At 39.7% G+C, this 272099-nt stretch overlaps 1 protein-coding gene, 4 long non-coding RNA genes and 6 other non-coding genes across 12 annotated transcripts; 7 read left to right on the forward strand and 4 right to left on the reverse strand.

Annotated features, from left to right (window-relative positions):
- Positions 1-10553: 10553 nt before the first annotated feature.
- Positions 10554-18816, reverse strand: LOC120737686. Of its 2 annotated transcripts, none has more exons than XR_005696812.1 (4): positions 18290-18816; positions 15150-15296; positions 13402-13808; positions 10554-11493 (listed from the first exon to the last, which is right to left on the reverse strand). It is a non-coding gene; the product is annotated as an uncharacterized LOC120737686 (long non-coding RNA). The 2 variants fall into 2 exon arrangements; XR_005696811.1 differs by having other exon boundaries at positions 15150-15682.
- An 8935-nt stretch (positions 18817-27751) lies between these two features.
- Positions 27752-33922, reverse strand: LOC120737662. Its single transcript, XR_005696801.1, has 3 exons — positions 32960-33922; positions 28112-28248; positions 27752-28021 (listed from the first exon to the last, which is right to left on the reverse strand). It is a non-coding gene; the product is annotated as an uncharacterized LOC120737662 (long non-coding RNA).
- An 11876-nt stretch (positions 33923-45798) lies between these two features.
- Positions 45799-190979, reverse strand: LOC120737661 (contactin-associated protein-like 4). Its single transcript, XM_040038498.1, has 24 exons — positions 190561-190979; positions 155901-156011; positions 144556-144749; positions 137468-137615; positions 133799-134005; positions 118767-118939; positions 118521-118667; positions 116021-116288; positions 115737-115886; positions 111394-111565; positions 97281-97387; positions 95403-95522; positions 93525-93725; positions 88405-88567; positions 86844-86971; positions 85276-85446; positions 81175-81393; positions 70723-70962; positions 65548-65772; positions 63870-64003; positions 62142-62229; positions 56366-56584; positions 51114-51185; positions 45799-49833 (listed from the first exon to the last, which is right to left on the reverse strand). The coding sequence occupies exons 1-24, from the start codon at positions 190643-190645 to the stop codon at positions 49640-49642; spliced, it is 3936 nt and encodes a 1311-aa protein (XP_039894432.1). The 5' UTR covers positions 190646-190979; the 3' UTR covers positions 45799-49639.
- On the forward strand, positions 104501-104583 carry trnal-uaa. Its single transcript has one exon. It is a non-coding gene; the product is annotated as a tRNA-Leu (tRNA).
- trnal-uaa lies at positions 105687-105769 on the forward strand. Its single transcript has one exon. It is a non-coding gene; the product is annotated as a tRNA-Leu (tRNA).
- On the forward strand, positions 106064-106146 carry trnal-uaa. The gene has a single exon. It is a non-coding gene; the product is annotated as a tRNA-Leu (tRNA).
- trnal-uaa lies at positions 108708-108790 on the forward strand. Its single transcript has one exon. It is a non-coding gene; the product is annotated as a tRNA-Leu (tRNA).
- Positions 109231-109313, forward strand: trnal-uaa. The gene has a single exon. It is a non-coding gene; the product is annotated as a tRNA-Leu (tRNA).
- On the forward strand, positions 127257-127339 carry trnal-uaa. Its single transcript has one exon. It is a non-coding gene; the product is annotated as a tRNA-Leu (tRNA).
- Positions 174838-176764, forward strand: LOC120737663. The gene is made up of 2 exons (XR_005696802.1): positions 174838-174953; positions 175036-176764. It is a non-coding gene; the product is annotated as an uncharacterized LOC120737663 (long non-coding RNA).
- A 50510-nt stretch (positions 190980-241489) lies between the features above and the next one.
- Positions 241490-259926, reverse strand: LOC120737665. The gene is made up of 3 exons (XR_005696803.1): positions 259088-259926; positions 252974-252976; positions 241490-241500 (listed from the first exon to the last, which is right to left on the reverse strand). It is a non-coding gene; the product is annotated as an uncharacterized LOC120737665 (long non-coding RNA).
- Between the last annotated feature and the right edge of the window lie 12173 nt (positions 259927-272099).

Raw genomic sequence — 272099 nt, forward strand, 5'->3', positions numbered from 1 at the left:
GAAGGAAGGCTTAAACAAGGGAAGGACCTGTTAGGAGTCAGGTTCATCCACAGAAACAAAGGCGCTTTTGAAGAGCAGCTTATACATATTGTAAATTTCATTGTAAATTTAGCACTTAGGGTGAATGCTGACCTATAAACTGATCATATATGATGCAGAAACTAACTAGAAGAATTGATTTATAACCCTAATGTAAATAAAGCTCAGAGACACACTTCTCACTGAATTCATGGGTGTAAGAAAAGTAGTTATAGTAGCAAAGTTGGCAACAATTCAGTTCCATTCAACTATTTACATTGCCCCAAATCACAACAGCAGTCGCCTTAAGGCAGTTAACGTTGTAAGGCAAAGACCCTACAGTAACATAGAAAAACACCCCCAACAGTCAGACAAGCCCCTATGAGCATTTGGCAACCGCGGGAAGGAAAAACTCCCTTTTAACAGGAAGAGACCTCCAGCAGAACAAGGCTCAGGAAGCAGTGCGATGTCTGCCGCAATGTTACAAGATAACATGATAGACAATAAATACTTACAAACACACATGGATTATCTCTTCAACAGAAAATTGATGAGACTTTGTTCATTTTACTTGGAGAATTTTGCACTGACAATGTAAAATAATTACATGAAAATGTTGTAATTTCATGTTTTCATTTTGCATTATAATAAAATACAACTTTAGGGAACTGGGGTGTTTGGTGAGATGTCCACACCTAAGACGAAGACTGTGGCACTGTTTTAGCGCACTTTCTTTTCAGAAGAATCTTTGCTATCCTTTGTAAACCTATCCTTTTCACATGCCTGTATGTGATTAAAAAAAATATGGAAAAACCTCAACAGGTCTATCAGATGGAGGATTGAGGTTTTTCTCCACAGCCACATGCATGCTGGACCTCCTGACTCCAAACGTGAACAGATGTTTACTTGTGTTAGGAATAAAACAGGGTAAATTATTCAATTTGGTGTTGTTCTTCTTATCAACTTGTATTAAGTTGTTTCTGTTTAAGTTTTAAAAAGTCTAAAATTAGATTTTAAAAGCGTGCAACATCCCTAAAACTCCAGGGATGGAGGAGACTTGACTGATTGCGAGTTAAATATTCTAGTGTTCCTTGTTTCAACTTGTAGTGAAACACTAGAGTATTGAATTATTGAAGTAATCAGTATGTTATTCTGCGCTGTGACCGGAGGCAGAACTTGGATTTTAGTACAGCGAGCTGAATAATACAAAGCAGACGGAGGAGAGACGATCAGAGGAAGAACGACAGGCCGCAGCTCGCCAAGCTCCACCGACACTTTCTGCTTACTGCAATCAGGTAAAGATTTGAAAACGGGAGCACAGGTGCAGCCTGATGTGGAAGCCATCCAACAGGAGATAACAGAGGGCAGAAAGCTGTGCGTGATCACGTGACCTCTCTAAATCAATTATGAATAAACTTAGAAGATGGCAGCTTTTTTTTCTGTTACTCAAACACAAAACCCCCAAACTCTGGGTTACACCGGAGAGCCCAGGTTCAGTGGGTTTGAGAGAAATCGTCTATGAACTTCTATATAAATAAAGTTGAAATTTTCTAAGACGAGCGTCTTTGGTTTTCCACAGCAAATGTCTTCTTATAAAATTCTAAATTCCTCAGTGACATAATGCCACCCTCACACAAACATTTCACAGGTTTGATCTCAGCTGTAAAAGAGGAATCAGAAGCCATTTACCTGAGTAGACGTTTAGCAGCTTGTTGGCTTTGCTCTTCTTCTTCAGTTTTTATGCTACACACAACATTAAATGTGCACGCTGCCACCTACTGAAGGTAAAAACGTTTTTTTTTGTTCCACTTTCCTTAAACTTTATTCTAAAACAAAAACCTTTAAACACATTTGCATCTTCTCGGCTCATATTAAACAATTACTTTAAAAAAAGTGTTTACATTAATCTCATATATATAATTTATTTACATAATGTCTTTTACAAAAATATTTGACTACATCTCTAAAAAAAAACATTGGCTTTAAAAGATCAAAGAGAAAATGTATTTTTCAGTTAAAGCTTTAAATCTGTATTAAAGCTATATTAAAGCTATCTTTCAATAATCAGACCCCCTCTCCCTGCGACCCAGCCAGCTCCAGCTTGTGTCCAGGTAGCGCTGCCCTACATGCCATGCCTCTCCTCTTTTGATCCACTGCCACCTCGATGCTGCTTCTGCTGGGTTGGTGACCAACTTGATAGCTATTCGCTGGTTAACCCCTGTGATGCCTCGCATTTTGTATGCCCTGCAAACAGATTGGCCCACGAATCCTCTACATCCCACTTCAATGGTTTGGCATCTCTGGCTACATTTAATTAAAATAGTACCAAAGCATTCTCTGTTCTTTGAACAACAGTGTTTCAGAGTTGAGGAGACCTGCTGGTGCTGCTTTAAAGGTGAAAAAGTTTCCCATTCTCACTTGAGCTGCTCAGCACTTTAGGGGCCTCTTTTGTCATAATACCGTGAAGGCATTGTGCTGGATTATGGAGCAGGATGTGGTTTGACATTGTCTTGCCATCCCTGAATTGATGTTATCTGGATGGCTGCATATGTTGCTTTAAAACCTGCATGTTTTTTTTACTGGAACCAGTTCTATGGAACCAGCTTCCGGTTTGAATTTGGGAGACAAACACTACCTCTACTTTTAAGATCACCTTTCCTTTTTGCTAAAGCATATAGTTAAGGCTGGATCAGGTGACCCTGAATCCTCCCTTAGTTATGCTGCAATAGGTGTAGGCTGCTGGGGGATTCCCATGATGCACTGAGTATTTCTTCTTCATTCATCTTTCTCACTCACTCACTGTGCATTGAATCATACTTGTTATTAATCTCTGTCTCTCTTCCACAGCATGTCTTTTATCCTGTCTTCCTTCTCTCACCCCAACCAGTTGCAGGAGATGGCCGCCCCTCCCTGAGCCTGGTTCTGCTGGAGGTTTCTTCCTGTTAAAAGGAAGTTTTTCCTTCCCACTGTCACCAAAGTGCTTGCTCATAGGGGGTGATATGATTGTTAGGTGTTTCTCTCTATGTATTATAAAACTGAATTCAAGTTGAATTGAATTGAATTAAAACCCACATGTGCTGATGAATATAACGGGGCATTCGCGGATGCCGAGTTTTGAACTGGGCATTGGTAACAGGTTAGAAAGTCTTTGGCCTTATTCACAATATCCACAAAATAATTTAAAATTTGTATTGGTCAGACCACAGGTTAGTTTCCCACCGAGTTTCAGTCAGATCAGCTCTTCTCTCATAGATGAGAAAACATTATAAAACAGTATTATTTATCCTTACCAGTTGTAACCAAATTTCACCCAAAGTCACTATGATTCCCTTCAGAAAATAAACAATTTAAATTTGCTGTTAAACATCAGCCACTTCCTCTCATGGACATCAGGAAAGGCTTTCCTTGCACCAATCATCCCTTCTGTTCATCCTGAACATTCAGTGCAAGTGATAAACACAAAACACACAGTCCTTATTAAATTCCAAAATCATTTTAAAAGTTTATCTGAAATTAAAACAGGGCTTCAGCAGTCTCAGCTAGACACATCAAATCCTTCTGCTTGTTCCTGCAACTTAAGAGAGAAACATAATAAGAAAATCTGGCACTTAAACAGCTGCAAAGCTGGAAGCTTAATTTATTTAATTAAGACTGCTGTGGGTTCATATTACCTTCGGATAAGCCCTAAAATACTTTTCTTCGCAAAACAGGTGCTGGGAGTTTTGCTTCCCATTACATCATTTGGAGGCACAGGAGGTGGGGATCTCTAAAACACACACTGCTCAGTGTTCGTGTGCTCCCCTCACAGTTACAAGAGAAAACCGTCAGCCTGTTTAAGCTCTGAGAAGAGAAAAAGGGTTACAAACGATAAAATCCACTTTACTGCTACAGTTTCATGTGGTTTTATCGGTCACCAGATGCTGCATTGGTGACATTTCTGACTATTTTTGTACAACTTCCATGGCCAGGTAGCAAACATGTTACCACAAACGGTAATTAGTCATGGCATAGATACATTTTATGTGGCCCAAACAAAACGACATCTGCAATTTGGCCCATATGAGATGGACCTGTGGCTGTTTGAGGCAGCCGGACACAAACCAAATCAGTCTGTCAGTCGAGGTCAAATACCGTCTAGGCAGACAGACATTCATTGCTGTGTGGGCAATGTTCAGCAAATGTTGCCATGTGACCAGGATATTTCAGCTTTGAATAAACTTTTGATTAATTTGTGTCAAATGTTTGGGACGGCTGTATGTATCAATTTAGTTTGTTAAACAGTGTCACTTTGAGTGACAGCAATACCCATAAAAATGTTTATTACGACATCAAGATGGATAGCTTTAAATCAGTGCAAAATATACCACAGTGAGATGTTGCATTGGACATATTATATTTATTTACAGCTCAATATCTTAAATATTGGATTTTTTTAGCGCAGCTTTGGATGATCGACACTCCTAAAATCATTTTTATCTTATGCAGGGCCTTTGTGCAGCTGCTTATGATTTAAACAAGCTTCTTTTTCTTGAAGGCCAACCTTGCCTCAAGCCGACCTTACTGCATCACCTGCAGGCTGTACTGAATGCAGCAGTTCACCTTATATCAGGAAAGATCACATTGCTGGAAGCCCTACACTGGCTTCCAGTCCATGTCAGGATCCACCCAGTTTAAATTTCACAGTTTTCAGCAGTCTTAGCGGTTTGTCACCACCATATAAACTGAACCTTTACAGCCCCATGCTTCTACTAGAGCGCTGAACTCTATGAACCAGTTGCTCTTTGAAATTCCTGGTTCAAGGCTCAAAAGCAGAGGAGATGAAACCTTTTCAGTGGTGGGTCCTACTCTGTGAAGCAATCTACCTTTCTGCATAAGAGCTGCCAAATCACTCCGCCATTTTAAAGCACTGTTAAAAGCCTGTTTTGTCATGCGTGCTTCCAGTTCTAGTTGAGCAGAGTATCCTGTTTTTTCATTGTACAAGCACAGACATATTTGGTTATTTGGTGATTTGTATGTATTGTGCTATTCAATATATCTTAACATATTGTATTGCCAATAGTCTGGTCTAACCCACATAATTTCCCTAGGGATTAATAAAGTATTCTGATTCTGACTTTTCAAATTAAGATTATAAATTTTATAATTTTAATTTATCATTGGGCAATTTAGTCTATATTTATTTATTGTACTGACTGCTGTGTATAATACAGATTTTGCATAGCCTGCACAGCAGCTCTTTAGTTGACTACTGAAGATGTTTTAAATGCACTGTAGAAATAAACTTGAACGTCTTGACGTCTTTCTTCTGATTGGCTGTCCATCACAAACTTCAATTTCAATTCAATTCAATTTTTAGCGAAACAGGAGAAATATGCTCTCTCTTTCTAGTCCTTGTCAGGACTCTTGCTGCAGCATTTTGGATTAACTGAAGGCTTTTCAGGGAGTTTTTAGGACATCCTGATAATAATGAATTACAGTAGTTCAGCCTGGAAGTTATAAATGCATGAACTAGTTTTTCAGCATCACTCTGAGACAGGATATTTCTAACTTTAGAGACGTTGCGCAAATAGAAGAAAGCAGTCTTACATATTTGTTTAATATGTGCGTTGAAGGACATGTCTTGGTCAAAAATGACTCCAAGGTTCCTCACAGCGTTACTGGAGGCCAAGGTAATGCCATCCAGGGTAAGAATCTGGTTAGATACCATATTTCTAAGCTTTTCAGGGCCGAGTACAATAACCTCAGTTTTATCTGAATTAAGAAGCAGAAAGTTAGCGGCCATCCAGGTCTTTATGTCTTTAAGACATTCCTGCAGTTTAGCTAATTGGTGTGTGTTATCTGGCTTCATGGACAGATAGAGCTGGGTGTCATCTGCATAGCAGTGAAAATGTATGCTATGTCTTCTAATGATGCTGCCTAAGGGAAGCATGTATAATGTAAACAGAATTGGTCCTAGCACTGAACCCTGTGGAACTCCATAATTAACCTCAGTGTGTGAAGAGGACTCTCCATTTACATGCACAAACTGGAGTCTATTAGATAGATATGATACAAACCACTGCAGCACAGTACCTGTAATACCTACAGCATGTTCTAATCGCTCTAATAGGATATTATGGTCAACGGTATCGAACGCTGCACTGAGGTCTAGGAGGACAAGCACAGAGATGAGTCCACTGTCAGAGGCCATAAGAAGATCATTTGTAACCTTCACTAAAGCTGTTTCTGTGCTGTGATGAGCTCTGAAACCTGACTGAAACTCTTCAAATAAGCCATTCCTCTGCAGATGATCAGTTAGCTGTTTGACAACTACTCTTTCAAGGATGTTTGATATAAAGGAAGGTTGGAGATTGGCCTATAATTAGCTAAGACTGCTGGGTCTAGAGATGCTTTTTCAGTAAAGGTTTAACTACAGCCAGCTTGAAGGCCTGTGGTACATAGCCGATTATTAGAGATAGGTTGATCATATTTAAGATTGAAGAATTAATTAATGGCAGGACTTCTTTGAGCAGTTTTGTAGGAATGGGGTCTAAAAGACACGTTGATGGTTTGGAGGAAGTAAATATTGAAGTTAACTCAGAAAGATCGATTGGAGAAAAAGAGTCTAACTTAACATCAATGGTACTAAGAGTAGCTGTAGATAATATTACATCTGTAGGATGATTATTGGTATTTTTTTTTCTAATGATAAAAATGTTATTTGTGAAGAAGTTCATGAAGTCATTACTAGTTAACGTTAAAGGGATGGTTGGCTCAAAAGAGCTCTGACTGTTTGTCAGCCTGGCTACAGTGCTGAAGAGAAACCTGGGGTTGTTCTTATTTACTTCAATCAATGATGAATAGTAAGATGTTCTGGCTTTACGGAGGGCTTTCTTATAAAGCAGCAAACTATTTCTCCAGGCTAAATGATGATCCTCTAAATTTGTAACACGCCATTTCCTCTCCAGATTACGAGTCATCTGCTTTAGGCTATGTGTTTGAGAATTATACCACAGAGTCAGGTACTTCTGATTTGAGACCTTAGTTTTCAGAGGAGCTACAGTATCCAGAGTCGTACGTGGTCAGGAGGTAAAATTATTAACAAGATAATCGACCTCTGTTGGGGTAGCGTTCAGACTGAGGGTATCAACTGCAGGTGGGTGGGGCTAAAATGCTCACAGCAAGAGAGGCGTGCCTAAAATTGTATTCATGCAGATATCTGACATCATGCAAAGCTAGGAGCAGAAAAAACATGACAGAAACTGATTAATTGTACTTGTGTGGACCTCATAATTTGAGCATCCACCACAGTAACACTAAAACTCTGAATCAAAGAAATGAAAATACGTCCACTTTAAATACTAATTTTGCTGAACTGATAGAATGAGGTTTTGACTCCATTGCTCATCATAGCCCTGTAATGGCTCCAGACTCAGCTCTCTGGCCCACTTCCAGCCTTAATCAAATCCTCAGCATCATCCTACACCGCTAGCCTCAGACCCCTGCACACACCCTGCCACCCTTCCAACACTTTGTCCGGCTTCCTGCTTCACTTTGAGCTCCGGCTCTTACCCCTAAACTGTCAATCACCTGCTGCTGCAACCGTGGATCCAGTGGACCGGTGGTTCTGTTTTCCACCTCAGGCTGCAAAACCAATTAGTGTCTGACAGTTGGCTGTGGAGCGGCTCCTCAAGTTTCCAAACTCTGTTTTTATTTTCTTCTCTGCGTGACCACAAAACAATCTCATCCTTTGACCCGTGTCAGTGCAGGTCATGCAGAAAGGAGTCTCTGCAGGATGCTTCATTGTTGTGATTCACGTGTCCCCAGACTGTCCAAATCAGATTGTGTTTGTGTTTGCATTTCCAGAAGGGCTGTTTGAATCCTCTAATGTGGTGTATTTTCAACCCTAAAGCATTTTTGCATTTACTCACTAGTATTTTCCACACACAAGAAATCCCACAAAAGATGTAACAATCATCAAATTCACCAGCAGAGTTTATCTGAAGTTCCTAAGTTGAGATGAGACCAGGCACAAATGACCCTTGTGGAAGTGTTAATTTGCTTTAGCAGCGTGTGTCTGTGTTATTTGCATATGAAATCTGTTTTATTGTTCTCTGATGAGACGTTTAGCTTAGTGGCATTTAGAAAACACAAGTTTCCTCATCTGATTCCATTTGGCAAACACAACAGGAGCAGTTAGGGGACATCATGGCTAAATGTTTATCTCATTTTAAGCATACTGCAACATCTCCATTACAGAAGCAAGGAAGTCTTCTCTGAGTGCCAGAAGCACCAGCCACTGAACTCAGTCTGCATTAGGGATCTGTTCAAGTCCTGGAGAAAGTTTATTGTTCAAAAGGTAGTTGTGTAACAGCAAAAAACACACAAAATTAAACCCAGAAAGCCATAAAACACATGTTTCTCTCTACTTATGTGCTCATTTTAAGTGCATGCAGGTCATGGAGGATGCAAATGTTCTTAAAGTGAAAACAGAACCTTGCTTGTTAAAGACTGTTTGAATGCACGGGGTACCTTTGCTGTACCTTGGGAGTAACACCCACATTTATTTAGTTTTTAGCTACTTTGACGAACGTGTTAGTTTTTATCAACATCTCCTCTAGTTGTTCTAATCTCCACCCAGTTGTTTACTCTTGTTGTCTCTCTGCCGTTTGATGCTCAGCAGGTTGTGTGCAATGTTTCTGGAGCTTTCGTGACAACAAAGAGAATGGTGGGCGGCAAGCTGAAATGTTGAAATGAAAACAGTTAATTTAAAGGTGCTAAAGCTCTACACAGGTCGGTAAGTAGTAGAAAATCTGAAGTCAGTGAAGTCTGAAGTTCACCAGTAAAAGTAATTAGAGATCATCATTAAAATAGCTCACAGCTGTACTACATAAATCTAAAGCATAAGCTCTGACAGATGCTGAGAGGGGGAACCTGGTAGAGGAGAGGGGCCTGAAAATGAGCAGCTGAAGCAAACTTACACTTCCACAAAAGTCACGCATACTATAAAAACCAAAAGAAGATGCAAAGTGAAGTGAAACCCATTATGGGACAAAATCTGGAATGCAGCAGACACGAAATGATACAAAATACATGCAAGTTTCACAGCTGAAGACACAAAATAACCAGAAATCATACGTATGTGATTTCGATAAAAATATTATAGATAAAATGTATAACTGGTTTTTAAAGCAGTCAAACTTTTGCACAACAAACTAAGAACACTACTGTACTTCTTTTAGGATGTGATTGTGCAAAGAGGGATTGAAAATGCAAAGCAGCTTTTGCCCCAAACGGCTGATTAAAACGATTTCTGCTGCAGTATTTCCCAACATAATATACATAGAAATATAGAGGGCACTGAGGTAAAGATGTAACAGATATAACAAGGTCATGCTAGTGGAGTCTGAAAACTTTTTGTGTCTGTCGTGTCAGACAGGTGAGTCATAACACCTGGGGAGGTTTGCTCCACTGAGGACAGCCTGTCTCTGACTTCATATCCACAGCAGGAGTGCAGCAGAAAAAAAGAGAAGCACAAAGGAAAGGAAGGATCTGGCTCCGGGTGTAATCTAACTAAATTCTGGAGATCAGTGTCTGTAGTTGGATCACATGTAAGCAGGAGATGACAACAAAAAGGAAAAAGAGCCAGAAAAGAACAGAAGGGACAGTTGGGAAAGTAGAAAGAGACGCCTGCAGGAAGCATTAACAGAACAGACACAGTAACACAACCAGACTAACGGTAAAAAGAAAGTTGTCGAGTGTTTCTTTGGATTCCGAATAAATACCAAATGACTGGGACAGAACAGAGAGGTAAAAACACCACCAGGAAATCTCTTATTTGAGGCAGAGAGAAGCAGGTGAGAGGAAGAGAGATAAATGGAGAGCCTCTGGGGAGCTGCACAAAGGAAAAAGGAAAACTGTTACCCTCCTTCACCTTGACAGCTCCCTCCTCCTCTGTGAATTTTCTTTCTTCCTTCATCTGTGACGTCCACCTTCTCACACAGCACTTCTTCTTGCCCATGTTTCTACCATCTTAACCCTTTTGAGGGTTCACCCATTAAATTAAATCGCTGTCACAAAAATAAGACATGGTGTGCATAACTGCATATGTATTACAGCACGTATTTAAAAAGCTTGCAGGTTTATTATGCTTCTTAACAACATTTAAACAATGTTGTTAATATACAACACGGGCTTTTATTTTTAGTAATACAAGTTTATTTCACTAAGTGGATCTTAAAGATAAAAATTTTCACATATACTTTGTATGTTAGTCTAAAATACATCAGACTAAGACATAAGGGAGGTCTGGCTTAATACATGCATATGCAGCCATTTTCTAGTTATGTGACAGCTAGAAAAAAATGAGGAAGACTATTTGCTATGCACATAACTATCTGCCATCAGATTCCATCACAGTGCCAGAGAAATCTAAGCCCTGCTATCACCTTTTTTATTTATTTTTTAAAAAAAGAGAATATATTACTGCAATTTGTCAAAACATGACATTAAGTTTCCTCTATGTTGTCACTTTTAGCATCCTATAGAAGTATTAAATATGTTTCAGGTAGCCAGCAGACATCTCTGAAAGATTTGACTAAAGTACATGTAATGTGTATTTTTGTAAAATAATGTATATGACATTTTACGTTCCCCGTTTGAACACAATTTGAACTGATGTGTGGCACTTTTCTGCAAATACTTGTCCTTTGCTCCCCACACAGTTTCCTGTTTATGTGCCACAACCAAAGCCTGCGAAAAATGTAATTAGTCACATCAATATGACAACAAGTGGACTTCAGATGGAGTCCATGTTTAGCTTAGCATGATTTCAAGGAAATAAGCATATATGCAAGTAAAAAAAATAACAGAGGTACTCTAAAGGCTTACATCCGTTGAAATCATTGCTCCTCGGGTCTCTCATACATATTCTGTATTTATATGCTCTAATCTTTCCAAACTATTGTGTAAAAAAAAAAAAGAAAAAAAAAGAAAAAGGTCTGTTTGAGTAGTAACATCAGGCGAACTAATGATCAGGCAAACAGCTTCAGGCTGTTGAACAGCAGCAGCAGCTGGACCGACTCCCACTGGACTCCACCCGAACATCCTCCAGCAGTCCAAACCTCATCAAACATTCAAACACTGATACCAGAACTGGACAGTCGACTGAAATGATTAATGGGACTCTGCTGTTTTCACACGAAAACGTTTCACAGCTGTGATGAAAGCGTCAACGGAGACGATAAAGGAACATAACATATTCTAGGAGTGACTTTAACCATTTACGAAAGAGAAGAAAAGAGTCACAGTGGCACGGGGGGATAATGTGAGACAAAAGAAAGGGCTGACAGAGGATAGGGTCAGGAGGAAGAGGAGGGAGGCAGCTGACGTGGCTTCAGAGGCTCAGCTGGAAGTTCGTTCATTCGCTTGTCTGCTGATAGAAACATCACAGCTCCATCCTCTCTGACTGAAGGTCTGCTATCAGCGGGCTGCAGCCTGTTATGGGAGACAGAGAAAGAAAAAGGAAAAAAAAATAGAAAGAAAGTGAGGCAGAAAGAAAGACGCAGCCGGGGATCAGCAGCTTAAAGTTCATTATGCAGATTGTGGAGCTAAAATGCTTCCAGTCTGCGAGTCTAATTTCTCTTTCATGGTCTTTGTGAGTGTGGCGTTCCTCCATTACAGGTTAGCAAAGAGCAGCGAGGTCAGAACAATCAGATTAGCAATGCATCCCTCTGAATTCACCATTTGGATTTTTCCATCGGCTTTGAGCAGAAGAACAGTGAGCACAAGTTAGAGAAGTCAGCGTGCAGGTCTCAGAGTTTTTGTTGGGCTTTCTTTAAAAAAATGGATATACTGTGATGGAAATAAACATTCACACAAGCTCAAGGTCAAACACTCACACACACAGACTCCCACGCTCAAACAAATAATAAGCTTTTTATCTTCTTCCTTTACTTTTTTCTGCAGTCGACACTAATTTAATTCACTAATTATAATCAGCTTTCGCTTAAGGCGAACAAAGCAGCGCTGCACTGTATATGTGTTATGCTAATATAAGATAGAGAATTTAACTTGCAAAGCTCCTGTCTGAACATTGTTCTGCCTGTTAAAAAACAATAAGGTTGTGCTGTATGGGAAATAAAATATATGAAGTGCAAAGAAAGGTCATCTGAAGATCTGAAAACTTTTCCATAACATATTAATCAAATTATAGAAGGTCCACAGTAAGTTATAATAAATAAAGTACAATAATTAATATTCATTTGTATATTTAATGTATTTAGGATAACGTACAAGCCCAATGAGTACTCTTTACCACAATCATACAGTTAGATATTTATCACAAAACCTGCAAATGTAAATAACGCGCTTCTTAATGCATGTCAACTTACTGTCCAATTTGCCAGTGAGTGGGCTGATGGGAAGGAGTGGGAGGAAAACTGATAATTAAAAAAGATTATGTTACATCTGGAGATGATGAGATTTAGGAAATATGCTCCAATTTCTTACCGAGAGAGAAAAAAAAGATCAAACTGCTGATTATCTGAGTCTAACTGCTGGAAATGCTGGACCGACTTTGTTCAAAGGTAATAAAATCAGCCCATTTGATAAGTTTTCTACCTGCAGAGAATAAAACAGCATACAGCCCTGCGCCCCAAAAATCTGGTTTGGGGACATTTACTCTTATTCTTTTACCAGTTACATATAAATAAGTTACTGAGTGATATTTTCTTTTAAGAGGAAAAAAGCACCACATTTATAAAAGCCCGTAGACGCTATAGTTCACAGTCAGACTTCCATCTCCATTAAACAAGCACCAAAATCACTTTTGCCAACCCTCTGAGGTCTCGGCTTAAACATAGTTGTGAGTTGGTCCTATGTAGATATGAACAGCACTGTGGGCCGTGGTCTACATGTTGTAGTTGTTTATTCCCACCAGGCTTTACTGTCACAAACACCAGTATGTGGGCTACTCTTGCTAGTGACCTCGAAGCAGCTGTGGAGAAGTGCAGTTTTCAACATGCACTGAGCTGAAGTGGAACCAAGCATTAAAAACAATGGACACTGTCCACTTTGCTGCTGCCTGTGCTTTTGGTGTCCCCACCTTTTTAATCTGATGCTTTTTCGCTCCCTTTGCTATCCTATGCTTCCAGTCAGGATTCAGTCTAAGAAGAGCATCATCCACATACATCTACACATGGGTTGCATACCTCTCTGGGTAGGGTCTGCACAGGCAACTATCTAAAAATGCCAATGTAAAACCTGTGTCATCAGTAATGACTCCAAACCAATTCTTCACTCTAACTGTAATTTTAGTTTTTATGAAACTGTTCTCCCAAATCTCAGCAATCAGGGAACAAAGAAAATAATCATTGTATCTGACAAACATCAGCAGTTATTCACATTTTTCTCCATCCTTCTCCCAGATGTGGAGTGTCTGTAGTTATCCAGCAGCAGCCCTCCTCTGGGTGGAGACTGGTTGCTCCTCTCTGGCCGGCCACATGTTGGCAATTATCGCAGCAGCATATAAGACCTGCACGCTCAATTAGTCATTGCCTGAGCATCTGCTAACCCATGTTAGCCGTATCGCTCAGTCTAGATCTTGTGTGAAAATTTACCTGTTTTTTCCTGTCTTCATAGCCGGCTCCTGGAGCGGGGTTCTTGCCTCAGTCATCCCCGCTTCCCTGGACCTCGGTCACCTGCTGCTGGTAAACCATTGCCAATTCTTTTGTCACTCACCTGCTTGCTACGCCTCTTCCTCGTGCTCACCTGAACCTCGGCTCCACCCGTCCCCTCTTGCTTCCCTCCACCTGTAACCAAATAAGGTGACTCAGTTTGACTTGGGGAACTCCGATTCACCGCTGGACCACTCTGACTGTGCTCTCCTCTCATTTCAGTGGTCATAGTTTCCCCCCCGGCCCAGCTTCCACCTCCCCACAGTCACAGCTGTACCACTGTATTCTAGAGCTGCCTAGTTTTCAGTTAAATGCCTTAGCTTTGATAGCACGCCAACTAATATAGTGTCATAGTTTAAATTTGGATTTTGTGTTTACTATGTGGGAAAATAAACTTTTGTTCACTTACTGCCTCTCTTCCGGTTTGGATCCTGCGCTTGTGTCCATCTCATTTTCCTTGGGCCGCTGGGCCATGACATGGAGTTATGGTAGGATACAGATCCAGAGTTACCATCTATCATGAAGTATCATCAAGTAAAATTGTTTGCTATGGTTGAATACTGTATTAAACTAGACCGCAGTGTTTTTGTCAAAACATAACCACAATAGAAAGACTTAAGCCTTGTTAGCTGGCAAATGCTAACACTGTGTCTAATATATTTATGGAGTTTAATGTAAATGAGCGCTACGTGTGTCATGTTATAATTCAGTTTGCCAGAATGTGGCCCTTCACTTACTTTAGCTTCATCAGCTAGCCCACCCCGACCTAGATCTCTGCGAAAGTGTTTTGAGCTGTAGTGAACCAAAGCTAAAGGGTCAGTCTGTTCCTGTTACTTCATGCTGTAGCGATGCACAAACTGCAGCTTCAGCTTATAATCAGCCTTAAACAGCTCGAAGTCTGTGTTTGCATACTTGTTCTGCACCTTATAAAGTGTTACTCTTGACCAAAGAACTGGCTCATTGTCATGTTAATATCTGTCTAGTCCACCCTAATCACGACATTCTGCACTGGCAGTATGCTTGCTGAGAAAACACTGTGCTGAATTGATGAGGATTACTTCAAGCTGCATGGATTCATTTGTGCCCACAGCTGCTGGAGTAAACACGGAGATCATGAGACTGGAAAGCAGTGATTACATTTTCTCTTGAAATGTAATGTGGGCTTCAAAAGTCAAGACATGAAGCAAACTAGAGATGTCAAGACTACGGTAGGCCAAAAAAAAAAAAACAACCCCCAACCAAACATAACAAACTATTCCAGTTTGTAACAATCCTTTAAGGTTTTAGCATCATCACTTCCTCCTTGAATCCTGAATGTGTCAGACCTGGAAAGAACTTTTTTTATAACCATTTTGGCCAGATAGTGAAATAATTAGATCAGCTCCCTGAATTACTGTGAAACAGTTAATTAAGGCTGAGTGGGAGTGGATTTGAGGTCTTGGCAAACATAAGATTAATATTCTTCTGTTTACTCACACACACACTGGATGACAGATTACCCATGAGCCTCTGGGGCCAGGCCAAGGCATGCAGGCAGAGTCGTGGGTGGTCAGTTAGTTGACACAGTAACAAGCTGCTAGCCAGCGGCCTTCTGGGAAGGCGGCATCCACGACAGCCTGCGGGCTGAATGAGAAACAAGCAATGTGAGCATTCAGACTCATGATTAATGGCTGCTGCTGGTTTTACAGCAATGAGGAATATGAAAGTAAATGATAGTGTGGGTGTTAGAACAGAAAAAAATAACAGCATGTATCGAGGCACAGAATCACTCGTTGATCCATACGTTTGGGTATCGGGCTGCAGAATAATGAGAAGGTCTCAGAAACTGAGCAGAAATGACCCAACAAGGAGAGAACTGAGTAGAGGTGAGCCTCCTGGGAAATCAATATAATGAAACCTTCTCACCTGAAAGCACAGACGGACCGGCCGCAGAGCGACTGCCTTTCATCAGGCCGTCTAGCTGACAGTGTGGACAAACACAGAGGCTTCTGACTGAGGATTTAAGCAGCCTGTAAGGACATAACGGTGGCTTTATACACCGTTTGATAGACTTTAACTGCTCTGCTGCTTTAAGTCCTGTGTGGGAGACGGTCTTGTATGGTTCCCATTGAAATGCTAAGGAAAATGGGCATTAAAGGGCTTTTTAAGGAGGCTCTTTAAATGGCAACCTCATCCTCATGTTCGTTTAAAGATTTAAAATGATGGTTCTCATGTACTATATTGCCAAAATTATTCACTCATCCATCCAAATTACTGAATGAAGATGTTCCAATCACTTGAATGGGTGTATGAATATCAAGCACCTAGGCATCCAAACATTTGTGAAAGAATGGGTAGTCTAAGGCAGCGGTCCCCAACATTTTTTGCAAAGCAAGGTGCATAAAGATGTGGATGAGAAAGTTTGGTGTTGAAGAGTCCTTCACACTACACTAAACTTTTGGCAGTATAATGCATGTGGTGTCTTCTTCACTTCAGTCTGGAACAAAGTGTAATTGGGTCAAATATTTGTAATTAAATCACACAAAAATAGTACATGCAGAGGAAATGAAACAGCAGTTATACCAGGAACTGTATATAAAACATGAATGTAACCACCAAGAAGTAACATGTTGGTTTGATAATGGTTTTTACCAAAAAGTGGAAGGTAGAACCTGAGAACATCTGTGTACAAAAACTTGTCAACCATAATTTACAACATGGATATAATGTTGTGTTGAATATAACTCGAACCTAGCATTTGAGACTCTACATACTCTCATCAGAAAAATACTTGGTAAAGTAATAAATCAAGGGAGAAGTAAGACTTCTATATAATTTGAAGTCAGGGGAGCCAGTCATTGCTATAGCCATTACAAAAAACTGCAGGTTTAAGACACTTCCACATGCATGGGCTTCACTTTTTAGACTCAGTGGCTAGATCCATGGTAACTGTTGCCAGTCTGTTGTACAGTGTGGCATATATCTGTGAAAAGTATATCCAGTAAAGAATCTATATGCCATTTGCAGGTCAAACTGCAATTGTGGCATGTGATATCATAGATTAGCATGTTATCTCTGTTTTTGCTGGCATCTCTCAGTTGATCATAAGTAACAAGCCATTTATAAACTACTCAGTAGCAGGATATATTTAATTGAAAAGAGGTTTGTGGCAATGGAATATCCTTTTCTGCAGAAGCATTCGTTTAAAGTAGGTGTAGGTGGGGTGATCCAGAGCAGGCTTAAAATTTAATGGACATGTCGTGCAGAGGTCAAGCTGGAGCAATGTGTTACAATAAATATAATGAAATCATCCTGAGAGAACGAGGGCCGTCTGCAGCACATAAGCTGACGTCGTTACAGCTTGCCGGACCTTAAGAAGTAAATGAAGGAGCAGAGCTGGAAGGGCTCGGTTTGAGTCGGTGTCAGATTTAAGTGGCTTCTGTAAACAAGCAGGCTGGTTCACATCTAATATACAGGTAATGAAAAGAGCTGCCATCTCCAGGAGTGGCCAGTGGGAATAAACAACCAAATGATGCTGAAACGAATATGGGTCAGATCTCATTATAGCTGCACATGTTTTCTTTCAGCCATGTGTGAATTTAATTCCTCTAATTAGCGGTCTGTACGTGCAGTGAAAGTAGAGTCTGGCTAGGTGTTAAATATGTGACACTTTTCATTTGAGCAGAGAAAGTTATTTGGTGTCAGGCGGCCGGTATTCCTGCTGAATGTGATTATAAAATAATGTACAGCCAGATCTCTGCCATCTGCTCTGGTGGCTTCACTGGTTTTTATAGATCAGAGGAGGCAGAGATTAAACCACGGATGAAAAATACAGCTGTAGACAGGATGATATGACTGCAGCCACACTCTGCACGCACGTGTGTACAAGACAGCTTCCTGGTATGGTGTTAGTAGTGGTGATATGCTCAGTAGGGTTGCGTGCAAATACAGTATGGGAACCATATAATGCTCACCTTTACATTGAAGACATAGTTCAAAGTCAACATCCTTGTTTTGCCTCAAATTGTGCACTTCCGCTTGCTACTTTGTTGCTATCTTGTATGTTCACACTAACACGCATGGCTACATGCATCTGGGAGAACTCAGCTGTTGGAGGAAATCTAAGATCAGGTACGGTGATGCATTGGAGAAAAAAACCCCAGCACCAGAACACTACTGGACCCAAAGCTGAAACCACAGGAGAATTGAAACCAGACTAACTTCTGCTAGCAATACTACATAACACACTGCATACCATATTTGGGGAAAACCAGTATATGAGAACCCAGATGGTGGCCTAACAGTTAAAAAGTTGAGTATGAAAAGCTGTGGATGCTTAATGGTCTAATAATCAATATACTTAATGGCATATTGACTGAACAGAGGACAAGGTAGCCAACCAGTTTTCAGTTGGTAGGAGGAATGATGGTCTGCACAGATAGCAAAGCTTAAGCTGTCTTAGATTATGCAAACAGTGATGTCAATGTTTTTGCCATCTTCCTGTTTTGAAACAGTTTTCTTCAAAAAAAAAAGTGAAACTACTGATTGAGCCTGTAAAGTCATTAGGGTTTGCAGAGTGAAGGGGAAATTATGGTTTAGTGGTGGTTGGCAATCTTGCGGCAGTGGGGTCCGTCTACCTGAAGAGAGCATCTGTTGTCAGACTGGGGTTGTATACGTGGTACAATCAGCCTGTGGGTGTCTCTGACTTGTGCTGTTGTTGGTCTGTCAGCCAGCTGTGGAGAAGAGTAAAACTATAACATACAGAGTGAAATGGAGTGTTAAAAACAGTGAAAACTGTCCACGTCCGTTACTGTGTGTACTTTTCTTACTGTATTTTGTAAATCTTTGATAGCTGCTCCATTGTATAAGGATTTATAGATTTGCCTAACAAGTAAAAGATTCCTAGTTTGATCCTACATGGAGTTACAGATTCCTTGTGGGTTGCATTAGGAGGGACATCTGGTGTGACAATCTGCCAAATATGCAGAGTTACCTGCTGTAGAAACTTCTTGTGAATAAAGGAGCAGCTGAAAGTAGCTTTTTGTTAATGTCTGAGTGTTTTTTTGTGCCGCTCCCATTTCTGGTGAACCTAACTGTCGCTTCCCTGTTCTGGATCACTTAATAATAATAATAATAATAATAATAATGGATTGCATTTATATAGCGCTTTTCGGGGCCCTCAAAGCGCTGTACAATTCCACTATTCATTCACTCTCACATTCACACACTGGTGGAGGCAAGCTACAGTTGTAGCCACAGCTGCCCTGGGGCAGACTGACAGAAGCGAGGCATATGGCAACTAACTGGCATTTCACTAGCTGGGCCTACGTCCTCATTTAGGTTTGACAGCGTTTTTGTAGGTAAAGGTGAATGGCTTGGGCATGAATTGAGCTGCGGTTTGGGGAAGGCCTCGAAGGGGACTGGCGGCAGCTCCCGGGCCTGGCAGCTCCCTACGTACTAAATAGAAGTGAAGAAGTTAAAGAATTGAAAGGGGGGGGGGGGGGTGGGGCACGTAAATGAGAATGAACAGTTTGTAGCACTGGGGGAACCCATATAGATGAAAACCAGAAGGAGCATGTTTGTAGGCGTGGTCCTGCTCCTGAAATTTCGAAACTTAATCTTCATTGGACCAGCACACAGCGTCAATCACCTCAAGGAATGAGAAGTCTGGATTTTGGATGACTGCAAAGAAACATGTTTTCAGTAGGTGCTCTGTAGGCATATACACATGCAAAGTGATGCAACCTTATCAACATTTACTAAACGTGAAGAAGCTGAGGGCTAATTCTACCGTGGACTTCGCCTCGCCCCCTAGTGCCTGTTTGTTGTCTTCACTTTTCAGATTTTTTTGTACCGTCTGTGCTAGCTCACAGCAGCAGTTCTTGGGCACACTGAAATTACAGTAGTTTGGTATTACCTCATGTTTGTGTATGTTAATTTGCCATTCATAACATATAAAACAGTGTGTTATACATGCAAAAGGCCTGACAAGCTGTAAATGTTTGCAAAAGGTGTAAATCATGGTCAAAATGGTACAGATGTCATTGCATGTTCAGTTTGAGACAACACAGTTCTGTCAAACATGTATCACACCAGTAAGTACTGCACATTGTGTGCTCACAGAAGTACCCAAATTGAGACAGTGTGTGACTCAATACAGAAAAGACACTTTCTAAATGTTTGCCAGTTCATAATAGAAATGCATGGTGAGTAATTTTCAACATATACTGAAGAATAATATTGTTCGCTGTATGAGCACACAGCGACAGAAGAAAAGTGTAGGAGGCTATTCTATTTTTCAGGTGCAATCAGCATCGCTAAAGTAACTCCGAGTGTGTCTTTTAAAAAAAAATGTGTTTGCTGCATGAAGCGTGAGAGGGGAGGAAACGGTGTTTACTTGAGCAAAAATAAAAGGCAGTCATTATGTGAAAGGCAGCCAGATATAGAAAGAAGAAAGGAACTAAAGCAGGCAAGTATCTAAGATACAGTGAAGGGGTCGCAAATTTCAGGCTGGCAAGACAAAAAGTGGACAGAAAAATATAAATCAAAGGAAGTTGGAGAAGTTTATAAATGTGAGCAGGGTAGTATTTATTGGAAAATAAGGCTGATGACAAATGAGATGCAGGTACTGTATGTGGTGAGGAGACCGACCAGGCGTTGAGGGCACAAAGAATAAAATTCCAGTCACATCTTAAATGTTCAGCGATTCTGGTTTTTATGAACTATAAAGAGTTCGACACATTAATTTGCACTGTTTACTGATAAACTATTTGGAATGTGCTAGCGTTTGACATAATGGTCAATGGATCATAGCGTATTTGTCCATTATTCACTTTGTATAACTAGAATTTAAACTGAATCATGAAAGCGGAATGACTTGTGAGGTATAAATATTTGGTAAAAAGTGGCTAAAACCAAACAGTCTATAGTTAAAGATGCAATGAAATGAATAAAGAAGTATCTGTTAGTGACAACCCTACAATGACTTATCTAAATCTGAGGCTCGTCTTTGCTTCACAGAGCTTTATCGTAAGTTGTAGCTCATTGTTTGGCTGTCCAGCCTCTAAATTTATAGTTCTGTTCCACTCTCACTGCTTTCCTATCGTCCTTGGCACGATAGGAACTACTCTCACAGATCAGGGAACCGATAATTGTCTGACGACTTGGCATCTAGGGTTATTGGCTAGTTTTTAGGGGCTTCCGGTATGAAACATTTTGGTAATTTTCACTGCATAAAGTCAAATGAATTTGTGCATTTCTGTGTCCATCCATTGAAAGAAAGGCACAGATGCCTCAAAATCCCTCTCTACAGCACTTCTGTGCAGTTACTGAGAGAATCAATGTGGAGGAACAGCTCATGAATGACTGAGGTCTTCATCCTTTCTAACTGTATCCATGATCTTATTGTTTCAGTTACCAACCAAAGTTTGTGGCCATAGGTGAAGAGCTAATCAAGCAGTAAATCAGCAGCTTCACTTTAATGCTCAGCTTTGTCTTCACTACAACCTGTCCGGTCTGTTTCCAGCTCCACTCTTAATCCACTCAACCATTAAAAGCAACCAAATAATTAATACACATAAAAGAACCTTTCATATACATATAAACTTCTTGAAGAATCATCCTCAAAAGAAAGATGTTCTTTGATGAGCCAGGCAGCCTTTAAATAACCAGCATTTTTCTTTCTACTATACACACATGACATCCGGACCAAAACATCTTACTCTGAGTGGAGTTTTAAAGTCCTGTTTTGAATACAGGTAAATTTACAATACAATAAGTAACAAAAACCAAAATGCTCATGAGTGGATAGTCGATGGTTTTGCGATTGCTATTCAGCCAGTGTGCCCTTCTGTGATCTCCATGGAGACAGTTTACCTGCAGTATATATATATATACACCCAAAGATGATTCAGATGGGATGGATTACCGGTAATACTACTTGGACGAATGTGTGATGGCTGCATGCAACCACACAACTGAAATACTCATGTTTACCTTTTTGTCTTATTTTTACATTGTGCTGTAAAGCTTCAAAGTGCATCAATTCTAAATTTTGAGTTGGTTTGTAATACATGACGGCTACAGCTATAGTCCAAATGATGGCATAGAATCTGTTTTGTATTGTTTTTAATGGTAATATGTATATATGGTATATTAATTATTTTCTGTTCTTTTTGACTTACCTGGCTGCTGCTCCAGTCCTTCCTGGTTTGGGTGAAAGAGGAGGCTGAGGGTGGAGCTGGTTTAAACGTAGAAGCCAATAAAATGGACTGATCCATCTATTGTGACCATGCAGGGGGGGTTCTTCTTGAATTATGGTTAGCTGGTATACAATGGTTTATTCGTTTGCTTTATAACTGGGGCTGTTTCTCATTTGGGAAGTTCAGTTTGTTGAGTTATGTTTTGTTAAGTGGCTTTTGAGTAGAAATTTGTTAAGTTGACCTCCTTTATGGGCCAACTTGGTTCTTAATATACGTTGTTTTTGTCATTTTGAATTTTTGTAATAATTTGTCCTTTTTGGGGTATAATATAACCCATTTTTTAAAGATTTCACCTGTGTCTGTATGTTCTTGGCTGCTTGGTCCCTGATAAAATGGAAACCAGAGAGTTAAATCTTTTGCTTGCCACTAGATTCTGTGTGCTCAAATGCAGATCTCTATTTATGGAGATTACCCATGGAGAAAAAAACAAATCTGTCTGTTAACAACTTCACCAAAAGGGCATGATGTGACTGATGTGAATGCCGCTTTCTATAGCCTGACCTCAGTGCTGATGTTTCCACTGCTTCAAAGCTGCACAAAGTGAGATTTCAAATTTCACACATGATTAAACCAACTTAACTCTACTCAACCTTAGACCATTTTTATACAAAGGAGTGATAGCAGGTGATGGTGACATAGCTCACTCTCCCTGAGCCTCAGATGTGTGCTGCATGCGGCCGGATTGGTTCGCCATCTGCATCATGATGCAGGCTTCCAGGAGTCCATTCGAGCAGCAGGTGCGGCTTTAAACAGCTGCTTATGTTGCCTAATGGGCCACGCCAGCATCGGTAAAAATCTCCCCGATAAATAAAAGGAGCTGCCTGCTTTTTCAAAGTCACACTGCCGTCGAGCTTCAAGACACAGAAACCCAGCAGGTATCTGCTTCTAATGAGGATGGTCTGCTCTGTTTTGTTTTGCAAAACCCAAGGGGTGTGGATTTTGTTGCACCTCTGCAGAAGTTTCCCAGTCTTCTGTACTTTCTAGAAAGCCATCCCTGCATTTTTGATCTTGCAGCCATTTTTCTGTTCATATCAAATTGTTTCTTGGAGCTGCGAAAGCCCCGTGGAGCGTTGAGCTGTGCCAATTCTTATCAAAGCCCCCAAGACTGGGTCTGAAAACAACAGTCAAATCACAGCAGGCCTGTTCAATGAGCAGACAAAGTGGTGGAGGTGGCTGTAACAGGCAGGTGTGTATTTAGAAGAACTGTGACTGAACATGAAAGCCCACAGCAAAGCCAGTTTGTTATTTCCTTACCAGGTGAGTCCCCACAGATCTCCTGCACCTTTCAAACAAAAACAATCCCAAACACATGATTGTGTGGTGCGGAGCAAAGACAGGCATAAACAACAATCAAATTACGTTTGTAGTAAAACCAGCAGGTATTATTAATTATTTAGCAATAAAAAGGAACCAGCACTGCGGAGAATCTCTCAGGGCTCGTGACACTAAATGTGAATAAAACAGGATCTACTCTTCTTACCGACTGAATGCAGCAGCCAAAGGAGACGCAGGACAACCTTCCCTTTAGGTGAATGCACTTTCTGTATTCATGGAAAAAGCTGACATTTTCTCGCAAATTCCCTAAGGGGGAATTCTGCTGATTTTACACATGAAGCTGAGCTGAGAAGTACATATCAGTCAGAACAGGAATTTAATGTCTTCTGTGGAACTTGATACGGCAAGCAAAAACAATTACAAACCTGAGGTGTGCTGTGTTTGCTGCTTTCACACAGAACCAGAAAAATGCCACTTCAATTTGAGTGTACATCCCTGGTGCAAACCTTGTTGTCACATCAGATAAATGTCTAAAATTATCTGCTTCTGTTTTGTTAACCAGGTCGTTTGAATAAAATATTGACATAACCACCTGCTGGTTTGTTGAAACCCACAACATAATGGCCATAGTCCTCTGGATTCTTTGGAACCTGAACAAAATATCTGGATGAGAAAGTGAAAGAAAAGAAAGAAGTTAATGCCTACAAGCTGTTTGAGCAAGGTGCAGCCATACTGTACAGTGTGTGTGTGTGTGTGTGTGTGTGTGTGTGTGTGTGTGTGTGTGTGTGTGTGTGTGTATGTATATAATGCAGATGCTAATTAGTGCTAAATTACCTACAGTTTGGAGCAAAGTCAGCCATATTATAATTATAGCAACGACAAATATATTCAGGAAGGCCAGTTCAGTAAAGTAGTGGCGAAGCCTACCAGATCTAGCTGCTAAAGCTGCCTGTGATCCCCAACAAAGCATACACTTATATTCATTCAGAAGTTTACATTTCAATAATTAACTTATGATGTTCTCTTGGCAGTTGTGATTAAGTGGGCAGTTTATTTATAAAAACTAAAACAGCTTTGTGTGTGTGTGAGCCTGTAAAATGTTTATTTCTGTTGTAAAGTGGGGCATTTCAATGTTGAAGGCTACGGTGGAAAAATCTTGTGAATATTTATAGAGTCTGTGTGTGAGGGCAAAGGTTTATGTTGTGTCTTACCAAGTAAATCGTGGTAAATTACCTGAGTGAAATGAATTAAAGGCACAGTATTACTGGGCTGCAGTTTTGTGCTGCTGTGAACCAGCTGTGGAGGATTTACAGCTGTTACGATTCAGACTGACAGGAACATTTTTCCCCAACTCAGGGATCATAATAAAATATATATAATGTTAAGACAGTTTTAAGAAGGTAGAGTTAGTCAGTCTAAAGCAGGGGTGTCAGACATGAGGTCTGGGGCCAGAATTTTTGTAAATGAACAAAACTTTGTTTCATAAATACGGGACAGTCTGAACAACAAGCTATACCAGAATTTTTGCCATAATTTTCAGAATACTTTATTAATCCCTGAGGAAATAACTATTGTTTACAATTTAAGTTGTGCTGACAGATTTCTTTCATTTGCTACAGCAGCATTTCTGTATCATGTAGGAAAACTAAGACGTCTAGTTGAAATTGCACTTCTTCTCCTCATATTAAGACATCTCAGGGAGTGAATGTGTTGTTAAACTTCTTTACGCTGACAGAAAGGGGAATTTCACCAATCTGGCCCACTTAAGATCAAAGTATCTAGCCCTTGATGCAAAATCAGGTTGACATCCTTGGTTTAAAGCTGTCTTGTTAGTCAAACTGGAGTAAAAAGTAAAGATGTTATTGCATCTGTTGTTTTGACTTTGACTGTTCAATTTAAAGTCTTCCTATTCTGAGTGACTTTATGGAAGTCACTGATGAGACCCGATAAAATTTGTAAACACATTACATATTCAGAAGTTGTTTGTTTATTCTTCAGAGATATGCAAATGAATCAAGATCGCTGTAATTGTAAAATATAAGCTAAATGGCTAAAGCTATCCCTTTGTTCCTTCCTCATGGGTAAAGTAGCAAGTATTTTTGTTGTTTAATTTTGAATTTAAATGGAGGTACAAATTCACCATATTTGAAGATGTGCACTTAAAGGGGTATAGTTTGCACAAAATTAATCCCAATCACACACAAAGAAGGATTTATGGCAGCTGTCAAGCCTCTTTCAGGTGGGTATGGTTTTAATTTTCTCTAAATGTTTTAGCAATGTATCCCAAACAGCAAAGAATCTCTCCTTCGACCCCTTGACAGCGTACTTTATCTTTTCCAACTGTATAAATTGTGTCAGGTCACTAAACCACAAAGCCGCTTTGGGTGGCTTTTTTGACTTCCAATGCAACAATATCCTTCTGCGTGCAAGCAGTGTAGTGAAAGCAATTATGTTTTTATGACTCTTCCTTAATGTTCTATGTCCACTATCCATGACACCAAATATACCCATACCTGCATTGGGTTAAGGATCAACATTCAATGTGTCGGACAATGTTTTGAAAGTTGTTGACCAGTAGGCTTTTAAAGTTGGACATGACCAAAACATTTGTGTTAAATCTGCAGAGGGATTTCTACATCTCTCACAGCTTGCATCTATGTTTGGAAATATTTTGGCCAGTCTTGCCTTGGAGCAGGGGTGGGTTGACCTTGGGTCAACACACCTGAATCACATGATTAGTTCGTAACCAGGCCTCTGGAGAACTTCAGGACATGTTGAGGAGCTAATTTAGCCATTTAAAACAGCTGTGTTGGTTCAAGGACACATCTAAAATCTGCAGGGACACCGGCCCTCGAGGCCTGGAGTTGCCCACCCCTGCCTTGGAGTAATGAATGCGGTGTAGAATCTTGAACTGTATGATGTTTAATTTGGCACAAAAAGTGCCATTGTTTACTCTTAAAAGAGCACTCTCCCAGGTCTCCTCCTCCAAGTCCACCCCAGCTCATTCTCCCAGCCTGCTTTGATCTTTGGCATTGTTGTATTCTTAAAGGAGGCTACACAATTACTAATTCTTGAAATAAGGCCTTTAGGCTTAAATGTCAGTTTCAACAGATCTACAGCAGTAAATGGAGTTATATTTGGAAAGTCAGGGTTATGATGCTGAAGGAAGTGGCGAACTTGAAAGTATCTAAATAAGCTGGACCGAGGGAGGTCAAATTTGTGTGACAAATCCTGAACGCTTGCCAAGACACCGTCTGTGTACATGTCAGAAAAGTTATGGAGGCCTCGTCTCTGCCAAAGAGCAAATTCAGAGTCTAATCTGGCGGGAAGGAAAAAGGTGATTATTGTGTATAGGGATTAAATGGAGAAGATTTTCAAACCCAAAGTTCTTTCGAAATTGAGCCCATATTTTGAGGGTGTTAATAACTATAAGACTGGTGGTGTGCTGCCGTGAGGAAATTGGAAGGCTGGAGGTGACCAAGGCTCTGAGAAAGGTGGCGATGCAAGACGCCGCTTCAATTTGGCACCAGTCTTCATCAGGGGTATTGAGCCAGCATATGATTTCTTTGAACATTTGAGGCCCAATAGGTTTTTAGGCCTCTGTAACAGATCCAGGCGTATTCTAGGTTTTTTCCCCCCCCATCCCATACAAATGAGATCAGAGCTTTATCAATAGATTTAAAGAAAATAATTTTGGAAGGTAAAGTGGGATACACTGAAAAGGATAAAGAAACTTGGGGTGTATATTAATTTTTATACAATTTACCCTCCCTGCCAATGATAAATGAAGTGGCTTCCATTTCTTTAAGTCTGATTTGACCTTTTCAAGTAACGGACAGAAATTTTCTTCATAGAGATTATGCAAATCTCTTGTTATATTTATGCCTAGATATTTAAAGCCATTTTGAAAGGTAGCAAGTATCTTTTTAACCACATTTGTGATTACATGTAAGGGATGAGTAAGACTCACTGGTTTGCATATTTAGTGAAAGGATGGTGAACAGGTTTTCCCCTTGGGACAGTAGTTTCCACTCTTTTTTTGCATCTAGAAAAATGTCCCACCATTTGTTAAATAAATTATGGAGGTGGTACAACAAACAAAGAAAACATACCTATATGACAGCAATTGTCTAGTGCTTTGAGAGCTTATTTATATGCAGACTGCAGAGGCTTTATTACTGCATCAGTGGTGAAATAAACAACAACAACAACAACAACAACAACAACAACAACAACAACAACAACAACAACAACAACAACAAGCTAATAAATCTCAACAGCTTCAAGTGTTGGGTAATCATGAATAAATTTAGTTTAACTAAGATTTTTTTTGCTTTTGTAGGAAGGTGCTAATTTTGTTCTTTAAAAAAAAAAAAAAATCAAGGCTTTACTTTATAAAGATACCATGATATTTAAAATTGGACCTACATCACTGTCTGAATATCTTTGAGAAAAACAATTTCCTTTAAAAAAAACCAAAACAAAATACAACTTTTTAAAACAAATTTTAGCATAAAGGCAAAAAAAAAAAAAAAAAAAAAAAAAAAAAAAAAAAGCTGCAAGCCACACATACAGTTACTTTAAAAACAAACAACAGCATAAATATTCTCCTCACAGACTAAAAACAATTAGGCAATCAAATCAAGAGTTCAGGCAGCAGCTTTTTGGTTCAGTCCACTGATGCTGACTTCCATGCAGAGCAGCATGGTACCTTCTAGCAATGTTTGACAGCTTTGACAACAGTTACATCAGAATCTGACATACCTCTATGACTGCTGGTTTCCCACCTGGCACGCTTCTCCCTCACAGAAGTCTCAGGAGAGCAACTCCATCCTGTCTCATAAGACAGAGGGGCATGGGAGGAATTCTCCGCTCAGTTGGCGTGCAACCTGCTGCAACTATTTCAAGTTGCTTGACACTAACCTCTTCCTTCAGGCAGAGAAAAAGACGACCTCCATTCCGGTGCGGAACCAAAGCGAAGCACCAACATGCAGAGATCTTCTATGATGGAAGATCCGTAGCTTTGACATCTCTGCTGGGCAAATGTGTGATGCAAAGGGCTTGTCAGGAGAAGGGAAGGAAAAAAAAAAAAAAAAGTGTAAAAACTGACCCTGTCGAGTCTGATTACATTGTGAAACAGGAAGAAGAGTAAGCTTGGGGCTTTGATGCCCCGTGGTGCCACAAGATGAATTTGAAGAGATGTAGTCTGATATATTTTTTTTCCCCTCTTTCCTGCAAATTCTGAACAATTTTAACTAATTATTCAATTTAAAAGAGCAAAATAGGAAGGATTAATCCTGCTGTGGTCTCAGTACTCAATGTCAAGCATGAGAAAAACAGAGATCCAACAGAGAATATTTCTTGAACAGACAAAGATAGAAAGCCTTTACTGTCATTGCATTAAGGATACAAAAAGACTGGCGCACCAAGGCTAACTTTACATGCTTGCATTGTGGTTTTAAAAAAAAAAGCACACCTTAAAAGGACTACTTAAATATAAGCATTTTAACATCAAGCACATTGCAAAGAACCACATGCAGACAACATAAAATACTGCAATCAATAAAGTGCCGGCGTCAACTGATTTTGCAAAAGTAATGGTTTTCGCGACATAAAGCATAATAAATAGCATATAAACATATTGTGTGTGGACTGTGACTGCTCATCTTGTATGGTGAGAGTGAACAGTCTCAGGCAGAAAGTGCTTATGTGTCTGCAAGTCAGTTTTTAGTAACCTGTAGCATCTCCCTGACCGCAGAAGGTCGAACAGACGGTCTCTGAGATGAGAACAGTCTTTTACAACATTTTGGCCTCTGGAAAGGTGACGTATGTTTGCAATGTCTCGAAGGGAGAGATGGGGCAGTCAATTACTTTTTGGGCAGTGATGATGACCCTCCGTGGAGCTTTTCTGTCAGCTACAGAGCAACTGGCATAACACACTGTGAGGCAGTATTTGAACATCCTCTCTACTGCGATATAGCCAAACATCACCACAAACTTCTGTTCAGAGGTTATTTAAACGAGGGTGCCGGATGGGCCTAGCTGCAAGGCTGAGTATGCACACATAAAGCACCGGTGCAGAGCATGTTGCTCTCCAACAACAGATCCACCACAAACACAAAAGGAATGACATTAAGCTACTGATAACTGTCTGATGATAATAATAGAGAACTAGCTTCACCAGGTTACTGTATAACTAGCAAGCTGCACGTAGTGTTCACACAGCCAGCTCGTAGACCTTTTTAAGGCCATGAAAATGCAATACTCAGTGTCAAGAACAGAGCTGATGTTATTTATTGAGGTTACCTGTTACACATTTCTTTATTTTTATTATTTCACTCTATAGCAAAGTAACTACGCACAATGCAACCGCTCAGTCTATCCACTGTCTGAAATAAGCTGCTCATCTCTTTAAGCCAACTTTCTTCTCATTGGGTGCCCCTCGCTAACGAAACATTTTCAGGTGGGTGGGGCTTCCGTACTCTGACCATATAAGGGGGATCTGCTATTACTGACACCATATTGGTGACATCAGATCATTCTGAAGCCTGTGTTTTTGGCTCACTCTGATTACTTTAGTCACACCAAAAGACCTTTAAAATTCACTGTATTTTTCCATATAAAAGACTAAACGCATGAAGACATTTAATTCATTGGAGTCTTGTAGTCTGTGAAGGAAATAATGTGGAGCACATAGTGATTAAACAAGAATGTGCCCTTATCTTTGAAAGGAAAGCACCCTTATTACAAAGTAGGGAACTGCTGTTGCTGTAATGTTGACATTTAAAAATGATTTATACTATTTCAACGCCTCAGCTCTGTCTTTTCAAATTACACATAATCAGGCCAGCGCTCTTAGAAAGTCTAGAGCAGAATTTTCACCTCATCTGTATTCAAGCATGAGGTTATATGGAAAAGTTAAAGCAAATTTAAGGCTGTCACCAGCAAAGCTCCAGGAGAAAACCTGCAAAAGAAGTGAGAAGTGTAAGGTCAACGCAGTCAGCAGATTGGCTAAAGATTTCCTATTCCATGTCTGCCAGTGTGATTTGTTTGACTCCCATACAGTATCTTCTTCTTATCTATCAGTATTGTCAACACAAAGATAAAGTCCCATTGGTTTTTTGTACAAGATGATCAAAGTGATTCTGATTGTTGTTCATTGTCTCACTCAGGAGAGCTTAGAGGTCATTTTTCATCCAGCCACTCTGATGCTTCAGCCCGAAACGCTCCACAGAAAACTGCTTTTCTCCGATTCACTGAAATCTGTCTCTGTCTCATGCAGTTCAAAGCTGTGCAAAGTAATAATCCATCACTGGGCGCTCTGACCTTGGGACATAAGCGGCATCACAACAACAACACAAACGGCACAGAGAGGCGACAACTTTCAACACCTGTTCCGACTGGCTCGCTGCCCATTGCCAATATGGATGAGTAGAAATATGGATCCAGGTGGGATGTGAATATGGATGCGATCACAGCTTTGATTATGGTGGAAACAGTGAGATGGAGCTGGGAATAGATTGATGGATACATGGAGAGATAGAGAGAACGAAGTTTTATTCGTGTAAAATATTCCGATGTAGTGAATTTAATTATGATGACAAATCTGGTTGTACATGAAAACAGCACGGGTGGCAATATAGATGGTTTCAATAAAGTTGCTTTAATGCTATCCAGATAAATCCCTTCATATCTGCTGCGCGTGGTAAATTAATGACTCCAAATGTAACTCTCACTGCTCAGTGGCGCTCGTGATTAATTTCTGATCGCAATGTGTAAAAAAAGAAAAAGAAATCAGCAGGAGAAATGATCATAATGAAGAAAGCCTAAAAACACCCTCATTCACAAAAAAAAAAGATGTGAGGGAAAGATACTATGGTCTGTTTATTTGAAGACACTGATGTCATTAAGTCCTCAAGCAAAATGCTCATATCAGACATCGTTCTTACAACATAAAATAACCCATCTGAGGGGAACCTGTGCACTTATTCTGGAAACATTTCTACTTTAGACGTGGAATCAGGAGAAGGATGGGTGACACAATGTTCAACCAGGAATAATAACACAGATTGAGTCTTTTCCAACAGTGGTTGCACTGAAGTAAACAGAACTCGTTATGAACGTGGAAGGCTCCCTTTAATTATTATTTTAAATTAAATGTCATGCTTTTGTTTAACAAATCAATGGTGGTTTCATGGAAATGGTCTTTTTTTGCACCATGCAGATATGTAGTTCAAGCTACAGTGTTCAAGTTGTAAGTTAAACCTTTCATAAACTTATTACTGCTGTATATAATCAGGATAAGGAACAACATGTACCGTATTTTTCGGACCACAAGGCGCATTAAGCGAAACAAAACAGTCAGATAAGTCAAACTTTACTCAACTCATTCTTCTTGCTTCATCCATTTCCGTACCATTGATTCATTAATGTTAAGGAGCTGCTCTATTCCCATGTTGTTGCAGTATATTAATGACTAACCTCGTATGGATTATCTCAGTTGTTCTCCTGACTGAAGTTTGGTTCGTTTACAGCATCCTGCCATGCGATTACATTTGTCCCCAACCATCAGGAACCTTCACCTCTACTTTTATCCAGTGGAACAAAGTTAGCGCTCATACTCCAGCTTCACTGCGTATATGTTATGCTAACATAGCTGTGTCGCTAGTGATCGTGTAGCACATCATTATATACCAGCTAGTCCAACTTCAGCAACCCTACAAAAGTCACTGCTGTTTAGTTTTCTGTCTTCATTTATGTTGGAAGTGACAGCAGAGCTGTACGTTTAAATTTATTCAGAACATGCTATATCATGTTCGGGTGGAAACTATCGAGCTAACTCCCTGCTAACTTCTAACTCATTGTTCATTAGACTTTGGGACCTGAAGCAGATGGAGTTTTGGACCCAGATTACTCTGTGAGGCTCTGACTACGGTAGCCGTAATGCTCCGACAATCCATCAAGCGGTGCGGCTTCGTAGCTTACCGAAGTCATAATAAAAGATTTTTTGACAGATTTGTGAGCACCGTGTAGCACATAACATCGGTTCGAGGTCAGTAAGCACAACCAGAATTCATACATAAGGTGCACCGGATTATAAGGCGCACTGTCGATTTTGAGAAAATTAAAGGATTTTAAGTGCGCCTTATAGTGTGGAAAATACAGTATATGTTATTTACATAAAGGTTTGCCCAAACTGAAGAGACATTTCAAACCATCTAATTCAAATGTTTTACTTTTGCAAACAAATGCTTAATGTGATTTGTTGCAAAATACATTTGTTGCAGGAGTGGTACTGATTTTTGGTCTGGATCACCATTTTGCTAATATCTGCAATATAAAGAAATCAACTCTCTAAAACAAAACAAAACAAAACAAAACAAAACAAAAAAAACTAAACTTCATGGGAGCCTCTGCTTCGGCTCCAGCCGGGAGCGAGGAAACTGAAATGTTTTCATTTAATTTCTCTGAAAGCACATCAGTGAGTGTACAAATCCAGCTTTTCTGTGAAGCTTTACACTAAATAATACCAAAAGGATGAGAAAGGAAAAAGATTAACACGACTGATCTCAGCCTCCTCTGGACAGAGCGTTCAATCACAGATGTTTTTCTTTTCTCTCTCTCTCTCTTTGTCACTTTGTACGTGAAGAGGATTTCTCACCAGTGACCATATGACTTCTGAATTTCAATTAGGGACCTGGAGTATGTGGACAGCTCTCACTTAGCAAAGATAGGGACCTTTTAAATGTCATATAATCTATATACACTTACCAGTAACTTTGTTAGATACACCTTGCGAGTATTGATTTGGATCACCTTTTGCCTTCAGAACAGCCTTCATTTGTGCATTCATTGGTTTTGAGAAACGCTCTTCTGCAGGGGTGTCAAACTCGAGGACCGGTGTCCTACAAGTTTAGATGTGTCCAACACAGCTGATTTAAATGGCTAAATTACCTCCTCAACATGTTTTGACGTTCCCCAGAGGCCTGCTAATGAACTAATAATTTGATTCAGGTGTGTTGACCCAGAGTGATATCTAAAACCTGCTGGACACCGGCCCTGGAGGCCTGGAGTTCGACACGCCTGCTCTTCTGCATACCTTGGGTGTAATGAGCTCAATAGAGTCAAGTAATTCTTCTGCTCAGTGAACTGCTACACACTGAGTATTTTCTCTTTTTCTGGACCAGTCTCTGTTAACCTTGATGGTTTATAAGTCAAACCCTGAACCGGTTTGTGGGGATAATCTTCATCTACTTATTTTCTGTATTTATTTCCTTTTGTCTGTTGAGGCATTTTTCTGTTTTTCTGATTTATGCCAAGGCAACATGTATGTCCTATCTAATACGTGGTTCTGATTAGACGTTATTGCCACTGGTCGTCTTCATGTGACTTATCACGGGTGATTTAAAATGGCGTTTCCCTGTGTTTCACTGTCTGTTGAAGAGGAGGTGTCCTGAAACCGTTGCACATTACTAGATGCAGTAAATAAGAAAATTTGAGTTCTGCTGTGAGCAGACTGTCAATTCTTTTCTATGTTCAGCTCTGCACTTGCCCCACGTGGTGGTGAGGATGTACATGGATTTCTTTAAATAACAGTTGAACAGGAGGTACTTGGGGAAGTGGATGGCGACTTTTTGATGCAACATTTCGCAGCCTTGCCTGGTGCAGCATTAAATGCGCTCTGTGTTTTCCTTTAAGTCCAGTCAATTTGATTTGTAATGACTTTAATCAAGGCTGCAGTCTCACAGGGCTTCACGACGCCTACATTTTGAAACAACAAATGAAAACAAGGGTAGCAATGCTTTCTAAATCTAGAATCTGCCTGGTGGGGAAATTAAACTGCAGCTGCCAGTTCTAACAGCTTTCTCTGAGCAAAAATAAGAAAAAATGCAGAAAACCGATGTGAGGTTAAATAGATCTATTTAGAAATACATTATTCATGTGCCCTTCAGTAGACATTAAACTGACTTTAAATTATAGCCTGAAAACATTTCTCTTGCCTCGTTGTTGGCTGAATATATTGCCCTTTTAAAGCATCTGCAGGGATGGTTTTGCACTAATGATTCCGGCAACGCTTGACCATAATCCACTTTACTCTGCTGTAGGTTGATAATATAAATCCCACTGTCACAACAGGAAAACATGTTAAGAGATTTGTGGTTATATTTACAGAGTTTATATCCCGTGTACTTTGGCTTAATAAAGCTGTTTTCTGAGCATCTTATCAAGCACCGAAAACACACAATCAATGTCAGCGTAATCCTCATGGTGCCAGGCGACTGTCAAAGCATCTTTGTTCCTCTGCCCGTCACCTGGATAAAAAGTAAACTGATCCTAAATTGAACAATATACGCTGCCACTGCTGCTCCTGTGAGAGTCATTTCGCATTGACTCTGGAAAATCTTTTGAAAAAGCTCTAAAAAAAAAAGAGAAAAGTTGACCAAGTTGAAGATAGCCTGACAATATCTGGGAAAATATAACAGCAAACTGAAGAAGAAGAAAAAAAAGAGACAATAATTTGAGGGAGAATGAGATGGAGGCTCCTGCTGAGCAGAAAATAGCTCACCATCTCGGTTTGTGAGATAACAACAAATAGGAGGCTTCTGTAAATGTCATCCTGTGGGCGTGTGTAATGGGAGGTGTGTCACAGGGTAAATGAGAGACTTTAGCTGGAGAGAACCTCATGATATCGACTGTAATGGGACAGCTTAGGTGATACCTGCAGGAAAATGGAGGCTTCTTACTGAGATAATTATATGACTGAAAACACGGGTAATTTTCATCACAATCTTAAAGAATTGAAAATGACTTGGGCTTGTTGAATATCACTTTAGAGTCCAAGTCATTTACGGGGAAACATGAGAAAATTGGCATTTGTGCAGGTGGAAGCTGAATTTCTGAATTACATTATGTTTTAATGGAACAGGCACCTCATGTTGTAAAATGAACCGAGGCTGCCGAGAATAAATCTGAGCTTTTTTTTTTTTTGCTTTTTTTTTTTTTTTTTTACAGCAGAATGTTTTTAAAGGTTTAGTTTCATTAAAAAATCAAAGAAAAGAAAAGAAAGAAAAGAAAAAGATTTTGCTGTACTAACATGGATTAAAATGTGTCTAACACTATCAAACAGATTATGACATCTAAATTTTTAAGGTAACTTCTATTACCTTAATCTGTTAACGATCCTTAGACTGCATTTAAAAAAATGACATCTTCTCATCTAAAAAGTTAAGCTGCGACTCAAGATCATAGCAAAGTGTGTAATGGACACACTGGTAAACCCTCTGGATGTTCAGCTTTCTCTGTCCTGAGCGTCAAATGGACATGCATGGTTAATTTGCACTACCAGCAGGGGGAGATAATATTTAAAGCCAACAAGCCACTACCACCTGTGGGAGGTATGAAATACATTCCAGGCTCCTTCCATTCCAGGAACTATTAAGACGGTGGCTGATATGTATTTAGAAGTAAATGTGCTAACAATGTCTCTTTAAATGTTTTCCATTTATTTTTTCATGTTGGCTTGAAATAAAATATCGCCATCTGCTGGTACTGCAACGTACCGCAACTTAAGCAACTTGCGACAGGCAAAGCTTGACATCGTTACATGCATTGCTGTGGCTAGAAGTGCCGCAAATCTGTATTTTTTTGAATGCCCACCAGGGGGCTACTCATCTGGCTGCAAAAATAAATATGATTGTGTAAAAGTGTAACAGAAAAAAGCTATTTTCAGTTCAGATCAGTTCATAATACTACATAATGTTCAGTTTGTAAATTATGGATGCTCTAAGAGTCAGAGTACTTTGATGGACTTCTGAGTATACAGGGTACACCCTGGTGACCTGCACAGAGTGTACCTGCCTGTAACACCATGAAAGTTTGGATGGGCTGCAGCTCTCTTGTGACGCTGAATTGCATAACATGCAGAAATGTATATCCATTCTCTACCTCTATTCTACCTGGAATAGAGACAGAAAGGAAGATCAGACAAGATATGCTTTAAGCTGGCCTACCTTGCAATTGACAAGTTTCTGCTGTATTTGTATAGCGCTTTACTTAGTCCCTATGGACCCCAAAGCACTTTACACTACATTCAATCATCCACCCATTCACACACAGGTGATGGCAAGCTACATTGTAGCCACAGCTGCCCTGGGGCACACTGACAGAGGCGAGCTTGCCGGACACTGACCACCACCAGTAGGCAACGGGTGAAGTGTCTTGCCCAAGGACACAACGACTGAGACTGTCGGAGCCAGGACTCGAACCGGCAACCTTCCGATTACAAGACGAACTGCCAACTCTTGAGCCACCATCACTTTGCTTACAAAACACCTCAGCTTGATAGACTTCACTTGTCAGTGAGGTATGTCATGGAGGTTAACTCCATCTTCTCTACATCGTACAGCAGCATGACTTCAGTCCTTCAATTTTCAAAAAAAGAGCCTTTTCCGACTAAACGGTATGCAAAGGATAAAAACAAACAGTCTTAGAGACACAGACATCCAGGTGACGAATTTCTGGAATTAGATTGTTGGACAGTGTCAGAAATCTCCCAATCTCACATATTCCTGCTGTCAGATATTTGAAGGTCCTTCCGGCACATTTTTTAAAAACTTTCCAGTTTATGCAGAAATTTTTGAGGAGATGTGAAGTTCTTTCTACCTCTCTTTCTTCATTCTTCACATTTGTGCATACTACTGCGACAACAGAAAGGAAATGAAGAGCACGAACTGCTATCTCCAGTTTTCCAGTTTAATAGTTCAGTTTGTCCCCTCCTGTTTTAGAACAATGGACTTTTTTAACTGCATCGTGAAGAGACACAGGAAATACACATTTTCGTATTCATTGCAACAAAATCAAAGTAACAAAAACAACAGAAGCGTTATTTTTCAAATATATGACAAGGTATATAATGTCTAATGACTCGACTGGATAAACATCTGACAGCTCTGTGTTCAGGTTAATTACACCTGCTAAAGGCTCAGGATACATGAGCCAGGAAGTGCAGGGCACAGAGACAGGTTACATAACTAAAAGTAAAGGATGAGAGCGAGAGTTAAAAACGGGACTATATTTTATCAATACACAGTGGTGATTAATGATGAAACCAGGCAGCTAAAAGACAATAGAGATGATGCAATCACAATGGAGGGAAAGAAACAAAAAGTAGGAAGTAAAGAAGACACGGTAAACACGCAACAGGCTAGCACTAAAAATGAAAAGCAGAAACCAGGAAATGTCTGTGTAGGTTTTCAGTCATGGTAGCCTTAAGAGCTTAATAAAAGAAGACAACTAAAGAAGTCCAGTTGCTTTCCTGTTTTCAAGCTCTCAATAGAGCTGTTTAGAAGCTGATTCACATATAGACATAACATTGATCTTAGGCAGCATCATGTGTCGGCGTTGAGAAGCGGTTGGATTATCATGCAAATGTCAGGCTACAGTGCGCTGCTGATGGTTTTTAAACCAAGTTTTCCTCCATGGTCACAATGACTCACTAGTCAGTGATTGAGTCTAACAGACTGATGAGGGTGGAAGATGAAGGAAAGAACTCAGACAGAGGAAGGTAGAAGGCAATGACAAGTCAAGAGACAGAGTTTAAAAGGAGCATTAGCTCTCCTCGTCTGCAGAGAATATTTATCAGATTGCTCTACAGTTCCCCAGTTTCGGTTTAAGAGCACCTTGACTCTTCCAAGCTCTCCTTCTTAATAGGAGATAACACTGGTCTAATCTCTAATGGAAAAATAACAGTCCCCAGAGAAACAGAGCTAATCTGTGACAGAGAAATAACAGCAGACGAGGACAACTTTTTAAACATGTCTGCCTGAAGACGACATGTACTTTTAACGGATTATCCTCACACTCATCGCCTTCTCTCCCCAAAAACATTTCCAGCCTCTCCTCTGTGTCTGCTTCCACATAGTGGAGTCAGTGTTTGCCCTGATTTGTATCAGTTATCACGGCAGAGCTCCCTTACAACCTTGCTATCCAATAATGAAATGATTTTCCAGTTTCACCTCCAAATGCTCTTATCAGCCATGTTGAAGGCTGTGAGGAGGAGGGTCAAGCCTTCAACAGCCCATACATTTTTTCTATTAATTGTGATCTTTTATCCAGCTTTAAATCCCTCTAATCTGGGTAAAGACTTAAATCTGATAAAAAGTTAGAAATCAATTGGATTTGTTAATTATATCTTTATGGATATGGAGTATTATGGGAAAAAATGCTCAATATATAGAGCCTGATTAAACGCCACATTTACTGATGTTTACCTTACAAACATAAGATTGTCTGTTGTGTTGCCTGTATTTTCCCTAAGAAACTGCTAGGCACTATTGTGCAGCAGTGCAGTGTTGTTGCTGCATGAATGAACCATGGTTACTTTTCCAATTACAAGCAAAGCAACACATTCACAGTCGCACAGAAATGCAAAAACAGAAACAGAATGAATTCTCATGAACTGATGAGAGAGTCCAACATTATCCCGTGAAGGTCAGGTCTCTACAGGCTCCCAACCACACATGCATGTGGTCAATAAACTGTCTATAGTGCTGATATAGTGCTGAGGGCGAGAGAGGGAAGGTGAGCTCTTCTCAAAAATTGCACGAGCCGCTAAGCTCTCTTTATAAGCGCTCCGGTGTTCAGTGACCACAACAAACTGTCTGTTATCTGTAACCTTTTTATTTATTGAAGTTGTTGAATGAAGTAAAAGAAAAAAGACAGGCTAAAACCTCCATCTAAACATAAATACACATGTACTGTGTGGAATCCAGGGCAGTTCTAGTGGGTTAAAACTGCTTTTTCACGTATCTTTGTCACATATTTCCACTGAATCTCTTTCGTTTTTTCTGTGTTTTATATACTCATTCAAAATATAAAACATATAGGAAATATGAGTACAAATCTAGGTATAATACGTGTAGCAAATGTGGATTTCAAATGGCAACATGTTTAAGGTGTTAACAAAATTATTGAAAATTAAAGCACGTTGCTGTCATAATTTATTTTTCTGCTTCTGTTTTATAGATAGATTGAGAGAAAGAGAAACAGATCACTTTACATATACAACAGTGATAAAAAACGACAAAAATAAAAAATACAAATTAGGTAAGGTAATAAAGAGTAAAAAGTAAGACTGAGATTATCCAAGAGAGTAGTTCAAATGTCATTAATAAATAATAAGTATGATATAAATCTGAGAAAGAGCTGCAAGAAGGTATAATACAGAAAAATGCCTGATAGGTATGTTGATGTGCCACAGAGTTATTGTTCAGTTTTATAGAGAACAGTAATTTCCTGCAGCGTTCTTCACGTCAGAAAGATAAAAACCCAAAATGTAATTCTTCAAAGTGTTATAACTAAAATGCCAATGAATAGAGCTGATTTTAACCATGTTGATTGACTTCTGACATTTAGGGACGAATAAGGCTTTGCACACGATTTAAAAGAGAGACAAGGTTGGAGAGGCAAGTTTGAGATGTCTTGGACATGTGCTATGGAGGGATACTGGATATATTGGGCAAATGATGTTGAAGCTGTCAGGCAGGAGGAAAAAAGGAAAACCACAAAGGAAATTCATGGATGTAGTGAAGAAGGACATGCTGACGACTGACCTGACAGAAGATGCTTCAGATGAGGTGAGACTGAGGCAGATGACTCCTAAAGGAAGCAACAGAAAGAAGAAGACAGGATTTAAGCCACTTTCTCAGATAAGAGCACCGTTATATGAATTCCTATATGGATTTCCTATGTCTCACCTGATCTGGTCTGAAATCCCTGTGATAGACCAAAGACTCTACTGACAGGATTGTCTTTCACAAGCCTGAAAAAGAGGCCAAAGGAAATACAGGAATCTGGTTCCCTCTCGGAGCACTCGAATATGCTGAAAAGCTAACACGGCTTATTGTCCAGTGACACCATAAACACTCTGCCTAACCCCAGCTTTAATTGATTGTAATGAGCTATTCAGACAAGGCTCCTGTGTCAAATGTCTGAGTGTCTCATTTAACCAGCCCACACATGAATGGAATTAAGTGTGTTCATTAGAGATGAATGAAGGAGAAGTGGAGGGAAGTACCAGCGGACAGACTTTGTTACTTCCTACATGCTGTACTGTAGGTGGGCTGATAATTAGCAGGAAAAACTCTGCCATCTAATTACTCCGCAGTCGGTCAAATTATAATCTGTGGGAGGTCTGGATGATTACCAGAAGCCTGCTATTAGAAAAGAGATCTTTTCCCTTCAGCAAAACATCATGTCAAAATATCAAGGGCTTCAAGCTGAACCAGACACTGCTTTTTAATGAGAGAGCTTCTCCGCTCTGCTCACTTCCCTGAAAAAGCAGCATAGAACTGGTTATCATGAAATAACTACCTTTGCTGTTAGCTGTAAGGTCTCTAACATCATGTTGCGATGGTTTGATGCCGACATGGTGAGCAGAAAATATATAAAAAACGTATTATGTGCTGATCCTTGTAGCTGAATATGAGGAAGAGAATTACAGACATTACAGAAGAAGTTCGGGGGCTGTTGAGGGTCATTTGTTTAATTCATTCAGTAGCAGGTGCTGTAAACATCAAGGAAAAAACAGCATCTTCACCATGTTACAGAGCTTCAAAGCCTAAATTAGACCGGGTTCCTTTAAAAGCTTTGAAGTCTGTAATGCAATGATTTTTCTTTCTTTAGTTGGTGCATTAACACAGATGTAATATGCTTACATGCAGTACTGATATGACATGGCTTACTTAAGACAATAACCTGTTCCCACCAAGTGGAGATGCTGGACTTTGGTGAGATTAACGATGATACTTTTTAATAATGTTTAATTTGGAATAGATATTTAATTTAAATGGTGTAGGTGTGTGTGGAAAAAATAAGAGGAGCAAAAGAAGGGAACTGAAGGCTTTAGTGGGTTGTTAATAACAAGCTAACCGGTGCTCTGCCAAAAGTCTAGATGTACCCAACAAACAGCAAAGCAACGACAAAGCCAACACTGGTCACTACCAATTAGGACTTCACGCATCTGGATGAAGAGTCTCTTTCACTTTGTCTCAGAGCATTAGCAAGCTTGTATTTTCACTATGTACACAATGTGCAGGGTGGTTGAGTCCAGCATGTAAGAAGGCAAGTTGTGATGACCTCATTGACTGCAGTAATCACCTGCTAAAATCTGCCAGCTTTTCTCACTTGATTTAACTATTGTGTACCTGCTACACAGCTTGAAGGTTTTTTTTTTTAATAATTGCTCAGTCACACTAGATCAAAAGTAGAATTGCAACTTCCCTGCAACTGGGGAAAAAAAATAAGTGGTTTCCACTTTTTTTTTGCATTTGCAAGTAACTGTAGGGACCTCTTTATTCACAAGGCGATTGCACATGTTACCTAGTCAGAGGTAACCCAATTCCAAACAACTGTGGTTGACTTTGTCTGAATATAGTTTGCAGATAACTGCCATCTAATTTATAAATGCAGACAGACTGCCAGCACTTCGCCATGAATCTGAATCAGACTCAGTTGGATGTATTCTGGTTATATTATTTTACGCTAGGTGACAAATCGCTGGTATATTATGCTTCCAGGCACCCAACACGTCCCTATATTACAAGATCAGAAAAATTAGAACCGTTTGGAATGAATCTACACATGTACATTTATTTTACTTACATCGATTTGGAAAACACTATCTAACATCATTACAGTGGTGAGGGTTACTGATAAGGTTAGGGTTAGGGCTGGAATGTCTATTACCGCGGGACTGTTGTTCTACTGGATTTCATCCACAACCTGGCGCATAGCAGAGGAATGCAAAAGGTCGCCTTTCGCGTTCCCATAGAACGCCTCGGGATGTGACAAATCGTCGGTATATTACGCATCGGAAGTGAGAGCGGTCTGAAGTGCAAGGTTGCCAAGCACCTGTGTCATTTTAAATTGCTGTCATACAGCAACTATGTAACTATTTGTGACCCTCATAGATTTATGTTTATCTTGATGCCTCGAAGTTGAGTTAAAGACGCCAAGTGGCTGCAAGTGGTTGCAGAGCTAGGTCCATCTACAGATGTTGGCTACACACAAGTCATTGCATTTTAAAGCGAGGATAATATGTGTTTAATGTTAAGGTTAGAGTAAGACTGGGACTAGGTTGAGGCCCTACAGCTTTCCTATAACCACCCTATAAATACTTTGTTTTACCATTAATTCAGTTCAAATGAGTCGCCTCAAGATGCTTTAACGGAGTGTGTCTCACAGTAAATAGTGATGAGATTTTAGGACATTGCGTGATATCAAAAAGAAGGAAAACAAATACAGAATAGCTGGAATCAAGTCCCTAATCGGAAGTTCAGTTTTTTCTACCCTGTCTTCAGCTGAGATGAGGAAACACACAATATCTCTACACTATCAAAAGGCCCTTCGTAGAGCCAAAACAACGCTCCATTTTTCCTGCATCCTAAAAAATTGTGAAATCTCACCAAATACAGGGTTTATAATCTGGGTATGGCTAGACTACTTACACTCTCAGCCTAATAGTATGTGTAAATCCATGCATTATGTACTCTTAATTGCAAGTATGAAAGAACATGATTTGACACATAACAAATTTTAGTTGGCTCTGGGTGAACTGCAGGGTTTAGGGTGAGCAAAAAGTCATTTCAATTGCAAAGTGGGATTAGTAGCCTATTCATGAAAATGTGTATTTCCATCCGTTCAACTGGCTTACAGTACTATTCTGCTATTGCATTGCCGCATATTCTGCTCATTTATTGTGTGAGCGATGACATAACTGGATACTTACTGCATTAGCGTCTTGTACGTAAAGATTAAAACATAATTGCACCATGTTTACAGGCGCACAAAAAGCATGCATCAGCAGCTCTCATCAACATGCAGATCTGTCCCGCTAAACCCTCACGCACCCCTCTGTCATCTAAGCAGCCTTTAATATAGCTGAATACCACAGTAATTACAGATTTTAAAGCTGCTGTTTACATCGCTGTTGAGGAGTAGAGGTGAATAATTGAGGGATTTAAGTCAGCAAACTGGCCAACTGGAGGAGAAAACAGAGCCAGAGATTTTTAATGGGGGAAAAAAACATGAATAATAACAGCAGTACCTGATTTCAGCAAAGGGAATGCTCTTTAATTTCACTCAGGTTTCTCTATTTTCTCCTGATGTGACTTATAGATCAAACTTACCTGTCCATTCATGATAAAATAAAGAAAAACAAAAGCAAAGAGATGCCAGTAAAGTTTGAATTATTCATCTGTGTGGAGGTGCTGTGAAGTAACACTGCATCTACTGGCAGCACTGGGTGATATAGTTCTGTCTCAGACCACTGACCACTGGTGTAATACTGCTGTAAATGGTAAATGGACTGCATTACCATGGTGGTTTTCTGGACTCAAAGTGCTTTACGCTATAAACTTCATCCAGCCATTGGCACGTGCTTTAATATAAATGGAAGTGATTTCAATTCACCATTACCCACCACCAAAACAATATCTTTTTCATATTGTTTTGGTGGTGTGTAATGACTATGGAGCTGCCTACTTTTGTGGCACACACATTTTCTTAAATATAATAATAAGTAATACTGCTTGAAAGTTCAGATAATAATAATAATAATACAAGTGAAACCTTTTCTACAATCACATTGCATTTGTCTGTAATACAGTGTAAATAAGTGCAATATGGTGCCGCATTAAAAAACCTCCTTGCAGTTGCTTAGTTTGCTAGCAGACTGCAGCGGTTGCCACTAGTTGCATGGAAGATATCAAGTGATCTGCTAAAAATCACAAATATCCATGAAAACTGAGCAAACTTCAATCTAAAGTTGGGTTTTTGGAATGTAATGGTTGCAGTGGTAAGGTTCAAATTTTAGTCTGAAGGGAACTGGCAATAGAAATCACATTATTCTTAGCAGTTGCTCTCTCTGAAACTTAACGACCAGCTTGTACTAACCAACAATGTGGTTTGCTGTGTAAGGGCAAAACCATACCATAGAGGGTCCTTATATAATTGTTAAGATAAGTGGACTTATATAATGTTTATTGTTATATTGTTAGCATTTACCTCCACACCATAAAAAGCATGAAGTAAAATAATGCATTACTTTTTAAAAGTAATGTGTAATTTATAATTTTTTTTTCAGCGTAACAACTCCAGAACAATTTTCAGGTGCCTTTATCTAACATGTGAATGAACATCAAGCAAAACTATAATAACGGAAAGTTAAATTAAAACATATTTGTTGCACTTTGTATATTTCGCAAAAATACTGTATGGTTGTGACAAACGTGCACAGCACACCATTCAGGAGAAACGCTCAGTGCGGCATCAACCGGTGCAGTTTTAACACGACATTGCTTTAAAACAGAGGCAGCTCCAAAGCTTCAACCACTGTGTGTATCGAAAATAACCAAAGGAAGGGAGCTACATAAAGCCCTGTGAGTCACAGCGCCATCGCAGATGAAAAAGCCAGCACATCAAAGCTCTTTCAAATGTTAACCCAGGATGACAGTCTCTTTCCCTCTGCTGTCAACTGATTGGCGAAGAGGGGAAGAGACTGGTATTTATCATCCTAATCAGACGCATTAGATGTATACCGCACTGCCCACAGATGAGACTGAATCCTTTAACGAGTTTAGATTCTAGTTGGCTGTAGAGATTATTTGATCCGTTTGATGTTTTCTTCAGCGAGTCTCTGATATCGCCGCCGATGCTGAAGATGTCAGTTATCAGCTTTACTTGTGGCCTCTGATCACAACCAGTAAGCGGATACTTAAATGAATCGAGCAGGGACCACTGATGTGCGGCAGCTGAATCATATCATAACCTCAGGCGTCTTAGCGCTTGAACAGAGAGAGGCGCTAAGTGACTCTTCACAGGCAATCACTTTGTCACCCTCTGCTCCTGGATGCCACACGGCTTTACATATTTCTCTCATCTCTGGGATGTTAACAGCCATCATAAATGTCAGCACTGAAGGATGAGCATCCTCCCACACTCCAGTTAAAAGGAACACACATAAAAGATGTAAATGTATGTAAATTGTTATGGTTATTGAGGGGGAAGTCTTTGCTGTATGTCACATTCATTTAACAAAGAAACAAAAGATTGCAGTGGTTTACATTTTTTTTGTAAAGAATCCTACCTCAACTAATTTTCTTTCATTTTGTTGCGGAAACACATGTCATCGTCCTGCAGAACCCTTCAGATATGTAAATGTAAGAACAAATTGATTCACAAGCACAATTACTGTTTAACACTCCTGCAATTCGTGTGTAAAGCATGAAAACATGATAGTTTTTATTTTTAAAAAAAAGCATTATTTATTTTCATCAAACAGGCGTTTTTTGTTGATAACCAAACAACCAGAGTTATGGATGAAAGCTGTATATTTCTATTGCATGTCACTCACACTCACATCACTGTATTCACTAACACTACAGATACACTGACATTTCATCGTTAAACAAGTGCATTGTCAGAGAGAAACTACACCACTGTCAGTCAAAAAAAAAAAATACTGAAGAATAAGACTTTAATTACTCTATATTTATCTTAAAGCCAATAAATCCCACGAAAAGGTCAAATTTCACTTCCCCAAACTTTTTTTCTAGCCTCAGTACTGTTGAAAAAAACTCCCAAAAACTAATTTGAGACCACGGTAGTTTTTGGCAAACCTTACCGGGACTTCGCTACGTACTTATATGTTAGCAACTCAGCTCAGCAGTAGATTCACACACAAATACTTTAGCAAGCATTTCCCATAGCAGGACAGTTTATACACAGACAGTATAAAGGATGGACGTAGCCACTCTGATTTGGCCTGTTGGTCAATAAAGTCCTGTTATGAAGCCTTGAGTAGAGCATTTCAAGCCGTTTGAAACCAGATGCAATGAGGGAGGGGCAGCTCCAACAGTGAAATAGTGTGCAATGAGCATATCTTAATAAGTCCCTCACAACTCTCTGGATGGCAGTAATTTACAAAATGGGCTTAATGTTGTTATTCGTTATGGCGAATGACCATAAATCCATCAGGGGAATATTTACTGAAGTCACACAGAGCAAGGGAGCCAGGGAGTGTTTTCCCATAGACTTCTATACAACTGTAAGTTTTGTTGAAAGAGGCGTTGCCCCCTGCTGGACAATTAAAAAACTGTAGGTTTAAGGCACTTCAGTAATGCTTTTCAGACCTGGAAGCTATGTCCATGTTTTATCCTGTCTATAGGTGCACCTGTGTACTGTGTTCAAAATGACTCGTCAATCAAAGTAAAGTCTCACTGGTTATGATTACTTGTCACAGAGAAATATATATCACAATTAATATCAGTTACCTGTTGTTGTTGTTGGTTTTTTTTAACTTCACAGAGTTTGATGACAATAAGAAAACTGCATAACTTCAGACCTGGTCACATGATGTAAGTTTCATCAAATTAATAATAATAAACCCCCACAACCTGCTAGGGTAATGATCTAACATGGCACCAATGCAAAGTGAATTTAAGCAATTTTTTTTTTGCTTTATTTTAATCACATTAAGTTAGGTTATTAGCCAATTTGCACATTTTCTCAACATTTGAGGGAACGTAGAGCCAGAGATAAATAAAATTGGGAACCTGAAATTTAAAATACATGAATTTAAATATGTATTTAAAACGTTTAAGTTAGTGAGTGGACAAACCTGATTACAATAAGGACTTCCTGATTTTATTTTGGAAAGTTCTTTACTCAGTTAATGACGAAATGTCAGGCAGTATAAACAGCCCGTTACACAATTAAACTAAAAGACAGTCAAGAAGCTGTAGACCATCAGCTAGTGGAGCATTAAGAATGTATAGTTCTTGTGGCTGTGCTCACATTACAGGCTTTGCTGCACATTTCTGATTTTGTTCTTTTTACTCTTTTTAGACAATTTTTTAAAGTCAAAAACTTAATTTTTTTGTTTTAATCGTGAGAGTTTGATACATTCTGCTCAGTAACAGATCAAAGTATTAGACCAAAAGTTCAGTAATGCTTTGAAAGTAGCGGTATGATTATTTCATTAAAAAGGCCATTAGTCAGTTTGAGGGAGCCAAGTGGAAGTCAGTAGGAGTGGCATGTGGGAGTCTCGGGTATGCATGCTCTCTGGAGTGTCACAGATTATATTCCTATATTCACGGGCTTAAATTTGGCGAGCATGCAGAGCATACAGGATAACTAGCCCGTGCTTTATTTAGAACCTGAATGAAAGAGCCACAATGTTTTAATACAGCATCCAGTTCTCTTTAATACGTCCACTTGATGACAACAGAAAATATACAACAGGAAGTGGGATGTAAGCCTCCCACACCAACGGTACCACTCTGAAGTGGTTGTATAGCCCAATATAATATAATATAATAAAATTAGTGCTGTCAGCGTTAATCTCGATAAAATGACATTAACGCCATAACTGCATTAATGCGGCAAATCTCCGTTAACGAGTTACTGCGGATCGCCCCGTGCGTGTGGCTGCACAGCATCAACGCGTTAGCATGGTTAGCTCGCTGACAGTACTAAATATGATATAATACAATAATGCAATTTCCTAAAAACACAGGCTTCCTTTAATTCTCGTGTGACCAGGTCTTCATCCTTTAAATGACAAATTAACAAAATTCTACATAATAGTGTAGAAAATGATCAGCCTCAAATGTAACATGGTTGTAATCTTGTTCGTCGTGTTAAAATGGTTTGACAAAACCAGAGACGCTCACAGTGACAGTTTGCACACGGTTTCCACAAATCACTTCACAAATCCCACATTAGTGACTGGTGCCAATGTTATGCTGTGTTTGCAGAGGAAACTTTTGAAAATGTTCTTCTCTGGGTCTTGAGAAACGTCTTATTTGCTTTATACATATGCAGCGTATCATCCAGCACAGTTCAGTCTGCGCGCTCGTCTGGATGTCAAAGTTACCTGTTGAACCTAAAGAGTGCTGCACTGGAGTAACTTCTGCTGCGAGGACAGTCAGTGCTTCTTCACCAGAGAATGAACTCTCTGGAATCAAGAATGGGACAGACAACAACGCAAAGAGATGAATTATGCACTTTGAAGATTTAGCAACTTTTGTCATTAAAATCCCATCTGTGCATTGGGTCTCTCAGAGAGACGGTGGTGTGTGTGCGTGTGTTGATAAACAGCTGCTGTTGGGCCTCTCTGCTTGGTGGTGTTTTCATTATAACCATGTTTGCTTGACACAGTCTCTCAGATTATCTTTCAGTCTTATTATTCTCCTCTGTCTCTGCTTTCCATCAAATCACAATTCACCTGTCAGATCAGAGCAGATTAGCATTTCACAAACACATTAACCGTCTCTGTGTGCAGTGAATGAGGTGACAGACAGCCGCACTGTTACCGCCAGCAATAAAAACTTCCCCATTCAGAGACATTTAGAGCATTTGGAGATGATGCTCCCAGCAGGCAACATGCAGCAGGGAGGAGAAAACTTTAATAAAAGAAAAATATATATAAAAAGCTAGAAAACTACAAGAAAAGGTTTAATGTTGTGGTGTGCTCAGAAGAGAAAAGAAGAGACTGAAAAGGAAAGAAAGGAGAAAATGAGTCCCTACTGTATAAAAATCTCTTATTTCCACAACTGCAGCATACCAACAGTACAAATGCAATATGTGCTTATTCACAAGTGAGCAAGACTGTTGACTTTAAGATGTCACTTAAAAAGGACCAAAATAATCTGTTCTAGCACAGTATGGCTGGAAAGAAATCACTCAATAAAATGTATAATTGAAATGCTGACAAAAGCAGTCCATAGATGTTTGTCAGCTAAATTCCTCTGACAAAGTACAATTGTACAAGCTCGCACAGTTTTCCTTTAAAGACGTCTTCAAGGTTCCAGAAACTCCAAATTGTTATTCTCCCAAAACTTCCCGCATAATAAAAAGGCATTACAAATGAACAAATGCCAGTAGTCTTCCTGAGGGCCTGATTAAGGGACAGACTTTTCCACTTCCAGTTAAGCAAACAACATTCATGACCCTCATAAAAATGCACCATCAGCCAAATAACTGCAAACAACCTGATTCTCAGGAATAAAGAAATAAAGTTAAATCAACCCATAAAAACAAAAAACAAAAAAACAAAAAAAACACAAAATACCTGCAACCTTTGAATATGACAGAGTGACAATACCTAGAGACTGCTGTAGACATAATTTCCCACATATACATTTTTTTTTAAATATTTATAGTAGTGGAAACAAGTTTGTCAACACTTTTTAGGTCCAGCACTGTAGTCTGTTTGATTCACTATATACATAATATACAGTAAAAGACAAAACTGTTCCTTTTATACGTTCTCTATTGCGTGGAGCCGCTGCGTTGTGGCTCAGTGTGCAGTCTGAAGTGCTGAGGGATGACAGACAGTCCGGTCTGCACCCCTCCAAAAACCACCATCTCATCAGGCATTCAGGATCCTTGTTAAATGATATACTCCTTTGGGTTTTCACAGGGGACGCTCTGGGAATCAGCCTGGTTGCTAAAAGCAAAATCCTGGCTGTTTTCCTGCCGGTCCTTCACTTGCTGGTTTCGATATGTCTCTTTTCTCTGGTAGAGTAATCTGCCCGTTATCGCCAGCCCAGTCACAACCACAAAGATCACAACAGCGATGACACCTGCAGGGCAGACATATCCAGGCATTCAGGTTTGGACAGGTCTTTTATGTTATGTAGCCCGCACTTAAACTTTATATTTGAATCAATGGAGCGGACTTAATAATACACAATAGAGTTTAAAAGCACTACAAACTACAAGCCTGGAGAACTACTTACAGAAATCACAACAAAGCTTGCTTAACAGAGATCAGAGGATGTGTTTCAGAGTAAAAGGCGGTCAAACCAAATATTAATATCACTCTATCTCTGCCTTATACCCTGCAAGTCCTCGTATGTTTGCACACGTTTCAATAAATCCCTGCACCTATTTGAGGTGGCTCAAAACCTGCTCGCAGTGCTGTTTATTAAAAAAAAAGTTAATTAAAGAAGGTACAAAATAGTTAGTGCTGAGCAGCTGCTGTTGGGTTTGTTGAGATAGAGTGGATATCTCATCTCAGGGACAAAGATGTAACACAAGAAGCCCTTTAAAAGGTAAACACTAACATTTTTATTTATTAAAGTCTTACTTTTCTTATCTGACTGCAAGTATGCCAATAACAGTAACACGCTTAGCCTTTGGAAATCACTCGTCAAAAAAAACATAAAGAACTGTCATCATGAGGAAGCTGGAAATAATTCGATGTCCTGCAGCTAATACCTACAGTCCTATAATTGGGTTAGACAATGAACTGAGTAGAATCCACATTGTAATTCACTTGTAAATCTCTCACAGTGCTCACAGTCTCACAGTACATTGTCTGCCCATCTCTCCTGGGTAAGTCGGCTTTCTTGCCCTGCAGTCTGGTTGTTCTAATCTAACTTCAGCACACACTGAACAGAATTTCACACATTTGTACCCAGCTGGACTCCTGTTTGACACATTTCTTCATTCAGAGAAAGTTTCATCTAATTGGAATTCAAAAACAGAAATCAATTTTGCGCTTTACTACTTTGGTTTTAAAACTTTTGAAGATAACAGGGTGAAAGTTTCAGCAGAGGTTTGGTTAGTTCAGCTGCCCTTTGTACACTGAAACACCAGAATCTCTCACTTTTGTCTCGCTACAACTTTATGGGAACACTTTGGAATCAATCTTCATTTTGAATCGTTCTGGAGTGAAGCGGGGTGATGTAATTTAGTTCAAATGAAATATTTTGCTCATCATATCACCTTTGCCAAAAACCCCTTATCGCTAAAATATTGAGTCTCACGTAGTTCAAGAAAAGTTCAACAGCAAAACGCAGCAAAACAAGGTGAAGAAGGTTCACGGTATAGTGAAGTATGTTTAAAAAAAACCTGGTACCTCCAATAAGAGCTGAGTCCGTCCTAATGGCATTGATCAAAGGTTGACCCGAACCTGCTGAACCAGACTGATCTACAGCAGAGAAAGAGAAAGGATGAGATAAAGAGGGAAAAATGAGGTAAATAGACGCAGTAAGGATGAAAAACCAAGGGCAACGTGAATTAAAAGAAGAGATACAGAGAGCTATAATAGAAAAGCGAGGTAAGGTAGATGAATGAGAGGCAATAAGAGGAAATAAACTGAAAAGAAATGGACAAGGAGGGCTATTTAGAGAAACAATAACGCTCATAAAAACAGATACAAAGCAAATACTACAGCAGCAAGTTAGACGACTTTAAGGAATATAAAACTGGATGAAAACAAGACCGGAGGAACTGTTTGTAACTCCCCTGTGTGGGTCTAATTAATTACGTTATCAAGCACATTGTCATTTGTCGTCCCAACAAGGTGTACAAATTTAATGACACCATAATGCAGCTCACAAAAAGCAGATCCCATCAATAAGACACACACACAAACACACACACACGCTTTCTAACCTGCTATTGCACAATTATTATCAGGTTAAAAGGGTTGGAAATTATTAGGCGTTTAGGCCAGCGAGAACAGCAGTTACATTTAAAATGAAAGGGCAGAGGTATCCTCTGAAGGTTTTTTTGGGGCGTGTTTAATATATTTTTCTAGGAATATTAATAGAACTCCCATCTGCAGTGAGCAAAAGTACAGCACCCTGGGTGATTCAAGGGCTCATACAGCAAGGCTGATGTTTCCAGTGCAAGAAAATTGGGCTTTCGCTTTTTATGAAACAACTTTCCAGCCATGGCGTGAGGCAAGAATTCACTGTTGAGCCTCTATTGACCTCCCATCCCACCCTCTGCACATCACGTCTTCTCCAAACTGCAAAGCACACAGCGGGCTATATGCCAGCTTGATTGGACCCAGAGAAATAACCCTGAGCTGGAATGATAAATTCTGGCTGGAGGATTTCTGTGTACCAAACAGTTTACACGGCCATCCCTTAGAAATTTATTTATATATATATATATATATATATATATATATATATATATATATATATATATATATATATGTTTTTTTTTTTTTTAGGGGTGCAACGATACTCGTATCGATATTGAACCGTTCGATACAGTGCTTTTGGTTCGGTACGCATATGTATCGAACAATACAAAATTTGTAATTTATTTTATCAACTTTCCTTCTGACGATGCTGTCTGTGTTGAGCGCTCAGTGAATCTGCGTTCGACTACTCCACCTAGGCTGCACTGTCGAGCACAGATCCACTGAGCGTTCAACACAGACAGCATCGTCAGAAGGAAGAGCGCAGGGCAAGCTAGCGAGACAGAAGTTAAGCTCTCCTTGCAACATGGCAAATTGAACCTCCCCCACCCTCATTCAGATCTGGCGTTTGGAATTATTTTGGTTTTCATGTGACATATGACCCTGAAGGTAAGCGCGTCATGGACTAAAGTAAAACAGTATGTTGGATGTGCCACGCAATGCTCAATTACATGGGTGGGAACTAGTGTGTTAGCGCAGTTAGCTCGTTAACGGAGATTTGCCGTTGTGGCGTTAACGTCATTTCAACGAGATTAACGCTGACAGCACTAGTGGGAACACAACGAATATGACTGCACATTTACGCCGACATCATCCTAGTGCAAAGACAAGTGGAAGCAGACAAAAACAACAAGCATGCATGCTACAAACTTTACCTGAGTCATTTAGACAGCCGTTAGCACATGATTCTCCTTATGGGGACCTGATATGTTTAATATTGTGGCGAGCTCAGACAAGGAGGAGACGGAGGTATCGTTTGGTCTTGCTTCCCGTGAGCTAGCCTGGGAGCACAGCAGTTTATTGACATCTGCAGAAGAACACTGCCGCTAGCTAACTGCTCAGCGTGGCAACCGCACAGCAACAACAACACACAGAGCGCCCTCTGACCCCGGAAGGACACACCGTCGCAGCGAGAAGGCGTCACCCGTCACTATGGCAACATAAACAAAACATAACTGTACAAACAGAACCCCGAACAGCCCTGACCCGCTACATAGCCCCCACCTAAGGGGTCAGTCGTCCCCGACGACCCCATTACCCCACACAAAGTCCTGCAAATGTCCAGGTGCCTTCTTTTGGCGCACCGGCCGGTCACGACCGGCGGGGGAAAAGTCACTCGGGTCAGAACATGGGGTGCCACCATCATCCCACTTCTGACACCAATGTGGCGAGCTCAGACAACGAGGAGACGGAGGTGTCGTTTGGTCTTGCTTCCCGTGAGCTAGCCAGGGAGCACAGCCGTTTATTGACATCTGCCAGGGAGCACAGCCGTTTATTGACATCTGCAGAAGAACACTGCCGCTAGCTAACTGCTCAGCGCGGCAACCGCACCAGCAACAACAATAACAACACAGGGTGCCCTCTGACCCCCGGAAGGACAGCACCGTCGCAGCGAGAGGGCGTCACCCTCACTATGGCAACCATAAAACAAAAAACTGTACAAACAGAACCCCGAACAGCCCTGACGCTACAATATGCTGCTGAGAATATAGCCCAAGAAGCGTATAGTATAGCTTTTATTTTGGAAAGAGCCATTTCTCTGTAATAAACTCTCTTTTCCAAAGATGAGTGATTCCTCAATCAGATACAGGGCTTGCAAAATCGCTAGCCCGACGTCCCGGGGCTAGCGATTTTTTCAGTTGTACTACCAAAATCTATCTCTGCCCTGCCCGTTGGGCTATTGTAGGAAGGAAAAATATATGTCAATGCTTTTGCATTCTTTCGGAAATGTAGCTGGGTAATTATGTCATTGGCATCAGGTGAGCCCACTGTCAATATGTGACATACTGAAATCGCGTTTGAATCTGCGCTTGTTTTTTGCTTCACTTTGCAATCGCGAGAACTGTGTAGGAGAGAGCGACAGCACTGATTGGTGAGTGATGATAATTTGTGCACCAATCCTCTGACATCGTCTTATCATCGTTAGTTACTATGCAAACATGACAAGTGAAATCTCCCGCAGCAAGCCTTAAACATATGAGAGGTTGAATCGCGAGAGACTCGCGTACCGTTATGTGTGTTTTGTGTAAAAGCAGCAGGACTATATATTTTAGTTGCTGCGCCAAATTACGACAGTCAGGGTGAAGAAGTGACCGGCCCACAGAAAAGCCCTCTAACCACAAAACGGACACGTTCTGACAAAATCAACTCTAGGGCAAAAAGAAAGTGCAGCTTTATGGTTTCATGGACAAAAGAATTTCTGTGGCTGCAATATGACCAGCTATATAACCGGGGCTGCACATAAGTGGTCCGCAGGTGCGCATTCGCTGTCAAAAAACAAACAAAAAAAACGCGCACAAGATATGAAGTTGCAACGCGTGTTTGCATACATAAGATTTTCTGGAGGAGGACAGACATTTGTTTAGAACTCTTAAAGATGTCGAAGAAGCTCCTTTAAGCAATTACTTTGGTGTTCCTCCACCTCCAAAGAAATGTCAGAAGGCGTCCGAACCACAAAAGAAGCGCGTATTCTCGGAAAAGTGGTTGCAGGAGGTGAGCTGGCTTCAAACAAATGATGAACGCACAGAGATGTGGTGCGAAATGTGCCGTGAAAATCCCACTCTAGCGGACAAAAACAGTGCTTTTTATATGGACGCAAACGCGCGTTGCAACTTCTTATCTGGTGCGCGTCTTTTATTTTGACAGCGAATGCGCACATGCGGACCACTTATGTGCACCCGTGTAAATAACATAATGTTCTGCCGGGTGTGTTGTTGGTTTTCTCTCGATTTCTGAGTCGACAAGCGCCTTTGTTACTGGGACCAGTCATTTTAAGAAAGGCCCCCATTAGAAGCCATGAGAAATGCAAGAAATGCATTATTGCTCAGTCTGCAATATCTTTCCCAGAACAAACACCAATTGCAAATAACATACTAAAAATAAACCTGAAAAATCTGTTTAGAACAGCGTACTATGTTGCAAAGAGTGAACTACCACTGGCAAAATTTAGCAGTCTTTGCAAACTTCAAAAAGCAAATGGCCTAGATGTTGGTTCCACTTGTCTCTTACCCGTGACTTCAGCGGAAATTTCAAATTCAGGATCTGACACAGACTGATTCATGTCCTACACAGTTCTTACAAGTTCATAGAAATTTCTGTTCAATTAGAACCAAGTATTTGAGTTGATGATTGTAATTTTTATACAATGTTGTAATTTGTTTTTCAACAATTTTTTGATATCTATCTATCTATCTATCTATCTATCTATCTATATATGGCAGCACAAGAACAAGCTCTGAGTACAAGATCCATAGAGGCTGGGGTCTATCACACCAGGCAAGACCCCAGGTGCAGGCTGTGTAAAGATGCCCCAGAGACAATCCAGCACATAACAGCAGGGTGCAAGATGCTAGCAGGCAAGGCATACATGGAACGCCATAACCAAGTGGCCGGCATAGTGTACAGGAACATCTGTGCCGAGTATAACCTGGAAGTCCCGAGGTCAAAATGGGAGATGCCCCCAAGGGTGGTGGAGAATGACAGAGCTAAGATCCTGTGGGACTTCCAGATACAGACGGACAAAATGGTGGTGGCTAACCAACCGGACATAGTGGTGGTAGACAAACAGAAGAAGACGGCCGTAGTGATCGATGTAGCGGTTCCGAATGACAGCAATATCAGGAAGAAGGAACACGAGAAGCTGGAGAAATACCAAGGGCTCAGAGAAGAGCTCGAGGGATGTGGAGGTGAAGTACGGGTCCCGTGGTAATCGGAGCACTAGTGCGGTGACTCCCAAGCTAGGCGAGTGGCTCCACAATCCCGGGAACACATGGAGATTCTGTCCAGAAGAGCGCAGTCCTGGGAACAGCTAAGATACTGCGCAGCCTCACTCCCAGGCTCTCTGAGATAACGCCCGCAGGGTGTGCTGGTGGATTAGTTGTTTCATGTACTATATAATATCTATATATATATATTATATCTATCTTATTTTATATTAGATCTATAATATTATATATATATGATTTGGATACCACACACCACACAACCAACACACACACACACACACAAATACTTGACAACAGCAAATGAGTTCTGCAGGAAAACAGCATCTAGAATATGTTTTTAGTGTTAGTTATGGAATAGAGCAAGTCTTTTGATGTTTAAGACTCTAATAATTTAATTACCACAAAACAGCTTCTTCACAGATGATGCAAATGAGGCTCCTCCTTTCTTACCTGACAGGTGGTGTGTGTTCTCAGCTGCATAGGGATTGGTTGAAGCTGCAGAGCCACAGTTAGATTGGACTAAAGGTCCAGTGATGATGACAGTGCTGGTGTCTGAGTGGAGAAGAGCTGCTTTCAGAGGACTCATGGTGTTAAAGTGAACCACAGACAGACAACCAGTAAAACCGAGGGACGCCAACTTGGCCAGGTCTGGATCCAGGTCATCAGATTCTGGGAATAAGGAAATATCAGACTCTTAAAATCAAAAATACCAAAAAGTATTTTTTTTGTGACAACCATATAATCCACTTTTGAGAGTTTTGCCCTTTTGTCGATTTTATAATGATTTGAAAGTGTAACTTTACAAATCAACCAGCAAGCCTTGTGCAAGGAGAAGGATCGCTCAGTGAACAAATACAGACGTGGACAAAATTGTTGGTACCCTTCAGTCAATAAAAGAAAAACTCACAATGCTCACAGAAATAACTTACATCTGACAAAAGTAATAATAAACAAAACTTCTATAAATGTTAACCAATGAAATTCAGACATTGCCTTCAACCATGCTTCAACGTAATTATTTGAAAAATAAATGCTTGAAAAAGGCCTGGACAACAATGATGGTACCCACAACTTAATATTTTGTTGCACAACCTTTTGAGGCGATCACTGCAATTAAATGATTCCTGTAACTGTCAATGAGACTTCTGCACCCTTCAGCAGGTATTTTGGCCCACTCCTCATGACCAAACTGCTCCAGGTGTTTCCAGTTTGAAGGGCTGCTTTTCCAAAGATGCTCAATAGGATTGAGGTCAGGGCTCATAGAAGGCCACTTTAAAATAGTCCAATGTTTTCCTCTTAGCCATTCTTGGGTGTTTTCGCTGTGTGTTTTGGGTCATTGTCCTGTTGCAAGACCCATGACCTGCGACTGAGACCAAGCTTTCTGACACTGGCCAGCACATTTCTCTCTAGAATTCCTTGATAGTCTTGAGATTTCCTTGTACCCCGCACAGATTCAAGACACCCTGTGCCAGATGCAGCAAAGCAGCCCCAGAACATAACAGAGTCTCCTCCATGTTTCACAGTAGGATATTGATATGCTTCATTTTTTTAGAGCTGATGTGCCTTGGCAAAAAGTTCCATTTTTGTCTCATCTGTCCACAGGACATTCTCCCAGAAGCTTTGTGGCTTGTCAACATGTAGTTTGGCTTATTCCAGTCTGGCTGTTTTATGATTTGTTTTCAACAATGGTGTCCTCCTTGGTCGTCTCCCATGTAGTCCACTTTGGCTGAAACAACGACGGATGGTGCGATCTGACACTAATGTTCTTTGAGCATGAAGTTCACCTTGGATCTCTTTAGAAGTCTTTCTGGGCTCTTTTGTTACCATTCGGATTATCCGTCTCTTTGATTTGTCATCAATTTTCCTCCTGCAGCCACGTCCAGGGAGGTTGGCTACAGTCCCATGGATCTTAAATTTCTGAATAACATGTGCAACTGTAGTCACAGGAACATCTAGCTGCTTGGAGATGGTCTTATAGCCTTTATCTTTAACATGATTATCTATGATTTTCTTTCTCATCTCCTGAGACAACTCTTTCCTTTGCTTCCTCTGGTCCATGTTGAGTGTGGCACACACCATGTCACCAAACAACACAGTGACTACCTGGAGTCATATACATAGGCCCACTGACTGATTACAAGATTGTAGACACCAGGGATGCTAATTAGTGGACACACCTTGGATTAACGTGTCCCTTTGGTCACATTATTTTGATTCTCTTCTAGGGGTACCATCATTTTTGTCCAGGCTTGTTCCATGCATTTATTTTTTAAATAATTACGTTGAAGCATGGTTGAAAAACAATGTCTGACTTTCATTGGTTAACATTCATAGAATTTTTATTTATTAAGACTTTTGTCAGATGAAAGTTATTTCTGTGAGCATTGTGAGTTTTTCTTTTATTGACTGAAGGGTACCAACAATTTTGTCCACGTCTGTAACTCATTGCTTCGAGTATTTGAGACGTGCATGTCTTTGCTTTTTTTTGGCAAGAGTTTAGTGAGAAGCATTGTATCACTAAGAAATGTGTATCTATTGTCAGCCGTAAGTTAGCTTCACCTTGTAAGTTTAATCTATAGTTTTACAATTTACTGGCATGCCACAGCGGCCAGACTTTGCTGTTTTGTCTTATTATCAGACTGAACTTGTTAACTTGGTTTTAGGACTAACTTTAAATGTAAATTTAAAATGTAAACGAAATGCTTTACATTAAAAGAAGCCATGTGTGTCATCATTTCGACAACAGCTTTAAAAATATAAACCTTATGGTTTCCATAGGACAGTTTAGTTAATCACTTCAGATAACTGAACTTTTAACCTTTCAGAAGCTTGCTCCGTCAACCAATAGGGTGATCTGACACGACAAAAAGCACGACAAACACTGACAGGTACATTGATCCTGCTTCACATTCCCACGTTATCAGAGTGGGACAATAGCGGCAGCTCATTGACAGTAATAAGGACACACACAACCTCACACACACTGTCAATACAACACAAACCGTTCAGCTGGTCAGCTTTAAAGTCTGCATCCATCACTCCGTTTGACACGTGCACTTTCCAGCTCTTTCTGTTCATTTTATTGACTTCAAACTCTCCATCATTCACCTCTGCTCCTTCACAGCGGTGTAAACAGCAGCTGTGAAAGCCCACATTACTGCTGGAAACAGCTGCATCACTATCTGTTCAGATGACTGAGAGGTGACTGTGGTTTAAGCAGCACACATCTGCATGTTGATGAGAGCAGCAGGAGACACTGGCGCAGCCTGTAAGCTCCTCTCGGCTGATACACTACAGCCACTCTCTCTACCCCCACTTTGTTTCTCTGTATTCCTTCCGGGTCCATTAGTTAGGCTGATGGATGACAGGGTTCGAGGGGAGTGACAGAAAATCCACTTTCCTGCTGCTTTTCAGATCCTGATCTGACTCTCAGCCTCTGCTGGTTTGACAGAGGGGAGGACCGGTCACATGCTGACATGACAGGGTTAAAACCCACAGTGGAACACTGAGCAGATTTACTGCATAAAGAAAAGGATCCTGAGGGGATTTGTATTAGTTGTGTAATAAGACAGCATGAGTGCACGGCTTCTATTACATGTGGATTTCCATTATTTCGTTAATTGTTGTTCTTTTAAACTGTTAAAGATTTTGCCACAGTTTTTCAGTTCTTACATGGTGCAAAATTGTACATTATCTTATGTTCATTACATAGCACGTCCCGATGGATGCCACGGATGAAAGGCATTTCATTCGGCTGACTCATGTTTCACTATTAATTGCAGAGTGTTACGTTTTAAACCACCAGTGCGCTGCTGTGACTCCGAGTCTTATCAGAAAGCTGTGACCACAGCCTGCAGCCTCTCAGCACCTCGTGTTATTAACAGCTTATATCTCAGCCTGTCTTTGATGGTACTGCTCAAGGAGAGCATGAATAAGTCATGACAGAGCCCATTTCTCCCTCACCCCAGCACTGTTACAGGTCCCAGTTCAAGAGTATGCATTGGAGATCAATGAAGATGTGGTTTACACCTCCCAGAGAGTGAGTACTTTTCCCCAGGTGTCAAATCTGCACTTGTGCATTAAAGCAAACACAGTTCTGGTTTAACCTCACCCACCAATCACGGTAAACCCTCGACGGAACCCCATTTGCCAGAATAAGTATCTATTTTTGTATGATAGAAAGGTAAAAAAGGAAAACATTTGTATTTATTTTAGTTGTTATGTAATTTTTAAATATCTACATGTCTAAATTGCACATACTGCGATAATAACATGCATTTTACTATAAGTGAAGTGGTTATACCATTTATGAAGATTTATGCTGTTTACAGATTATACTGTGTTGACCAAACCATATGTTTTAAGGTTTGCAATACTGTATTGCTTTATGCATACACTGCATTATACAGAGAAATGTTCTGAATATTTATCCTAGCCTCATTAATAGAAATGGGATGGAAAAAATAATGGAAGTGTAATGCAATTCAGATTAATGGCAAAAACACAAAAACTGAATCCCATATTCTCCATTAACCTAATATTTATGAATCCTTCTCACCAGCACATCCTTATACTGGGACCAAACAGATCATATCCATAATTAAAATGCAATAAGTACCAATTTGTGAATATTAACAAAAAGATTGTTTAGCAGTACCATGATTTGCATAAATGCACCATGGTTGTGTTTTGTTTCATTTGCATAGTATTTGATAGAAATATAAACATCCTTTATTGTCCCTCACTAGGGAAATTCACCTGTTCCAACAGCAACGCGAGAGAGAAATGGAGCAAGAAAATTCACACAACAGTAAAGAATAAAAATACAAGAAATAAGAGCCTGTACAGGGCAAATTCACAACACAAGAAAAAAATAATACTGTAAAGTTAGGGTTTCAATAAAATAAGGGTCACTAATTGCAAAATCTGTAATCCCGGATACGTTACTGCAAAAGGCATGACGTTCAAACTCCTCAGCTGTTATTTGCTGAGGGAATTTGTCAACCTCCTACAACAACACCTGCATCATCTTAGACTGAGATTTAGATTTTCTGTGTTTCCTATTTACTGAGCCGAAGTCGTTCTTCATGTTTTCACTATGAACTGGCGATGGGGATGAGTTCTTACGTTTATTTGTTTTTTACAAACTACTGCATCTCAAAAAAAAGTAATATAGACTTTTTTAAAATATAATTGAATTGAATTAGTAAACCCCCACACTATGAATGTCTCTTTGTGCTCAGTTGAACAGTCAACTTTCAAAGACGTCGGCCCTCACGCAATGTTTACGCAAAGTTTCATGAAGACTGATCGAGTTGTCTCGAGTTGAAGAGTGAAGCTTCTTAAAGCTCAAGTTGTCTGTTTGAACTAGCTTCCAAGCTTCCATTAATTACAGAAACAATATTGATAATATTAATAGAGATGCTAAAAACAAGGTTTAAGTGCAACAACTGGTGAAGCCAAGTAAGTCATGCCTACACTCATCATATTTCAGGCTTAAAACACATACGCAATGATGTTTCCTTTAGCTTGTTGTAATAACATATTTTCCCACAATTGATGAGCATTAAAATTAAACATATTTCCTGTGTAGTTTTATGTTCAATTCAAATTGGTTTTATTAAAAAGCGCCAAGTTACAAGAGCTTACACTGTAAAGACACTAAAGTAATACATGGAAACCCCAACAATTAAACAATGTTTAATCAACAATATTGTATCGTTAGCTTTATTTTTTCTAAAATCTTGTTTCTATTTTTATTTAAGTTAACTGAAATGTTTTTTATACCTACTTTTTAGTTTTAGCTACCCATAATCACCTGTGTTTTACAGAGAAAATGGACAATGCTATGAAACATTTGTCATTTTCAGGACATCATACATTAAAGTTGATATCATTTTTGGCTTCTGAACTATGGCATCTTTTTTAAACGAAAGATACCAGAAATGTCTGAACATCAGTTCCTGCAGCAGCTATACACGAAGTTCAGGGTTAAAGTCATGATTAAAGACATTTTTCCATTTTGCCTCAGTCTCTTTTTTTTCCAGATAATCTGAATAATCAGGCTTGCTGAGAACAGCTAAAGCTACGTTTATTTCTTTAAGTTTCCCAAAGCTGAGTGTGAAATGAGGCCAAACACCCCAGAGCTGTTATTCAAATGAGTGTGAGTCTGAGTGTTCTTTAAGTAAAAGGGCTTCTTCTCTATTTTTACAGGCTCCTCACTTACCGTGCACTCTGCCCAACACCAGCGACTTCACAGCGTTGAATTCCCCATCAGATGTCAGATTGAAGTCTTCTCTGGCATTTTCATCAATCTGAAGGAAGAGAGCTATTTCCATTATTTAAATAGGAAAGTTTTGTTTTAATTTCGGCGACTTTGAGCGGTAGGTGTGGCACGAGAAAAACATCTTACAGAGTTCTCCGAAACAGAAACGGTATTACGAGGTACTCTAAACGTGCTTCAAATTTGATTCAAATTTGTTTAAAATGGATGTAAAACTATCTCCATCACCTTATGACTCCTATACTGTATGCTGCTAAAGATACAACAATTCAGTATGATGGAAAGTGATAAGATGAAATGTGCCTCATAGTTTACTGGAGCCTCACAACACAGTGAATCAGGAGGCTACACCCACGCAAGACAAGGTCACCTTGTAATTTATCTCACAGTTGATAATTATATAGGCATTCTGGCTGCTGCCTCCTGGTTAGATAAAATTTACCTCATACATCATCTGAGGCTCTTGTTAACAAGATAGGAGATTCAGGAGATCCAGATACGATGAAGATGCTTCATATTTCATCTGTGGCTTATTTAATGGGCGGTTTGTCCGCGCTGTCCTGCTATAGCTGCATCCAACTACTGTGGGTGGAAGTAAACTACATTGCTGACTAAGGCTTAAAACAAAGAGGGATTTTTTTTACAATACTGTAGTGTGGTCCACACCAGAACTGCTTGTGTGTGTGTGTGTTATTGCCCTTGAGATAAGCTCCTCATTGGCAAAGACATGGAACAAAAATTTTTTATCTTGAGTAGCTTTGCACCTCATCTTCTTTATCTGCGTGTACAAAAGCACATCATCGACATAAAAGGAGCAGGTTTTACGACACAGTGATGCATGACTTTGCATTATTTATGGAATAATTTTAGCAAGTGGCTCCAGCACCATTACATTACTGGTAACGATACTGGTTACTGGATAATCACAATTAGGATATTGTATTTGATGCAACATCATAACAACATAACCTGTTGCATCAGGCTAAATTCTGGAAGTGTCAGAAGAATCACTACACCTATCTCACAATGAGACTGCTGTGACTGTTACGAGCCACACCTGCTACTCATTCTGGAAATACAAAATAAAATGATTCTCAGTGTGTGGTTCAAACATGCAAACTAAATGTTTCCAGCAAAGAAGAAACTCTTGTCGAGTTGTGGCAGCAGAAGCTTGTTTGTATGATGTGTTTTCTGGTGTGATAATGACAGTGCAAAGGAGCAAGTAATATGGAGAGAAACGCCCTCGGGATTGCTGCCGTGCACTGAAATTCTATAGTAGATATCAGCTTTACAACAGTCTGCAAACAGTGAATAAAACATGATGTTGTGTGCCAAAGCTTATGAGATCCACAATAATGAAACATCAGTTTGTAGACTCTTTAAGGGTTATGAAGCGAAGGTGGTAGGGATGTGGCCAAAGGTTTCTATTGGAATGTGTTGCTGTTGTCACTCACATTAACTCTGCAAACAGGATCATTTGTGTGCTGCTAATCTGTCTTTTGTTCCTCCAATGTAAGAAAACAACAACCTCGCAAATTTGCATTAAACGCTGGACTTGTTTTTTTTTTTTTACCTAAAACAATACCGACGCCTTTGTGCGAGCTGGATTTCTTTGTACTTTGCCAATTTGCAAACTTGCAGTGATTTCATGAGCTGATGAGGTGTTTTTACCTGCACAGACACAGAGTCTGTCAGCCTCTTGATGGTAACGGTGTGAAGCTGTCCATTGGCCACGTTCCTCACGCTGCTCCTTAACACTTCAGCATCTCTGCTGCTGTCCAGCTTGTATCTCACCTCCAGCTTATCTTCATACATAACAGACACACACACACATACTCATCAAATAATAGTGGTACAACTCAGATATATGAAAGAAGTAACATTTCTACACTTTCACAGAAGAAGGATTTGAGATCATCAGCATTAAGTTTGGTCTTTTCCTGAAAATTAGGCTTTGCTACGTTGTATAATCTTCACCAGCAGGGCAAACATACATTTAATCCTTCATATATGGATCTGAATGTTTTGAAGAAGTTGTTGTTCTATTAATTGAGATTTGCATATTAGGAGGATAAGCGCTAATTCCCCATCAATAACAGAGCTAATCCAATTAATTCCCCTAATAGTCAAGCATATTAATTGGAGATTTATCAAAAGAGTGAAGATTAAAGATTGTTTTTAAAAACGAAAGTTTTTTTTCTCACATCTGCAATATTTCCATAAATCAAAGTGAATAAATCATATCACAAGGTTAAAATTACAATTCAATATCTTCTTTTTGAGGTGCTGAGGAGAAGGGGAAATATTAAAGACGTACCACGTACCAGCTACTGCTCTAATAACAATAAATGTATTCTTTAAAAAAGGAAAAAGGGCCCTAAGTGAAGCAGTAGTGCTCGGGCTGAGAGGGTTTAACTGCAGTCAAGGATGAAAAGAAATGAGCCATCTTAGGGCAAACAAGAGAAAGCTCTCAGGGATTTAATTGGACGCTTCATTTTAAGAGCATTTACCTGACGACTCCACGGTCAGCAGCAAATCTTAATGCCCTGCTGTCCATCAGCTTTCTCTGAGTCATTAACACCAGAAAAAATCCATTTACAACTAATCTAGCAGCAAAGTGCCAATTTTATTAGATTCCTGGATGCTGAAAATGTAATTTTCAACTCAAAGTGCCTCGTACCACTCTTAAAAGTCAAACTCACAACACAATTATTTCACACAGAAGCTAAGAAAACACTTCAGCATGTTTCTGGCTCTTTTATTCAGAAGTGCGCTGACCTGCCTCCTATTATCGGCCGACCTAATCCTTATTCCTGCAGTGTCACTCATTGGGTCTCAGAGATAAGTCCAGAAAACGCTTTATTCTTAACTTGAGACAAAACCTAATAGCTGGCAAAGCTGGCTGTATAGAAAATGCTAAAGGCTGACGAGGCAAATCCAGAGAGAGGAGTGATCTGACAGATTTTGATGATGGAGAGCAGGAAACGAGGTCAAAATCAGGAAAAGTTGTTAGGAATGAATAGGAGAGAACAGGAGGGAATAAAAGGAGAGGAGAAGAGAAACGAGAGGAGCATCAGGGAGGAGAAGCAAATTTAAAAAATATAACTAGACAAAGTTTAGGGAGAAAAATGAGGGCTGGCATTAAAAGTTTCTGAGGTTTCAAAACTTTAAAGTTGGGAAAACTAAAAGTGGAGTTAGCAGGGGTAAGACTGAGAAGAACAGTGTACAAGGAGGATCGAGACACCTCTCAATTAACTTGAGGAGGAGGATAAGGAAAGAAAGGAGATGAGATCATTAAAAGGAAAAGAAGAAAAGACAAACAAGCGTAGGAGGCCTGTGCCCCTCTTACCATGCTTGTTGATGAGCACAGCCAGGTATTCTCTGTAGTAGGAGCTGACGTAGAGCAGCAGAGCTGGACTCTGGTTCGTCCTGAAGCTCAAAGAGATGTTCTCTGCTCTCAGTGTCATCTCAGAGTAGATGGAGGACGGCAGAGCGCTGCTGTTCCTGCTCAGCTCATAGGGCTCCTTGAAGGTGTAGCTGACTGATGTTCCAGGCTTGAAGCTGGCTGACACCTCTGGCAGACAGGACAAAAATAAATAGGCGAGGATTTAGAGTGCTGTTCAAATTAAACTTTAAAAGAGTTAAAGAGGTTATAGAATAGTGCAACAACATCTTATTGCTGTCATAAATACATGAAATATATGACTTTCTAATAATAAAAAAAAGTCAACTGACACAAAATATTAAACTCATATTGCATATTTTATCATCATTCTGAGGCAGCGGTCCCCAACCCCCGGGCCACGGAGCGGTACCGGTCTGTGAGTCGTTCGGTACTGGGCCGCGAGAGTTGAGGCTCGGGTGTGAAATGTATGGGTTTCACATTATATTTTTATCGTTTTTATCATTAACTCTGTTTCCCTGGGTCTTTTCCCGTGTGTTATGAATAAATCTTTTGTTTTTTTTGGTACCGGTACTGGTTTTATTTTGTTGTATTTATCCGCGACACCTTAAAGGCTGGTCCGTGAAAATATTGTTGGACATAAACCGGTCCGTGGCGCAAGAAAGGTTGGTGACCGCTGTTCTGAGGTGTCAAAGGTCACTGGAGCTCAAACTTAAACTTTTTACTCCTGCTCAACGAGATCAGCCTTTGGAATGAACCCATCAACCTACAGTATCTAGCTATTAATTTTCTTTCTCTGTACGCTCAAGTACCCAGCCTGAACTAGCTGGATATTTGAAACCCACCTTATTTGTTTTACCAGTTTACTGACGTCTCCAGAATTTCAGTTATCAAAAATATCATTAATAATCTTCTGCTTTTCAGCTGATTGCTAGAGCATTGGCAATAATTTGAAAACTTCACATCCTAAGTTTTCAGCCTACATGAAAAAGATTCTAGTTTGAAAAGTGTTAGCTCTGCTTTCAATAGTGTAAGAGTAAACAAATTATTTCTGGGGCACAGAACAATAAATATATACAAAATTATCCCCACAGTGTTTTCCAACTTTAATTAACTCCAAATGAGGGCTGTGGTGTAGGAAGGATCGTGCATGTCTTATTACTTAGGAACTTTATATTTCTAATTACAGAAATTAGTCTTTAGAACTTCTTGCTTTCATTTTCCAACCAGACACAGAGATTAACTTTTAATATATCAAACACAGAGTGTCTCACTGTGACTCACAAAGAAAAACAAAGCGTGCATCAGCATCAGCATCAGCATGATGTGAGAGATCAGTAGATATCGGTGTTTAGTGGGAGGCGGGCTCAAAAAGGACAGATGGTTGAACTCAGTTATAGAACTAATGGAGAACACAAAGGTCAACGTGGTGACGCACTGTTAGTGACTTTAACATCAAAAACAAATCACTAAAATAGACTTCAATCATATGAAACAGTAGCTATCTACATCAAACCACATCAAGTACTTCTTGATGGGTGCTGAGTAGCATAAAAGCAGAAAAATGTTTTCAGTAAAGTATAGGTTCTTAACCTTCAGGCAGCAGGATAAACACTCACTTGTAAGTGCTTTGGCATTATTTCAACTTCCACTCCATAAACTTGAGGAATTTCACCCATCTGTATTAGAAATAACTCTGAAAGACTAATTTTCTATCCCAAGAGAGACAATCAGGACTGATCTTCACAGTGAAGGACTCTTCTCAGAGAAATAAAACTAACCTACATACCTTCAAACTATGCTTTAACCTCAGTGTGCGAGATGTATAAGGCAGCTGCGCTGAGGGAAGGGGATGGAAGTATGATGTGACACTGTGCAGCATACTGTAGAGTTTAGACAGATCCTCTGGAGAGGGGTCAAAGCAGGTGACACCACTGAAGTAAAACCCAATCCAAACTCTCTCTTCTGAATATCAAATGATTTGCCATCTCCAAAACTTTTGCTTTTCACACAGAACAGTGGTTTTGGTCAGGATGTTACAAGAGAGCTAAAGACAGAGGAAGGGGTTCACTTCATATTTCTTATCTTCTGTTCTTCCCACCCTCAGAAGAACTTGTGTTTGGTTTCTTTACCTGTGTGCTTTGAGATAGTCAGCAAATTGCAAAAACAACTAACCATAAGGTCTAAAAATTCCTTAGAATAGAAATGCACAATGAAAAGCATGTGCGTCAGAATAGTTCTGCATGGGGATTCTGACATAAACTACTTAGATTAAAATACGTTTGTGCATTGATTAGCTCGATGCTGTTTTGAATCCAGGTCAAACTGAACATTTCTTTTTGTATCACAAATACTCATTGTGATCTTTTTGCTCTGTATTTGAGATTTGAAAAGTAAAAGTGTCACGATTAGCTGTGTGGCTGGCAGTGGCTGGACCCAAGTGCAGGACCCTGAGACAAAATATTAACTTAAGACGGCAGCTTTATTTGCTGGAAACACAAACTTGGCAATACAAAAACACTCAAACAAGGATTGCTTAACTAGACTGGGAATGCATGGCGTGGCATGACATAACCTGACGACAGAAGACGAGGGATACACACACAACTAACGTGGAGGACGCAACGACAAGTACTGACTGCCAGGGGCTAAAATAGACTAGCAGGAAGATGAGGAAATGAGGAACAGGTGGACACATAGCTGGAACTTATTAGGCAAGACCAGTGTTGGGACTAACGCGTTATTAAGTAACGCGTTACAGTAACTACATTATTATTGTGGTAACGAGCACGGTAACTAGTTATGCCAAAATCAGGAACGCGTTAGTTGTTACTGGGTCGTTATTCATTACTTCGTGTGGTGGCTATCGTGGAGCTTCCACAGATTCAGTAACATTAGCAAGTGGTGGAGGCCAGCAGGTGGATGAGGGAAAGGGGACGCAGGAGGAGCAGAGACCCGAGACGGCCGCCGGTCCGAGTGTCAGGTGAACTGAACTTCAGGTAAGAAGTTATGACCTGCAGTCCATCTGGGTCAGATATGAACCAAGTTTAGGTGGAGTTTATTTTCGTTATGCTGACTTTTTCGTACTGGGTACTAGCTAGCATGACGGAGTTTCTATACAGCTGGGTGGGTGCTATGTTACTGATGTTGAACTTTATTTTGTTCATAAGGTTAATAATTAGAGTTTCCAACCGTCCCGTAAAAAACGGAATCGTCTCGTATTCAGAGAAAATATCATGCGTTTCGTATTGCGGTGAAAAGGAACACAGTTTGTCCCGGACTTCAGCTACAATGAAAAAGACACAAAGCTGGAGTTATTCTGTGTCTTTGCTGCACAGCTGCCTCTTCTTCTCTCATTCCCTCCCCCTCCCTCTCCTGTTTCTACTTCAATCATGAAACTGATCAATGATCAGCTGATCTGCTTTTCTGTCGCAAGTCCCGTCTCTGTCGTTTGTTTTCATTCAAAGGCTGTATGATTTTTCCTATAATGGTGGGCCGGTCTCTAGCCAAAATGCCCGGGCTGATTTTTTGTCCCAGTCCAGCCCTGTATGCAGCTCATCTGCAGTCTGGTGTTACCTACATCTTCCTATTCGGAAGGCAGAATTTCCGAGTTCTGAGTGCAATCAAAGGACCATGACTGCAGTTTTTGTGTTGGACGTAAAAAGCGCACATGGCGCTATGACGTAGGCTAGAATCATGGCGGCGGTCAACGACGGTCCAGGCGTGGGATTTCTCTCGTGGAAATATGCACATTATCTTTTCCTTTCTATTGGTAGGTGGCACAGTGCACTTGTGGCAAGTAAGCAAGCTAGAAGACTGGCAATCTTGCTGGGTATCCAGTTACGGAAGCAACGCATTAACAAGAGAATTCTGAGTAAAATCAAAGTTACTTTCCCTAGTAACTAGTTACTTTGAAAGTAACGAGTAACCTGAAGTAACTGAGTTACTTTTGATAGAAGTAACTAGTAATGTAACTAAGTTACTAATTTAAAGTAACTTACCCAACACTGGGCAAGACTAGGAAGTAAAATTGAATACACTAACATGAGACAAGACCTTCAAAGTAAAACAGCAAACATGACAGGCACAGAATAGACATTGAACTAAGCCTAAGAACAAACTCTTAACCAGAATAACACTGAAACCTTATCATATTCAAAACAGGACAACTAAAGAATTAGAAAATAAAACATAATACAGAAAAATACCAAAATACAAGAAACTGAAAATGCTGGGTCGAAATGACCCAGAACCGTGACAAAAAGTATTTTAAATGTCAAATAAGATGTCACGATGTGTTTCTAAAATCATGCTTCCATAAAGTTTAACTCTACATTATTGAGAAGTAATCTTACATTAACTAAGAGCTCAGCATTTTTTCATCAACGATGGAGCGCCTTTAAGACATTTTGGTTATACTGGACTTTTACTCTACTCATTCGACCTCAGGTGTCTCGTCAATAAGAAGCTACCCAGCAACAAACAACAAAAAAGACAAACTTTTCAAAAAGCCAAAATAAGATAAGGACGAATGTCTGGGCCATGTACCTCACCTTGCTGTGGAGTTCCTCTACACATAAACAATACATTTGTCATGTTTAATGAAGTGAGAGTACCGCGATGCAGAATGCGTGAAGCAGACTGAGACTTTTATGACGGGCTGATGAAAAAACTGTTTAACCAGATTAAACTAAAACCAGACAAAAGAGAAAATAACTTCCAAAAAGAAACGAGAAGTGAGAAACAAAAAAACGAGGGGATACAGACACATGAATAAAGTTAACAGAGGGAAACTCACAGGAGATGAGGACAAAGGACACATTGAGGGAACTATAAAACTCTAAATGAAATCCGTAACTAAAACAAACAAGGACTTAATGCAGTGACAAATAGATAGAAAAACAAAACCTGCATTAAATAAAGAACAAAGAAACCACAGAGAAGTAAACCCAAAGGACTCCCAACAAAAAAGCCTCTAAAAAAATGAGTGGGACAGACCTGGGGGTCAGCATCACTAAGTATCTAAAACAATCTGTTTTTCTAAGAGAAAAGCTTGTGCAATCAACTTCCTAAGCCATACACAATATTAATAGTAAAATGTGTGTTCCTGTATCTGCTCACCTGTTTGGCAGAAAACTCCAGCATACGCTGACAGGCTGCAGTCACACTGGAAGCCACTGGCTCTCTCCACACAGCGGCCATGGTTCTGGCAGAGCGAGCCGTAGCTGCTGCAGTGGCCCGGGCAGCCGGGTTGAACCCCTGGTGTTATCTTCGCCCTCTCCTCCAAGTCCAGAGTGACGCCGTTCAGCTGCAGAGAGCGGATACAGCCCCGGAAGCCTTTCTGCCTGGATGCTGTGCCTCCTGATAACACAAAAATAGGGCATGGCATTAGCATCCCATTTCCATTTTAAACATTAATGAACTAAAACTCAAAGCCTCCAAAACAAAGAGGAAGCAAAATTCTGCATGTTTAGCTAACGATCTACTACAGCATGACAACATGTTGTCTTTGTTTCAGCCCTTCTTTCATTTCTTTATGTGTTGACAGCTTCTCCTGTCGACTACAGCAGATACACATGTCGCCTGTGCTTCCCCGGAAGCTCCAAACTGTCAAAAGTTTTTATGAAATAAGTCAACGATAAAACAGCAATGAAGCAACAAACTGTAGGTGGGAAACAGTTTGGGGGACGTAACTTTTATCATCCATCTGTCTGCCTGTCTAACAGGGCATTCTGCATGCTCTCTTTAGTGGAAGTTTAAACCTTGTTTTCATTGTTACACACTCTCTCTGAGATCTTACACGGTCACCGATTCTTCACATAGTTCAAATAAGACAACCCCTCTTTTTCTACATAGATCAGAGTCGATCTATTACCTCGCTCGAGGCACTAACTCAGCAGCTCTTTGCAGTCAAAGTTAGAAGGAGACAACGTCCTGTTGTTCAGCAGCAGCTTTTCACACCAAGAAGTCACTGATCTCTGTTAGAGTCTTGTCTAGGCCTTCCGTCTTTGCTCTGATACAACTCCCATAAATGATTAAACCAGCAAAGCACCGCATAATATGAAACTTGCTTCTGACACAACATAATAGTCATTTGAATCCTCACAGACTCTCCTGGAAGTCATTGTTCATGATTCAAATGTCTACAATCCAGTCATCCAGTCATCCTTTCAACTGTTACTCTTTAAATAATCACTCAGAGAGGTTAGACACTTGGACGCCTTCACTTGCATAACAATGCAACCCTGCAGCGGTCAGACTTACAGTGTAATCACATGTTAATCAGTGTTATAATCACAGCTATTGTACCGCAGTTTTCTGCATAGTGATTCAAATTAATACAATATGCAAACACCTTTCTTTAACTGCAAATGTGTCCCGACCCACAAATCTCCAGCTGTAAATGTATTGGAACATTTTACTCTGCACTTATTAAACACAGGCGTACACATACAAAATTGTGACAGTTATTGCTGTCACGTGTTTAAATATTCCTCCTGGACATCCTGACAAAAGACAAACGTTTTTACATTTTCTTCAGTCAAGAGTTTCACATGTAAAAACTGGGAGTTTAGGCTCATGCTGACATTCTTAATCAGTATGATTCTTAATCTCAGGCCATGCTGAGATTAAGAAGATTAAGAATCATATTACTTATTACACCAGTTTTTATAAAATTTCCATTCAGTCATGTAAAGGTTTAGCTATTAAGAAGATTTCTTAAAAGTTGTAGATTTGCATTCTGAGACTCAGAAAGCACAGTTTAAAAAAAACAAACCTATGTAGTCATCTTAAACTGGCCTTCAACAACAACAACAACAACAACCCAATATAAAAGAACTAAAATAACTAACACAATCTCACGCTGTGACTCTGATATTAAAACTACAGCTCACAGCTGGCCTATTATACAACAGTGATTTCAAATACCCAACAGGAAGCAAGTTTGGCCATTTTAAATAAAGTTTCTAAAGGTTCCAGGAAGAACACCCAGCCCACATAAAAGTCATTTTTACCAAACACTAATTTGAGCCCTGGGAGATATTCACACAGTTAAGAATTTTATGTTTTTTTATGTCTTTTGTAGTTATGACCACCAGTTTTAATTATTTCAGCTTCATTTATCAGGAATTCTATATTTTGTCCCCTTAAGAGGTTTCCTATGGCTCCTAGTATTACCAATGACCTTCAGTCCTTTGCTTTTTTGAAGAGATGAAGACACTGAAATATATTATTCTATTTTGCCAGCTTTCTAAGTGCATTTTTATTAAATTCAGATACATTCAAATATTTATCCAGTAAGTGAAAGAAAACTTTTATCAGAATTATACAATTACAATCATTAGCTTCCACGCAACCAAATCAGAAATCTGCTGACTTGATGTTTCTCCCAAAAGTGCATTTTCAGTCACCATTATCTGCTGTTCTTGAGTTTTATGCATATTTTTTCGAGGAAACAGACATCTTTCGACACAGACGCTCATATTTCAGGACGAACATTTAAACAGGATATTTTTCACGTCTATCCAAGCTTTAAGTGCTCCACTCATCTTTGTCACGTCAAAAACCCCAGATGTCGGAAATATCTTACTCCGCTTCTGTTTGGCAGCCAAAAGAAAAGCTTTAGTAGCGCAGGAAATTTTTAAATGGCAGTGTGTGAGAGTGAAAGAGGTGACTGTAGCAGTGAGCAAAAAAGCATCCCTGAGGACCACCACCTCTGATCAAAGCAATAAAACAGCAGCAAGGAGAGGTTATTAAAGAACAAACCCTCCTACCAGGGAGGCTATCAGAGCGGTGAGGGTTTTCAACAAACATCCTGCCGTACAACTTCAGCTCCAACAAGGATTACAGAGTCTTCACATCAAATGGAAACGCTGCTTAAAGAAAACACTTAAAACAGCATAATGAGGGATTTGTGATGTGGGGATCAAAGCATACATCAAAGAATTGAAATGCAGATAAACTCCACCTCTGACCAAAGGAGCAGAGCTACGAGTAAGACCTTCAAGAGAATTTCAGCCTCATATCCATCAAAAATGCATCAGCTCTAACAAGACATTTTCAGTGTCTACTATACGTCTGGATCCTGTGTATTACTGGACACGTGAGACGACATGAGAGTGAATAGAAATTAATTAGTGAAATGGAGATCAAAGCTGACGCGTGTTCAAGCCTGAACATCGAGCTCAACAAGCAAAACGCAGGAAAAAGAAAAGCTAAACTAAGAAGGAGCAAAAGCACAGCACAGCTCAGAGAAAAGACTTAAAATCTCAATATGAAACCAGGATATTTTCTGAAAACACAGATTAAAAACAAACAACCAAAAACAGTATGCTGTAGGATGAGCTGACCTGCACCGCTTCAGTGATGGCGAACAAAACAATCATCAAACACTATATGTGCTGCATGGGCTACTTATGCTGCACACATGAAAAGAGCATATAGATAACATGGCAATTTATATATATGTTCAGCCTAAACACTTTACATTTGATGTCTATTCCACCCCTACAGTTAAGAGTCTGTAAAGTTGCAATTATAAAAAGGAAACATACAGTTTTGTTAACCTGTTTATTCCTTTCTTCACTCATTAACTGTTCCTTATACAACAGTTCCTCAATTTACTCATTACTGAGAAGAAACTTTCAGATGTTTGAGCAAGTATATACTTTTTACCATCACTGATAAACACTGATTCACAAAATAATCATTGCCACATCTCGAAATTTTGGCAAGATCATTTTTACTCAATAACTGTGTGAGCAAGCTGGAGGGTAAGAATATTTTTATAATCTTTACTGAATAGAACACAGGGGCATATAAAAGCAGCAAAAATGGTAGCATTAAAAAAAACACTGGAAGTTAGGCAATAATCACACATGCCTAGGAACCTGTTTGCGGCCTTCTGATAGCTACGGGTTGCTAGGGAAGAATGGTTCAATCCCTGATTGGTTGCTAAGTGGTTTCTGGCAGTTGCTATGTGAAACTGGGCACCGAATGGTACACAGTGCTGGACTGAAAACCTCCTTGTGATTGCTTTAGCGGGTTGCTGTGATGGTTTGCAAGGAAGATGTTGACTCGTGTGCAAAGACTTGACTCTTGCTGAGCAATGGTTAAAGTGTGAAAAACACAGTGCAAACTGCAACTGGAGGATATGATTTCTCTCCGTTTATCCTGCAAAAAAGAAATAAATTCTGAATTCAAGTAAAACAAATGAGAGAGGAAGGATAGAACATAGACAGGGAGAAAATACTGAGCAGAATAATTAAACAAATTACCGTTTTGTCTCTTTGACGGTATATTCAGAAAACAGAAAAGCTCTCCACTTCAGAATTCACTCATGAAGTCATTAATAAGCAGTTGTTGCCCGGTTCCACTGGCCATAACACTGGCTCCATCATGTTTGACAGATGATGTGGTATGCTTTGGCTCATGAGCTTTTCTCTCTTTGCCCATACTTTTTTTTGTATCCTTAGCCTCATCATCATCATTCATGAGGGCATCTCCTGAACTTAACAAAGATAAGTCTATCCTCCTAATGAGTGTTTTTAACCTAGCTAGATGGAAATGGAAACAATGGAAATAATTCTTTGATCATCCACATAAGATTTTCAGGCCTTTTGGTGTTCTTGTGCTAGTCATTGCATTCATTCATTTTAGGAATGTATGCAGTGATCAGCTGACCTCTGATAAAACTTTTGCTATCCCTCTTTTTTTTTTTTTTCAGCCTAATGATGACTTCCACCTACATCAGCATGTCTTTGGACCTCATATTGAGAGTTCCAGTAAAATGTTATGCAATGCCAGTTCAACACTTTGAATTAACCTCAAATTGTCCATTCCTCTGCTGGAATTACAGTTTACAAATTGTTGTTTTGTGTATAACATTTGTAATGTGAACTCTGATGAACAGGATATGAACAGTCTAGTGAACAATGATAAGTTTAAAAAAAAAAATTATTTTGTCATCACTGGTTTAACATGCAGGTTGAATATGCCCCGTATAAAGCATGTAACTTTTCATAATCAATGTAATCAAATTAGATCGACACAGCACCGAAAAAAAACATCCCCCCCCCCCCCAAAAAAAAACAACAACAACAAAACCCCCCACTAAGCTGCGCTTCAAAGAGGATTCGAAGAAAAATAACAACCTTGACTTGACAGGATACCGTGCACACCGCACTGTCTATAATAGGACAATCTAGTGCCAATGCAGCTGCATTTCGAGGGATATGAAGGGAAGATCAAAGGAATCCTGAAAATCCTTGTAGAGGATGGAGTCTCATCTACACATCCCAGCATGGAGGAATAAACTGTGCATCAGTTGGTGGATAGTGATGCTGCACAAATATACAAAGGCTCAGCTATCCAAACCAAACAAAACAACTGCTTCTAACCTTCACAAAGGAAGTGATTTCTGCTGAGCTAATTGCCGAGCTCACTTTAAATTGCTGTGTGTGGATTTTTAGCACCTCCAACGCAAACAGCATGCTGGGGATTATAAATCCATGCAAGGCAATAACACGGCTTATTAATCAAGACAATGGAATCCGCTGCCTTATAAAGCAAGGCAGGATTATGGCACATAAGTACAGCATACATTGAAATATGGCTTGTGAATTTATACAAACCAACACAGGAGCTTATAATTTACACAATAGAACAGTTTTGCCTTACAAATGGAGTCTTACAAATACAATTCATGGGGTAAAATGGATTGAAAATGTAATCACGCCCATGCTGAGGCTTGTGAATGCAAATAACTTAATATTCAGCTTTTCATACTATGTGAACAAGGAGGGACGCGGTGAGATACTGACGATGTAGAGAGAAATCTGAACACGGCTTTAAAGTCACCCCCCTTGCCAAGACACTAAAAGGGTTACATTTCATATATACGTTTTACACTTAAAATCTTATTAATAATTGTGGGGATTATTATGAGTGTAATATAGCTGAATGATATCTTTTATGAAACGTGTTGGATGACATATTACCCTATAGAGGTTTGATATTTTTAACTTTTAAAGTGAGATGGTTTGGTACAAACTGGGGGGATGAGAGGTAGAAGTAAGGAGCCATCCAGCTGTCAGGGAGGGCTTAATAAAAAACAAGATATGAGATTACAGCCATGCTGGGAGCTGTGTGGAGGATGTATTTAGGCACCGTGGTGGTGAGAGAAATGCTGACATCAGCTTGCCGTGCTGATGTTTAGCAACTAATGTTCAGCATCTTAATCGTAGTTTATTAGCATGCAAATTTGCACAAAATTCAAAGTACAGCTAGGGTTGATGGGAATGTCATTAGTTTTATTTATCCATTTTAGCATATATTTACTAATAAACCAAAGAACCGGACAATATAGCTACAGTTTTGATCTGATGATGGTGATAGGAAAAAAGAAAGGGGCACATGTAAATAAACCGAAATTTTACTGGGAAAAAAACCCAACAAAATTGAACAATTTATTGAGGGATCTGTATCCAGACCAAAATTTTTAGACATATCTAGGCGTGATCCTTGAGGCCTTGCTGGTAGTATGGCTAATAACCAACTGAGCTGTTTCATAGAAAATCAAACTGGACGCACGTGTTATTAAGCTGATGCCAAATAGCCCCACAACAGCCACGAGGCATTCATTTAAATATTACTCAAAATGTGATTTGGGGGGTCTCAAGCCATTTTACTCCTACTGCTGGTCCCAGGCCCGGATAAATGGGAGGGCTGTGGCAGGTAAGGCATTTGTAAAACCTGCGCCAAAAATGTAGATCCATCCAAGTAAGGGAGCAATGCTGCCGTCTTCAAAAAAATTGAGGTTTGTGGAAAAAAAACAAAAAACAAAAAAAAACACGTGAAGAAAAATCTCTCATAAATAAACTGCTGGAAAAGGTGTGCATATCTAAGACCCTGTCACTGATGATAAGCAAAATGTGTTTGCCCTTCAAAAGCAGCGTAAATGAATAAACAAATTACAACAATTACAAGTCATTAATCAGTTTATTTACTTTGGTGCCAAATTTTGAGTCTTCTGCTCAACAACATCATTGCTAATATTTAAAACATTAATTCACAAATAAAGCCAATAAAATACAACATAGAAACAAAAAGAGAACCAACAACAAACCAGGTAATGTAGCTAGCATCCATCCAGGTATCAATTGATGTCAACTGCTGCTTTTTTAATTACTGACATAAACTATCAGTATAATCAGAGTATAACTGCTTGCTGTTTAAAGAAAAGCTACAGTGTGAACCACCTGTTTTTTTTTTTTAATTTACTGTCAGTTTATTGCAAACGTAATCTTGATGTTCTTTATATTTTAAGAAAAAGACAGCACAGCTTGATCAAGCAAGCACTTTGCGAATGTGGGGATAAAGAACTCCATTTTAACAGGAAGTGACCTCTATCAGAACCACACTCAGGAAAGAGCAACCTTCCGCCATGACTGTTTGAAGGGTGAGGGGTTAGACACTGAAACCTGATGTCTTTGTAATTATTTCCTCTATTAATGTCTTTGGTTGAGTTATGTTGTTTGAGAGGGACAGGTTGGGTCAGGTGATTTATATACAGCCATAAAGAGATGCTGATTTGAGGAGAATTCATGTGAAACTGACCATGACCTTTCGTAAAGAGAGATCACAGACTTTATAGCATTTTAAGAGGCTAACTCATCAGATTTAACAGCTGCTATATAGGAAGCAGCAAACTGACAGCAGATATTTTTCTCTGCCTGCTCTGCTTTGTAGGTGAGGTGCAGTTAATTTACAAAGAGCCTATTGGTTAAACACATGCAGCCAATCTATATTCTCCTTGATTTGTCTGTTCTTGTGACCATCAGACAATTTCAGAGTTTGTTGGCTTGTTTTCCCTTCAGTGTGATTACTGGTAAGAAGTGAAAGACTAAATATTTACAGAATGATAAGACTTGAATTGCACAATTGTACTGGCAGTAAGTTAAATTTTCTATTCTATTCTATTCTATTTTTCTATTCTGTAAAATAGTCAGATTGCCTATTCCTATTAATGTACAGAATTCACCTGCTTGCTGCTACTACTGCACATTCACCTAATGTATATACTATATATATATAATGTTCTTCCTCTACCCCCCCCATTTTTGCACATGTCGAGGAGCATGTCAGGTTACATTTCACTGTGTGTTATACTTGTATAACTATGCATGTGACAAATAAAGAACCTTGAATAGGGCTGCGGCATTGATGAAGTTTGTAGCTGGTTAATAAGATAACTGCGAAATTAATAACTTAGAGGTTTAGAGTTCTTTGCAGTTTATTTATTGCTGCAAGAAATCCCACCATGGGCTATGTATGTGTGTGTGTGTGTATATATATAAATAATCACAACTCCCTACTGCATGCTTATTTATTGTGATTATTGTTCAGTGGTCAGAACCATCGCCTCAGCACTTTCATATTCAATAATGCTGAAGAGCTGGTGGCATCTGGCCAAGAACAGTTTAGCACTCTGTTGTAGATGATTTCTTTTCCTTTAAAGTATGACTCTGAAAGAGGAAACCAGATGTGGGGCCTGCCTTTGAATCCAAGTCTAGGAGGATTTCTCGCAAAATTAGGAGAAAATAATCAGAAAAAAGAAAAAAAGATTTTCTTCTCTTATACTTTTTAAATTTTATTTTTTTTAAAAAATCTCACTCACAGTTTATTTGACCTAGAGCCAAGAAGTTGAAAAGAGCAACTTTAGTCAAAATTATCTTCTAGATCTCAACTGAGCTCAACTGCTAGAGCGCAAATCAAAAAAGACTGTAAAACCTCTACTTAATCTCTCAACTGGTCCCGAGTGTTGGCTGGGTTTTGGCTTTCATAGACATCCTGCAGTGGAGCTGATAGGCTGCACTTGTGAAACACACTTTAGGGTCAAAAACAAGCATTAGCTTTCTAGGAGCCTCTAAAAAAACACTCTCTCCCACCAAGTCAGCTTTTTAGAAATGATCAGGCAACAGGATTTATATAAACAGTAGTAAAAAAAAAAAAAAGTGGACTGCTAATCTTTAAAATGTATTTTTCCACCCAACGTTAGCTTAGAAGCCAAAAAAACAAGGCTCGTATAGGCTCTGATGGTGCAGTAGTCAGCATCTTTCCTTGGCCCTCTCTCTCTGGAGTTGGCATCTACTGCTTGCACCTGTGAGGGGTTTCTCCAAGTTTGCACGTGAGGTTAACTGGTGCTTCTAAATTTGTGGTGTGGATGTGAGATAGATGACAATAATCAGAGTCAATGAAGAAGTGTGTGTGAAAAAAAAAGCACCATGATTTTTTAAATTATTAAGAATCCAGATACTGGTTGAAATATTGGTTTTTGGTTCATTCATATTCCTTTAACTTAGTTTTATTATATAAATTTTCTAAAGGTAATCAGGACCCCCTGAGTGGATCTATTCACCGTCTGTTTGAGAGCCGGTCCTCTACAGGAGCAACTGCACTGTTTATACGAGGTATCAACAAACTAACACAATAAAACTCTCCGGTTCCTAACAGCAGCTGGGCATTTTGGTGTCTGTGAAAAATGGCTCGACAAAACCAACAGAATTGTTTTTTATTAATAATTAATCTTCAGAGATGTTCGAAAGAATATATATATCAGCACAATTTAATTCTGTGTGGGGTTTTTTCCTCGTAAACAATAGAACTTCTTTGTTACATTGGATATTTGCCAGCTAAACACTCCAATAAAATGGTCTGTGCACGTATTGTCCCCTCACTGTATCCATTATCCCCCACCTGGCCTAAACGTCGGAAGGACACACAACAACCATTCTGCAAAACACAACAAAAATCCTAACATGCATTACTAATTAGTGTTCGGCTTAATGTGCTGAACACTAATTTTTATTGTTCATTAAGGTTAAATTTGTGGAGGATGAACCAACAAATAAATCCAGAAAACGTGTGCCTGAATTTAGCAAACTATAGCGAGAACAAAAACACAACAGCAACAAGAACACAAAGGCACTCAAGAATGAATTAAAACTCAACAGCTGACTATTTAATGCTACACATGCAAATACGAGTCCGTATTTTTTCCATATTTTACTTTTTCCGTCTCTGCAATGCCGACTGTAACCTACGGGTTCCAAACATTTAAAATAAAGCTAAAAGTTGAGGTAGCTCTACTTCCTGGCACAGATGGCTATACAAGCTACCGTGAGAATGAAATGTTCTAAACCAAAGCCTTTGGGAACCAGAAATAGCCCTGCACAGTACAACAATTCATACAATGACATCTGATGTGAACTTAAGTGGGAGGCACAGAGTTATACTACGGGGACACGGAGGAAAGAAAAGGGCTAAAAGCTAAAAGCAGACTTTAGAAGGAGCAGTACAGAAACACTGAGCTGAACTACTGTTCCCCGGAGAACAAAGAAGATATTGTCTGAGATATAGACTACGTATATTATATTCTAAAGAAGTGCAGGGGAATATATGGAGACAGAGAATTCTTTAAACAAAAGAGACATTAAAAAAAAGACACCAAAACCAGCAGTACTACTATTAACAAACAAAAACTGTGCGCAAATGCATCCATGTCATCCTCACCTATGAACAGCTGGCTGTTGAGCTGCAGGTGGAAGTGTCCGTCAGTTGGCGCCTCCTGCGTGGCGACAGGAAGTTCATCCAGTCGAAGCGACGCCTCCTTCACGTTCCGTTCTGCTCGGACCCGATGCCACCGGTTGTCATTCAGCGGGACGCTTGACTCCACACGAACCTCCAGTGGGCCGTTACCAACATCAAAGGAGAAAACCACCTGAGTGGAGGCTGAAAAAGTAGCAAGGGACAGGAAAACAGCGTGATTTCATTAACTGATTAATAGAACGCTTTTTAATAATGATTATATGGATCATTATATAAATTAAATCACAAAACTCATAGGCTGTTAAATTTAGATTATTTTGTGATAAGAGTCTTAAGAGTCTGTGATAAGAAATATAATGTAATTTGACCCTTGAAGTTACTTTTTTTGTTAGGGAGGATTTGTTTATTGTTGTGTGCAATGTTAAAATAAGTTCTTTACAGAGCAAAAATGATTTAATATGAAGGCAATATGAGCAGAGAGCACAAACATGTTGAGGGTTTGGTTGTGTTAGTTCAGTGAGGGAATTAATTAAAAGAAAACAATTTTCACTAGTAGTCAGAAACTAATGTGTACACTCATGTCTGCATTTTTATTTTGTTAAATACGAACAAAATTGTGCGTCCATGTTCCTGGCCAGAAAGACAGCACCAATTTGTTTATTTGGTAGTTCAATGAAATGCTTCAGTTAGTTAAAAGTGAGAAAAATAAACTGTGTTCACGCTTGCAGTTTTGTCATGTTATACAATGTTTGAAATTTGAAAAAAAAAAAAAAAAGCAAACAAAACACTTCATTTTCTGAAATATTTGTCTGTGTTTTCTTGTTTTCTTGTTTGTTTGTTTTACTTTGAAGTACTTGAACACTAAAGTGGCCCTCACATGACATGACAGTGCCTGCAGTGGCCCACGGCTCATCTGTATGTTAAAGTGACTGTGGAAACACTTCTCTTTTGGAAAAATATGTCAGATATCACATTCTTAAAACTATCAATAAACTATATGGATTCAACACACAGACACCTGCCAAAATACAGTACTTAAAATAAAATACTTATATTTTACTCACAAAAACTAGAATACCCAAAAGTACAACACTAATGTTTTGGAGGGGCTGTCACCACCATACAGCAGGCTTTAGTATTTGTTAACTAATTCAATAAAAAAAATGTTCTAGAAGGCATAAATCAGGTTCAGCTGCCTGTCAATCAAAGTTAGCATGCCCCCAATTCACATATTCCAAAGAGTGGGTCAACAAAACAAAAGTCGCCCAATACAGTAACATTATACAGGCAAAAGTATTAGGCCACACCTCAGTCACAGTCTGTCCAACAACCTGCAGACACCATCTGTTGTACATCTATCAGCCAGCTGCAGGAACCTGAAGTGAAACTGAGTGTTTGTCTCTACTTTTCATCCTGTATTGTTTTAAATCTTTTTCTTCTCAAGTCAAGTTCAAGATTTTTCAAGTTTCTCCAATTCTTGGTAAAGTTGCTGTCACTCCCTTCCCTATTCCGGTCCATTTGCCAACCAATCAGCATTTGACCGACGCATCAGTCATCCACGCCCCAACGTACAGATGGGGTTTTGGAGGATGGCCTGGGAGCACATTTGTAGTGGGTGAAAGTGCCACTCTGTTCCCTGCAAACAGAAACACGTATGCAGACGAACACATTTGGAGTATCATAAATTATACATCATGGACTTTGAATTCAGGTGTTTTTAATTCTACTGCCACAGGTATAAAAAAAACGAAGCACCTTGCTCTCCAGTTTGTCTTCATAACCATTTGTGAAATAAAGGATTTTCTATACTGTAACAGGATTCTACTGTTGCAGCAAGTTACTTTGTGAAATTTCTTTCCTTCTAGATATCCACTGATCAACTGTAAATTATATTATTGCAAAGTGGGAGTGTTTAGTAACCATAGCAACTGTCAAAGCCATGAAGTGGGAGGCCATGTAAAGTTACAGAGCAGGGTCACTGTTTGCTGATGCACATAGTGCGTAACACTCAGGTTTTTTTTTCTCAACACACACACACACACACATACACACACACACACACACGTGATGAAGCAACTCACAGATCTATATATATATATATGATATATGAAATAAAGGCTGTAACTAAATCCTAGCTGGCTGATAAATCTATAGTGTCATGGTATAGATCATCCTTTCACCAAGCTCTGACAGATGCCAGGGAAGCAGTTTTGGTAACACTGAGCAGGAAGTGAAAAGTCTAATCACATTTTAAAGTGCTGCACCTTTTTGCACATCCGCGAGAAAAAAAGCTTCCTGCGGTGTTCATTCGAACAAAAAGACATGATGGCAGTTGTGTAACAAACTCTCATCCTTCATGGTTTGGAAGGAGAAGATGTATTACTCTGTGAGCACAGAACAAGATGAAACAATATCCTGCAGTAACTTCATTTAGAAATTGTTCTCAGGCCCAGCTGCAGCGTTACAGAGTGATCTGAGGCAGCTGCCAACAAAGCAACACTGTTCAGATCTGAAACAACCTCGCTGACAGTGATTTCCCCGAGGAGAAAAGCTGTTGCTCCAGCAGTGTCCCTGTATTCAGCTGTGTATGTGTCCCTTTAAATCTATTTTTTAGGAAAATGCAAAAAGCAGTGCAGCGATAACACTGCAAACTTACCTCAAACTAGACTGACTATAAAACTGGCTCATAAATGTGTACCTGTCACTTTGCTGCACTGCAGTCAGTGCTGTAGGCAAAGTAATGAGCATCCATGAGTGTAGTTCTGCTATTTCCTAAATGATACTATAGAAAGTATATAGAAGATGGACACATGACTTAAACATGCACTCTGTCTGATGGCCAGCGTGGAGTGACACTTCTGAGTTCAAAGTTCAACTTATTTTTAGTTTAAACTCTTAAGGTACACTCATTCTGTAAATCAGGGTTCCCATTAGATGGGGGAAAAGAAGAATTTCAACTTATCAGTTCAATCAATTCTCTTATTGACTCCCACTGGGTTCACATTGGTACCAATCATCTATCACCACCATTACTAAACAGCATATCAAAGACATTATGTGCATACAAATTAATTGCTGTGTGGCATTGTCTCATAATTACTATTTAACAATATAAACCTACAGGCTACAGTTCACTCAGCTTTAACATCACACTGTATTCTTGGCTACTGAGCATCAGCATGCTGTCTGTGCAGATGTTAGCAAAGCGCCAAAGCTGTGTTAGCAGCATAATAAAGTTGTTTCTGTAGATGCATTTTCAACTTTACCATCACATTCTTGTCCTTTTGCACAATAAAAAAAGTGATGTCCATAGCCATGCCAAAGACTGTGCCACAGTTCTCTTCTTCTGGCTTCCTCTGGCTAAATGTTTCCATTAAATTAAATATTTTCAAAAACGATTATTCATTAAATATTAAGTTGCTAGAAGATTCTGCAGGTAGCACAGAAAGCTAGCATTTAGAAATGAAAATTTCAAAAGTAAAGAAGAGAAACACCCTTTAGCCATGCTATGACTGTTGATGCTGCACATTTTGTCCACCAGAGGGCGCTTTGCAGTGTCCCTGTTGGCAGCAGGTCTTTGGGCCACAAACACAGCTGATCTGAGCAGAGTTGGGCAGAACATAAATAAAGTGTTAGCTTATTTTTGTTTGGAATTAAAATTCCTGCATGTAAGGCTGAGTTCAGGTACTCGACTTTATCCCGAACTGTTGGGATGATGATTGTGATGATTCAGATATCGTCATTATTCGGTTTCCTGCAGCTAGGTTTGACGGTGTCCCGGAAGAATCGAGGGTAATGTTGCAGCAAACCATTGCCAAAGTTACAAATGGTGTCCTTGTGTCAAATTAATGTAGCTTGTTTGCATTCAGATCGTGCAAGACACAGGAAGATACAGTGATGTTTTAAAAAGGTAATATTTGTGCCTACAGGACAGTTTTGTCACAGATAAAGTCTTTAACCTCTGGGTTTACACAAATCCAGATTAAAACTTTAACTTCCAGGTTTTAGTGACACATCACTCTAATCCTCATTAAATTGGTGCCCTCAAGCTCCTACAGTACTCACAGCTCAGTTCGATGCGAATGAAGTCTTTGATGCCCAGGTTTTCCAGGAACACACCAGAGGAGCCCGTGGTTTTAAAAAGGAAGGAGATGTCGGCGCTCAGCTCTCCATGGAAGGTGGGGAAGTGCAGGTACGACGTCTCCTTGTCGAAAAATGCGGCATTCCAGAAGTTCTCTAAGAAGCATGATAAAAACATTGTGTCATGAACATTAAATGTAGCTCATAACACTTATTTATCAATGTTGTGAAGCATTTACACAGTGACTGGAACAGCAATCAATGAAAAGAAGAACAAAGTCAGTGCGATACTTTGACTTTGATTTACCTTGTATTTTATTCTTAATGAGAAGCAGTTAACAGAGAATGAAGACTTAAAAGGAAATATGGATTAGTAACAGTTATGTTAGTGATAGCTAGAAGGAGGAGGAGGTGCTGAACCCATAAGAATCCATTTAATTCATACTTAATTAAACATTAGACACATAATCCTTTTTTCTAAGCTTGATACTAAAACTTCTAGTCTATTTTTTTTTTTAAATTTAGTACTCAGCATCTTTTACATCAAGGAAATGGCATTACTTCCATAATTCATAGATCTGTGTCACATGACTGAGATCTCAAGGGAAAGTTCCAACAAGCTGCCCAAAATGGGCCACAAGCTTGTCAACCTTCTGTTTCTGTTCACAAACATCTGACCTCCTCTAAAAAGCAGGGAAACAAACGTGTTTGAATAGACTTTCTGGATTTCTAAAAAGAGCAAAGTCCAAGTCAGAGCATCATCATGTTTAAAAATATCTTGTAGACAAATCATATCTGTAACCTGCTTCCAGGATCAAAGTGTACAATAAAACAGACTGCTTTATGTATTTCTTTTCGTGATTGGTTAAAAATGTCACCATTTCAGAACGGTGAAGACCATAAAATTCTCCAGTGTCAAGGGTTAGGCTTTGATTAAAATGGGACATATCCAGTTGGAATAGATGTTTAATCCCAGTGAAACTTGTCCAAACCAATGAAATCATCGTTAAGCCCTTCCTACCAACTGTCCAAACCGATGAAATCAATGTTATAACTTGTTCAAAGCTGTCCAAACCAATTAAGTAGATGGTTAACTTTTCAGAAACCAGTCCAAATTAATGCATGACCACAACTTAACTCGTCTAAACCAATGATATTGATGCTTAACACCTCCAAAAACACTGCCCAAATTCAGCATTTAAACGAATTAAAATACATGGGCTGGGATTAAATGGTTAAGCTTTAATGCTGCTCTATTCTACAGTTTGCAGACAGGCATACTTGTGCAATGTGGACATTTGGTATGGCAGATTTAGGACACTGACGGCAAGTCATTAGTGCATATTATTTAACAACCATCCAGAATTTTGGCTAAACAAACCTGTTATAAAAAAAACAACAACCAAAAAACAACTGGCAGGCAGCGATAGAGAGCTTTGTTTTGCCTTCCAGGTGGTCATTTATATAATGGTGTGTGGTCACATAAAACCTATAAATAGGATGATTTTTGTCAGCTTCCCGTCTGTTGTAACCAAGCAGTTATGGAGACTTACTGTCTCCATGGCAACGGAGTGGTCCCACCCGGTAGGCAGCCTCCGACCCTGGCCTCTGGATGTCACCCAGCACCAAAGACCTAACCGGGAGGGTGTCCTTATGGGTCAGAAGGCCTGAGTCTTCAGTCCTGTAAAGAGGAAGATGAGAAAGGAAGAAGAGATGAAGAAAAGTAAGCAGGGAGAAGGAAAAGGTGGTGAGAGATTGAGAGAGCAGGAGACAAGGGAGAGAAGAAACACATGAAGAATGATTAGGAAGGAAAACGGGAAAGAGGAGGAATCGATGAAAAAGGAAGTTGGAGTAGGAGCAAGAAAAATGAGAAGAGAGGGAAGAAGATGAGAAAAACCATGAAAAAGGACAAATTACTTTTTATTGGGATTAACTGCTTTGACATGTATGCTAATTAGGCTAATTTGCTTGCATAAATCTCCAAGCAAATGGCACCGCTGAAAAAAAGTCTAGACTGCTGTAATAATCTGCCACAACCTTTTTTATGTGCAAGACAAATTTTCAGGAAGACAATTTAACAGTGAGACAGATCGTATCATATCCAACCTGACACTCAACACTCCATCTCCGCCAGTTTCTGTGACAGCCTTTTCCAAAAGCGCTCTCCAGACAGACAGCCGAACGAGCAGCGCCGTCCGTTTACACACATGTTCAGATAATCTACAAGACAGTCTCGATGTCAGGTGAGAATTTTATCCAAGACTGGAAATGAGTGGCATACTCGCAAAGCACATCTGTAAAGCCTGTGTCTGCGCTGGAAAGCTTGACAGCGAGATGAGAGAAAGTAGAAGGTGAAGTGTGATGAAAGCAGCAGGATTGTTCACAGCATGAAGGACGGTAAGTAAAGAGCAATAATTTATTACTCGAGGCTAGAAAGTCTGTTTGTCCGTGTATTCAAAAATAAGTCATATTCAAAATAATGAATCCCACAATCTGAAAGGATTAACACAAGAATTTGATCATAAATGAATACCTGCCTACTTTAGTGTTTTCTGTTATCTTTTAGAAATTACAGCTTTTGGTGTACCTACGTTTTTTCAGTTATCGTTACAGGTAGTAATGTTTAAATGCATGGGAGGTAACCTGAAAAATGCTCATACAAACTCTAAATCTAAGCCCAAAAGAGAGAGCACATACCTAATACCTGCTGATGCTGCATTTTTTAAATTACAGGTAGAGAGCTGAGTGTGCTACTGAGAGCCAAGACTCTGCAGGTTTTGTTTTACAACCCAAACTCCACCTGTCTGATTAGCAGAGAAGACTTCATTAGCGAACTCACTTGCTGAGTTGATTAGTTAGACAAAAAACCCTGCACACTGGCATGTGGTTGGCCACCCCTGCTGTAAATAATTCATTCCAGTACAAACAAATCACTGGCAAACCAACCAAAAGTTACCACAGAGAGGAGGAAGCCCCTCAAACTAGAATGGATCATTAATGTTGGACTGTGGCAGGGCTACCATAGTTTAATTTATGAAATAATGTTGAGAGAGCAAACTTGGCATGAAATTAACAAAGTAATAATAATGCTTATGAATTTTTAAAGGTCAGTACCACTCCAGGCGATCTGCATCACAGTTGCAGTAGTGTTGAAGATCCACACAGTCGCCCTGCAGGCCGCAGGCACACTGCTGGCTTCCTGGATGAGCTCCTCCCCAGTAAGTCTGGACTCGACCTTGACCTGGACCGCCAAGCCACCAGCTAAATGGAGAGCCCTCTGAAACACACAATCATGTTCATGTGTAGCTTCAACATAAAATTTTTTACTACTACAACTTCTACTATTATTATTATTATTATTATTAAATAACACCAACTAAGGAATCCTTAAATGTTTATCCTTCTACTTCTTTTTACCTATTGCTGAGTTGAAAACCGTGACGCAATCAAAAGGCTAAATTAAAAATATTTAATTGAGATGGACAGCCAGGGATTTCCAGGCACTGGCTCGTCAGTCGCATGGATGTCTCATTATGAGCCAGTTCATTTCAGTCTTGCCAAACAGCCATACACAAACTCATAGATGCATGCTAACACATCATTAGCATAGAAGTTCTTTATTTTGAGTGAAGACACAAAGTTCATCAAACTGTGAGGAGATTGCCGCAAAATGTTCTCAACAACAAACCTAATCGAACCTAAATCATCCCGACTCTGCTGAACATGAACATTTTAAAGACACCCATAAATCAAAGTGGCTAAAGTTAAAGTTATGCAGATCTCAGATCCAGCTCCAAGCCAGCAGCCTCGGAATGAGCAAAGAATCAAAGCAGCTATCAGACAAATTATGGAGAGTTGTTACGTAAATCTGTTGCATCTGCTTTTGTTTGGTAAGGTAAAATGTGTTGGGTAAAGGTGGTTGAATAGCAGCTCATCTTCAGCTAATTGTTTTCACTTCTCTTGGTAAATGCATTGAGGAAACTAATGACTGGTTGTGCCACAATTTTCTCCAGCTAAACGAAAACAAAACTGAGGTAATAGTCTTTGGTGCCAAAGAAAAACGATTACAGGTCACCAGAGAACTTCAATCTATACACCTAAAAACCACAAACCAGGCGAGAAATTTGGGTGTAGTGATGGATGCAGACCTAAACTTAGAAAAACACATTAAGACAATAACAAAATCAGCTTACTATCACCTCAAGAATATTTCAAGGATCAAAGATCTGATGTCTCAACAGGACCTGGAAAAACTAGTCCATGCAGTCATCTTTAGTAGGCTTGATTACTGTAACAGCATCTTTACAGGTCTACCTAAAAAATCAGTCAGACATCTACAGCTCATTCAGAACTCCGGTCTTTTATCAGTTCCCAGAGTCAGAACCAGAAGCTGCATTCAGCTTTTATGCTCCTTATATCTGGAACAAACTCCCAGAAAGCCTCAGATCAGCTGAAACACTCAGTTTATTTAAATCCAGGTTGAAGACTCACCTGTTCTCAGCTGCATTTAAATAAAGCACCAAATCCGCACTTAAGCTTAAATTTCAAAACTTACATTTTAACTACTGATTTTATCTACTGTTCTGATTTTATCTGTTTTGATTTTTGATTTTATATACTGTTTTGTTTGTTTGTTTAGTTTGCTTGTTTTAATCAATTTTAAATCATGCTTTTTATTTGTTTTTGTTTCTAATGTCTCTGTAAAGCACTTTGAATCACCTTGTTGTTGAATTGTGCTATACAAATAAACTTGCCTTGCCTTCTACCACCAGTAGCAAAGCATTTTGTTTTCAATTGTTTCAGTGAGAGAAGATGCTGTGATTTACTTGAAGTTTTGGAGGAAACTGTAAAGTTGAACTTTTTTGTAATTGTGAAAATAATATACTGCATAGAGTAACAGTTTAGTTTTCTTTGTATATCCTGTCAGTTATTGTTCTGATAAGGAAAATTGGAATTGGCTAAAATCCACATCCTCAATTCAAAGATAAAAATCATAATCGGCCAAGAAAAATTCACTCAGTGCATCTCTAATATCTAAACTACAGCTAGACTGCTTACACATTGGGAAATGTCAAAGTCTTCCATTTCATAACTGGTATAATTTTCCTACACTAACAGATATTCTTCCTGTCAAATCAAAGAAATGTTTATCTTTATTCTCAAAGACTGAGCACATCTTATTTAACTTCAGCCTGCTGCTCTCAGTGCCAGCCCAAATTAGCTGACTGCAACTGATGCACTTCTGTAGATCCTTTACTCAAACCTCGGGAAATATCAGAACTCTCACTACAGCATGCGTGCCTTCTAAATACAGGCTTTTTACTTTTAATTTACCATCAGTCTAATTCCTCCTTTTAAAAATAATCTTCAGAAAACTGGGAAAACCTGTGGAGCTTCCAATGCTTGAAACAGACAAATCTCTCTCTTACAACTGTTTTCACTGATTTCAATAAACGGAGCCTAAAAAAGAAGCAGGAGATGGAAAGACAAGGTTCTGCATTTGGAAACTTGTAGAGGGTGTTTTTGATCAAATTAAATTGGATATTTTTGTTCCTATGTAAGTGTCCGGTTCTATAAAATCATGAAATTCAAAATGAAACAACAACTAGACGGATTATTTTGTGATAAAAGCATTTTACTATTCTCTGTAAATGACCTTCAGCTTTAAGGGGGATCCTCCTTTAAGAGAAAATAATCTCTTTTTGAGACAAGATTGTTAGATTTATTAACTTTCTTTAGTTTTCCTAGAATTCTGGAGCATCTGCAAGCCGCTTTGTCACCCAGCAGCACCTTTAGCGTTGCATGACTTAGAGTCATGTCTGCTGTCATTGATATCTGCTCTGTTCTGCAGGGAACGGTCTTGTTATTGGTCTCCCAGCCTTAGTTTTTCCATGTAAGTACATATAAGCGCAGGAGGTGTGAACATATTGGTGAGAAAAACCTAGAAGAGAGTCAGCAAAGATAAATTACAGCAGAAAAAAAATATTAATTTCACTTTATTTAAATTATACTTTTTTATTTAAACACTGCTGTGAGAACAGCCTTGACCTGTACCAGAATCCCCTGCAGTCATTTGACCAATCGAATGACTGTAGAATCGCTTGCAGTCATTTGATTTGAGTCATTTTAAACCCACTAAGTATTATGTGGGAGTTGTAATGTCATGAATTATTTCAAACTTTTAAAAGAAAACTGAGTCTCAAAATTTTAAGCACAATTTTCAAATGCAGGCTAAGATGTTGCCATTTGCACAACACATAACTTATTGCACTTTCTTTGGATGCCATATTGTGCCCAAGATGGACTGGGCTGTGAGAAAATAGAGTGCGGCATGGAAAGAGCCCACATGATCCTCCAAAGACAAAGCTAGTGTTTGAGACGGAGGGATGCTTGCCAGCTTCTAACCCTAACACTGAATATATTGTTTTTCATATTGAGGACGATGACAGTATAAGCTGAAATATGTATTTCACATTTTGAGAGAGTGTAGGTGGAGAGATGGCGAGAGGGTGTTTGGAGATGTCTCTGCTGAGTCAGCACTCCTTTATTTTTCCCAGGGAGTGCCAGAGAGTTTATAATGGAACTTCTATTTCTCCGCTCATTCTTCCTTTTCGACCACTTTTCCCACTTTCATCCATCATTCTATTACCCACCAGACCAAAAGTTTCTTCAGTTTCTTTCCCTTATATACTCCATTATAGGTCCTGAATTGATAAAAACTTTCAAGACTCCCACTGATCTGCATTGGATGGGTAGCAATCAAAAGACAAAACTAAACTGTTTGTCTGGTTAGCTGAGACACCTGACGGACATTTCTGAGGGTCAGTCGGCTTCGTTACTACAGGCTGACATTTCTTGACCACTTTTGGGTTGTTGAAAGGACAAAACTCAAAGGACTTCTTCTAAGTAAGTTTGAAGTCCACATGTGAGCAATATTTTACATTTTCTTTCTTAACCCTCTCAATGCAGGCGTTGCAGATTTGCAACAGTTAAAAGCTAACAACCTGATTACCACACATACATATTTTATGAGTTGTTTTTGCTCAGAAGTATCACTGCAGGTATTCTTTTGTGCATTAGCAACAAAAACTTAAGTTGAGCCTGAGAGGGTTAATTGTTTTATTTCCTCCTTTTTTTGTTTAGTTTTTTTTGGAAAGCTTTAGAAAAAGATCAGTTTGCTAGGTTGCCCCTCACAAGCATCGCATTTCATCACAATTTGCCGTGAGACCAGCGTTTGATAAGTTAAATCAATGTTTTTCTTTTTTATTTCTCAACACCGAACAATGTTCGGGTGCTCTTTTACACAGACTCTGAAAGGATAAGCTGTTGAATCCACTGCTACTAAAACAAATTTAATGCAACTTAGGGATCAAAGTAATTCTAATTCTGTTTCTAATACTCACCGCCTCTGAGTCAATGCAATCACAACAAAACACATGAACAAAAAAAGAAAACACTAACCCAACTCGATACTCATTCCAAAAGGGGGAGGTTTTTAACAAATCCTGAACAATCAATGTTTCTGAATCATTTGTGAAAGACAAGAAAATCCCTGCAACCAAACTAAGTTTGAAGAAAGGAGTGAAGTAAGTTTGTTGTTCTCTGGCTGAGAGTGAGAGTATGATGTGGTGAGCTCCAGCTGAACAGAGTCAGCCTAATCAAGTTTTTATTGATTTTTTTTCTTTTTGACCCAAACACATTAATTAAAAGCAAGTTTTTGTCTTATTTGCCAGTTTTTTCTTAACACACATCAAAGGAAAAAGCAAGTTAAAACCTCAACGCCAATATTTTAACTACAATTTAAACATTACAGGGATGAGGATTAAATAGGATGTTTAAATAGTGAGAATTACTGAAGTTTAACGTACATAAAGAAAATTTCAGCAGCAACAGATAACGCAATTCAAGTTGTCTAAGATAAAGCTGTCAGAAACTGAACTGATAAACTAGTATCTATTTTCAGAGAGGGAAATACAAAGTGAATATCGTCTAAGTGGAAAGAAATGTTTTGCCTCGCAGCAAATGGGAAATGAACAACGAGCCAAGGAGAGGCAGACTTCATGCTACAGAAGAGAGTTTAGTGTTTGCAGGTTGAAAAACATTTTCATAGCTATGTGCTTTTTTTACACTGCAACACTTCCAGTTGTTCCAGCTGAGCAGCATCAGAATAATCCTCCACAGAATAATAAAGAAAGACATATAGTGTTATACTGCAACTAACAGCAAATCTTTACCCAAAGTGTTGAGGAGGCGGGACTTCCTGCAGTGGTAGGACAGTTCCTGTTCGCAGTGCTCTGACTGGCTGATGGCAGCCAGCAGCTGCTCCTCTTGAGATGAGTAGTCGAAGTGAACCGAATGCTGGGACACAGCCGGAGAGGGTCGCACTCGGGTCAGCTCAGTGTTGTTGTGCAGGAGCACCATCCATGTGTTTTCCTCTGGTGGGAAAGATGAGCGTGCAATTTATACTCATTTATTATTATTACAATAAAGCTCTACTGCAAAGTTTCTTTCCTAGAATGTGTACCATTTAAATACCATCTAAGTAGCCAGACTGTGAAATTAGCAATATATGCATGATGTAACTACACAAATAAGCCTGTGATGGAAGAAAGTGAAATGGATGACAATTATATTTCTGCTTTTTAGAAAATAGCACAGATTCAAGAGTCGTCTACTTTCGTATAGATATACCTCCATTTTGGTCCTTCTGTTTAGTGTCGTGGAGTGGCTGGAACTTATTCCAGTGTAAGATGCGTCATGCAGACAACCACAGACTCCCACATTCACACCTACAGCCAAGTTTGAATCGCTATTTAATCTGTGGGTGGAAGTCGGCGTACCCACAGGAAGAACAGGTGAACACAGAAGGACTCGAGCTGACCGTGAGCTTTTAGCCACAAAATCTTTTGCTATGATGCAACAGAGCTGATGAAGCTGCCCCTTTCATGCTGGATCTTCATATTTTCCTTCAGCGCTTTGCTTTCGAGTTTGCCGCAGCGAATCATCTGCTTCCATCTCCCTTGATCCACTACCATGCTCTCCTGTCAGAACAACCCGCTGCATGTCCTCCTTCACTACATCCGTGAACCTCCTCTGTGGTCTTCCTCTTTTTCTTCTTCTTGGCAGCTCCATGTTCAACTACTGCTGTGCAAAATATCTACCATACCTTTTCTGCGCATGTCCAGACCATCTCAACCCTGACTCTCTAAATTTCCATTCAAACTGCTCAACTTGAGCTCTTCCTCTGATACTCACTTCTAATCCTCTACCAGGAGATAAAGACAATCTTAGCATTTTCAACTCTAGCACCTTTGACTCCGCCTCCCGTGTTTTTGTTAGAGCAACCATTTCCAAACAATATACCATAGCAGGTCTCACCACGGTCCTGTAAACCTTCCCTTTCATTCTTGCTACAATTCTTTTAACAAATAACTGCCCTTTTGATGCTACGTGAAAAAAAGTAAAATGTCAAATTTTAGAAGCTGGAGCTTGGGAATGTTTTACTGGAAGGAACAGGAACAGATCAATTATCCAAATAGTTGATCTAAAGTATTTAATGGTCATTTGATCTTCTACAAACCAGCCAGCTGATTCATCGGCTAAGTTTTGCAGTTATGTTTTGTTTTTTAATGTATATTCGATGTATAAATGTAAAGTGGTGACATGAAGGTGCAATGGTTATCAGTGCTATTGACTGCTATAAATTTCCCAGTCCTTCAATAGTAAATGTTTGACCTTGTTTCCTAATGTTTATGTCTAACGCTATAATTGACGAAACATAAAAAGTAATACTTTTTGGACAAAGATAGAAAAGTAAAAACAAAGAACTAAGTAAGCATGTGATTCAGAGAAAGGTAAAGAACGTTATCATAGTTCATTTATATGATTACACAAAGGGCATGAAAGATTGAGTGAAAGAGAAACAGGAGGAGAGGGAGTGATTGAAGTCTAGGATGAAATAAAAAAAGATGAAGGTGGACAATAATGGGGATCTGGGTGTGATAAGCGGGGACATCATTTAAAGTTATGTCATCGTCTCAATCATAAAAAAGGTTCAGTGATGATGGGAGGCAGGCAAGGTGTAAAAGCATGTGTGAGTCTGTGTGTGTCACCTGTCATGTTGCAGTAGACCAGCTGTGGTTTGATCGGTCCGCTGCCATCCACGTCAATATAAAAATGTCCTGACGTGTTGCCGTTGTGTTTGTATGCCTCGCAGGACTGTTCGTACACAGCTGGGAGGAAAATAATGAGAACTACATCAACACGCTGACCCACCGGAGCTGCGAGGGGATGAAGATCACACACTGGGGAGGATTACTATGTGGGTGCTGCTTCATATGTATGTATCACAACTGAATCAAAGTCATGTGATCAGAGAAAAAAAAAAAATCGGAGGTTCCTTTTCTGCACCGGCATCCCATAAACTAAAGTTTAATCCAACTGGAGATGACAGTAATGACTGATGGGAATACACAGCCTCAATAAATTTAACTTTATCAGACCTTCTCGCCTCTTTCTCTGTGTCTCCATAAGTCTTCATCTCATCTCCGTCTCAAGCACGCAACAGTACATCTTCTGCAGTCAAAGAAAGGAGCCCTTCAATTCAAATCCATATCTGAAAGTTCCCACACTCTGCTCACCTGTTTATCTCGCTTCTTCTCCACAGCTAAAGGCTTTTTATTCCTCACACTCCCCGAGTGTGGTTAGAGACCAGTTTTCAAAGAAACATCAGAAATAAAAATGAGACCATAGGTGAACCGTGTGGGAAACTCTCCTTGTTTTAGTCTCGAGGATTTGACTCGAGGCATTCAGCACACAGCCACTAAATCTCACCTGCACGCTCAACTCACTGTCACGGTTTTATTTATTTATTCCCTCTTTGGTATTTTAGTCACAGCTACAGTCTCATTAACCTCCATCATATCACCTTATACACAAAAAGGCGTTATAGAGAGAAAAGATGTGCAGGTAATAAAAATAGATCTCAGGGGACACCTCATTTAAAGTTTGATTCCATAATAAAGATTTATGGACACGCAAGCAGTCAGAAGATCACACAAGAGTTTTCATCTTCCTTCAGATAAACAATATTTTCTAAGCAGGTATTTGTCAATATTTATTCTCTAACAAATACTTATATTAATTTTAAATTACATACTTTTATTCTCAGACTCTTTCTACAGCAAAGTCACAGTTGAAGATAGTTCTTATTTGTCTTATTTTGAGCATTAGTGCAGTTAATGCACCATCAGAGACAAGATGCTCAGCTCTCTTCGACTTTCCTTCAAGTGATCTTTCTTTTGGCCGGCTGAAAATCTGAATGGCAGGCTTCTGGGGCTTCCATACTCATCACATGTTAGTATGTAACAGGTGAAAGGATTGTAAATAACACAAATCAGGTGTCAAAAATCAGTGCTTTAAACCTGGCCAGCAGGAAGCGACTTCCTGAGGTGTACAAAGTCTGTTTGTATAGAGGTCTATGGGGAAATGACCCTCAGCTTTCTTTAGTTAGAGTCAAAAAGGGGGATAATGTAGGGTTTACTTCAGAGTGGGCCTCCCTCACTGACAAGTGGTACCATATGAGTGTGCAGGAAGTAGCAACAGCAAAAAAAAAAAATCAATTACATACATAGCTGTGTACCACCCTTAGAATTTACTTTGGTTGTCACACACAATAACGACAGGAATCACAGTTTTGTGTTACCAATGTAAAATGTTGGATATGTTGCAAATAACTTAATAATTTTGACTGAACCAACCCACCCAAGGCATTTTTAATTGATTTTATTTGCCATTCCCCTTCCCTGTTTTTTTCCCCCTCCTAGTTTAAATTATTCAAGATGAAAAACATCCTCATTATCTTGCTTGACACGCTATCTGCTCCTCATTTGCATTTCATCTGTCCCTCTTACCCCTCCCCCCATCTTTCTCCATTTGCCCTCACTTGTTGTACTTGTCATGTGCTGATGTTTAGCTGTCAGGTGACTCACAGCTGTGGCAGGTTGCTCCGCTGTAGCCGGTGTCAGAGCAGTTACAGTGAAAGACGGTCCAGGATTGGCTGCAGCGGCCACCGTGTTCACAGCGACTGGGAGAACACCTGAGAGAGAGAGAGGGATATGTATAAACCAGGGGAAGAAATCCCAGTTTCCATCACGTTTTTGCAAGTAAAGAGACCATATCAGCAACAGGAAAAAGCACCATGCTGCATTCATTTTGATTAAAGCATTTTAAGAGCAGACTGTAACGTGTAGCTGGAGAGAAGATCCTGATGCAGGATGCAGATGCAGACAATACTGACAAAATACACCCCAAACGACCAATTGGGAACAAATGTTTTTTTTTTAATTGTTATTTTATGTTAATTCCATAAGCAGAAAAAATAAATGAATAAATAAATAAACATAATCGTGTGGAACAGTAGGAAACCCCAGAGAGTGCAAACAACAATCTGACAAGGACAAGGGGAAAGAAAGAAGGGAAACACAAGTGAAATCAAACGGGAAAAAAAGACAGAAAGCAACAGAAGCAGGACGTGAAATCACTACAAAATAACCTTCAAAGCAAATCACAAGACAAGTAACTACCATTAAGACACATCTAATAACCAAACACAGAAAGAAAAGAAAGGAAAAAAAAACACTAAATGAATAAATAAACTAACAGATCCCACGAGAACCATGACAAAGACTAACAGAACAGCAGCACCTTGAGGAAAAAGGAACATAATGTGTTTCTGCTGCTGATCTAGCAACCGAGCATTTAAGTGTTTGCCTTGTAAACTTTACTTTTGTATGGAAGAAATAAATGACAAAAAAAGATCATTTCAGTTTGACAGTGAAAAATAACAAGATTAATATGTTACATGGGGATCTACTGTGCTTTTTCCCATTTTCTGCTGTATACTGTCACAGATATAAGGAAAATGGTCAAAGTTTCAAAATAAAGAGGTCAGTTTCAGACAGAATTTTTTTTCTACTATTGATTCAGTTTGATGTCAACATTGATCAGAAATCGTTTGCTTTTGTCTGACTAATTCTGCTTGAGACTGTTATTATAACCCATGAAAAAAAACATACTTATATATATATGTAAAATAGTATGTTTTCCCCTCTACACAGTATTTTGTTCTGCAGCAGTGTAAAACACTCATCAGACTATGCCACCTCCTGTGAGTTATAAGAGCAATTTAAAGGATAAATGAATAATCTGAAGATAATATACACATTATTATACATTATATACATTATTCACAGACATAAAGAGTGTATGGAAAATAAATCTTTCCGAAGTATCAGTGCAGCTTGAAGCTGATGTTATATTAACTGCACCCAAATATTCATTTCAATGCTCCTCTAAGGCTGGGGAAGTCTCCGAGTTAAATTATTTACATGTTGTTGTATAATGTGTGCCTTGGTGTCATTGTAATAACGGTATTTACTGGCATGTAAATGCACTTTGAATCTTGGCGTCACAGATCAAAAGCGTATATTGAGAAGAAAAACAAACAAACATAAAAAACACCATCATTAAACTAGCTCTACTTCAAAAAAATCACCTTTTCATTTCACAGAGGAAAAAGGTTTTTTGCAGATGTTCGAGGTCATTTATCCTAAGACTCTAAATCCACCTAATGTGCTACTAAACAGCAGTGAAACGACATAAATCTTTTCAATCATTTCCAGTATCGGTTTTTGTATTTAGGTACAATCTGAGATGTTGCTGGGTTAAAAAGAAATTGACTTCCTTATGCTTAATGGAAAATATCCATTGAAATACCTTTCCTCTGTGATATCAAAAGAATAAATTCATTACTTCACAGACTCGTGCTTTAGATTTTTCTTTCATTTTATATAAAAGGAAAGGTTTTCCAGTGAACAGAGGATATCTTTTCGCTTCTTCTCAGCGGCAGATCTTCTCTGACTGCTGCAAGACTGTTTGAAGAAGCTCCATCAATGACTCCAGATCCCAGGAGACTTTACTGAAGCTATGTGTGTTATTTATAGATAAATATCATACTGCTGTAACCATCATAACACCAGTCCTGTGAGGGAGGAGGAGGGATGGAGTGGACTGAAGGAGGCAGGCAGAGACCGTAAAAATCTTAAGTTTCTGCGCTGGAAACGAAATCCCTAAACTCCAACATTTAAAAACTCTGCTCCCTTTGACGTGTGCTTTCCCCTTCCCCTACATTTATATGATCTACAGTGGATATGTGTGCAGTTTATAAGAGAGTTATAAACTGCCTGTGCCATGACAAATATTGTAGAGACTGTAATCATATTTACAACTTGCGTCAATGACTCCAGATCCCAGTTTTTTGTTTGTTTGCATCATCGTGCTTTTACAATTTTTCCCTGACTTGTTGTTTGCAATGTTTGCAAATGTGACTTGTGATTACTTTGTCCACTGTGGGAGATTTGTTGTGATGAAAGGCAATGTGTAATTTATTATAATAAAACAGAGCAATTTGTTATCAGAAAGCAAACGTTCACAACTGCGAAGAGCAGAATATTTTGTCACATGATGGTAGAAGGTAAAGGTAAGAAAACAAGTGAAGGTCACTGTTACGTTCCCCTATAAAGTCCAAGGGATGTGGTAAAGTAACAAAAAATATCCAGCTTAAAAAAGCAGACAAGGAGGCAAAATTGTTAAAGGTTGTTTAATTTGAATTGATTAATAAATCAAAAGAGACAGACAAGCCGCTATCAACTTTTAAAGAAAGAAAACAAAACCCAGGAGTTGGTCTCTAAACTGAAAAGTCACTGAAACACACTCCTCTCCACAGAGCAGGAATATACAGCCACCCCACACAGCTCACAACAAGCCTCTCTGGCACCAGAGCTCACCTTTTCTCTGGACTTACAGTGGGGCAAAAAAGTATTTAGTCAGCCACCGATTGTGCAAGTTCCCCCACTTAAAATGATGACAGAGGTCAGTAATTTGCAGCAGAGGTACACTTCAACTGTGAGAGACAGAATGTGAAAAAAAAATCCATGAATCCACATGGTAGGATTTGTAAAGAATTTATTCGTAAATCAGGGTGGAAAATAAGTATTTGGTCAATAACAAAAATACAACTCAATACTTTGTAACATAACCTTTGTTGGCAATAACAGAGGTCAAACGTTTACTATAGGTCTTTACCAGGTTTGCACACACAGTAGCTGGTATTTTGGCCCATTCCTCCATGCAGATCTTCTCGAGAGCAGTGATGTTTTGGGGCTGTCGCCGAGCAACACGGACTTTCAACTCCCGCCACAGATTTTCTATGGGGTTGAGGTCTGGAGACTGGCTAGGCCACTCCAGGACTTTCAAATGCTTCTTACGGAGCCACTCCTTTGTTGCCCGGGCGGTGTGTTTTGGATCATTGTCATGTTGGAAGACCCAGCCTCGTTTTATCTTCAAAGTTCTCACTGATGGAAGGAGGTTTTGGCTCAAAATCTCACGATACATGGCCCCATTCATTCTGTCCTTAACACGGATCAGTCGTCCTGTCCCCTTGGCAGAAAAACAGCCCCATAGCATGATGTTTCCACCCCCATGCTTCACAGTAGGTATGGTGTTCTTGGGATGCAACTCAGTATCCTTCTTCCTCCAAACACGACGAGTTGAGTTTATACCAAAAAGTTCTACTTTGGTTTCATCTGACCACATGACATTCTCCCAATCCTCTGCTGTATCATCCATGTGCTCTCTGGCAAACTTCAGATGGGCCTGGACATGCACTGGCTTCGGCAGCGGAACACGTCTGGCACTGCGGGATTTGATTCCCTGCCGTTGTAGTGTGTTACTGATGGTGACCTTTGTTACTTTGGTCCCAGCTCTCTGCAGGTCATTCACCAGGTCCCCCCGTGTGGTTCTGGGATCTTTGCTCACCGTTCTCATGATCATTTTGACCCCACGGGATGAGATCTTGCGTGGAGCCCCAGATCGAGGGAGATTATCAGTGGTCTTGTATGTCTTCCATTTTCTGATGATTGCTCCCACAGTTGATTTTTTCACACCAAGCTGCTTGCCTATTGTAGATTCACTCTTCCCAGTCTGGTGCAGGTCTACAATACTTTTCCTGGTGTCCTTCGAAAGCTCTTTGGTCTTGGCCATGGCGGAGTTTGGAGTCTGACTGTTTGAGGCTGTGGACAGGTGTCTTTTATACAGATGATGAGTTCAAACAGGTTTAAGTGCTCCATCTTAATTGCTGAGTAGAATCAGCTGTGCAAAAAGGGTGGCGCCTAAAGCAGGAGAGACGGCAGGAACATCCACACAAGGCTAAATTCACAAGAAGCCCTGCTGAGGCTGTAACAGTCGCAGATAGAAAACTATGTTCTCTGTTTGTCTGAAGATTTTCTAAAGCGCAACTGGAAGAGAAAAAACTTTGTCGGCAACCATCAAATGAGCAACTTGTGAAGTCAAAATAAAAGATTACTTCAGCTGTGAAATAATCTTACTAACAGTTAAATGATCATGTTTTATGTAGTTATAAAAACTTGCTCTTAACTTTTATTAATTTAGTTTCTCTTTGCTTCTAAGTTCTGCGATAAGTTTTACTTTTATGAAAACTCAAAAGGCTGTACATCTTTCTGCATCTTCTATGTGCGAGGCTTCGTTTTGTTTTATTTAAGCTGAAAACACAAATCAAGGCACTAATTGCTCTTCTATTAATGACGTGGCTGAAATGGCTGAATATGTCATTATAATATGTACTGTGGCATAATTCATTCTTCTGGGTATTTCTGAACTTCTATCACTTTATTCACTACAGAAACATTGCTGTTGAAAACTGCAGAAACATAATTCATACTTTTATTTGTTCACCGGCCCTGAGACTCCAACTCAGATATTTTCAGTTTCCACCAAAATGTGATGGCATGACTGGGACACAGTGTTGTTGCCATGGTTACTCAGGAGGTTACTGAATCAATAATCCATGAGTTGTATTAGAAGGTAAACAAATATGTAAATCCTCTGTCTTATTTGTCTCTTCACTCTGTTAAAATGGCCGATAGATTATACCCAGATTATGTTTATTTTCCATAAGTTGCACATAAAAGATGAGTATAGGCAATGTGACATCATGTATTACTGTGTTTAAGCCTTAACACTGGCATTTCGGCTGTTGCCATCTTGTTATTTTGGAGCCAGAACCAACCTTATTTTGAAAAGATAGATGAGTGATAAATTACCAACTGCTCCACAGAATGTAAAGTGTAACACAAAGACACAGATACCCATTACAAACTTTAAAACATAATACCAGAACGCTGATAAAAATTGAGCATAGATTTCGAGGTCCAGTTCACTGACAGAAATCATTGAGTTGACGCAGTTTAGCCTGTCCTGGCACCCACGTGTCACTCAAAGAGGACAACACTCCAAAACTGCATAATTTTAAGTTTTAATAGATCAGTTGGGTCACTTATGTAAACCCTGGATAAAAACGTGTTTATTCCACTTTAAATTTGGGCATTTTGTCATGCGACCTCTCATGGACTACCTACGTGTCCAGGCTGTACCCCTGTCATTTACTCAATGGCGGCTACGGCAGGGTCCAGCCCTCCTGAATCCCTGAATTGGATAGGCGGTTGAGGAGAGGACTAACGTTAACATGGGAGTCTAGAGGGATTGACTCACCTTTGAAACCAGCCTGAAGTGGCCATTTAAGGGCCTGCATTTTTTGACATTTTCACACAGACTCTATTTTTCCAGCCCCACAGGTTGATGGTACCAACCTTTTTTGGTTAATAGCGGTATCTGCAGTGATATAAAGTTTAAGAATAGTATTAGTGGTGTTTTGCAATTAGGTTCAATTTTCAGCATTTTTTCTCAGCTTGCTTGAGCATTGTCTGTTTGTATTTGTTACTCTGGTGTGTTGAGCTCTCAAACCACTGCACAACAGCAATCTTTGAGACAGATACCTCAAAAACTGTGCTGTACCTGAGAGAAGTTAGAAAATATGTGTGACAGATTAAAATAGCCATATAAGCTGCTGTGTCTCTGCTAACCCACATAAAGGAGTAATGTGACCTCATTCTCTTGAGATAAAGACACAGAGAGGACAACAGGAAACGATGAGTAACAGTGTTTTTATCTACACCGGTTGCTTTCCATCTGTTCCACGACCGGCTGGCACCTCCAGGAGGTTTGACACAAACACAAACACACACACACACAAAGACAATTTTAAGTCAGCGGTGGATGCAGCGCTCGGCAGTATGTGCAGGCTTTGAGCAGTGTGTTTTTCTCTTCTATCCTAAACGTACATTTCAGTGTGTGAGTGTACTTATGTAAATGTATGTGACAGTGTTAAACTGTGTGTTTGCCCGAACACAGGCAGAAATATTTAAGAGAAAACAGATGACTGCACAGAATCTGCAACCTCGCCTTTATTTAGATAAAAGCCCTAACTCAGCAGCCTGTCAGCCTGCAACAGTGTGATTTTTTTTTTTTTTTTAAAAACCTCCATTTATCTCTATACTACTTTAATCTCAGAGTAAGCTGGAGCCTTGAAGATAAACCACTTAGCTTTCACTTTAAATTCACATTTCCACTTTGCTCCATTCCTTTATTTTACACAGTATATTGAGTGTTTGTGCATGTGAGTCAGTAGCAGGGAGGGTTTCAGGAACGTGACTGTTGATGCAATCAGACTCAGTGTGTCAGTAGTGTATACTGTACATGATCTATATAGATGCTTTTGTCTGACTGCTGATGAGCTTCGAATTCAATGCGGCTTTTGCTGAAATGAGAAGTCTATACACGTCTTACATGTGCATGCACTCAGGGGTAGCAAACAAATATGAATTACTGAGAGCCTGTGAGGAGATGAATGTGTGAAATTGTTTTGTGCTCTGAATCACTTTCTCAATTTTGTTTAAATGGTCTAAAACATTCACTATCCTAAGAAGGAGCCCTCACACTTAGCTCACACTGCAATATGAGATGTTAGTGATTCGGTCAGCATCATATGGATTCTATGAAGGGCCTCAGTGGTTTTGTAAGACAGTTCAACCTGTTATTCTGACTCTTAAAACCATAAAGAGCCCAATCACAGTTGTTCTTTGCAAGGTGCAGCTTAAAGTTTCCAGGAGTAGTTTGGATGAGTGCCACTAGATTAAAAGACAGATACGCAATCAAATTTCTGGCACCGCAGAAGGTATAACTTACCTTGGTATAAGTGGATCATGATTGAAATACATTTTCGTGTGGGCAGTGTACCAGGATGGCCGAGTGGTTAAGGCGTTGGACTTAAGTTCCAATGAGCAGGTGCTCTCGTGGGTTCGAGCCCCACTCCTGGTATAATTTGGTACCACATGTGTAGTAAACTAAAGTACCAATGAATAGTGGAATTGTAAAGCACTTTGAAGGCCCTGAAAAGCGCTATATAAATGCAATCTATTATTATTAAACTAGAAGTTAACGGTGGACTAAATCACAAGTTAATGAGTATCTGTGTTATATTAAAGGAAGACAATGAGAAAGGTCTTTTGGCCAATGATATATATCTACTACACACAGTGATTTTTACTATATGATATCATATGTTACCTTCTCAAGTAAATGTTTTGTAGTGGATCTCCAAAAGTTGATTCGTAGCGTTTTCAGTAGGAGAAACGTTTCGTCACTCATCCAAGTGACTTCTTCACTCTCAGCTGACTGCAGGTTTCCCCGACCTTATAAACAGTACATTTGCATAATGACTGAAACCAGCCCACTGAAGGAGCAATGGGCTGGGAGGTCAGTTCCTTCATCATAGTTATGCAAATTCTCATGACCATTGATCAACAACCACTGATCAAAGGCCATGAGTACCATTCACAGAGAGTTGGGGAATGGCTGCAATCGCAGTATTGCAAGAGGGCGAAAGATGTACCCTCAGGCCCCCTCCTTGATTCAGAGATGGTCTTTCCCTTTTAACGTAAATGGCCTCCTTGACTCCGCACTCAAACCAGCGTTCCTCCCTGTCCAGGATGTTTACATCCTCATCATTGAAAGAGTGTCCACTGGCCTGTAGGTGTAAATATACTGCAGAGTCCTGGCCTGACGAGGTAGCTCTTCTGTGTTGTGCCATCTGCTTCGCCAGAGGTTGTTTGGTTTCCCCGATATATAAATCCTGACAATCCTCCTGGCACAACAGCGTACACTATGTTACTCTGTTTGTGTCAGGGGACACAGAGCCACAGAGACTCTGTGTTTAGAAAAAAATGCATCTCAACTGTTCCGATACTCCTGACACGTACGGGATCACTACAGGTTTTTGCTTAGGCAGCTGTTGTCCTTCTCTCCTGGATTGACTGGCGCTTTCTTTTGGCGCCTTCCCAGCTTTAACAAAAGTCCAGCTGGGATAACCACATTTACTCAGGGCCTTCTTGATGTGATGTTGGCTTTCCTCAGGGGCAGATACCAGGATGGCCGAGTGGTTAAGGCGTTGGACTTAAGTTCCAATGAGCACATGCTCTCGTGGGTTCAAACCCCACTCCTGGTACATTTTGGAATCCCATGTGTGGTAATCTGGAAGTTATCTCTGGGAACTTACTTGCGCTTCCTTCTGCATGTTAGTAAGTAAGTGTTGTGTTAAAGGAAGACAATGAAATGCAGCTCAAAAAGCAGTACTTCATCTTTCCTTGGCCTAATGATATATATCTACTAGACACGGTGATTTTTACTATATGATATCATATGTTACCTTCTCAAGCAAATGTTTTGTACTTGATAAAAAGTTACGTATTTCTGGGTTTGTTGGTCACGATCGTGACAGACTATCATTATGTGAGCAGACACCAGGATGGCCGAGTGGTTAAGGCGTTGGACTTAAGTTCCAATGAGCACATGCTCTCGTGGGTTCGAACCCCACTCCTGGTATACTTAAATAACTCACATCATTTGCCCTGTTCTTTGCCAGAAAGAACATTTATAATTAGGGTAATTGTTCCTGTTATTACTTTGTGTATCATCAACACAGAAGCCAATTGTTTCTGCTACACATGACTTACTCTACAGATCTGAGATGACTATAAATTACTTTTAGAAAATGGAAACTTGGTTTGCTGTAACAAAGTGGGATCCAATGAGCAAATGCTCTTGTGAGTTCAAAAGCAACCCCTGGTATCTAATCTGAGTGGCTAACGTTACCACAGTAAACTGCAGTTTAATACATGCATGAAGGCCAAGGAAAACAATGTAATGGCTACTAACATGAGCATAAACTCAAATATCCTTAATCCTCATTGTGCGCGTATAACATGTCTGTGTGTGCATCAAGTTTACAAAAACACACTGAACTCACCAGTTGCTTGTGGCTAAAGATAAGTGATTAACGGAGAGTAAAGAAGGCTTCAGGGGCAAAATACTAGATAAAATATAAAGTGTCCCCTCAGGCAAGTATTTTTCCAAATTGACAAAAAGAAAGGGATCTCACAGCTGTCGACTACATTGCTATGAGTTTTAGTCACATCCATCATGCAGGTATAATCACTGGAGTGACATTTTAATCAACAGGAATGCAGCACAATGTGAAAGTGAAAGCCCTGTTGATTTAATTATGTGTTTAGTTTTTTTTTTTTTTTCATATTTTGATGTTTCTTTGAATTTTGGTAAATATGGAGGACCAGGTCAGTGTTCAGATAAGGTTGTAAACAAGATGTTTACAACAACAGAATATTCTGCTGCAGGCATAATTGCCTCCACACTGCAGTTTTACTGGTTTTCAGTAAGCTGTGCTTTTTCTAAATAGCTATACTGCACATATGTTAGTGTCATGACACTCTAGCAATGTTTTAGTTTACTCCCTGGTTGTGATCACACATCCTTGGTTGCTTGGCAACTCTTCTTGCAGTGACAAGAGCAATCAAGCTTGAAACCAAGTTTATCTAAGAAAAAATAGCCATCAGTTTGCTTATCACAAACAGACTTGTACATATTCAATATCAGTCAAGTAAACACTGAACCATAAACAATCAATAATGCAAAAGACAAAACTATGTCCAGATGAGCAGATTCAACTTTCTGTGATTCATCTTGTTACGGCCCTGTTCACTACATTTAAAGCTACAGTCCTTGCCAGGACTGTTACAGTGTAACAGCTGGCATGACATGTATCAGGCCTTGTACATCACCAGGCCGTGCAAGACCTGAATATTTAAGATGTTGGACTCAGATGGGTGTGTACCCATGTGGATTTAGGCTCTACTCTAGCTATGACAGATATTCTTGAGGACAAAACAGTTCTTTTTGAATCTTTGACAGCTTTTCAAGTCAGTTGAAAGGTGGAGAATTTTCTTGCTTTACGTGTTCAGCTGATGTCTGTAAAAGCAGGCTCAATCTTTCATAGCTCTAGGTGAACAAGCCTAAATATGATCTTCCACTGGTATGTAGACACCTCACCAGAGATGACCTGGGGGAACAATTCCATGTACTATATATAGTATGTGGTATTGTTAGATATGAATACATGTGGGCTGCATTTAATCATACAAGGAAACACCAAAATAAACAAAAAACAAAAGAGTAGGCAAGGAAATCTCTTCCAAGGTTGTGAACAGGCTGGCTGAGTAGTTACGGTGTTGTACTCGAGCTGCTTAAAAAACATTTTAATTGTGTTGCTTGCAGTTTGAAGTGTTGAGTATAAAAAACATGGATGCTTCTATATACTTCTATAACAGTCTCCTTTATATGGAAGGTGTGTGTGGTGTGACCCATTTTTCTTTATATCTCACAAGTACGATTGTACAGTAGAGGCTATGGTTTTTTTTTGTTTTTTGTCTTGTTCTGTTCCTGCAGCCAGATCTGAGCAGGAGCTGAATTCTCATGAAAAATAATCTGATAAATGTGAGAAAAGAAAGGTATTTAATTAAACCAGCTGGAGGAGATCCTCTTTCTCTGGTGAAAATGTGTAGCTGATGTCTGCAACTGTATTCCCGGACGCCATATCATATATAAGTGTGTGTTTTCTGGTTTTTGCCAAAAGGAACATTCATAATTATGATAATCGTTCCTCTTATTGCATTGTGTAATTAGTGTATCATCAAGACAGAAGGCAATTGTCTTTGTTGTGCATGACTTACTCTGCCGATCTGAGAGGACTATAAATTACTTTTAGAAAATGGAAACTCTTACACTTCTCAATGTCTTTCTGCATCTGCCGTATGCCCTGCCATATTTGCCTTTAATATTTACAACAATTAGACCTCTTTTAGCCATCCTGGTGACATAGCTTGCACTAGTAAAACGATTGCTAATTATTGGACATTAAACTGAATTATTGTGAAACTAAACTGGAATGGTTGCAGTGCCATACTTAGGGGTGACGTTTCACTTTTTTGTGTGTGGATGACTGATGGGATTTCATGTCAGAAACTTAAAATCCCTCCTCAGAGTCAATCTCATATATGCCTTGATCAAGTGCATTGGAAAGTTATATAGAAACCAGGATGGCCGAGTGGTTAAGGCGTTGGACTTAAGTTCCAATGAGCAAATGCTCTCGTGGGTTCAAACCCCACTCCTGGTATTACGTGCTTTAGTGAAGCTTCACATAACCCTTACCTTGTGTAACAAACCTAGCAATAGCACTCTCTGGTGGTAAAAAAAAAACAACAACACATAGCTAAGAGAAACTGAAGTCATTTGCATAATACAGATATCATATAATAGTGAGCATCTGCTGGTTGTTGTAAAAAGAGCTTTTGCAATAATTTTTCCTACACTGTTTTGAGACCAGTTTTAAATAAGACAGTGTTTTTAAAGTTTCCATAATGCTTGCAGTGTTTATAATGTCTAGGAAAGCCAGTTTTCATAACTACTGTTTTCCTAGCTTTGGCTGTATGAAGATACTGGGGCTATTCCTCCAGTAAAAATACCTAGCTTGCATTGTAAAACTGCAGTGATTTGCTTACATGTAACATGCGCTTACATCTACTTGGCCATCCTGGTAGCTTCCTTGGGCAAACTACCAGGATGGCCGAGTGGTTAAGGCGTTAGACTTAAGTTCCAATGAGCAAATGCTCTCGTGGGTTCAAACCCCACTCCTGGTAGAGTCAAATTTGCTGTCCATGTGGAGTTCTGATTTACTTTGGTGTTAGTAAAAAGTAGTGACTATAACCAAAAAGTTACAGTGATGCCTTAAGTTCCAGTGGGTTCAAATCCCACCCCTGTTAGAGCAGCTGTATTCACTTATTAAACCTTAGAGGAGTGATGTCTAACTCCAGTCCTTGAGAGCTACTGTCCTGCAGCTTTTAGATGCATCCTTGTGAATGAATGGCAGTTTACCTAAAATCAAACTGATTATATCCAAGAATAGAAAATATATGTCCGCTAGCATGTGTGTGATTAATGTTCATTTGTGAAAATGTAGCATTGTATGGTTTTCTTTCAACAGGTCTGATTTGGATTAGTTCATATTCTTGGATTTTGGCCACTGAAGATGCCAAAAAGCTGAATTATTCCATTAGTACAATGATATTGGCAGATGTGAACACTGTTGTGTTTGCATTCACTACAGCTCCATTATGTTCCCATCGTCACGCACACCCACCAACCGAGGGTGAACATTTCTCAAAGGCTGCTGCAAAACACTGAGCTCTCTTGGGAGGAAATAAATTATTTTACCAGAAAAACAATTTCAATCTGTGCCAAACGCTATTCACTGAACCCTCCCCGAGTCTCCCTGAATATCACATCCATACACCCTGTAGGATCAAAGCACCAAACACAGAGAACACCAGGTGATCAGCAAAAGTACCCGGTGTATTATGTGTGATGCTCAATTCCTTCTCTAGCTCATAAAAGATGGAAGAAAGCAAAAAAAATGATGGTGCTAAAAGCGATAATGCGAACAAAAAATAATAATAAAAAAGGATGAAAGGCAGCAGCCAAAATGCTGTATATGAAAGATGACAAATGTTACAAAATGCTATCCCTCAAAAACCAAACAAAGAACCACACCAAGACTGACTCCACCTACAAGCAGGCTGAATAGACAGTTTTCAAAGGTTGTCATTCAGCTTGTTGAATGTCAGGAATAGACTCAAAAGAACAACAAATGAATACAAGAGGCAGGAGGTGCTGCAGGTGCACTACCGACAAGAGCTTTAACACTGAACACATGTTCAATATCCAATTTTTAGATCTTGCTCTCTTTAGAAGTATTGCCTTTCTTTTTATGTTTTCTTTTACTCACTGCTTTTACTTTGTATTTTACACTCTCAGTTAGACTTTAGGGACCAATATTGCTTGGTTTGGAACAGGGACAGATGTAGATTCGTATTAAAATACACCATTTCATAAAGTAATCCATGTGTTTGAAAACTCAGGTATGTATTTACTGCAGGGCATTTTTACATGCGCCCCCTTACTGTACCATTAAAGACATTTTTCGTCAACCCGCCTCTATAGCTAGAAAAACTATTTAATTGACATGTACTCCTATTATTAAACATGGTCTACTTTACTGTGTGGAACAACAATGATTATGGTTTCCAGTCATTTTATTATTTTTACTGTAATTCATCCCTTTGAACTTTATCAAGGCTTACGCTAAGGGTATCGGCAGATGAATGCGGATTCAGGCAGCTGTAGCCATGGGCTGTCTGCTGCGCTTCACCTTTGCTAATTGGATTCACTGAACTGGACCCCTTGAACATATTTGTGGCTGTGGTGCTTTTTGGAGAATTTTAAATTAAACCAAGAAGCCCGTGTACCCATTTGGGTTAATAAAATGTATTGTTATATTACTTAGAAGTAATTAGCTGCTACGGGTTTATGTGTGGCAACTCCTCGATGGGATGACGGAGTGAGTATGCAATGAGTTACCAACAAATTGTAACTGACTATATTATTTGTGCATATGTATGTACAAACGCCCCAGACAGTCAAGGAAAAAGACTAGCATGTTTTATTAGCTAAGGGGAATGTGTGTCATGCTTGTGTATGTGTACAGGGTGCTGACAGAGCCATTCCATCACATTATGGCTAAAATTAAACATGAATGCTTATCCAAGCAACACAGCGGTAAGGATTTCTGCATCGGTGTCGGTGCGTCTCGGTGTCAATGACAGCGAGGGTATAAAATGATTTAATCTGAGCTCAGTGAGACGGGTTTCTGCTGGTGCTGACCTGTCAATGATGCCGCACATGTCGATCTGCAGCTGGCTGTAATTTCCCAGCAGTCTTTGCTGCACCTTGATCAGGTCGACTCGCTGGTTCTCCACCGTGAGTAGACGCATGCAGCCCTGGAAAGTCTCGAAGAGGTTTCTACATTCCTCACTGTGCTCTTCAGCAGGACAACCTTGATGGGAAAGAAGTTTTATCAGTTAAAAAAAAAAGCCAAGACAACACCGATGAGATTATGCTATCCTCCAAAGAAAACAACAGGACAGGCCAAGTGCACAAGGTGTTAACAAGACCAGTAGTTTGGTTTTAAAGTTTAGTGGTGGTGTGAAAATTACATGTATATTGCAGGAACTTTCAGACTGGCTTTAAATGTATAAATGAAAGCTTTACAGCATGCTTGTGAAGTGAAAACATGTAGCACAAAGCAGTAAAAACTCTGCTTCACACACATTTGTACCAGTGAACATAATCTGTAAAAATTTAAGTGAGACCGCTGCCTTAGTAGTGCATACAGGAGACAGAGCACACAACACCCACTTGCTAGTGAATGTGCCCAAATATTAGTTGCTCTGTTCTTATATCAACACAATCCAACATCACATGGCCTTTGTCCCACAGAGCTGGCTGGTTAAAGATCAGTTAATATCTCATCTGCATTGAACACTTCTGTTCTGCATACAGCTGTCTTAGGTAAGTCCTTAAGCCCTTTAGAAAATGTCAGAACTGCAGCGCATGAGTAAAATGATGAGTGAGAGTAAAATGAAGTCAAACTCTGGTAAAAGGTCTTCTACCACATAAAGAGTGGTGCTGTTATTTGTGCTTTTTTCTTGTACTCCTAAGTGCCTAAAATCCTGCAAATGTGGACCAGAGTTCACTCCTTTCCCTTTAACACACCTTGGATTGTGTGCACTATCGAGTGCCTCCTAACCGAGAAAAAGGAAGTTGTCATGTTTAGTGACTGGGAAAAATATTAGGTTGGCATAGCATGAGTTGAAAAGCAGTTTGAAACAGGAAAAAGGGGACTCTAAAAGGAAGTTTGACAGGAAATTGCAGTGCAATAACATCAAAGAGGTGTAGAGAGGAATGAACATCATTACTGGCTTCAAGCAGAAGAGAAATCAGCCGTTTAAGATGCTCTGCAAACGGATTTGACCAGTTGCTCCCGCCAACCTCTGTCAGTCCAGCCTCTTCGCCATCACCACCCTCACTAAGCACCTTCTACACCCGCTTCTCCTCAGCTCTTCTTTACAGTGGATTGGGTGAGAGCTGAGCTCAGGAGGCAGAATTCAGGGAAGGCGGAAGACCGTGGTGCCCGGTACTCTGGCACTTAAAGACCGTGTGTCAAAGCCGGTGGAGCCTGCCTGTGCTATCTTCAGCCTAAGTCATTGGTGCAGGAGGAAAACATCATGTCTTATGCCAGTAAGGCAGGGCAGCTAATGATGATTAATCACTACAGAGCAATTGCTCTCACCTCTCAAATAACAGAGATATGATATGGGGAGTGGGAGCCCCATGAGACCACAACTCCAACATGCACTAGAACCATTACAGTTTGAGTACCAGGGGAACACTGGTGAGGATGACCTGGTCTTCTCATGCAGTTAATAGCGTTCATAATACTGATGATTAGTCTCACGGGGATCATTTGCACCTTTTAATTGGCTATTTTATTGCTTCATATCTATCTTTAAATCATATGAAAACAGGTCATCTTTTTTGTTGTTGTCCACTTACTGCAGCTAGCGAGAGTAAATGTGTAAATGTGCGAGAGTGCACTTGCAGGATGATAAAAAAAAAGCCTAAAGCTGTTAAACAAAATGCTAGACTACAATATTGCTGAGCAGGGAGAAAACAAAGGAGATGAGATTTTTAGGCAGCGAGGGAGGCAGTGGAGTATGAACAAAAGGGGGAAAGGGAGGGAGAAAAAAGAAAGAGAATGAAGTGGATTGCAGCATGAGGCAAGGACAGAGTAAAGAGAGACAAAAGCAAGATGAGAGAAAGAGTACACTAACTGTATGATGCAATATACACATCTTCTATATAAACATAGCTATGCTCTTTTAAACTGTATTGGAACAAGCTGTTTAATCCTCTGCCTTTAAGCCAACTTAATCTGACTGACTTCCCCTCGTTAACAGAAAATCTGAACAACAGATGGGTGGAACTGTTGTGTGCCAGAGATGACCATATTAGGGATATCCAACCTCTCACTGAAATGAGAATGTGGACCAGTCTAAAGCCTGCATGAGTTTTTGGCATGTAGGGTGTACTTGCACATGCGCTGACCTCAGCATTTGAAACTGAGCCATGTTTAGTATGAGCATCCATCCTTGTAAGTGTGTGTATATCTATATCAATAGCCCACTTGTGCCTTCTTGTTCTAGTAGCCCACTTCTCATCAGTGTGTCCTGGTTCTTCAACATCCGGGCAACATCCAAGCTGGTATGGTTTCAGTTTTCTGTCTGAGGTAGGCTTGGTCTAGCCTAGGGACCCTTGTTGGATACAGGAGCTTGGAAAGAAAAGCGTCTGGACTAGTTTAAGTTTCTTGAGGACGTTTCACCTCTCATGCGAGAAGCTTCTTCAGTTCTAAGACCAATTGATGGATTTTAGTCCCAGATTTTTAAGCCTTATTGGGAGTGACCCTATAATGTTCATGGACCTACTATTGATCCTCCGCCGAATCTCACCAGCCAAGGTGTGAAAACAGGTGTGGGTCGCTATCAGCCAAGGTTTCAGGTGAACCCATTGTGAGACCTTGCCTCACCCAGTCATGTGACTTACTGAGATCAAATGACTCAAAATGTGAGTGAGCGTTAAGGCGTCTGGGAAGGGATCTCAAAACTGGATTATCGATGGCAGACAGTTGTAAGTGGCCCCCTCTGTTCAAAGATGGTCGCTGGCATCCTCAAAAGAGTGACCTTCATCCTTTAGATGCAGATGTACAGCTCAGTCTTGTCCTGTTGAGCTTCTTGAAGAAGCTGAGACCTCTAAAAGTTAGGTAACAGCACCTTGACTGCCATTAGGTATCAGGATGTTGTTGCCTTAGACCCACTGTCAGACCCTAGTATGTTGGTGCAATAGGTCCAGGGTTCCTCCTGGTGCACCACAATGCCTCATGTGGTGACAGTATGCAGGCAGTTCGGGGAGGATACCACTGAGTGCCAATTCCAATGATTCACTCCCAACCCTTGGGAGTCATTTGGTACCGGTCCATGAGAGTTGAGGCTCGGGTGTGAAATTTATGGTTTTCAGGGTTTTTATCGATAACTCGGTTTCCCTGGGTCTTTTCCCGTGTTGTAGTTGTGTGTCTTATTTTGAAAGAAATATTTATGCGTTATCATAGCGACCAGAGAACATTAAGGGGGAGAGGGGGAGGATGTTACTCTCAATGTTGTTGGTGCATTTCAGGAGGACGCTGCTAATAAAGTTACACAATTACACAGTGAATTTGCATTTATTATTATATTTACAGAATACCACAGTTTTTGTCTTGGTCGTATCTTTTTATTTTGTCGTATTTATCCGTGACACCTTACAGGCCGGTCCGTGAAAATGTTGTCTGACATTAAACCGCTCCGTGGCGTAAAAAAGGTTGGGGACCGCTGCAATAGAGCACTTCTGGGACGTTACATTTCGGTCGATCTGATGCCACCAGTTTGCACCTCAGACTATCCAGAAGCTTGTTGATGTGCTGGTTCAGAGCTGGGAGGAGATTCCCCAGAACACCATCCATCATCTTATTTGGAAAATATCCCAACATCGTCAGGCATGCATACAACCACCAGCCTGCTGCATCATTTTTTCATTTTGATTTTCAGGGTGTCTTTGAATTCAGTCCTCTGTACGTTGATAATTTTTATTTCCATGAAATGATGTAGTATCATTTTGTTTCTCCCGCATTACCCAATCCATATCAGTAAAGATATCAAGGATGATTTATTTTCCACACTAGTTTCTGATGTACTTTGCCATTCAATTTATTATACGAATCAGGATTATGCAATATTTAAACAGATATGAGATTGTTCGCTTTTATTCTCAGCTTCCTGAATTTAATACGAACACACCCACACAGTCACGATGAAGGAGGTTAGCTGTGTATGTAGTGTTAAACACCTCAAAGATGATTTTTTCATGAACATCTAGCTTTCCAGAGAAATACTTTTAAAATCAGTTTTCAGGGGATCTTGTAACTGAATAAGAACTTTAATTACAGCCAACAGAAGGAACAGAAATCTTCTAATTGCTTTTCCAGTTAATCTAAGCATAGATATAATATGTAGAAACACATATACTTAAGGAATTTTTTAGTTTATAAAAGCCCAAAAGCCTGAATTCACTCTTACCACCAAAGAACAGTTGACTTTCTGTGGTGATGGGAAATGAGGGAGCAGCATGAGCAATGCCCCCTTCTCCTTTATCCACAGAGATTGTCAAGCGACCACGTCTGGCTGTAAAATCCACTGCATGCCACTGACCATCATTTAGAGCAGCACCTGAGAAAACAGCAGGCGACAACCCTAATGATATTTTATTTCTTTTTATTTTAAAAACAGTATTAAAAACATAAATCAGTAAGGGGTTGACACATGAAAGGTTAGGATTTCATTGTGCAGGTTTATACACTGACCTGCGCTGAGCTCCAGCACCACTGAGCCACTTTTATGGATCATCAGTCGGAGTCTGGCATCACTCAGATATAACCAGACCACGCCCTCTTGTTGAGGAAGGCTAAAGGTGAACAGAAGCCCTCCCTTGTTCCACGTCCTGAACTGGAATCCGACAGACACACCACCCGGCGAGGACGCTGTAGTCCCGGGCAACTGGAGGAAGCTCTGTGGCCCGGGGAACGTCAAAGCAACGGAAACTGGCTCAGCACAAGAAAAGGTCACATTGCCCTGAGAGAGAAACATGAAGAGTGGAGAGTGGGGAGGTGGGAAGAAAAAAAATGATTACTGGTGAGATAAAACAACATAAAAGATGAATATTAATCAGCTGCTGAGGGCGTGTCGCTGTGACCTTGTGGCGCAGCGATCTCATCAGCAAGTCTCCTTGAATATAGCAATATAGCAATGGCTCCTAACTAAAAACAGCAATGTCACCCATCACAGAGCTGTACAGGGAGGTAGATATGCATATGAACAGTGCTATACAGGCATTTCCATTGCGGCCCATTGTTTTGAGTAGTGGTAATGACACTAGGTCCATTGCTAAGGCTGTAGCAGTTATATAGTACAGCCCCTGCTCTCTTCTGGGAATATCAGCCTGCTATCTTTATAATGCTCTGGAAACACAGATGACATCTAAAAGCCCTTTGTAGAGCTGTTAAAGTGATATATGAAAGTATACGGTGGAGAAAGCTTCACCACTGCAAAATAAAAAGTAAAAAGTGGGCTATAAAATTCCCCAAAAGCCATTCACTAACACATATGCACAACCAAAATACTCCACATTACTGTTGCCGTGCCTTTAAGAAAGGCTAAAAGTGCTCTCTTTATCAAGACAGACTAGAACAGTGTTAATACTCTATTACTATGAGATGTATGGAGCTCTTGTAAAACAGCCTCTATTAGACCTTCAGCCATGCATGTGAATCTCTGAACCATTTTTACCAAGACGTTTTGCTTCTCTGCTCTCTCATCCTAAACTGTAATGAGAAACCATTTGTTACAAAATGGTTCAGAGTTGCTCTCCACTGAGTTCGCTACACTTATTGTCATTGGAGAAATGTTTTTTTTTTCTTTTTCTAATGATAAAGGCGAGGAAGGGCTTACTAGAAATCTAACCACCATCAAGGCTCCTCTGTCTTCTCATCGCTCAGTCTCCTCGTTAGGAGCTCATTAGCATCATTAACCAGCTAGCAGCGCCGCTGCCGGCATCCACATAATTTCCCAGTGGTGCTCTGAGGATGTGAACATGTATGAACACACCTGCACGTGCAAACACATTCATATACTCTCGAGGCTAACCTGTCGTTATTTACGCACGCGGAGGATTGGTGAGTGCTGGATAAGCAGCAGAGGAATCTGCCTCGTGCTGTTTGTAGGGATTTCTTAATAATACTAATAATCAAGTCACTAAAAGAAAAAAAAACTGAGTCACGAGTCTGCAGTTTATACTTTTTTTTAGTGCCTCCGATCTAGCTATTGATGCTGTGTTTTCTCTCAGATATAAAACCCACAGAGCCTGGGGAGTTTGAGGAGCTAAACATCAAAGCACAAAATCAGTCGTCATCACACTATATATATATATATATATATATATATATATATATATCAACCCTCTCGATGCACTGATCAATAAATTATCAGAGTGTGTAAAGGATGGATTAAGCTTTAAGAAAATAGAACATGTCTAAAGATAAATATAAGGAAAGCTGTACAGCTCACACATGGGTCATACTGCAAAGCATTTACCCGCTAAAAGTCTATTTTCTTTGCAAATTGTGGTCTATTGACTTCACCTCACTGAAAATTTCAGTCAGAACACTGTTTCCCAATAATCTTTCATCTATTGGGAAATAGATGAAAGATTAGTCCATTTTTTTTTCCCCCTAGATTCTTGAGATGCTCAGGAAACCTCAACCAAATCTTCATCAGGTATCAGGTTACTCTGCTAACTGTACACACTAATAATTGTTTCATAATGCTTATGTCTTTAGAATAAATACATTTTTCTTCCAATTGATTACGACTCCTGAAGAAGAAGCACAATTAAAAACATCCATAAGTCATGTTTAGCTTTTCCTACTCTCAACTAATTTAAACTTCCCAGCCAACAAACTGTTACAGTTATCTTATCTAAACCATTAGCTGTAACACCACCCTCTCCTTTGCTAATAGTCTGCTCAGCTATTAGCCCTGCGTGTTGCAGATATTTTATGCTGTAATGTTGTATCTCTTTCTATTTTAGGAAGGCAAGAATCAACACAGTTTTGCAAGATACCCAGCTTAAACCATGAGTAGCCAGGGTTTTGTTTTTACATTTATTTAAGTAGAGGAAGATGTCTTGGGTTCTAATCTTTGAACATATACATATACATATACACTCACTCACACAGCATAGAGTCACAGCATATAAGTGCTTTCTTGAAAACAGAAAAATGGGTGTTCTTGGTATCATGTACTTACCCTGACAGTAACTTGGTGGTCACTATTCTTAGCCAGCTCTATCAAGTTGAAGCCATTGTACAGCAGGTTTTCTATGCAGCCATGGAGGTCCTTACTGGAGGCGTCTGGCTTCTGCGATCGAAGGCTATGGACAGCTCCTAAACTCAACTATGTAGAGATCACAATGAAAAAAATATTGTATATTTTCTGTGCACATTTATATAAACACGCCACTGGTCAGTTTTATATCAGTGTGTTTTAGCACACCTGTTCGATGGCCCAGCGACTGAACTCTGCCGGGAGCTGCACTCTCTCCGTGTTTTTGTCCACAGTCAGGTTGAGGTGAGCACTTTTTTGCTCCAGTACTACATGGTGCCAATGCTGATCATCCAACAGGCTGCCAAGGGAGGTGAGATGCAGTGGTTCAGGGGAAGTCTTACCTGAAAGAGAAAGCGGAAGACAGAAAAGATGGGTGAATAAAGAATAACAAGAGAAATGATGAAGAATGCAAAAGGAAAGACAAAAGAAGAAAGTGTTGGAAAAATACATTTAGGATAAAAAGGAGAAGGAATGGGGCAAAGGGAGAAGTGGATACGGAAGGTGAAGAAGGTAAAAATCAGCTAGAGGTAGAAGAGAGGTGGGGAGAGGAGATACATGTCATGGAAGAAAAATAAAGAAGACTGATGGATGGCAGGGAAAGAATAAGAGGTGGTGGAGGATAAAGCAGGCAGAGACAAATAGATCGTTATTGAAAACTACTCAGAGTGAAACTGAAATTACAAAGACCGACTTTGTTTTTTAATCAACACACCAAAACTGTTTTATTTGTAAGAAACAAGAAAAAAAGAAACACTGACACAAATTGGTCACTATAAAATGGAAAAGAAGTGAAGCGCTCATCAAATGATTTCACTTATGTCCTTAGGATTATTCAGTTTTCTGGTGGCTTTTCGCACTTTTTCTATTTTTACCTGATTTGACAGCGACTTTTGTTATATGACCTGTTAGCTTGCATGGTTGTCGATATCTGACCCACTATTCTGGGGAACAACAACAATCAGACTTTATACTGCATCTAAATATTTCATTTTTCTCTGAATCCCACAGCGAGGATCACTGAGAGGTCACCCTTGGTCATCTCATTAGGAACAACTAGATATAACTGCATGCTAACACTGAAAAACAAAGCCAAATATGTCCTAATGCCTAATCTGGGGGGGAAAAACTGGAGAAGACACATGGCAAGACACCATTAAAGATAGATGAGCACCAGCCGGTCCTAATAAGTGGATCCATCTCTATTCCCCCCTTAGGGATGTGAAAGAAACTGTGTTTCTGCTTACAGGGGGAACTGGAGAGAGCAGAATACTGTCAGTCATTAAAAATGTATTAGATATTCTTAAGGGAAAAGCAATTTCAACTTCAGAGAAAGAAACAGACCGCTTGGAAGCTGATGGACAAATATCTTTGATATTTCACTTCGGTCTGTGAGAATATATACAACCTAGTGAGAAATCAAAGGAAAACCCTGAACTGTTCATGCTTACAGGTAGAGATCATGCACGAGTTGTTTGGATCAACTCATCTTAAGGTGCCTACGCTCACCTTTCCCTTCAGTCAGTTTATTGTCCTTGTAATTGTTTGTCTGGTCCTCTTCAGCTTTACCTCTGCTGAATCTGTCTCGCCTAAATACAACTAGCCAGATTTGTGAGTTTGTAATAAAACAAGTATTCCAGCAGTTCCCAGTATCTCCTTGTGTTTTTCCTAATGTTCTTACCAATGTCCTAATTTATGGTGTGGGTTTAACCCCTTGTTGGAAGTGTTTTCTTCCTCTGGCTGCCTTTAAATGTAACTCCTACCTGGATTAAAGGATTTGGATTTCTAAACTTACTCTACTTCCTGGTGCCCTAGATTTACGCCCTTTCTTCTGTTTGTTACACAATTAATACAAAGCTTAAAAGACTCTCTGACTTAGGTCTAATGAAACTGTACAACATCAGGTGTTACAAATGAATACTGTCTCCTAACACGTCAGTCATGGGCTATGATGCACAGCTGGAATTCCTCCACCTTTTGCTTCCACGCGTCTTCTATTGCCACATTTTCTTCTTGTTGGTGTCCCAAACATTTAGTTTATCACATTTTACTGACTGCTGTCTGCTTGAGATAAGTTACTGTTCTGTTGCTGTCGTTTTTTCTAACTAGCGCTGTAGTTACACTAACCACTACATCATTTCAAGCTTGCATTTCTGTTTGTTGGTTGGTAGAGTTGAATAGGTGGTCATCCTGAATTTGGAACATTTTTTTCTAGGCTACCTTTAGCCTTTAGCCTTCTGCTTAGGAACAACATTTTGGAGCCACTACAAAAGAAAGATATTGCTGTGATTTGATGATTATGGTGCTTGTCTGGGACAGTCTGTGTATACCCAGCTTTAGAGAGTCACTTTAAATCAGCACAAAGCTCTTGATATAAGTGGTCTGCACAACATCCCATATGACCATCGACAGGGAGCAAGAGGTCACTGTAAAAAGTATGACTATGGTTTCATATGTCTGCCCTTCACAGTAATCAGCTATTGGGAGGATTAAATGATATGCTAGACCATGCTCTCATTTGCCATCATTGAAAAACCAAATGAAGGAAAAATGAATGTCTTTTCAAAGAATTACATTTCTATCCTTCAGCAAAGTTATCAAAGAATCAATGTCAACTCAGACGATGTTAAAGAATGACTCTGCCACATGCATATATTGCAGCTCTGGTTAAATACCGAAAGCTGGAAGGCCAGCTTTTCAGGTTATTTAAAAGACATTTAGCAAAAGATGACAAGTCCTCCTCCTCAGTGTCTTTTCAAACTCAGACAGCTGGTTGATTCAAACGCAGACCCTTTGTGCTTCGAGGGAACTTCGCGTACTACTGCACCACCTTTCCACTCTAGCATGTGGGAACAATAAGTTCCAGAGGTTGCTACAAATACATGCAACACGCTTTTCTTTTTTCCAAAACTTCAATCTGATATAACTAAATGAAATGCCAATCAAATATTCTATAACTTTCACCTTTCACCAAATCTTGGACCAGATTAGAACTAATTTTAACCTCGAAAGGCCTTAAACCCTTAAGCTCTAATTAACAGAAAATTCTTTACTTGGATAAACACGAATTGTTGCAGTTTGGTACAATTCAAGAATAGTAATAGCACAAATTTGAGTGACCAGAAAAACAATGTTCTTGGATAGCTCGTGCTTGGAAGGAAGAAACATTAAAACTCTTCTGATGTTAACACCTTACTGAGCTTTGAGCTTTCTTTTGTTTTTTAACTTGAGTTCGTCACGTTTTCATATTCTTACATCAGGTGGAGTGAAGAAAAACAATTTTATTATTTTATCAGAGAAAATTAAACTAATGATACAGAGGAAGTCTCTCCTGTCAACACAGTTATTGTGATGACTTATTTGATTAGAGTCTGGATGAACAGAAAGAGACACTGCAATCAATACGAGAGGAAAGATGAGAATCTCTTTATGGGCTTTGATTAATGGAAAAATTACTGTGTTGTAGGAGGTAGAGAAGAGGGCCTTACTGGATGGATGTTTCATTAGATGGATGATTTGATTACTGCATGAATGATGGGAAAGAGAAAGCAGGAATCAATATCAGAGATCAGAGGCCAAAACAGAAAATTGCTTTACTAATATTAATAAATAGAGCCATCTCTTTCCATCTCTTCATCAATCTTTCCTCGTGTGTTTTCTATCTTTCGTATTCTCCAATCGTTTTTGGCTGTGAAATCATCGCCTCTGAGGGAGGAAACTTTTCCAGTTTTGAGGACCTAGTGTTACAAAATTTGAGACTGTCTCAGCTTTTTTGTCATCACAGTCCTCTGTTAGACATAGCTGTTAATTAAAAGAGTAGTTTGTGTTATTTAATCAGCAATGCAGTCAGTTTAACTCAGTATGTTAGATATAAATGATATAATTATGCTGAGCCGTAGAAGAGCTGCAATCAAAAGGTTCCAACAAACATGACAATGAAAAGGAAAACTTGCAAATATTTACAACCTTCCCTTCAAGGTCATCTTCATGTGCACCTCTTCACTACTGTCACTGTGCCTGATATCTTTTAGGTCACTCTGGAAGTCCCACTATAACCAGTTGTGTTGTGGTCCTGAGTCTTTGACCCAGCATTTTATGTTTTTGAGTTGCGTTTGTCGTTGTTTAAGCTTGTAGCTGCTTACTGTTCAGTTGTCGCTTTTGTGTATTTTTTTTAATTTATCCTCTGTTACAGGCATTTTTGTTTGTGCTCTTAGTTTAGTCTTTAAGTGCCTCCCCACGTTTTGTCAAGTCTCTGTCTGTTATGTTTCCCTGTTAAGTTATTTCTTGTTTTATTTGGGTAACATTTGTCTTGTGTGTTTTATGTTCAGCTTTACTTCACTTGCCTCATTATCCCTGAGTTACACCTGCCATATTTCCCACCTGTTTTTTCCTTAGCCTCATTATCATTTGTCCCTTTGTACTGTCTCATATCTTCCCAACCTTTGGGATTATTTATCCCAGAAATGTGTTTCTTTGCATTTCTGTAAAAAGTCGAGCAATAAGCTGCATTTGGGTCCACTCCCTGCCTACCACACAGCTGAACCTTGACAACTCTAACTTGTGCATCTTTGCTGAACCCTGCAGTGGATGAAAACTCCAGCCTACTCATTTAGTTAGGTAAAAAGATGAAGTCAGAGCCACGATGGCATGTGCTATCATGGAGGTCAGTTGTGCTTAATGTTGTCAAATGCCTTACTGTAGAACCTTATGTTGACAGTATGACACTGGGGGACAATTTCAATGTGTACAATCTTGTGAATGTCACAAAAAATGACAAACATGCTCCAGGTTATCTCCCCCAACTGATGTGTGGCTTTGGGCTTGGACACTGTGCACTTTTCCTCTGACAATTTCTGGTTGCTGACAGGGTTGTAGCCAAAGCCCCGGCTCTCATTACCAGTGATGATACTTATTAAGGTGACTTCTGAGTCAGTTTGACATATAAGCTGATATTTGCTCTCAACAGGTTTGAATTCTGCATTCATATTGTAGCACAGTGGTGCAGTGGACTGCTGCCTCACATATTCATATTCAAAAGTCCTGATCGGTTGGGGCTGAATTAGAATCTTGTCCAGGATTTCCATGGTGTAACCTGCCTTTCACTAAATGTTACTCAGCCTCCTTGCAACCTTGGGATAGATAAACAGTTCAGATACACAGATACAAGTAGTCAAAATGGGACTAGGCCAAAAAACAGCAGTCCAAAGATGAACATGTAGAGCTTGGCCAACTACCAGTCAGTATGTTTTTATTTTTTAAATTATTAAGTACCCAGTCATACAAGTCTTTGATCCTATTGATTGAAACCTGATACCAAACGTAATGATTGTAGGTTTATTGTTATTTATAGTTTATTTTGCCATTCTTCAGGTTAATGGAAAACATGAGTATTTGAATTGTATTTAATACCATTCATTATTCATTATGCCAGTGTTTCCCAACCTTTGGGAGCCACGCCACATATTTCACATTAGAAAAATCACACAGCATCATGTTAGGGCCTTCATCTGGGTTGGAGGTTTCTCCAGGACCCAGGTCAGATTGACTACCTTTTCTTTACAAATATTTATCTATTGCTATTATGTACTGTGTCATCTCACAGCATGACTATTATGTAATTTCTTCTTCACCTTCTTATGTTTTACTGGTAGTTGGCAACCATTTAATTAGAGCAAGGTAGTTGCACTGCCCTCTAGTGGAAGAGAATGTAATTGTTCTGCCGGTTACTCATGCCGATTGCTTAGAGTACTGATCAGATGGAACCAGATCACGGCACACCGGATCACACCTCAGTGGTTGGGAAACACTGTATTACGCACTGTAGATTTATGACCTTCACACTAAATGTGAAGGTCAAGTGTTTACCAAAGGAGCACATAGTAACAATTACTTGGCTCAGTTCTGATATTTCCACCTTCCAAAACTCTTTTGTCTGCTCACTGTTATATCTCTGCATTAAAACTCTGTGGATCAGAACTTACCAGGTTGTTTAAATAGAACCAATTAATGTAACAGATCACTTAACCTTGCACACACAAAGCCAGGCACCTTACAAGAAACACTTACTCCTACGTGCTGGAATAATCAATAATATACCATAAGGTAAGTATATCCGATTAGACTCCGTGTAACACACATAAACACAGATGATGTTCTGTAGCTGCACGACATCTTATCCCAGAATCAGTCAGAAAATCTATTTTAAACTTTTAAAATATGTGTCATTTGATAAATTGTGCAAGATTTTATTTATGAACATCAGAGAAAAAGACAGAATATCCTGAGTAATTGTCTTCAGCGTATTCACCCGAAGGCCTTACTAGACAAAACTGAGAGAAGATGCAGATCAGATCCATTTTTTAATGACTGAAATCTGACTTAAATGGAAATGTGTGTGCCCACGAGCAAGACGTTGTTGAGAAATAGAGTGGGAAAAAAGTTTGAAACCTAGTTTAAACTGTGAATGACTGCAGCAGTTCTTCCTCAGACCGAGTCTGCTGTCTCATCATTATAAGTCTGTACTGAACACAAGTTTAAATCATTTTGTCATTCTACTCATGCCCGCAAGACACTATCGCGTCACTGTATCTTGTCTCCTATTCTATTACAGCTCCTCAAAATCTGATTGCTCTTATCAGAAAACTGGCTGGTATAATTATTTCAGCAACTGACTGCCATAAAACACCATGTCTGTCACAGAAACTCGCTAATGATTCACAGCTCAGGTCACCAAGTGAGAAGTTTGCAGGAAGATTTTTGCTTCCTCAGAAAGTATTTCTAGTGCTTTTCCCCTCCTGCATCATGTGAAGTGAGGTTAATCATCTTTTTATCTTTTATTTCTTTTCACTTTTTATTGTAGACTTAATTTGCACAATAATCTAAACTAACAAAAACGACACGTGCAAAAATCACATTTGGTCACATTAAGAGAAGCTGATCAAACAAAAACCAACAGATACAGGATCATTTCTCATCTTAAAAGAGTCATTTAATATATATTGAGCATTTGAGTGTTGCTTTAATTTGGATATTGTGAAATACTGTGGGATTTATTGAATTCTGCTGTAGGGGCTAAGAGCTTAATGTCTTCTTTCCAAAGCTAGCAAAGGTGCAAAGGTTCAAACTTGTATTATATGTATGTGCTGAAGTAGCTGCCAACAAATTCAAGCATATAGTGGACTATCTGATCTCATTTATCATTTTTATTTACAGGCAATGGGAGAGCCTGTGAGTACTTTGTGAATAGTTCTGTTTTGGGCTTAGAGAGTTCAGTGATCCCAGCAAACATCGCTGAGACAGAAGTTTTGTGTCTCTGGACAAAAATGGTCAAAGGCTGAAGCCAAAAGTGTGATTATGAGGCAGACAGCCAGAGGAGACACATCAAATAATAGTCCAGTCATACCCTCTCATACAAACCAGGGAAAAACAATCATACAGTACTGTGGAAAGAGCCACCCTTCATTTCTTTACATTTTCCTTCTTAGGAACCAGGCTTTCTGTCATTTTTTTAAAGTGGTCTTGACACTTGATCTTCAAGTGATCTCCTCCAGGATTTCTAAAGGTCTTTCAGCAGTCTTTGGTTGTGGTGTTTTCCTCTTCTTGTCTGTCTGGTCTAGGCATCGACTCAAAATTATACGTTTTTGTTTGAAGTGAACTGAAGACAGTCATGAAAAGTGAGTGAAGAACTTATCAGACAGGAACCCTCATTGAACCTGAAAAGAAGGCACTAGCCAAAGGACTCCATTTTGCCATTTCTCCACAACAGCTGCCCACAGTGGATCTAATCACAGCCACGAAAACAACAATCCATCCTAGCTCCCCTTGTGGGGAACACACCCCATTACATCAAAAACTCCACTGACTTTACCAACAAGTTCCAGAAACTTCCTCTGGATCCGGATTAAACCAAAATGTTCTTTGATGTGGTTTCACTCTTCACTTGCATACCTGAGGCAGTGGAGACTGTCAGAAAACGACTACAGCAAGACAGTTCCTTAGAAAAGAGAACCAGCTTTACCCCCGATCACATCTGCACACTGTTAGACCTCTGCGTTACCACCACATATTTTAAATACAACAAGGGTGTCTACAGACAAAAACATGGATGTGCCATGGGCTCGCCGGTGTCACCCACTGTGGCCAACATTTACATGGAGGAAATGGACAGTAAAGCCCTTGGCAGCACGTAGCCACTGGTACAGATACGTGGATGACAACAGGGTCAAAATCAAAAGCCAAGAGGTTTAAGCCTTCACATCAACTCAGTGGACAGAAACATGAAGTTCAACAGGGAAGACACAAAGGACAACAGTTTGCCACTTCTGTACTGTGCTGTGCACATTGAGGAGAATGGAAACCTCAACACTCAAGTTTACTGGAAGCCCACACACACAGACCAGTACCTACTCTTGGACTTGGACGCGCTGGAACACAAACTTGGAGTAATCAGGACCCTGCAACGCTGGGCAGAAAACATTTCCTCAGAGGTAGAAGGGAAAGAAAAGGAACACATACATGTAAAGAAAGCTTTTAAAACATAGTTATCTTAGTTGGGCTTTCATCAAATCAGTGAAGATGAGTTTTAGTTAAGACAGCTCATTGAAAGTTTGTATTAATTCACCAAACTGCAGTATAAATCCCTTTTTTTCCTTTTGCACAAGTACCAGGATGGCCGAGTGGTTAAGGCGTTGGACTTAAGTTCCAATGAGCAAATGCTCTCGTGGGTTCAAACCCCACTCCTGGTACACACCTTTTCCACGCCTTGGCTCATGTGATGATCAATAGTGGGCCAATGAACCCTTTAATATATAACTCCCACTAGGGAATCTCCATCATTTGGTCTTAGAAATGAAGAAGCTTCTTGGATGAGAGGTGAAACATCTTCAAGAAACTCAACGAAGTCTAGTCGCTTTTCTTTCCAAGCTCCTTAGCTGTTAGCATTGTTATATTTGCTGAACAACAATTAAGTTATAGAAACCTTGCGACCTTGCAACAAGGTCCAGAAAGCTTTTCTACTCGACATTTAGAAAGGCCATCTGGCCGACAGCTGGGAAAAATCAGACAATTACAGGATGTTTAAATGTCAATTTTGAGATTTCATTCTAGTCATTAAAAACAAGCACTTAAAGACACAAACATGTCTGACTTCCCAGCCCAGACTGCTTGAGAATTAAAACTTTCTTTTTTTTATTTTTTTTTACTGTGAAGAGGAGATTCATTGCTCTATGTTTTCAGTCTCTACCTCACTGCATTACCTCAGTACTTATAATTCAAAAAACTCACCAGTGAAGCCTCAGATTGTTGTCTTTGCACTGACTTTGGTACAAAATCGCTTTGATAGCCGCAGCTGTAGGTTTTGCATATTAAATATGCATAAAATTGAGGAAAATTGAAAGAAAAACAAATCTGGCTGTAATAAGTCTGTGACTGTTGATTAATCTTAGTATCTTAAAGTGGACCTTTCAACCTCTACAATATTTTCTGTTATACTGTTACAATCATTGATAGTCACATCAAACAAGGTCATCCATCCATCCATTCTCTTCCACTTATCGGGGTTGCAGGAGCACTGGAGCCTATTCTCGCTACCATAGGGTGAGAGGCAGGTTATACCCTGGACAAATCAACAAGACCAAAGAAGGCCAAAGATTCAAAATAATAAAGGCGGAATATGTGCAGCAATCGCAAATGTAGGCTTCACGCTGCTCTCAGTTCTTGCTTTCAGACAGTTTTTCTACTCTTGGCTCTCTATGATGCAAATGGTGCTGATATCTGTAATATGGTGGCACGTTGCTCTGACTGTGACCACACAGGCCCCATCCACCTGATATTCAAAACGACTAAAACAGTCTCTATTGCAAGGTGCAGGAAATTTCAAGAAAGCTGTCTTAAAGGCATCGAGAAGGGAGCTAGAACAGCTTGTTTCAGAGAGTAAATGAACTGAGAGGTTGAACCAAAGCCCAGCATAACATAAACATTTCAAATATGTTTTGAAATGAAATGATAAATGAAATAATGAAAACTAGTCCAAGAATATAAAAAAAGGAGATGGAAATGAGCATAAAAGGTCCTCTTAAAAACTAACTTCAAAATTAATTCTCTTCAAATGTACATTCAGTTAACCCAAATTTATAAAGGCCCCTGGGTTTATAAGTTGAATGAACTTAAAACGACCCGCTGTAAAGTAAACTTTTATTGGAATTTTTTTTGTGGGGTAGTGTGATATTTGCTGTGAGATTTCATAACATGTTTAGCTGCCAACGCAGTGTCACAAAATAAGATTGGCCAGTAATTACACCCTGCAGTGCAGCCAAGTAGGTGACTGTGACTAATGACCTGGTTACTACTTTCATATCTAGGAAGCAAGTAACAAGGCTTCTTTATGTGCTGGGGCTTTCCATACAGTCAGCTACGTATTTAAACTTCTAGTCCTTATATATTCACTACACATACCTGCTGCAATCACACAAATTCCATCAAGAATGCAATTATCTAAAAAGAGATGGTCGACAAATTGGCAACGAGTGACAGGAGAGGTGATTTTTTTAATTTCTCTCATGCAGAAAATTATAATTGGTTAATAAGTAAAAGGAGAGTGACAGGGGCATGAATTAATCACATTATTTAAAGTACTGAACTGCTGAAGGTACTAGCATCTGCTAAAAAGTAATTCATCTACCACCTAGTTTTTAATTTGTATTTTGGTTCCTCTGTCATCAGGACAGAGCTGCTGTTTGTGCAGGGTTGTTACTCAGTGTTGCCTCATAATGTGGGCAGCATCTGCTCCAGGAGGGTCAGACCTGGATGTGTTAGTGTTAGTACAAAAGTGCACGAAGCAGATGACCCGAACTGCACAATTCGTAACCTAAAAACTTTGTGCAGAAAAGTGAAAAAGAGAGAGAGAGGGAGAAAAATGTAGAAAATATGAGGCAGAAAGATGAAGGACTGAAAAATGGTTTACGGAAGCTTTTGAAATAACATAAGAGGAAAAGAATTGCTCTGGCATATCCAAAAGACAGAGATACATAACAATGAAGGAAAACAGAAAAGATGGTTGGAGAGAATATCAAAAAGGTCTTTGTGTGTGTCAAGAAGGCAAGACAGGAGAATGAAAATTAAAGTACAACTAAAAAGAGCCAAAGTGTCTCTTCTGATTAAAAAAATAAAATAAAATAAAACACTGAGATGTGGGCAGAGAAACTCAGAAAAACAACACTAATTAAATCAGAAAAAGTCTTGCTGAGAAACAGGGTGGAGAGGAACAGAAAGAGAAACCACAATGAAAGCTCTGTTGCTATTATTTCAAAGGACTTGGGATGTTGCTATGTTGAGTACATGTGTTTGTTCACACTAGGGATGTTTCTTATGACTAATTTACTAGTTGATTAGATGGGAAGAAAAATTCTGACTAATCAACCAGTCTGCAAGTATGAAAACAATAAGAAGGCATTTAAATCCAAGTCAATCTAATGGATGAGGTTAAACATGGGCAATAATCAAAATGCAGCTGAAAAGTGTGACGCCATGCATAACACTGTACACGCTCAGTGTCAGATGCTGAGTGTTGCTAACATTAGCAGTGGTTGTGCCAGCTGCCTTCTTTCCCTGCAAATTAACATCCACCCGCTGTGCTAGATGTAGTTCTGCATTGCTCTGGGCGAGCGGTAATCCGCCAGCTTATTCTGAGGCAACAAGGCAGAGAGGGCTGGTGTCGTCTGCTCGGGCTAAGAGTCTGTGTAACATCTGCATAACATCTCAGAAGTGACAGTTAACTGGCAGTGTAAAATAATACAATTAGAATAATTGCTCCAGCAAGTATGTATAGCAAGGGTGGCAGTATTTAAAAACCTAGTCAACTAGTCGCTCACACCCCTGGTTCAAAAAGGGGAGGCAAAAACTGGAAGGTGAATGGCCAGCTTGGCTAAATAGCAGAATGAAAGGGGGGGCAAACATTACATTTTCAGCCAATAGGAGGATGATATGTCCTCAGCATCGATGGCAATGCCAATGATACCTAGCTAACAGCAGTACACTTACCATACATTTTTGTATGTTTTCTATTACATGCTATATGGTGAAGTCAGAGCCAACATAACAGCAAAACTTTAACAAAATGTATAATTAACTGCAGTCATTTCTTTTAATGTCATTTCTTTTAAGTCTATAATTGAGATCAAACCACCCTGATGGGTTACTGAACAAGTACAGGGGTCCCTTGTTTATCCTCATTTATCGCGGGAGTTACGTTCTAAAAATCCGCGAAGTAGCCAACTTTATTGTTTACAATTATTATGGATGTTTTATGGCTGTAAAACCCGTCACTACACCCTTTATACACTTTTCTCTGACAGGCTTGAACATGTTCACACTTTTCTCTATTGTTTAAACACTGTAAAAGTTCAAACCCTTCGTAGAAAAATAAGTCCACTATTATAAAATAAAACCAAAGGGACCAATGGTGCAAAACGTTTCATCGACATTTTTGTGTTTATGGGAGAAAACTTACAAACATACAGTACAGCACTTCAGAGTCACACTGCTGGCGATCGAAGATTAAGATAAATTTGACAAGCTGAATGCATTCTGTACTGCACAGGAGACATGACACAAGATTGATTGACAATGGTCTACAGCCAATCAGGACGCCGAACACAATGCGCTGTTAAAAAAAAAAAAAGCATGCAAAATTGCACCAAAAAAAATCAGCGAAACAGCGAGACCGCGAAAGGTGAACCGCTTTATAGCGAGGGACCCCTGTACACAGTGTATATCCCATATGGAAGCATACTAGAGAAAGTACACTTTGACCTGCCTTTATGTAAAATGATGCCTAATCTGATTAAGTTAGAGCGCACTCGTTATAATTGATTTAAGTTTCTTGAAGGTGACAGCCCACCTTCAGAAAGCTCTTCAAGGTGATCAACTTCCTACAATGACATTTTGAAAAAGTCTAGGTCATTTTTTGAGGCGGTAGGGTTTCTTTGCTGCCTGCGTTGAGTGCTGGAGGGGACATAGCGAATGTTGTTTAAGAAGTCGTAACCTTTCTTTAAGATGTTACTTTCTTTAAGGATGTGCAAAACAAGTTTACAGTCTCAGAGAAGAGACACAGCGATGTCTCTGACAGATGGATGAAAGGTAGAACAGATGACGGATACATGAGGGAGGGATGGCAGATAAAGATGCAGAGATGAAGAGCATTTGTGAGAAATAGAAGTCAGGGGGTGGATAAAAGGGAAGATGAAAGCAAATAGGAGGCGATGGAGGAATCATTTTTAGTAGACATGAAATGGTGAGAGGGCAAAAAGATGGAAAGATAGATGGATGAAAAGACCTGATGGGAATCCTGATGACTGGCAAGCCATATGTTAACGATGGCAGTCTGACAGCCTCTGGTTTAACCCTATTCACACACACACACAGACACAGACACACACGCACACACACAATCTATACAGACTGTAAGCCATGCATCAAGGCTTACAGAGTCCAGCCCCAACACATGCTACAGTGAATGGGTACCATCCATCACGGCTGTAACTAGACAGAGATGCAGCAGCAGCCAAGACTAAACCAATCAGATGGCAGTGTGTGTAACGACCATCTCAAACCAAAAACAATCTAAAGTTATTTTAGAGTTTGAGCTGTCCTCAAACTTATACAGATGCTTTTTACCAATACAACCCTGAAGTGACAAAAAAACCTCTGAGTGCTAAAATAACATAGAATACCAGAACCAGAAAATAAAAACAGAAATAGCATGTTTCTTCTCAGAGGAAATGTGCTTAACTGCAAAATCGGTGTGCTAAAAATGCTCTTACCAACTGCAGTAGCATGTCTGAGTGCTAAGATGCCTTTCTTTTGTCTATTTGTGTACAAACCGCTGAAAGGATTAAAAAAAACCTGACGTAGTTACTGCTTGATTATCAGTTTGATTAAAAAAATCTTACATATGGACACTCAAAAAGCCTCTTAGACTAAAATGTATACTTATGTCAAATATCAAGAACCACATCGCATTTTTACATGTTGTCATTCTTTATACTTCAAATATTTGTTCATAAATGGAAAGTCAGAGCAACAACAAGCATTACTGATAACAGATAACCTTTAAAGGTATCACACAGAAAGAAAATAAGATCAGTGGTTATGTAGCAGCTGGGAGCTCCACAAATAGCTTGACAATATGATGCAAAGAATGATGAGCCATCAGATGATTTTAGCTTCCATTGAGACCAGCTGATCTTCGGGGACTGCAGGGAAATTTGAGTTAAGAGCCAGAGCTAATGCTACGCTGCTTTTTTGTGCATAGGGTGCAGTTAAAAAAAAATCTGGCAATCTACCATTAAAAAAATACCAAACATATAGGTTCCCTCCAACCAGCTGACCTCTGCAAGCACCTTACAATTAAAAGTGGTTGTCCAGAAGCTGAGGATGTTGCATGCTCAACCACCGGGACACCAGTTGGTCACTGCAACTATTTGCAATGGGTCGCTTAATGTAACAGAAATTCAGTGCAATCACCAGATCACCACCACTCTAGTGTGACAGTGCCATTACATGTATTATGTGTGTGCTTTGATTTCACCACACAGAAAAACATTAACTTTCAATCTGACCAGACAGACTGGCAATAGTACAACAGTTTTCAGGAGAGTGCAAAGCTTTGAAGCCCAAAGGAGGCACAGAAGGACAGGAATGGGACAGTCACATCGCAAATTCACCCACAGCATTAGACAGTCAACACAGTTTACTGTAGTGTCCTGGGGTGTCTAAAGATACAGGAGTCGTTTGGTGAAACTGACACAGTCTTGACTCGTGACCTTCCAGTATATCCTCCCTGTGATGGTGTCCTCCTTACCAAAATCAAGCTGAAGAGTCACTGTTTTTACACAACGAGGAAGAAAGCATGCAGTGAAGGGGCACGTGTGCAGGGGAAGTTCCACTGTATGATCTAAAAAAGGCAGTAGCACTGGACATGTACCAGATTATGACCTCGACTGGGAGATCAGACAAATTTAAATCAGGTTATAGTTTTGGCCAATAACGTATCTTTTTTGTGTCTATTTCTTTAAATCCAATTTTTTAAAAGAGGTTTTTAATAAATCTGTCCCACGTTTTTCTCTTAAATACCATTACTTCTACTCCAGTATGTATGAGGAAAAGTCTGCTTCCATAAATGGCTACCATTATGTGTTGTGTTGTACCTTGTCTGAGCAGCAGCTGTAGCTTTCCTCTCTCTAACTCCAGGCTGAGGCTGACGCCTTGCTGCCCCTCTGCATGCAGCAGTATCCCAGAATTCCTCAGGGTTTTAAACTTCAGAGAGACAACCTCTTTGGATGTCCGCCACGGCCCGGGACTCAGCCTGTACACCAGGCTGCTGCTGCCACCGTTTAGGCTCACCACATCAGAGGCTAAAAATCAAAAACAAAATAGATTTCATGATAAAAGAAACGAGAGCAAAACTTTGAAACCAGAATCTTAAGCAAAAGCTTAACAGTTCATATCATATAACCCTGAAACAGACAACAGTCCTTGTGTTTGTGCAATTTTCCTACAGCATCAGATTGTTCAAAGCTCCGACTAATAACTGGGTGTCAGAATTGCTATTAATACCATGTAATATTCTAATTCAAGGTTCTTAAATAATGCTTATGCTACCCTGCATAAACTCACAGTTACTCACACTTGTTACTCATCTACTTGTACCTGTAATTCTGTGGTTGTAGCAGACAATTTGTTAAACAGCGAGGGAAAACCTTGCAGCAAGGACTGAATCTGTATTCTGCTTAACACTTTTCATCAAGAAGTCTCTCAGTTACTGCGTGCTGCTCGCTGGGGATTTGGGCTGAGGTCATGTGAGGAAAACGGTGTAGGTGGTAAAGAATGAACTGCAAATACTGAACTGTTTAAAGAGAGCTGCGGCTGAGTTCAGCATCAAAAGCCTTTTCAGTTGTACAACTAATTTCTCCGACTGAATGTTTCTTAATGGACTTGGCAACTCTTTGGCTTCCTAAGGCTTACAATCAGCCAACCACTTTGCTTGCAGTAATGCTCTTATTGCATTGTACAGTGTATTTCCTGCTGATTGCAGAGCAGTAGGCTTGGGCTCAGAAGCACTGAGTCATCCTCTGCGACTGAAAGCTAAAAAACATTACTTGAAGTCGACTCTGTGGACTATCAAGCCATTCTAATTAAGTCCCAGATTACATTTTGTTCTACAATATTACGTATTATGTAATTACAATCAGCCATATCCCTGTAATTATCCCCAGAACATATTGTTGATTATTTTTGACTCACTACCTGCGTACTGAAATAGCACTGGACATAGTGAGTGCAGTAATTAGCTGGACATAGTTTTACACACATATATTTGATTGATTGCAGTAAATATAATCATAGAAACACACACATATGACAATGGGAAGAAATTAATAAAAAATACATAAATAGAGGAGACAAGTCCCTGTAGCTATGCTGTTGCTTTCTAGCATCAGTTAATTAGCAGAGAGCAATTTAGATTGGTATGAATATCATACTTCAAAGACATGTGGTTATCAGCAAGAAGGCCTACAAAATGGACTAGTCTGGCCCATGGGATGGTTTCAGGAATACTGCAGAGAAGATGGGGAAGAATGTTTGTATTTCCCACTGTTTGCTTCTGTAGGAAGCATTGGGTTACAGGTTGTTAAGAATAGAGGACGTCAAGGGACTGGTTGTCCAATTCTTAATGTCATTTGAGTCAGAGATCTGAATCATAATCGATGTTTAGCCTTCCTAAAATCAAACTGGACTTGTTGTTCTATAGATCTGGAGGTATTTTTATAGTGCTCCTGCACACTTAAGATTAACTTGCGCTTTAATAACTTAAACATTTGACACCTCTGTATTGCAAGCTGCAGACAGCACAATTGTCTGTGTCTACATTTAAGACAAACTATCCCATGGGTGGTAATAATTTAACTCCAAAAGTCATCCTCGTGGTGCCAGGAAAATAATCTTTACTCCATGACTCACTGTATAAACTTTAAATCCATCCAGCAGATGCTGGTATCTTTCAGGACCAGCTTAACCACCTACTGTCATTTACAGACTTTTGACGCTAGTGCAAAAAGAAATCTTCCTTTCACAGAAAAATGCTCTTTTGCTGAAGATATAGTGAAAATACTCCTCATTTATACTCCATTATTCTGCCTTCTTACAGTGTTTTACACTATTAGCAAATAATACAGATCATCACACTTCCAGCACTTCCAGAAACCAAAAAAGCTCTGGTGTGTGGCTAATTCCACTAATTAACTTTTTAATCATGAATAGGTTTTTTTTTTTTGTTCAGGTTTGCATGGATTTTAAGAAGTTTAAACTCTCATGTAGGCCAGGGAAAATGTTCTCCATCCATTCTTATAATGTTAACTACAAAACACATTATTTTGTGTTTCCTTAAAAAAGACTAATATCCACCGAGCATTTACATTCAGTGCATTCCTCACACTGTGGCAAACCGTTTGTCACCAGCAGCTATATCGCAGCTCCCTGCGATGTATTACATTTGTTTTTCCGGGGAGGATTCTGCCGTGAATGCTGCATTAGTTTTCTGCAGGAACACCAGGAATCTTCTCTGACAACTGTGACACCAGCTGATAAATATAGCACACAAATATATCCGTAAGTAACTTTTGAATATTTCCAAACGACTATAGGCTATTCATCAAAATCCATCTTTTAATGTTTCTCCAAATCCATCCTCTTCTCACGCAGACAACAGTAAATAGAGTTAAATAAGGATATATACAATGGTTTTAGCATAAATCATCTTTATACTTGGCAGATTACATGTGATGAAGATGCAAGTACAAGATGTAAGACTATAAAGAAGATACAGAGATCACGTAAAAGTGGCGATCACCAAGAACAAACTAAAGAAAACCTGAGGACACTGTTGGTGCAGTTTCACACTGCCGGGTTATTTTTAATAGAAGAACAAAGAGTCTTATACGAAAAGAAGACTATGTGTTTTCTTCTAAGAGTGACATTCAGTATGAATTAGAAATAAATGGAAAAAGTAGAACACTTTCAAAAGACACCTTTTGAAACCTAGTCGTATTTTTGTGAAATTGCTTTTTCCTTTTTAGTATATTCAAAGCAAACGAGCTGATGTCCTTTTATTTTTATACTTCTATTTTAAAATTCCACTCAGAGTACAGCCGGCGAAATATAGGCGGAAACTTGAAATAATACACAGAGACGTCTGTGGAGGAAATCCCAGGAAACCGTGTTTGCACATGAATAGTTATTGTTTGCTAAGTATATTCTAGCATGTATATGTAAATATATGGAGTTGCTTTTGATATTCATGAGTATGTCGTGTTTTGATTAGAGCACAGAAATCAGGGCAGAGCAGCAAATGAACGCTGAGAAGACAAAAGACTACAAACACCTGCTCGTTTAAGAAAATGAGCAAAGCCTGTACGTCTGACTGTACACCTTAGCTGTAAAGGGAATAAAGACCAGGATGAAGAGGAGTTCCATTCATTGAAAATATAGTCTAATGTGTTTAAAGTCATGCTGAGTCAAGAGGATTCATATTTTATATGGAAAAAAAATCAACAACTCACATATGTTATGTAACTGAATGTGAATAAATCTGACAGCAATGCTTATGTGCAAAACCAATGTCGTATTTGTTTAGTTCATTGTACTGATGCTACGGCTGCTGGGGCCAGCATGTATAAAAGCAGCTCTTAACTCTTAACAAAAGGCTTTCAGTGAAAGAAAAGCAGCCCAATAACAAAATCATGAAATGTATACGTTTGTCAAGAAAGGACTGAATAAAATTCAGGAGTTCCAGTCGGGATAAAGAAGACAGAACTTACTGTAAGGACATCCGTAGGTTTCCAGTCGCAGTCCGATCCGTCCGCTGGGATTCCAGTCCAGAGGAATGAGGCGGAGAAAACGTGCAATCGCTGGTTGCTGCAGCTTGTATTGAACCACACTGTCTGCATTGCTGTTACCTGGAAATGACTAAAAATATACAAGCAGAGAAAAAAAAATGACATGTAAATATTTACATATATAAATATTTGCACTGGAAATTCAAGTTTTTTGGTTTCCTGTTTGTAGGTTGCCCAACCAGTCTACATGTGTTTTGTGGACTTGGAGAAGGCATTCAACCGTGTCCCTCGGGGGGTCCTGTAGGGGGTGCTCCTGGAGTATGGGGTGTCTGGCCCATTGCTATGGGCCATTCTGTCCTTATACAGCAGTTGCAAGAGCTTGGCCCGCATAGCCGGCAATAAGTCGGACTCGTTCCTGGTGGGTGATGGGCTCCGCCAGGTCTGCCCTTTGTCACCCATTCATAATTTTTATGGACAGAATTTCTAGGCGTAGCCAAATGGCAGAAGGCTTCACTTGGGTGGTCTCAGGATCTCATCGCTGCTTTTTGCAGATGATGTGGTCCTGTTGGCTTCATCAGGTGATGGCCTCCAGCTCGCCTTGGAACGGTTTGCAGCCAAGTGTGAAGCGGTGGGAATGAGAATCAGCACCTCCGAATCTGAGGCCATGGTTCTCAGCCGGAAAAGGGTGGCGTGCCCACTCCGGGTCAGGGACGAGTTCCTACCCCAAGTGGAGGAGTTTAAATATCGTGGGGTCTTGTTCATGAGTGATGGGAGAAGGGAGCGGGAGATCGACAGATGGATTGGTGCAGCGGCTGCAGTGATGCGGACGCTGTACCGGTCTGTTGTGGTGAAGAGAGAGCTGAGTGTAAAAGCGAAGCTCTCAATTTACCGGTCGATCTACGCCCCTACCCTCACCTAAGATCACGAGCTGTGGGTAGTGACCGAAAGAACGAGATCCCGAATACAAGCGGCGGAAATGGGCTTCTTCCGAAGGGTGGCTGGCCTCTCCCTTAGAGATAGGGTGAGAAGTTCGGCGATTCGGGAGGGGCTCAGAGTAGAGCCGCTGCTCCTCCACATCGAAAGGAGCCAGTTGAGGTGGTTCGGGCATCTGACAAGGATGCCTCCTGGGTGCCTCCTGGATGACGTTTGCTGGGCATGTACCACCGGGAGGAGGCCCCGGGGCAGACCCAGGACACGCTGGAGATATTATATCTCTTGGCTGGCCTGGGAACGCCTTGGTGTCTCCCCAGACAAGCTGGAGGAGGTGGCTGGGGAGAGGGAGGTCTGGGCTTCTCTGCTTGGGCTGCTGCCCCGGATAAGCGGAAGAAAATGGATGTTTGTAATGTGCTTGCAGTCCGAGCTTTCTTGACCAATCGTGTTTGAGGAAGCTTTGAGGGCATATAATTCACGCTGTATAATCCACATTCCCAATAATATAATAATATATCAACCAAGACTACTGTCGGCGTATCTTTTTGTTGTTTGCTTTCTGTTAATTTTTTTTTGCATTGTTGAAGAATGAATGGCTGGGGGAAGAGGAGGTCTTTGATTGGTTGTCTTGTGGCTCCACCTAAAGTCCTGACATATTGGAAAATCTCCCCCAGGGACTAAGCCACAAGACTAGCCTATGACTGCAATCCTCTTGATATTAAAGAGTAAGATATGATATGATAAGTAGCATTGAAAGCAAAAATATAAAAGCAGTAAAGTAACATTTTTAATTGACGATAAATCGGTAAATGTTAAGGAAGCACCGAAATAACTGAAAATCATTTAGCAGCTGTCCACTCAACAAGATCAACCGTCCCATTAGCATCATTAAAAGGGGACATTTACTGTGTACAGGGTCAAATACATCCACATGTAGTGCAATCACTGATGCAATATTCACAATATTCTTTCCTTGCTCTGATACTCCTTTAATCACAACGCTATTCCACCTTTTTGTTGAAACAAATAAGAGTTTTGTGTCTGACTGTGGACTATTTCAATCTTTAATCAATTGGCTGTAAAAGCAGGACGATCAATAGTAGTGATTCAGCTTCTGAGATGGAGGGTCAGCGCTTTTTCTGTATTTCTAAAAACACAAATTTATGATTATTTGTAGCTTTTTTATTTGATTTAATCTCAAGGTCATCCAGTCTAGGCTGTTTTATCTAGTTCTCACTTGGCTTACCACCTATGTAGACACACAGTGCTTTTAATTGGGTAAAATGAAAGGCAGAGATATGCCATCTGTGTTGTACTTAAATGTATAAAATAAAGCTGATCACACTGGCAGCTTATATAATGACCATGTTAAGGACACAGCACATTTCCATTAGGAATTGGAGACACACCATGCTGCATAGAAAAAGATGAGGCAGGAAGCAGAGGTGAGGGGGAAGTTTAACAGCAGTTTGTATCTTTTCAGATTTGGAAACTTTTCCTTTGAGGAAATTATATTCATTAACCTACTTTATGCTAAAATCCTTCCATAAAATGTGGAGTGTTAGCAGCGAATTGGTTTGTCGGTCTCTCTCAGACTCTGGGCATAATGCCTGATGGATTTCTTTCCATCTCCTCCATCTGGCTATCTACCCTAATTACATGCCTCCCTTGAAGTTGACACGCAGGTTAACTCGCTCTCCCAATACTGAATAAAACTTAGACACTTAATTAACTTATTAATTCCTCTGTAATCAAAAGAAAGTGAATTGGATCACATCATATGATGAAAAGAGACTCTATGTTTGACTGAAAGGAAAAAAAACATTCAATGTGAAATCTGAGAATTCATTTTTGAGACTTTTATGTATGATTTAGTTCACTTTGTTCTTTAGAGGATGAAAACTTTAAACTCTTGGCCTTTTGAAACATCTGAAAATCCTCACATATAACATGATACTGATGCTCTCTTAAAAGAAAACATATACTCAGCTCTTAAAGCATTTTTATGTTTAAGAAGCTTAAAACAGCTGAAATTTTAAGTGGAAAGCTATTATAAGGTAAAAAAGAAAAGAAAAGATTAAAGCAGTTAATTAATCTGCAACATCAGTAAGTTTGGAATAAATTGTATTATTTGTATCATGTGATCCAATTGCACCAGGTTTTTCTTAACAGGAATGTTCCATTAATGTTAGGAGGTTTTTGATACTACATGTTCCTTTGAACAGACTAAAAGAACAATAGATGATTGTTAAAATAACAGCATGTTGTTTGCAGACAGGATGTGAGCATCAATCTTCTGACTCAAAGACGAAAAATTTATGAACCAGACCTGCAACCTTGACTCAAGACAGAGACCTCATCAGAGAGGACGAGAAGGCATTACTACATTACTTTAAAGTGTAAGAGTAATGTTTCTGTTCGTATGGAGTTGAGTGAAAGCTGCAGTCCAAAAAAGTGAGAGGCTGAGTGTTTCATCTGCTCAAAGCATTGAGGCAAACAGCAGGAAGGATGCACCAGAGTGATGAGTATCAGTGGAAAATGACAGAGGGGGAAGAGAATCACCTGGTGAGAAGAAGGAGGGCGATAAGCAGTGAAGACAGCGAATAAGAAAACAAAATAAAGTAATAAAGGGAATTTGAGAAACAGGGAAAAGTGAAAAGAGCAGGACTTGTTTCCTCATCTTCAGCCCTCCGGGCAAGAGAAAGCAAACAGATAAAGAGGAACGAGACAATAAAGAAAAGATGGATTGCAGTATTTCCAAGCACCCACGGGCTTCTGAGGAAAAAGAGAGAGAGAGAGAAAAAAGATGTCACCCTCAGAGAGGAAGAGGAAAACAACAAATTCCCTTCCCTGGTCTTCTGCCCACTAAAGCAAAAGTCGCAAATGATCCAGGAACTCTGCCATTAACTTTCTCTTCTGGAAGAGTCTTTATGCCTGGCTGACAAAGTCACAAAGTTTCCGAAATCCTTTGAAATGTGACTGGGTTTGTAGAGAACGTGTGTAGCACCTCAGCTCAAGATGTTTTTAAACTGTTAGGAGCAGTTTCCTCTGCTTTCTCAGAAAAGATCCACAGTTCTGAGATTAGTTGGATTAAAACTCAGCTCGACTTCTAATCAAAGCTCCTCTCTGCAGCTCTGTAACAAATGCGCTTTCTTCCTGGATCAGTGTCCATGTACACAGTGGAAAACTTTGCAGGTTTGTTGTTTGATCTAGTGTCCAAGTCACAGGGAGCATGCAGGTACATGTTTTGAAGTGGCTCACTGAGCTGACAGGATTCATCACTGTGTTTGCTTTCAACACCAAAACTACTTAGTATTCTAGTGCCATTATACTAAACCATGTATCGCCACTGCAGTGGGACAAATACAACAGAGTCCAACATGACACTTGTGCAATGAGAAAACGCCAAAGGGAAGTGCTGTGTCTACGAAGAGGCGGGAGGCGATGCCTCGCTGCGTCTGTGACCCATCTTGTTGATTTTTTTTCATTAATCAGCCCTACAGAGACCAGCTGAGGCTTTATCACTTCATGCCTATGTTTCGCCATGTTTCTGCCATGTTGTTAGTTGTGATCAGTGGGGGAAAGTAATAAAATGATCCACAGGAAGGTAACAAATTGCAGAAGAATTCTACAGAAGGTGTCTGATTAAGGCTTTGGGCCTACACAGGATTTCCAGAACAGCTTCACTGATCCTTTCATGTCTATTTCACCCAGTGCAAACAGTACTGTGATGAGTACACAGTCATTCATCGCAGCACAAACGTGTTCATTTTTGGTTAATTTGCACTGATCCTTACGGAGACAAGTGGAAATAAGCCCCGTGAGCAAAATCCTCCTATGGTAGAAAGACTTACTGGACTTAAGTGGTTCTGGTTTTCCTTTACATTTGTTATCTGTCTGTTTACTCTGGTTCTGTCTTTAGGATGCACTTTAGTGAAACACCTAACTGAGTGTGTAAGAGTGAGGGCTTTTTTATCACGTGGCCTAAAAATGAAATATATATAAAAAATGAATTAATGAGGAGCACAGAATGTTTTTGTTTTTTAAAACACACGCTCTTTCCATTCAGTCTCATCTATACTCCTGGGTCACACACATCTTCCACTAATCAACAGCAAAAAGTGTCAAGTGATCAAGTGTATGATGCAACATCAGCAGACATTGTGGCTGGACTTAATTTGTTAGATCATTACATCTTTTTTTTAAGATCGAATGGCCAAGGGTTCATCGGAGTTTGTGAGTGACACATGCTCTTTTCTGTTCTCTTGGATGACTAGTTGTAGGTGAAGCTGTTTTGGACAGATAAGAGCAGAATAATGTGTTTAATCATTGCTTTTTGTCTTTAAAAACAAACAATGGCCTTAACCTTCTTGCACTTAAAATGCAATAATCACATGTTTGATTTGAGATTAAAAATCAAAGGTTCATCGTGTACAGCTGGGGTTAGCCTTTATAAGACAAATCTGTATTTTCTGATAGAAGGGGTATGTCTATAAGTCTTAAATGTCGGATCTTATTTGCATTTAGTTTGAATCATATTAAAGGGTAAAATGTAAGTAGAGTGGTATTTATTTATATATAATTTATTTTAGTCTTTCTGACTTTTCAAAGCGCTTCAACAAGCAACAAAACATAAAGTGCTTTGAACAGCAAGAGCAAGAAGAACTGTTATTTAAATCTATCCATCTATCATCTATCTATCTATTTTTGACTGCCCCATTTGACTGCCTCTCTCCTCATGATCTGCAGCTAACTGTGGTGTCAGAAGGTCTGCAGACTCAGCAGATTCCGACCTGGGCTCATACATCAGAAATGAAAGGATAAACGCATAATGGCTGAGTTTATCTGTACAGGACAGATCAAGCCACAACAAGACAACACATCACTTCACATGACTTACAATAAATGCATAATGTTTAATGATCCCTGGGGGGAAACACCACAGTGCAATACAGGGTAGGAGCTTAGACTTATTAAGTTTTTGACTCATTTAATGTGGCTGGAAAGAGTGATTGTTGGGGAAACTGAACAACTCAATGCCACACACATCCAAAAAGTTCTCTTTTGGTTAACTTATTTTATTGTGTAACACTTATTGTGTCTGTACTGTAGGTAGTGAGGCAACAGAATCAGCTAAGACAGCAAGCTCATTTATTCAGCATCTGACTTTAATGCAGATGCAGTGATTAGCTGCTTACAAAGTCCTGAAATAGGATTGTTGTTTCCAGGTTGCAGTGAAATGTGAGTTGAAATTGTGTAGTGTGTGGACTGTGTATGTAGACTGTGCTTCTTTGTCAATTTGGCACGGGGGTAAAAGACAAACTAACAAAATTTATGGATGCATGGATTATGGATTACAGCATTGAATTCAATTTGATTTTCAATAGCGCCGCAATGTCCTTCATGTTGTAAGGTAGAGACCTTACATCAATACAGAAAAAACAGAGAAAACCCCAAAAATCAGGACCCCTGTGAGCAAGCACTTTGGCAACAGTGGGAAGGAAAAACTCCCTTTTGACAGGAAGAAACCTCTGGCAGAACCAGGCTCAGGGAGTCAACAGTCATTGTGAATTTTTCCTGGAAACAGGAGAAACCTGGGGAAAAAGGATTGTTGGCAGGAGAGCAGCTACATTCACCAGTCAGCATCACAAAAATAGGAAGAGGGTATTTTAGTCTGTTGTCACTCTGGTCTATGAAACTTCTTTATTTTGTGTGTTTGTTGGTAAAAGACTGCTGTGTGTGGTGAGGTCATGGTGAAGAATAGAGACAGATGAGCTATGTTCCACATATACAAAAACAGACTGAAAAAGCCCACTTACAGGCACTAATTATGTCAGACTAAACGATTCACAATTATATCTAAATGATGTTCTCCTGCTGGTGTAGCCAACGTGTTTCTTATCATGCTGGAAGTGTAAAAACAATCCTCGGTCTTTCTCTCCGTCTGTCTCATAGCAGTAGCGCCGGTGGCGTTTTTCTATTTCCCACACAGCACTGTATGTTTTATGGAAGCTGGACAGCTGCCTTAACAACTACCTGTTCAGCTACCTTCCCTGCTCGTGGATGGAAGGGGACGGGGGGGACACTTATCTCACAGGGGGACAATAGGACTATGGAGAAGATCGCCAAACCCTACTCACCCCTATGCTGTCCTCCTGTCTGTACTGCTTCCAGTTGTGTCCCGTGTCACTGAACATCAGCAGGTAGGACGTCAGCCAATCCGAGCTGCCATAACGGCCTTGTGTGGCAACAGCTGTGATCTTGGTGCGCTCGCCTAAGTCGACCTCCAACCACTGATACTTGTCTGAGGTGAGAGGAGACCAGCCTCCAGCTCCTGCAGACAGATGTGAATATAAAAAAAAGACACCATTTATAGATAAGTGATGTATTAGATGTCCATGTAGATTGGATGAGATGAAATAAGTTCTGGTGAGGAGAAAAGAATGAATTGCATTGCTTGACCTTTCATTGTGAGCCAAAAATCCCACTTTTCAGTTATGAAACCCGAATAATGAAAATTGATTGAACCACAGTATGCATCATTAGAACCATTCAGAAGCTATACTCAAATATAAATCGCACTTTAAGAACTCTCTTTAGGAACTTAAAAAGTTGAATTTGTCACGATGCACAGGGCCTTAAAGTTTTGGAACAGTTTTGGAACAGAAGCATATTTATAGGTCACATGTAAGATTAAAAGATGCAGAATTCAATTCAATTCAATTTTATTTATATAGCGCCAAACACAACAACAGTTGCCTCAAGGGGCTTGCCTCAAGGTAAAGACCCTACGTTAAAAGCATTAAATATTTCAAAGCAATGAAAAAACCATCTCCAGATAATGTCTGTGTGTAAACTGTAGATCCGTAAAAGATCTGCTTAAGACAGCGACACTAAACCTGATCACTTCATCCTATTAAATTTAATATATTCCTTATTTGATTAAATGGAGCTCATTCTGCAAAGATATCCTGTTGCAGTGGTGAATGTTCATATTTAAATTTCCAATAATGAGGTCAGTAAATCTAACAGTCCATATGAGCCAAAAGCTTAGAGGTAAAACTGCTCAAAATGCTCCATTTCAAAACATTTTTCTCTACCTACAGCTCTGTATAAGGTCAAGGAGAAGAGGAGGTCACGCAGGCGCTTGAGCTGATAGGTAGCCCCACCTATGTGCTTATTACATAGCCAGTCCAGAAAGTTGGCTTAAGGGAGAAGAAAGAGAACTAAAATGCTTTGCTTCAGACAGGATGAACTGTGGGCTGCACCAAGGCCCAGAATAATATGAATAGAGATCATTCTGAACTATGAATCATGCACAGCTACTCCAGTAGAATCCAGTAAAAAAAAAACTGAACTGGAAATGAGTGTTATAGGTCCAGGTATAGGTTCATTGCCATCCATCCATTGCAGGCACAGCAGTCAGACAATCCATGACCTCCCTCTCCCTAGCCACCTCCTCAACTCATCTGGGAAGTCACAGAAGTATTCCCAACCAGCCAAGAGCTATAACCTCTTCATTGTGTCCTGGGTCTGCTCCAGGGCCTTGTTCTCTAAGACATGCCTGAAACTATCTCACCTAGGAGGCATCCTGAGACAGATACCTGAACCACCTCAACTGGCTCTTTTAAATGCTGAGGAGAATCAGCTGTACTCCAAGTGCTTCCCAAATGACCAAACTCCTCACCCTGTCTCTAAGAGAGAACCCAGCCCCCATCGGAGGAAGTTTATTCCCGACCCTCGCATTAGAGAAAGTACACTGATAGTGTGACATGAAACCGTCCTGAACAAGTGAAGGTTTAGTAACAGGGCACATAATCAATTTTCATAATGTGTAATTATGAGAATACACCATTGGAGCAGAATATGGAAAAGCATAACAGATCCCCTTTAAGACTGAGCCAAGGTGAGGTCCTGGTAATCAATGTAAGTCAATATAATGTCCTCCGAAGTGGTAAACCCCAGTTGTGTGTGTGTGTGTGTGTGTACACATTAGTGAAAACATGCACACTGCTCACAATGCATGCAGAAGTGTGGGAGTTATTGACAGAAGTCTGCCTGGACAGATAAACTGCAGTTGATTAAATGGGCTGCTGCACAATAAAGAAGTGTTAGAAGCAGAAAAAGAGAGGCAATTTCGTGTGTGTGTGTGTGTGTGTGTGTGTGTGTGTGTGTGTGTGTGTGTGTGTGTGTGTGCGTGTGCGTGCGTGCGTGTGTGGAAAACAGCCACACAGAGCTCAAACACCAGATGGACGAATTCTGAAGAAGGAGGCTGCTGACCAGAGTCCCACTGAGCTCACAAGCTAACACGCCCATGCTGCGTGTCAGAAAGCCGTAGAGAACATAAACACGCTCGCAGCCATCTCTCATTTTCTTTCATCAGCTTGGAGCCAATTATTCTCTCAAAATGCTGCTGTGCAGGCAGGCTAAAAGGCAAAAGCTTGCACAAAGCTAAATAGCTGCAGGACCTCCTCTTGCAGCCCTATGACAAAATCTAGACCATCAAGATCAGATTACAGAACACCGGTGTCATTCCAGATGGCCACTTGTAAGATTTGGTGATTATGTTTCCTTAAAAACCTGCTGTGTCACCGAACACCGTATCCTAGCCAATTATGGCTTAGAGCAACCTGCATCATGAATAAAGGAATTAAAGCAGTAAGAACCAGTGACAGAAGCTTTGGCATAACAAAACACATCCCAAATTCCAGCTAAAGGCTCATCGAGTATCCTAGACAAATACTTGCATCTTGCCATGGCCTAAAACAACAAAAGAACAACGGATCACACTGACTGTCTCATTTCCAGGTGATATCAGGTGGTTTGAAGTCATATGTTATCAGTTTGGCCCATTAGATTTAGCTTGCTGCTTCCACTTGTCAGCTCTGCAGACAGTTTGTGCCATCATCTGAGAATGAATGCAGACCATAGGCAGCACTGTTACTCACTGGTTCCTTCAAAACGAGGTTCTTGAGCATAATTTGTGCAGGGCCTTGCTTTGTGGAGTTTGCATTTTCTCCTGTGCTTTTATAGTCTTTCCCTGAGACATTCATTTTCACAAAAGAGATTATAAGCCTTCGAAAAACATGACGGATTTGAATGTTTCTGTCCAATTTTTGGGAGCCGGAGCTGGGTCAAAGTGGAAGCAGGTTTAGCGGGGTATTTCAGACGTCAGTTTGCCTAGCAATGCTTACAAGTTCCTCCCAGTGGACTCAAAGATGCTCCCGGGCCAGACAAGTTATATAAACTCTCCAGCAAGTTCTGCGGTTTTCAATATTTTGAAAACTGTCCCTACTGACAACCTGAACTGTACAGGTTGTCAGTAGGGACAGTTTTCGAGGTAAAGAAGTTCAAATGGGAAACAGCAGTTGGAACAACTATTTATTTTGTTTATCATTTTAAAATAATGCAGAACAAAGTGGCGGCAGACTGATGGGAAAAAAACTAAACGGTGAAAGGAAATCCGTGCCGGTCTGGTGGCAGGTCCGGTCTGATCTTTAAAGGCCAGAGCTAAGAACTTGACTAACAGACGTGTCCAGTGACAGCAGAACAGAAAAGAGCAGACACTCTGACCTTTGCTCATAAAGATAAGACTGTGGAGAAAAGGAGAAAGAGATTAAAGCAAAATGACTGAGAGGCTAAGAGGCGTTACAAAGATTTACTGTGTCCACCCTGTCACAGTAACTGCAGCTAATACAATGGAGGTGAAGTGATGGTGGATGGTCTGAACACTTTGTGTCACGGCTGTCGCTTTAAATCATAGAGATCGTTTTGGATTCTTTCTCCCCCACTGTCTGTCAGCATACCTGATCTGACCACCTACAAAAAGAGCTAAAGGTTAATGGAGGTCAGGAGTGTGATATCACAGCCTTTACGGCCAAACAGAGGATGAAATTATGAATGTAGCCCGACGAATCGGGGCAGAGTCACGCTGCGCTGCATACATTGTTATTTTGCCAAGATCTGTTTTGGATGTTTATCCAAAAGTCAAATAAACAGTGATTAACGTTACACCTGTTTCAACTTTTCAGATAGTTTTACTGACAGTTGTCTTTTCAAGGAATACTCTTACCACACTAGCAAGTCCACCCTTGGGAACTTCCCAAAACAGTTTAACCTTTGGGCTGCTGAGCAGCTCAAGGACTCTTCAGTGATGGAAATTTGGGAGAGCCAAGTGCATTTCTTCATTCCCACCCAGATTTATCATGATGGCCTTTAGGGGTCAAATTTTAGATCACCATTACCATTTTCCCACAGACTCTTATAGACGCAGAACCTTTGGAACCAGTGGATCTGCTGGCCATTCCAGAAGAAATGATTTAAGGCACTTTGAATTTTAGAAACGAAACCTACACCTGAATTGCCAATCTTCGGTACTGAATGATAACATTTAGGCCATTTCAGTCTGGTGTCTCAACTCCACACAGAAAGCCTGAAGGCGGTGGATTTGACCCCAGAACCCGCTTGCTGTGAGGTGACAGTAGTAACCACTGCACCACTGTGAGTGTCATGCTCTAAGAACCTCCTGCAGTCCAAGACAAGCCACTTGGTGACAGCTGTAGAAGTGAATGGGAGTGCAACTGCTTGTCCGTCTCTCTGTGTTACGTCCCACGCCCCCACAATCCTGAATTAGATAAGCAGTTAAGAAAATGGGTGGGTAGATGGATGGATTCTGGAGCGCATGACATACAATTCAGCACTGAATGGAGAGAAAATGAGGTGTTTTTCATAATTAGCTGCCCGAGGGCAAATGAAGTCTTTGTCTAATATTAATTATGAAACAATATTGGAAGCTGCCAAGTACAACGTTGGTGAATGAGTATAAACAAATTACTATTTCACCTTCAATTGTGAGCTAATACATGATCATGCAGCTACAGGCAGGCAGACTGAGTGGAACAGAAGAGAGGCAATGACCAGAGGAAGAAATAAAAGGAACTGAAAGACAGACAATTAAAAAAAGTGAGACAGGAAATGGTAGAGAGAGACAGGCAGCTTAAAGGGATAGGAAAGCAGCTGGAAAGACATGTAACAGATTGATACAAGCACCCGACCCAGAATGAGCACTGGTCATTTGCATGAGAATACCAAGTCTGGAGGGTAATTTCAGCAGCCTGATAACATGTCAGTCGGACAGAAAGTCCACCAGGAGGCCAATGAGCTCGATGCGGCACTGACAGCAGCAGCAGGCTGAGGAATACTGCAGGTCCTCTGCAGGAGAAGCAGGAAAGATTCATCCATATGAGATGCTACAAAAAGAGCCCATGAAGAAAGTAATACATCTTATTTTAGAGTGTAAAAATCTCAATTTGCAGAATTTGCTGAAATAGTTTCAAACTAATCAAAGTGTTCGTGGGGTTTCCGACACTTGCAGTTGACTTGATAAATGTCAGGTGTCCAAACTAATTAACTAATTAATGAATCTGTTCTGACCTTTGTGATAATATTGCTGTTTTTGCAATTTATGGAAACAAGAAGATTACTTTCAAAAGATCCAGCATCATGTAAATTTGGGGGATTTATGAATTATTCAGACTAGAAACATGAGCTTGGACTGCTGCAAATATAATTACATGCAGGGAAAAAAAACAGATACTTAAGTAATACTATTTTAGAAATAACAACTTTTTGGAAACCGCAGAGCGTAACTGAATATGAAAATCAATACCTGATTAGTTGGCTGCTCTTACATAGTTCCAATTTACAGATTCCAATTAAAGTTTAATTCTGCCTTCAAATCCAACCCTTTGGGAAAATGATTACTGTGGCACAATAATTCTTTTCAAGTCAATTTCAGCATAATTGCAGTGGCGTCACTGATAACTGTCAGCGGCGCCTACAGAAGAAAGAAAATGTTTAAACATGAAGACTGCTATTAACATTTGGCAAGAAGACCGAGATGGCTAAATGACTTCTTACCAGTGAAAATAAAATGTAATGCAGATGAAGCAGAAGATGGACAGGGGCAATTCAGCGAAAGGATGAGGTGGGATGGGCAAGATATATGGAAAGGGAAAGAAAAATGGTACGAAAGAGAGAGTGAGCGGCAGAGAAAGGAAAGATAAATGAAGGATAACAGTAACCAGTGGGGAAACTGAAATAGTTGAGTCATTCATCCTCCAGGTTTCTGTTAATAGGCCATTCATCTCCAATCAATAGACTATAAAAGGGTTTTTATCCACTTCTGGTGTCCCCTTCAGACCTCCAATGTGATCAGCTACATCAGGTTAAAGTCCCAAGTACATTGTCAGGCCCTCAAGTGAATGTGTGAATGCAAAGGGAAGGTGCTTTGTTTCATAAAATGTCTGGCTTAAAAGGATATTTCTGTTTCCTTTATAAATGACTTTGGGATTTTGTTTTTTTTGTCTTTCATTTGCAAATCCCAGTGTTGCTGCCTTGTTGTTGTATGGCTGCTGTGGCTGAAGAGGCGGAGAGGGTCATCCACTTATTGCTTTGAACCCTCCAGTCCTGGGTAAGACATCTGTTATCTGCTTGTGCTGGGAGAAGAGCTCTATGTACAAATTTTCTTGCGGTATAAAGTACTTTGAGTGGTTCCTCTGGATCTCTATTACCATCCTCATTATCATCAGATTCTTCCTTAGGTCTTCCATATATGTGAAGAATAGTATAAAGCCATATACAAACAGTCCATTCATTCCTTGCGTGCATCAGTAAAATATCAAGCTGTAGTTTACATAAATGTGCAATATTTCCAGACTGAGGTGAGTGGTGAACCTCGAAGTTCTCAGCTGGTTTGGTTTTACTTTCTCTCACCCTTTACATATAATGACTTCCACTTTCTTCCTTCTGGAGAAATACAGATCAGCACAGTTTAAAAAGATGAACAAATCATAACGTTGCCATGCTACATTCTCTGTAATTTATTTAATTCTTCAGTATTTTGTATTATGATTCTTTATTGTCTCCATTTTTACTGGAAATACTGGCGAGGATGGATGACTCACTCAATCTGTTGATGGGTAGAAATAAAGTAACTTGGACTTCAACCTTAATTCCAAAAACATGTTTCTGGTCACAGTGACCTTAATTATTGACCATCAAAGTCCAATCAGTATCATTTTTCAGTGAGTATTTAGTGAAAGTTTGAAAAACAAATCTGTAAAGCCCGACACACTGTTATTGTGATCACTTTGTTTATTGCAATTTCCCACATGCAGTTGCCTTCGGTTCGACACCCAATTCGCCAACTTTGCAGCTGGTCTCCAGCACATACGCCTTCCTCTCCGGTCGCCAGCTTCACTGTAAAACGAAGACTCTTCGTTAGGAAGATCATCACCACCTGACCGGACCTGACCGGACCTGCCTCCCTGCCACCGCCCCCTTGAGCTCACTGCACCACCCCTCCCCTGCAACTGAGCCAGGGACCACACCTCTGCCACAAAATCAAAGTTTAGATTCACAAGAAAATTGGGCCACCTGAAACGTGATTTTTGTAGCCAACTTTATGGTGTCTGAGCACTTAGAGATTTAGATCCACAATTTCTTTATGTTATTTGGTCTACAATTTTTGTCTGCAATCCTTCAGCAGTTATTTAATCATTTATAATAAAATCTTTGGCAACTACTTGATCGACACTGAGGTTTATACACAGACATAGAGGATTCATTGCTTTATAATTTAGTACAAATTAGTCTCATAAAAAAATACAGAATTGCACTCAAAAAATGATAACAGCAACTTCAACTTCATTGTAGTTACTTGAACATGCACACTTGCAATCCTCCGCCAAGCTTCAACATATTAACATTTTGTATTTGAACATGTTAATATGCCAGTTTTTAGCTCAAAGCACCACTGTCCCTGGCAGGGAAAATAACTGATCTTTGAAGATCACAGTTTCTGTCAAACAAAAGGCTGTAATTCAAAACTGGTTCAGTGGTTAAAGGAAGCCAAAATAAATTGTTTTTGTTTGCTATCAGCGAACACAGACCTCCCATGATTAAAGAATCACTACAATCTTCTGTTCTGAGGCTGCTCTGCTCGTATTCACATTTTTTTGGTGTATAAATGCACTTGGTATATCATGAAAAATAGAATTGTAATCTATAGTTATTCCATTTAAAGTGAATAATCTCATCACATATAACACATGTTCATGACCTTCACTGCTCATCAATAACAATAAAGTTTGAATGAGTGAAACATTATAGATTTCTTGTTATGGTGTGCCGTGTAGGTCATATTTAAAGCCTGATAATCGGTGTTCACTTAGTGGATAAATGAAGTGAGAGTGAAGCGGCTCCTTAGAGAACAACCAGAGGAAGCAGAGTTTGCAGCAGAGATGGAAATGAGTCGGAGACATTCATTTATTCATCGATTTCCTCGGCAAACAGCTGGGAATGCTCCCTGGGATCCCGAACCAAGAACTTCCTTATCTACTGGCAACATACTAGAGCAAGATTAGGAAAAATAAATGCATGAAGGTTACCGCTGTCTTGAAATTATTTGTTAGGACATTAAACCAGATGTTGCTGTGGGATCTCAGCTGGTACTCTATTATAGCCCAGGAGTTCTTTCATGTTTAAATGATCTGTTTCTACAGATTTTCCTTCACACATTAACGGCAACCCCTGTGGATACACTGTACTACTTAAAGAATGTAGAGTTTATTCTGGGTCTTTTGACTGTACCTGGACTATTTTAGTGCAGGGGTATAGCATCAACATCATGTTTTTATATTCATGTAAATTTAATGAACTGGCAGCCTGAGGAAGTTATTTTGTCCTATAATGCTCTCCTCTGTGGCAAATTTAAAATGTATGGGTCGGCTGGGGGCAATTCTAACAATTGTCATATTTTTGTAAGACGACAAATTTCAATCTAATTTCAGTAAACAAGCTTGAGTCCGAAACCTGACTCTGCACATGCTCAGTGAGATCCTGTCCGAACCTTGATAAAGGTAAGGGCACGAGTTTGAAGAAAAATACTGATTTTGAGGATTAAAACTATACACATTTTTCTTCAGACTTAATCTTTAACCTATATATTCAAAATGACAACAAACAACTCGTGCCACAAATTTTCAACATGACCCCAAAATCAGGTGCATCTGGTTCACAGGTGCACATCGGTTATTGTAACGTGAAGTAGAAAAGAAAAGTGACCAGTTTTCTTGTCATCGGTTAGCAGTACTACACAAACTAATGAGAACTAAAGTTCACAGAGAATAGCAAACATGACCTTGACCTTGGGCAGACTTTTGATGAAGATCCATCAGGTGACCGTCTGAAACTTTCACCAAAATCCGATCATTCGAGGAGGAGTGAAACTGTGGGTAGATGCACGATAGACACTTCACCACAGCATAAGATCATCGGTGGCCGATTGAGCTAAAAATATTACAGTTGCCTTGGTCTTCCAACCTTGATTTTTTCCCACAGTACAGAAATGAATATTTATGCCTGTGTACCACTGAGATTTTTTAATATATACAGTATATACTGCATAAATATACAGCACAAAGTGTCTGTGATATTGATGGCAGCAGTGAGAGGATTTATGTGAGAAATTACTCAATATATAAAATCCTGGAGGCACATTCTATCTCTTCTCTGTTTTCTCTTTTTACTACTGTTTAACATAACTACAAAACATGGAAACAAGACATTTCACTTGGATTTCGAGGAAATAAAAACCCAATCGTATACCGTGCAACATATAAGACAGCTGAAACAATTCCAGTTGCAAACTCAGCTCATGTTAATGATAACTGTGTAAACGCCATCAAATGAGACAGATGCAATGGATAGTGCATTTACACTCTGAAAAAAACAAAAAACAAACTTGTGTTGTTTTAGTTAATGGTAGCTATTAAGCTGCGCTTCTCTGCATGAATCCTGAATCCTTGTAAATAATGACAACGCTGGCCGATACTTGCTTGTGGGTTGCTTGTGCACGCTGGTATTATGTAGGTGCTAGCAAGTGTAAGTGCCAGCAAGTAGATGAAGATACCAGGAAGTCAGACACAGGAATGGATAGAGAACTTGGTCGATTATCAGAGTAAAGTGCTCAGCGCACACTAAATGCTTCACTTCCCGTGTAATTTGAACCCATGTGAAGGCTGTAACGAACCTGCACTGGAGACACACCCGGTGTCTTACTGGGTAAGGCATGATTTACAGCACTGTGTTGAATCTGTAAAGTATAGGGCGATGTAGATGTTTGCATTAATAATACTTGTGTAGTGTTGGGTCTGTGTTGCTCTGCAATCACAAGGCAAACTGAGCTGTTCATACTGGATTTGGAACTAATAAATCTTAAACACAAACAGCACACAATATATAAAAAAACCACCTACTGAAGCACAGGAAAGATGGAAGCCTTCAGGAAGTCTGAATCTATTTACATACTGTCACAGCTTTGAAAAGGAGAAAAACTGCTTATGTCTACTCTGGAAGAATACTGGCTACTGCATTAGCATAATGAGCAAGCAAGAGACAATTACAGCCTATTACATGTTGTTTCACTGAGGTATCATCCTTGTGCTAATCAATATGCTATGTTTACAAGACATATTACTCCCAAACGAACCTGCATTGTCACTGAAGTCTGGTTATTGTAGTGTGTAGTTATATTTCTGAATAGGTGCAGGTCTGTATATGCTGTAGTCTGGATCAGAGACTTAATGTAGTATTATAAATCAAGTCAACAGTCTACAGGCTCTTATGTAATATAGCTTTTATTTCTAACTGCTTCACATCCTAACATGCAGTGCCTTTAATCAATCAGCAGTAAGTATAATCTTCTTTATGGGTAATATAAAATGGTCTCAGGTTACTTTTAATATTAGTTTTAAGAGTTTTAAATGTTCACAAGTCTTTGAAATCTTGTCTCTGTCATCTTTGCGTCTCCTAGTTAATGAAAGACCAAGATGTGTCAGTTCCATTACAGCAGGGTGGCTTTTGAACATCAAATGCCAGCAAAGGGCAACAATGAAAAATTAGCTCTTACAGTCTTTAATACACGGCCTGAAGTGTCACTGCAACGCCTGCTCATTTCTTTACTACCAAGCAGAGTAGAAAGTCAAATTCAGATTTAATGAGTCACGCTCTATTATAATTGATGCTAAAACAATTTAGCATTTAATATAGAGCGTGCAGCGTGTTGACAGAGTACTCCTACAGATTGCTCAGATACAAATTACAGAAGTAGATTTTTTTTCCCCTAAGATCAGACTGGCACCTTCTTGTTTACTGTAAGCCTCACATACTAACACGCTGTGTTGTTCAAGCTTGCATTTTTTTCCCAGTTAAAAACATTCAGGTCCAAATTAAAAGAACGTATCACCATTCCAACTAATAGTTAATCCATAATCCTATTTTTTCCCCAAACCATGCCAAAGGCACAAACACTATTTGCATCAATTTTTTGCATATTTGTCACACTTACATGTTTCAGATCATCAAATATATTTTAATACTAGTTAGGTACTTTTGTTTGGAAGCAGCAGAATCTGTTCCTCACCTTCTCTTTTGTTGAGTTTGGCGAAACCCGGGGCGTGGCTGCTGGACAGCTGGGAAGAGCTTCGGAAGGAAGATGGCGGCAGATTGGAGACCAGTGCGCTGTCACACACCTCTGTCGAGAAATATCAAAACATAAAGTATAATGAATGTCCTTCAGATTTTGACATTTACATGTAAATGTCAGCATGTGCACTGCTGTGCTTTTTGAGGGTCTATAATTACATTTGTTTCAACATCTCCACACAGATATAGCCTCCTCAAAATATTCCTAGAGTGAACAAAACAAAATTAAAAGTCTGAGAGAAGTAAGCATAGTTGAACACAGCTATGACACATCCTGAGTAAGAGCACTCTTAGCTCAAGAAATCTGTTACTGGGCTTCAGTGCCAGTTTTAGCCCCTAATAAGCAGAGAGGAGCAGTGGATGTGTTATCTTTGAATTGCAGGGTTAATGTCAGCTACAGTTCCTCGCTGCACAGTTAAGTAGTTCACAACAGTAGGTTGACGCGGGAATGTCTTTTTTTAAGCTTTAAAATCAAGAAAAAAAAGAAGAAGGAAGCATTCAAACTTTTTATCTGAGTGAAAAAAAGCTGAGTGGTTCAAAGAGTAGAGATCAACAGCAAAAAGCACAATGAGAATATCACAATACCCGACACAGCTGGAAATGGATTAGTCTCCATCTCTTAGCCTGAGTGAAAACCTGATGAAATGTTATAAACAGCAGGGTGGGAGTGCTCTGATGCTGAGAGGTAAAAGCATTGTCTCTGCATATGATCAGCTTTTTTAAGATAAAAGAAGTTTATTCGGACAGCTTTTGATTGTTTCATTCTAAAGTCTTAAAGAGGCGCTAATGACAACTAAAGTGTTGAGCCTGTGAATATAACAACATGAGTGTCAGAGAGGAGTCTAATCATTCAGGAGCTGGTTTAATGTTCCCCAGGTAGAAACGGGTCTTTCAGCAGTAATGGCTCCATATTAGATGAATGAACAGCGTAATAATGTCCAGTTGGATGAGTAAATGGTGTAATTCTGGCTCAATGGATAAATGAACGTTGCAATCATGTCGTGTTGCGGAGATGAATGGCGTCCTGAGTGAGTCATTATAGGCTGGATGCTGATGGGGATGATTCAGTGTTGTCAGAGGAAACCTTTACATGTTTCTCATATTTAGTTTATGGATGATTCCCTGAAATCAAAACATAATATATTGAACATTATGCGGTAATTAACATTAATTACTCTTATTTTAATTGGAGCCTCTCTCACAGTCTCCAAAAAAAACAAACAAAAAAAGAAAGAAAGCACTTTTTTGTTCAAATTAAAGCAGATTTCTCTTTCATTTATTATAGCTACAGGACATAGAGAAATCATTTGTAAAGGCAGAATACAAATGAATGTTTGTTTTACTGTATCTGATTGTCTTTGGTCTGCACAGCATAATCACATCCCACATATATACACACGGATTCATGATCACCAGCCCCATAAATATTCATAGTTTTCCTCTCAAGCTGCAAACTGTAAGCTAAAGCCAAACTATCACCGCCTCCATCCAAAGCCTCTCCGTTAATGGATGTTGTTCTCCACCACTGAGACAAGAGCCAATTACTATGATTCACGCGGCAGTCCGATCTGGGCCCAGAACTCTGACAGCGAGGCTTTAGTTTCGATTACTCTGTCAACATCAGTGCACTTCATCTCAACAACACAAGGTCTTCATCCGCCTCCCGATAATTTCAAAGAGGAATACCATTCCATTTACAGCAGCTCTTTTCAAATGAAATTTGTAGCTCGAGCCAACAACAATATTGGCCTATTTACCTGTAGTTAAAGAAAATTTTGTATCAGTTTAGAAAAGAGCAGGATTTTAAATTTTAAAGCACTGACGATGCTTCACAAACTGAACCCTGAAATCCTGGAATATTTATTTAGTAACTGAGGATGCCAAGTATTTGGATACACAATTAAATACACTGTAGAGCCCAAATGTGGCATTCACTCTCAAGATAATGGTCTAAATGTCATTTTTTCTCATTTGAATGCTTCAAAATACTGGATTTTTATATTATTAAATCTATATCTTTGGCAGGTGTTTTAACCAAACTGCAACACACGATAGAGGATTCAAACACAAATGCAATGAGCAACAGCTGTACTTCCAAACACACCACAAGTCAGTTGAGGATTTACCGTTAAAGAGTTAAAGAGAATACAGAAACAGTCAACAGTCTTCTCCAATATGGTCTCACATAGGAACCCTGAGGGGTAGCTGTGACTCAGGTGGTAGAGGGGGTTGCCCACTAATAAGAAGGTCAATGCTCCAATCTCAAGCTACAGTACTTCATGTCAAAGTGATCCTGGACAAGATACTAAGTGCCAAAAGCAACAGTTGATATATCCATCACAGTTTGTGACAGTGTAAAGTGTATAGTGTAAAATGCTTAGAGTGGTGAGTATACTACAACATATATACCCAGAATATTTGATCAAAAGGCTTCTTCACCATTACTTATGCATTAGCTGTCTCCTGCAGCACATCCAGTACCTGCATGTAGCATTTTCTGCCTGCCAATTTTATGTGCTGATACTATTTTAATCCTCCTTAGGATAGGAAGGAGTATTTGCCTGTAACATCAAAAGCACTGCAATGTACAGTGAAAAGCAATACAGTGGGCAGCTACTGCTCAAAATTCAATCGAAATCTATCATAACAATTTTTGTTTGATTTAATAAAAATATAAAGACTATCATCAGCCTTAATTCCAAGCTGCTTTCAGCTAGAAAGATCTGTACACTTTGTTATGCTATCCACCTAGCAACAGTTTGTAGATAAAGTTAAAGAGCAGCTCAACATAATGAGTCATTTCACAGATTAAAAGTCTGATATTTCCTAAAGGAACTGATACAAAATGAAACGAAAAAAAAAAAAGGATGGCGTGCAAAGACATACAAATAAATACTAATTCTTGTGTAGTGCTGTGATAGACACGTTTCACAATACAGCTGGGGAGCTAAGAATTAAAGCTTATAATTATACAGTCAGTTTATTAGGTACACCTTGCTAGTGCTGGGTTGGACCCCTTTTGGCTTCAGAGCTCGTTTAAGTCCTTGTGGCAGAGATTCAACAAGGTCCTGCAAACATTACTCACAGACTTTGGTCCAGACTGACACTGCTGCGAATTTGTCATTTGTACAACCATAATGTGAATCTCCTGTTTCACCGCATCCCGACGTGCTCTACTGGATTGAGATCTAGTGACTATGGAGGTTATTTAAGTACGATGAACTCAGTGACCTCATGTTCAAGAAATCACTTTGACATATTTTGAGGTTTGTGATATGGCATTTTATCCTGCTGGAAGCAGCCATCAGAAGATGTGAACAAAGGCATCAACAAGCTAAGAAACAATACTGAGGTAGGCTGTAGCATTTAAATGATGCTTAGTTGGCACTTTTGATACAAGGCAGAATGGTTGCACGTTTATTCACTTAACCCAAATTCTGACCATACCATCTGAACGGCGAAGCAGAGATTGTTTTGTTTTTCCAGTCTTCAACTGATCACTTTTAGTAAATTCTTGCATATTCTGCACTAATTTTCCAGTTTTTGGCTGACAGGAGTGGCACCCAGGATGATCTTCTGCTGCCGTAGCTCATCTGCTTCAAAATTAAATGTGTTGCACGTTCAGAGATGCTCTTCTGCACACCTTGATTGCAATGAGTGGTTATTTGAGTCACTATTCGCATCAGATCAAAGCAGTCTCCTCTGATCTCTGGCATCAACAAGGCATTTTCATGCAGAGAATTGCTGATCAATGGATATTGTCTTTTTGTCAGACTATTCTCTTTAAACTCTAAAGATGATTGTGTGGGAAAATCCCAGAGGATCAGGAGTTTCTGAAATACTCAGACCAGCCTGTAAGTCACCAACAACCATGCAAGTCACTTACATCATGTTTCTTTCCCATTCTGATGCCCAGTTTGAACATCAATACTTCATCTTGACCATGTCTATGTAGCTAAATGCACTGAGATGCTGCCATGTGATTGGCTGATAGATATTTGCATCAGCGAGCAGTTGAACAGGTGTACCTAATGAAGTGGTTGGTGAGTGTATATCCACGTGGAGGGATAAATGTCTATGAATATTTGGTCCAGCTGCTTGTTAACATTAGAAAGCCTTCAGCTTGGCCTCAGTGGCACTGTAATTTGATTGTAAAATTATTGGGTATTAACCGAGTCTGAACTCTGTTTAGTACAGTGTGTTGCAGCAGTTATCATTAAACATCAGACCATATAACACAGTTATACTGCACTTTATAGTTACCAGAGTGGAGCAGAGGCTCATACATATTTAATTCTAGCATTTTAAATGCCATCCAGCTACTCAACAATCATCAGAAGGCGTCCAGCTCTTTTGTCCTCTGAAGTTCCTCCTGATAGTCTTTATTCCTCCAGGCTGTGCCCTTACTGACACTTATAACTGTGGGTGGTGGGGGAGCTCTCAGTATGAAAAGCAGGTGAATTACAGTAGTCTGAAGAGGTGAGATGAGAGGGACGGCTCTCCAACGCAGAGTGCTGTAATCCCTGAGGAGATAATGTGTGGTGAGAGCACAGCCTCGCTGAGGAAACAGCCGAGAGAGAGCAGTGGAGTTTTAAAACACAGGGCCACTTTTCCTCGGTGGAGCTGTGGCATTTAAAAGCCGATGTCCCTGACAGTGTGACTAGTGGAGCACAAACACAGACAGCTCAGAGGAAAATGGAGCTAAATGTTGAATACCTGCTGGCCTCTGTAGCCAACGAACCTCAACACTGACCCTGGCTGTGTTGGACAGAGAGCCTTTCTGAATATTAAACTGCTGCACCTTCCTGAAAACACCTCCTGTCTTTGTGTAAGCTTCACATTTAAGGGTGTTAGACTAAAAAAAATATATAATAATGCTTTTAGGCATTCAGATCACCACAAAAACATTATTCATGATCAAAGTATTATAAATTTACACAGAAAAGATAATTCTTCAATCTTCGGCAAAGTGAAATATCTCCAGGCAGAAAAAAGAAGCATTCTTTGCCTTTGATAAAACAAAAACTTGAGCACCAGAACTGGAAGCATGTATTGAACTCTGAGTGATGGGAAATATCCTTTCAGTTCAGTCAAAAACCTCCTGGACACCCATCACTCAGCGTCTGCACTATCCATCAATTCATAGAGTGCCAACTTTATCGTTGCACCAATGTGACAAATGGTCAGTTTGACCGCATTAAAAAACATTAAAGGAAATTTTGAAAATATGTCTGGAGGGTATAAGGCAAATACATTTTATCACCCCTGAAATGACAGACTAATACCAGAGACAGAGTGGCTCATTCACCTGCACTGTCCACTTCTTTACTGAATAGAAAGTGCCCACAGAGTCCGTGACTGAGCTGGGGACCCTGAATACCGATGAGCTCCATCCATCACCTCAGCAAACAGAAGGTCTTGCACTTCAGAGCTCTATAAGCCCCACAAACCCAAAGTTCAGTGCCTCTCAGTATGAGCCAACTTATTTAGCCGTTCAAAGCACGTAGCAGTAAGCAGGATAATGAGGCTCCAGCGATGGTTGTTTTTGCTCCAGAGCGCTAACAATCATCCTCAAGCAGAAAACATCAATGCTCATTTTACTAATCCGCACAACGTCTACCTCCAGTTTGACCCAAGGGGGTTCAAGCCCGCTCCTGCCTGGATATACACAGAGAAAGAAAGAACGCATTAAAAATACAACACAGTGAGCTTTTTTGCATTTTGTTTTACTTTAGCTCAGCCGCGTGGTTTATTTTTTCAATGTTGCGAAGCTAAAAGAAATAACCCAAAATCTTATATTTTGAGTTGTAACTGGTAAAAGGTATTTAAAAATCGTCTCCAAATAGACCAAAGATCTTAATTTCATTATCAGCTCAAATGGTTTTGACATTTAGGATATTTAATTCTATCTTGTGCTGTCTTATCAATAGGGATGGGTATCGAAAACCGGTTCTTGTTGAGAACCGGTTCCCACTGTTTCAATTCCTTGGAATTGTTTGCCATTTTTGCAAACGATTCCCTTATCGATTCCAGTCGGCCTGTCATGTTTATAATTCCACTCCGGACTCGTGAATCTCAACCCAGCAGCAGCGGTAACGTTTGCACGTCCTCTCCCGTTAATGCGGCAGGTAAATAATCAACTAACAGTGCATATTATGTTAGCGCGATCTGCCTTATTACAAAACCTGCCATTACTGTGCATTTAGGTGACCATGATGAGAGAGACAGAGTCTGGCTGGCTCAGATTCTCGCTGCAGTCTACCGGTAGCGTCTCCTTTCAGGCCAGGATAGACGAATGTCTCCGAGCAGTGACTAAGTTTGTGGTCAAAGGCTTGAACCAATTTGCCGCAGCAGATGCCCCCGATTTTCGGTAAGTGAATGTGTTTAATTGTAGGCAGGGACATTACTGGATATTCTTGTGTAATTGCTACTGAATAATTGATGTTATACTTTGTTATTGCTACAGAAGAATATTTATTTTATTATTTTACATTTACAATTTTTTTCCTGGGGACCCCGTGACACCCCATTGAAGGCTGTGGACCTCTTAAGATCTCACAAGATCTCACTGTTGGGTTTGTAAGGCCATGTTACTCCTAAATTTCTATCTTGTTCAAAGAGAAGATATAAAACAAAGTTCTAAGTTAATCGACCTTAGTGTTCTCCTTTTTTAAAAAGAACCGATAAAGAATCGAATCGTTAAACAGAATCGAAAATGGAATCGGAATCATGAAAATCTTATCAATACCCATCCCTACTTATCAATGACATAGGGGGTCTTCCATCTGAAACTTAAATACCCATGTGTCACTTAATTTAGTTTTGAAGTCTATTTAAACTTTTTCCCACTCGTTCAGTCCAGTTTATTGTTGTTGCACTTGCAGAATTTATTGAAACCTTTGGCCCAATATGTTTTTTAGATTACGTGCTTTAGCTTTATTTCTTTAAGCCTGGTTGTTCAAGGCTGCTAAATCATTCAAGTTTACCCAAGTTTATATAGTTAAGTAACCCTTTAAGTCCTTGAATATTGGTCCACAGTACCGTGAATAACCTTAGACTTTTATGAAAGACATTTGGGAAAAATGCATTCACATCAGTCCAGACAGCGATTTGCAAAACTCCATGAAACTCTGACAAATTTACAGTAATTAAATAACTGTCACCAAACTTGTTGGAACATAAATCAAATGCAACAAATCCAACATCCCCTTAGTGAGAAAACAGTAAATGATTTCTCGATTGGTTGAATGAACTTGCCATGCAGTTTTGAAAAATAGCCCCATAAGTTGTTTTTTTTAGACCAGGCGCGCAAGGGAGGAATAGGTTAATTAAATGAAAAGGTCAGATCGACAAGTGAGAATAAAAAGAAAAAAAAGACAAAATGTACAAAAAAATGTACTAAATGTAGGTTTATAGGCTTTTAATTTTAAACATCAAATTTTAAAAACATACACATTACTCACACTACTTGACGACACTGTCTAGATTAGAACTTGACTATATTTTCTAATTTTTAAGTGTACAACCTACATTTGTTTATACAAATTGCATGACTGTTTTCTATCACAGTGCTATCAGAAGAGAATAAAACAAAGAAATAGTCATTGTGACATAAAAACAATGTTCATCTTACTGCTGATTCAGACATTACTCAATTTGTACAGTAATTTTAGATGTAAAACCACACCACTGCCTCACATATTTTATTTGTTTAAAAGATAGAGGGAGGCAAGAAAAAAGATTTAAATTGGATTGTTGTCATGTATCTGTTGACCAGGATTCCTGCTATATTCAGATTTCTCTGGAGAAATTCCTTTTGCACTCACACATTTAACCTTAAACTTCAACAACATCAACTCTTCTGTCAAACTGACCGTTGCCCGTGTTGAGGTTCTAACCGGCAGTTTTAAGTCAAACACTTTTGATTTTCCAAACTCAGACGTACACATCACATAACTATTTATTTCTTTTATTCTTTGGAGATTCACGAGGTTGTCTAGCGTGAATATGTTCCCTAGGGTCATTTTGTTGATTTAAAGTTCTAATGTAGTGCTCTGAGAGCTCTGACACAGAAAAAACACCCGGACAATCTTCGTTTCCCATTGTCCACTCACCCAAAATGAAATTTAAGTTGTTGTTTGACAAACTGAAAGAACGTGTGCATCACTGACTCATAAGCATAAGAGGACAGAACAGACCTATGGAAAGCCTGAAAGAGGTCCAGAGGGTGATAAGAAGATGACCTTGCAGGGTAATAGAGTTTTGGAGTTTTCTTGATATTTGTGTGACACTGAAAACACAAGATAAAGAATTATATTTCTTGCTCACTGTTTTTAATGCTTCAAAGGAATCAGTACTTTTCGATGGGCTTCCTCTTGTTTGCTTCCTGTGTTCTTCCCTGCAAACATCTGCCTGTCTGACAGCTACCAAACTGAGATGCTCAGCACTTTAACTCATCTGGCTGTGAGCAATGGCAAGGATATTTGTTCTTCAGCTCCAGTTCTTTAGCCAGATGTCGAACAGGTTCCTGCATAATGCCGATTCATTCTGGCCTTATCCAGCTAGAAAACACCAGATAATCAACTCATTATGTGCAACACAATCTGTGTGTGTAAGGCTATACAGTAGCCCACACACAATCCGACACTGCCTTTGAAAGCAGAGAACAATCATCCTTCTTATTGAGGCTCGTCACACTGATCAGTGATGTGGGTGGCTGTGTGGGAGACAGACATCAACCAAATGAAGTGATCAAAACAGCAACGAGCCACAGAACCACAGCATTTAAAATTCCTTCATCTTGAAACTGCCAGGTTTAACTTGCAAAAAGACTTTGGTCCGTTTATATGCTGCTAAAACCGAGAACATTTATCATGAATCACAACGCCTGAGATATGCAGATTTAGAAGGAGTGCTGCAGGAAACACCAATCATAGTGATGGCCCCAAGAGGATATATATTTAATTTAAAAAATCCACTAATTCACTGGCAGCAATAAGCAAATGATTTTAATATATTTGCCCCTAAATATCTATTAATAGAGAGCAGCAGACCAACAAGTCTCTGCGGGGAAAAGAAATGGTACAAAATGTAATATTGTTCTGTCATTCAAGTAAAATGCAGGGATGTTCATATCATCCAAGCAATGGCAAATCTAATTTATTTCAAAAAGGAAACACTGAATTGGACACTGGGGATTCATAAAATTGAAAACTGCATTGCACCAGCAGAAGAGCTTACACTACAAACTATTTTTATGCAAATGAGTGCCACAGTGTAACTTTTATCTTTTTTCATAGGGTCAGTAGCCATAAATATGAAGCAGTATTGTAATATGAAACTATATTTTATTGATTTTCATTTTGCTTCATGCTTAAAGGGCATTTTTTTGCATTGATATATGTTGGTTCAGACCCCTTAAAGGGCACTTCACCTCAGGAATCAAACGCACAAATGTCATTTTTCCTCTGGTGCCATTTATCCACCTGTATTCCAGTGTGATTAGATGTGTGTTTTTAAGACGTCTAGCTTATGCTGACTATAATATAACTGCACCACAAAAAAGAAATAAAAATAAATCTGTTGGAAAACTGAACAGCATCAGTGTCTCTTTTCATGTCATCTTACCACAATTTTCTTTGTGCTGAAATTCACTTGCAAACCAAAGGAAACATGCAGCTAGTTGACATTACAGCTAAGCCGAGTGGGTGTAATCAGGATTTTAAATCTACTTTGTTACGACCCTCTCATCACAGGTAATCCTTTTGCACAGTTATAGTTAATGAAGTTCACATGAAACTGGTTACTATGTTGATTTTTGGAGTAAGCCGTGAATGATTTCCAAAAACACTGTTGTTTTTCAAATGTTTCTTTTGTGGAATTTTAAGCAGCACAACGTGAGTGCCTTTTAATTGTATTAAACTGAAGAGAAGGTACACATACAGTTCTGGTGAGAAGTTTACATACACTCATAATTCTGGCATCATTCTGACTGGATAGTTACTCTGGGTAGAAAAACAGATAAGATCAGTTAAATCTTTGGGATCATTTTCATGTTAGCACACCCAACTATGTACAAGTTTCAACCATCTAGCTGTTGATTTGAAATGAAGATGAAGAATTAGCGCTGCTTCTTCGTTATTCTATCCACTTTGGCCCATATACCAGCACCACAGTCAGCAAAACAACCCCAGAGGATGCTGCTGCCACTTGTATGATGCTTAACAGATGAACAGTGTTCTTTGGTTATAAAGCCTCATCTTTAACCCTCCCAGCATACCTGTTGTCATTGTGGCCAGGTAGCTCTTTGTCTCTAATGAACATAAAACTTTTGGCTTCTCTGAGTGGAAAGCTGCAAACTTCAGTTGAGTTTAGGGTATTGATTTTGGACCGGGGTTTTCTTTATTGGTTAAAAGACCAATAAAGAAACCCCTGTACATTATACATCCTTCAGCGGCACTTTTTAAAAGGTTCAAGTGTAGCTATATATTTGGACCTGTATGTATACCTTTGACCCTGTGTGGGTCAAAGGTGTTTTAAAACACTAAAACACAAATCTCGGACATGTAAAATTGATTTTGGGGTGGACAATCCCGTTAAGCTCAACCTTAGAGGTAACAGATTTTAAACAACTGGAATGACTGATGAGTTAAATTATCAAATCTATTCACTAATTTTCAGAGCTATGAAACAAGAAAACTGTGTTAACACTGAAACAGCACTAGTTATTAACATTGTGCTTTACGCTGAAATACATCATCTATTACATTTTCTTAAACAGAGAAATTATCTTTGTGCTAATCAATTTACTTTATTACCAAGACATGTGAAGAACAGGAAGCCTAATCGCAGCTGTTGCCTTGACATATTGTTACTTTTCTGGAAAGCTGTGCATCATGCTACAGCATAGGTTACAACAGAATTATCACATTACTATAAATCAAGCTTAACTGCCCACCTACTCTTTAAATAGGATGAATAATATAATTGATTAGACCTTTTACAACTTAACAGTTGATTTCTTGCTTGTGTAAATTATTGCAATTAGCTGGTTGGTGACATAATCTTTTTTAGAGAGCATTTAACTTACGCCTTATTAAAACTATTTTAGGCACTTTAATAAACTACAAAATACAAACAATGATTGACAGGAAATGCTACAACCCCTTTTTCTTTGGCTCTGGTATCAAATTAACATAGGCAGCTCAGACTTTTTGACCAAGAGAGAAAAAAATCCACTCTGTCAGCACAACAACATGCTTTAAATCTGGTATGACAGAACTGGTATTAATATTCAAAGTGCTTTCACGGTTGAGAGGAGTCATACTTGGAGCAGATTTCTGCTCAGGCCAGAAACTTTCATCTGAAGAGCTTAGTGCCAAGTACTAATCGTACTCTCTGCCAGGTGTTAAGTTACTCTTTAAGAGCTGACTCCAAAACACTGTGATATTTGATATTGTAAATAAAACTGAGCTCTGTCTATGAATGTTGGCGAGCGTTGTTAGAGGGACACTACACAAACTGAGAGTGACAGAGAAAAAGACAACATGTTCAGGTTGGATTCCTTCTGGCTATAAGCTGTATAGTAAAGTTTTAAACCAATACTGCATGAACACAAAGCCATGTTAAGCTTCTTTTCCTCCTCTAGAGGTTTATGAGGGCCATCACTGTAAACAACAGCGGTGGTCAGCTAGAGAACTGCTTGGAGTAGATGCTGCTTGCAGAAAATATTGTCAGTCTGTGGGGGGACAGGTTTCCTGTAAAATGAGGTCAGGATCCAGTCACTGCAACAGCAAGGCAGCGAAGATCACATCCACACCCACTGCAACCTGCTGCACAGAGACCAGAAAACCTCACTGCACTGTCACCGCTATAATATAATTTGTTTTTATATGAGCATCAAACCTAACAAAAAAAACCCTTGATGTCATAATGACAGAGGACATTTATAAATCGTTCTATAAATTCTGTCTCTCTCCCTGCGTGGTGTCTGTCTGTGCGCACAATCGCTTCACACCTTCACTAAACCACAACAGGAGCCACATTCACAACAACTACTTAGTTTTACTTTACAGCCAGCTTCCCCAAGGAGACATTAAAATAAGTGCTCTTAAAAAAAAATCTTCTCTGCAGATAATTTGATGTTCTCGATCTTCCCTTGCCTCTTCAGCAATTCCAGCTCAGGTTTCCTCAGGGCTGAAACACAAAAGCTACTAGGTTTTCTCTAGCTAACAGCAGAGATTGAATGCTTTCCAAAAAGTTGTAGAGGAAAGTACTGAAGCACAACTTTTGGCTTGAACTGTTAAATCTTCACAGTGCAGGGTAATTGAGGGGAGCTGGAGTTAAAATATGGACTCCAATTAGGCCTGCGGTCACAAATGAAGGCTGTTATGGTGACTATCTCGTGTCATAGTGGGAAAGCCTGAATAAAACCCAATATTATGCCTGGATGTTGGACTTTCTGTCTGATAGATTCCAAAAAGCAAAGGTGAATAAGTGCCTCTATAGAGAGCTCTTTGTTCCCTCCAGATTTCCTCATAGTTGTACTTTGTACTCTTTAAACAAGGCTGTGACTGCACCTATTGAAATGGCTTTACTTTAAGGCTGCCAGTGTTCGGCAGCCTCGCCTCTGTCAGTGCGCCCCAGGGTGGCTGTGGCTACAATGTAGCTTGCCATCACCAGTGTGTGAATGTGTGTGTGAATGGGTGCATGACTGGATGTGTAAAGTGCTATACAAATACAGGTCATTTACCATTTACCATTTAAAGCAAATGGCTGTGATATTGTTCGCTTCATTGAGCATTTTATTGTAGTACAAGGACTATGATCTCCAACTGAATCTTGGAACAGAACCAAATGTGAAAATCAGTAAAAACTTTATATTACCCACATTTTTATGGATCACCTTTAAACTTCACAACAATATTCTAGGCCTTGGGGGACATAAGTACCTAGGTTGACTAACAATTTGACCTTGGCTTTCAATGTTAGCACCTAAGGTCAAAGCTGACCTTGAAAAAAACTTTCAAAAAAAACACATCAAGTACTTTATATCAAGATTTACTAGGTAATAACTACTTTAAAACTATCCATGAATCACTTTTTCCAGATTAACGTTGATTCAAAATACACCAGTATACCACTGCTCATTTATTATTGTTTACTCCACTATCAGTTGTCATTCTTGTGTTACTCCATTAATCTGGAATTAATTTGTAACTGTTTGACATGATGTTTCACCACTTAAATAAGCACAAAGAGAGTAGTTATGAATGCGCAACTGTGGTTTTGAGACACTCAGAGGTAACAAGCGATTCATTCATTTGCACTAACAGTTTCCCAACTGGTTCTTTAGAAAACATCATCATCTATCATTTACTTATTTCATTTCTTTACTTGTGCTTTGATAGTAAGGCAAGTTTTGTGTTGATGTATTATGGTAATGCCACCCTACTTCGGCGATATAGAGGCAGACCGCTGACAGAGCAAACCAGATGGGCAGGTCTGAGATTTTCCCACTAAACCATCTCTAGGGTTTACAGAGAATGGTCTGAAAAAGAGAAAATATCCAGTGACGTGCTCCAGAAAACATTTCTAAATGCTCAGCTCAACAGATGAGCCACAGACAACCAAACTGGGTGCTAAAAATAGGAAACTAAGTCTTAAAATTGCACAAGCTCACCATTCAGTGTACCCCAGTGTTGCTGCTGTTCATCTCTATCCCTTTATAACCACAATGCACCCATCTGATGATGGTGGTTCCCAGCAGAATAATGTGTTAAGTCACAAAGCTCAAATCATCTAAAACTGGTTTCAAGAACATGAAAACGAGTTCACTGTATTCAAATGACCTCCATAGTCACCGGATCTCAGTGCAACAGAGCAGCTTAGGGATGATGATGGAGCAGGAGATTCACACAATGGATGTGCATCTGTCTGCAGCAACTGTGTGATGCTATCATGTCGATATCGACCAAAATCTGAAAAATGTTTCCAGCCAAAATCTTACAACTAACATTAACATCCATTTGCACCATAAAGTTAAACTTGACTTGACCTTGAGTCCAAAAACATCACTAGTTGGAGAACTTTTGAGACTTCATCAGTCAGCCAGACAGGCAATCATTAGAGTCCTTCTTTCAGCTCACATGAAAAAAAGCACACAACTTTTCTACGAGATGACACACAAACTGATAAACCAGCATCGTCACACCAAAGATGAACTCCAATGCCTTTTCAGAAAAAAAGCTGGTCTGGGTGATCATGGTGGTTAGGGAGCACGAGATTGTAGGTGGCATTGCTCCAGACCAGTATTACACACATTTGTTCTCAGCCTGCCTTAAATTGAATCTTTTGCTGAAGCTTGAAATGTTTTATCTCCAAGTTGATAATACACCCTGTAGAGAAATTCAATTTTTTGGTGTTTGGTTGCTGGGTTTAGAATTTATCACACAACTGCAGTATGACCGGTCAAGACCTGAAATCCCCTCAAGCTGCACTTTTCTCCCCGAGGACCATTAAAACATACGCAGCTTGGATAACCCTTTACATTTCATCTCTGGAATAATATCATGCTGTAATAAGAGGGAAATAGTGTGATACCACTGGCAATATAAAAACTTGCAAAACGGGTAAAATATTTCATGAAATTGAAACAAACACTGATTTTCATCTAATTTATAGTTCAGATTTTTATTTTTTCCTCTTAGTTCTTGTTACTGAAAGTTTAAGAGTTAAAATACTATGAAAAAACAGCAGCTATATGTTTTCCATATACATTTCTTCATTATTTGTAAAGCATTTGTAAACACCTACAAATGTAGTTGAAGAACAATTTTAATAAGGGTTGTTTGAGAGCTGCATTCACTGATTGTTTTTAGGTATCTGAGGTGTTAAGGGATGAGTAAAACTCATCTGCACAATTTTCAAGGGCATTTTCTGGGAAAGAAGTTTGCAGCGGTGAGCACCTCATAGCAAGTTTCTGGATTGAACAAGCATGCCTCCATCTCATCGTATCCCAGCATCCTCCTGTGTCACACCAACGAGTGCATGTCCTTCTTCACTACATCCATGAACCTCTTCCGTGGTCTTCAATTTTTCCTCCTTCCTGGCAGCTCCATCTTCAACATCTTTTGTCCAACATATCCACTATCCATCCTCTGCACATGCCCAAACCACCTCAACTTTGCCTCTCTAACTTTATCTCCAAAGCACTTGATCTAAGATGTCATTCTGATGTATTCATTTCTAACCCTGTCCATTCAGGCTATTCCCAGTGGAAATCTTCAAAAGCATCTTCAAGTCAGCTACCTCCAGAAAATGACAGGAGGTCTCACTACCCTCTTCTAAACCTTCCCTTTCACTCTTGCTGTTATCCTTCTGTCACAAATCCCCCCTGACACTTGTCTCCACCCACTCCACGCTGCCTTCACTCTCTTCTTCAATTCAATTCAATTCAATTCAATTCAATTCAATTTTATTTATATAGCGCCAAATCACAACATAAGTCGCCTCAAGGCGCTTCATAGATACAGAGAAAAACCCAACAATCATATGACCCCCCTATGAGCAAGCACTTTGGCAACAGTGGGAAGGAAAAACTCCCTTTTAACAGGAAGAAACCTCCGGCAGAACCAGGCTCAGGGAGGGGCGGCCATCTGCTGCGACCGGTTGGGGTGAGAGAAGGAAGACAGGATAAAAGACATGCTGTGGAAGAGAGACAGAGGTGAATAACAGATATGATTCAATGCAGAGAGGTCTGTTCTTCACCTCTCTTGTACTCCATCCATAGCTTTGTTTGCTGTACCTCTGCTACTTTTATCTGCCCGGTTACACCTGTCTTTCTCTCATCCACAGATGTATTCTTGCTTCTACTATTTCATTCCTCTTCTCTCCAGAGCATACCTCCACCTCTCTAGGCTCTCTCTCACCTGCTCCCTACTCCCACTACAGATCAGTGTCATCTGTGAATACGATACTCTGCGGAAACTCCTGCCTGATCTCATTTATCAACCTGTCCATCACCACTACAAACAAGGAAGGTCTCAGAGCCAACCGCCACCTTGAAAGCATCTGTCACTCCTACCACACACCTCACCACTGTCTCGCTATCCTTATATATGTCTCATACATGTCCTGCATAACAGTCACATACTTCTCTGCCACTCAACTTAATCAACTTAATATCATTATACCTTTTGTTTCTTTAAAAGTCATGGTGACAAAATCTGAAATAAAGAATCACCAATTTAAATTAAAATCACCGTAAAATGCTCTTAAAGTTCACTAAATTTCACCCAAATTAAGGTTCCAAGAGCTTTGCTCCCTACAAGTTTCACTTCCACCATAAGTAAACAACATTACGTCTTCATTAGCGGCTCAATACAGAATGCCAACACATCACCTTTTCTGTCTCAACCCATCAACATCGGGGATATAATTAGAGAAGAGAAATGATGAGTTCCTTACCAATAACAGGATTGGTTCATATGTTTCTCAGACAGTTCCCATGGATTTTTCTAAAGTAAACTATTTTTGCTTCCATCTCAAACCCGTGTAAATTTTCCTGACACAAACATAACACTGTGTCCATTTTAAGGGATGCAGAGAATGTGCATTATGGATTAGGTGGGTTGGCTGTGCCACAAGCAGGTCCAGATGTGAGTTCAAGTCGAGCCTCTTTTCTCTGTTACTCGCTCTTTAGTTTTATTTGGAAAATCTAATAAGTTGGCTTACAGAAAGAGCGACATGAGGTGTAATATAATTTATAATGATGTTAAAAACAGGATACTACACTCCATGCCATCTACATAGTTTCTGCTTGTGGTTATGCACAGTAATAACATTATCTAGTAAAACTACTGAACATTTTGGATCATTTTCATGGGGAAGACAGAACTAGAAAAACCTTTTAAAAATGATCCAAAACGCTCTTAAATGCCCCACAGAGTTGAAAAGGGTGAAAATCCCTGTGGGTGCATCCACTATGAGGGACTCCGTTTTTTAATCCAGTGTTAATCTAAAACTATTCATGAGAACAGCTTTAAAAAAAGGGATGCCTGATGGCTTAGATGCAAAAAATAAATCAATGAATATATTATAAATGTCTGATGAAGCTGAATTCACGTCTTCAGCCCAAAGTCATATGAGATTAGATTTCATTGGCTATGATGAAAAAAAACAAGGAAATTAGACCCTGACTAATTCTTTAATGCAGAGAAAACTCCCCTGTAATCGTTTCAGGAAGTAGCGACACTGACACAAATACAGACAGATCCGACCACTCTTAGCAAAAATCTGTTGCTTAAACGTTCACTTCTCTGGACAGACATTAATATTTATAGCACTGCTGCCTTGCAGAAACCCAGTACTCTAGAGGCTTTGCAAAACTGAGGGCTGCACGGGAACACATAGACACTAACACTCCCTAAAAAGCCAGCGGGGGTGAAATTGTAGAAGAGGTTCAGCGTGTCACAGCAGGGAAACAAACAGGGGAACTATTAGCTAGACGTTTTTTCTTATCATCCCTTTTTTCTCTCCTTCTTCATTCCTCACCTCATCCTAATCCTCCTCTTCCCCTCTGTCTTCTCTACACTCTTATCCTCGAGTGCTTATCATTTCTTTCCCCATACACAGTCTGTTCTTTGCTTCTCATGAAGTCAAATCATCTCCAAGATGTGAGGTGGGGCATCCAGAGAAGCAGATGGAGGCTGGTACACACATACAGCAAAATCAGTGAGGGATAAAATGGGAAAGGCAGAGGAAAATGTCACTGCAGTTGTGAGAAACACAGAGGGAATACTCCAGCCAGACAGCCTGCTACCCCTAAAATTTAGCCTTTCATACTTTATACAGCTCTCCTCACTTCTCATTCCTCCTCTTCCTCACTGTCCACCTATTCTCCTCATCCTCTTGTGTTTCACCTCAAAGTGCTTAGTTCTGATTTACCGCTGTCTTGTTCAGCCTCACCCTTCTGTCTTTAATGGCCACTGACTCAGCTCTGTCCTCCTCTCTAATACAAACTGACTGGCCGTGCTTCTTCTCATCAGCATTCGCTGCAGAATATCAAAGGAGCAAACTGCAGAGCTGTTGGACACTGAAATCATAAAAAATAGTCAGCAGAGAGAACACTGAACTATGATCAGCATCCATTCTGGTGTGTAAAGATGACACCCTCGAGCTTGGACTGGGGTATAAAGTAAATTTGATACACCAGCTACTTAAAACTGACAGCAGTAAAAACTACTGTTTACAGTATGCTGCACTGGAATTTCTGACTTTGTAACAAAACCCTGAAAGAATATTGATTTATTCCATTTTCCATAGCTTCTGGAAAAGTATTATCAGCTCCGAGGTTAGGTTTGACGTCCACACTGAGCATCAGAATGAAGAAAAAAGGTGATTTAAGTACGTCTGAACGTGGCATGTTCGTTGCTGATTTTCCCCACACAGACATCTGTGAGATTTAAAGAGAATGTTCTGAAGAAAGGGAGAAAATATCCAGTGAGTGGCAGCTGTCTGGATGAAAATGCCGTGCTTATGACAGATATCAGAGGAGAACGGCCAGACTGCTTTGAGCTGATAGGAAGACAAAAGTAACTAAAATCATCAGTCGTTACAAACAAGGCATGCAAAAGAGCATTTCTAATAGACAAAACAGCGAATCTTGAAGCAGATGGGCTACAGCAGCAGAAGACCACACCGAGCACTAGGCTACAATGTGAATCAGCTGATTCAGTTTTCAAATGGTTGGGTCAGAATTTGGCCTAAACTGTCAGGGTCCCTGTGCCTACCCGGTCGGCTCAGTATGGCTACATATGTTTTTGTATTCTTTTTTTTTGTTCCTGCTCTCTCCCTCCTCCCTCTGCCTGGGCGGAGCTCACCTGTGGGCTCCTGCCCTTGGCCCACGCACCTGTGGCTCATCACGAGTGATCCAGCTGCTTTATAAGATGGCAGCTCTGTGTTTCTCGTCGCTGGACCGTTGCCGACCCTCGTCAGTGTAACCCCAGCTCAATTACTTCTAGAGTGTTTTCACAGCGATTTGCCTTACTATCCCTTCGTGTCTCTGTGTACAGATTCCCTGGACCTACCCCTGTGTTACCCGAGTGAGTGGAGTGTGAAGAGGAGTGGACGGAGTGTGTGTGTGTGTGACTATCGGCGTCTTTCCCGTTCGTGTGTGGACCCCCGGGGCCCAGCTTTCCCCTCACTTTTGTAAATAATCACCTGGTGTATCATAATAAAGACTCTTGTGCTTTCAAGACCTAGAGCCTGCGCGTGAGTCCGTTCAGTGAAAACACAGACCTTTCCTGCCTTGTATCAACAGTTTAGGCTGCTGCTGGTGATGTGTGGGCGATATATTTTTGGCACGCTTTGGTAGTGGTTTCAACTTGCACATGAAATTAATGCAGACTCCATCATCAAACACCAACTTAACTAAACTGTAATTATTGCCTCTAATAAGGCAAATAGTAGAAAACGGCTTGACTAAACCAGAATGAAATGAAAACTTCCTGGAGTCCAATGAAGCCAGTGTGTCTGTTTTACCAGACTTTTTGTTCTGGCTAAACTCTTTTCCAAAATTTCTCTATGCAATTAAAAATCAGTAGTAGTAGCAGTAGCGGCAGGATCTACTCTGTGAGTGTGAAAATTAAACCCAGAATTATGCACAAATTCCCTGAATGAAACAAACTGATAAATTGCTGAGTTCAGGATGATGCGATAATAAACAACTCAGAGTTGTATATAAATCTCTGGTTGTTTGCTCAAAAATTGCAGACACCAATTAGAATTTCTTGTTCCATCAAATTTTTAACCACAGCTAAAATTTGAAGATTACAATGTTGAGAAAGCTGAAAATACAACTTCCAGTTTGCTTTCTGGACCAATTACGGACAAATTCGGAAACTCTGGTTGGAAACTTTATTCACACATGTGATCTGAGCCTCTGACACACAGGGAAAAGGGTGAAAAGAATTCCAGCTGCAGGCCATGACACAAACCTTCAGGACTACAACTGTATTAATACGATGCTGGTGTTAAATAACACTGAGTAGTTTGTTTGAGGGAAAAAATGGGCACAAAAGAGAAAAAACTTTTGAATGCAAGTGTGTCCAATTCAGAAGAAAAGTCTTGTCTTTCAGCATAAACACTAGCTTTGCAGGAGAATTGCATGGACTCTATATTGCCAGTATCTAAGTCACACTGTGAGGGCAGGATGATGTCGGCTTTTCCATAAGTGGAAAGGAAGGGGTCAAATGATGTTGAGGAAAAACCATTTTCACATTGCGACCTCATCTAGGGAGCATCAGACTGAGATGCAGGGTAGACACAAAGGCCAAAGGATACAGATGATACAGAGAATACTAAAGATCCCCAAACGATGACTCATTATGACTTTTATGACTTCCTTAGGCTCTACCACCAGGCTGCAATGAGTACATCCACAAGACAAATATCACACCATGCAGAGCTCTAACTACTAAGTTCAAGGAATTCAATTATATAAATATTTTTCGCTCTTCAACAGTGTCTTGTACTAAAATAATCTAATTAATTAGTAATTGGTGAATTTTATTGGGTTGCCCCATGAAGTTAATTTGTAACTTGACATTCAAATTGCAATCAATTAAATATTCATCACGTTCATATTCACCCAAAAAGGTTTTTTAAAGTCTTTTAGAGCTCATGATCCCCAGAGAACAAACCCTGATGTAGCTGGTGTCACTGCAAAGCTTTTCTCTACCACCACCAAGAGGCCAAAGTTTCAGATATGTATCAGATATAGATGAGACAGTGTGTCATGAACATCAACACCATCCACCTGTAGAGTTTCCATATATCATCCAGGCATGCGTTCTTGTCTCCTTCACATTAAAGGGGACCTAATGCATTCATTTTGGGCACCAAATACTTATTTGTCAAATCTACTGGAGCCTTTTCATCATTAAATTCAAAGTATTTTTCAAAGTATTTAAAGCATAATCTGTTATTATACTAACTGCAGCAGAACTTTGACAAATGTGTAATCTGTCTCATGAAAGGCTGATCTCTGCTGTAATAGAGGGTGAAACAGCATGGCAACTCTGGTAGCTAATGCAGTTAGAGCTGGTAAGTTTGATGTCCTCGGTATATATATCAAATTATGACACTCATAACTAATACAGTATGAGCTGCTGCAAATAGAGTTTTAAGTGTAAAATCCATTTACTGTTAGAGTCTACAGTCTCAGAGTGATGGAGCATCGTGACCTCCACACATGAGAGCTGATATCTGAAGCGACAACAAGTCATCTTCGATGACAATGGCTGCATTTGATAAATGGCTTCATTGTTTTGGGAGTCAGACTTCTGCTAGGGACATCCTTGAACAAACACCAGTCCAGCAGGTCCTAATATCACAAGGCTGGACTGTAGCTCCCTTTTCAGCTCCTGGTTTAACTACCTGTTCCTGGGTTAATAAATCCAGATTCATGACCGGTGGTTTCTCGTTTGCTCTGCAACCTTGACTTCATCAAAACCCATTCATGGTTCCACTTTGCCAGCACGCATTTCCATAAATGACACTAAAGAAGAAATATGAAGGGGATTTACCCTCAGTTACTTTCTATCCCCCCCCCCCCCCCCCCCCCCATCCCAGCTCTTGCTGATGCTGCCCTCTCATGAATCATAAACGGCCGGGAGGTTTGCAAGGAATTTCACCACATATTTACACCAAATGACAATGCCATTGTTTTTCTCAGCTACCTCACTGAAAAGCAATAAATTCCCCTGAGACAGGGCTGCGCCACACCTGAAATGACTTCAAGTTCACACTCTCCATCCTCAGGATTTTCTTTACCAGATTAATCCTGGAACAGATGAGGGATACTTCATGAGCACAGAGATTTAATCAAGCCCTCCTAATATTCCCCTGGAGCCTCCACAGCTTAAATAACCAACTCTTTCTAAAGGCAGCCAATAGCCTTCATTGGGTGAATAATAACACCTCTGATTTTGCCATTGAGCCTTCAGCATCTCAATAATTTACTCTAACTCATATTAAATCCCTCCAGCCTGCAGCAGCTGAATAATCAAACTTTTCCTTCAGCATCAAGCATGTGAATAACCAATAACGATGCAGATCTTACAGCCTAATTAGCTTAGAAACAGGTTACTAAGTTCAAGATAATGAAAGTAGGATTACCTGTCCAATTATATCAACCATCATGAAGCTCAGTCATAGGACAAATGGGCAGAGGCAGTCTGAAACTCAGTAGTCTGACACCTGACTCATAAAGAGCATTTCGTTTGACTTTCAGGCAGGACACCTCAGGCTCTCTCTGCAGGCAGAAAGTAAACCGACTACAAAGTTTTAATTTTATTTGTCGTACTGGGAATGTGGTGACTCAGAGGAACCAGTGAGTCACCATCATTTAAACACAGAGGGACTAGGGCGAAAATGCAAATCAGTGTACACACACACAGCAGGGATCGTGTGGTATTATCTGTCATTAGGCTAGGATTAAAGTCACTCAGTGTTCTTGAGATTATCTGTCATTAGGCTATGATTATAGCACACACTCCAGCGGATGTGAACCAGCTCAGAGGGGAGATAAAATCCTCAAGGAAGACTGATGAGAGAGGGGGAGAGTATTATGAAGATGAAGACATGCAAAGTAAAAAAAAAAAAATTCCATTAAGGCTAAACAATTTGAGAAAAATATCCAAACGCAGTTTTTCTGACCAATTTTGCAATTTCTATTTAAATTGGAATAATTTTCCAAAAACTGAACCAAAGACTTTTGGCCCAGTAAACAAGATATTTTTAAATCAAGAGTAATTGCTGACATTTCTTACATAAATAAATATAGGGACATGTAGGAATAATTTAAACAAGCCAGCAATAACACCGGGACAGAGAAAGCAGATTAAACACGTAAGAGGCCACTAGTTTTCCTTTTTCTTGGCTGTAAACACAGATGTTCAGCTTAAAGGGTGACAAAATGAAAATACTGAGGTCAACCCATGTATAAGTATTCCACTTTTGGCAATGTATAATGTCAGTAAGAAGGGCTGTCCTTAATACAGTCATTTCAGGCAAGTGCATCTCCAAGCCCCACCCACCTGCTGTTTAAACCTTCTGTTTGCAAAGAGCAACCAATCAGGAGGATGTTGGCTTAAAGGGACAGCGGATTCACTGTATTCACTATTGTGAGTACAACATCAAAGTACTCATAATGTATTGCCTGTATGCAAAAACAAAACAAAAAAAATGCAGAGTAGCAAACAAACTGCAGTTTCTCTGATGGCCACTTGAGGCTGGCTCCAGAAATGAGACATTTCAGTCCCCTTTAACTTCCATGTATAAACACGTGAATTTCTTTTGCCATATTAAGTTCTACATAAGAAACAAGAAATGGGCATTTCTGTGTGAAGCCTGCTTGTTTAGTTTTTTTCTAGGTACTCTGGCTTCCACCCACAGTCCAAAACATGCACCTTAAGTTAAATGATGCATCTAAATTGAGCATGGATGGGAGGTAGAGAACTTATACAGGAAAAAAAAGCACTGAATGTATGATTAAATGAGCCTTGTAGTCTAGAGAGCTACATAGATGTCCATTTTCCATCTCTATGGTCCACCCCCTCATCTGTAACAGCTGTATGCAAAATGATCTGTTTTATAACTCAACTGTTTTCATTTGGTTAAGGCTTAATGTTAGGACAAGTGCTAATTACTGTCATTTCTGGTTCTAAAAAACCAACACGGTGGTGGCGAGAATGCTCATGTTTAGAATTCAACATGCGAGGCCCAGAAACCAATGAATGCAGATTATCCCTGCGGGACATGTGCCCCACTATACTTCAAAAGTTCCAGGCCTCCAAACTCCTCAGATGCCAGTCCAAATGAACATCTGCGAGATGCCCCATACTAAGTCCAATCCACTGAGGCCCTCACCCCACAAAACCCAAAATACTCATTACCAACATATCTATGCCCTAATGGGTCAGAGCTGTTTTAATTTTTGTTTTAATGTTGTGATTCATCAATGTAAAGCCTTTCCCCCCCTAATCCTGATGAAAAGTGAAATATTGTTAGTGAAGAAACACAAATATCAAACCTCTCAGGGCGTATTTTAGCTCCTTCAGTTCATTCTGATAAACAGCTTTAGCCAGACCTTGCCCCTGGCAGCGGCAGAGCACTGAAACAAATGAAATGTGGAGGGAAAAGTCGACGTGGATGATTATTAAGTGAACGATGTGCTATAGGTGGACTCTCTGAGGAGTAAATAGCTGAAGGACAACTTATTGGTCTCAGGCATCTGTGGTTTGTGTTTGGTTATAGCTTATAAATTGCAGAAACTCCTCTGGGTCAAGAAGCTTTTCCATCTCGGCTATAAGGTGGTTTTAATTTCATGGCAGTACATATACTTTGAGTGGCAGCTTTTGTTTTCTAAATTTATATACCCTCTACCAAACCTCTACAAGTGTAGTTTTTCATGTTTAAATTTCCCCTTAAAAACCATTCATCCACATATTGATTTATCCTTAATTCTGTAAGATGTCAGGGTATGGCTTTTATAAGTGTATCCTTCATCTCAGAATCATTATAAATTTTATTGCACAGAATAAATTAAATACATAAAATTCCTCTTTCTTCTCCATCCTAAAGAAGAAATCTGCTAATGTTCATACTAACACACAGCTATAGGCACAAGCTTCGCCTTCTGTATGACATTATTGTGTGTGTGTGTGCGTGTGTGTGTGTGTGTGTGTGTGTGTGTGTGTGTGTGTGTGTGTGTGTGTGTGTGTGTGTGTGTGTGTGTGTGTGTGTGTGTTTCTTTTTTCCAGCTGCACTGACCCATTCCCCCCACAAGGAACATTATTACAAGTTTTATTTCTTTTCATCTCGTTTCTCTTTCTTTCAGGGAGCATACTAGTCTTCATTCTATCGACTCCTGAGCCTGCCTCTGTCAATGCAGTCTTACGTTTAATCCACCGGTAATGTTCTAATTTAAGTAACTGAGATTTACTTCATTCTCAAATTATCTTTATAGCATGACACAAAAGACAAAAAGTGACCCTTTTACTGTAAAAATTGAGTAACTGAATTAATTGTTCGGTGGTTACTTACTACATTAAACTCAAAGGCACAGATCTTCACTCTCTGCACTCTGCAAAGTATTTTAAGATCCTTCAACTCCTGTTTTTAATGTTACGCCCCACATCTTCACAAATAGTGGCACAGAATTGTTTACAATAACCAAGCTGTGGAAAGCCCAATTCACACGGGCCTAGAGAGTGGTTTGTGACCTTCTGATCATCACCAATCATGAGGGAAAAAATGTGTATTCACCCACTGAGTGCAGGCAATTATTGGTAGTTGCAGTAGCTGAAGAATTACTGGTAAGTTATCGCTATTTTGTCAAATTAAGGTGATTACTGGTAGACAGTAGCTTGAAATTGGTTGCAATGATGTATGCAGCTTGTCTGCAAAATGTTGCAAGCAGTAGTGAGATTGACAACAATATCCAGAAATGGTGAAAGCTCACCTTCAAAGTAAACGTGGCACCTTTTAATTGATTGCAGCAGTATGTTAGAGCTTTTACTTTGGGTGCAAACCTTCACCATTTTGGTTTGAATTGCACTTTTTTACAACTGCTTTGGAAGTAAATAGCATTGCAGACAAGTCTGTGTCTCCCATCCAAACTGCAAGTGCAATCACAAGGAGGTTTTAATTGCTGTACTGCCCTCCTTGCGGCCAACTTCATCAACAAGCAAGTAGTGTTTTTCTCTAGTGACGGGAGGTTGCCAGTAGGTCACCAGCCTTGGCCTAACTCAAGTACTGTATTCACTACCTACCAGAGCCAAAATAAAAAAACAAGATAGGGAATATAGTGGACCAAAATCAACTGTTTCAAGTTATTCTGTATTTTGGGTGCAAGTATGGATTGGCAAACAGATATGTTCACAATGTGAAGTTTATTACTTGATTTCATCCTGCTGATGTTTTTAGCTTCTGGCATTCAACCCAAGGGGTCAGGAAAACGCTTTTTTAAATAACTACAATTACTTAAAGCATTGGACATGCACATACAAATGATTGCTTGTTTCTGAATTCCATGTTTGCAGCACCTCCTTATAATAAATTAGAGATGGCACGATACCACTTTTTAATGTCCGATACCGATTCCGATATTATAAATTTGGATATCTGCAGATACCGATATGAATCCGATATAGCGTATTTTGTAATCAATAAAACTGTTTTTTATAAATATCATGCCGCATTTTGTATAAGTTCATACTTAAGTTTTAAAAAACAAGAGACTGAAGCTATTCTGTTATACACTCCACCCAAAACATTTTCTAGTTCAGCAACACTGATCAATCTAATAAATTTAAACCTACACCATCCTCCCTATTCTGGTATTTTAAAGAGTACTTACCTACCTAACTAATAGGGTTGCCAACTCCCAGCAAAAATATTAGGGAGCCACTTCCTTTTTGGATTACATAAATGTTTAAACAAAAAACATATCTGCCATATGGCCTGGTTTGCAACCTCAACCTAGTCTGATTTTCCAGGGTTGCTTTCCAGACCAATGTCAGCAATCATAGGTAAACCCCAGCTGAACAGCTCAGCAGGTGAGCCAAGAGATAAACATTATGCTGCAGCCATAACAGTAAACAGTTTATGACATATGCGTGAAATTTTGAAGTAATCAGTGTATGAATTCTTAAGTTATGACAAAAAAAAATTTGTGCCTTTTATCGAAAAATTGTAAAGGTTTTTCGTTGAACCAAAATGATCACGTGTGCCAAACACAGACAACAGTTTACCCACTTCAATCTCGGCAGCTGTATAAGCTGTGCAACTGATTAAATGCAGTGCCACTATATAAGATGCTTCACAGTAAATGAGCAGTTCTTTTGTTTTAGCTGAAAGTTGTTTCCAGCGACTGCCGCCTGTTCCACTCTGTAAGGGGAGCGAGAGGCCTACAAGGTTCTGTGAGAATAACAGCAAGCCAAAAAATGTTTAACCTTTACAAAATGTCACTATTCTGTTGGTATAAAACTCAAAAACATAATACACACGTTTTCTTTTGTATTGTATTCTACACTACTTTTACCTATACAAGTATTCATTGCCACTGGTTTGACTTCAGTCACCCACTCATCTTGTTTGGATGAGCAGTTCTTAAGAAAAGTGCAACGCACAATCTGTCCATTCTGCACAATCAAAAACAGAATGAGTCAGTTTATCCTTATTGTTCTCTTCTGAAACAGTAACGTAATGATTCCTGCATGTGGCATGTTCAGGGGAAATCTGTAAATATTACGTCCGAAAAAATAACCTGGGTTACTCTCTCTCCAGACGCACTCCCGCAGTGTCGTGGTCGCAGGAAGAACGGACAATTCGAAGAACAAGATTCCTCCTCCACAGCTGTCTCCAATGCACAAGCATAAAAATTCATTACTGAGGAGGCGGGAGACCAATATTGCACCCAAAGTAGCCTCTTCAAAATCTTTTTTTCATAATTTGAACAGATGGAAAGCGTGTGCTAGAACACCCATACCTCTACACTACAACTTTTCCTCCCCTGGAAGTTCATTACTTTACCACAAACGCTTCATCCACCTACACTTATATAGTACACCAGAGACAACAAGCTACTCAGAAGGATCTTAGGATTCAAATAAAGTGCACGATATTCGACTTCAGAGATTTACCCCTTGAACTTCACTGATAGTAGACTAGATATAGCAGCAAGAACTGGCTGAATTTCCGCAATAAGACTTGGTTGATGTCAGCGAGCGTCCACATAAATGAGGTACAAACCTCTAATGTGGATTTTTTCTTAATTGTTTTCTTTTCTGAGTAATACTGTCAAGAAGAGTAATAGCTGTCTTCATTCTTCATAATGGAAATACACACACACATAAAACAATTAACCAATAAAACCCCTCAAAAATCAAAAAGCAAAGCTAATTAAATCCAGTAATTAAAACAGGAGTCTCAAAATTTGAAGTAGCGCAGCGCTCATATTTAATAAAATAAATCAGAAGAAAACAGGTCATGATATAAAACTTTTAGAGGGCACAATTAGAGACACAGCAGTTTTGAAACAAACCTCTAATTACATTACTGTTATTCAACGCAAGGCTTCACTGTTCTGCAGTTTCTTGCTTTGCAACAATTCTACCCACTCAGTATAGCAATACAAAATCTTTGGCTCCTTCAATGCTCAGTGCAAACCGCTCCACCGTCAGGTTGTGGACACATTTGTGGTTTTAGCTGAAATTCTGTTCTCGCAAGGTGAATTTTTAAGAGATTCACATGAGTAAACTCACCGCTCTAGTAAATGTTTCTTTGCTGTCTTAAAGATTTTGCAGGTCAACCTTCATAGTGCAGGTTGTTTCCCAGCAGGCAGCTAAAAGGATTCACTATAAGCTCTGATGTTCAACATGCTTCACACCGAGGCTGGTTAATATTGCTTTAAAATTCCATTTAAGCTTGACATCTTCTCTTAATAAAGATTAAAATATTAATTGATGTTATATAATATATACATTATATGCTATTATATATATTAATAAAATAAACAGTTTCTTTAAAACTTACTGGAGGAATTAATAGCCCCCAAATAGTATTTAACCTTCAGTATAGAGAACGTTATTTTTATTGTCTTCCTCCCATCAGCCCTAACCAGACACAGCAGTTTGCTCCCCTCCCTGAGCCTGGCAATCGGGAGTTCTCCTTCCCACTGTCACCAAGTGCTTGCTCAGAGAGTCATTTAATTGTTGTTTTCTTTCTGCTATTGTACGATCTTTACCTTGCAATAAAATGTATTGATGTGACTATTTGGCTGTCCATCCATCTATTCTCTTCCACTTATCCTTATCTGGGTCACGGGGAGGTCGGGTGGCTGGAAAGCAACCCTATAGAAATTAATAAATAAAATGGAATTGATTTGCAAATTAACAAATGAATAGTCATCTACACATCACAATTTCTGTGCATGAAATAAAACTAAAAAGCATCGGCATCATAAATGAAATGTTATAATGTGTCAGTTTAATTATTAACTTTCTGCCACTGTACATATGTCCCCCTCTCAATCAGCAGTCTGTCAGAGTAGGACAGAACCATAGACAGTATAAAGTGTGGATGTAGTTACTATGACGTCACCGTGTGGTTTCTGAAAGACTTGAGATGTGTTTTCATCGTTGCCATTCTGTGTTTTGAAACTGGGACCTAATTGTGAAACTGCAAGCTAATGAGAACACCCCAGATAATCCTCCCTTCTGAAACTTAAAGTGGCCAGAATTCACATAATGGACTTAATCTTTTATTTTGTATGACCTAAGAAGACTGGCTGAACCTGAACACTCTTTAGAAAAGTGCTTACTGAAGTTAACTCCGTGGGCGGGTTTCCTACAGAAAATCATGGGTATTGTCCCCTGATGGCTATTAAAACGTCTGCAGGTTTACACTGGCTTCACTTTTCATGTCCAACTTTTGTACAGCCTATAGTTAGGACCTTCTTCCAGACAGTAGGAGGTGTATGAGAGTAACTTTCCACATTCTGCATGTATATCTCTGTGTTCAACACAACAAAATGGAGCAAAAACATGTTTCAAACAGGAATAGTGGTGCACTGACAGCACATTGTTAACCCAATTCAAGCACCAATGGCAGCTGACAAATTCTACAGATTCTATGTTTCTATATTCTAATTTTCAATTCCATTTGTACTCCTGCATTTAGAAAAAAGCACTTCTATCCACATCAAGATTTGCTAACAGTTTGTTTAAAACCTGCAGGGTTTTATTCTCATTACCTCATTCTGACACCTAAAACTGACCTGAGGCTCGAGGCTCCAGCCGATAAACAGTTACTCACTGTTTTTGGAGCTTAAATGGATATTTTAGTTTTTATTTTTGTCATATAGCAGCTGCTGAACATACATTGACTCTTTTACGTTTTCATATTGGAAGGCGATTAAATGCACACTGGCTTTACGGCCCTGCGGGTAGCTGCTTCACACACCGACTTCCCTGAATCTCATCAGCTCAACTCCAGTGACAAAGCAGCTCGCTGCTTCGGCTAACAAGTCATCCGAGCGCCGTCGGTTGTTAAAATATGTATCTCTACTTTGTTGTCATTTAGTGCCACCTCCATAATGAACAGTGAACTGTCTCCGTGGAGAATTGAGATGTGAGGCTCAGGCTAAGAACTTGCAGCTGGGATCCCTCCATCTCTGCAGTCTTAACTTATTATGCTGCTGTGGTTTATGGTCCGTGCATGATGAGTGTGCTGCTGGGTCACGCTGAGCGAGATAATCACAGATAGAGACAGATACAGAGAGAGAGAGAGAGAAAGAGCCTAGCCAAGGAAAAGAACCACAAAGCAAAAAATAATAAAAACTGAGAGAGATCGACAGAAACGCTGACTGTAACAGTCGCATTTATTTTTTTAAATATTCATGCAATACTGGCAGGCCACTGCCATGGCACGACTTGTATGTATTTTCTAAGCTTTAAGTATGTGTTAGTAAACAGCCTTATCATTTAAAAGCTTCCATAAATCACTGATTTTTCCTGTCACTGAACATGTGAGACTCACTTTAAAAGCTAATTCAAGGCAAACGGACAAATCCTGAGATGGAGATCCATGATGCAGTTAGCTAAGCAGCTGTTCTAGGGAGTAAATTTCACTCTTAGTCAAACATGAAGAGAAATGTTCAGACTACGGGTTTTGAACCTGTGGCTCTGAGCCTCACGCAGCTCTTTGTCAGTCTCCAGTGGTGATCACGGCAGCTTTGACAAAAAATAAAAAGCTGCTGTTGGCTGCTCCCTTGTCACAGAGGGTAGCGCCGCACGTTTCATCTGGCAGATTTTTTACGCTGGGTGCTCTTCCTGACAGAGATGGATAATGTTTTTCTTTAACAGTTAATTATCATTGCTGCCAGTGATTCTTTACATTCTAATTGTAACATGTATGCAATAAGCAGTAATAGCTCCTGCACGCTGTCATTGACAATGGTGCTAATTTCTTCTTTCCCAGCTTTTACTGCGGGTACACCTCCTCGCACATAAATACGTACATGTGGAGCTGACAAGACGCAGCTGCATCGCTGTTTGTTCATTCATTTGATGACAATATGTTATGTTATTTTAAGTGCAAAAGCTAAAAGCTTCTCAAAAAGTGTTAAAGCAACGAGGGCAGAGCTGAATAACATGTCGACACCTTCCACTGTTCATGCGTCACTTGTGCTTCTCGTACAAGTAAGCTGCAAATGTGTGGTGGTCTCATTCTGACGAGAAAATCAAGCTGCCATCACAAGTTTTGCCAGATTTTTTTGATAAAATAGTTCCTTGTTGTTGTTTTGTTGTGAGAAAAGAAAAGCAACATTTGAAAGATTTGCTTTTTCAATCAGAGCTCCGTTATAAGGCGTGTTTTGCAGCCACATCACAAATTAAGTGTTTGAGTTGTTTCAACCAACAACAACTACAAATAGAGACATCTTATTCAAATGTGGGGTTGTTGTGGGAGGCCAAGCGCTCTGTTGCTAATAAACCCTCAGATAAGCATTGCCAACAGCATTTACAGATACTCAGCACACCAGAATACTTTTTCACTTCTACTATCTTTGTCTCAGGATTACAATTGCACATATTACGTGTTAGACTGCAAATCTTCTGGATTTCCCTGTTAGCTTTCTTGCACGTGCAAAGGTGGCACAAATGGCTTGTCTGTTATTCCTGTGATACCGATGGCAGGCGACTCCACATACAGCTCCACACACCTTCAAGCTGAGCTGGAAAATGTGCAGAAACACATCTATAAGGGAAGCAAGGTCTCTCAGAAAAAAAAGATTTTGGGTCATAAAGTATTAACAAACTGTTTTCAGCTTCACGTGGAAGGACTCAGTGAGCAGGGAGGACACATGCAGAGCGGGAAAGATGAAGAAATGCGGAGGCATGAATTGGAAGAACAGTGATGGCGCAGTGAGACATCCTCTTTGATCCAGGTGTAGAGAAGAGATTTGGGTAGAGGAGGACAAAGAGAAAGACACTCGAAAGGAAAACAAATAGAGACGCATCTCTTCAGTAGGACAAAGGGAGTGGAGAGAAACTGGCAGGAAACAAAAGGAAGGCTAAAAGAAAAACGCAACAGGCAGAGAGACAAGTCGGACAAGGAGGAACGGATGGAGAGTTCGCACCACATCTGAGTCAGAAGCAGCAGGAAAGCGAGGAAACAACTGAAGGAGAAACACAGCAGGTGGAAAAAGAGAGAGAGCCTGATATTTTGGTGAAGCTCTAGATGTTTTATTCAAGGAGGAAGGATGGAAACTACAAAGCCATCTACTCTAACTGCTTACACACGGCTTTGTCTACACTCTTTCCACAACACCATTTATCCATCATCTGTCTGCAGAGTGTGTCTCTTTCCTTACCTCATTACTGTTAGACAACAAAATCACACACAAACTGAAAGAGACTTTTTATGCGCCTTGTTGCTCCTGGTAGTTACAACGGGTGAAACATTAGGATTCTCTCTTTGCTTTTATGTTTAACTTGGTATTTCCACTCAATGATGTTTCAAATTATATAGAGACAAATAAGTTTCACAGAACTGTTTCTACTACTGTGTCTCAGAAATCCTAAACCTACAAATATGCAAATATCCATTTCAGAAGATGAGATGTTTCATTATTTCACTTTGCACTTGTCTAAGTGGCTCACTCATATATATATACTGGGGTCTCAGTGCAGCCCATCACAGTCCAGCCTCTCTCCTTCCCTTAAGCAAAGAAAATTCACTTAACAGGGGAGAAGATGAGGACTAGCTGCTCCTTGTAAACAGAAGGTTTGAGCAGGCAAGTGGCTGCGTGTATGAGATGACCATATATATGATATCGGCTCTCTAAAACAGCACACATTGAAAAAGACTGAACCTGTGCTCTGACTTTATTATTTGAAACTCTATTAAAAAATGAATATCCACCACTGTAACAGCAAAGTAATGACAGCAACATATGAAAATTATAATAGGTTCCATTTAAACTGAGATATAAGGTGAGCTGAGAGAGCCCCCCCCCCTTCAGCAGATGAAAAGTGAATCCAGCCTTCTGGTGTCAAAGTGCCCATATATCATTCTGCACAGTGAAGCTCAAACATCCAAATGCATTAATAAGCACAACACTTCATGTATTTTCATGACTGCGCCCTTCTATCAAGTGGAAATATTCAGGATGTCTAGTGCATCGCTTTAACCCGGACATGCTCGCAACACCCAGCCTGACAAATGTGGTGTCTTTGGAAACTTTGAGGTCTCCACTTGAATTTCAAATAAAGCTCTGCGAGTGTGAGCAATGTTTGGCTGCACAGCAAGAGTTTCTAATGACTGTGGGATTCAGGGGGTCAGTGACTGTAAATATGGACGCGAGAGGAAAAGGGAACACGAAAAAGAAAAGTGGAGGACTTGCAGAGTAAAAGAGCTATGGAGAAGAAAGTGAAGATAACAATATTTTACACAAATCACGTCTTTAAGAGTGTAAGGTAGGAACGCTATGAAATAAGAAATGAAAAGAAATCACTGAGCTGCGAGAAAAGAGAACAAGACAGGAGGGCGGGAGAGTCATTTTGCCATCTGTTTCCAATGTGTACAAGCGTATGGCATCTCCCTCTCTGCTCCTTTTGTCCATCTCTCTCCCCTTCGCCTCTTCTTTCAGGCAGAGGAAGAAAACAGCAACGCCCAGCTTCACATTCCCACAATGACACATAACTAGAGACCTGGAGGCTCACTAATGCTCAACTCAGACATGATTCAGTGATGAAAAGTGACATTTCTTCACCTAAGACGCAACCCAGCATCCTCTCAGTCCCAAGCCCACATCTACTGTACAAGCTGCATTCAACCTCTCTCTCTCTCTCTCTCTCTCTCTCACACACACACACACACACACACACACACACACACACACACACACACACAGCTTCACCCACACTCTTGTACTCCGAGCAGGCTCAACATGCTTTGCCAAGCACAAAATTAACCAGAAAGCAAACACATAACCTTGCTGTATGGAGTGGATGAACTCGATTCAGTGGTTATCATAAAGGCTTCAGCCTACAGAGGTTTGAACACACAGCTGAGACCTTTTACTGACAAACACTGAGCTCTGTGAAACCTTCTGGGCTGCAGCATCCTAAATACAAAGGTTTTCAGGAGGCACTGTGAGTCTGAGAATCAGGAATCTTTGGAAAGATGCAATACAAGGGGCTTAATCACAAGGGGAATGTTTTCTAGAGAAGTTGACTTGTGCAGGAGAAGCGTTTGGCTTAAATGTTGCTCTAATAAAAAGGGCAAAAATATCTTTAAAAACAATCTACTTCTTTAATTTCCTCTGATTGGCAACGAAGACGCGCTGAAAGCTGATGAAGAAGAAGAAAGCTCTTTATAAAGCTCGAATGTTAATTTAAAAAGTAACAAAAACATATCGGTCCCCCGTGTTTCTATCGCTCTAATCAGATGAATGGTGTCGTGTTTTAAGCAGACTCCCCGCACTTGCTGCGCTACCTGCGGGAAAAGTAAAAAACGCACAGCCGGCTCACCTTCCCCGGTCGTCCCGTATGCGCAGGAGAGAAGCAGGGCGACCTGAGCGATAATCCCAGCAACTCTTTTAGTTCCCAGATCCATGGTGAAGCGGTGAGAGGCTGCAGAGAAGCCCGGCGGCTGCTGGAGGAGAGAGACGAACGAACTCTCCTCTCCAGCTCCAAGAGAGATCTCCTCAAACCAGAATTGAAGGGGAGGAAGGGAGGCAGTGAGGGAGAGTGAGAAAGAGAGAGAGAGAGCGAGTCGAGGGTCTTACTACACGTTCCCAGCGGCAGCTTCCGTGCGCCTCCCTCTCCTCTGAAAGCTCTTCTTCAGTCCATCGATGTTTAATAAGCACAGTTTCAAAAGCCCTGCGCCTTGCAAGATTGGGTCCTTCAGTTCCAATGGGGTAATAAATCCTGCCAGGCAGACTCGTTTCACGTGAAATGCACATCCACACACAAATCCACGCCTTACTCAACACTTCATTTTTATGGTGTGTGCATTTTAAATCTCACTAACTCGAATGCTTTTTATTTACAAAAAGTAAAGTAGTTGTGCAAGCGCCTAAATTTGTGTACATTTGGAGCAAGTTATATTCCTGTGTGGGCTTAAAACGTGCGCACAGCTGGGGAACAAACATTCAACACAGTCACATTAGTTTAACAATAAATATAAACAAGCAATACAAAAAGTGCATAAGAATGAAGGCGATTTGTGATAGCTAATAAAAAAAAGGCTGTCATTACAACGTTCAGCTGTAAAATCTCATATAAAGCTGTATTTACATTTCTTGGGGAGAAATGAGGGGCAACATGTGTACAACTCCAGGAAGTACTGCCAAGACCCAAGCTAACCTAATCAGCTAGTGACTGTGCTTTACATTTGCTACCACACAAAGAGCTGAGCATCATCAATCTTCTCACCCAGCTCTGTAAGTAATCAAACAAGCATATTTTCCACAATCTTTGATTATCTCGTTGTTTTAAGTTGATTTTTTCCAATTGTCACCAAGACATGACAAGTGTTTGCATTAGCATCCCGTTACTGTCTTGAAAATGTATTCCACAAGTGCCCTGTACTTGGCTGTCTGGGGAACATTGGTGCTCATCTCTTTGAGATATTGCAGATACATTAGAAGAACAGGTGGCACCCAGCGAAGGTGAGTCTGCAAAAGGAAAATTGTGGTATAAGCATACTTAATGTATTTGTGAGACAAGTTCACCAAACTAAAGCATGCTCTGCTTTGTTCTCCTTTTTAAGTCAGATGGAAACCATCATTTATAACATGATCCTCACGTTATTTTAAATAAGCTTTGTAACTTGTGACTGAGACACTTCTGTGGCCATAGATCAGTGAGCAAAGGGTTGCTTTCCCATAGACCTCTATAAAATCTGACTTGTTTTTAAACCCGAAGACGTGCCCCCTTCTGGCAACTGGAAAAAATAATGCAGGTTTTAGGCACATATGCGCTAGCTTCCCTTTTCAAATGCAGAAGCTACAGTGTCCATCTTTATTTTAAACTGAAGAAGAATATCAGCCTGTGTGTGTGTGTTTTTTTTTATTTTTAAAAAAAGATGACATTGTGCTACAGAGGGTACTCTGGATACATGGTCAGTGATTGTTGGGTTGTCAGTTGGGTTTTCATCAAACCAGGCAACAGTCGGGCATCATGTTGTGGAAACTCCTGTTCTGGAATAGCTAATATGGATATCTCCCAATTTGAATTTAAACAATAACAATGTACTCTTTGAGCAAAATGGCAGCTGTCAAGTATTTCCCCTCTATCCACGACAAAACAGACAACAAGAAAACCTGGCCTTTTTTTGACCCTGCGCCAAACCAGAAAAACTCTTTGCCCATCGGTTCCAGAAACGACTGCTCTGCTAACAACTTGAATGATGGTGCTGATCAGCAGCTCGAAGCTCCGGCAGCCTGGAAGACATCAAACATTTTGCCGGTGCCTGATTACCAGCCTCTGGATGTTTTCAGTGCGGCAGAAGAAGATCCTACTGTAGCGTCATGGAGCGAGGCGGATGATATCTGTGAGCTCTGCATCAGGCTCAAAGAAATTGAGCTATGCAACATGATAGGAGAGACAACGAGCAACCAGGAGAGTGAGTGTGATAGCAATTACCTGTGATGTTATTAGACAACTTAATAGCTCACTTTAGAGCCACGGGAGTTAACACAGTTGGTTATTCTGCAGTTTTGATGAGTATCATCATTAGTATAACTAAACTAAATTAGTATCATTTAGTCGTCTGAAACTGATAAAGGAAAAGAGCAGAAGAGATATATGAAAAGAAGTGAAGCTGTGAAAACAATTGTAATATATTGTGCACAAAACATTCTGTTAGTGCTAAAAAGTTTTCAGATCCTACATAATATGACTGTCAAAGTACTACACATCACACGTGAGAATCCTGCACTAAAACTGCAGCCTAAGTTAATGTTTTTAAATATGATAATAAATGGTTTAAAGTAGTAAAAATGAAAAATGCTCAATTTAAACAAGATTTTTAAATGTGAAGTTCACCTGTATTTTTCATAGATGAGACCTAGATTAGATCAGTTCAATTTAAAGTCTGTCAAATGGCTTATAAATTAATTGACTTGTCACTTTAGTTTTACATGTATTTATTCTCAAGTGGTTTTAAATAATAACAGAAATATTTAAGGTCTGTTAAATGTAGGGGGTTTAAAAATGCATTTATTTCACAGTGAAATGTAGAAGCTTGGATTAAGTGAAAATATATAATATAATGTAATATAATATAATATAATATAATATAAAGAATTTTATCCCCTCTAATGCTTATTTAAGTGAAATTCTTGCAGTATGTGATGCATTACGGTCTCTCTCTCTCTTTCAGAAAAGTTGCTGAGGAACATTGGGTATTACTGGGTCAAGCAGAAGAGGAGAAAAAGGAAATAAAAATCTCAGAAAGACAAAAACATTAAAATGAACTGCAATGACAAGCAATTACGCTTTTGAGCTGAAATGTTTTTCTGTTTGTGTGGGTTCTCAGTTTAGCCACTTGACTGCTTTTGCTACTATGTGCATCTTTGTCCATCAGTTTTTATCATTATACACTAAAACACTGTGTAAACACTGGAAACCTGCAAAACCACAAAAATTGTAGTATCACAAAAATCTAGCTCGTTGTACTAAACTAAACACTTTCAGACAGCGAGTAGTGAGTTGTTTTTAAAATAAATTTCTGACTGGCTGCCATGACTCACTGCAACCATGCCAACCCACAGAAACCACAGCAAGCGAAACATTACAGGAGATCATTTACAGCCCAAAATTTTTAAGCTACTACCAGGGGTTTGAATGATTAAGGGTTAAAAACAACTCTTACTTGTCTGTTAAGGGTAAAGTAGAATTTGGCAGATGGGGGAACTTAAAGGCAAAGCTGATAAATGATTGACCTTAAAAAATACTTTGTCTTGAGAACTCCAGTGGACTTGCTCTGATTGAGAAAGGCGATCAGCTCATTTACTGCTTATGGCTCTGATGTTTCCAAGTCTTTGTGGATTTAGGCAACTGTATTCTACGGAATACATTTAAAGTTGGGAAGGGGTGCTTTATTTACTGCTCAATCCAGAGTGCCGACATTAAAAGTGTCTCGGCTTCTCCCACAAAAACAACAACTGTGATCAAATACCATGCTTATGTTTAAGGATACAGCAAGCTGATGAAAATTAATGAACACTACAGTTACCTACAGCTTTACTACAGTAATCATATTTAAAGATGTAGAAATGTGCCAGCTACCAAACAGCTGTAACGATCTGCTTTGCGCATGTATCGGTGTAGCAAGAAAATTAGCCAATATGTTTCCCATTTGACGCTTGATTGCCTTTTTGGGGGGGCAGGGGTGAGGCAACAGCCACTCAGAATTGTCCCATGGATTTTTATTCAGGATTCTTTGAGCCATGTCTCCTCCTCATACATTGTCTCAGATAAAGTATATCAACAGCTTGCGCTGTGCATGCCATTACAATCTGAAGTATCCGGGAGCTGCTGCTAATTCAAATGACAGAACAACAACGTTGCCAGGCAGTCGCTGTAGGTGGCAATAGTTTGCTGTGCTCATGTGAAGTAAAGCTTGCATTGTGAGAGACAAAAGCATCTGATTGGCATATAAAGAAGAGGAGGCTATAAAGGTCCCCAGATAAGCACATTCAAAATCTACTTTGGTCTGCTACTTTTTTGTTGTATAAGGTTTTACAAACACACACACACAAAATGCATGGAGTGCTCTGATGGCGCCCAGATTTTCTAGACACTAGGTTAAAATTTGCTCTACAGTTCGAAGCGAAATTTGTTCTTGGCTTTACTTAAGTCAAGAGTAAGGGGTGGGTTAAAGCAACCGTGATTCAACACACAGTAGTCGTTTGAGACCAATTTGTGTAACACAGAAGTGCCTGGGGATGAGGTTATAATGTTACATTCAACAGATCGGGTGCAGTGCAGAATATTGAGTGCATACATTTAGAGAGAGAAGCTTTCGGTTGCGTTCGGTCGATAATGCACGGTCAAGAAAAAGCCCTGAAAACAGAGAAGAGAGGGGAAGGCGTGCAGAGAGTCAGCAGGGGGATCTGATAATGAAAACCTACTGAGAGTATAGACAGCAGGGGAATGAGATGATAAAAAACCTGTTGAGAGCAAACACAGTGGGAGAATCAGATACAAACACTCAACATTAGCATCGGACACCTTGCTGGCCTGTGGACATACCGCACACAGAGAAAACAGCTGCTGCTTAATGTTTAAATCAGACCAGTGAGAGGTTTTCAAACTATGTCAATGTGAGACGTGCAGAAAATGCAGAGACAGAAAACAGCAGGCTTTTGGTGGCAGAGGTCAAACTGAGAGTGACACACAGCAAGAAAGTTACAGTAGATTGATAAGGTGAGACAGAAAATCTAAAATAACATTTTAGAAGCAGGTAAAGGGATAATGAACGCACTTTTTATTCTCTTTCAACTAGCTCTGAACATCAAAAAATACTCAAAGAGTAAACTATGGGGAAGGAAAGACAGACAAATCTTAGGTTTTGTAGAGTCTGAAAAGAAAAACAACAACTTCACAACACGGGTGTAGTTTCGACTTTGTGAAAGGAAGATTAGTTTTTGCCTTATCTGACAGGTTTGACAGAATCACTTGGCAGTTCTCAGTGAAAGCCTACAATGGGACACTGGGGAAAACCAATTTGCTTCTTTTCAAATAGAAAAACTTTCAAAGAATTGTGTGTAAAAAGTGACCAGATTTTCATTTACAGGTTAAAGAAAGAAAATAAGACTCTTTGTGTCCACTTGGTTTGGCACTAGTGAATACAGTACAGATGAAAGCAGAGCAAGGGAGTTAATTGTGACCCAGACGTTACCCATCAACGAACACTTTAATATCCCTCCATCCTCCATAGCAGAATTTGGTCTCTCTGGAGTTAGTCAGTTAAACCTGGATGGAGCTCATTTATCAGACTGTAACATCTCATCTTGTCTGGTTGGAGATTTTGGCAGCAGAAGGAAATCCACCCAAATTGTGATGACAGCACATCGTGACAGGCCTGTGGAGAAGTGCTCGTATGATGAGCATGAAAGGCCACTGTCAATTAAATGTTAACTTTTGCTTCAATATATCTCTAATAAGATAGTCCCTTCAGCCACCCATGTGAAAAAAACTGCCTTACTTTTGAATTAGCAAATTGTTTGAGCGTACCCTTTGTGGCCTGGGGGGATTTTATAGTCTGGTAGTGTAATAATGCTCATAACAGTGTGATGGGACACTGTTAGAATAATCAATCCTCTATTTTAAAATTGGGACACTGAACAAAGCTCAGCAAAGTTTCCATTCTGCCAGAGCTGGCAGGGAAATGAGACCAAAACAGGAAGCACACCCATGAATTTGTCATTCACACAGACTGCAAATTTTGCACTTGTTGGTGGTTTTTTCTTTACTTTTACATTTAAATCGTACTAAAACCTTCTCAGGCGGGTTAAGGTCAGTGAGCTGATACAGGAATCTGTCACGCTTCTCTGTCAAGAATCCTTTAAGATCCTTGAGGTGTGTTTTGGGTCACTGTCTCAGATGTTGTGGCGTACATGGTGGTTAAGTCTTGTTTGATGATAAAAGAGTCACTCAGTCTCCATCCAGCTGATTTTGAGATGTATGTGCTGCTTGGACTGATGCAGTTTCTAATGGAGTGAATCAATCCTTTGCAGCAGTGGCTGTCATGAAACAGCTGTTTAGCAGGCAGGATGTCCACCCAGATGCAAGATTTGGGAGACCTGAGTAAACTCAAAAAGCAGCTTTTAAATGTAAGCTCTCACAAAATATAAAACAATTGCAAGTCAAGAAGAAGAAATACAAAACTACAAGTCTTTTATAAAAACACAGAACATCGAGAAACACAACTGAAGGTAAAGACTTGTGGAAAAGTTAAAAAAAATGAAACAAGAAAGAACTATTACCAAGACAATAACTCTGACTCACAAGCCTGAAACAGAAAAACAAAAATACAGAGAGCAAAACCAAAAATCCACACGAGCCAACAAAAAGATGAAAGCCTGGCTCCAAGGCCCAGACACATGACGATGGCCACCTTTGGTATTCCTTTCCAGAATTTCATCACAGCATTTCATGGTTCTTGTGACTGAACTTGGTGTCTTTTGGTGATTAAGTGCTGCTTTGCTTTTCTTAGCTGAGCGGGGAAAACAATTACCCAATGAATTACCAACGTAGGCAGATAGGACTGTTTTTATGTATACCAGCAGTAGCTCAACACAGCACAACTGATGGTCTCATTAGAGGGTGAGAAATCCCACAAACTTTTGACAAGTTGTCTGTTAATTAAAAGGCACCCCGCATTGATGCTGGCAAGGATACTGGCAAGGATACTGCCTTTCTTTTGTAAAGTTGTGATCACAGCAAACACTTTGATGGATCTAAAATCTGATACATATTCATGAAATTATATACAAGTTTTATTTGTCTTCAGTACCTTATTAATTTTGTGTTTAGTCTATATATTCTTACTGGATTTATTATGTGACTCATATCTCTCTTCGGTTTTCTCATATTTTATTGTAATTTATTATCAGAGTATTTTATTTCCATGTTTACTTTTATCTTTGCTGGGCTTTATTAGAAATGACATCACTTCCTTGGTGTTTCTAAACAAGAATAAAAAGCTGATGAAAGCTGAACTTTTGAGATCTCAGACTAATTGATGACACTAGATTGCTTCACTCCCACTTTGCAGAATAAACCAAACCACAGAAGTAAAAGGTTTAGTGATTGAATAAATGCAAGAAAACTTGCTTTTATTTGAGCACTCATTCAACCATCAGCTCCCAATGGATCCTTCACTGCACTAAACCATCTCCTCTTCTGTCAAACGCAGAGGAATTTCTTTCTCTGATCTGCCAAGTTGGTCGGTAAAAGCTTTCAGCAGATTTTGAACCTGATCCCCGACCAGCAACTTGTTACTTCTGCACCACATAGCAATTAATGAAATATTTTTCCTTTACCATGGTAACTTCCTGCACAGCTAAACAGAGATGCTGAATGGACTTCTGAAAAATAGAACGAGGAGCTGCATGAGAATGAGCACAGAGGGAGAGGGAGGCCAGTGTAGATGTAACTACAACTGAAAGTAAGTAATATAGATGGTTTTTAATTATGGCTTCATCTATGATTGGTATTTTTTAATCTAAATTCATTTCATTATACTTCATGAGCAGAGCTGAAAATTCCTCCTGACAGAGTGTGAAAATAGGTGAAAGGATCAACTTGGGATCTGTTAGTATTTCTGTGCATGTCTTTGGATAAATATTGATAAGAGAGAGAAGCTTTTCATTTGAGACCATTCACTAATGTGCTGTCTGAGCCACTTTACAGTCATATCATGTTTGTTTCTACAAATCAGGACCTTTTTCTAACAGAGCATGGAGACAAATCTTACTATAATATACCAACTCTTACTGGGAGCTACCAAACCTTCATACGATTTGATTTGATTTGAATCAAATCAAACCTGGCACGCAGGTACATCTTAGGCCTCTGAAGGTTTTATCTATATCACATTATCATGTTGTAATGCTGCCTAGCAACCAGAGGATTTTTTTTCTCTGTTTTGTTTATAAATAGTCCCAAAGAACGACTGTTAAGAGACGACTATTCATAAAGTTTGGGAAAGTTGCAGTCAGCTGAGAAGGAAGAAGTCATGTGGATGAGTGATGAAAGGTTTCTCTCAGTGAAAACGCTGCATCCAAATGAACAGAATCAACTTTCTGCAAACAGACTTCACAGTTTCTGAGGAGAAAACAGCAGAAAAGAGAGAGGGAGGGAGGGTGGGGGGTTAGGGGAAATATTCGACACAGAGTTAATGAAATGCTGCAGGTTAGATGGTGCAGAGATAATGTTTGTGGTCGATCTCATTAGAGATGCTCACATCTCCAACCCAATGCACACACACAAAAAAAAAAAAAAAAGATTAAAGTTTAGCTTTTTTTCCCCCACAAGATTCAGCAGCAAAATTACCAGCATGATGAATAAACATTATCAAATAAATACAACAGCTTTCAGCATGTGAATGGGCTACTGCACAGGTAGGTCTGAGCTTCCAAGCATTTTGAAAGCAACTTTTAAAGCATACTTTAAACTTTATTCATCTCCATGGGGATCAAATGCTGGGAACAGCCCAACTGATATCACTGTGCATTCTATGACCATTATCAGCGACTATGATTATGGGCATTTGGGAATAAACTATGATAAATTTTGACATTTGAAGTTTTGCATTTGTCCAACAGGGAAGCGCGTATTGGTGCTGTCACTCACCGGTTGCCTCAACAGTTAGACGGCTCATGTAAATGCTTACAGATCTCCTGGAGTTACATTTGAACATGCTGGGTACCCTTTAGCATCATTTTGCTTGTAGGGTTTCTTTGAATGAGGTGTATTTGAACCAAAACCAACCTCTTTTCCTAAAGTTGAACCAAATGTTGGTGCCTAGACCTAACTGAACAGAAATGAAAGCAAAAGTAAAGATAAAGAGAGAAAGAAAAGAAAACTAATCAAATAAGCAGCACTTAAGCAAACCTCCATATGACACCACACTCTTTGGGCAGTATTTACTTTAAAGGGACTAATATTGTATTTTGTTTTTTTGTTCTTTTTAAATAAGTTTGTAGTAAAGATAAAGGTAATATGACAGGTGTTTACTTTGAAGTTAGTAATGGATAAAAAGTATAGATTTGTAAATTAGTGAACATATAAAACTTGAGCTTATTATATAATAACTAACTACTTTCTCTTAGCAACACATTCGTTAAAGATATAACACATTTTGTGGGTCAACTTGAAAGAAAGGAAGACGTGAATGTAATAAAATTGAGATTATATTTTAAGTCTTCATAAGTTGCTTTGTAAATGTTGACACCTCATAGTTTCTAAGTTCAAAGACTGTTCTGGTAATTTTCGAATTAACCTTGACTGTGGTGGATTTAAGCCAAATTTTAACGGGTTGTTAAAATGACTCTACTCTACAGCCTTACAAAGTTTTATTGGAATTCATTAAAAACAAATTATGATGTTTACAAGCAGAAAAAAGTACACAAATGCACACAAACACTACCAACAAACATGACCTAATGTCTAAACAGGAATGAACCATGGCCTAATGGTAGATTGTCTGTCACAGATCAAAATGGCATTTTTTGATGCCCTGAGGTAAGAGCAGTTTGACTGCGCCAACCTCTGAGGAAACAAAAAGCTGGAAAGTCCAACAAAGAAGCTGTTATAACTTCTTTGCAGTTTTGCACTTTCTATTTAACTTCCTGAGTATAAACACTCTAAAAGAGGAGTGTTTTTCAGGCAGTCCTGCCAGAAACGCAATTAATTAGGTTCCAAACTCACAGTTAGCAATTGCTCATAGTTTTACACAGCTAATTTAAACTCTTCATCAAATTAAATGATGTACAGTCTATAGAACAAGACTCCCAGAAAGCTAAAGTGACTGACTAGTGCTGCCACGAACCAATCCAGCTATTAATGAACTCACTGCCAGTAGAGTATCTCACAAGTTAAACTTGCAAATCGTCCCTATGCCATCAAACATCTCGAAGCACATTTCTTTCCAAGATGAAATTCTCTGACTCAAAGCAGTGGATTCATCCAGCATTATGAAATGTAAGGGAGAAGCACATTTATTAGTAGATAATGGAGTAAAGTGAGGCATTAAAGGCTCAAAATGTCTCTAACATGATGAGTCAGATTGCAGCTGAATGATGTGAGCCCGGGCTACTGCTTCGCCTTTTGTCCACGGTTGTATTTGTGTTGAATAGCAGATGGAGAGAGCTGGTGATCAGTGCATTCTGCCTCTGCTTTATATTCACAGCAGCAGCTGCAGGCTGTTGGAGGCCTGCTGCCTGACCGGCTGGCCAGTTGGCTGAAGCAGAAAAGACACTCAGAGTTTCTTTGAGAGCAGAGCAGAGATCAAGCTGCTGGGAGCCAGAAAAGAGGGAGCGAAATTAACGAGTTCTACAAAGAAGTTCAGTCTTCTGTGTACTGTAAACTCTCTACTGCATTCTAGGTACTAAGAGCTGGAATGAGAGTTCCTCTGTTGGAAATTAAAGAGCCATTTAAGTCAAATAGCACAATGAGTTACCCGCTGTTGTATCTGGTGCTTTGTAGAAATAGCCAAAATATAAGGTATTACAGCTACAATAGATATCGGTGTATTACATGAGAATCGGGGCCGGATTAACTGGATAGTGTTATATGTGTATAATTCAGGAAACCTCAAGTTTTCTGTGTGGTTGAATTGGTAGCTATAGATATTCACTTTAATTTCATTTCATTTATATAGCACCAAATCACAACCGCTGCTTCAATGTGCAGGATTTTACCAACATGGAACTGCCACAGAATCCTAACAGGACTCCAGCTTCATTGTAGCTGCAGGAGTTTGTCTACAGGGAACTGTGTACATTCATGCCTTGAAATGGTTTACATTGTTACATCTGATGCAGGTGTGTCACGATACACTGAAACTGATGAACTGATGAGTGATATTTAAAAATTAAATATTGATGATAATAATAATAATAATAATAATAATAATAATAATAATAATCTTCTATCCTCTTCTGCTTATCCAGTTCAGGGTCAAGGGGAGTCTATCCCAGCTACTGTCAGGTGAGCCAAGATACAACACAGTCAAGTCGCCAGTCTATCACAGGGCTAACACACAAGCATTCGCACTCGCATTCACACCTATAGGCAATCTCTTGGGCTGTGGGAGGAAGCCGGAGTTCCCAAAGACACGTGAAAAACGTGCACACTCAACATAGAAAGGCCAGGTGGTAGATTTGAACCCAGAGCCGTCTTGCTGTGAGGCAAAAGTCCTAACCACATTATAATAATATTAATCCAGCAGCAGTAACTATTGAAGCTTGAGGCTTGGCAAAAACGACTCTATTTGTTCTGTCTGACCAGTTACCTTGCAATGACCAACTTTGTCTCCGCTGCTACTGCAGTATCAGTGAGAGTTAAAGAGACAGGATTAAAGAGACAGTTGGGGATGTGGATAATTTCCTTATTGATTAACATCAATCTCACTGACTAGTTTAAAAGTAAGAAAACACTTAAAACTGTCAAATCTGAGCAGTGTAATGGACAAGGTTAAATTCAGTCTGTAGAAGTACTTTGGATATACTGTGGGGGGAATCAATCTGCAGTTTCTGTAGCTTCTCACCATCTTACAGCTGGAGCGTACCTTAGCCAAAACTAGCATAACAGTTTCTATCTCACAACAAGGGCGTGCATAAATATAAGCAACAGATGAAGGACAGAAAATAAGTAAATTGATTAAAGTTGTCATCTCTGGTCCTTCTGATTTGACCCGTTTTTTTTACAGTGTTGTTAGAGTGCAGTTGTAAGTCAGTAGAGCACTCTTACTGCACTCTTAATATGTTTAATGTGTCACTGGGAAGATGAAATTTTGATTAACATCTCAGTGCAGGAGTAAATGAATCACCAGTCAACTGGTTACCAAACAGCATTGAGAGCACATTGCAAGGTTGCTTATCCATAAACATCCATTTGCATGTAGATAATAGCTGCGCAGGATTTCAAATTAAAATTCTGATATTAAAAACTTCTATTACCAAGTATCATATTACCGTGCATGTTACATTTCCCCCCAAATAGACTGATGCATCCTTTTCAGTTTTAAGCTGAATGAATGAGTTATTTTCATAACTTTCAGAAACCCTGGAAAAAAAAAAATCTCTGCAACCCCGTCAACAACACATCAAGGTGCAGTCTCGGAGAATGCGGGGTAGAGGGTGGGTGTGGGGTGAGGGGGTGAAGGTGTGCAGAGAGGCATCCCAAGGCCAATTTCAGTGTACCATCACATGTTTGAGTACCCCTGTAATAAATAATGAAAGCAAATATATATATCTTAAAAATTCCTGTTTAACTGGAAAGCTTTAAGTACACGATACTACACCAAGTGATACAAATAATGCTGGCATTGTACATAGTCAGAAGAGGTTTAGATGAAACAAATAGAAAAGCATAATGTCAGTCTTGTGTAACAGGTGCATGTCATTACGCTGCTACTTACACACATGCATATCCTGGACATTTAACTCTCACAATCACTTTATTCATGCTGGGTTGGGAACACATTTGCCTTCAATTCTTTGTGTAATAGATTTAATAAGGTGTTACCGGCACTCGTCATAGATTTAGCTTCATATAGACGGGATATGATCACACAGTTGCTGCAGATTTGTCAGCTGTCCATCCAAATTTTGTATTTGATTACAGATCTGGTATGTGGAGGCCATTCGAGTACAAGATTTTTCCAATCTTCTGTGGGACAGTTTGAATTGTGGTCTCAATTTCTTGTTCTTAACTGACTGGAGTGGCAACTGGTGTGGTCTCGTGCTGCCGTAGCCCATTTGCATCAAACTCCGATGTTTTGTGGGAGATGCTCTTCTGCATACCTTGTTTGTACAGAGTGGTGAACTGAGTTACTTTCAGTCCTATGAGTTTGTTAGTAGTGTGGCCATTCTCCTCTCACATCTGACATCAACAAGGTACTTTCACTCAGAAGTGATGCTGGATATGTTCTCTTCTTCGGACCTTTCTCTGTAAATCCTGGAGAAGGCTGTGCAGGAAGAGTCCAGTAAATAAACAATGTCTGAAATACTAGGGACTGGGTATCATCACTGTTTTCTATTATTGATTTGATCCCCGATCCGATTGGATTCGATTCAATTTTGACTAAGACAGTCAGAAATATTATGATTTTGATCATTTATCAGTACTGAAACTTGTGAGACTTCATCAGAGGTGTAAGCACCACCTGTAAAACACCACATACACAACTCACAAGTTCCTGGCTCTCTCGACTCCCCTGTAGAAATGTTTCTCCGAGAAGGGGCAGGCAGTGAGGCACGGCCCCCGTCCTCCGGCACCCCGCCTGGAACTTGTAAGTTGTGGATGTCCACTCAGGCATCATTGATACCTTCTCTGAGATAAACCAAAGAAGAAGAAGCAGAACTGGCTGCTTTGGCTTTTCACCTAATTGGCGTCAACATCATGTCCTAAAAATCATATTTATATACAACTAAACTGTCAGTGCAGCAAATATGTAAATAGATTATTCATCATCTAGTGAGGAATCATCCATTTTTAACATATTCGGGAGTCAAATGTAGTTGTATATAAAAACATATTATTTAATTTTATGTTCAAGTTCAATTTTAAAACTTTAAAATATAATAAAGTCTATTTTTAGTTTACTTTGTTAATAAAGACGTTTCTTAGGATTTTCAGAAACACAAACATTATACATTGCAGATTGCTTCATATTTAACTTTTTCAGCTGAGGCGTTCAAAATAGATAACAGTCCCGTTACACTGTGACAGTCACAGTGTAATGTGGGCAGCTGCCTGCCTAATATAATGTAACATCATCACAATATTTTACATAAAGTGAGCAAATGTACCTTTGTTCCCTCAGCTAAGACAGCTGGGCTGCAGTAGCTTGTGTTGAGAGTGACATCTGTTTTAAAAGCAGGGAACAAAAGACACTGAGCAGCACATCAGTCAGCATAGAAACAGGTCAAATTCTTCATGTGTGTTCATGCACAGACTACATGTGCATGCTGTTGTGCACATAAACTCACAGATGTATATGATAACTCAAGTTTGTGGCATTAAATTTGTATTCTTATTCTAAAAATGTAATACAATACTCACACCAGGCCATCTGCCAAAACCAGCAATGCGACATTCATTCATCGTTCTTCCTTATTCGGAGGCTCGGTTTGGTTTCAGCAGGCTGTTTCGACCATGTTTACATGCCTAAGTGCTTTGAGTTGCTGCTGATGTAAAAGGATGATTATATATGTGGTTTGCTGTAATGAACAGTGGAACAGATGTAACTAATAAAGTGGTTGCTAAAGGTATGTAGCATGACTTTACTGGACTATACATTCACGCTTTGTTCTTAGAATGTACGTAATTTCTTTTTCTGTTTTCTGATGATTTTTTTTCCATTTTGTTGTTCTCAATTTTATAAAGTAAAAAAAACCAAAAAAAACAATCTACTCTACATTAGGCCGTCATTTTTGCAGAACCATTTTTTAAAGGGTGGTGAAATGTTTTTAGTCATTTATCAGAGTTGATGTGATTGACTATTCATGTTTTAACACTCATCTATAAGGTTTGCTACAGTGTCTTTTGCACGGGTGAGTCTGGAGTATAAAAATGCCTTAACTGTTTTGAGAACTGCATTAAGAGTGATGAGAATGACATACCTGATGTGAGAACTGCACCAAAGTGATTGAGAAAACCTGTAAACTCTGAACACACACTTTGTGAATTTACATATTTCTATCAAATACCAGTGATGTTAAAAAAAAAAGGTTCATCGAGTTTCCCAGGCCTCAAATAAGGACAGTTTCTCCATCACAGGGTCTTTGACTACGAGTGACCTGGGTTAAATTTAAAGTCCTGTTCTGCTTTTTGTAGCATTCATGCTGACTAACTTGTCATTTAGTTTACATTTCTGAATAAAAAGACATGAACATTATCCTTTTGGTGTCTCAATACCATAACACATGCTGTAAATGTGCATTTACCGCTCGAGCAGCCAGCTACTTGCTTTTATGTTGAGGTTTTTAACCATTAGTAGAACACATTACATTCACTCTTTAGTTCCATAACCGTCATTTCCTATTAGGGTCCACGCTTTGCTCGGCCACACTTCCTTACAAAGCTACTCAAATATTCACATCTTGAACCATTTGTGGTGATGTTGTGTGCATTTCTCTGGATTATATTTCTCGTAGTCGGGGTTTCTTTTGAAATCAATTTTCATTTCTTACATTTTGCTATAAGTAGATTTAACTGTGGAAAATATCGGCTCATTCCACCCAGTCTTGTATTGTCTAGATGTTTTTTGTGTTTTTCTTTTTAAATTTCTGCTCTTCAGTGAAGCAACAAAATCATTGTTTTTTCTTACGTATTTAACTCAGGCTAAGAAGGGCTGAAACCAATCCCGGCTAACACTGGGCAAATGGCAGGGTATAAACTCAACAGGCTGACAGTCCATCATGGGGCAAATGGTGCAAGTGTTTTATTCACACAGAATAAATACATAACCCAAAGTTCACTACTGGAGACAGCATGGTAGGCAGATTAATATGGCCTCTTCACTGCAAAAGGTCCTGGGTTCAAACCTGTCTGGAGTCTTTCTGGAGATTACATGTTGTCCCTGTGCCTGTGGAATTTTCTCCAGCTACTCTGGTTTCTTCCCACATTTCAAAGACAGACTCATTTGGTTAATCGGCCATTCAATATTGGACATAGGTTGATGTGAGCTTGGTTCCCCTGTGATGACCTGGCAAGCTGTCCAAAGTGTAGCTTACCTCTCACTTTATGTTATGTGGATCCACGGGCTGGTGCCTAATCTGGATCACCAGTAAGGAGATGGATAGAAAATGTTTATTTGGTACCTTTTACAGTATCACTTGTGCAGAGAGTATAATCTATGTTTTTGTGGTTAGTGTTTAAAGAAGAGTCACAAGACTTAAGTTTTCATAAGAACAAAATTCTTTTTTGTAATTTGAACTTTCGTATTTTTTTTTGTCATCATGAAATAAGGGAGCAGGGCCACCTGACCATGAAACTGCTTGATATCAACTGTCCAATTAATTTTCAGACTCAAAAAAAAAAGTGGGCGATTGTGTATGAAAATGGTTGTTATTCCTAAAGGCTTTGTGAATTTTTTTTTTTTTTTTTTTTTAAAACCCCTCGAAACAAAGCTGAGAATCTGCTTTTTACAGCCACGATAATTGATTTAAAGCTTGCAGAACGTTTTGTCCAGCCCTCATATATTTTTTCAAATCCACATTTTTTTCCCCTCCCAGATCGGTTTCAGGGTTACAACTTTATTTTAGTATCTGAATTGGGTTTCGGTAGACTACAGTTGTAGCACTGAAATACAAATAATGTCAGTTATGATCCTTACAAAGACTGTGCACCCTTTTCCCCAAACCCAGCATTGAGCAGGTAGTGCCAAGCAGTCACGGGAAACACTTTGACTGAGCACTACACTTACTCTTGTCCCGAGCAATACATTGGCTAAGTCAAAAAAAAAAGGACCAATTGACAGATTTCTTGAAGTATTCGGAAGATTCAAGACAAACTTTTGTGACTTTATAATGCTCTGCAGCTCAATATTGTTCAGAGTCTGTATTGAGTGGGTACATCAGTAAGGTTTAAGGTTAAAAGTTACCTGGAAGGAGGTGAAGAAAATGTACTTCGACTGTTCTATACAAAAAGAAAGTTTGTGTCTACTATGTAGACATGATGTACAAAAGTAGTCAGGTCACCCTTTAGTAAGAAGAGGCTCTGTTATGTGATAACAGAGTCAGAATTTCTGTTTTCCTTATCTGCTTTCCTTTTGGGTTTCTAAGCAGCACAAACCTTTGAGTCGAGTCATGTAACCTTTCTAAAAGCACCGAACTGCAGCAACATTTGAACAAAAGTCATTAAAATGTCATTTCACCTTTGCCAATTTCAACAACATATGCCAGACATAATTAAAACTACACAGCAAAGAGGAAGTCGTAATTAGCCGCTGACAAAATGTTTCTACACAAAGTAGTTAGACTGACGTGATGAAATAAACTTCATCTGGGACAAAGTTAACAAACAAGTATCACTCAGATCACCTTCACATCATCCTGCTGTCCTCGTAACAATCTGTGATCAATCAAGTCCCAATGAGAAGATTAAATTTAAGAATATATAATATTAATCAGGGGCATAAACACCAACTAGACAAGTATCCATTTAATTATCTCTGCTGTCTGGATTTAATGAAGTTCACCAAGACTTAATGATTAAAAAAAAGAAAAAAAGTGTACGATGTTCACTGCTAACTAGATCCAGACTTGTCTGTTTTTCTTGGGGTTTTGTGTAAGAAGGTGAATTGTTAGCGAGCGTTAGAGAGCCTCAGGTGTCGATAGTTCTGCTTTGTTTAATCCTTACCTGACAGGTGGTGAGAAATGCCTTCAGGCTGGCAGTCCGATGAGGGCGGTGGCAGGTTTCACCAGAGAGGTTTTTCCTGCCTTTGCTGGGTGGACTGCAGGTTAGCTGCATTTCATCAGATCTTTTAGAGGAGAGTAATGAGGGTTTGTTGATCTGACAGTCTTTAGTCTGTCTGCAGCTATATGTCTTTATCACTACAGGTCCAGGGAAAGTATACTTAGTATTGTAAGACTCATGCTTTGTGTATCTGATATAGTTTAAGGCTGCTGCATTATCCATTTGCACTTATTACTAAAATCCACTTACTTTGTATTAAAAAAAAGAGACCATAATAAGAATGCACTACTTGATTTGAAGTTAATATTAAAATTTTGTTTTTTTCCAGGTCCATTTTTTATATTCTGGAACTATAAGGTAGCTTTCTACAGGGAGTGCAGAATTATTAGGCAAGTTGTATTTTTGAGGAATAATTTTATTATTGAACAACAACCATGTTCTCAATGAACCCAAAAAACTCATTAATATCAAAGCTGAATGTTTTTGGAAGAAGTTTTTAGTTTGTTTTTAGTTTTAGCTATTTTAGGGGGATAATTGTGTGTGCAGGTGACTATTACTGTGCATAATTATTAGACAACTTAACAAAAAACAAATATATACCCATTTCAATTATTTATTTTTACCAGTGACACCAATATAACATCTCCACATTCACAAATATACATTTCTGACATTCAAAAACAAAAACAAATCAGCGACCAATATAGCCACCTTTCTTTGCAAGGACACTCAAAAGCCTGCCATCCATGGATTCTGTCAGTGTTTTGATCTGTTCACCATCAACATTGCGTGCAGCAGCAACCACAGCCTCCCAAACACTGTTCAGAGAGGTGTACTGTTTTCCCTCCTTGTAAATCTCACATTTGATGATGGATCACAGGTTCTCAATGGGGTTCAGATCAGGTGAACAAGGAGGCCATGTCATTAGTTTTTCTTCTTTTATACCCTTTCTTGCCAGCCACGCTGTGGAGTACTTGGACGCGTGTGATGGAGCATTGTCCTGCATGAAAATCATGTTTTTCTTGAAGGATGCAGACTTCTTCCTGTACCACTGCTTGAAGAAGGTGTCTTCCAGAAACTGGCAGTAGGACTGGGAGTTGAGCTTGACTCCATCCTCAACCCGAAAAGGCCCCACAAGCTCATCTTTGATGATACCAGCCCAAACCAGTACTCCACCTCCACCTTGCTGGCGTCTGAGTCGGACTGGAGCTCTCTGCCCTTTACCAATCCAGCCACGGGCCCATCCATCTGGCCCATCAAGACTCACTCTCATTTCATCAGTCCATAAAACCTTAGAAAAACCAGTCTTGAGATATTTCTTGGCCCAGTCTTGACGTTTCAGCTTGTGTGTCTTGTTCAGTGGTGGTCGTCTTTCAGCCTTTCTTACCTTGGCCATGTCTCTGAGTATTGCACACCTTGTGCTTTTGGGCACTCCAGTGATGTTGCAGCTCTGAAATATGGCCAAACTGGTGGCAAGTGGCATCTTGGCAGCTGCACGCTTGACTTTTCTCAGTTCATGGGCAGTTATTTTGCGCCTTGGTTTTTCCACACGGTTCTTGCGACCCTGTTGACTATCTTGAATGAAACGCTTGATTGTTCGATGATCACGCTTCAGAAGCTTTGCAATTTTGAGACTGCTGCATCCCTCTGCAAGATATCTCACTATTTTTGACTTTTCTGAGCCTGTCAAGTCCTTCTTTTGACCCATTTTGCCAAAGGAAAGGACGTTGCCTAATAATTATGCACACCTGATATAGGGTGTTGATGTCATTAGACCACACCCCTTCTCATTACAGAGATGCACATCACCTAATATGCTTAATTGGTAGTAGGCTTTCGAGCCTATACAGCTTGGAGTAAGACAACATGCATGAAGAGGATGATGTGGACAAAATACTCATTTGCCTAATAATTCTGCACTCCCTGTATGAATCTGACAGGGTGACATGCAGCGAAGGTCCCCTGCAACACAAACATTTATCTTAACCACCCAGCCAATTAATTTGTATTTTGCAGGGGAAAAAGAAGTTCAAATCTACTATTGTAGATTTCTGAGAATACATTTAGTACCAGTAGCAGCACCAGTGAAATCTGATAATATCTTATAAAAAGCACTGAGTGTTACAAAATCAATGGCTGCTTAAAATGAGTTTCCTGGCAACTTGCTGCATTTTAGAAAACAGGCCCCTTTGCCTTCTTTGTAAAATTAAAACAAGGGCATTTGTCAGCACGTGCAAGCTATTTCTGCATTGCTGAAATCTTGCAACCTGGAGCATTTTGCATATCAGAAACTCTTACAATGCATGCACTTTAAGTCAGTGCCACTGTCAAAATCAACAGGACACAAAATCTAGAACTGATAGCTTAGGTTTGAATTATGTAACACGATTTCACTTGAAACCCAGATGAAAGTTATACTAATCAGTGTCCAGGTGCTTTTTTGTTCTCATCTCACTCTTGGAGAAAAATATTTAATTATTTAATAAAACATCAAATTTGCCAGTGAAGAAAAAAAATATAGTAACACCAGCAAACATGACTGGGGCTCAGAAAAAAAGTTCCAATCAAAATAAAGTAGGTGAGCAGGAGATATTTAGTCGGCTTAAAAGATTTTCTTCTGCACCACTGTGGGGGTCTTGAACCCCTTCTGCTCTGGCTCACACTGCCTGATTCAATTCAATTCAATTTTATTTATACAGCACCAAATCACAACAACTCGCCTCAAAGCGCTTGTAAGGTAGACCCTACAATAATACATACAGATGCAAATGATTGCAGGGACTCCTGTCTGAGGCTATATATATGAAAGTGTATTAAGACAACATCCTTGATTTACTAACATTAAAAATAGCCTCAAGGTGTTTCATAGACTAAGCCTGGATTTACAGTATAAAACCAGGGCAGAGAAGAAAACAGCATTAAAAGCAAACTCTGAATAATTTTATGTTTTATCTCTGAAACACTGGTGTTAAGACAACAACAGACAGCAACTTCTCTAATCCTGTTGGTCTCCCTTTCAGGGCATTTCAGGTTTCGATTGTTTTGGAACAAAGCTGATCAGACCGGCAGCAGCCTCCTCGAAGCGCCAGACGTCTGAGCTGTTGGCCGGTTCACTGCAGCTCATCTCTTCCAGGAATTAACATGCTTGCTGCTGGATTACACAACAGCTCTACTGTTGCAAAGCTCAGACAATTAAACATCAGCATAACAGCTGAAAAAGAAATAAGTCTATGACATGCTTACATCGAACTTCTTATTTTGTTGCCCTCTCTATGAGAGCCCAATGAACATGTGGCTTTTTGTGGCTAACGCTGATTTTAAAGAGTAAAACAATGACAGATCCCATTCGAAGTGAACGCAGGCTGACTAAATAATCATTTCAGCATGAAAATCCTTAAAATAACTCATCTGTGCACCAGATCGAGATTGGTTAACCACTGTGGGAGATTTTGGACTGATGGGTTCAACAGCTCTTCCACCACCAAAGCACCAAATGAGTAAAAATCTTTTGAAAGTTGTTTTCATCCCTCCAGTAGAGTTCAAACACAAAATCAGAGCCAAAGGACACAGAAGCTGTGCTACTGACACATTGTGGCCTATGCTGGTTTTTCTTTAAACTGGCGATCCTTTTGGTATACACATTTGTTATATTGAAAGAGGACTTCAATATCCTTAACTCTTACCACCTTTGCATTTATTTTAAATACATGTTTACTACTTACCATGAAGACAGCACCAAAATCTTTACCGAATGCTGCGGACAAAAGCAGAGTGCATAATCACTCACTATAATCAGTATCACTATAATGCTGTGATATTTATAAAATTATTATAGTCAAAGAATGATTCGAGTAAGTGTTGCAGCACAAGGACTGAGCAGTGGGAAACTAGAGGACTGCCAGCATGGAGGTTGCTTTCATGAGAGTATTTAGACAGAATTATTCCTTCAGATTTTTACTGGATGCACACAGCTAGCTTTACTTTTTAGGTAGGTCCTTGCTTTACCGATGAACCTGCTGGAGATTTCTTGATTTTGCTGGTTTACTCTTGGTTAAGTCAAAGCATGGATCAGGAAGAAAACTAGGAAAGAAGATGAGGTCACATAATTAGAACCTCCCAGGTAAGTAAATCACAAGTTACTACAACAACCTGGCATAGATTGAAGATTTCAGATGGCTGTTTAAGTCTTTGGATAATGAGTAAGCAGATGTAACAGGATATATCAGAACTATTCCCAAACTCCACCGGAGAGCAAAGAGAAAGGAAGAGAGTAAAAGAAGGCAAAGAAATAGCAGGAGCCAACCAAAACCCAGACAGTTAAAGGGATGTTCTATTACTACTGCATCCAATGAAGCAATGATGCTTAATCAAAACCCATTTAGTACAGTAGGATGATCCTCGCGGCTAATCCATTGTTCAAGAGTAGCGTTAAATGGAACACAAGGATTTGCTTCTGGATGAAAATACACCATTGCTAATTCTACATATATATATATAATTCTTGATGTTCAACTATTTGAATCTGGATGTCCAAGCTGCCCGATACTCTCAAAAAAAAGTAAAGCTTTAACATGAAGACAGCTGACAAGATATTAATCAACATGTCAGTCAGCTGAGTGTAAATTGATTCCACCAGAGCTTCTCTATTTTTGTGCATTAATGGATTAATTAAGGAACGGAGGAGAAGGGGTTTCATTAAACCTGAAAATAGCATTTCAATTTGCCTCCTTCATTAAGAATGTTTTTGGGAGGAAATTTGTCTGAGCCCAGATCATCAGCTCAATTATAGTGCGGAAATTAATCATGTAGTTCATAAATTACTTATGCACTGGGGTTTAATGTGGATTTACTTGGATTGTATTTTTGTTGTAATTTGAAGTTACTGAACGGTAGATACGTTTACTCTTCTCATACAGCTGCCAATGTACAGCTCTTACTCAGCGTCTGTGTTGCATGTAAGTGCAGAGTTGAAGAAAAGCTTTATCCAGATAGCTCAATTACCCTGACTCTGGGCTGCTGAACATGGCGTGAAGACAACAGGCTCACCAGTTATCTGTCAGTCAGAATAACAAAAAGATGAAGTTGACATCATCCATTGGTTCTGGGCTAAAAATTCTAGAGTCAAAGCATTGTTTTAGCATATATACACAAGCTTTTTTTAATATATTTAGATATTTAGGGAAGAGGGTGGATTGCCAAGTTATCAGGTAACACTGACAAGCTTAGTTAATGAGCTGCATCCATGAACTGTAAAGAAAGCAGACTTTCTGTCTGCCACAGATTACCTCCAAGATGCCTGGAGAGCTATAAAAAACAAACAAAAAAAAAAAACCTGCAGAGGTTAGAGCACAAGCTTTATCAGTTTGTGTTCTTTTTCAGGGTGCAAAGAAGAGTTATTATAGTTTAAATTTTCTCATTAGCTTTCGTTTTCACTTTTTGTTTTTAATTCAGCTTCGTTTCAGTTAGTTTCCAGAGTGGATTTCCTTGTCAGCCGATTTCCCCCATTCAAATTTTAAACTGTTCTGATCTTTTTATGCTTTTTATGCCATTTTTTGGCCCATTTTGCTGAATGGGACCACATTATCAGTGTGATCACCAGTTTAGCTTGCAGGCTGGGCCATGTTTTAGCTCAGTGAGATGAGCAGCCGTTCTCAGAGCAGGAGGGTCAGGTTCAAATCCCGCTTATGGCAATTTTTTTTTTCAGTTAGCAGTTTAAATTTTTTAACTCTTTTCAACACAAATTTCACCTTCTTCACCTCTTTTCAGCAGGAATTTTTAGTTTTTTCACCTCTTTTCAGCGCAAATTCCAGATTCTTCAGCTCTTTTCAGCAGAAATTTCAGCCTCTTCTCCTTTCAGCACAAATTTCAGTTTCTTCACCTCTTTTCAGCACAATTTAGCTTCTTCTGCACAGTGCACATTTTTTCTCTCATCATATGTTTGCTTGAGACCAGAATTGGTTTTGGCTCAGTGGGATGAGCAGCCGCCGTAAGACCTGGTGGCAAAGGTTTGAATCCTACCTGCGGCGTTTGCTGCACATCTTCCCTGCTTGCATGTACTCTGCTTTATTGACACTATTCAATGTACCCTTTTAAATACAGAAGTTTTCAGCAAATAGTTCAGCTTCTACACAGTGTTTTCAGCAGATAGTTCTCCTTCTGCTGTTTTCAGATTCCACTACACGGCAACTTTTTCTAGTTTCAGTTTAGCTTTCATCCCTTAACTGCAAAAGCCTGATGTGGCATTGTTATCGCCTCACCGGGTGTGCAGGTGGCTTGGACACCCAAGTTTGTGAATGCAATAACTCGGGAACAAGATGACATAGGATTCTGAAATCCATACCATAGATGCATCTACTAAAAATCTTGCAAGAGTTCAAAACCTGGTCACCTTGACCTGAAGGTCCAGCAGTGATAGAGATTAGGACAAGACACCCTGGAATCTGCGCTGCTGTCTCGGTGCAGTTTAATAAACTCAGCTGTCTGCTCCTTGCTATCTAAAATATAACAGGACACTGGTGTAAATTCTCGACCATCTCACACTTCTGTTTAATCAGTTTTCTGTCTGACGTTTATTCAGCTGTGTGAAAACCAAGGAGGAACCCACCCGGGGGATTAATAAAGTTTCATTTTATCTAATCTATTCTAATAACTTTAATCTCAGCCAAACCGATTTACTCACGAACAAATAAAACACTGAAAAAGCCAAACAATAACATTTTTAGGTTATCTAAGTGACTTATATATTACGTTTAACCTGAGTAGTGAAAGACTGCGGTGATCTGAAAATGATGTGCCGGGAGTTTGATATTCTCGGCATCTCTAGTGACCCTCGAGCTCCTGACTAGCTATCGAGCTGGTGGATAACAGACGTCTCTGAAAACGTCAGAGCACTTTTGCAAATATGTGATATCTTGATAAACCGAGCAGATACTTGAAGTTTACATAGCTACATTCTCGCCTGAAAATATGTTAAAAATTTATTTTGTGACCCAGAAAGAGTAATAAGAGTAATATTAAAAACTAACGGCCGCCATTGTTGAAAACTGGAATTGACTGGGCCGCGCTATGAATTCTGGGATATGGTGGGCCACGAAGGACACACCCGACCCATCCTTCAAATTCGGGGAAAAGGAGGAAGCATTTGTCAGCTGCATTCGGAGGAGTTTACGAATTTGGACAGCCTTCGTCGCGGCGCTGTGACATAATCGCGGCCTCAGGAGGATGCAGCCCATGAATTTGGACACCCCTTTAAAGTACACAGAGTGGAGGCTGATTGGCCTGAAAAAGGCAGGCAGATAGATGATTAGACTAGACCAGTGACGATGCAATAAGCTTGACAGCGTGGGAAAGTGGAAGTGGTGTAAAAATTAGATTAGCCACAACTGTTGTTTGTGAGGGTATAGAAGAGGAGCTGAGATGTCCCAAGAGCAGAGCTTTCCTGACTGTATAACTGTGATGATTGATGTCTGTTTTGCTCTCCTGCATGCAGTAATTAAAAAGCTTGGCCACAGCTGATTGTATTGCAGACTGTATTAACAGAAAATTCCACCACAAGTAACACAGGGTTAAATTAGCTATAGGCAAGGCAAATTTATTTGTATAGCACAATTCAACAACAAGGTGATTCAAAGTGCTTTACAGAGACATTAGAAACAAAAACAAATAAAAAGCATGATTTAAAATTGATTAAAACAAGCAAACAAACAAACTAACTAAACACACAAAAACCTTATTTGTAGCAGGCTTTAAAGAAGTCAGACCTAAAGTATTTGGACATTTTTAGATGGAAGTCTTTTAGCATTAACTTGAGGAACTGACTTCCATCCCTGGGGGTTTCTGCAAGTTAGTTTTGTGATGGACTGGGGCCTGTCCAGGGAATACTCCGCATTTTGCCATCTGACTGCTGGGACAAGCTCCAGCTCCAAATATGATAAGCACTACAGAAAAATGGATGGATAAGAAGAAAAACTGACACAAAAGATAGTAGTTAATAAGGAAAGAGGTTGCCATCCCCTTTGTCAAACCAGCTGAATGACTGCAGCATCCACCGGAGCAACAGAATTTATAACCACCTGAAAGGGCCTCGTTTCCAGAGCTTCACGATGTCCTATACCCAGACAGACAAAAATCTCAGAGCCCTCAAATCATGTTGCTTTGCACGTAAGAATGCACTTCTACTTTTTGTGAAGACCTGAGTGGCTTTTGTAAAAATGACACAAAAGAGAGTTTAAATGTCCCAGAGGGACAGCTTAGGTTGTCAGAGTTTTCTACTACGCACCACTTCAAAAGGCAAAACAAGCTGTTTCTTTCCCTTCAACGGTTTTAACCTCTACAGTTTGAGAACCACTGGGTAACACACAGAAATTGGACAAATCTAGATTTGAGTTCACACAGGTTCATCCTGTCACACAAGAAAACAAAACCCCCCAAAACAAAACAAATATATGTTCACACTTTACAAACCAACATGATAAAAGCTCGCTGACTCAGCTTTCGTGAGGTTGCACCCAAACCACCTGCCTTAGAAAAAAAACAAAAAACCAAAAACGTACAGAACTGTAAAAAGCTTGCAGTGCAAGGTGGTAACTGATTTATGTTTTCCCCTCTGGACTTACTGTAGTTGCATCTGCTCCCTGCTGTGGGGAGTTGGGGGCCCTCTACTACAAGCCTGTTGTGCTCAGCAGATGCTGATACCCATATAGAATCAGCAGAACTATACTGTAGTATGAACACAGCCAGGGGGCTACCTAAGGAGGAGGCAGGCTGAGAGCTTTTTGATAAAGTGCTCTAGAAGTAAAGTTACTGTAGATGGACCCAGCATACATCATCAGCAGAGTGAGACAATTTCAGAAAGGGTGGAATAGAAATTGTGGTATGATAAGATCCACCTCTTTACAGACCCTTAGCTCACAAAGTAATCATTTACATGAAACCAGTGGAGACAGATAATTTTGCATTCATTTTCTTACTAATGAAAGTTTTTTGGCTGTAGAGTCTGTAGGACAATTCGCTGAAAGTTTCCGGCATTAAATAAGCTACTTGTGCTTAAGTTCAGTCAGCAACACAGACGGTGAGGTCATCAACAATTTATAATAAGCAAAGCGGATCAGTGATGCAAGGCACACATTCCGGTTTTATAGCTTTATGCCGCAAAGACCCAGAGTTTCCAGATTTCCAAAGTTATCACTGTGTGATACAACAGCATCCACTCACTAGTGAAGTTGCAGGTTTTTCCTCATATTGCTTGTTGTAAAAATCGTTAACTCCAAAAGGAAAGCAGCAGAGACTGTTCACAAATCCTTCTTGGACGAGGTGGGCACTGAACATGAGGACTTGCTCTTGCATGCTGAGGCTGATAAAGTTGCGGTGAAGTGCTACAGTGATATGTTGAACTCCTCCCACAGATTCAAGCATTTTGGGAAGCAAGAAATAAAAATCATGAAGAACTGATGCACGGCTTCTTGATTTGGGCTTTCTCAAAGACTTAATGACTAAATTAAACGAGCTCTGAGCTGCAAGGCAAAGACAAAGATTTGGCAGATATGATAAACACTCTCAAAGCATTCAAAGCCAAGATGGGTCTGTGGACCATACAGCTGAGAAAGGGGAGACTGTCACACTTCCCAAATTTAAAAAGACTGGCAGAGAATGTAAGAGAGGCTGACCGTTTGTTGACAAAAGACGCAATATTTTTCAGTATGTATGCATTTGTAAAATTTTATTTGTTAGAATTTCAATTGGTAGATTCTAGCCTTCATCTAAATGTATAAAGTGATCTTGGCTTGGAAAAGGTTGATGACTAGTGATGTGATGTTCTGTATCGAGGCTTCGAAGCGTGTGTCGAGTAATGGAGGGGGCGTTTCCGCGAAGCGCGTATCGAGGCTTGTTTCATTTATGGGAGGAGCTGAAAATGATGACGTCCGAAGCCTCGCTGCCCGGCTGTACCACGTGACTGGTTCAGGAAGCGGTTCGAACTTTGCCGCGAGCTATGACAGCGATATAAACCCCTCAGACCCCATTCAAAATGTGGGTGTTTGATGGAGAGTTGCGGTTAGTGAGAGTTAGAGACAGTTTGGAGAGAGTTTGGAGGTTTAGGAGAGTCAGGAGAGAAAGTCAGGAGAGAATGAAGCCAGCTACGAAGAGAAGGATATCCTCCCCTGTGTGGGAACATTTTGAGCTTATATCTCCTAACAAGGTATGTAAATTTCCACAGAAGATGTATTTTCATAATACTGATGGTGCAATAAAACCTATGTTAAGCTGTCTGTACTTTTGTACAAGGTGAAGTGTTTGCTATGTGCCAGGGAGCTGGGATATAACAACAACACCTCATCCATGCTTAGGCACTACAGAGCTTTGCATGAGAATAAGGGGAACACCGATTGTGGAGCAAGACCAGGTGAGCCATCAAATGCAATGATAATATAGCATGCAGTAATGTTACTAAATGATATAACAATATCATACAATGCAATAAGTGACGTGTGTGATATTTATATTTGTGCTTTGTTTTTATTGTCTTTCCATACTGCCAGCATAAATATACACAGTATACTGCCATCACTACAATATAGATGTTTTACACACTCCTTTTGTTGTTGACATTTACAGGCTGTGTGCAAAATGCCACACTCTTCAAATTCGTGCCAACTAATATTTTTACGTCCAGTAGGTGTCCTACTAGAGCAAATGAAGCTTCAAGAAGCTTCGCGTTGGGGTGAACCAATTGGATGAAAAGCTTCAGTGCTTCATGAGGCTTCATCTGCCCATCACTATTGATGACAATACAGAATATTGTATCAAAACAAAAAAGGAAAAATTCAAAAATCTTGTAAAAACAAGGTCTACAGTTTAAAAAACAGCTACTGTGGGGAACTCAGTCAGCTAACTTTGTCAAATGACTGTGTTAGCTCATTAGCTGTTAGCTAACGGTACCACTGTGTGAGAATTGCTTTGCTGAAATGGTATTAAAATGTCTTGGAAAACAGAAATCTAAAGAAAAGCAGAATACTTACTGTGACACAATGCTGTTAATGGTCAACAGTGATGAATGCAGAGCCACCTAATGGCTGGTGTCTCTGGCCTTTTAATGAGTCTTTAATCCCACCTTCTCACATTTCAAAAGCTACTGCAGACAAGTGGGCGGAGCTCCATATTAAACAGGAAATTACCTCACTAAGGGATCTTCAAAATAATAAAAGCAGCTGACTCTTTTTAAGGCTTGCAGTTCATACACATTTTTCTAAATGCCCCAATAAACTCCTAAATTCATATGAATATATAAATAACAAATGTTTTTTTTTAATTTAAAATTTTTTATGTGTTGTTTCAAAATGAAATAAAAGCAACCAAAAAAAAACAACCCCCACAACAAACAAACAAAAAATACATTTAAAAAAATCCAGTGTAAATGCAAGAACATGTGAGCAACATGTGAGGACATTTTACTTTTACTTCACTCTTTTCTCAGAATCTAAATCAGTCCAGTAATTATCTCAGACTAAAGACATATCATTTATGTACGTTATCAAAACCTTCCAAAAATGACTGCAATATAATTTTTTTTAAAAATACATAAAATTAAATGATATTTTTAAGTAGCAGGTCCTTAATGTGCAAAATAGTTAAAGTTAGTTCAACTTAATATTTTTGACCAACTCAAATAGAAGCAAATGTTAGATGAACTTAACCTAGTCGAGTTAGGAGTGTTTTTTTTTTCCCAACAACACATGGACAACCGGGTTAAAGAAATGCAAGAGGAGAAAACTCAAGTAGAGGAGAAGTACAGAGAAATACAGTGCAAGTTCAAAAACATGAAGGCAACACACCAAGAGATGCAGAGCAAGCTCTACGACATTGAGAAGAAAAAAAAATGAAGGCCTGCAAGTGATGTTTGATGAACCCCTCCAAAGAAATACACACGTGCTAAAAGAGAAAGAAGAGCAGGAGGCAACAAACACAGAATTGCAGTGCAAACTCCAAGAAAAATATCAAGCGATGCAGTGCAAGCTCCAGCATATGGAGAAGAAAAATGAAGGCTTAAGTGTAATGTTTTATGAAGCGCTGAGAAGAAGAGATAAGATAAGATAAAACTTTATTAATCCCTCGGGTGGGTTCCTCTGGGAAATTCGGTTTCCAAAAGCACAGCACCGACAGAAGTTACAGAGTTACAGAATATTATAACACACACACACACACACACACACACACACACACACACACACACACACACACACACACACACACACATATAAATACAGAGACATATATAAATAAAATATACGAAGGGGATAAATAGAATAAATAGGAATAAAAATAAAAATACAAGTGAATTGCACATTTCAAGTATTGAGGTCTATTGCACTATTGACTATTAACAAAAGTATTGCACAGTGAAGTGAAGAGGCACTACAGCTTAGTTGTTCCCCCCTCCTTTGTCCTCCTGTTTCCCCTCCCTCTCCCCTCCAGAGGGGAGTTAAACAGTCTGATGGCGTGTGGGACAAAGGAGTTTTTAAGTCTGTTAGTTCTTGTCTTGGGGAGAAGCAACCTGTCACTGAACAGACTCTTCTGGTTGTTAATGGCCGTGTGCAGAGGATGCCCAGCATTGTCCATAATGTCCAGCAGTTTTTTTAGTGTCCTTTTCTCTGCCACTGTCACCAGAGTGTCCAGCTTCATGCCGACCACAGAGCTAGCCTTCCTGATCAGTTTCTCCAGCCTGGATGAGTCCTTCTTTGCTGTGCTGCTCCCCCCAGCACACCACAGCATAGAAAAGTACTCCAGCAACCACTGACTGGTAAAACATCCTCAGGAGCTTCCTGCAGATGTTAAAAGACCTCAGCCTCCTGAGGAAGTACAGTCGGCTTTGGGCTTTTTTATACAGGTGCTCTGTGTTGCATGACCAGTCCAGTTTGTTGTCCACCCACAGCCCGAGGTACTTGTACTTGTTGACCACCTCCTCCCCCTCTATCTGAACCGGCAGTGGACCTTCTCTGGACCTCCCGAAGTCCACAACCAGTTCCTTAGTCTTTGAGGTGTTGAGTTGCAGGTGGTTTGTGTGACTCCATGCGACAAAGTTCCTCACCAGACTTCTGTACTCCTCTTCCTGATCATCCCAGATACACCCCATGATGGCTATGTCATCTGCAAACTTCTGAATATGGCATAATTCAGAGTTGTAGCAGAAGTCAGAGGTGTACAGGGTGAAGAGAAGAGGGGACAGCACAGTTCCCTGTGGTGCTCCTGTGCTGCTGACCACTGTGTCAGACGTGATGTCCTTCAGCCTGTGGTCTGTCATTGAGGTAGTGACAGACCACAGTACGTCAGAATACACAAAGAATACACAAATGCTGAAAGAGAAGGAATAACGTGAGGCAACAAACAATGAAATACAGTGCAGACTCCAAGACACAGAAAAAGAGGATGAAGCATTGCAAGAAAAATGTTACATAAAGCACTCCAAAAGAATGCAGACAAGAAACAACTTTAAGAGACACAGAAAGAAATGCAACATGTTCTCCACAACGTTGAGGAGAACAATTTTAAATTACGAGTATTTTACAACAAAGCAAAGGACAAAAACAAGGAAACTGAGGAAAGAAACAACAACTGAAGGAAATATGCACAGAATGGCAGTCTAAAATTCAAGTAATGCTGCCGAAAAATATTCATCTGCAAGGACTGTATAACCAAGCACTGTACAGAAACACTCAAATGCAGGAGGAGGAGCAACAACAGGAGAAAACACACAAAGACATGCACTGTTGGGTTCAAGAACTGCAGAGGACACATCACAAGTGTTCTGCGACCAGGGCCAAAAACAGATTGTTGCTCCGCAGAAATAGTTGCTGTGTAGCTATTCTAAATTTGGACTATAGGGAGGTAACTCAAGCTTCACTCACCTCACATTATATACCAAACATACCCACCCCAATGTGGTGGTTTATTTAGCCTCTAAATTTTTTCTAGATTTTTCTTGAAAGGCTGAAAAGCTGTAAAGTTCACAGAGTAGTAACTTTATGAAAAGTTTAAAGGGAATCTGACATTATTATTTTAAATTTAAAGTGCGGAGAAATTGTCACACTTTCTATTTACGTACTAAAATGTCTTTCACATCACTCTCTATCTCCATAGAACATCAGTCACATGTTACATTTTTGATATACAGGTATGAACTGACTTTCATATTTAAATATCGTTACGAACAGTGCACCTAAGATGAAACATGAAGAGAAAGACATGCTCAAATCAAATCAAACTTTACGGCAGGAGAGGATTTATTTTTCTTTGATTTATTAAAAAAAAGCTCTTAAGTCCCACTTTAATTTTTTGAGACAAGCTGCAGGCTTAAACGGAAAAGAGAAAAGATGAAAATGTGAAATGGCTGAACTTTGTGAAGGATATGTAATCAGAGCTGAAGAAACTAAATTGTTCTTTCAATCTTATTATTAGTATTTGTCTATTCGCTTTGTTCAAATGATATTTATTCATACAATGTCTGACAGAAGCAAAAATTTAAATGAAAATAGTGCAAAGTGAACCTCAAAAGCTATGTTTGGCTTTCCTCGCCTCAGAAGTCAAAATGTCTATTTAAAGATAAGAGACAGCAGAGCTCCTTAAGCCTTCTCAAACATATGGAGGGTATGCAATTACTGTTATAGTTTTATCTCAAATCAGCTGTGAAAGAGAGAGTGGTAAATATCTTTCAGTTGAAGGTTATCTCTTACTGTGCATATTCCTTTCATTTGTCCTGCTTGAAAAGAAAGAAAGAAAGATCCTGAACTGAGGTCTAACTGAGATAAACTTAACAAATTTCCTCACTTATTTCAAGTGACTATGACTTTTAGTTTTCTTTTGCTGAGATAACCAACCTCAATAGATCTGCGAACACTCTGTGAATTTATCCAGGTCTTATCACATCAAGTTCAGGATCAGACCACTATCTTGTATTGCCGAAAGAGATACAAAGAAAAGCAGAGTCAGCAAAGCAGTGTTTGCATTTTCCACAGATAAGGAGACGGTGCAGTACTTCACTGAGGACGATGGGACAGGAGTTAATAAAGAACTGTTTACATGCCATCCAGTAGAGAGCTCCTTTGAATGTTCAAGGAAAGATCAACAGAAACCACCTTAGATATAGAGCTGTAATTATGTTTCTGTTCACACAGTTTTTACGCCTCTTTTGCTTTAGTTTTTTTCATTATTTTCCATTAAAACTGAGCACCACCTCACATGAATGGGGTCATTATAGCATTGCAGTCGAAAGCCCAATGAGGTCATTTGTATGCGACACAAAACAACAATGGGAGACATCGAAGCTATGGTATACCTACTGCTCGACCTATGGCCTTTTATCAGGCTCAGTGACAACGGCTTTGGTTTTTATGAAGTTATTTCCCTCATTCCCGGGTCTCTAAAGCGGCGGTTTTGATTTGTGTGAAGGAGCCGCACCACTGACTGGCCAACAGGTGTCATACAGTCTGCTGATGTCACATTTTCATTTAAAAACTGAGTTGAGCCGAGCCAAGTAGGTACTAATGGATAAGGGTTATTAGAGAGTGTGTAGGGTGCAGTTCCACCAGTGGCCACTTGAGGCTTAAATTGCGATTCAGTCTCCACAGACGTTAAAATGTACTATTATTAAAGGAGAAATAAAAAAAAAAAAAAAAGTACAGCCTGGTGCAAAGCAATTTTGTTCCTATCTAATTTTATACCTCACAGCAATGATACAGGTGTTGAATTTTTGTGTAGCTCACCATGTTGTTGCTAAACAAGCTACCTGGCAGTAGTTGATATTGTAGTTCTCCATCCCTTTACTGAAATATGGTCTTGTTTGCCTCCACGAAATGAAAAGCTTGTACTTTGTTCCTTCAAAAGATGTCAGAAATGGCCATGATCGGTGGCAGTTTAGCTCAGTGGGTGAGCCGGCTACATGCCACATGGCCAGAGGGCAGTAGCCTGAGTTCGAGTCTGATCTTCTGTCTCCCCCTCTCTCTCTTCACTGTCTCATGATACTCTAAGTGTTAAAGGCCAAAAAATAAGCAAAATAATATCTATTAAAAATCGTAATTTTTCACTTTTACTAAAAATAAAATTATAAGTTAACTTACAGTGCATACACTCCAATCAGATAAAAAAAAAAAATCAGTAATTATTAATCATATGCGGTGAGTTAATCCGTTAATCTGTGACTGTTTTTATTTGATTTGTGTCCAAACAACCAGCAGTGGAGGAGCAATGAAAAAAAAAAGATAGCAAAGTCTACATTCATATTTTCTGAACCCACAGTAAGAAGAGCTTCTGCAAATTTTCAAAGTGAGCGAATGAGCGAGCAAGCAAAATTTATTACTACAGCACTTTTCAAAGTGTTTTGTTGAAAACCCAGGACATTTCAGTCTGGGGTCCAGAGGAGAGACCTGCAGCACACTTACTGTAGAGTTTAGAGCTGCAGCTTTTCCTTCATCAAAGGCTCCTCAGAGAGATGCCAGCATTACAATTCAAAAAGCATTTATTCTTTACAGCTCAACCTGAGTGACCTTCACCAAATTTTCACCATATGATGGTTTAATGAGAAAAAAGTGATGCAGCTGGATGATGAATTACTGTGGTAAAAGGTTGGTCTAATAGTTCATACAAACAACAAAAGCCTGAGTAGGAAATCATGAATGGTGCAAACCCTTTGGGACGCTACAGTGAGCATAGTGCCTTTGTACTACAAATTGCATTCACACAGTGCTTATCTACACCTAAGTACTTTTTATCTAAGATTCACACACACTCCATGGATACATCAGAAACAACTCAGGGTTCAGCATCTTGCCTAAGGATACTTCAACGCATGGACTGGAGCAGCCAGGGATTGATCCACTGACCTGATTGCTTTACCTGCTGTTTTACCTGAGCCACAGCAACCTGTAGAAGAATCAGCTCCATCTGCAGTCATTTATAAATGATTGGGCAGTATCGCTCTGCTCTGGGAGAGCAGCAGCAAGATCAGATAAAGTATTGTTTAAGTTAGACACATCAAAAGAGAAGCTAGGTTTGAGGTGGGCTGCAAAGTGGTTTGCAGTGTGGAGGCACTACAGGCAGGCTAAAGAAATGTTAACAGCTCACCATATGTCAGATTTTCAATTGGATTGAAGGTTATCAGTCGAGCTATGTAGGCTTTCACTGAGATAAGCAGTTAGACCTGAGTGCTTAACTTTCATATGCGCACCTCATGTGAATTCATCTTTATGTGTTTGTAAACACTGCTTTACAGTCTGAAGTGCAACGTGTTGCCAACAAAATTTTAGTGTTAACTTCAACACTGTCAACAGGCATTTTGAGGAGTTAGTTGTCAGGACATTTTGAGCGAGATGTGAGATCAAAAAAGGAAGAGCCTCTCAATTACTGACATAAAACAGCAAACTGAGAGCCTGAAGCTGCCACCTGAGTCGTCTGTCAAGTCTGCTGAGACTTATCTGCAGCAAACTGCAGCAGGAATTAATCCCTGCATGTTCATTAACGGCAGTGAATCCTGCAGCATGTGAAGGAGCATGTGGGAACATCACAGTAGATTCACAAGAGGGCATTTATGAGCTCTAATGAAATCCTAGAGAAAAGGACTTCAATATTTATGAAATTATAGAACATCATTTATCACATTTAAGAGATCTGTGTTTTAATATTCAGGTTTTAGTTTAAAGCAGACAAGCCAAATGACTGTCAGTGCTGATTACTGTGTGAATGATAATATACATTTACAGAAGTGTGACATAATTCCTAGATGAGATCCCAGTATCACCGCAGTAGAGAAAGTATAACAGAACAAAAGAAAAGAGCCAGAGGGAAGCAGTGATTGAACTGTCACAGCAAGGCACTTTCACTCACTACTTAAAACATACTCACCATAGCTCTGATTTGGTAAAATAGAAACAGTCACTTATAAGCTCCAATTAATGCCACCCCTGCCTACCTACCTCTTAGTAGTGCTCCTGCCCCCAAAGGTCCTACGTGTATAGTAACATGTTGTGATATTATGCCTATGGTGTAATTAAAAAGGAAGAAACCGATTGCTGCACAGCACACCCAGCAAAGCCACATGAATGGCAGTACCAACTGTGACCTATGCAGCTCCTGTCCACCCCCCAAGACGCAAGGTGTGTAAGAGAGGAAACAGGCCGAGGAGATGATTAAGACCGGGAGCAAGAGGACAAGAAGTTTTTTGTACTTCTTGCTGACTGCCTGCTTGAGTGACTGCTCCTTGAGGTTCGTATCCAGCTGCGGAGCCCTCAAGAGTGTTGTGAAGCGTGATATTAGATGCTGAACTTCACAGCAGGAAGCTTCCTAACAATCTCTGAGCGCCTATGACCCGTCAGCTATGACTGACAGCTGGAACAAAATGCTGCTTAAAGCTGTCTCTGTGCCATGAAATGAGGGGGAGAGGGTCAACATACTATACTAACTGAACACAGTAGTGCAATTTTTAACCAGGTCTTCCCATTAACACCTGACCTGCCCAGAGGGTCAGTCAATGAGCTCGTCAATAGCTTCAATGCTAAAATGTTAAATGTAATGGACACTATTGCTCCCATTAAGGTGAAGGTTATCTCTGGAAGGAAAAAGTCTCCATGGAGAAACTCCACACTGGTGAAAAATGAAAAAAGAGAGTGTAGGAAAGCTGAGCGCAGATGGAGAAAAACAAACCTCCAGGTTCATTATGGCATTTATAAAGAGAAACTTCACAATTATAATTTACAACTGAGGAATGCAAGGAGGTCCTACTTCTCTGACATCATCACTAAAAACAGCCATAATGCTCGGGTCTTATTTTCTACAGTTGACAGGCTAACAAACCCTCCTGTGTCAGTGGCAGCTGAACTTCATTCGACCATGGCCTGCAATGACTTTGCCAAATTCTTCACTGAAAAAATCCAAAAAATTAGACAAGCAATTGGTACATCAACAGCAGATCCAGGATATGTACTGTGTCCACCAAAAAACTGTTTAAACACCATGAAACAGTTTCACCCGATTAACAGCAAAGACCTGGAGGACATCTTAGGTCAACTGAACTCCTCCTCCTGCTGTTTAGATGTCCTGCCAACAAGTTTTTTCAAAAAGGTCTCAAAGACTTTAGAGTCAGACCTGTTACAGATCGTCAAATTTTCTTTATTATCAGGTGTGTTTCCAGAATCACTAAAAACTGCTGTAATCAAACCTATACTGAAAAAGGACAATCTTGACAAGACACAAATGAACAACTACAGGCCGATCTCAAATCTCCCGTTTTTAAGTAAGATCATTGAAAAAGCAGTTTCTCAACAGCTCAGTTACTTCTTAAAACAGAATAATTGCTACGATGCCTTCCAGTCAGGTTTTAGACAGAACCACAGCACTGAAACCGCTCTGACCAAAGTGTTTAATGACATATGTCTGAATACAGACAGTGGAAAAATGTCAGTCCTAGTTTTACTGGATCTCAGTGCAGCATTTGATACAGTTGACCACAACATATTACTCAAACGACTGGAGAACTGGACAGGTCTTTCAGGAACTGTACTAAACTGGTTCAAAACATACTTAGAAAACAGGAAATACTTTGTATCAATAGGTAACTTCACATCTGAGCAGACAAGTATCACATGTGGAGTTCCCCAAGGTTCCATCTTGGGACCCCTTCTGTTTAACATCTACATGCTCCCACTGGCACAGATTATAAACAACAACAAAATAAACTATCACAGCTATGCAGATGACACACAAATATATATCACAATGTCACCAGGAGACCGAGGCCCTGTACAGGCTCTTGGTAAATGCATTGAGGAAATCAATGACTGGTTGTGCCACAATTTTCTCCAGCTAAACAAAAACAAAACTGAGGTAATAGTCTTTGGCGCCAAAGAAAAACGATTACAGGTCACCAGAGAACTTCAATCTATACATCTAAAAACCACAAACCAGGCGAGAAATTTGGGTGTAGTGATGGATGCAGACCTAAACTTAGAAAAACACATTAAGACAATAACAAAGTCAGCTTACTATCACCTCAAGAATATTTCAAGGATAAAAGATCTGATGTCTCAACAGGACCTGGAAAAACTAGTCCATGCATTCATCTTTAGTAGGCTTGATTACTGTAACAGCATCTTTACAGGTCTACCTAAAAAATCAGTCAGACAACTACAGCTCATTCAGAACTCTGCTGCTCGAGTCCTCACTAAGACCAAAAAAGTGGACCACATCAGTCCAGCTCTGAGGTCCTTACACTGGCTGCCTGTCCGTCAGAGGATAGACTTTAAAGTTCTGATGCTGGCCTATAAAGCTCTGAATGGTTTAGGACCAAAATACATCAATGACCTCCTGACCCAGTATGAACCATCCAGATCCCTCAGGTCATCTGGATCCGGTCTTTTATCAGTCCCCAGAGTCAGAACCAGACACGGAGAAGCTGCATTCAGCTTTTATGCTCCTTATATCTGGAACAAACTCCCAGAAAGCCTCAGATCAGCTGAAACACTCAGTTTATTTAAATCCAGGTTGAAGACTCACCTGTTCTCAGCTGCATTTGAATAAAGCACCAAATCCACACTTTAAGCTTAAATTTCAAAACTTACATTTAACTACTGATTTTATCTACTGTTCTGATTTTATCTGTTTTGATTTTATATACTGTTGTTTGTTTGTTTGTTTGTTTGTTTGTTAATTAGTTAGTTAGTTTATTTGCTTGTTTTAATCAATTTTAAATCATGCTTTTTATTTGTTCTTGTTTCTAATGTCTCTGTAAAGCACTTTGAATCACCTTGTTGTTGAATTGTGCTATACAAATAAACTTGCCTTGCCTTGCCTTGCCTTACCCCCTGTTAGGGCAGAGTCACTGTCTACAGATTAGTGAACACCTTGCAAACACTGATAGGTTTGGATGAGACTGAATGACAGATTACTAGACAATACGATTTCTCTGCCGCAACCCCAGTGACATGAAGGCATTGTTTCATAAAAAAAAAGGAAACAGGTGAGATGTGTAAAAAAATACATCATACAACACATTTAACCAAGTTGAAATAAAAGGAAAGATGAGAAAATGTGCTTTAAAATACAGACTAATGGTTGAACTCTATTATTTAACGGTAAAAAGACTGATTTCTATGTCTAAGTGCTTTTTATCTAACATTCCTGCACTGATAGACGAATCAGAGAGCAACTTGTTGCTCAGTATCTTGCTCAAAGATACTTTGACGTGCAGACTGTAGCAGCCAGGGGTTGAACCACCAACCTTTCAGTTAGTGAACGACCTACTCTACCTCATGAGCTACATACTGATATGTTACCCTTCTAAGATAAGATGAGCTAAGATAGGCTTATTAGTCCCACAGTTGAGAAATTAACATTATTACTGCAGCAGAGTGGTCAGAGCAGGAATAAATAGAAGCAACCTGTGAGATGGTAAAGTCTAAAGTGGTCCCAGTGGTAACAGGAACATTAGAGATGTCTGTCCAGAAAAGTACAGTGCTAGGAACTATTTAAAAGGTGGGTGGTCTGAACACCTGCATCTGCATCTTAAAATGTCCTACGGCAAAATGCTGAAGCATCCATTTGGGATTGCGTGAGCTCTGAAAATGTGTCTGTGGATGCAGCTTGCAGTGGAAGCAGGGGTTATGCTGAAAGAGTCGGCAAACTGATGCTTGATGTGCTTTGAGTTTTAGGTGAGTACATTGGTGGTATATGAATTTCAGTCCATTTACAATGAATTAAACTAGGGGAAAACACTGATCTTATGAACTGGATGGTGTGGTTAGTTACATTGGTGAGTAAGGAAAATAGCAAATATCTGGGCAGCACAGTGGTGCCTCAGTTGCCTCGCATCAAGAAGGTTCTTGGGTTAACCGGATTCAAAGACCTGATTGTCAGCTTGTTGGGGACTCTTAAGTGGCTGTTGGTGTGAGGGTAAACTGTCATCTGTCTCTCTGTGTTAGAAAAAGGCGAAGACGTCCCCAAAAAAAGAATTCGTTTTCATGCATTGAATGCATGAAATACTTTGAAGTGAACACTAAAATACAGTGGGACCTCATCTAAGTTAAAACCTAGTTTTATGCAACATAGTGCTGTGAAAGGGTAATCCCTCGACCTGCACTGACTCTGCAGCTGTAACTGTAATCAGACCACAGGAGCAACATGTATGTGTCAGCCTAATTATTTGGTTTTACAAAATAAATAAAAATGACTTACTGGTAGTCAAAAAGTGTGAAACCCCTTTCCAGTGGTTAAAATTCTTTAGTAAAACAGCTGCTTCCTAGTATGGAAAATGTTTCATTTTAAATTTTTTAAAACTCAAATGTCTAATTGTTTTTGCTTTGTTTTTTTAATTGATGGGAGTTTTTAATATGCCAACTGAGGCCTGTAGTACCCAAGATGGGTTTTCTTTGCAATTTCTGAGCATTGCAGTTCACAGTCTGACCTTGGAGTGGAAGTCCCCTCCAGTAAAGATTGCGACTTTGTGTTAATGCACGCCTGAACGCTCCACACCAGGAAACTGTCAAAAATTCTGCTTTTACAGACATTCCTGATGATCAGCTAATCAGGTGCATTTGATTAGCAGCACCTGGTTGGTATTTAGCCTCTAAATTCCTATGGAAACAGTAAAGGTATTTTCATAGAACTGCATAGAGTCCTGTTAAATCTGCATCAAAGATTGTGCTGTGCTTCAGTGCCTATCTACCCATCCAAGAATTTATTATGCATGCTTGTTTATGTTATTTATCATTTATTACTAAATATCCTCAAAAGACAAGCTCAAGACCTTTCAGTTAAAATGTCAGAGGTTCTATTCTTTATACTCTAATCACACTGTTTACAAAGGTTTACAAGCTACCCTTATGACCAATAAAGTGACTTTGACATTTGCAAAACCAGTGAGGTTCCACTTTAAAAGTAAAATGTGAGATGAAAGTGGCCTGTTATCTAACTGGTTTGCAGGTTCGTATGTAGCTGAAGTCATATTATAAAACTGCACTGGTTTGGGGCTTAAACCTATAAAAAGGAAATTGCCCACATATACATTCGGACAATTACTCATTTCTAATAACCTGCTTCACACTCTTTGGAAAATAACATAATTTCCTTCTCTTCACTAACTCTTAATGCATTTAGAGCCGCCTTAGGCTACACTCTCCATTCAGATTAAATTTCTGCTTCACGTATGTAATTTCCTCCCGTGCCTCTCCGCCTGTCTCACTCTCTGTCCATGTCACAGCAGCTCTTTCTCTTCCTCCTCCTCTGTCTTTCTTCCTGTTAGTCTCGGACAGTTTCTTCTCTGCAGGGCTTCTTCCTGTCACAATAGACATTTGTTTCCCCTCCACCAGATCTGACAGCAGCACAGATCTGAGCAAACTATTTCTCCCTTCTTGTAAACATCCATTACTGACCACTGAAGGAGAGAGGGGGGAGTGCGTGTCTGTGTATGTGTGGGGGGGGGGGGGGGGGGGGGTGTAAGATGCCACAAGGTGTTTCTTTTAGTATGAAAAAACCTTGAGAAAGCTTTGACCTCCAATCCCCAACAATATGCCACATTTTCATGCTGCAGTTTGCTTCCATTACAAAACCTCGGGCCATTAGTTGTTTCCAACAGTGGTTCACTTAAAAAGAAGACATTAGCAACGCGCGCGGTGGCAGCCTGTGAAGTAAGATGACAAATCTCTGAATGCAATACAGACTTCTTGGCTGTATTGCATCCAGTATGTCACGTAGGCTTTTAATGACTGAATATTGACATTATGAAATCCTCATCATTAAAGAAATTACATTTGAAGCTGCATTAATTGATTTATTGGCAAGAGGGGGAAGAAGAATGCCACAATCTGCTGAAAGAATCAATACAATCGTGTTATTGCTTGATGAAGCTATTATAGCCGACATGCTTGCAAACCAGTGCCTATTTACTACAGATGTTCCTGGCAACTAATAGATTTAATACATTTAACAAGCAAAAAGAAAAACATGAAGACAGGAGTACAGGTGTAAGAAAATACTAAGATAACTATAAATCAGCACTAAGCACTGAATATTTGAACATAATAATAATTGTCTAGTGTAACAACCCTTATTGTGTTATAGGACACAGTGGGGGGGTTGCAGCCGTTACATGCTGCTCGTGTGTTCAGAGAGAGACCTCATCATTGTAATGGGCTGTATGTACGGACAAAGTAGACCCAAGGAATCTAGCTTGTATGGTCTTATGTTGCTAACAACGAATAAAGGTTTGTTGTTCGATTTAACTGACTGGCTTCGAGTTATCTGGCTGGACTTGCTAGCAGCTTTTTCCTCGCCAGACTGCCATTACACAAGTCAACTAATTGCACACATTGAGCTGACGTGTATCACAATTATTTGATGTAATGTTTCTGATAACTGATGCTTTCCCTCGAAGCTCTGTTTGACTGCTGACTGCTAGCTGCACTGTTCTAGCAGAAGATGTTGAATTGAATTTGCAGGATGCACGATCAAAAACATTTAAGAGCTGCAGAGTTTGTTAAACCTCAGTTAATGCAGCTGCAAATAATGTCTTCCATGTTAAAGGACTGCATAGTGCCACATGTCCTCATTGTACCTGAATGGCGGTTGAATTTTTGCAGCAAGATGTTAAAATGCGTTGGCCGTTGACACGCCCACATTAGAGATTATAGCAACGATGGTGTTTTCTTCACTCTAGTGTCAAGTGTTCACTGCTGTGGTCAAAAAAAGACTGTAACTCTCGAACGAAGGAAACCACGTATAACTTTAAAGCAGTGAAATCCATCACATCCTGCTCAGTTTCATCAAACTTCTGACTTTTTCGTGACACTAATGCTCTGAGTGACAAAGGACAAATTAAAACACCTCATTTCCCCATCAGCACTTTCCCACAAAAGGTCAAGCAATCATTGAACAATTCAGCAATTTTATGGCCAAGCTGTATCATTCCTCAGAGCTCTGAACTGTCCCAGCGCTCGCCCTCAAAATGTCACCAATCATCTGTTGATTCAGTATCGTGATGTTTGACCTGAACTACTATATGTGAACTGTGACTTTTCCTCTGGGCACAAATATTCTGCTGTAACGATCCACTGCAAACCTGCTCGCTCCGTCCTTCGGCTGTTTGAATTGTCTTCTGCGGGAGCTGAACTGCATTGAATTAAAGGAGATACTAATGACTCCGCTGAATTAAAGCAAAGCCGTTTGCTGCTTCAGTAGCTGCAGGTTCAAAGGGTTAATGGATTATTTCTTCTTTAGGGCCAAAAAGGCAAATAACGTGAAGACATTTTAATCTGAGTAGAAGATATCTTGCTCCTCTTTTATCACTCTCTCTTCATGAGAAAGTAGAACCTTCAAACTTTTAAATCCCCTCAAAGGAGTAGCAGCAGAGATTCAGCAGGTCATTTTTATCACAGTAACACTCTTTTATGTTGTACCAAGACTAATTAATAGCTTAATATTTGCTGTTTTGTCATAGCACAATTAATTAGCTAATGCTCCCTGATCTAAATGAGGAAAGGAAAATATCACTTTATATCAAGGTTCTGCTTTTCAGTAATGGATGAAAACTAAAATGAAAACTGACAGTTATGTTGACATTCATTAGAACTTTTATTCTGATTAAAATAAATAGTGCTTACAATAATTAGTGGGTCTAGACAATTTATCAAATGTTATTTTCAATCAAAATTTCAGCTTTCAATGAATATGAAACAAGATAATAAAAATAAAATGTCTGAGCTGCTTTCTGTTTTACAATGATGCTCTCTTTTTATGTTGTGTTATCCATCCATCCATCTAATACTAATATTTCCTACTGTTCATCCAGTCTCTGCTTGCAGTATTGTAAGCAGAGACAGCAAGACCTCTCTCCCAGACACCTCCTCCAACTCATCTGTGGGGACAAAGATGTGTTCCCAAGCCAGCAAAGAGATTTCTCCATCATGTCCTGGGTCTTCTCTGGGGCTTTCACCTGCTAGATCAGGCCCTAAATCCTTCATCGATGAGATGCAGAGGCATCCTAGTCAGATTCCCAAACCCCCTCAAATGGGTCCTTTTGACGTAAATGACTAATAACTCTGCCCTGACCCTTACCTGAATGACCACGTGCCAAGCGAGACCTAGCACCACTGCGAAAACCTTTAGCTATGACTTTACACTTAGGCATGAAGGTAAAATTCATGCTTCATTATTACTCGGATGTGAATTTTCTATTTTTGTATTACAAAGTCACACGTTGCTGTAATCACAACAGGATTTCAGCTACAATTTTGTCATTACTTGGGCTACAAAGGTACTTCAATTATCTGCACGACTGACAGATAACTGATAATTGACAAGGAAAGAAAAAATGTTTCTTTCTTCCTACGCGTTTGCACTGGAATCAGGGGATTTCAGCTTATGTGCAATGAGATGGAAAATGATGTAGTGTTTTACAACATTAGAAGAATTGTCACATTATCATTACTTTTTATTTAATTCCATTAAAGCAGGGGTGGGGGACTCCTGGCCTCAAGAGCCGGTTTTAGGTTTTAGATATCACCCTGGGGCAGCACACCTGAATCAAATGATTAGTTCATTAGCAGGCATCTAGAGAACTTCAAGACATGTTGAGGAGTTCATTTAGCCATTTAAATCAGATGTGTTGGGTCAAGGTCACATCTAAAACCTGCAGGACACCGGCCCTTGAGCCCTGGAGTTCCCCACCCCTGCATTAAAGGATACGAGTGCCATGGTAAAGTGCAAATTATGCCCAAGGACCGACAGACTTGGATTACACTGCTAACACTACATCCACTCTTTAAAAACTTCAGTATGTGACGCAGCATGCTACTGTATGACAAAGCTAGCGAAGAACGATGTTAAAGTTGAATGCATGCCCACCCAAGCCCAGCAGCCAGCACCTGGTAACAAACAGGTAATAAAGACAGTGATGAGCAGTCAGGCTTGTATCCGCTGCAGTAGCAGTCACTTTAAAGTCTCTTTGGATTGGTTTTCAACTTTGCTTTGTGTTGTCAGCTTTATGTTCACACTTCAACGCTAAAAGAAAGCTCGCCGTCATTACGATGGGGATTTGTGTCAGTGTGTGGGACTGTGGCCTAAGGTTCACATCGTTAACTGCTGTTAGCTAACAGTGAATCTCAGGCCACGTTACACAGTAATGTGAAAGTAAAGCAATGAATGGTGTAATTAATGTAATAATAATGCATTACTTCTAAAATAGTAGCAGGTAACGTGTAAACTACTTTTTCTTTTTAAAAGATATGTATTAAAAATTTTTGTTCCAGCACTTGTAGATTTAACCCACATCTCGGTTGTTAAATCTCTTGTTTGCGAAAAGAATATAATGTTAAAATAATCAGCATTTTTTCGGTGGAAGTTTTCCTCCAGACTAGATCTTGATGTAAACTAAAATAAGCAGTTTATGTCTTAACCACGACAAGTACTGTGACACTAAGATTTCAGTAAGTCCCTGTTCCTGGCAAAGAACTGGTCCCATTTTTTGCTAACGTTGTGATATACTTTCATCAGTCAGTTATTGGTCATAAAACTCTGTCACAGCTGTTTTCACCAAGTCACCAGTGCTTGCAGTTCACAGTACAGCTCTGTCCATTTCTGTATAATTTTTTACCTATTTGGTATACCCAAAGAGAAAGCTTAAAAGAATCAAAATATTAAAATCAGTTGGAAAGACATGATTTGAAAAGTAACATCTTCTAGTCTTTCACATCTTCTGAAAGTACGGTAAGTCCCATGTGACTAAAATGTCAACATGAATGAATATTGATGGATATAAATATTATATGAAGTGGACAGGCAACCAGCTTTGACACGGGACATTAGTCTTTTATAAATCTTTGCTAAGTCTTCTAATGCAGTGTAAGCATGAGTCTACAGTTTGTTTTATTGCTTGGGAAAAAGTTTTAGCAAATTGAGGCTCAACAAAACTATAAAGTGATTCTCTGTGTTGGACATAAAAAAAGAATCACAAAGATGACCAACTCCCAACTTCATCTGAAACCAGCCAATCACAGGATGCCGCTGTAATGGTGTTGAGCGATGGATTGTGATCTGATGGTATTCAGCCCTTCCTACAATCACAAGAGCCAGTCTGGCCTTGGTCACATCACATTGGCTGTCTAAGTGGGACTCTCTCCGCTCTTTGCAATTATCAACCATTTGACACAGTCTGAGCGTCTCGTGTGGAATATGAATGAGGAAGATAAAAATACAGAGATCACAGCGAACCGGAGCCTCGTACCTGAAAGAATTATCAACGGCTCGACTCCCATCATTGTCCTCACCGAGCGTTTTCTAACACACAACAATTATCTCATTTGTGGCCACTTTGCTTTTGTCCATCTTCAGTCAGGTCATTTATTTCCTTTGAGAGGCGAATTCCTGCTGTAAATCCTAAATATCAGCCAGTGTTGCAGTTTTTTAGAAGATGTATGGCATAAAGCCCAGACTTACTATTGATGTGAAAAGCTTTTAGTGATGCCACTAATAAGAGCTTAATGATTTGTGTGTGTTTTGTGTGTATGTGCTGTGTCTCATGGGAGTCTGCTCCACTGATTAAAGGTCAGGTCCAGGCAGTTTTTCACCGCATCCTGTTTACTAACCTTTGACTAAAAGGGGAAAACAGGACTTTCAAATGTCCTCTTTTGACTTGACCGTCCTAAAATATGCTAATCCAAAAGACGTGTGTAAATTAAATCCAGTTATACCCAGTTATGATATGTGACAGAAGAATTGCTTTTGAAATAACCTAAGGGAAGCGTGTTAATCACAGAGGCTGTTTTAAGACAGGTTGATGGACATTTAACTGGTTTTGCTGCTATTTTCAGACAATTTAAAGAACTGCTTTGTACTGTATACAGCTTGATCCACAACGTGTTGGGCAAAGGCACAATCTTATAGTTTTATAATCTAACAAAGTAGATTTTAAACTAAACAATAAATATGTGATTGAAGTGCAGACTCTCAGCTTTAATTCAAGGGACGCTACTACTATGAAAACTGTTTAGGAATTACAGCTATTTATATCCATAAAGGTGATATGGTGACATTCAGTCACAAATATTCAGGTGTTTAGTCAAACGTAACCACAACATAGGAGCATTTAAACTGGATCTCCACCTCAAAATTACCTGTTAATTTGTGTCATTTTTATGGTTCAAAGCAGCAGCGGCTCAAAAGCCTGGTTTACATATGAATGTTAGCAATTTATGATCCTGCATGACAGTGAAATCTCTTCCCAGCGAGGTTAATATGGCTCCATTCAGGATATCAAAGACCTCAAAAAGATGATGCAGAAATTCAGTGCTTTCAACCTGTCAGGTACAGAATTGGATTTCAGTGGAGGAGATTCAGGAAAGCAAAGCAACAGACCACCGAGTACAACATCATAAGTGAAGAAGAGACGACAGTGAAAGGGAACTAAGATAAAAAAAAACATGTTTGGATATTTTTCCAGCTTTCATGTGAAGTATTGGGCCGAGTGAAAGACTGGCAGAGGGGGGAGGGGGGATATCCAGCTGTCTGTGGAAATAAAAGACACTGGGACACCATTATACACTCACACACACTGACTTTCTCTCATACTGGTCAAGGTCACTCTCAGTTATCTGATCTATGAGTTCTTTGATGAGCTTCTCTAGACTCCATGAGCAAAGCAGTCAAGACAACGTTGTGGGTTTTATGGTTTTTACTGGTTCAAAACAGACCTTCAGGCACTAACTAAGCAAGGGTACGCTGCACACAGGAACAGTATTAAGCCTGTTATTTGACGAAAACTGTGGATTTTTATTTATTTAACTGACAAAAACAACACCCAAATAATAAATTTGTCGTAAGCAATGCAGAACTGGTAAATCAATTTTTTCACTCACAATCTGTTAATAGACCTCTCTGCATTGAATCATACTTGTTATTAATCTCTGTCTCTCTTCCACAGCATGTCTTTTTTCCTGTCTTCCTCTCCTCACTCCCAACCAATCACAGCAGATGGCCCCGCCCCTCCCTGAGCCTGGTTCTGCTGGAGGTTTCTTCCTGTTAAAAGTAAGTTTTTCCTTCCCACTGTTGCCAAAGTGCTTGCTCATAGGGGGTCATATGATCATTGGGGTTTTCTCTGTTGTATTATTGTAGGAACTGCCTTACAATATAAAGTGCCTTGAGGCGACTGTTGTTGTGTATAAATAAAATAAATTGAATTAAATGACATTTAAAGTCTAATTGAATTGACACAACATTTTTTTCTTGGCAGTGGAGGCATGGAATGACGGTGAGTGAGCTGCCAGTTAGGTCTTCATGTGAGTGGTTTTCAGAGTGAAGGTAGATTTATAGGTGAACTAAGTTCCTAGAATGAGGCTGACTGACACACAAGTGGAATTTAGGGAACAAGAAGGGCGAGAAGTGAGCATAAAGGCCACAAAGTGACATAAAATTCAGATTTTTTTAAATGTAAAGATAGAAAGACTTGCGATTTTTGCAGAAATTTCCCCCTTAAAAAATGAAGTCTTTAAAAGAGTAAAATAACATCAAGTGATAATGAACTGGTCCTGATGTGGAAGAAACAGAGATTCTAGGTTCATACAACAAGAGAAGACGGCAGCAGACAAAATTTCATGGTTTGATCTAAGAGTTGAAAATTTATCACAGGCACTTTCGTACATGTTTCAGGATGTCAGTGGGTAAAATAGTGCTATATTACTGTATAGACAGAGAGTGAGAGTGGAGAGCATATAAACACAGTGCTGCAGCTGAGGGCAGTAGAAAAGTGACCCTGTTAAAGACAGTCGACACATAAAATCCTTGCAAATATTTTGTGGGTTTTTCAAACTCATCCATTCTTATCGCGACTGTTCACGCTGACTGCCAAATTTCACTGGATGATATTGTGACAGATATTTTTTCAAACCAACCAAATAAACAGATCTGGCCAATCAGATCCCTGCATTTGGGTACAACTGAATTTTTTGCTAAAAAAATTGTACTGAACACACAGTGATATACAAATAATAAAATAATAGTATTTTACCTCAGACACACAGTAAGATGCTGCTCAGGTTCAGTCGGCTAGGATCCGGAAAATTTGTAATTTTTGCAATACCCTTGGTGTGCAATGTCCTTTAGGATGCTCTTTAGTTTTCGTTCCCTTGTTTTCCACTGAGTTATCAGTTCTTTTACTAGTTAGCTAAAAATATACTAATTCAACTCAAATAGCAACAACCAACCCACTGATGTCATATCCTGTACTGGAACAGGATGTCATTATACAGGCTCTAAAAACATGTACTTCAAACACTTGTACAGCTTCAATACAGCTTCACAGACAGCATAAAGTCAAGTGTGGAAGTTTTTAGAGTAGGACTCCATGGTGTAAATTAGCCTAATATAAGATGCAGTGTTTCATGTCCACTTTAAGGATCTTGCAATGAGTCTGCACACTCAGAATCACATGCACACAAAGCAACGAGCGAGAAAGAGAGAAAGTGGTGGATGACACTAAAGGCAAGCAGAGACCATCCATCCATCACAACTGTCACCGGGCAACAGACGGGGCTCATCGTTGACAGATCACCAATCTTTTACAGCGCCGACACGCACAGACATCTTAAAATCATTAATTATCTTTGAATAATTTGAATCATCTTCCTCCATTTAAAATTACATAATATCACAGGATCTTTACCTTACAGTATAAATCACCTTGAGGCAGCTGTCGTTGTGATTTGGTGCTATATGAATAAAATGTAATTTAAGAAATTGAATTGAATTGAAGACTTTGAATATCTCCTCACTCACAGTGCATAATATCAGAGATTCAGAGAATCTAGAGAAATCTCGGCACAACAGACAAGACTGAGTATCAGTGTGGGATGTCTGTGATCTTCAGGCCCTCAGGCAGCACTGCATTAAACACAGACATGATTCTGTCCTGGAAATCACCGTGAGCTCATTTAATATGTACTGAGGCAAAGAGAAAAACTGTTCTTGAAATTTTTTTAGGAAAATGTGGACACCACATCCTAAGGACAGAGGAGGAGCGGGACCATCCGGCCATATCAGCACTCATTTTAAACACCTCCATTCCCAGATGTTTGTGGACTGTCAAGAAGAGGGGATGCTACCCAGTGCTTAACAGGATGCTGCCCCAACTTTTGAGCTGCTTTCTATGACCCTAGCCCATCAAATTCTAAATTAACCAATATTTTAAATAAAAGTATTATATTTTAAGAAAAATACTGTAAATGTACCTCTTACATTTTACACAGCGTCCTGACCTTTTTGGAACCTGTATGTAATGATTGTATGGTAATGTTATTTTTATTTTTTACTTCAGCTGCATCCATTAATCTCCATTTCTTCCCATTTCATCAGCAAGCTGTGACAAAGCTCTCACATTAGAAGCAGACTCCCCCATCAACACTCCAAACATGAGTCCCCCCACACACACACACATTTTATATGGTCGCTTACAAAAACTAGGAGATGTGGACTTGTTCCCAGTGGTATGTGAGATTATTTCCTTCTATCTCTTCATCCTCCTTCCCCTGAGTGGCTGCCGGAGTCCTTCGAAGGCAGTTTAACATTCAGTTCCTGTCCTTGGAGAAAGAAGAGCCTCTGTGCTCGTCCAATCAAAGCTCTTCAAGCGCGGCTCTGATTACATTTTATAAACAAAAATCTTCAGTTTGACTCACAGAGGAGATGCTTTGAGTAACGGTTGGAGAGTCTTCTATAAAGACTCTGATTGGGAAGATGTTCTCTTCATCATCATCTCCTTCTTTTCTAGCACACACTCACACATACAGTGCACATAAGTAAATCCCCACATCCCTACATCTACATCCATTTATTATGGAGAAATGGAAAGTGACAGCCTGAGACTGTGAAATATGCCTGATAATGTTAACTATGATAAAGTAATAAAAGTATAGCTGTGCACACTTGTTTCCTTTAATAACTTGATGTACTTGATTAATCTAAGTACAGAAAACTTCTGGGCGGGTAAGCACAAAGACTCCGAGGCTGTTTTAACAAGAACACTTCAATTTAGTAGCTTTTTGATCATTTTGGGGTAGATTAGGATTATTGTGATGTGGATGGGATGAGTTATTACTGTCACGTTTGCTGGTACTGGACTCAGAAGGCAGGACTGTACTGTGCAGGCAAACAAGTGCGTTCATTTACAACACCAGTGATATTTACATATATATAGTGAGACACGGAGAAGAAGGCTTCCAAGGATACGTCCAGGGCTGGGACACATGCTCACACTCCACTTCATACAGTCCAAATCCAGAGTCTCTTCCTATCCTTGGATTGGATAATTGGATAATCACCTCCAGTTTTTAACTACCAGATGACAGCCACCTGGCCCCCTCTCTCCTAGCCGCCACCATCCAACAAAGAACCTGTGTTTTGATTTGTTGCTGTGTAGAGTTTCTTTGACAAAGTGATTTGCAAGTATAACCGTGTGTGTATGTGTCTGGTGTTGGTATCTTAATTTTGTAAATAGCTGTAAATAGATTTGTAAAGTAGCAATTGAGTATTTTGTTCACCTTGTATATATTGTTCACTGCAGCAGCCTAGTAGGCATGAGAAGCCATTTTTGTTGATTAAGTTTTCTCCTGTTTTTCATGTAGAAAGTTAGGTAAGTGAATTGTCTTTTGTTTGGTTTTCATTCTGTGTAGGAAAGCGTAGGGACCATTAGGGAGTTTTGTTTGTTATTTTTGGCACTGCTCACTGCTGAAGCGAATAAATGGCTGCTTAGCATTTTAGAAGATACTATTGTTTGGGTTCTTGCTTTGGTGGAGCGGGAGTGGGCCTTTTTTTTTTTTTTTTTTTTTTGCGTTCAAGACACGCCTAGACTAAGAACGTAACAACACATAAAAGCATTTTTTGTTTCTATGCCTTAAAACAGTGAAAAAATGATTTTATTCACTGGTCACAAAGTGAGAATTTACATGACTGACCCTGCATGTTTGGACATGCTATGGAGATTTTCATTGTTTTAGTGAGGTATGACAAAGGCCTTGACTGTTTTGAGAACTGAGTTAATGATGACAATGTCTGTGAGTTAAGAATTGCATCAAAGCCATGAAGGAAAACAACGATTACTGACTATAGTTCAGGGTTTGTGTTCAACGGTTGTTCAGTTTTAATAAAAAACAGTGTTTCTATAACAGTGCAGTGAATGGGGCACAGGAATGTAACAAATGAAGATCTCTGGGGACAGATTTCCAGCACCAGGGAACTGATATTGAATTAGTATGTTTGTTTGTTTTTTCTTAAGGCAATAAAGAGACTTGTTGTTACCACTTAAGTCTCTGTTAGATTGTATTGAATGTACTGCATAAACATCAGTTTTTGCATATGCTAATTTCTGTTGTGGAACACTGACATTCATTATTAAAGCCATTACCCACCATTTGTTATTGGATGGTCTGCTTTGTCCCTCCTTAGGCTCCATTAATAGTCTATTCTTATTTGGAAGGCCACTTTTAGTCAGCTTCCAACTTCTATACCAACTTGTACTGCTCTTTATAACTTGTATCCTCTGTGTTATTCTCACTACTCACTTTTAGTAATATGCAGCCAGACTAGACAAATGACCATAAATGACCATTTTTTCCCCGAGGCACCATGTCTGTGTACATTTTTAAAATAAATCAACTTTTACCAAATTTTTCAGGGTCCAGTAACATGAAGAGAAAATAACTTATCCATCACACTCTGTATATTGAATCTCCGTCACTGTAAGGGTATATCTAAGCAAAGCCACAAGGACAACTGTAAAAGAGTGACAGGATGACCTTTTACAGACTGATGAATGTATTTCAAAGATAAAGGAACAAACTGTTATTGACGATGTGTTTCAGTTCAGTACAATTCTAGAAAAGGAAATGTTCAATCTCTGCATGTAATTGTAATCAAGTAATTTTTTTTTTTACTTTTAATGGAGACGTGGGATGCCGTGTTGTGTTTAATTTAGTGGTAACTCTAATAAAATTTCCCTGTGGAGAAGTTAACACCATTGACAACATGATGACTTTGCGTCTTCATATTTGCATTCAAAAGGCGGCAGGGTAGCACTGCTTGCCTGCAGACCCCTCACTCTCTCACATACACATGCGCGCACACACACACAGGCGCACACACACAATGTGGGCTCTGTGGGAGTAGATTTGAAGCATGCTTAATTAATGATTTGATAACTGCTGAGGCGTTAAACTGAGCGCAGGGAAAGGAGAGAATCTCAGATGAGGAGTGAGAGCAGAGCTTAACAGACTTTTAATACAAAGTGAAGGGTTTCTCTCAGCCTGCTGCAACACATTGTTTTTCTATTCTTCCTCTGTCTGGATCACTCTTTCTCTGCCTCAGTCTTTCCATCCCCTGCCTTCTCTGCCTTGATCTCTGGCTCAGATTAGTTCAGCAGGATGCCTGCAGCACGCCGCTGGTGATACTGTAAATGTGGAGGAGGAGAGCTCTTGTCTCTGCACACTCTGAGCTCTCTGTGGTTCCCGTTTCATTCGAAAGCAGTGGTGGTTCTTTTACCTGGCCAGAGTCAGGTTTTTAATGAAATGTGCGAAACTTCAAAGAAAAGGTAACCTTGTAATTTCAAAAGAACCGACCCAGACTAAAGTTTGTTCCAGCTTAAACTTTTCTCAGAGAGGAATTCCTGCAGGTTAAAGATGTGAATTTAAGCAGTCGGCACACAAAACTATCTCTAAGTCCTTCAGTTTGATAACAGTTATAGGTCTAAACACTGCTTGTGAGCTTCAACTGAAATGAAAATCAAACTCAAAGCTGCCTTGATCAAAAATACTTTACTAGATTGTGAGAATAAAAGTTGTCAAGAATTACCAGTCGACAAAGGCTGGCTTCAGTGTTTTATTCTTAATTTAGTTTTACAGTTTTCAGTAACTTAGTTCCCAACTGTTCTATAACATTTAGCATGACAGGTGACAGACAAATGTACCATCTCTCCTGTGAAAATCGTGAAGCATTTAGTTAAACCACAGAGCCAGAAATACATGAGCTACATGTCTAATTATGTACATCCCTAATACTTTTCCTCATCGTGCGTCTCCATGTGTTAAATCGACACCATCATAACCACAAGCGCCATTGAAACCCCAAACTGCAACCCACACCATAACACATGCCATAGATTGATGTGCAACTGCCTGGATATGGTAAGTGTGCAATGCTTTGATGCAGTCTATTTAGTACCACCAATCCCTCCTATGCAAGTTTTCACAGAGTTTTCTAATTTGTCAGTGAAAGAATAATCATCATCATTTAAACACGAGGACTGAAAGATGTCCTCTGGTGGGAAAAAAGTCCCAGCATTTTTTGTTTCTGTCATGGACTGCATCTAAAACACAAGACATTGCCACTTATGTAGGTTTATTCATAGGGGCTACAATGTCAATTTTTTCTATGTAGTGTATTTTATTAAATGTAAATTACTACTACTTTACAAGGAAATAAAATACAAGTTCATATTCACAGACACACACACACACACACACACACACACACACATACAGACTCAAACATTCACTGCAGGAGTTTAAATCAGCCATTACAGCCTTCTTGGATTCGCTTTGATCTGAGTGTCGTATGCTTTACCAACAAATGGTGAGAATGAGGTTCAGTGCAAACATTCATGTGCTTTATAACGCTAAGCTACAATACACCAAATACCCATGTTGGTGTGGACTTCACTGGAAAATAATTCCAAAGAGATGAAAGAGGATGAGGCTGGGAAGAAACGATGATTGATGGAATTTAAAGCCAGAAAAATACACGTACATCTTCAACAGAACAGGAGCAGCTGTGGGGCGGAAAACAAGTCAACAACAAATGTGAAAAAAACAACAACAAAAAAAAAACCAAAAGCTCACACACTGTGGGACTCCAATTTTCCCTCTTTTGTCCATCTAATGAATAGCAGGTATGCTCAAAATGATACAGTTTCCATGGTGCGACAGAAAAGACAAAACTGGCTTCTGGCAGAGTGCAAGCGCATTTTTTTAAATTATTTTTTTGTTTACATGGAATTAAAATGCACACCGTAGCATAATTTGAAAAGCCCAAGACCCCAGTAGCATTCATGCACAAGCCTTGTGTATTCATGTATAAATGCTGTTGGGATCTTGGGCTTTTCAACATATGTATCTGTCAAAATTTAATATAGTGTTATATATTTAGTTTGTCATTTGTTTCTGAGTTTCTAGTTTTGCTCTCACCTTAAAAGAGTAGATATTTGTCATGGTCCTCCATCGTCAGACCAGTGTTTGAGTTTGTTATCGTCTTGAGATTCATTCATTTGGATTTAAGAGATTTTTATGTTTTAGTCTCTTTATTAGTTGGTCTTGAGTTTTGTATTCTGTAGTGCATCTGAGTTATTATCTGGTCTTGTTCCCAGATCTGTCTGCTCTCTCTGTGTTCTGTCTGTTTTCCCTGTTGTTTCATGTTATTTTGTACTTGTTGTCCCTAGCCATTTCTCAAACATGCGTATTTACTGTGTACTCCTGAATTTGTGATATGTCGCATTCCAAGTACTGTTCCAATTCAAGATACGCATCAAGTCCGAAACACAAAATCAGTAAAGGAAAGTGGCTAAAACTGTAAGTAAAGTTTGAAATATTACTCTTTCTGTGAAACAAAATAAACTTTTAAGATATTTCCAGGCAACAATGTGGGCATGTAAACTTCAAATATCGGCTTGAATTATCGAGACATCGCCTATGTGCAGCTCCGACATTTTCTGAGATGTCTGTTGAAATGAGTCTTTTGTTCGTCTTTATTCCCTGATGTAAAAAATGTGCTGTTCTTATTTTAATGGCTTACTCTGAAATAAATCTATTTTAGTCCAGGAGCAAACATTTTCACGGGGAGCGGAAACATCTGGAGTGGCATGTTGATACCTGCAGATTCTGAATTCTTTTCCAAACACCAGCTGTCCATCGTAAATTTAAAGTGTCTACTAAAATATAAATAAAAGCAGTTTAACATCTGACCTGTTTGTTTTTATTCAATAAGCAGCATGAGCAGTGTATACGTGTATATTTTTTTGTTAAGAGAGATGAAGTTTGTGTTTCAGTCATGTGCTGATTGTTGGTGCTTTACTGTATTAAGCTGATTAGACACAGTGAAACAGATCATATGTATCTATTTTTTTTTCTTAAAGAAATCTGGTAATTACATGTATTATCTGCAATTTCCATAGCAAATATTTATCACATTTGTAGTAAGAGCGGTTAGTAGTAGTAAAAACACTGAGTTGCGATGTCATCAAAGGCACTCAAGCACACTCATGTGCTGCGTTCTCCCGTCTCGGGAAGTCCGGACTCCTGCGTGAACTTGTGAAGTGCGAAATAGCAAGAACACAAGTACGGACTTGAGTATTGAGAAACAGCCCCCAAGTCTAGTTCAAGTGTCTCAGTCTGAGGCTCAACGTGTGTTATTTCCTGTTTTATTTTGAAAGTCTCCTGTCTGTGTGTATGATGTTCAGTTTTGCTTCCCCTGTCTTGTCAGATTCTGTTCAGCTGTGTTTCCCAGGTGTGTCCACTTTGCCTCATCTCCTCTGTGTATATGTTGTCGGCAGCTCCCTCCCTGGTTGGTCAGCTGTTTTTCCCTGATGTTTTTCCAGCATTAAATAAATCTGTGACTTTTAGTTCACTTCTGTTGGTTCAGTCTTGCACTTTGCACCCTCTACCTGCCACACACTCACCTCACACGACAATATTTGTTTTAACCCTGTTTTAATCCAGGGTGTTGTTGTGGACATTGTGGAGAACTACAAATGCCTCTCCCTGTACAACTCCTCCATCTGAGGCACAGTACAAAGTGCAATAGTTACACCCTTTTGCACATGCTTCACAGTAAATTAACAAATAACCAATAATAGTTTTACAGTTGACATTTTAGAGTAAAATGTCTATCATATAATCATAATCATTGTAACATACTGGATATTTATAATCGAGCTATTTGTACATATTTCTTATAGTTTGGAACTTTGTATTATATTGTGTTTTTTAATTTAGTTCAGCCTGTTACTGTTCTTGCCCTGCAACAGACTGGCGACCTGTCCAGGGTGTACCCTGCCTCTCGCCCTATGACAGCTGGGATAGGCTCCAGCGCCCCCCGCGACCCTGAAAAGGATAAGCGGAAGCGAATGGATGGATGGATGGATGTTACTGTTCTTATTGTCTTAAAGCAACTGTAACCACATCATTTCCTTGGGGATTAATACAGTTTTCTGAGTATTCTGATTTTTAGGACAGTTTATGAATTCATCTTGGCATCTGGGATTGTTTGTTTTCTGCTTCTCTTATAGAGCAACAGATTATGAAAATAGATTAAATGACAAACCTTAATACTTAAACACACACTGCTGCTTGCTGCATCTATTTTCTGTTTCAGCAAGACATTTATATTCTTAACTCCTGTGTTTTTCTTTCACTAACAGGTGATGTGTCCATTTTTGTAATTTTATACTTTGTGGCATCACAAAATACATGGATCCATGTCAAAGATGACAGCACTGTGACATTTTTATTTAAAGATACTGCCAGTGCTGTGAAGGAAGCATTTGTCTTTGACATCATCAGCGAACCAGGTACAGTAACAGCAATTTGTCTCCTGAACCTTCGGTCTGTGGCTCTCCTCCGCCTTCATTAACCACCCAGCTGCAGCTCTGTTTTTCTCTCTGAGCTGCAGGCAAAGTCAGCCAATAAAGAAACAGGACAATTACACACATAATGAACAGTGCCAAGAGGAGAAATAAAAATTTAAACTAAGCCAGGTGAACTGATGAATGAGACAGGGGGAAAAGAGTCAAATGTGTTGCCAGGTTTATGAAATTAAACAGAAGGATGTGAAAGGGGTCATATTGGATAAATAATCAAACTGAAGCTAGGTGGGAATTAGTCCAAGTTTTTATGAATTTCAGTTTCTCCTCATCAGCAACTGGTTCCAGATCAGATAGCAGAGGTGATACAAAGAGGGGCAAAGGCTCCTTTTGATATAAGACAGTCTTTACATTTGTAAGTATGTAGCTCCAGACTAAATCTAAATCTCACTGTTGGAAGATAAAAGCGTTTTTATTCAAGAGCAGAAAGTTGTGCTCACTGCAGAAAGAGAACTACCTCGTAACTCTCGGCCTCTGTCTCTGATGACCTTATTTTCTCTAAACTATAATTCAGAGGTCTTGAGTTAAGCGGCATTTTGATCTAAATGATGTTATTAATCAGCAGCCGGAGGAGGGGAACCACTAATGACCTTTATAATGAGAGGGCGGGAGTCAACACGCTGCTTCTTCTCTTCCTCGACACCTCCTGCTGTGCACTTTTTACCCCCTCGAGTGTCATTTTCTCTCTTTGTCCTCATTTCTATTCTACTTATTCCTCTCGCTTCTTGCCCTCCTCTCCCTTTTCTTTTCACGTGCTTTAATTATTTGTTCGTGTTTTAAATCTCCTTCAGGGAAAATTAAGAGCATGAATTAGGAAATGGTGCTGAAGGAGAATAAAGAACAAAAGCTTTTGTTCAGTTTCTTAACGTACTCGGTGTGCATACATTTAGTAGAACATGTATTCCCAGTAGGAAGCAAAACCCCACAGAGAGCCGCTTCGACTCACTGAACTTCTACAAGTCTGTGTGGCTGCCAGTGATAAAACTCTCATTGACTATGTGACTGTCGTTACTGTAAAGTTGAGCATTTCTTATAAGAGAAAGCTTAATACATTTTCTGGCAAACGTTGTTGGTTTTCTGCATGTTTTTAATAATTTATCTGCCTTAAAGGGGACCTCTTACTGTGTTAATTAACAACTCCTCATTTTTATTCTTGAAATGTACTAGAGTGGGTTTGCATGATCCAGAAGTCAGCAGAGTCTTTACTTAACTTCCACAGTCTGACTGGAGCGCTTCAGCTCACCCACCGTCATTTTTGTTACTCTGTTTTTTAAGCCGACGCTTGGAAGAAATCTTACACAGAAAATTAAGATAATAAAAACAATGACTCTAAGTCTGCACAGTGCAATGGCACAGTGGTTAACACAGCAGTGACAGCTGCGTTTGAATCCACCAGTCGGCTGGGAACCCTCTGTCTTCTGTCTCGTCTGCCATTAACATCAGCACAGATATTTTTGCGCTGGGAGCTTCGTGGCATGGGTTTGTATGGCCAAGCAGCTCCTACAAGTGGACGGTGTCACAGTTATTCATTTATACTGCAGAAACAAAACAGTACCTAGAAAGCTCCACCATCCAGAGCGCTAATCCTGCCAATCCTCCTGCTGGAGAGTTTATCCTGTCTGTTTGGTGGAGAGTGATGGCATCTGGTGTTATTTGTCAGTGCACCTCTGATGTCTGGCACTGATAATCCAAAGCGTTTCCTCTCAGATAATTTCTTCACGGATAATAAAGAGTGTGGTCACAGTGAATATAGTCTGTTGTTTATGACCTCCTGTAGGCGTCGTCGTGCCTGGATCAGTTCAGGCTCCTTACTATGTCAAACTGTATTACCTTCCCCCCTTCGCTGGCTCCCAGTTGACTTCAGGATCCAGTTTAAAATTCTTCCCCTTACACGCTGAGCATTTCATAGTCGGGTTCCTGCATACGTGGCTGATCTCCTTCATAATCACTCTTCATCTTGCTTGCTTAAGTCTAATAAACTTACTGTCAGTCCCAGAGATTTTTACACACGCCTAAGGTCTCAGTGTGATTGGGCTTTTCAGTCCCCTGAACTGTGTAATACTCTGCCTGCATCTCTAAGATTTGCCAATCCCGTGGATGTTTTTGAAGACGGTTAAAAGCCTCTGATTGAACACAGATTTGGGTGACACTAGTTGCAGCAGCCCTGCTTTTAGGTGTGCTGAATTATTCTTTTTTTCTACTCCAGTCTTACTATTTTGTCCGCAATTACTTATTTTCAATTCTTCAGTTAGTTTATTGATTTACATCCTAGCATTGTTTCATTCATTTCTTTTTTTTATTGCTTTCAATTTGCATGCTGTTTTAAATTTTTGCGTTTTAAGTCCATTATAATATGTTTTTTAGGTATTTTTTTGTGACAAATCCCTTTAAAAAGTCCAATATAAAGACATTTTGCTTGTTTGATCAGTGTTGACAACAGATAAATCACATGGGTGGCACTTCATGCTACAGGCCCACATTTCTAAACTGTCCTTGAATAAATTGTTATTTAGTAATAACAAAGGGAAAGGTTTTAGCAGGTTTTAAGCCCTTTAGTTAGCTGTTCAGCCGGTCTTGTTGAATTTTGTTCTAATTCCCAAAAAATGTGCTCACAAGGATTAATGAATTTAAGCCATGAGAAAAGATTTATATGACTCATGACTGGAAATGTTGTTTATGTTGAATAGCGTGTTTGCTTGCAGACATCTGCATGTTCTGCAGACCAACTGTGCACTGACTATGAAGGGTTACACCAGCAATTAGCTGGAGTTAATTAACTGGAACTGAGTGCTGTGTAAATGTTTTCAATAACAAATATCTCCCCCCCCACCCACACAGGAACTATGCTGCGAATTCACAGTTAAAGATCAATTCCTTCATGGGGAAAGATGTACAACTGGTGGTATGAAATAAAGCATTAATATCTGGTGATCGTAAACTAACTTTAAGTGTTCAGTTTATGTTGGGTGGGTAATGTAACTGTGCAGGTTAATGGCTTTATTCTGTTTTCCTATTTGAGGGGATTTCTGCTGTTTCCCCCAAAAAGGCTTTAGTCTGAGGAAAATGAAAATTGTAATTGTACAAAAGGTTGTAAGATGGGCACAGGAAGGAATAGACAACACTGATGTTAACACACGAAAACTCCTTGCAATCCGGGGAGCTCTCCACCTGAAGTCCAGCACCCTGAGGCTCTATGAGCAGCAGGAAGACGGAGAGTGGGGATTAGTGAGTGTCAGAACCACAGTTCAGGGTGAAACATGAAGCATCCACGAATACATCAGGAAGACGGCTCCCCCTCGGGCAGCTGAAGACAGACAGTGATGAGGAACAGTAAGAGGAACTATGACCAAACCTCTGCACGGGATTGGTCATCCAGTAGACTGCAACATCAGGAAGAAGGAGCACAAAGTAGAGAAGTACAACGAGCTGAAGGAACAACTGTAGCAGATGTGGAATAAAAAAAACAAAGTGGACCCAGTGGTAAAAGCAGCGTTAGAAGCTGGTCTTTGACCGGAATAGGAGCAGCTAAGATACTGTACAGAACCCTAAAAAGGTCTCTGTGTTGTTAGTGTGAGTGTCATGTTGCTATTATCTGTACTGTCTTCTGTTTACTCTGAGAGCAAAGAAAAAGCTTATTCTGATTCTGAAAAGGGTGAAGATGCCATCAAATAAGAGTTACAGAAGATGGAAATAAAAATATTCCTTTGGCTGTAAAGGTGTGACTGAAATGCATAGTGTTACAGAATGCAGCTATAAATATTATGTAATAATAAGTTGATGATTTCCAACTGCGGTAAACAGTGACATGCCTCCAGCTTCCTTCAGGCAGACATCGGGTCTGGGACGTGTTGGCGTCCTTCTGTTCCTCAAAGTTACAGATTCAGTCTGCTGCAGCTGAAATGTGAAGAGACTGATTTCACTGCTCCTAAAAGACATTCAGTATAGATGAAAGTGATCTGAAATTATGAGGATTTTTGAATTATTATTAACTACAGTTACAGCAACACAAGGCACATATAAATCCTGACAATCTCTGGAGACTTTTTATCCACCCAGAGTTTTCACAGCTTTGCTGCTCATCCTCTCTGCTCAGACACTGAAGCTGGAGTTTAGCCAAGGACGTCCATTCACCTCGATAAGTTCCAGTCACTGAACAAATCCTTGTCCCACTGGACAGAAACACCTTCTCATCTTATTGTTGCTGCTGCGATGAAATGACCTTGGACTTTTGGGTGTTGGGAAAATGTTAACAAAACCTTTTGAGGAGTTTTGTTTTGTTTTGTTTGTTTTCTCTCAATATTCAGCTCCAGGAGATAAAGAGTCCTCGGGGAGACGGACGTCCACAGTCACAGCAAGTTCATTTGGAGCTTTCCTTTTTATGCGTGAAGCTGCTGCACTTCAATTGTTTAGTGCACAGATGGTCCATTAGTCACTGATTATTTTACTTGATGATAGTTATGAGATTAATATGAAATGAGAGTCATTTGCTTTTGTGCTGGTCCTTGTTTGTCACCTTGCCTTGTTCTTACTGTCTTAACAGAAGTGAACAAGCAGGAAAGCACATAACAGCTTTAAATTCATTTAAGCTGCATTTTCATGGACTTGGTTTTGTGACCACAAAAAGTATTTTATTTATCCTTTCGTTAGTATAATGCTGCAAGTAAAATAAAGGATTCTTACTTAAACACCGAGAGTCTGAATTTTTATTTTTAAAGGTGCTGCTTTTGCTTCACTGAATGTCTTTTTACAGTCCTGAAGAGTAATTACCAATTTTCACCCTGAGTGGCTGAAAGTCATCAAACGGCTCTGTCCTCTGCTCTACGGCTGAGCAAACAGAAAGGAGAGGAAGTCATTTAGAGAGCAGGATTTTCCTTCAAAACTGCTGATTAAAGCACATTGGATTAAAAATGACAGAGGATGGTTCACTGTAGTGAATTTAGGAACCTTTATTTATAATCGTTGTTTTTTAACACACTTTCTAACTAATTAATCTTTTAGTGAATATATAGAACACATAAGGCTGGTATGTGTGTCTTCCTCAAGCTCAGGGCAAATCCTGATGTATGCATCCTGGATGGACACTCACTAACCTCTCCTTTTTTCTTGTCGATGCTCAAAGTGCTTCAGCATGCCTCAGCTGGACTTTGGGTGGAACCCTCTGCTGTGAGGAGCTTTCACATCTCGACATCAGTGGGATCGTTCACCTGATGAAGCTGTCTTATTATTTCAGCTGGGTATTTGATGACTGGTAGGGCATAGCTGTTGATGATGAAGGCTTGAATTTTAATGCTACTACTGAACTGGTTTCTCCTTACATGTCTTACCCTCTGGCAGTATTTGACTACAGCTGACCTCCTTGTGCTTTTATCATTGAACTGTGGGATATGCAGGTACTTGTAACTGTCCTATATGTCTGTATGTATCCTATCCTGCCACTCCTTCGCTCCAGATTGTCTTTGCCACCAGAGTGCCACAGATAGCAAGTCTAATTTCCATCCTGATGTCTGTACTGTAGGTCCAGGTGAGTTGATGTCTCACTTGCTGTTTGTGTACAGGTTCTTGTCTTACCCATGTACAGGATGTAGCTAATGCCCACTTTAATCTTGAGTCTTTGACCAGATCTGACATTGAGATGAGTTGGCTGAAGAGTTTCAGGTCCATGGAGAACAACAGTTTCTTAAAACTGATAGTCTTGGAGTCTTCCAGTACTAGACTGAGCTTTGAGCCATCGTTATACTTGCACCAAGGATTACTTCCTGCTCTGTTTGTGTACTGCTCTAAACCAGTAGCTGGTGCTTTGAGCCTCTGGTTGTGGTGTGCTCATGTTTTGACCCAGGCACCTATTCAGCTTGGTTGCACTGATGTCTGAGAGGAACTTCCACAGTGCTGAGAGGCAGATGAATCGACAGTAGTTCAATGGTGATCTTTCGTGATCAGGCTTGTCCTGCCAGCCAATTAAGCTGTTCATTTATTTCTGCTGTGAAGTGCACACGGAGTGCTTTTTCAGCTAGAATGGATCATGCTAGGCCCTGGTGCTCTCCAGTTCTCTGTGTCTGAGGCTCATTGTTGGGTGTCTGCCTTCATGATGTTGACCGGTTCTTATTCCAGCAACAAGTCACCTGTCATTGGTGTTGTGTGACAGCTCTTTCCTCCAGATGTTTTTGCTTAGCGTCACCTCTGGATGGGTCTAGCTTTATGCCATTGCTGAAGGTACACCCTAAATGGGTGTTTTGAGAAGAAGCCATGTATTTTCCTAGCTTCTGCTTCTGAGGTGTATCTCTTAATGCACGCTTTACCAGGCAATGTAATAGGTGCAAGAGAATGTTATTTCTGTTTTAGGACAGAAGTACAAGTTGGTCATTTTTGCACCTTTCCCTAATCCTCGAATATTTGGTATGTCAGAGTCCAATCCAGTCCCCAATGCTGTTTTTGAAATAACCAGCCAATTAAATATTAAGTTGGAATTAATTAAAGTGTGTTTAAATGAATACCTTTATTTCTGAATGAATTTCAGTGTTGTGGCATTGCTGTGTATGATATTCAGAACTGTTCCTGACTCACATAGTGGTCACATCCCTCACACAACAGTCAAATATATGAACCTAGAAATATTCCAGGTAAAAAATAACCATCTATATACACACACACACACACACACACACACACACACACACACACACACACACACACACACACACACACACACACACATACATATACATATATAAATATACATATAACTCTTTTCAGCACTGCCTCTGTAAAGAATTTTAGTGGTGAAATTTTAAATGGCTGTGGAGGAAACTGAAAAGTTTTTGATGGTCCACTGACACAAACAAAATCCTGATTAGTTCTTCAGTCAGTGGTTTTTATTTCCACTTGGACCATCAAAACTAAGAGGCTGTGTACTCTCTGCACCACCAGCTGCTGCAGATAAGAACTCCAAACGAGCTGCATGTACGTATGATGACAACAAGGTGTCGATATCCCTCTCTGCCTGTTACTTCTGTCTTCTCTTTGCGTGTTGTCAGTGTTGGGACAAAGAAGAAAAACTACTGCTACTGTGGCAAAAACCCCTCCTGGTTCCTGGTGGAGCCAAGACTTTCTGTCTGACACCCTCCTGATAGAATCCAATGGAGACTGGACTCTTCCAAAGGTTTATCAGCAGCAAAACAGCAGCACAATTACACCACAATCTACAATGGAAATGATTACTGGGAACAGCTTCTGGAAATTTACATAACTTAGAGTGAATGCCTCTCTCTCTCTCTGCATCTCTGCTTTTTTCCCTCCTATCTCTTCAATCCTGCAGCATCCCAGCATTGTTCTCATCTCCACAGTTAAACCTGTTAACTTGTATTACATGGAGGTAAAGGATTCCCTCACTGTAATTCACATTGCAGTGATGTCCAGGACTGTTGTTTTGCTTTCTGGCAGGTTTGAGTTAAGCAGTGATTAGTGGTGGAAAAGGGAAGAAAAACACTGTCCTTTCCTTCTAAAGAAGCTCAGCTCACATAAACATCTATTGTCTCTACCATCATGGCTCCTCCGTCCTAACAGATAAACAACTTGTCGCCTTATCTGGCTTCACCAACACAATTTTTGTCTTACTGGAAAAAAAAGTGAAACACTGTAACAACCTTACAACAGTTTGTGACATACACACAAACACACAAAATCTACTAATTCACGATTATTATATAAAGTACTACACAAATACTGAGCTACTTCTCACTTTTTATATTTTGCTTTCAAGCAGCCAGACTTTGGTCTTGACCGGTCTCCCCAGGCTTTCTGAAGCTCTTTCAAAGTTTTCTTTGGATATTGTCACTCATTTTCATTCCAGTCCACGTACTTGATCATTTTCAGAGGGCTTTTTTTTTTGTTTGTCCGTTTAAGACATTTAACACTGACCTATGAATTATTCAAGCACAGAAAAGGCACCTAACTCAAGTGCTGAACCAGTGTTATCGCTACACATAACAGACAGCTCATCAAAGGACCAGTTTTAAATTCTGTCTGCTGGCACTTTGCTGCTCACATCCTGTCAAGAGAAACATATCACTTGTTCCCTTTTTTTGTTTTTGTTGAATCCACAAAATATGCCAACAACAACAACACGTTTTTACAGGCATAAAATAGTATTTTTGAATCAACGAGGTGATTCCCAAAGAGTTTTCAGTGGAAACCTTGTCATACCTCAGTCCTTAAAAATGTGAGGAGAGTGGAGATATCAGAGGACAAAAGAAGTGGCAGGCCTAAATCTACATTTATATTTATCTATAAAATCTACAGCACATGAACAGTATCTGACACTCATGTCCTTAATGGGCAGAAACTACGTTACAGGACCTGAGAGATTCGTCTGGCCCTTTCAGTTGATCGAACTACTGTTTGCTGAAGCCTCATCAGTAGTGGTCTCGATGGAAAAGTGGCTGTCAAGTTGATTTCTCTTCCCATAAGAAAGGAAAATCAGGAGCCCTGGAGAACTACTCCTGAGAACTGCTGCAAGAAGTTTACATAAGAGAGTTGTTGTGTTTAAGAAATATCAACTTTCAAGCTTGTTACAATTGTGCAAACTCTGTTTTTGCCTTAAATATTGTGTTCCCAGTTACATGTTTGCACATGTTTCAAACTCATGCTGATTGTAACAGAAACCAGGACAAGTGCTCATACAAACAGATCCATTTTTAAAGTTTGGTTGAGTTTTTCTCCTTTGCAAGGTCCTCACAGATATTCCTCAACAGGTCCTTCACGACAGAGAGATCAGCCATTATGCAAATACGTCCAGAAATCAAAGCGTGTGATGCTTTCCACTGGAACTTGTCAACATCAAATGACTGGAGAAGTGGAACTTGTTGAAAGCAATCAGGCATAGCAGTGAATCTCGACTCTGACACGGTGGACAAACTCAACCGAGCATGTAACAAATCACACCGTGACATTCGTCCTGCTTTTGCTCGACAGTGTCCCCGTGGAACAGGAAGCTCACTGATCCAACCAAGCATGGTGTGTGCCGGGATGCTGCTGCGATCGACAGCTTTTATTTAATCAACATGTTTTACACACGTGGATGTTTGACTGAGGCACCTGGGGACCTCGAGAATAATTTACAGTAAGAAGCAATTATAGTAACAAAATAATAAAAACAACAAAAAGTATTTCTTTTTAAAGTATTGTTAGTTGTGAAAGTAATGTCCACAGAGTCATTTTTTCAGTTACTACCTGGAGCTTGTGAGCACAGGCGAGTGTCAGCACGTAGATCGACTTATAAATCGACACCTTCGGGGTCAGCTCTCTTCACCGCAACAGACCGATACTTAAGCTCCTCCATGCCTTCACTGACCTGGACTGGCCACTCCATCCTACTCCAGCTGAGAACCACAGATTCAGACTTGGAGGTGCTAATTCTCATCCCATCTGCACCACAATCAGCTGCAAACCACTTCAGTCCAAGCTGGAGGTCACGATGGAGGCCAATGAAAAAGCAGAGATGACACCTAGACAGCACCTAGAAATATTATGTAAATATTATGAACAGCATTAGTGACAAAGGCTCGGCCTGTCTGCCCAGACTGACTTACAGCTGGTAATGTGAACCAAGCTCTCACCGTGGCTGTGCAGAGACCAGCAATGATTAAAAACAACTAAGACGTGGCAGGGCGTGCCTCAGCTGTCTCAGGTGCAGAAGATCAATAACGATAACGTCCCGTGCAGATGATAAAAGCAACACTGGAGTCCTTTGCATTTGCAATGACAGAGAGAGTAGCCCCACTGGATTCTGTGTGTTATCTTAATTTAGGAACAATGGCAAATATTAAGTGAACAAATAATTCAGTTTATTAAAACTGCAGAAGGCAGAATTGTGTACATGAGTCCCCAAAACATTTAGATTGTGAAAAAAAAATCATATCATAAGGAACAAACTGATAAAATGATTTAAAAGAATTACGGGTTAAACATTTCAAAAGGAGGTGTCGTTGCTCCTACTGTCTCTGAAAAGCAAAATAAAACAAAAACAAACGTTCAGCCTTGAAGACCTAAGTTTGGGAGGAGTGTTTTTTTATGCAGTGAATATTTGCCAGGAGAAGTGTGCAGGAGCAGTCTGGAGACAAATCCCTGAGCTGAGTCTTGACACTTTATGCTAATCTGCTCTATTATTTGCCTCTATTTGCCCTTGATGGAGACAGCTGCACCCTCAGGCAAGTTGGAGAAACAGTTTTTGGATTAATGCCTGCCACGACAAACGCGCGCGCACACACACAGAGCGAGCCGATGCTGATGTGAGTCTGACTTTCAGCACTGATCTGTGTCACGGCTCCAGCCAGCAGACATTTATAACATTTGCCATCTGAAACACCACGACACATTCTCTGTATACGAGCAGCTGTTGAAATCTCTAAACAGTTCATTTTTTCACGCCACATTTCTTCTCTAAACAGCAATGTCGCTCTCTGATAGACCCCTGTGCCGTTTTAACACAGAACTTAATGTTGGGCGCTGCTAAGAGCCGTGGAGAAGAGGCTGCAGCCAAAAGATGACAGCGGTGTCAACATTCACGCCCACCTCTTCAGCCCCGGTCAGCTTGACAAAGAGAACCTCAGGGGTGAAACGAAGAGGAGAAAGCACTAATGTTTCAGCGCTCGAGCCAGCCAGAACAGTGGAAGAAGCTCTCATATTCAACTCTTCAGCCACTGATGTGCGAACTAGAAATATTTAAGGAGGAATTAAATGTGTTGGGGAACAGGGCAAAAGGAAAATCCTAATTGGAATATACTATTTAAAACTCTAAGGTATGTGCAGAGCTGTGCCCCTCACTGAAATATTAATACAATGCAAGCGCGTATAATGAGAACTTTTATTTTAGGCAGTATGTCTTCAGCCTATTTAAATATTTAAATATGAAGCAATTTAAATAGTTGTTTTGCCAGTTTTCAAAAAGAGATATTAACTGAAAAGTTATGTTTAAACTCTTGTGCATTTTCATACTTAATGTGAAACATCTATGAGTCCCTGAAAATTACTCCCAGCGTTTTCTACACTGTTTAATTCTGATCAAATATTCTGGTGTCAAATTTATTCCTGCTGACAAAAAATTTTGAAGGTGCCCCTGAGTACAGCAGACAAGACACAGGCAGCTTAACAGACTTTCAGCCAGAAACTACACAAGGGATTACTGTAAGTCAGGGGTGGGACACTCCAGGCCTCGAGGGCCGGTGTCCTGCAGGTTTTAGATCTCACCCTGGGTCAACACACCTGAATCAAATCAGTAGTTCATTAGCAGGCATCTAGAGAACTTCAAGACATGTTGAGGAGTTAATTTAGCCATTTAAATCAGCTGTGTTGGATCAAGGACACATCGAAAGCCTCCAGGACACCATCCCTTGAGGCCTGGAGTTCCCCACACCCCTGCTGTAAGTCATCAAGATCCACTTTCTGTAAATTTGCAAATGCAAATTTTAAATTTAAAGATGCAAAATCAGAGGGATGCCAATGGCTGTGCAGGAGAGATATACACTTGTGTTTTTTACCTCACACAATATATTAATAATGAGTAAAAAGACAAACAAAGTGGCATAAACTAAGAATAACTGTAACACAGTCGACCCAAGCAAATGAAAAACGGTCTTCTAGGAGGAGAGAGACGTCCTGGGAGGAAACCGTCTCGTATCTCAGGTGAAATCGTTTTCCTTGGAAAATGGGAAAACAAAAAGCAGACAACAACAACAACAAATACTAACATGAGGTCGTGGGTTGTCATAACTCTAATGTCACACCAGCCATCTGCATGTCCTCCTTCACTATCCATAAATCTTCTCTGCATCTTCCTATTTTCCTCCTGCCTGACAGCTCTATATTCAACATGCTTCATCCAATATATCCACTATCCCTCCTCTGCACATGTCTCAACGGTTTCTCTAACTCTGTCTCCAAACTGCTCAGACTGGGCTGTCCATGCTGGTCACTCTCAACAAAACCTTACTATGGAGTGAAAATTAATAAGTGCATTTTTAAAGCTGTGTATAAAAAAGGACATCCCAGAGGGTGCTGCACTAGTAGAAAACAGCAAATGTGGTTCTGGTTGTCTGTATGTTGTATATCTACTATGTGTAAGTGTGTAGAGTGTCATACTGCTGTCTGCAAAGCTAACTGCCCCAAAGATTTACTCTAAAACCCAATCAAATATGTACAAGAACATCACAATTAATTTGTTTTTAGTTTGTTAATAATAGTGAAGCTTTTTTTGAGTGTGAAAGAAAATGAAAATGCAGTGAACAAGCAGATCGTTTCTATTTTTTCATGTGCTGCGTCTGCTAGCTAGCATATAGAAGATATCTGCACAGCTGGCTCTCGTTGAGCAAACAAGTATACAGCCTCTGTGTGCATATTAAATCTGCTCATATGCATAATATTAATAAAACACTTAAATACTCCTCGCACTATTTAAATTCAATGAGAAGTTCAGCACAGCAGCTCAATTTTACGTAGGAGACAATTCAGTAGTTTAAAATGTTTTTATCTTTTTCATCTGATACAGCTCCACACTGATTTGGAAGAACAACACACAGCAGACCTCAGATTATAATAGAGCATTTTACATTTGCATTTTAATTTTTGTGAATATTTCAAGCATTTAACCCAGTCTGTTGGGAGGAAGAGGAGAAAAAAGGTTGTTTTGATCCAGTGAGCAGTTTCATCTAAAGTCAACATTTGCTGTGTTTTCGTTTTAATGTTTAGCCTTTAGGGGAAGGTCTGGCCACTTATCGATCAATCTATAGTGAGAGAAATGCCACTGCATCGCTGCGGATCAGCAGATTGGCCTTTCTGGATAAATCTCATTAACTGGGCAACATTGCCAGTCTGCTGTCAGTCATCAAACCAAAATGTCAGGAGAATTCTGGCACCTTTGCTCCGTGTGCTGAGGGATTTTAAACAAGCCGATCAAACACGGAGGAGGCAGAAACCTCTCGCTCGAGTCTTGTCAGAGCGGGCTTCTAGCGCTCAGATTTCACTTTAACTACATAAATGTCATCCACAAAGGCCGTGGCCGGGCCAGATGTCCATGTGAAAAATAAAAGAAGCATAATTACACACCTATTCATTCTGCAGTATTAAAATCCCCAAATCTGCCTGGCAAAACTTACAAAACTTAAAGCTGTGAATAATCTTTTTACACTAAGTATCACGTTACCCCAAAGGCTAGATCTTTCATGTTTAAAACAAACTTATCAGTTAGTGTCAAATGACTCACACCACATGGCCAGTGACAGACCGTTCAGTAAAACTTAACATTCACAGGCAGGTCTGGTTTGGGATTAAATTAAAAGTCTGCCTTTAAGCATCGCATTTGGCTGCTGTTATTCTTTTTCTCTTCATACTTGCTTTAAAGAGATCCCTTCTTAAAGCAATGAAGCTGGAAGAGCTGTTAGGAAAAGCTAGTCTTTATTAAATGAAAGACGTAATGCCAGGTTTCAGTATTCAGTATTTCTTTGTGGAGCTGTGATGAGCATCCAGAAGAAAATGTGGCAATCTTGGAGGGGGAGACAGAGGACTGGAAGTTTGCTGCTTCTGTCTTTACACTAGTGGATTTTTTGTGGATGTATGCAAGGAAAAAAAACAGAAAGAAGAAAGAGAAGAAAATGCTGGTAAAGGATTATGTCCAATATTTAAAATGCTTGTCCTTTCCAACTAAGAAATGCATTTAGAAATGAGTGCTGTGAGATTTGTGTTGCTAAAAATATCAAACCTGATGCACATGCCAACATTTATTTATTTATTTGTCTGATTCAGACTACTGAAACCTCATTTCCATTGTGTTTGACATGAATATAAGACTGTGGATTTTGTCCAGCTGTCACACTGATGAGAAAAAGCCAAATTCATGCAGAAAACTATAAAAAGAATCAATGATTAACGACACAAAAGAACAAAACAAAGACAACAACGACAGAATCATGTGTAATATAAAGATCATGACACCACCATCATTTACGTTTGCATCGCTTAAACGTAATTAAATTTCACCAAGGCCTGTGTAGAGAAGAGGAAAATGTTCAATATGGACCAACATGGATTTTGATCCATATTTTGTCAGCTGCACATCCATGTGTGACTCTCCTGTTCCCACACATCCCCAAACATGCTCTACTGGATTAAGATCTGGAAGCTGACGGTGAACTCTGCGTCATGCTCAAGAAACCAGTTTGAGTTGTTTTGAGCGTGTCATCCTGCTGCAAGCAGCCGTCAAAGATGGGGACACTGTGTCCACAAAAGGATGGACGTGGTCAGCAACAATACTCAGGTGGGCTGTGGCGATTTCAAAACAAAGTTTAGACGGTACTAAGGGGCCTAAAGTGTGCCAAGAAAATACCAACCACACCATTACACCACCTATACCTGCCTGAACCATTGATACGGGGCAAAATGGATCCGTGCTTTAATGTAATATACCCCAAACTGTGACTCTACCATTTCTGCACAACCATCTCCATGGTTTCCAGGAAATTCCCAGTGTCTCATCCGCATGTGCATCTCTTTAGCTACTTGCTAGACTCATCAACTTGGTTTTTTCAAGTGACCTTTATAGCAGGCTCTTTCTGCATGAACTGCAGGGGGCAACTGCTGTGCTTTAAAAAGTAAGTCCAATTGCAAGGAAGTCTTTGGAAAAATGACCTTATTGTTCACTTTATTTATTACGGCTTTCCTGAAAGTTCACAGATTTTATGAAATGTGCTGTGTTTCGAAATGTTTTAGTGTCTTAAGTTATCTTGGTCCTTTATTCCAACTTGGACAAAAGGTATCCATCATTTCAACTTTCAGACATCCCACTTCATCAGAATCTCTGCTCGCACAACCTAAACTGCCTGGATGTCATTTCTCACTTGGGAAATATAGCTCCGTGATTTCTGTTTGAAGGTAGCAAAAGATATCGCCTCCGAGCAGCGCGCCATCTCACTCATCAACATTTTGGGCCTTTCTGCTAAAGAAGAGCAGATACAGGGAGAAAAATCTGGGTAGGAAAGAGCGGGTGTGTGAAATATATTTTGACAGTTTCCAGCTCATTCTGACAGATAAGGAGTGACTCTTCAGGGCTGTCTTGGATAAAAATATAGTGGAAATTCAGAGCAACGTTTCAAAAGGCTGAGCAGCTTCCCTGCAGATTTTTATCCTGCTGGTTAGCTTTTTTTTCTGTCCCCCTGTCACTAGTGAGTGGCTTACACCACACCATCACTGCCAACCAGCGGGGGATACAGAGAGATTGTTAGCTACCTGGAGCTCTTGTCACTCAGGTCTATCTTAATAGAGATCTCACAGTTTGGAGCAACCAGTGAAACCCAAAGCCTTATGAGGAGACAAAAACCAGCCCAGAGCTTTAACACCAGAAGCAGTTGTGACTGTTTTTCCTGTTGTTCGAGTAAACATGTTTAGCTGCACCAACACAGAGCTTCACATTCCCATACGTTATCAGTGCTTTCCATACCAAATCTGACTATTTCCAAAACAAGTCTTCTTTTCCCCAAGGTCTGATCAGGTTCCAGCAGTTTAACTAAGTGGTTACGATAAGAGGGGAAAACTTATGTTCCATTTTATACATTTCATACTATCAGCGACACATATGTGGGCAGTGTGGAGAAATTTTGTGTTAGACCTGGGTTATAAGGAAGTCTTACAGATGAACAAAGCAAAGGGGAAGAAGAAACGGCCTAGACAGACAGACAGACATCCCAACAGTACAAAGAATGTCAAAATGTCCATACCCTTACTGTAACTTTTTAAGGCTAGAAAGTGATAGCTCATAATATGAGCTGAGTGATGCTCAGAAGGTTAGAGTAGAAGTAGAATAGTAGAAAAATAAGTTATTGAAGTTTAGTGTATCAGTGCATCATACTGTGAATAGAGTGGAGATATACATAAAAGTTTTAAACTGATTTGAATGTAACTGAGAGAAACAAGTATTCCCGATCAAAACATGACTTAGTGCTTGGTGGCGAAACTCCTGTTGGCGAGCATAGCAGTAAGAAGTTTCATGTAGTTGGTCACCAGGTTTACACACATCTCAGGAGGGATTCTGGCCCACTCATCTTTACAGAAACTCTCTAAATCCTTTAGGTTTCTTGGCCGCTGCTTGGCAACTCAAAACTTCAACTCCATCCACAGATTTGCTACAGGATTGAGGTCTGGAGACTACCTAGGCTACTTTAATGTGTTTTCTTTTTTAAAAAATATATATTTATTCGCTTTACACAAATTGTGGTCACAATAGAATGAGAACATTGTGATTATACATAGAAATAAAGCACAAAAATAAGAAAAAAAGAACCGAGATTTGCCTCTTGCCAAAAGGATCTATTTCCGAAATAGTATCCACTTGATTTTTAGGAGATAGGTGCAGATTTTCTACAGGATTGAGGTCTGGAGACTGGCTAGGCTGCTCCATGACCTTAATTTTTTTTCTCTTTAGAGTCTCCTTTGTTGCCTTGGCGATATGTTTTGGGTCATCGTCATGGTGGAAGACCCATCCACAACCCGTCTTCAATGTTCTTGCTGAGGGAAGGAGGTTATCGTCTAAGATTTTACAGTACCTGGCTCTGTCCACTGACCCCTAAATGCTGATCCAAGCTCTAGGGTTTGATTTTGGTTTCAGCACTTTGTCCCAAGCCCTCTCTCACTTGAGATATTCACTGGCAAACTTAAGACAGGCCTGTGCGTGTGCCGTCTTGAGCAGGGTGACCTGGTGGGCGCTGCAAGGTTTCAATCCATTACAGCACAGTGTGTTACCAGTGGTGTTCTTGGTGACTGTAGTCCTAACTGCCTTCAGGTCATTAACTAGCGCCCCCTGTGTAGTTTTGGACTGATTCTCCACCTTTCTGATGACCATCCTCACCCCATGAGGCAAGATCCTGCACAGAGCTCCAGACTGAGGGCGGCTGACGGTCATTTTATACTTCTTTTATCCCTGAATAAGCACACCAACACAGAGCTTCTTGCTGAGGGTCTTGTAGCCCATTCTAATCTACAATCATGTCCCTGACATCATTTGCCCAAACTGATTCTGTGAACAGGTGCTTTATACAATAATCAGGAGTATCTGTAACTGATTTATTGATTGACTGTAGTCTGTGTACCACATGGACACAAAGACAAAACATTTAGAATTCATGCTGCAGAGACTTGCTGGATATGCGGCTGATTATAATGCTCTGTTTTGGGTGGTTTTGTTACTAAATACTTAGCAAATAACATATTTGTGCAATAGAAACTGTAGCAGTGGCACCACTATAGAAGTAACCAAATAACACAGTAGATAAGGTTTACAGCCTGTCTGTTTAAGTTTAAAACTGCAACACTGTAGCAGTCTTAAACCCACTTCATCCCCACAGACTATCATTAAAAAAAGGAGTTTATAAAAGTCTTGACAGGAACTTTAAAACACAGGAAGCTCGTATCCTCTGCACGTTTAAATTCATGTAAGTGTTGATGTCTGTAAAAGTTTTTACTGTGCCAAGGAAAGCAATTGGTAAGTCTTTGAGTTAAACTCGTTCCTATAAAGCATACACACACGTTTAACAGGTTCAAATGACTTTGAGTAAAATTCAATACTGCACGCTGTGAGGTAGCTGCACTGAAGTCTGCTCGTCTTCTTCGCTCTCTGGTTTCCATTCAGCAGAGCCTCAGAGTAAACGTGCAGTCTTAGTTTGCAACAAAAATCAGGAGTCTGAGGAGAACCCTGTCAACCAGTATGCGTGTGTTTTTAAATAACCAGGAAGAATGCAATTACCATGCAGAACCAGTAGCAGGAGACACAGAGGTAGGTTTGTCTACATTTGCATGTCTGTAGAAGGAAGGGGAGTTCCTCAGAGGTGGTCCCACACATACATAAGCATGAGAGATAAAAACTGTGTCAGCCTGCCATGTACACGTTTAAACCCTCTATCCTTGCTATCCGTCTTCAGCAGACGGCATCTCTTCATCCTGTGAGGCTAGCTGTCACTCAGCTGTTTAATGAGATGTAAATTAATGTTATACTGCTTTTAATTAATGTAGCAGATAGTCATAAGTCTTAATAAAAAAAAATACAGAGCTATTAAATTGAAGTGTCTGTGGGGAGACAAATGCTGGCCTAAATGAAAGAGCTGCATCTTGGGATCCTGTTCATGAATGAAGCGGAGACGAGAGCATCTGCGATGATGAGGGGTAGCATTACCAGCCTGAGCCAGTTGATCTGATTCCTACCCTCGGACGCGGTCATGACCTCTGGGTTACGACCAAAGGGAAAAAATTATGAATCCCAGCAACTGCCAGAAAACATCCACTGTAGGACCTGTGACTTTAGACTGAGGGAAAGGGTGAAGGCTATAATACAGCGGGGCAGAGAGAGATTTTGCTTTAGGGAGAGTAAATGCATCAGTTTGACTGGAGATTTAAGGCTCTGAGATTCTGACAGAGACGTGAGACTGGGAGGTCAGTTCTTTCATCGTAATTATGCAAATTCTCATGACCATTGATCAACAACCACTGATCAATGGTCATGAGTACCATTTACAGAGAGTTGGGGAATGGCTGCAATCACAGCATTGTAAGATGGTGACAGATTTATCCTCAGTCCCCCTCCTCGATTCAGAGATGGTCTTTCCCTTTTCATGTAAATGGCCTCCTTGACTCCGCGCTCAAACCAGCGTTCCTCCCTGTCCAGGATGTGTGCATCCTCATCATTGAAAGAGTGTCCACTGGCCTGTAGGTGTAAATAGACTGCATTTACCATACCTGACTTAAATTTGTTAGACTTCACCTTCAACATCTTCTGCGTTCTTGTGTCATGACGGCTGATCATTGGTTCTGTGCCTGCAGTGGCAGCACATCAGAGCATAATCAGGAGCACCTGCGCTGCTTTTTTTCTAAATTGTTTATCATCACTTTGCTTCCTGAGCAAAATTCAAGGGTTCAGAGATGCATGTAAAGCAGTTTCAAATGAAGTGAAAATGAATTTGTCAAAGTGAAGATAATCAAAGGTACCAAATGAAATATTTCAGTGTAAGTTAAAAACCACATATAAAGCTAAAAGTGCACTTTAGGTGTTAGACTTTGAGTTTTTATTGTCCCGGTGGAGTGGACAGCAGCTCAGTCTATGTTTATCATTTCCCATGCAGCCAGTGACTGAGCAGATATTAGCTTGGCCTTATCAGCACAGGCCACAAAGGGCTGAGGGTGAAGTGGAGCAGAAACAGCTCCTCAGGGATACAGCTAATGATGGTCCCCACTGATGGAGCCTGACACGGGGCCTGAGGTGTAGCCTCACTGTGGAGCTCAGCAGCAACAGCCACCACTGTGTAATTTCAAAGATAACAGAGAAATCTTCTTACTCTGTAAGGCTGGAGTTAAGAGTATTGATGTTAACTTTCTAATTTTAGCTGATTATAATTGAGAGGACAGACTGCAAGGTCAGTGTTAAAATCCTCAGAGGGGCCACAAAAGTCCAACTGAAGAGCACGAAACTCTCCGCTTCCACATCAGGACAAAGTCAACTACAATAATCCACCAATACTCAAAGAAACCTGTCCTCGATCGTTCAGTCTCAGTCAAATATATGTGGCTTAAATACCTGATGAAGATGTGTTTGCAGTCACAGCCTTTATATTATACTCCAACCAGACTGGGAGTCAGCTTTGTGAGATTATTTTATATCATATTTCTGCCATAAAAGCAGATCAATTATTTACCGCACACAACCAAAAATCATAAGATTGCTTTAAATGATTTTACTCGCTGTACAAGAGATAAGGAGGAGGAAACTGCTAAATTTGGAAAACCCTATTGTCACGGTACTGGGTCGTGTGACCCAGTGTTTGAGTTTTATGTATTTTTGTATTCATTTTCAATCTATTTAATTTCTAGGTTGCTGTTCAGACCTTATTTCCTAGTTATTACTGTCATCTCCCCTTGTCCCCAGTCTCCCTGGTTCCTGCGTCTATGTTTCATGTCTATGTGGTTATGTTAAGTTCATGTCATGTTTTATCTCCATGTCTATGTCCCCGTGTTTCCTGTTTTATTTTGTAAGAGTCTGGTGTTCTTTGTTCATTGTAGTTAGTGTTACTCTCCCCTGTGTTGTCATTATGTTTCATTTGAGTCAGCTGTGTTCTCATGTGTCTCCACTTCCTCTGATCACCTCATGTGTGTATTTAAGTCCTCTGTTTTCTGAATGTCGTTGTCAGGTCGTCTGTTATCTCCACCATTGTCTTAGTTATTGTCATTGTTATAGAACTTCATAGTATTTGTTTCTTAGTGTTTTTTAGTTTGCTTAGGGTTCCATGTTTAACTACTGCTATCATCCAAATAAAGGATCGCTTTCTGTTTAAACCTGCAAATCCTCGTCCACATCTGCTTTCGGGTCCTGTTTCAAATAACACACCGGCGCACCCCGCCGTGACACCTATATATCTTGACTGTGGTACTTTGGGCTCGACCCTTATTTGACCACAGTGGATGGATCTGCATGTTGATTTGACATATTTTTGACACGGGATGCCCTTCCTGACGCAAACCCTCCAATGTACTGCAAGGCTGCATTAAATACACCAGCTTTGTGACCCCTGAGGTTGATTTTGTGTCTTCTGGTCTCAAACCAGTGGACTTTCACAGCTAAGATGGACATGGGCGATTTTTTTTTTTTTTAAATCTGTGACGTAATTTGAGTCAATGTCATCTTTTAAAAAAGCTGTTTTTATTGAATTGGTGAATACAGCTTTAACCTCATCTCATGGGTATGAATGTGTAACTGAAGCAATTTAAAGTAGGACAGTCTTTAGAAAGAGAAAGAATGCAAGCTCAGCTAAACTGTTTTCCTGGAAGAATGAAGGTGTATTAATGTGGGGCTTGAGATAAGAGCAATTATAGAGAATTCAAAATTCTGAAGAACTATGTGCATACACAAGGGCGTAGATTTGGCATGGACGGAAGGGACATGTCCCCACCAATATCCAGCGATTATTGAATTGTCCCCACCAATAATTTGATCTCTTCGAGTAAAGAAAAACAAACCCGATAGAAAGAAAAAAACGATCTGTCAACGTCTCATTCACCCAGCGGTGCAGAAAGAGTTAAATTACATTCTCTACTGGAGTCCTACCTCATGTGACCTACCTCTGTTTAGTTTTAGCAGTGGCAAGCCTGCGCTGCAAGGACCTGCAAGGAGGAGAGGAGGATGGCAGCAACAAGGAAGAACCTGGATATAAGAAAGTATTTTTCAAAGAAACCTGTAAGTCACTTAAAGCCAAGTTCACTCATAAAATGTGTCCGTCTTAATAACGTTACAGGCTTTGGCCCACATCAGTCTAAAATTGTATGTAACCATGAATAACGTGTTTTGTAAACTAACTGCACAACAGGCAGCACTATTAGTTCTCTCAGTCCCAGAGTAGCATTTCTAATTTTGATTGAAGCTGTCAGAGAAAACGGCAGCCTCGAGCAAGCCCGGATATTAGTTTACAGAGGCTGTTAAAATTATATGTCTAACGTTAAAATGTTGGTGACACAATAATTTCATCCTAATGGTACTGACATATTCATAGGGTTGATTTTTGAGACAAAATATAATGAGGTAGTCATGATTTTGCAAATATTCCACCTTGTAGTGCAGTTTGCACAAATTGTTTTAAAAATGCACTCACGCTACAAACATTACTGATGAGTCAAGATCTGCACAAATTGACAGAAACACTGAAGCAGCTGCACATTTTATTCTTATTGTCATGTATGTCCTATTTGTCAGGCGACAGAGGCAGCTCTGCCATGTTGTAGCTCAGAGGTGAGGAGGCGAGGTCACAGGTGACTGGCTGATGTTTTGGTGCTATAGATTAACTAGTATTTATCATCATAACAATTGTTAGGCTGCTGGTGTAAATTGATTCATTAGTGTATATTTGACAAAGAATCTGAATTGACACGTCTCACTTTTTATATGGCACGAATCAATGTGTTATTTTATCAGGTAGCAATATGTCCTAGTGCAGTCGGAGGGGAAGAGCCAGGGCCAAAGGTGAGGCACATCAAGCACAGAATAATAATTTTAATCTGAGGATAAAATGCATGTACTGAGGCTGAAAGAAGCTTCAGTGCTCTCAGAAGACTAAAAAGATGGCTAAGGTTAACAATGACTCAAATGAGATTAAACAATGCTGCTGTATGTCCACCAGGAGAGACTGGACAGTATAGATGTAAAACAAATGTGCCAGCAGTTTATCTCAGTTAACGAGAGGAGCAGGCATGTGTTTGGCTCCTTCACATAGTGGACATTGAGTTGTTGTGTGGGGCACCAGTGGTCCATGTTTGTTGCTGTAACAGTAGTTCATGTTTAGAGTAAAAAATCTCAGCTCACTGATTTGATCGTGGCAATAGTGCCTAAAATGTTGCATAATTTTGCTGAGAGATCTTTTACTTTGTGGCAATCTTAGACGAGTAGTTTTATGGTCATTCAGTGTTCCCTTAGTGCTAATGTATCAGAGATGTTGGTGTACTATAACTGAAGTAATGTTGTTAAGTCCTTAAAGTCATATTCATGAAGCTATTTTTATTTTTGTATGATACCTGATTTATATGGAATATGGCTGAAGTAAACTAAAGCCTAAAATACTTAGTCATTTGTTTAATAGTAATTTAACATTATATAATTCACATATAAAACTATGAATTGTAATTTTAAATGGTTTAAAAGCATGCAGAATAGCATATGTAGGCAAGTATATTTCTCTTTTTTTTAAATCAAGAAGCAAAAACAAAAAGGAAAAAAAAAAAAAGAAACAGGGCAGGGTTCGGTGGTTGAATCATCCGTCCCACCAATGCCAAAACCAAATCTACGCTCTTGTGCATACATGTCCTTCATGCATGAGTTAACCTCTGGCTCATGCATGTTTTCATAAAAAAAATAACAAAATAAAAAAACCACGAGTCCATTTTGTTGCCCTTTTCATTTTTAGATCGTATTTATTTGCACGTGTCACATGGACAGTATCTTTTCCTTCTGTTTTCCAGCAAACAGTGGAGCAAGACGACTGCATCTGTGTGCATGTTGATCATTTTTTAAACACTGATTAGTGCGAACACAAATCATCCAATGTGTGACTACAAAGCAGAGGTGTCAGCCTCGATGACCTTGATATATTTCTAATTAAAACTTCTTATGTTTATTTCCCTGCTGAGTAGCACACAGACTGTACATGACCTACTCCTGGAATCATTTCTCTTGACAGTAAAGTAGCATATATAAAAATATCCGCTCAGTTTCTGTGGAAAACGTCTTATCAAGCGTTCTGTCTGAGCACTGGAGTTTCTGACATGAAATGCTCTCGCAGGTCGTGAGCTGGATGTCTGTACAAGCCTGCACATCATATCGGCAGAGTCACAGTTTCTGAGCTGCATGGATCTGTCTGATCTCCACGTTATTTCACACGTGTCTGCTTCCGTGAGTCCTGCGATGGGAGGTGTGACTACACCTCTGGCTTCTGGTAGATAACTTCCCCTCAGGGTTGCTGTCATTCAGAGGTTTTGAATTATAAAACTAATCAGCATGAAATCCTGAAGCCTGCAGAAGTGCAAAAAAAAAAAAAACCAAGACAACCTAAACTATTTGAAATAAAAAGGAAAATAAAGCAGCTCTGTGGCGCTTCACTCCTCTCCACCAGGTGTGTCTCATTAGCAGGAAATTCACGGGGGTGATTCATCACCTTAATTAAGGCTTTGTTGCAGTACAGTGCTCCGCTTCTATAACCCAACTGTGCACACTGCCTGCTGGCTCCATGATCAAAAAGCAGCCATTGTTGAACTCATTAGTTACCTATTGTTTTGCTGCAACAGAAAGTCAAAATCTCTCCTGTAAACAGCCCTGCCCTGGCCTATTTATGGGCTCAAATTGTGGTCATAAATATTTTGTACTTGTAAATCAGTTTTGTATTTGTAAAAAGAATTTGTGCGTGCGTAAAAAAGATTTGTGTGTGGACTTAGCCAAAAAATATGTGTGAAACTCTGCACTCAAGTTTCAAGTTACAAGTATGGATTTTGACCCTATTTTTCTTCCTTTCATCTGATTGGCCAATGTCATGTCAATCACAAATTTAACAATCCAATCACATACACATTACACGTTTACACATACAAATTTTTTTTATGCACACACAAATTCTTTTTACACATACAAAACTGATTTGGAAGTACAAAA

This window comes from Simochromis diagramma, unplaced genomic scaffold, assembly GCF_900408965.1.
Source record: "Simochromis diagramma unplaced genomic scaffold, fSimDia1.1 OVJJ01000247.1, whole genome shotgun sequence".
Taxonomy (NCBI): Eukaryota; Metazoa; Chordata; class Actinopteri; order Cichliformes; family Cichlidae; genus Simochromis; species Simochromis diagramma.

Coding starts and splice junctions, on each gene's coding strand:
- LOC120737661 (XM_040038498.1), bottom strand. CDS start 190,645: ATGGATCTGGGAACTAAAAGAGTTGCTGGGATTATCGCTCAGGTCGCC. Junction 93,726..95,402: donor GGTCTACTGCAACATGACAG/GTGACACACACA, acceptor CTTTCCCACCAG/AGGAAAACACATGGATGGTG. Junction 56,585..62,141: donor GGTGTTGGGCAGAGTGCACG/GTAAGTGAGGAG, acceptor CCTTATTCCCAG/AATCTGATGACCTGGATCCA.